This window comes from Chaetodon auriga, chromosome 18 (genome assembly GCF_051107435.1).
Source record: "Chaetodon auriga isolate fChaAug3 chromosome 18, fChaAug3.hap1, whole genome shotgun sequence".
NCBI lineage: Eukaryota > Metazoa > Chordata > Actinopteri > Chaetodontiformes > Chaetodontidae > Chaetodon > Chaetodon auriga.
The window spans coordinates 3,771,630-4,059,987 of record NC_135091.1 but is presented as its reverse complement, the minus strand read 5'-3'; the positions used below and the strand labels follow the sequence as shown (position 1 = coordinate 4,059,987).

The 288,358-nt window shown below is 43.6% G+C and overlaps 6 protein-coding genes across 10 annotated transcripts; 1 reads left to right on the top strand and 5 right to left on the bottom strand.

Moving 5' to 3' along the window:
* Window positions 1-1,143: 1,143 nt before the first annotated feature.
* Window positions 1,144-25,050, bottom strand: tiam2b (TIAM Rac1 associated GEF 2b). The gene is made up of 25 exons (XM_076756507.1): window positions 24,943-25,050; window positions 24,714-24,844; window positions 21,696-21,870; window positions 19,306-20,493; window positions 18,121-18,586; window positions 17,692-17,867; window positions 15,847-16,071; window positions 13,648-13,833; window positions 13,423-13,551; window positions 9,982-10,047; window positions 9,716-9,794; window positions 9,515-9,604; window positions 9,071-9,307; window positions 8,444-8,520; window positions 6,052-6,240; window positions 5,722-5,790; window positions 5,518-5,643; window positions 5,311-5,419; window positions 4,984-5,163; window positions 4,741-4,859; window positions 4,484-4,592; window positions 4,338-4,396; window positions 3,902-3,992; window positions 3,563-3,650; window positions 1,144-3,431 (listed from the first exon to the last, which is right to left on the bottom strand). The coding sequence occupies exons 4-25, from the start codon at window positions 20,485-20,487 to the stop codon at window positions 2,879-2,881; spliced, it is 4,605 nt and encodes a 1,534-aa protein (XP_076612622.1). The 5' UTR covers window positions 20,488-20,493; window positions 21,696-21,870; window positions 24,714-24,844; window positions 24,943-25,050; the 3' UTR covers window positions 1,144-2,878.
* A 22,184-nt stretch (window positions 25,051-47,234) lies between these two features.
* Window positions 47,235-68,488, bottom strand: LOC143335948 (endothelin-1). Its single transcript, XM_076755664.1, has 5 exons — window positions 68,402-68,488; window positions 68,065-68,302; window positions 57,197-57,359; window positions 51,421-51,540; window positions 47,235-51,295 (listed from the first exon to the last, which is right to left on the bottom strand). Exons 2-5 carry the CDS (start codon window positions 68,123-68,125, stop codon window positions 51,193-51,195), a joined length of 447 nt encoding a protein of 148 aa, XP_076611779.1. The 5' UTR covers window positions 68,126-68,302; window positions 68,402-68,488; the 3' UTR covers window positions 47,235-51,192.
* A 21,548-nt stretch (window positions 68,489-90,036) lies between these two features.
* adgrg6 (adhesion G protein-coupled receptor G6) lies at window positions 90,037-177,091 on the bottom strand. Of its 3 annotated transcripts, XM_076757155.1 has the most exons (29): window positions 177,019-177,091; window positions 167,156-167,247; window positions 149,002-149,349; window positions 147,318-147,457; window positions 146,852-147,131; window positions 146,509-146,682; window positions 135,337-135,402; window positions 120,362-120,450; window positions 119,523-119,575; window positions 118,987-119,025; window positions 118,654-118,802; window positions 118,129-118,240; window positions 116,938-117,026; window positions 116,648-116,712; window positions 116,417-116,553; window positions 116,064-116,229; window positions 115,786-115,932; window positions 115,551-115,667; window positions 115,387-115,432; window positions 114,405-114,511; window positions 113,322-113,449; window positions 112,365-112,633; window positions 112,103-112,205; window positions 111,345-111,495; window positions 110,647-110,779; window positions 108,924-109,025; window positions 106,845-107,000; window positions 106,160-106,201; window positions 93,453-93,551 (listed from the first exon to the last, which is right to left on the bottom strand). In XM_076757155.1, coding segments are annotated over exons 1-28 (3,480 nt in total). In that variant the 5' UTR covers window positions 177,021-177,091; the 3' UTR covers window positions 93,453-93,551; window positions 106,160-106,181. The 3 variants fall into 3 exon arrangements, with proteins under 3 accessions (XP_076613269.1, XP_076613271.1, XP_076613270.1); XM_076757154.1 differs by lacking the exon at window positions 106,160-106,201 and having other exon boundaries at window positions 90,037-93,551; XM_076757156.1 differs by lacking the exons at window positions 106,160-106,201; window positions 149,002-149,349 and having other exon boundaries at window positions 90,037-93,551.
* A 4,716-nt stretch (window positions 177,092-181,807) lies between these two features.
* Window positions 181,808-229,539, bottom strand: vta1 (vesicle (multivesicular body) trafficking 1). Of its 3 annotated transcripts, none has more exons than XM_076756487.1 (8): window positions 229,345-229,538; window positions 217,106-217,200; window positions 212,967-213,094; window positions 205,653-205,728; window positions 201,463-201,577; window positions 193,973-194,224; window positions 191,683-191,757; window positions 181,808-182,735 (listed from the first exon to the last, which is right to left on the bottom strand). In XM_076756487.1, exons 1-8 carry the CDS (start codon window positions 229,433-229,435, stop codon window positions 182,590-182,592), a joined length of 978 nt encoding a protein of 325 aa, XP_076612602.1. In that variant the 5' UTR covers window positions 229,436-229,538; the 3' UTR covers window positions 181,808-182,589. The 3 variants fall into 3 exon arrangements, with proteins under 3 accessions (XP_076612602.1, XP_076612603.1, XP_076612604.1); XM_076756488.1 differs by having other exon boundaries at window positions 191,683-191,754; XM_076756489.1 differs by lacking the exon at window positions 191,683-191,757 and having other exon boundaries at window positions 229,345-229,539.
* Window positions 229,540-236,272: 6,733 nt separating this feature from the next.
* Window positions 236,273-238,859, bottom strand: gje1a (gap junction protein epsilon 1a). Its single transcript, XM_076755569.1, has 4 exons — window positions 238,821-238,859; window positions 238,146-238,328; window positions 237,302-237,499; window positions 236,273-236,470 (listed from the first exon to the last, which is right to left on the bottom strand). The coding sequence occupies exons 1-4, from the start codon at window positions 238,857-238,859 to the stop codon at window positions 236,273-236,275; spliced, it is 618 nt and encodes a 205-aa protein (XP_076611684.1).
* A 5,538-nt stretch (window positions 238,860-244,397) lies between these two features.
* Window positions 244,398-279,227, top strand: nmbr (neuromedin B receptor). Its single transcript, XM_076757153.1, has 5 exons — window positions 244,398-245,199; window positions 260,079-260,220; window positions 262,191-262,406; window positions 274,913-275,151; window positions 277,138-279,227. The coding sequence occupies exons 1-5, from the start codon at window positions 244,772-244,774 to the stop codon at window positions 277,298-277,300; spliced, it is 1,188 nt and encodes a 395-aa protein (XP_076613268.1). The 5' UTR covers window positions 244,398-244,771; the 3' UTR covers window positions 277,301-279,227.
* Window positions 279,228-288,358: the final 9,131 nt, after the last annotated feature.

The following is a 288,358-nucleotide window of genomic DNA, read 5'->3' as shown; positions in this document are numbered from 1 at the left end:
AGAGCTGAAGTGACTCACCATACTCTCTCTCTCTCTCTCTCACTCTCACACACACACACACACACACACACACACACACACACACACACATGCACTCACACTCACACACGCACAGAACGTTGTGTTTCTGCCACTTTTGGTGACATTACACAGACTTACATTCATTTCTTAGTTCTCACCTTAACCCAAGTCTTCACCCTGAAGTGCGACGATCTACATTATGGGGACTTATGGGTGTTTTGTCCCCATAAGGAAGGTGAGTCCCCGCAGTGTGACTGTGTAAACAGGTTTATGTCCCCACAACATGTGTAATACATGAGACACACACACACACACACACACACATACACACACTAACCTTCACTCGTCCTTCATCCTGGGAAATGAAGCGAAAACATTAAAGAGCATTTGTCATAATCACACACACATAGTAACAGAACATATCAGTGAATTTGGATTAATGTTCCTCTGAGAGAACAGGAGCACCGACCTGCTCATTGTTCTCCCTCTTGGTTCTGTTGATTGTGAGGAGAACAAAGAGCATCGCTGCTCAACATGCTGATCACAAAGAAAAGACTGAACAAGAGGGCAGCAATGACACACAAACACACAGTCGTGTTTCCATCTTTTTGGGGGACATTACATAGACTTTTTCATTCAGAATTCATTTCCTGGAGACCAACAAGAACCATAACCATGTCCTGCCTAACGCTTAACCCCTGTCTTCATCCTAAAATTTAATGATTACATGATGTAGACTTCCGTTTGGTCCCCATTAAAGGCGAGTCCCCACAATGTGACTGTCAACATATTTGTGTCCCCACACTGTGAGGAATACTCACACACAGTTTTCACTTCAAAAGGACATTACATTGACTTACATTCATTTCCTGGACTCAGACTAGAAATAACCACAACTAAAAATAAACATAACCCCAGTCCTCACCCTAAAACTTAATTATACACATTATGGGGACTTTTGTGTTTTGTCCTCATTAGGAGGTGAGTCCCCACAACGTAACTATGTAAACACGTCTATGTCCCCACAACAACATGAGTAAAACACACTCACACCCACACACATATACACACAAAGGAGAAAAGGTAAAGGAGGACAGTTAAAGTTGAGAACAGCTAACATCCTTAAATTAAATACTTTGCCATTTATTATATTTTAACAGCATCAAGTCATTAAAAAGATGTACACAAATATTAAAGAAAATAAATTACCAAACGCTTTAACAGTTCATAAAAATAACTTGAAAAACGAAACGCTGCCTCAGTCACAAAACTGAAATACACAAAACAAACAAATATATAAATACAAGTTTCAACCTGGTTGTTATACAAAGGCTTTGATCCAATCCAGCAGCTCCAGACCTTTCACCCAAACTGCTTTTGTCAAGAAAACATCTGTTAAACAGAAAACTACACCTGAAGGATAAACTGTACATAAAAAATATTTACATACATTTTACAACAGAGGATGCTAAAAAAATAATGAGTTCAGGCAGCGGAGTGCAACAAAACCATGACAACAAGAGTCCAACATTCACTGATGTTTCAGATCATGAGACGGAGAAAGAAGAGCCCAGATCCAGATTTCTGTGTTTTGAAGCTTTTTGAGGTCACTCGTACTCGTAAAAAATCCACTGCGTTTTTCCAAAAACACGAAGAGAAACTCACAGACTTCTGTCAGATTCCTTCATCGCTCTTCATCATTAAATCCTCTTCAGCGTTCTTGGAAAAGTTCCTGAAAGTGTTTTGGAGGTTTCCGGTTGATCGGCCCTGTCGGTGGAAGCATCACGTCTGCTGGGTTTGATCGGTTTGGTCCTGAACGTTGCAGCATTCTGCTCACACAGTTTAGAGCCACTGTGAGGAAATAAAAGCTGGACATGAAAAGAAAAGATGGTGGAAAAATCTCAATATTATGAGACAAAGAAAAGTAACTAACCCTAACCCTGCCGGCCTGCACCGTTGCCCAATCCTCCATGCATCTTTGAACATTACATTTGGCCAGACTTTTAAGTATTTTTTAAGGATCAAAGATCCATTTTTATCCCACAAATAAAAAGGGTCCCAATATCCCTTGGATCCCCATAGCCCCTGAGAGCCGTGCCCCTCGCAGTGCTCCCCCAAGAGCACTGCGCTTTCACCCAAACCTAACCCTCGGTTTTAAAAAAACTGGCTTGGGAATAAAGTTGTACTTTAAGAAAAACAAATATTTCAATGTGTTTTGAGAGAAAAGGTTTCAATTCTATGAGCAAAAAAAGGGAAAATTTTAGGAATTAAGCTATAATTTTGTAAGAAAAGGCCACAAAAGTCAAAATCTTTCAAGATTTCTTGAGAATAAAAGTCACAATTTTAAAAGTAAATGTCATGATATTTGAAAAATAAACTACATTTTTTGAGAAGAATTCTGTATTGTGGACAGACTGAACTCATCTATTACTATGAGGAAGCATTAAAATAACATCATAATATGTTTTCTTTTTGTAAAATGATACTTTTACGTTTTTCATTAACGTTTGAATTGTTTTAACTTTATTCTGAAAAGACTTTTTTTCCTCACAGCGACTCTTAACACTTGTGGCTTCATGTCACATCTTCATAAATTCATGAAGTGTCACAGCTGATTGGACTTCCTCTTCTGGGAAAACGTTATCCAATCAGATGTTGTCCAAAGGTTGTGCTGTCCGCAGACGTCCGTGATGTCTAAGAGACGAAGGTTTGTCCATCAGTCAGCAGTGTGTCTCTGCTCGACATGTGTTGATATGTGATGACCAACGTGAAGGTCTGAGAACTTCCAGCTCATCAAATTCCAGTTTCTGGAGTTTAGTTTTACTCTCCTGTAGGTCTCCGTCTTAGCATGCTAGCTTTAGCCCTGTAGCGTGGGCACAGCAGCCTTCTGCATCCCGAGCACAGACTCGTAAAAACAGTCCTCGTTAATCATGGAGGTCATGCTCTGAACACTGAAGTCTCTCTCCAGCAGGTCCAGCATTTCTCCTGCGGGAACTCGACGCAGACTGGAGCTCCGTCTTTTCTCCTCTGTCCTCCGATCCTTGCCGGGAGAAGCTGCCGCTCCTCGCTCGGCCTCCTCCTCAGTGAAGTTCAGCCTCTGCAGCTGCGCCTCCAGCTCGCTGGTCAGGGAGCAGAGTCTGGTCCTCTTCCCTGCAGAGTCGGAGGCGGCGTGGCTGGGCAGCAGAGGCTCCGAGCAGGTCTCTCCCAGGATGAAGCTGCCGTCAGGTCTGCAGCTCTCCTCCGGCTGACGATGACTCTGGCTGTCGGAGCGAGATTGCTGCTGCCTCCTCCTCCAGGAGCTGCTCCTCTCTGCTGTCGACAGCCTTGTCCTCCTCAGGGAGCCGACGGGCGCTCTGTCTCTGAGGAGGGAGCGCAGAGCTTGCAGCACGCTGGCCCTCGTCTCCAAACCACTGAAACACAGCATGAAGCTCAGATCAGAGAACACATGCAAACACAGTATACACACAATTTTTATACACACAATGAAGTAAAGTGACACAAACAGGGAAACAGATATACGCATCAGGCTGGATGTTTCTACCTGCTGCAGAGCTGAAACACCGTCTCCGGTCGTCCCTCCACCTCCGACCTGCTGTGGACCAGCTCCCAAACGCACGGGTTCTCTGAGCCTGAGGACACCAGATCTTTTACTGAAGTACAAGTACTAATACCAAAGTGTAGAAACACTCTGTAACAAGCAGGAGTCCTGCATTCAGAATTAGTCAAGATACAGAAGTATTAGCATCAAAGCACACTTAAAAGTATCAAAAGTAAAAGTACTCGTTATGCAGATTGGCTCCTTTTAAAATGATATATAATGTCCTCACAACTTTACATGAAGTTGGAGCTAATAGGTAGCAGCTTGTGATTGGTCACTCACCTGTGATGTTGGTCGCTCTGACTTGAAGCGCTGAAACTGGGATTAACCAGCGGAACCTGAAGGGGTCCAGCTCCGCTGAGCGAGAGCCCGTCTGTCCGAAGAAGAACACATATTATAAATCACAGATATGACACAGTTACTGTTTACTGTGTGACTTCAGGGTTTAAACTGCAGGTGGAGTAAAGCTGTCATCAGATGGTTAAGCAGCTGTGATGCATTCAAGAACACAACGATATCCAAGAACTGGTGGTCTGGTGGTGACCAAATGGAGAACATCAACACCTTGGACTTTACTCTGGAATTTCAGTTCAGCAGCTGAATCTGAACTCTCTGACAGAGTGTCCTTGAACGCACCACAGGGAGTTTTAAAAACCGTCCCTGCTTGGACCGATTACCCAGCTGCAGGGTCAAAGCAGAGAGGACGAAGGAGACTTACCATCCTCTTCTTCAGCTTGGTGCTGTCACGGTAAACCAGGATGACGGCCCGTTTGAACACTGAAGGATGAAAAACAAAGTTACTCACGACGTTCACACACTCGGACCAGGTGTGGTCCAGAAGGATCGGACTGTTTCTGTACCCACCGAACAGCGTGAGCTCCGGTTCTTTCCTCAGTCGTCCCAGACAGGGCAGCGGGTTCAGCCAAACCACCGACGAATGGACCAGAAACTCCCCCATCGAGATCTCCGTCACCTGAAGGGGGGGCAGGGGTTACTTTCATTCAATGCTAAATCAGCAAGTTGATTAAAAGCTCCACAATAATTTTCACATTTTAGGCATTTGGCTGATCCTCTGACAGCGTTCAGTCCAGGGATCGTTGAGTGTGTGTGTGTGTTTATACCTGTTTGTGAGGTCCGCTCTGCTCTGCGGCCAGCTGGTCGAACACGGAGCCGTAATCCTCGTAGATCTTCTGCATCTCATTGATGTGACTCGCCACCTTCTCCATCGCCCTCAGCGCCTCTGTGTGGACAACACGGGAATGACAGGTGTTGAGGAAACGCTCGTCTTCATGCAGGTGTGTGTCTGCTGTAGCTGTCAGGTGTGTGTGTGTGTGTGTGTGTGTGTGTGTGTGTGTGCGTTGTACCTGTCAGGTGTGTGTGTTCGGGGCTCTCGGGGTCAGTCAGAGACACCAGCTCTCTGAGCAGCAGTGGATACTTCAGGACTCTCTGAACAGGTTTGATCAGGTATGACTCCAGAGAGGACGAGTGCTGATTGGTCGGGTTCCTCGCCTCCAGGAAGTGCTTGAAGGCACCGTCTGTCTTGGCTGTAAGCATGACATCATCGTTTATTGACACCTGACAGTCATCCTTCACAAACTTCACCAAACTGTTTCAGGTTCATAACAAACAGAGTGAATGGAGACTTTAAATGGAGGATGTGGTTCTGTGCCGTGCGGCGGATCAAACGTCACCTCTCTCCAGGACTTTCTGGACTTTGATGTGGTTTGCACAGAAGCCGCTGTAGTGCTTGAAGTGGTCGGCGTAGTAGAGAAAAGATCCTCCCAACGACAAGAGGAGTTTCTGAGAGCAAAGACAGAGACGCTTAAGAACAAACCTAACAGCCCATTTAATCCACCAAAACAACCAAAATATGCCTGAAAATGATGTTGAATCTTTACCTTGAACTGCCCAGGTGTTTCCAGGTTGCTGAAGTTTGGACAGGAGGCGATTCGCTCCTCCAGCGTTTGAAGAAAAACTCTCTGGAAGTCCAACATCTCGGGCAGACAGCCGAACAACGCCTCCATCTGAGGGACAGACGCTGCAGTCAGAGACAGCAACAACAGCCTGACGTCTCATCACTTTAAAGGCTTTTCTGTCTTTACCTCTTCTTTACTGAGGAAGGTCTCCCTCTGCAGAGGAGTCAGGTAGATGTCAAACAGACAGACCAGATCCTGACAGAGACACGAGTTTAAGTTTAGAGCTCCTTCAAACACAGAAGCTTCACTGAAGGCAAAGAAAAGCATTTATTCACACAGCAGAGAGGAAAAACACGTCATTAAAAACAGCTTCAATCTATACTGTGTTATAAAGAATTCACTGAAGACAGTGGTGGTGCTCAAAGAAGTACTTGCAGTAATAATAGCAATAGTAGTATTATAAATTGTAGTATGATAATACTACAAGTAGTATACTACCACTGCAGTAGTACTGACCTTGACGTAGGACTTCTCGGTGTCGACTAGTTCCTGGATGACTTTGCGCAGACGCTGACACACGCTCAGGTGGGCGGGGCTCGCCGGCTGCAGGCTGACCTCTCTGCTGTACGGGTTCCTGGGAACATCGGCCTCCGCTGCTCGGCCTTCTGGGAAGGTCTGGTACAGAGAGTAGACCCGGTCCACGTTCTGACAGGGGGGACAGAATAAAACCATGGTCCAGCAGCTGCGACAGCTTTCATTTCATTCACTCTGCTCATCGTTCAGTTCACTCTGGGTATGAGCATCAGGACACAGAAACCTCTTAGTGCAGCGCTCTCAGTTTGACCCTGCAGGAGAACGAGGTTTTAACCAACCAGCCGCCTCGTTCGTCATCATAATCTGTGCTGCCAGACTCCAATAAACTGCTGACAGTCTGAGAAAATCAGAGCTTCGGTGTGTGAGTCCTCCTGCAGCCGCACAGCTTTTAATACCACACATTTACAGCACTTTAACTTCTTTGAGGAATGAATCTGACTCATTCACTTTTAGGCTCAGCGATCCCAGACCAGATCAACACAGAGCGAGGAAACACCTCCAACCACGACCGCTGTTTACAAGCAGAGAGGAAACAATCCAACAAGCAGCTCAGCAGGAAACATCACTGAGACTCCAGAGAAACGAGAGAAATGTTTCCTCACACTGTTGCTGCAGGAGCTCATGAAGCGGAGCAGGAAACACAGATTTTGCTGCAGGAAGGACGGCTGGACAGCCTCCACTGCTCTGGTTCTAGTCTGTCCTCCACATGCTGACCCTGCTGCAGGGATTCAGACTCCAGAGCAGCAGTGAGGTCCAGCACTGATGCCTGCTTTGTGCACAGGTGAGTGCCATGTTGACAATAAAAGGATCACATGGCTTCGATGTTTTTACACCTGTTCTGTTGTCGATACAGACTGGAATGCTGGAAGAAAAAAAAAATGTCGTCCTCACACACACAAGCACACACACATACACAGACATCTGCAGTTTTAACTAATTCAACGTGAAGTCCTCTGTGAGGAGGGTGAAGGAAGGTTGATCACATGACAAACAAACACCAGCGACCTGCAGCACCGCTCTGACTCTGTGTGTTTACCAGCAGCATGAGGCCGTCGTTGGGCCGCTGGCAGCTCAGGCAGCAGGTCGCCTCGTCCAGCAGCCCCACCAGCCGCTCCGCCAGGCCGACACCGGGAACCACCTCTCCTCCCTCCTCCTCCTCCTCCTCCAGCATCTCCTCGTCCTCCTCTGGCGGCAGCACCCAGCACAGAGCGCCCATGGTCAGAGAGCAGGATGCGGGGGAAGCCTCGGCCGGGGTCAGAGGTCGCCTCCGGGGGCCGTTACTGCCACCGCCGCAACCAGAGGAGGAGCCGGTGAGGAACAACATCTACGAGTTCTCTCTGGTTCTAATGGACGCCATTAATCCCCTCAGGTCAGACTTTACAAGCAAACACTGCCGGGGCTGTAAGCCTGGATTAGCCGCCTGATCAGAGGTCATGTGACACAGAAGATGTCTCAGCTTCAGGAAGCACTGGAGGATTGTGGGAAAAGATTTCAGCAGGTGGGTTCATTGAAGAATACACAGACGGTGACAACTCCAGTGAAACGCATCAGGACACGTTCACATCGTTCCTCTCATCAAACGGAAGTTTTTACATTTTACACTTAAAAGACATCAAAGTAAGAAACCTCGCTTGATTTAAATGAACTAAATGCTAATAAGAATTCAAAGTGTCTTGCTTTTAGGTCGTCTGCACCATCAAAGAGCTGCACCTCCTCCCCCCTCTGTGACCTTTGCCACATCTTTCAGCGTCTCAGGTGCGACTCCTTCATCCAAACAAAGCATTAAGCATCATTAAGGCTGTTTCAGTCCGTCCACCTGAACAACACGAAGAGAGTTTAAGCTCCTCTTTATCCGCTTTTCAGTTCACACACAACAAAGCTGCATCACAGCCAGCGTCTGGCAGAGAAAGTCAGAAGTTTTCCTCGACACTGAAACACCAAGCTGGAGTTTTAAGAGTCCAGAGGGAGGTGATTACACACCTGCACCAATAAAAACACCAGAAGAACAACTTAAGCTAAAACAACAGCAGCTGACGTAGCATTAGCGAGCGAACATTCATCCTCAAATACAAACACGTGAATGAATCACTTTAATAAACTTTCTAAACACCCACCCACAGCGACCACTGACTGATCAGAGATCAGACAGGTGCTACAACAGCTCTGAAACTTTGCTGTACTGAGATCAGGTCGATGTCCGAGCCGCCCACGAGGGCTGAGGTGACTAAATGTGAAAGAGGCCTGAATGGTTTCTCATTGCCTTTAATAACTCAGAGTGTTTTAAGGCCAGAAACACTGAATGACTGAATCTAACCTGTTTCTGTTGCTCGACGTCCTCACACGGTTTCCAGGCAAAGACAGGAAGCAGGGCGCCGTCTGGAGCTGAAGAATCTGCGAAACCGAGACCAGGTCCTGATCAGGTTTTAAAAATGTAAAGATGGTGAGGATAGAAGTGATCCAGCTGTCCTTCCTGAGCTCTCAGACGGTCTCAGGAGATGAAATCAACAATCAGTGCATGAATCTCTTTTAAAGGTGCAGGTCTTTCACTTCATTATTGATCAGTATTGGTCCTAAACCTAATACTAAAGCCTGACATTGAACCATCTGACAGAGAAATTCTGCCTTTTCCCAGAATTCCCTGGGGATGAGGCCTCTGCACTGCCTTATTCTAACCGTATCTGACTGGGCATCGACCTGCCTTCAGAATAAAAGCCTTTAATTTAAAAGCAAAAGCTCCTCAGGGAGCTGCAGTTGCCTTCGGGCCTGCGGGGGAACTGAGGCCTTTGTGTTAATCACTGGTCGGTTCAGGAGTCGTGTTGACAGATAACAGTTGAGCTGAAGCTGAAGACGTCTGCTGCTCATCAGACTTCTCTGTATGACGCAGATCAACATTTCACACGCTGTGTTTAATGCAACTGATAACATATGCTTGTTTAGAAACCTGAATTGGTGCTTGTGGTGCCGGGCGTCCAGGCCTGGAGGACCGGAGGGGCCGGGGGCTGGCAGGGGTCACCGTGGTCGGGCTGGACGGCGGCGGGTTCGGCCGGTTCGGGGGACTCGTCTCTCCTGAGCAGCAGCTGCAACTTCTGGTGGCTGAAGAGACTCTGCATCAGGTCCAGGTCCAGTCCGGACACCGCGGCCCCGTTCACAGCCAGGACCTCGTCTCCTGCCCTGAGGCCTGATGGGAAACGGGGACAAACGCAGGATTTAAGTCTCAAGGTGATGAAACAGGAAGTGACTGTCTGAGTCTTTCTCTTTCGGCTGCAGTCTTGGCTGCCCTCTGCTGTCAGATGAGTAGAATTCAAGCACTAGGGTTACAGTAGTATTAGTACTGTATACGATGGCTGTCTGTGAGACAGCAGATAAAACTATTGAGCTGCTGAACCTTCTCTGGCTGACAGTCCCAGCGGGTCGACCTCGCTGACGTAGACGTGACTTCTGCCCGCTCCGTCCAAGTGACCCGTCACCGCAAAGCCTGCACGAGTAGAAAAGGAAACGGGTTTTAGATCTATGCTTCAGTCTAATAAGCTCGTTCTGAAGCCCTAAAACCTCTGCTGTGAGGTGACGTGTGCCGTTATTTGCTCACCAAAGTCTTTGGCAGAGTTGAGCCGGCAGATGTTGAGAGTGAAAACATCGAGGGCCGAAGGCCGCAGCTCATCGCTCACCTGAACAACAACAATTCATGTTCATTTAAACGTGTTTTTAATCCAACAGTCAGAATAAGCAGATATTTACAAAACTCACAAGCAAATGGCCACATTTCTGTTTTATTCATGTTTTACACACAGTCCCGACTGTTTCTCCGCATTGTGTGAATTTGTACAGTGAGATAAATGAAGTCAGTGAACGCACCTGCAGAGCTGCAGCAAATCCTGCAGGGGGCGTCACCTCCCTGTGATTGGACACAGAGTCCAGTCTCTGGAGGAGGAAACACACAAACACACACACACACACACACACACACACACACACACACACACACACACACACAAAGTCTGATTACAGTTTGTCCAATTTTAAGTTAAAAAGTTACAAACTTTTTTAGATTATTTATTTGCACAAATAATGACATGAAAAAAAAACATGATGCATTGATTTAAAATCAATCAGGAAATCAATTTATCGATGAGGAGAAACACATGAACCGATGCATTAAAACACAGAAACTAAACAAAAATGAGCCAAAAAAGAATTAAAAATGAAGACTTTACAGCTGTTTCTGCCTGTGACAAATACTGGTTTGTGATTGGCTGAGGAGGAGGGGAGCGAAGGAGAGGAGGAGATATGACGAGTGTGAAGAGGAGATGAAAACCAATTACAGATGAAACAGCAGCAGGACACAGAGGAGATGGACGAGGAGGCGTCATGTTGAGAGGAAGACGAAGGAGGAAGAAAGGAAGGAGGTTAAAAGAGGAGCAGGGGAGTGGGAGACAGGAGGTGGAGGTCATGTGGAGAGCAGAGGAGGTGGGGGAGTCATTTTCTGCCACTACAGAAGGATTAACACTGAGGGACAAAGGAATTCTGGGCAATAAAAGGTTCTCAGACCTTTTAATCCTCCTCCTCCCTCCTCCTCTCCTCCCTCCCTCTTCCTCCCTCTTCCTCCCTCTTCCTCCTCCTGTGTCTACAGATCAGCAATCCGCAATGAAACAGCTGTCTGAATGAGGACAGCCTCCCCTCTTCTTCTCCTCTCTTCTCACATCCTCTCTTTGTTCTCCTCCTCGGGGGGTTAAAGGGCGACAGGTGGCAGCAGACAATGTTACTAAATACACTAAATGTCCAAAAGTGTGTGGACGCCGCGCCGTCAGACATGTTGGTCCCACTTTGTATCAACAGTTTCAGTTTGTTTCAGCAATCAATCGAAATTTTATGAGAAAATGTTACAATTTTACAATATTTTGTTCTGAAAATAACTTTTCTCGTAATATCGTGACTTATTTCTCCGTACTTTGAAAAGTCCGCTGGGAAAAAAATACGTGTTTCTGAGACTTTGAGAAGTCAAAATCGAGAAGAAAAATGATTTTAATGTCATGAGACGAGTCAGTGAATCCATTTGTAATCATTTCAGTTATTTTTCAAGCAAAAAATAAATAAATAAATAATGGTTTCATCTTTTCAAATGAGAGAATTTGCTGCTTTTATTTGACTCATATGAAAGCAAATTGAATATCTCTCACACACACACACACACACACACACACACACACACACACATACAGAGTCAGTGAAGTCATGACTCAGGACAAAGCTAAAAATAGTCCCTCACAGCTTAAATTTAAACTTAATTAAAAACGATCTGTTGAGGAAAGAAGAAGAACTGATACTAAATTCTGTTCCGGATCAAAACCAAAATTAGCCCCAGAGAATCATGGGAAAAAAATGAGGGGGTTGAGCTGTGCTGAAATTACAGGTTTGTGAAGTCAGAGCAGTAATCAGAGCGGAGGAGCTGCAGTCAGTCTGGAGTCTGAGGACCACCGACAGTCAGTAAACACATCGTCGACGCGCCGAGTCAAAATCGTGACTCAACCAAACTCCTTATAAGGAAACAGCCTTCAGTTCCTGCTTCACATCTTGTTTGTGTTACATGTGACTTACGCTTCGTTTCATTACGTCTCATATTTTTCCATCTAGTTGGACTGAATCTGTTTTTTTTTTGTGAAATATTATTTCCATGTGTGAAACATCCAAAAACTTCAAATCTCTGCGTCTGTATCATGTGAATTTATCATGTGAAATATTCTCAAGCCACAACGTAAATTTCACATCGTTCTACATTATTTACTCAATACGCTCATTCCATTAACATTTCACACGATCAAAATTCACTGAATCTCTGAATGGATTCAAATGAATTTTCAGGGGATGTTTCACTTCATTTCCCATGATTCTCCTCTGTCATGGACTGCTGGTGCTTTGAAAGGTGGCATGAATATTATCAGACTCATCTCAGGAGTCATTACAGCTACAAACTTGCTAAACTGGATGAGCTGCGAGGATAAATGTGTTTGGATAAAGTTAAACGTCTACGGTGGAGTCTGGATGCCCAACGAGCAGCTTTGACAGACCACATGACAGAAAGGCTCCACTCAAGACTGACAGACCCAAACCTGGAAAACCAGCTGCGAGCAGCATCATCACAGTCCCAGCCGTCGCACCGAAGGTTAGTGTGATACATGTGCTCGGTGATTTACTGCGGCCCTCGAAGGATGTTATAATAGGAAAAAGGTTTCCCAGCGCTGCTCTAGGGTTTTCTAACATTAGTCACCATAAGCTCCCGGTCACAGCAGACGGCTTAAAGCTGCAGCTTCTGTCCCGAACGGAGGTAAGATGTGTTTTATTACTTCTTTTTTTTCGTTAATCATCTTCCCTTTAAATCTTGTCGTGATAAATTCAGAGGAGTGGTGACGCTTCCTCAACAGCAACACTTCTTCTCGCTCTGTACGTTGTGTTCTGATGAACTGTGAGAGCATCACCATTAAAAAGAGCACCGAAAGGAGCTAAAAATAGATGAATGGTGCTGCTGGACTCTCAGTGAGTCACATGATGGCGCCGGCTGGTAAACTTGACTGAACACTAACATTTATCCAGGACGGATTCTTGAGGACAAAAGCTCTTTTATTGACAGTCAACCCATTGTCAGACTTTTCTGGAAGGGATTAACCTTTTCACAGTAACAGTCTCCTCCGCCCCCCCTGGACGTGGTGGCGAGGCGGGGGCGGCGGTTCTGAGTCTGCTGACTGTGTGGGCCTACTTGCCGGACAAAACCAGCTGTTTGTCTCCTGCAGAGACGGCGCTGCAATTAACTCCACATGTCCTTCAGAGATCAGACCGTCTCAGCGGGTCTGCACAGAGACCTCATCTGATCTGATCTGAGAGCAGATCCATAAAACCCTGAGCCAGATCCAGCTGACGGCGTCAAAGCGAGTCAGAGGCAGGGAGATACAGGTCTCGCTTGAGGGCAGGAAGAGGTTTTGTTTCAGTTTCTTCACCCGTCAGATAAAACTGCGTTCACGCTGAGAGGACACGTGTAGTGAGGTGTCCCCAGCATCTGTCCGGCAAAACATGGAGCCAAAATAAACCTTCAGCTGCACAGAGATTTATCTCCTCTGGACTCTAAATCCCAGACTCTCTAAATCCTAAAATAGCTCGCTGTTTATCAAAAGGGGGCCCTAAGGAGCTGAGGATGATGGGAACTTCAGCTGGCTGGTGATCCACAGCTGAAGCGCCGCTATTCAGAGATAAAGACGCACCGAAATCACCGTGGTGTCGTTTCACCCTGTCGGTGCAGTGTATTACCTGGGATGTGCAGTGTCTGTTCAGTCCATCAAGAGCCTTCAGAGAGGAGAGCAGCCCCCTCCTCTTGTGGTTTCCTCCTGACAGAGTCCGACGCCGACGCCTCAACGTCACCTCATCTCGACTGCACACCTGAGGAGAGACGACGGGTCCGACATGAGAGATTCTGTCTGAGAACGACTCGAACAGCAGGTGGAGGCTGTGTTTTCACCTGGTGGCAGCTCTTACCAGGGCGTGGAAGGACGACACAGAGAAGACTCCCAGGCGTCCCAGCATGCTCTTGGAGGGCCGGCTGGCCACGGCGAGGAGGCTCTTGGGATTTGGGAGCTCGCTGCCCTGCAGGCTGGACAGGTAGCACCTCAGCCGGAACAGATCCAGGTTCAGTTTCTCCAGGTTCTGCTCCCACTGCTGGATCTGAACACAGCAACGCACAGCAGGGTCACAAACAGAAATACTGTACATGGTCATTTATCATATATCACTGAAGCAGCCTCCATCCCGGGACCCTGATCCATGTAGTCAATGCAACAAAAACAACTTCTGACACCTGACGAGACCACCGCTGCTGGAGAGAGCATTTGAACCTGTCAAGCTGTCAATCTTCTATAACTTTCCATCATTTTCCAACTCTGTTCAGTAAAATTGGGGCTTTCCTCTGTTTTCCAGCCTCTCTTCTGTCTCTCCCCTCAGTTCGTCCTCCCCGTCCTCCCTCTCATCCAGAGTAAATGTGTAATTGAATGTCGAGCAGTGAGATTAGCCTTTAATCTCCAGTCAGAGGACCTCTGAGTTAAAACAGCAGAGCTGGGATCAGTTTCACGGTTCACAGAAAGAGATTAACCAGCTGCTAAATGACACATACAATGTGGACTTCGTCTGTCTTCACATCTGCGGTAATTTAGTTCTACATTTCATCGCGTTGCTTTAATTTAACCATCAAACACGACTCAGCTGCTTATCAGAAAGTGCGATTTCAAAAATAAAATAGACATTTAAACCCTGCTTTGCAATCCCTACTAATGCTAATACTACAAATACCCTCTACTCAGACTATTAATGGTCCCAGTGGTCTGTAAAGAGCCGCAGTGAAATGGGAACTTCCAGGTTCTGTTCCACAAATCTCATTTAAAATCCCATTTACATGTGTATCCATGCTAACTAAACATGCAGCACTGAGCTAACATGCTTTATTGGCCTCCATGTCATTTTGTATAAGCTGTAGCTGTTTTTCTGTTTGAGAAGTCTGAGACGTCTCGTGGACATGGCTAACAGCTAATTAGCATAAAATAAATCTGATAACTGGTCTGCTCGAGTTTAGGAAATCAGCTAGCTACGTTATGCGAGCAGCTAACACTATATTAAACAGTGTTTCAGCAATACAAATGCTAAGGACACACACATACTGTTGGTCACAGTGGACTGTTTGTCAGTTGCTAACTGTGACCTCTATGCTAGCAAAGTTCTGGGCTGAAGGGCTTTGCAATGTTTACATCAATTTCCATTTATCTGATAGGACTGAAGGGCAGAGGTTTGTAGGGGCTCATTCAGAAGCTTGGATGGGTCAGCTCGCTGTCCGGACAGACTGACGGCCACCATGGTACTGAGGTCGATCCTCCTGTGTAAACGACGGGCTGTGATTTTAAAAGTGACCGTTGAGCTGATCAAATCTCACTTGTCTGCTGTGTTTTTTCTCACCCAGGTTTGTCTGGTGAGCCGGCGGTTTTTATGCCGCTGTCACCACCTCAGCATTTGGTTCATGATGTCACTCTCAGCAGCCTCGTCTGGCTCTATCGTTAGCGGGAAACCGTTTGTTGTTTCAGGCTGCCGGTAACAGCCCAAAACATCTGGAACAGATATTAAAGTCGACTCCGTGTGAGATTGAGCTCGGACATTTTTCTGCTCTGCAGCTGCCAGAACATCCTCAGCAGCGTTTGTTATGTAAAGACTTCTACCGTTACACGCAGAGAGTTCCCTCTGGCTCTCACAGCTGCCAGCAGGACGCTAACAGCTTCATAAGATCCCTCATCACGGCCGGTTTTTCTTTCAGTTTTGTTGGTGTTAACACTTTCACCTGAGCTCAGGGTCTCCACGGTCTGTCCCACCTTCACTGGGTCTCAACATGGAAAACCTTTTCCTCACACAGCACAGTTTCCATTTGAAAAATGGGCTCTTCAGCTTTTATGAAGAAGCTAAATCTTATTCTATAAAAGAGAGATATTCTATGAACGAGAGAAAAGAAGAAAGCTTTAAACAGCTGTTCTCAGAGCAGCTCTGTCTGTGCACTCTGTACCCACTGAAACTCAAAGACAACTGAACCTGTGACCCTTTGATCACATCAAGCTGCCGAAACATCTCAGAGGATCTAACGTTCGCTAACGACCTTAATGGGCCAATTTGACTTAACTGCCTCCACGCCGATCTCACACTGACCTGGCTCTCCACGGCCTTCCTGTTCTTCTGCTCCTTGATGACGGACAGCTGCAGCTCGGCCATCTTCCTCATCTTCCCGTCCATGTCGATCTTGTGCAGCAGCGAGCGGCTCTGGCAGCGGAGGAGACGCAGCGTGTCCTCCTTCCCCTGACGCTTCGCCAGCAGCGAGGCGCTCGCAGAGTGGATCGCCGTCACCCAGTTCTCCAGGTCGGTCTGGTTGGTGGCCTGGATGGGACGAGGACAGATGTTCAGATGAGACTAGATGTCCATTCTGTAAGTCTCGCAGGTCTCTGAATGCTTGAGGCCAAATCCTTTAAATCCACAGACCTAACAGTGAAACATTCAAGCTGCTTGTCCATGCAAGGCCTCATCCAGCACATAGCCACCTCCCTTACAAATGTATTTCATTTATTCAGTCGTCCATTATATTTTCTGTACTTCTATAAATCCAACATGAAGGTCTGAATGCTGTGTCCTTCCCTCTCTCTTGCCAGCTATAAAAGTCTCTTTGGGAAACAGCAAAACCTGTATTTATTTCTTTATTTGGCTTAAAAGGAGTCACATCTAAATAAACTGAATTTAAAAATCCTGAACTTTTACCTTCTTTACTCTCTACCAGGTGTTGATGATTAATGAGAATTTAACGATAGGAAACCATTAAATGACGTCTGGGCTGAAAACACGAGATCCTAAAGAGCAGAAAGCAGCGGGTTTTAGACTTTCAGCGTATCCTGATGGCCTGAATGCAATGCTTCTGAGGCTTTAAGTGTTAAAGTTTTCTGGACACAGAAGTGGTCAAATGGAGAACAGTAGCTCTCATTTCGTGACACTAACAGGTGTTTTTCTTTGGGAGCATTAAGCAGCTCGTTGCCGGGGTCGTTGTCGTAAAGAGGAGCATTTGTTGCAGTAATTAGCCGGGTGTCGTGACTCCCATTAGAGGGCTTTCACCCTCCTCCACGCTCCATCGTCAGCTCCTTTCAGCTCCTGACAAAAGCTCCTCGACACCTCGGAGCGGCTCACCCCCTCCTCCTCATCACAGTGAGGCCTCAGACCAGTTGATGGACTGCAGTGTGATTTGTATGTCTGCACACACACTCTACAGCTGTGAAGAGTGAGAGTTACTCTGGGAATAAGAAAGTGCTTTCTGAGCTCGTAAAAAGCGTGAAGAAGAAGATAAATGTTCGGGCTCAGGTCAACAGCGCTGACTGCCAGCAAGCACACAGGAAGTGTGTTGCAGCTATTTTCAGGCCTTCTGTGATCTCTGCTTTTTGCTGTTTGTAATATTGGTAATCCAAAAAATCATCTGGTTTGGAGTTTGAAGGAGAAGCTAAATGCTTAAAATGTAAATACACACGACTGTCTGCTGAACCAGATTTCTCCAGGAATTAGACAGAGACAGAGATGGGTAACTTTGTCTCCTGAGCAGTTATTCTTTGTTAGGCTCAGACTGCCATCCGCATTTATCTTGGATTTCAGCCATCAGCCGTCAGTGTCAGTGGTGTAAAGCTGGCAGCAGCACAGTCACCGCCAAACACAACAGATGCAAGGAAGATCCTGAAATGTGCTCAGGCTCTGTGCATGTTTGTGGTGACGCTGGTGGTTCTGTGCTGGAGAGAAACCGTAAACCTCCACAACACTACGTCCCGTTCGTTCACACTGATCTGGGACTGAAATGACAGAGTACGATGGGAAGAGAAACGAAGCCAGCAATCAAAAGTCAGACAGTCGAGAGAAAACTGAGGGTTCAAATTTAGAAAGAACGGGACAAGAACTTCCTGGATAACTGCTGCAGGTTTAAATCTGATTCTGGCTGCTTGTGAATGATGACGTGTGATCCACCCTCACCTGGAACAGGTAGACGTCTCCGTGCGAGTTGCTCAGGCAGAAGACGTGCTCCTTCTTGGGGTGTTCGGGGACGGCCTGGACGATGCTGTCGTCGGCCAGCAGGGCGTAACGAGGAGAAAGCTCCTGCTCAGCGCTGATGTTCTTCCCATAAGTCTCGTAAAACAGCAGAGTGCAACCTGAGGGGAAAGAATCGTCAATTATTTCAGCTAAAACGATCGATTATTTCTGCGGCACTCGGGTCAAAAGTCTCGGCACTTGTGGAAAAAGCGCTCGTGGTGCTGCTAGAGGTGAGACTGTGTCATGCTAGTAGCAGCTAATGTAGCCTTTAGCCTGCTGCAGAGACGAGGAGCAGCTTCAGGTCTGGGAAGCTCACTTCTTTCTAAGTATTTTCCTCAGATGTATTTGTGCTCCGGGCAGGAGGGGACGTACCTTTCAGTGTGACCCAGTAGTGTTTCCACTTGCGGCGAGCCACCAGCTCCAGCTTCCTGTCCTTGCTGACGGTGAGGAGAGCTTTGAAGGAGAGCCATCCGGCCCTTCGCACCACACCCTGCTCCTTCTCAAACAGGACATCCAGCTGCTTGCCTCCTCCCACCTCCACCTCCCCATCCATCTCGTCCTCCCCCTCGTCTTCCTCTTCCTCTTCATCCCCCTCGGACGGCTCGGTCCGTTCGGCCGTGCTGCTGCAGCCCGTTTCCAGCTCCTGCATGAAGTTCTTGTAGACGTTCTGCCGCTGAATGTCGCTGCTCTGGTTCAGGTTCAGGCTCCTGGAGGAGCCACAGTGGACTGCTGGGAACTGGTTCTGGCTGTGGTTCAGAGTGTGGAGAGGGTTGGAGGACCACAGTGTGCTGCACCCGACCAGCCCGGAGTCCAGCCCGGTATCGCTGCCGTACGGCTCCTGTGGATGAATCAGACATTTGATCTGGTTTTTAATCTCTTCCATTTAATATTAATTAACAAAGTTGACAAACTCCCAAAAATCTGTCAGTTAAAGGTTAAAGTTAAAGGAATGACAAAGAGGAAATAGTGTTGTTGTAATTCCTCCTATGGCCACCAGAGGGACATAAAACTCACATTTATGTTGCCCTTTAACACAAAAATTAAAAGTCTGATAATTTTCTACATTCTTCTTATTTTCATTGTATTTATGGACATTCATATGTTTTGGTCCTTCAATGCAGCAAGTTAGGAAATATGTTCAGAGACTAATTCTAAGCTCTCATATTGTTTAGGATAAACAAAGTGGACGTTTAGCTGGGATGTATGACGTAGTCAAATCAGATTAGGTCAACATTGCAAGTGCCACAAAAACTGAACTGCTGAAAAGGAAAATAGAAAATCTTAAAAGTAAAATTTGAATAGATTTTTTTATGGAAAAAGGAAAACGAAAACACATCAAAGACTAATGCTGCATATCAGACACAATTACTGGTGCCACTGTTACTATTATAGAAACAAGGATATGGAAGAAAAAACAAATCAAAGCCTTTAATTAGATGAAAAGCACGTTAAATGATAAATATTTAGCTTTTAAGTCTTCCGTACGTGTAAAACTCCCACTGACTTCCTCTTACACAACGTTTCCATTTTTAAAATGCTGGTTCTGTTGCGTCTTACCTGGATCCTCCTCTTCTTCCTGCTCAGACTTCCTGTCCAGTCGCTGAGTCGTCGGATTCGGCTCTTCAGGAAGTCTTTACGGTTGTTTCCGCAGGTGGAGATGGTGTTAACAAGTTCGGCCCTGCGACAGGGCAGCGTCAGGGAGGAGTAACGCTGTTCCATGCCTCCTCCTGACCCCTCCTCCTCCTGGATGACATCATCCAGGAGCGCTGTGGAAGAGATGGTGGTCCTCTGCTGCTGCAGGGAGGCGTCTGGTGTGATGGGGAAGGCTGGCAGCGTGTTGTGGCTGGAGTAAACGTTGTCCAGTGAGGTGGTGGAAGGTGAAACCAGGCTGAAGTCTCGCAGGTCAGACTGCAGGATCACCGAGTCCCCGATGCCGCTGTCCTCCGTCCGACCGGAGGAGCAGGTGTTGTAGCCTGCGGCGGAGGTGAACTCGCCGGTCTCCGTGGTGGGGAAGAGGAGGCTGGAGTTAAATCCAGGAGAAATGTCCACCTGGGCTGAGAAGAAGGTGTTGTACCCGCTGCTGGTGGTGGCGGTCTCCTCTGTGCGGGTGGAGGAGTAGGTGGTGTAGCCGCTGCTGTTGGCCACGCTCTCCCCGCAAACGAACACGTTGTCAGAAAGCTCGCCGCCGGTCCCCCACGGCGAGTCGTACCAGGAGCCGTCGGAGCTGAGAGAGCTACCCTTGCTGGTGCGGAGGGAGGGTTCGGCAACCGGGGCAGCAGTGGTGGCGGCGGGGAGGCCGGCCAGCCCCTGTGGCTCCCTGGGGCCGACCCTGGCGTTGGTGAACTCCACCCTCATGCTGCCATCTTTGCTGAGCAGCACCTTCGGGCTACCGCCGCTCTCCAGGGATGCCCGCTCACCACAAATCCCATTACTCCTGCCGCCATTCTCCAAGTAACCAAACTGTTTCCTGCAGCCTCCCTGCGCCCGCTCCCCTCTGATGTACCTCTGAGGAGATCCTGCTCCCAGCTTGGAGCCTCCTCTGGCTGCTTTGGGTGCATGTTCATAATGCCAGGAGGTGTACGGCGGGCCAGCGCCCCTCCCCCGGCTCCTGCCGCCTCCCTGACTGCTCCTCCACCAGCTGCGAGCTGACGGCACCTCCTCCCTCCTGGAGGAGAACCTGAGCGCACAGGAGGACTTGGCAGGAGAGACGAAGCTGCTGTGACTGTCTGTGTTTCCCATCGTAACCTGGAGGAGCATCAAGGAGGATGACATCATCAACATGAGACAGACGGAGGAGATAAATCACCTCAAAACTACAAACGCTGCTGTTTGTCTGCCAGTAAAAGTGAGCTCAGACTTCAAAGAGATATTTCTATTCACAGTGACATTCACTTAGATTTGTGCTGAACACATTTGGAAAAAATAGATTTATTATTATCACTTTTTAACCTTTTTCATTCCAGCAAAGAAACACAAAGCTGCTCCAACTGCCGTAGTGTTTCCTTCACTTCTGCATCATGTGATACGACTGCGTCCATTGCGAACTACGATCACTACCAGTAACACGACCAGCACTACTGATTCTTCTTCTTCTTTTAGCTTAAAGCAGCTTTTCACAAGTAAAACTACTGACTGGAAAGACGATGTGGAGGATTAAATCACAACAGCCACTGAGCCCTCATGTCCACAGATCCATCTATGACAACTGAGCAAGCTCGATCCGATGATGAAGACCATGTGGTGTTTGATTCTGGAAAAAGCTCGTACAGTGCGTGGACCTTGAGCTGAGGTCGCATGCTGCTGTTCTCAAGAGCTTAGCCACAAGAGAGCAGCAAAAACAAGATTTTAAGATCAAATCAAGCTGCTCATTAATTGAATGAAAATAAATCAACTGATGTTTGCTCAGTTTGTGGTCCAGCCTCGACTACTGCGCCAACATCGCAGCAAAAACATCCATTACTGCTGCTCTCATCATTATTACTGCATTGTTATTGATTATTATTCACTTGTAGCTGTGAAGCACTCTGTCCCATGTCTGTGAAAAGGCAGAATACTTACAGCTGTTACCCACCGCTGCTGCTGCTGCTGCCATCACTACATCTACCATCGGTGCTACAACCTCTCCATCTATGTCTGCTGCTGCTCCCATGAACCAGACCTGCTCGTGCATTCTTTATTTTAATCAAAACTTCTTCTCTGAACAGCCAGTGTCAGCTCTCTGATACATATAGTGGGTATTCAATGAAGCTGGATGACTGGCACAATATGAAAATCAACATTATTCTAGGTTTTGCTCATTTCCAGAGCACCTTTGCAAACAGTGAAAATAAAAGTTATTACAGCTAAAAGCGGCAACAAAGAGCTATCAACAGGTGAAGAACTACAGAAGACTAATTTCTATAAATGAAGAAAAGCTCATAAAGTAGATAAAGAATGAAGAGTTTTACCGGTTTGGGGCGTTTTCGTCCTCAGAAACAGAAACTCAGCAGCTCCTTCATGCTCCGTCCTGCTGCCTCCTCTCTCTCTCTTTACTACTGAAGCTCGCTCTCCCACCTCCAGCTGCCCCCTCTCTCTCTCTGTGTTTGTCTATGTCTCTCGCCCTCTCTCTTCACACCGGCTCATCTGTTGGGGGAGAACAGAGGGAGGGAGGGGCTTCATGAGCTTCAGCACACAGACTTTGCTTTTGTATAAACCCCCCCTTCCACAGAAAGCTCTTCCATGACGTCTCCGCTTCTTAAACCAGACCTCACTCTGTCTTCTGTTTATTTTGGTTTGCAGGAATGTGAAGCAATTTTCTCCTCGTTTTCTCTCTTTCTGTTTCTTTTAAGTCGTTATTTTCATCGAGAGTCAATGTGGGCTGAGATCATCGGACAGCAGCTATTTTAAGAGCTTCATACAGAGACGACAAGTTTATTTTCATCATCGGTTAATGAGATGCTTAGAGCCCCTCCACACATGTATGAAGACACAGTTTACACAGAAAAAAAGGACAAACGGCACGTTAAAATCCTAAAAATGGTAAAATGGCTGAATTAATGAATCATGTCAAATGATTAATTCATTTAAGTTGTTGATAAATATTCAAGAAAGCAACTGAAATAAGCCAGCTGGACTTGATCGAAGCTGAACAGCGCATCAGACGTGTTCAGCTTTGGTGTTTCGTGACTTTCCTTTCAGCTGTGGAATACAATCGAAACTGCATCAAACATCATCACAAATAAAACGAAAGGCAGACGTCTTCCACAGAACGATAACGAGCTCTGGGCGCTCGTTTCCTGAGCGAGCTGGGGGAGGTCAAAGGTCACTGCCGACTTGAGCTTCAGTGTGTTCTAACAGCGAGCTCAGGCAGGGCGACGCCCATCCTGTCCCACAGGTCAGAGCCGAGGAGGAAGAAGGAGGGGGACAGCCGACGGCAACACAATGCACCGCTGCCCCCGAACGCATCACTGACCTTTGACCTCTCTTATTGAAACGAGGATGGGAAGAGCTGAGGAGAACCCTCGACAGCTGGAGCGCCCCGACGGAGGAGACGAGATCAAACCGGAGAACGAAATCAAATATTCACACTTCACATAATCTGCCCGAAATTCATGCACATTTTTTAGGTTAGTGAGAACTACAATCGACAGCCACAAACCAGCGGAAACTACACGTTTCAACCGTCTCCCACAGCAGATGAGAGAGGAATTCAGTCGATGAGTGCTAACGATGTAGCACTCTGTACGCTATGTGAGCAGTAATACACGAGGTGTGCTGGATGGAGGTGAACAATCAGCTGATGAAGTTTCTCCATGTGTCCTGATACACAAACAACAATAACAGGTACCAAAGGTAACAAGACAAGTTCATAAAGAGACGAGCAGGCCAATCAGGAGAGAAAACAATGAGTGTCGTCGGGTCAAAGGTCATGACTGGACTTCAACCCGGACGCCACTGAAACACCATGTGACCAGTGTTAGCTGAAAGCCTTGTATCTGCAAGATGTTTGCTCGTCCAAAGACAAAAACCAACAGCCTGTCGTCGGTTTAGTTTACATACTTGCCGTTTATTCACTGATTATGTGTTTATTTACCTTTAAGCAAAGTTAGACTCTTTCCCTAATGTTGAACCACAGACAGGAAGTGAACTCAGGACTCGCATCGAATTTTTAAAAGCTCCCAAAAAATGTTTCGACCTTCAACCTTCTTCTTCTTCTTCAGGCCTCAACCTGATCTGGAATAACATCCATAATCTCGTCCACGTCTGTTATTGGTTGTTATATTTTTGGGAGCTTCAGTCAAACTTCCATTTTCCTTTGAAATCATATCTAACCCATTTGTTTTCTAGATCTCCAAAGCTTTCATTGGTAGTTGGAACAAAATGAAAATAAGGAACCGTAAACGTAGAACCTGTTGAAGCAGAGTTCTCCAGTCAGCCGTGAAACTCTGCTGATTGATAACATAATCATTTGATGAACTCGTTATTGGAGGGAAGAATACTTTATCCAGTGAAAATATGAATGAAATCAGATTTTTGGGCCTTGAGGTTATGAAAACAGATTCACAGCATCAGGGTAAACTCTGCCCTCACCCGTCACCGCCTCCCCCTCCCCCCTCGGTCCTCCCCTCAGTGCTGGCTTGTGTCTTGGAGCTCAGATGCTCGGCTCTGAATGGAGAAAGTCTGCTGTCCACTTTTGTTGGCTCGTCCTATCGGCCATCTGCCGGCTCGCACGACGCGCCTCCACGGGCGACCCCTCCCATTCTTCACGAACAAAGACCCTCCTCGCCCCTCTCGCCCTCTCCCCCAGGCGGGCGTGAGGCCAACATATTGGAGGAATTCATCCGATTCGGATTGAAAAGAATCTGATTAATGTGCAGATTGAGCTGCTCTCGGTTTGCATGGAGGAATGCCACCTGTTCGCTGAGTGGACTTTATCATCTGAGGGTCGCGAGCAGACATTAAACCTAAAGACAGATTCTGAGAGGAAACCTCACGAATGTCTTTACGTGGCTAAAACAGTCAAGGTGACATCGCTGGTTTGACTGAGTTCAAACGCAGACGCGATGTTCACAGTGATGTTTTATACAACTTAAACAAGAGTGCAGCGTGACGCTTTCAAACAATACGACTGCAAAGAATCCAGAAATAAAGAAAACAACTATAAAAAACATGGCCACAATCAGATTTTTACACGTTCATGTCGGAAATCACAAAACGTGAAATAAGTAAGTGCTGTGCATCGGTGTCTGAACGGTCAGCTGACTAGAACGGCTAGCTGTGCTAATGCTAATGCTAGGTGAGAGAGCTTTATGATGAGAACTGGATTTATTGAGGAGAGTCAGTCTGCTGAATCACTGCAGACAAACGGTGATAATCACAGCTACAACAACGTGTTTGAAACACTCAAAATCATCAGTCAATGCCAAGAAATAACATAAAAATGTTAAAACTTTAAAACAGCTTGTCGAGTGATGGGTAAAACCTACTGAAAGAATCATTTGTTCAGCTGCTATTTTCTTCTTTTCTCAGTGTAATGAAGCTTTTGTCTTGAGCCTGAGAGGACGCAGGAAACAGGAAGTCCAGATCAGCAGTAAATAGCAGGAAACTGAAACACCTCCTGCAACAGCAGACACACAAACACTGCTGCCGTCACACACTGCCTTTACATTCAGATGATTATGTTTATTAATATGCTGTAGATCATTTTATACTTACACTGTGTTACCATCCTCTGGACCTTTTCACTGGATCCCATGTTAACTGTTCACAGTAGATTCATTTTCAGAGTTCAGAGACCAAGAGAACAGAGCTGCAAACAATGATTATTTCACTACTAATTCATCTGCTGATTATCATCCTAGTGAATCAACTAATGTTGATTTTATAAAACTAAATACTAAAAAAAAAGTCTGTCACAGTTTTGTTTTGTCCAAAAATGGTGACTTTTCTGACACCTCCTGCTTAAAACCCAAAAAGTCAGAAGGATCTTACTTTTTTTTTAACACAAGACAGCCAGTATGATGTACACCTTCGGGCGCCATGTTTGTTTACATTCTTTCCGAAGTTGGTTGCTAGCTCCTCCTTCCTGTTGACATCATGCAGGTGGTGAGTTCAGTTATCAGAACAGTTAACGATTGACAAACTGTTTGATCTCTAAAAGAGTTTGCTGGAGCGTCTCTGACAGTCTGAGCCACACTCAGTGTTTCTGAGTCTCCACTTCATGTTCCTTCGGATCAAATAGCTGCAGACGGTCCAGCAGGATGTGTTTTTGCCGTTACGATGTGCCAGAACGTTCCTCCATTTCCAAGCTCTACACTGACAGGTCCAGACTACATAGAGGCACAAAAATGTTGTTAATTGTGGTGCGATATAATAGACGTAACACCGCCCTGACAGTTTCCATGGAGCTGGACTGATGAACACACCCTCAGGTCAGTGAGGACAGACACACAAAGTCCGACGATGCGTTCAGTCACATGGTCCACCGATTGAATCATGCTGAACTGAATCTATGAGGTGGCACAGCGGAACAAATAACCTAGTGATTTATCTGTTCTTAGAGACGTAGCAGTGGTGGAGACATAGCACTGCTCGCATGCTATTAGTCCGTCTGTAGATCATCTGTATTACGAGTTGTTATGTTGTTGTTATTACGACCCATATTTACTGTTATGAGTGCTAGTGGCTGCAGTAGTTATGACAGAAGCAAAGAAGGAAGTCAGGTGGCGTAGTATAAAGAACAAGAAAGTCCACATATGGAGGATGGTGGGTTGGATGGATGGGACAAACATACGCAGGACTTTCACCGATGAGACTACCGCTCGTGATCTGTGTGAAACCAAAAGTCAACGTTAAGCTTCATAACGTACTCACATAACGTAACGTACAACAGTAACCTACTTAGTTAAACCCACAACCTTCTCCTAAAGCTAACCAACTGGTTCTGGTGATCCTAAGCAAACTTTAACAATGTTAACCACGTGATGATGAAGGTCTGCCTTCATCTCAAACGGTACTCTCCAACAGTCAGGTATGCTGCTCGGTGAGTCATTAGCAATCAACCTCATTTAGGTATGAGGATGTGTTGATCAGACCACTGCTGGAATGCAGGTGAGCACCGACTTTGCTGCCACAGTAGATGCAGTTAACTCTCCAAATGTGCAAAGCAAAGCCACAATTTAACACCAAAGGTGACAAAAAATAGATGGAACGCAAAAGAGGAGGTAAAACCTGATGCCACAGTAACTGGAAAAGTAAAAGCTCTTTTTAGTCTTTTGTTCAGCAGCAGTCCAAAAACCCAAAGAGATTTGGTGGATTGTCCTATGAAACAGGATTATTTGAAAGCAGTGAAATCTTCTGGATGACCAGAAGAGGCTCTACTGAAGCAGCAGCTCCAGTCAAATCTGCTCAGAATCATCCATGAACAAAGTCGTTTGAGAGCAGTTCCACCAGACTTTCTTTGCACACCGAGCGCTCTTCGCTGGTTTCAGGCTCAATTATCTTCGCTTGTTGGACGTTTGCTTTGGGATTAATTGAGCAGCACGAGTGGGGGAGGGGCTGTGTTGTGTTTTTGCAAGGAGAAACCTTGCAAGGAGCAAAATGAGTGCTCCACCTCCCCATGGGAACACACAAAGCAGCAGCTTCGATAAGGAGGAGGGGGTCTGGAGCCGGCAGCCACTTCCCCCCCATCAGAGGAAGTGTGCCTGGGCCAGGGTCGCTGGGGGTAGGTGGGGGCTGTTTCCTGTCCCGGCTGACTGGGGTCCTTGTCCTGGTACAGCGGGCAGACGGGCGGGGACCCCGGACTCAGGTGGGGCCGAGTGTTGGGTTTGGTGTGGCCGCTGCAGCTGCTTCCTCCTCTGGAGAGCCTCAAACATCCAGAAGAGGAACACTGCAGCTCATTTACAAACGTGGAATGGATTTGCGCAGAGCTGTTATGAAGAGTTCGACATGAACTCTGACAAGTGGCTTTGCACCGCTGACCATCAGCAAACCATCGTTTGAGCTGTGAAGAAAGAGCTGGAGGGTCAGAAGCTATCGTCCATCCAGTGTTTGGTAAAGCTGCTCTGCCGGAGTAAAACCTGCTCCATGACAGAGATGCAGCACTGCCTGCAGTCGGACAGGAGTTGGTCGTGTGTTCAGCTGAACTGATGATTTACAGCTGAAAACTGAGTATCTTTGGGTTTTGAGCTTTCGGTAGAGAGAAGTCAAGATGATGAGGACAACAGCAAATTAGCGAATACTGAAAATAATCTGTAGTTGCAGCCTTCGACTCATCGTAAAGTCAATATCTTTGGATTCTGGATAGTTTAAGATATTAACTGACATAACAGTTGCTGCCTGACACACCAAGAACTCATAAATGAAAAGCCTTTTTGGAGTTTTTGCTTTTGTCTGAGGGTTAACGTGGAGCAAGTGGTCCCTCATCATGTCCACCCCCCATCATCATCATCATCCTCATGTCTCCCAGCAGGCCGTTCAGCTGCTGTGATGGATCGAGTCTCTGCTCTAATTGACGCTTAATTGAATGAAGCGTTTGTTGGTGTCGTGGAGGCTGACAGACTCAGGCGGTGCTGCAGAGCCTAATCAGATTTGATGGCAGGTCAAATGTAGTTTGCTTTAACCAGCAGGAGGTTTATCTGCAGGTCCTAAGTGAACTATCAATAAATCAGGGTGTCTCAGGCCTCTTCTTCCTCCTGCTGGTGTTTTTAGATTTCACTTGTTAGATGTTGGTTACACTGTCTTCTACATCAACAATAAAAGCAATTAAAACAGACCAAAAAAAAACAAACCATTTAACTTGCAGGAGACTTCAGACTCCATGACTGTCTAGTTATGAGAAAAGACAAACATACAACAGTTTTACATCGAACTTGGTGCATTTTTGTCAATGGAACTTCCATTTGGACCCAACGATGGAAATCTACAGATTCGTTCAGACACGTCTCTAGGGCTCAAGAGGACCAAGTCAAGGCTTTCACACCATATTGTGGGGACTCCCTGGGGCCCCATGTCCTCAGCCGGGGGAACCACTACACTAAATGATCTGTACAATGACATTTTCCACTGCAACAAGCATCACTGGACTCCGGTTAAACCCAGACAGCTCTGAGCTTCTCTATGACTGTGAGCTGAAGTGTGTGAGAGGTGAATGGAGGATGTGTGTGTGTGTATGTTGTGTGTGTGCTGATCACACTCGTGTTCCTCCTCCTTTGTCCTTCAACAGAGACACAGAGAGAGGGTAAGAGAGGCCGGACAAAGCAGTGACGAGTGCCCAGCGTCGGTCCTTTCATTCAGGCTCCAGATGCTGCTGCAGGGCCCCCTGGCCCCCAGAACATCCATCAAAACACAAGACTCACTGTCAGAGAGGAGCAACATGCCAACACGGACGCTGCTCGGGCTTCAGTGACAACAGTTTGGGTTGTATTGTTAATGCGTTACTGGCAAAACTGGTGGACACAACCATGAGAGGAGGACCAAAGCTGTAATAAATTCGTCCTGTGAAAACGTCCAGTTTATTAGGTACACTGAGCTAAAACTAATGCAACCTGAAGACAGACATCCACACAGTGCTTTTTGAAAATGTCAAATCCAGACTGAGAACACCTCTGGGGATCAAGTGACACCCAGCTGGCGGCATCAGCACCCATGTTTACTGGTGTTTGTGAGGCAGTAGACATCATTTTCCGTCATCTTTTTAAATTCAGCTACTTCAAATGAATAGTCCTACTGAACCTGAGCTGAAACAAAACCAATCACAACTGAGCTGGAATCATGTCTGTACTGCTTTTTGTATCTGATCTGTATCTCAGTGTATCCTGAACCGTAGCGGTAGGATAAGCACAGCAGTCTGTAGCCTTGCGATGTAGATAAACGAGTGAAGAACTGCACAACCTCTGCCAGTAAGAGCCTCTGGAACCTCCCACTGAAAAACCAGCAACATTAAACACACTGATGGCCCTTGATGGCTTACTTGGGCACAAAGTTTCCACTGAAACAACACGCTGTTTTCCTCTGAGATAAAACTCTGATTAACTCCGACTGAAGGGAGACGACAAACAGTGAGTAATGATGCTGGTCACAAAAAACCTCTCTGGGTAAAAGGAGCCACATGTTGGCGGCAGAGCTCTGAGCCAAGAGGTGGAGATGTGATGGAAACACACCAGCGACGGATGGAGCAGCCTGAAGATGAACAAACGCCGCCGCTCGTGTTTACCTGCTGCTTTAACGAGCTCAAGGTGTTTCTGTAGCAGCTCAACACACACACACAGGTAACCACACAGACATGCAGAAATGAGCAGGACTCAGCGGTTAGCCAAAAGCTCGAGTCCAACCACAGATTAAACAGAGGCTGAAGGAGCTCAAACACACTGAATCTGTGAGTCCAGCAGTAAGAAAATACTGAAAATGGTCAAAAACATCAAATCCTGGATCTAACTGCTTGTTCCTTGGCCGTGGGATAACTTCCCACCAGATTTCATTGAAATCTGAACAGGTTTTTGAGCTATTTTTTGACAAACAGGGGAAGCTGGTGTTTCATGTAGTGACAGTCAGCACTGATTTAGTGATTTAAACGAGAAATATTTTTTTTAGACATCTAGGCTGAACATAAGCTCTTGGTTTATTGAATCATATTACATTTAGTTAAATGCTGATATAGCAATATTTAACAGTGAGAAGAGCTGAACTGAAGCCCCGGCTCTTAGTGGTTTGTGAGAAGTACTGAAAATGTGACACAAAGCAGTAAAGTTAAGGATGACTGTGGGGTCCACCTTTATGGGTTAGCATTTGACATTTTAGGAAATGAGCTACTGGGGGAGAGTTAGATGTTCAGATTGATTGTTCTCATATCTGCCCTTTAAATACGAAGCTATGACCAGCATTCTGTTAGCTTAGCTTAGCATGAAGACTGGAAGCAGCCAGCTTGGCTCTGTCCAAAGGAAAGAAAATCGCCCTCTAACGCTCACTGCGTAACACGTTACATCTGGTTGTTTAATCTGTTGTGGTGTTACAGGTGGTTATGTTTTAGACCATTTCTCAACTGGGACCAGCAATGTCCTGGAGTCTCCGCTGCGGTTTCCCCCCGCTTCCAGTCTTCATGCTAAGCTAAGCTAAGTGGATACTGGCTGTGGCTTCATATCTCGTGTACATTCATTTTTGAATTGCGTGAGTTTTGAGCTCTTTTCTGATGAAGTCTTTCGAGGTTATACTCATGAATGCAGCTAATTATAAGCAGTCCACTGTACGTGGCTGCAAAGTCTCCAGAAAAGAATTTAATTTGGACAAAAGGCCTTTTAGTGCGGTTCACACCCGAGCTCGGCATATTGTTTCCCTGCTGCTGTTGCGTCAAACATCAAATCTGATAGGAACGATTGCCAAAACTGTAAGAATGAGAAGAAAAAACTGTGACCTTTAAGTGCGGATGGTGTGTCTCAGGAACAGTCTACCAGCTGAAACGAGCTTTAAATCAGTCACAACTACTGAAATTTACTCATTTAAAAGGTAACTCAAACAACTTCCTCTGTCCTGTTTGAATCCTTCAGCTGTTGCAGGAGAACAATCTTTCCCTTGTTGTCCCGAAAACGTGATTAAAGAGCTTCAGCTGTAAACAAGCTCAGAGTCCTTTAAGTCCATCTAAGAGGAAAACAAGAGAAAGGAGCATTTGTTTGAGAGCAGGTTAGCACTCCCTGAGGCTTAACGGCTCTCAGCCGTCTGTCCCAGCTCGGTTTGGTCCTCAAAGCTCACAGCCTGCAGCTGCTGAGCCTCACAGGAATGTGAAAGCTTTTACAGTCGACTCGCTGAGGTGAACAAAATATTTCAAAGACAAACTGTGCAGCACTTATTGTTGTTTGTGGGCCGAGCGCTCGTGCAGAGTCGTGGAAATGATCCTGATCGGACAGAGCAGCCGGACCGAGGCTGAGAAAACACCTCCGACTCTGATGAAGACCAAAGAGAAGCCGACAGGAATTCTGCTGAGCCGAGTCTTTGTCCGGAGGCTGAGAGGTGCGACCCGGCAGGACCCATGCAGATGTTTGCAGGCGGTGGTTCATCAGTGCACACAGGTGAAAAGGTATATTTCTGCCATGCAACTCAGTGATTGGACCGTTTAGGTGATGTCATCAGTGCGACATGGACCAATGAGTGGTGGCTGATACCAGAACTGTATGTATATAGCACATATACATACAGCAAGCAAAGTGCTTTACAGAGAAAGTTAAAGCACAATCAAATAATTAAAACCAAAATAACCAGATAAATAACTCACAGTGAAACAAATACTTTGCTGTCTCATTCAAAGGTGGGTCTTTAGCCAGGAGTTGAAAGTGGTGACAGATGGGGACGATCTGGCAGTGAAGGCAAACTGGGAGCAGCAATGGAAAAGCTTGGTCACACTGGGATTTTGGAGAACTGATCAGAGGATCTGAGGGGTCAGGATGTGGAATCTGGACTGGGGAGATCTCAGATGCAGAACTCCATATTTCATTGGTGAAGGGAGTCACAAAGAGCTTGGACCTCATCGATCAAACAGTGACGAGGAATCAATAAAAGGACTTTGTATCAAAGTATAATGGAGGACATTTACTGTCGCTGCACTTCTTTGTCTTTGCTAAAGCAGACTGTTTTCTCACTTATTACAGTCAATAAACACCACTTGTATTGTTTATTTCCTCTTTATTCTTTGTATTTAATATTGTTTTTTTTCTATGTGAGTACAGTGAGTGCAGTGTTTAAACCAGAGTCAAAGTCCTTGTGTGTTCACACATTCTTGGCCAATAAAGCCGATTCTGATTCAACAGCTCCCAGCCAGAAGTTTAGTTTTTGGACTTGCGCTAAAATCGCACATCTACTGTAATCAAATGACATTTTTGATTGTGAAGACAGTTGGCACTGCTTTCCAAATACATTTACACGTTTTGCAGCAATAAAAAAAAAAAAAAAAAAACACAAAAAAAACACAAAAAAGGCTTCATTGTTCAGAAATGTTCAGAAAGCTGCATCACTGGACTTCACTGGGTTCACCTTCAAAGCAGGAAATCTAATTTTGAAATTAAAAAAATGTCTGAATAAAATGTTCAGAGCTGATATGAATGATTCAGATTCGATGAAGGACACTTTCACAACCCGGAGGAGCAGCTTTTTATTGTCTAAACCAGCTAATTAGATGTTGAGATCAGGTCGGGACTGCCGGCTTCCAGCCAAACCGTCCTGGAGACAAACTGCTGCAACATCTGGCTGCTGGAATTTCCCACCCTGGTTGTAAACAACACGTCAACAACACACACATACACACACACCCACACACACACACACACGCTGACTTCCTCTGAGCTGTGTTTGATGCAGACACCTCTGAGGGGTCGAACATCCCGTCACACACTTCCTGTCCTGCTGTCACTGTACAGACGCGACCGTCCCTGAGCTTTTTATTCCCCAACAGGAAACACAGAAGTTTCCACATGTGAAGTGCAACAAAGCTTTTCATGTTTCAGCTCATCGTTCACAAACTCTCACGTCTATTTTCCAAAGCATCCGTCAGTTCTTAGACTGACTGACTTCCTTTCACTCCGTCTCTATGCATATTACCGTGTTTAAGTGGCAGTAAACACGTGTTGTTTTGCTGCAACTTCAAGAACTTCAGCTGTCAAATGAAAACATGCCAACCATCTTAAATCCGGAGCAGCCCTGTTGTCTTACATAAGAGGGCGAGAGTCACCAGGAACCACAGGAATCCCAGGACAAATTCTTGCTCTCTTCTTATTACACAACACTTGGAGAAACTGAGGCTGGAAAAGAGCGAGGATGAAGGAGGAGGAGGAGGAGGAGGGACTGCTGTGAAGAAAAGATGGGATAAACACAGGAAGGACGACAGCAACATGTCAGGAAGCACCTCAAAGCCTCTGATGTTACGTGGTTTCATGGGTTCAGCACGCGGTGAAGCAAACAGTGTCGAGGCTGAAAGCTTCCGATGAAGCAGCTCTTCTCTTTACGTTTCGGCTTTTCATCTAAACGGGAATTCGCTCCCACATTTCTGCCTGCAGACGACGTCACCGGCTCAGGTTTGTCTCCAACGTTCTGTCTTCCTGCTCCAACACTGATCAGAGTGACTGATATCTAAATATCTAATATCTAGTGCTCTGACCTCCCTCACAGGGAGACCACGAGCTACTATCCTAAAATATTTCTGCTGTTCTGATATTCACTGTGGAAACTCAGAGTAACAGCTAAACTCCACTGCAGCTCTGGTACACACATCTCAGCATCAGCATCTTTTAGTTTTTCCACTGCAGATTCGTTTGGTGAACCGGAGCCAGATACATTTGGGAGCTTCACCAGTCAGCTTCAAGTGTACCGTTACCAAAACCCACTGAGCAACAACGGAAAAACTGGCCGAACAGAGCCAGCAGGACGACAACACGCCGCACTAATGCAATGGAAATAAAAACCTCAACATATCAGGAGCGATTTTCCCCCGAGGAATCAAAGCTGGAGGCATGGATGGAAGCACAGGCGCAGCCATGGAAAGATGTGCCCAGGATATGGGAAACATGAAAACTGGATATGTTTTCCAATCTGAACAAATCCACCTCAGGATGGTGAGCTGGAGGAAGAGCTGGAGGAAGAGCTCACAGGCTCCACATTACAGCAGGAAAATGAAAACTGAGCTTTTCATGCTGCTGGATAGATGGTCTCAAAATGTCTTTCACAGAAACAGACTCAGGACAATGAAGGCAAACGTCTGAAAGGTCGCTCACATCACGATCCAGAGATTTCAGTGCAACATTTATTCAACATCTGTCGGTCAACAACAAAATATATTCTGAATTTATCTTAAAGGTTCAGTGGTGCCGTTCGTTTGGGATGAACCACAATCCTCAGCTGAACACTGAATGTCTGTTCTGACGAAGCTCAACGTGTCTTTTTACACACACACACACACACACGAACGACTGCACACAAAATCACTTGTATGACTCTGGGTGGGGGGGGGGGGGGGGGGGGGGGGGTTATTATGATGTGGGAAAAGAGAGAGAGAGTATTATGTGAGTAATTGGAAGCAGCTGTTGAGGGAAACACTGATCCTGGTTGGTTGTTGGTCGGATTGGAAGCTGCTCTGAGAACAGCGGCGGGGTGACGTCACACACTGAGCTCGCTCACACACACACACACACACGCGCACACACACACATACACATACCAGTCCACACAAACACAACATCACTTTGGTCCAGACTGACATGAACATTCGTACACTCGTGACCAATCAGAGACGTTCTTGGTCCTCAGATGACGACATCATCACTGAGTGTGAGAGTGTGTGAGATACTGAAGAAAACTTAAAAAGTTGATTCTGCAGGAAGTTCTGCAAGTCAAAAGTGAATTTTTCTATGATTTCTAATCAGATATCTGGACATTCTTTCACGATACGACCAGCTGCAGTGGAGCACACTGACGCTGTGTCTTTGAAAGCTACAGTAGTTAGAGATGCAGCCCAGTATCATAACGTCCTTCTGGACCGCCAGTCATCAAATGCACCATAATGGCAGCTGAGGTTCCCAGAACACTTCATGGTCATGTTGAGCTTTTTCCACCACTGTCTGCAGAATGCCCCTCAGCCTCCCTCACCCCTCCAACATGCTAACCAAAGCCTTTCAGTCCTGTGGACAGACGACTCCTGAAATTACAGCTGCAGGCACCAAATAAGCCTCATTATGATGAGCTGGACGTTTACAGTTTCCTTTATCCTCTGAGCAATCAAAGCTGGATGAATGAGTGTGTGTGTGTGTGTGTGTGTGTGTGTGTGTGTGTTTCTAACGTCTTTATTCACTGGGAGATTGCTCTATTATTTAGACGCTTCCTCTGCTTGTTTGGAGAAAATTGCAGAAAACATGAAAAACATCAAAGCTGCATCTCTGATCATTATGTTTTCAGTGTGACAAACCTGCTTCATAACAGATATTTTAAACCTCAATTTCAGTTGAACCGGCTGAAATCAGTCGTTTGGAGTCTTTAAATTTAGCAGTGAGCTCTGCCTGAAGCTCAGCTGAGTCCACAACGACCGTGTCCAAACCGCAGAGTGGGGGGAAAAGAGAAACAGCACTGGGTTTTGCCAAGAACAGTGTTGGCCTTGTTAAATTTGGGTTAAGGTATGCTGCTCGACAGCTCCGTCCACTTCCTGCGTTGAAGACCGTGGAGCTCAAAGGGGCTTTAATTCACCTGCACGTGAGTCAAACAGAGGCTGGCGGTCACAGAGCGCCCCGACGGCAGCGACTTCACACAGAAACACAAGCATCTCTCAACTGTTTACTTCGAAATACGAAGCAGCGAGACCTTAACCAGCACTTAGTTATCTTCTACTGTCCACTAACAAACACATTTCCACTGCAAAGCCTCGACCTCGGCTGTCTGTCACAGCCAATAAAACAACGTGAATACGACAAAAATGATGAATCAGCCGGCGAGTTTAAATCAAACCCATGTACGTAAAACTCTGAGCGTCAGTCTGTCTTGTTTCGAGATGTCGACACAGAAAAGAAATTGTAAAAACGTCTTGAAACAAAGGAAACCATCGTGTTGGTGGATTTCTTTAAAGAGGCCTGTTTCACCTCTGGCTGTGATTGGGTGTGGTCAGAACTGTGCTGTGTCGCACCTGCAACCAGCAGTGATATCACAGGGTCCCCGAGTCCATCTGTGCATCACTGCAGCAAGGTGACGAGTTCAAGCAAAATCAAGGTTTGCAAGGTTTCCATAAACTCTTTCATAAAATCATATCTCTTTGGCTCTGACCTTTGACCCTCTTACAGACTGGTGTTGATCTTTAATCTGAGGATTATTGCCGTCTTCTGAATGTGGCTGTAAAAAGACTCTTAAAGGGCCGTTTTAACCTCCTGCCCGTTACGAAGCATTAATAAAACTCTATTGTGGTGAAAATGAGTTCTAATTAGGTTTATTAGCCAGAAGCTGCTTCACGTTATGCTGCAGCAGAGTTCAGCTCTGCTGAGTCAGATCCTATCAGCTCGGCCTCAAACGCAAACAAAGCCTCTTCGTTGTTGGATCAGACGGCTTAAAGTCAGAACAGGCCGGCTGAGCCTATCGCTTTCTTCTACCGCGCAGAAAGCGGCGGCCTCGCACGACAACATGGAGGTTAATTAGGTAGAAAATCCACTGCACATTCCAGCTGAACACAGACGCCCTTCTTCTTCCTCTGCTGCTGCAGCGGCCATGCTGGGCCGCCTGCCCGCCGTGACGAGAGGGAAAACAAACCGCTGGTTTCACCGTACGTGTGTGTGTGTGTGTGTGTGTGTGTGTGTGTGTGTGTGTTTGGGCAGTCCACATTCTGTCAGGTGTTTCACTGCATTTACAGAAACAAGCTTCTGTTTTCCTTTTTAAAATCCAGCAGCTCATGTCATTGGCCGTCTTCCCTTCTCATCTGCCTTATCAGGTATCCTATTCTTACTGTATTTATCATTATTATGCTGTCAATTAGAAAAAACGCAATCACTGATCAATAACACAAATGCCAGTAAAGACTGCTGGTAATTCCTGATCCACTGCAGCTCAGTGGATTGTTAAAGAGTCAACAAAATCCTGTGTCAGAGAGCTGATGTGAGGCTGTAAACTGACTCCAGAGCTGCTCTGACTCTCATTAACTCACAGCAGAGACTAATGAGCTCCACTCGATGCTCATCAGCATGCTGTTTAACTGTGAGGTGACATCTGGAGAGCCGGGACCGAGCGCTCGGCTGGCGGAGCGTCACTCTCACCGAGAACAACTTTCCATTGTTGATCCGACGGGACAAAAGACATGGAGGAGGATCTCCAGCCTCCCACATGTCGCACTGATCACTGAGGTGTTTCTCTTATTGATCACTGAAGCCTCCATTGTGTTCAGCTAAATCCTGCATCAGTTTACAGACTGACTTCTTCTTTGCAGGCGGGCACTGCTTTCATGTCAGTTCTATGAGAGGTAATCAATCACGGTGAAGCTTTATTCAACTAGTTAACTTCACCTCAAAGCTGCGTTTTCTGCAGTATGTGTGGAGCTACTGCTGGTCTACTTAGGTTGGTGGTTTCCAAACATTTTGACCATGTGACCCCTTAAAACGAGGCTGAGGTTAATGAGTTGATCTGAACCGTTCTGTCTAGTTTTCTCAGGAAAACTGAAGCACAGCAGGAATGGTAAGGACAGTATATTAGGGCTGCTCGTGACATTTTCTTTGTAATCTATTAATCCTTTCACTAAAAACAGCTTGTTCAGTTCAACTAACAGCTCAAGACTTGCAGACATTCAGTTAACGATGTTTCAAGACACAGAAAAGCTACACATTAGCACGTTCTGAAAAGCAGGAACCAGAAGATTTTGGACGTTTTTCCTTGATAAATAACTTTCGAGTATCAACAGTTGCAGTTCGACGTATCCAGTGTCAGTTAAAAGGATAAAATGTTTGTGTTTCACGCTCTCGAATGCCAGAATCAAACATGGCAGCATTTCAGCGTTTAGCTTCAGGTTTCCTTCCATATTTATTTCTTCTGGAGTAAAATGCTGCTCAAACATTCATTCATTCTGTGGTTCAAAACAAACACAGCTCCGTGTGGGTTTCTGGACACAGGCGAGCAGTGTTCGACCTGCCCGGGCGTCTCCACGCCACCACACCGCCACCTGAGCTGCTCACCTTACAACACAAACAACCAGGTCAAACCACGGCGGCGGAGGAGCAGAGGAGGAAACTCCTCAGCAGAGAGGTGACGGATGGTTAGAGGGGCAGAAAAATAAACTCAGCTTCAGGATTTGTTTGCAGTTTTAACCATTTTACATTCCTAAACACACCACAGAAAATACTGCGTTCTGATTGGTCATCTGTTTCTAAATCACAGCTCAAGGTAAGCATAGCAATGGGATGGATGATGCAGGATGACTCGACAGGACACGACAGAAGAGGCAGAAGGGATTCACACATACCGGCCAAAAGTATGTGGACGCCCCGGCCACATGCTTTAAGTCTGATTGATCCGGCTGCTCCTAATACTACAGCATCAATGATACTAGACGAACAGTATATGAAAGGAATGTCCATGTGTCCATACACTTTTGGCCACGTTATGACACCACAAACAATAAAACCTGTGTGTGTGTGTGTTGGGGCTTCAGGTCCTGATCTCTCCTCCCTGGAGGTTTTTGGGGCTCTGCAGGACTCCACATGGCTTTTAATGTGTCAGCGCACACACACACACACACACACACAGGCACGCACACACGACAAAGGCACCACAGGGGCCTGCTGGGGGTTATTTAACAGGGTTTCCCCTAATAGAGACACAGCTGCTGGATTTTTTTCATGCTCGGTTTCTTGCTGTGAAATTCAGGGAAGCTCTGTGTGAAGCAGCACTGTGTAATTTACAGTCAATAAAGTAAGTCTGCCATATAAAAAACAAGCCTAAATGTCCCGCTCGACACTTTCCTCATACTCAAGAACCCGAAAAGCATGAGTAACAGGCAGCCACAGATTTCTGGATGTTGCAGGTTATCAGTTCAGCCCCATTCAGAGGTGAAACTGCTAATAACAGCTATAGACTGACCATTTAAAGGAAGGAATCACTGTCTGCAGGCTGCTTCAAGTCATTCCCTGAATGATTTAGGTTTAGTACTGATGGGTCCCCACATGGCCACAAATGAAATCTAAACAGGAAACATCTCCTTCCAGCAGCGAGGTTCCATTCAGAGAGCAGCAGCTCTCGGCCGTCCTGCATCTGGAGCCCATGTCATCTCTCTGTTCGCGTTATGTAATCAGCCTCAGTCTGCCAACACACTGAAACAAAGCAAGGAGGCTCCGTTCTCTGCAGAAACGCTGTCATAGGAGCCCTGAACTGACTGTGATGAAGATACTGCAGGATCTGATGAGTGCATCCTCACATTACAGAAGCCCAGCGCTTCTTCTACGAGGGGTTTTACAGGATTCTCATAAATACCACCGATGTGATTCATCTCTACAGAAAGATCATACTACTTGAAAAGAGAAGCTCAGGAGGTTTTGCCACAATGAAGTGAGTTAAAATCACAAGAACCACACTGACGACCACAGACACTCTGCAGGAACATTAAACAGACGCAATCAAACTACCACAAAGTCAAATAAGGTCACTTTAAACACACCGCTGAATACTGCACAAACTCTCCATATATGAATGTTAGAGGCAATACTGTGATTTAATGAAACACTGCTTGCGGGGACAGTGAAGGCAACACGCTGCTTTCTCACATCTGGACACATTCATGAGTCACGACGTAAGCGATTAACTCGCAGACGACAAACAGCAGAGAGGAAAGAGACTCACCTGCAGCCGATTCCTGCCTTTAAAAAGCCTTTTCGCTCCTTGAAGAAACGAATCGCTTGTTTTCCTCTGCTGCGTTGTGTCAAATCTGTGTTTGACTCTCGTGTTTCCCGTCATGACAGCAGGAGGGCGGGGTCCTTCAGCTGGACCAGGACCAGCAGGAGGAGGACTTGTTTCACCAAACCACACCTCAGTGACACAGTGAAGCAGTGGTGGATACATATACATACATACATACATATCTTAATAATAATACAACACTTGTAGTGGAGTATTTCTACTGGAATTAAACATCTGAGTAATGCTTCCTCCACCACTGACCATCCAACAGGACCATCTATAATTAGACCTTCTCACCACTCAAGCTGGCAGACATTCTGTGTCCTGCTCGAGGGCACTTCTGCAGCACGTGATGTTTGAAACCAGCACTTTTCACACTGTTCATTGGCCCTGCTGCTTCAGGGATTCAAACCAGCAACCTTCAGCAAGCCGATGACAAGAAATCATCCCCGGTCCAATACAAGTTCATATTTTATTGAGGAAAACATGTTTATGTCCGCAAACACAAAGAAAATGAATATTTGAACGTAAATGTCAGTCAGGACATGATGACAACATACATAATACAAAAGGCACAGCTGTGTGCTGCATCGTCGCTCCTCTTCATCACTTCTAATACAAAAATAAAGCTCTTCATTCTTCATTGTTTTCGTGGTTTCGCATGTCAACAGAGTTCAATGAAAAACTTTTAAAAGTGCAAATGAAAGCGATCCTGAAATGTAGTGTTTCCTTGTATTGCCAAAACTTTTTTGTTTTGCTCTTAAATGCTTTGGAATGATGATCTCGGCGTGTTGGTGCTGATTTGAGGGGATATCCTCTGAGTTCTGACTGAACCCTTCAGTAACCACATGTGCGCTGACAGTCAGCAGAAACCTCCATGATGCTGAAGTCGCACGTGCAGGAACTGTTGTGTATCTGACACTGTGCAACCTGTTGGTACCTGCAGGCGATCTGAACCGGCTTCTCCTCGAGCTTCCAGGTTCGTGTCTGAACCCTGAAGACCGTTGGCGCCTCCTAGTGGCCGACTGGTGGTCACACACTCTCTGGACCTGTAGGAGATCAGCTCAATGAGATAAAACTAGAGACTGTAGGCCACAAGCAATGCCATTGTAAACGTGTTTGGTGTGTGGTCATGTGGCTTCAGGCATTTCCATCAGGAATACAATGTTATTATTACTGACAGACACAAAACTAACTCAGGAACAGTTTGCTTACCTGTGTGCAGCGTGGTCGTCCTGATCCGACTCTTCTCCAGTGTTAGAAAGAAGCTGCTTTTCTCTCTGGGGTCAGGGGTCACAGTGTCGCCTGATCCCACCTCACAGGTCACCGCCACGATGGGACCAAACCCCGCCTTCAGGTGGATCTGGATGCTGTCCTGCATCCACACACACACACACAGTTTCATTCTGTCCACCATGTGATTTTATCAGCTACAGGAGAAAAGAGGAAAGATAAACTAAAAATGGGCGTCAGCCTGTCTGTCTGTCTGCCTGCCTGCCTGCCTGCCTGTCTGTCTGTCTGTCTGTCTGTGTGCAGGTCCTCTCTTAGTTCACCTCTTTGGGTGCAGGAATCTCCAGTTTAGTTTCCTCTGGAGCTTTGACCACGATCACCGTCTGATCCTGGAAGGCTCGGAGCCGGATGACGTCCTTGTGAGTCACGTAGGCCAACGTAAAGAAAGGTTAAAGAAAACTGACTTTGTTTTTGTTTAACTACAATTATACAACTGTAATTTGTCAATAATTCACGTTGTGTTGCATTTTTATTGCAGTTCCTGCAGCCACTGGTTTCTTCTTAATTCTGTAGAATATGAAAATCATCTGTGAGACTCTAGAAACTTGCTTGGTTTCTGTAAATCCATCACAGTGACATCAGGTCTGAATTCACATTCGCAATTGAGTCTGGGAACCCCTGAGGATCCCTGAGGAGGTGCTGGAGGACGAGGGAGAGGGACATGTGGTCTCCTCTTCCTCGCCTACGACCTCTGGTCTGCTGTGAAAGGATATGCAGAGCTTTCCACGTCATCGGTCATGTTGAAGAGCTGCTGGGCACAGCTTTTGATGAGGCTGTCCAGCTTGTCCTCCACCATCTTCAGGTTCTCCACCTCTCTCTGGAACGTACGCTGGTTCTTCCACAGTAAGCTGGAGATTGGACACCTTCCTCTGCCCAGATAACAGTCAGAGAGTCAGAGAGCAAAGTGATGATGTATGTCTTTGGATTAGTGATGCAAACACCTCATCAATAAAGGAAAACAGGGACTAATACAAAACTACAAAGAAAAACAAAAAAGGAAACCTGACCAGTGACTATGACAACACCTTGAGACATCCTCTCAAATCTGTTCGTGACTCACATCCACTTGATCCTGTTGGCTGACTCCGTCTGGATGAGGTTGATCCCGTCCAGGACATTTGTGATGTCGTAGACTTGCTGTTTGCGGGTCTCCAAGCTCGCTGCCGCCTGCCTGAGGTCCACAGTGGAGTCCGGAGAAGCCAGCAGCAGCTCCAGGAAACGCTGAGTCAGCAGCCCCAGTGAAACGTCTGAACACCACACACGCACACAGTTAGAGATCTCCATGTTAGAGCTGAACAACGAGCAACCCAAAGTTAACTGGAATCACTTCAAGCTCAACTGGCCTCACCCTGTCTGCTAAATTTCTTGGTGTGGATTGGTTGTTTCCTCTGTCTTAGAGCAGTGCTGGAAAGAAAAATACAAAAAATATCATGATGAGTTCGATTAGCTACATTTGTAAATTCTGCAAACTACAGCAGAAACTCCTGCATGTCAACTTTAAATTCTGGGCGAGCTCTTCAGATGTCCCACGACAACGCCTGAAAATCTTTCCCATCTTCCATACATAACAGAAAACAAAAACACTAAAACCAGGAGTGGAGACGTTTGTTACCTGGTCTTCTCAGCCTCTGGAGGATGCTCCAAACCTCCACCGGGATCCTGGAAATCAGAAAGAAATGGTTTACTTTTGCTGTTAAACAAATATTTTTTTCATATTCAGATTCAGCTGATAATTCTCTGTAGATTCATCACTACCACAGACACACTGTCACTGATTATAGCTGCTTTAATGTGTTCAAGTGTCCACTGTGCTGCTGTGTAATGACCCTGATCTGGACGAGGACATAAAACATGACATGGACCTTCCTTGTGTGTTACAAGAATATATGGAGACACATATTGTAGATCACATAAGTAAACATAGTGGCAGAAAAACTCCAGACCTGCTGCGGTGGATCCGGTGCAGGAGGAGCATCTCCACCTTCATCTTCATCGTCATCATCCTCGCAGACTCCGGCGGCCCACTGCTCCTCTTCCTCAGAGGACTCCACTCCCCAGGGGCTGATATGGGCCAGCGACCCGTCCAGGTAAGGGGGCATGATGGGAATGGCATCGCTGGTGATCCCATCGGTGGAGACGTCCTCCGGCAGGAAGTGGTCTTCACAGATTAAATGCTGCTCTGTCAGGTCCTGCTTCTCCGTCTCCCTCAGCGCTGCCAGCCATACCTGAACAAAGGAGATATCGCCTATATGTTATATATATACTCAAAAGTCCATTCTCAGTATTTGTGAATTGGAGGCTTCAGTTTTCCACATCACGCGTGTCAGCTCAATAGTGAGTCAGTGGATAAATGTGCAAAAATCTTCTGGTGGCAAACTTTGCACACGCATCACTGTCCAACATTCAACTGAAGGGAAACTTTAAACTACTGGGCAAATATCAAAATCGTTAAAGCGCAACGCCGCTTCCCTAAGCTTTGCTATGGGAAACATCGGGTGTTGTGTCGAAGTCTGCTTCCCGTCGATTTGAGGGTCCCCTCACCATAACCTGCACCCAACCGTATCCCTAACCCTGACCAGCCGATAGATGGCACTACAGGAAACGCAATTCAAACCAGAGGGGAACACAATACGACGGACATACAGACCTCGCAGCAACACCGGGGCCGTCTTCCGAACTAAGCTAGCTAAACTACGACGATAGCCAGTACAGCGTTAGCAGTTCAGGACAGTTGATATATCAGCATCGTTAGCCGGTAGAAACAGGCTTGCAGATATCCAGATAACAGTATCTTAGCTCCAGTCAATTTCCAAACCTTGACTCGAGCCGGGTCTCCGGGGAAGTTGAAGAACCTCTTGGGTTTTCGGTTGAAGTTCCCCCGGCTAACGTTCACCAAACGATTCGGACACCCAGAGACAACACACTTCACCATACTAGCCGCCCCCACCCCCCCACCCAGCAACCGGACTAACTGCTCCCCCGAACCCTGTTCATACAGGCAGTTTATTAATGTCGCGTTTCAGGATAGTTCTTTAAACAGGAAATAAATGGGCGTAACCCGGATGTACAACAACGGAGGGGAAGTTGAGTCGTTGGCGCCAATTTGCGCCATCGACATTACGACATGTTTTGCTTTGCTCATAATCCTTTAATGAGTATTTTGATCATTTAAACGGAAAAACACCAAATAAGCCAACCTGCATTCAAATCTCTGTCATTACTATTATTTAAAAGTACAGAAATGTCGTCAAAAGGTAAAATTAGAAAGCTTATGCAATTAAATGTAGTTATGGAGCTATCTACATTGTTGGGTAGTTTAATGAGTGACTGTCTCTTTACACTTGCTCTGTGTAGAGACCTCAGTTCAGTACGAAAAGCTTCTGGACTCTTCTCTGTCAGTTCATGCTGTGATGCAGGTCGTCCTTCAGGTGGCGCTGTTGTAAAGGAATTAGCTCATTATGCTCTGGAAACCCACTGAAATGACATACCTCAGTCATCATTTATAGTTATTCTGTTCAGTTTAAATGTATCACATTCACTAACATCTGTGGCTTGTGGATGGAAACAATGTCTAATTGGCGATGACAGACATTTCCCTCAGTTGATTCACTATGTCATAAAACAATCTGGTGAGGCTCAGACTGGAGCCAAACATGCACTTTATTTTCATAAATCACAATACTAACAGTTGAGTATCATTGTTCATCTTACTTACATGAAATCAATCTATTTATTGATTTCTCCAGATGTGCAGGGAAATCCTCAGTCACAGTCTCATAGTCGTAGATGTGGAGAGATTGTGAATCATTACAACACAATGTAAAAATCCATGACTTTTGGAAAATCTAATCTGACTAATCTACACTTTCAGTATTTCTCGACTGTTTTCTTCCTTAGATAGCCAGTTAATCAGACTTCATGTGACTTCAAGTAACAAACCAGCTTCTTCTGCTGTTTTATCTCATTTTGATGCAGCAGGTGCTGCTATCAACAACATGGCCACCATTGTTCCAGAAGATGCCTTTTCCTTGAATCAACACCAAACAGCTTCTTGTCTGAAGACTAATTTGTCCCATTTTATGACCCTGGTGAAAATTCAGATCTGGCAGAACAAAATGTGGTCACATTTGAAGTCTAAATTTCAATTTCAACACAAACAGATGTGTGTTTTTGGAGGTTTAAATAGCATCAGGCTACTCTCAGCTTTGTAACATGTGGACAACAAATATGAGTTTGACTCACTCAGACACAGACACTATTTGCTTGTTGCTGTTTGAATAAAAATAGTTTGGCCTCCAGGCAGATATTTGAAGAGTGAGATGAAACAGATTTTTGAGAAATAATGAGCCAATGAAACGAGTATCATTCACCTGCTGAAGCGCCCCTGAGGTTTGACCTCCCTGTAGAGGTTTTGGGACTATGTCAGCAACAATTAGCAAAAGTGAAACATGAACTGCAGACTCACTGATGCTCGGCCTTTGAACAGGACACCAGACATTCCTGACATATGTAATGTCAGACCTTTGACACACATGAATGTATGGAGGTATTTGAGCTGCTGTATGTTCATAAAACCACAATTACATTAGCAAACATCTTAATGGGCTGCAACTAATGATCCCTTTCATTATACAAATTCCTCAAAGCCTGTGTCTGTCTGCCTGTCTGTCTTTTTTTTTTTTTTTTTTCAAAAGCCAACAGTTCGTCAGTTTACAGTCACATACTGAGAAGGAGAACAGCAGCTAGTCATCACGATGGAGAAGCTGGAGCCACATTAGCAAATGTTATCATGTAAATTTAATTAAATATTAATCAATTATCAAATTACATGGCAACTAATTACCTATTGACTAATTCAGCTTTAACTGATGAATCCACGCAGGTAAGTCAAGCTTTACTGAACACATTAACCTGCATATATTTGTGTGTAATGGGACTTAATGCCTCTCTTTGCCTTTAACGGCTAAACGATAAAAATATGCTCACTGAGTTTGATGGTGAGCCCATGCCAGGAACCCGTCCACCAAGTGCACTTAAGACCTGTCTGAAAAATATCCTGACATCACCTGAGAATGTTGGAACGCTTCAGACGCATCACAGATGAGTCAACGTGCTTCACCATTATTTCTTCTGAGCATCTTTATGGAAAACTTGAGATGAATTCTTTATTTAGGCAGACTAGATGCTGCTGCTGCCATCAACCACTCAAACAGCTGCTTTAAATCTTATAGACCTGTACGGAGAACATCCAAAAGCCTCCTCTTGTTGCTGGTGTCAAAAAACTGTCGACAGTATTCAGGCCTGCCTGTCCTTCTCAGAATCGGTGGGGGGGCCACGATGGCCAGGAGAGACTTACAGAGAGAAAGAAACAATCATATAAGTAGCTCTGTATTTAGACACAGCAGTGCTTTGAGCTAATTGCTAACATCTGCATGCTTACAAAAATCATGCTAAAATGCTAATGTTTAGCAATTACAGTGTTTACCATGTTCGTCATCTTTGTTTAGTGTTAGCATGCTAACATTTGCTAATTGGTAGTAAGCAGAAAGTACAGTTGTGGCTGATGAGAATGTAATTAGTTTTGTTTCAACCTCATAATGGCGCTAGAGGAAAAAAATCAGTGGGATTCATCGAGGGGGGAACATGAATGTCGTAATCCATCCAGTAGTTGAGATATTTCGGTCTGGATGCTAGCATGACTAAAAATGCAGCCTACATGTTGCCACTTTGTTATGTTGCCTTTTATTTCTGTCTGTTCAGGTTATTTTGTAGCTGCACCCTGAGACGCCCGCAGATTTGCAAAAGAAAAAAAGGCCTGTGACTGCAGGCGTCCGTGATTTACAGTTTGTCGAATGTGTGGAGTTCTTTTCCAGGAGAACCCCTGCAGCCATCAGCAGCTGGATCACGGCGGGCACATTACAGACACGCCTGCACAGTGACTTGACTTGCCCGTGAACCCATTATGTCAAGTAGGTGACGTCCGGAAGTTCTGGACTCATAAATGTGGGTGAGTGTGATTTAGACTTTTCTGGTCCGACTTCCCTTCGACTCTGTCTGCTGCTCATGTATGTAAATGGATTCTGGGGAAAACAAACGTGAGTCCAATCTCAGCCAGAGGCAACAGCAGTGAATCATGTCAGTCAATAATTTCATTCATATTAGAAATATGCAACAGTTTCAAGAGTTTCCCACTGGATCACCTTGAAACTGTCTGTAAATTTCAACAGTAAGTTATTAAGAAATGCTCATCATCTGCTGGAGCCAAACTATTCGTTCTGTTTGTTGAAACATGTTGCTGTAGAATTAGATCATTGAAAATCACCACAGCTAGACAGCAATCAAGGCTTGTTTTAATGTGTTTAGGTAATTTGAAAATATTTAACAAAATAAATATCCTGCAATAAAATAATCAACTTACGTACATATATGGCGCTATACATTTTAAAAGGGTTGCATTCAGAACATCTAACAAAAGCTTTTTTACAGATGGAGTTTTGAAAATGTGAACATCAGGATGAAATGAAACCAAGAGTTCTGCTCCACAAGTTACAATGAAACACTGGATTTCACTGGATACTGGATACATCAATGATATGCTAAATTTTATGTATGATAAATGTCCATAATGTACGTTAAAAGAATGACAGTACCTGCTGCTCTTTGGCAGGAATAAACAGCATGTGTTTTAAATTCAGTGATATCAGTCATAACTGAGACAAGCTCCTGTGCATGTAATCCAGATGTTTTACAGCTTTAATTTGGAACAAAACTCTTTGAATGTTTCACTTGGCGCTGATGATAAAATGATAAGAAACCACTAATCTGCTTCAGTGTCAGGAGGTTTGGATAACAGCCTTTGTTAAAGTCCATCGTTTTCCATTGTTATGTGAGTGCAGTGTAACAAAAAAAAAAAAAAGAAAGAAAGAAAAACAACAAAAAAGTAAAAAAAAAAACACATGAATGAAATTGAAATATGTGACATTGAAGATTGTGTTAATTTCTCACTGAGTAACCAAGCTCATGACTTTAAAATATGACGGGCAGATGAAATGAGACTCAAAGCCTTTCAACATCCCGTTTATATCCTACAGAAGAGAAAGTGAACCTTTATGACCGTCAGCTGATGACATTCTGTTGACAGCCGCTGGAGCTGGTGGAGAACATATCATTGTGCTTTCTAAGTTTGCATTTCTCCCCCCAGAATTATATTCTTCCTCTGTGTTCCTCAAAATATCTGTTTTGTGCACATTTAGGTGCAACATTAAGGGAAAAAAACAAACTGACTTGTTAACGGCTGACATGCTGTGACTCAGTTGTCTGTTAAGCGAAGCAAGTACCCGCTGTCAGTCCGTGCTTTCATTTAGCTCGTATGACGATCACATTACTTAAAAGCTGTCGGATTATTTATTCTGAAGGCCAGATGGACACTTCAAAACAGCCTGTAAGCCATGTGCTCATTTTAGCATTTTGTTGGCAGCTGTTACTAAACTGATCCCAAAATCAGCATTGCTACCTCATGACGCCTGGTGGTCTCTGTAGATCCTAAGTTCAGTAAATGTCCACTTTCATCCACTGGGGGCACTATACGTGTCCATCACTTAGTGGGGTTGGGTACACATGAGTCGTGGGTGAATCTGAAGGCATATCTTTAGAAACGCATCATACATGAATTTCCCAGCAACAGCTGCGACTCCCATCAGGCTTTGATCCCACTTCCCTGACTCAGCCTCCTGGGAGTCGTAATTAACACTAACGGCTGAATTCTTGTCTTATCTTTGGGAACAATCACACGGTGTTATTAGGAAGAGAAAACCTCAGTGTCGTCAGTCCTAGAAGAAAGGACTTAACACGCACACACGAGTCAAATTCTTCTTTTTTGCCTAAATAAACTACAGATACAATTTTTACAGCAAGAAAGGGAGAGGGTTTTACGATGGGTGTTAACTGGCTGTATAACCTGCAGATTGGCTACATGGTCACAGCTCCCCAGGCGACTGGTGTCAGCAGCTCTGGCCAAAGGTCGAGTCACCAACAGACCACTCCCGGCCTCTAATGACAGACTGAGTTCTACTACTGAGGAGATGGTGCTTAATGCAGTACTGTTCAGAGGTCAGTGTATTCAAATGTTGCCGCGGTTAAATTCCATATGCACAGAGGAGGATTAAACACTGTGAGTATACTTCAGTGTGCAGTAAATAAATATTTCTGTTATAGTTCTATATCTCTTTGTGTCATTTTCAGGGACACTTTGACATGTTGGAGGAGTATGTATCAGTAAGGCATAAATAAAAGACTGACAACAACTCTGCTGCAGACTCACCACAGTAACTACGGCGGTATTGTTGTTGCATTCTAGTGAAAATAAAAAGATTCACACTTGTTCTTTACAACGGTAAAACTGAGACAGATATATTGTAATTCACATTCAGACAAAGATCTGCGAGGATAGAGCGACTGACCCACAGCTACAGGACACTCATGATGTGAAAACCTCATAACTCCAGTTCAAACGTGACTGACTCATTCATTCATTCATTCATCTTCTATACCCGCCTATCCCTTTCGGGGTTGCGGGGGGTGACTGACTCTTCATAACTTAATACAGAGCCTCATAGTTACACTGTCAAGCTTTTTAACATATTTTCCTGTATGTCTGTGTACGGTCTCTGCTTTTCTGCCAAACAGCAGCAAGAACCCATTCACATCACATTACACTTACCATAATGTCATAATAGCTTATTCTTTATCAAAATGTCAAATCCAGAGGACGACAACAGAGTATGCAGGACACTGCTGGACAAAAACACATCTGAGATTTTACAGAATAAAGTCAAAACATTTTGTGCTGTTTAGAGAAAAAAGTCACAATGTTACAAGTTACAGTAACAGTTATATGAAAAAAGGTAATATCTCAAAAATAAAGTTGAAAATATACATGAAAAAGCCGTACTCTTTCAAAATAAAGCTTTGGCAAAATAATTGAAATATTTCTGAATAAAAGTGGGATTTTACACACAAAAAAGGTGGAAAAAGTTGGAATATTTCAAGAATTAATTTGTAAATTTACAAGAAGTCTTAATATATTAGAATGAAGTAACTGTACAGTTGAGCAGTTTGTTGTTCTACTTTGTAAAACAGCACAGTTAGTCAGTAACTGTAATGGTGCTTCCTTTTCTCATGACTTTATTCTCATAATATCAGACTTTGACCTTGATTTGAAAATTATCAGTTTCTCATAATATCTCGCGATGTTTTGATGTTTTTTCGAGTAAAATTTCATCTTTATTTCATATAACAGTTTTATAACCTTTTCTCAATTAAAACTTGGCTCTCATATCACGACTTTTTTGCTCTAAATAACTTTATTCTTCAAATCTCCTACTTTTTGTTTTCTTAACCCCGATGTTCCACTGGCCGTGTCTCTGTAACATTGTGGCTGCAAACTAATTTTCCTTGATATTTGTGCTTCTGTCATGGGTAAGTATGTAGTAGACTTTCTAGCTAATTGTTTTCTTTTCTTGTCTGTTATAGTTGTGTTTATTGTTGATGTGCGATCGGGAGTCTGCTCAGGGGGTTTTATTTTGAAAATTTACTGGACTCTCTACACCATTCATCTGTCTGACTTCCTGTCTGGCTCAATCTGCTGTACATCAGATGACTACATGTCAATGCAGACATTTAAAAGTGTCCATGCAAATATTTAAAAAAGTAGTTTTTGACTGTGTAAACGGTCCTCTGACTGTCACTGAAAACAAACGTAAAGGTGCATCTGTTATAAACACGCTGTTAACACCTGAAATGACAGGAAAGGAAATGTGAGGTTTTAAGCCCACAACAGCAGAGCTGTGTGACACTTTATGGGTAGAATTTATGATTCAAATACCAAAGCGTTGTAAATTTCGGGACCTTTGTGCTCAAGGCTGTGGATCATCTGGTTGCACGTCAAGTGAGATGTTTTTCAGAAAGACCACAGGTCAAACTCCCTCCCTGTGTGTCATCAGCTGAGTGTTAAATGAGGGCCAGTGGTCAGCACTCCTATCCTAATTCTTCACCACATTACACCAAAAGTACACACACATACGCGCACACCCACCCACCCACCCACCCACACACACACACACACACACACACACACACACACACACACACACACACACACACACACACACACACACACACACACACAGTACATGTCCAAACTGTCATCAAGGTAGAGAGACGAACAAAAGGGTCCAATTCTGTTATTTCTGATGCATAAAGGACTTCTGTCACTGTCGCTCCTCCTCTCTCTCAGGTCTGGTGTTTGAGTGCGTGTCGGCTCCTTTTTTCCCAGAATGCACCTCTGTGTATCTTCAACCGTTTGTCAGTCTTCCTCACTGCAACGTTTTCCCCTCTGTGGAAACAAAGGGATGAAAGACAGAGTGTGCTTTATTAGTCTCAGAGTATGTGTTTTCATTCGTGTGTGTGTGTGTGTGTGTGTGTGTGTGTGTGTGTGTGTGTGTGTGTGTGTGTCCTCACTTCGTCTGCGTCTGGGCGGAGCAGAAGCTCAGACACTCGGCGTCCTGAGTGTCTGAACAGAGGCAGCGGCTGAGGTCCCTCCTGAGTCGGAGTGAACCAAATCCATAAGGAACCACGTGGCTGGAAGACAGAAGGAGTCATTGTTTATGGTCCTGCTGACTGCGGTGTGTTCAAAGACCTCCTGGAATTATGATGTAAGGTGCCCTATAGGTGAATCCATTTCCCCTCAACACACACGCTGGATTATTAATAAAAGAGCAGCTGCTTTCTTGTCTTCTGGGCTTTTACAAAAACTCATAAATTATGAATTCTCACCATATGCTTGTTTTACAAAATGTCAGATCCGCAGTGAGCCTACGGGAGCAATCCTCAAGACCAAAGGTTTCAGAGGTTACTGCTAATGTTGACACTGCAGCTCCGGCACAATGCCATTTGTCACACTCGCTGCCTTTGTTGACAAGTGTTAAAGGAATATTTTGACATGCTGTGAAAAATGCCCACTGCTTTCAGTTTAGACCCAGTTTCTCTTTTACTGCTGTGCAGCTGCAGCGAACCATCCCGCCGCTGATCCATCTGGTGCCAGTGTGGCCGCTGAGCCGGCTCTCAGCCAGCCCTCAGCCGGCTGCAGAGTTGAGGAGGATCCACCGCTGGATTAGTGGTGGAGTTAACTACACCACATGGACAACTGCCTGTCTCTTAACAGCACTGCAGTTATGTCAAAACAAGGACATACCGTACGCACCTCAAAGTAAATCCAAGGTTTGTCGGATATTTGTTTGTAAAATGGATCAATTGGCCACATATTTGGATAGTGAATGGACTGGACTGCTCAAAGCGCTTTACAACAGATGCCACATTCACTTACTCACACACACACACACACACACACACACACTGATGGTGCAGCCAATTTAGGGCTCAGCATGTTGCACTACAGACACTTTGACATGCAGACTGGAGGAGCCGCGGATCAAACCGCAGACCTTCTTTTTAGTGCTCCACCTCCTGAGTCACAGCCGCCTTCTAAACCTGAGCTGACTTTAGATTTGAGTTGTGACAAATCATTTTTTTGGCTCCCAGCCTTCCTTCCTCCTAGATCAGTTATTTTCCTTTCTACACTTTAACTTTTATGTTGTGTTTTGCACTCGGTTGGCTTCACCTCCCCTTTCATGTCTCTATTTAACTATCGAAGGGTCAGCGAGCTCCTCTCTTAAGTTGCTGGTTTCACTGTCTTTCAGTACAGGCCTGAATAAATCTGTGTGACCTGAACTAGTGAACTGTAGCTCGATGAATTGTGGCTCCAGCGCACCACACTCCTGTTGGACTCCTCTGCTCTGCCTGTCTGTGGCTGTGTTTTACACTCCGTTATGTGCAATAGCCAAGAACAAAAATACTGGAAGATTGTGGGAATGTTCAATGCCATTTCATTATTTCAGTTTTGGGTTTCATGGTTCAGGTTAGGGACATGTCGTCATTACAGTTCGGTCCATGGTGGTGACTCCAAACACACCCGATCACTCACCGGATCTCCACGCCTTTAAGCCATCAGTTTGCTCCGAACTACTCATCAGATCATCAAACACCTTTCTGATGCCACAACTGGGCTGCATACAACATTTTCTGTAACTTTCTGAAACTGCCACTTGCTGACAGCCACTTTTCATGTGAGCAACCAAGTGCAACACCATGAATGTGGTCCAGGAGATGAAAGCAGTGCGACCTGTCATGTCTCACCCCTCTTTATTATAGCAGGCTCTTTTTTTCCTGCCTTCAGAGCAGCAATAAAGGCTTCAGCCTTTGGACAAAGTCCTAGGACACTTTGTTCAAAGCACACTCTTCACTTCATAAAGAGAAGTCACTCATTAAAGGTCAAAGATTCAGAGTCACTCTTCAGTCCAAACAGTAAGCGAACGCATCGCCGCTGACTCCGACTGTTGTATTTTCAGTCTGTTGCTGGTTCAAAGTGTTGCATTCATTTTCCATAACAGGCACTGATTTTGAGGTTAACAGCTCAGCAGCCAAATACATCCAACAGTTATCACATCAGGGCGGTTTCTGTGGCTTTCACAGCTATTCGGCGTGTCTCATGCAACATGTGGGAACTTCCCCCTAATATATGACCAATGCTTGTGCAATGTCACATCATACTTTTTGACTGGGCTCAAAAATACCATACTGATCATGCAAACACACACACACACACACACACACACACACACACACACACACACAGTCTGTACTGTTCAAACAACAGTCACAAGTGGGAAAATAAATCTGTCACACACTCAGATTAGAGCTCAAGTGTTTGGAAAAGGGTGTTCAACCCAGCTGAAAAAATGAAATTATCCTTTTTTTTGTGTCTGACTGGAATGACTTTGGATAAATCACTACACCAAATGGCAGATGCTATGTAAACTGTGTTTATTTGAGTTCACCAAAGGTGACTTTTATCCCGGAGAGGCTTGCTGTTGTCCATTAGTCTGTCTTTAGTTTGGATCACAGCCTTTTTGGATGGTCGGAGCATTCTGACGGACTTCACTGTTTATTTTTACACTTGTGTGAAACTCTGCAAAAACAAATCCATAAAACACTGAAAATGTGTGTGAAAACCAGATTTTAAAGATAACATTTTCACTGAAAGTATGTCGTAGTTTAGCTGTTTGTGTTTTTCGGGAGGAGGACGTCCCTTAAAGAAAAGGTTTGCTGTTTCTCCTGACTTCTGTTATTGTGAAACAAATCCCGCTGAGCTGCTGTTGGTGCGGGTCTGCAGATGGGATTTGTTGACAAAACTATAGATCAGCAGATTCTCACCACATCCAGCACGTTAGGCTCACATATTGAAAACAAAATGGTGTTCCAGTCGGATGTGCTGCAAGTGCTTAGGAGCTCCCTGTCGCCCACAGGGTTTAGTGGTATAGTTAGTGATGGTGGGAACTGCCAGTGCTGTTTAAAAACGTCTTTATGATGAAGGCAGGAAGATTGCATTTTACCACACTGCTATGTTTAGACTGAACTAACAATCTTAGACTTAGTGAGAGGGTCTCGCCGCTGCAGGAGCTGTTTTTGGCTCACCTCTGGAAGCTATTTTGGTGACACCTCTCTTTTTCTCCCTCTCCAGTTAATTAATTTCGAATGCGACGTATTGGCACGGAGCGGGACCGTCTGTCGTCGAGCAGCAGACCGTCGGTTTGGTGAAATCTGTTGAAACGGCTCAGATGAAGATTTTAAAAGGGAACCAATAAATATAAAGAACAAAATCCATTTTACAGCTGAAATAAAGTCAGGTTCAGCGACCCTGTAGTTATCAAGGGTTGTATGAGTTCACCACTGCATGGTAAATATAATAAATGCCACCGAATCGTCATCTTACAGTCCACACACACTCACTAAAACCGCTGATCACAGATCCTTCTTATCTGAATCGAACGGCCGAATCTGAGCTGGGCTCTTGAAGCTCAGACAAGGCAGCAGACTGCAGAGAGTTAAGGGCTGTGGGCAGATCAGGGTCCGACCACAGTGATTTCAGACTCTTTGTGGTCTCCTCGGTGGGTTTGTGTTAAAGGGTTAAAACAGGCTATTTAAAAGCAGCAAGAGGAAACACGGCAGAAATTACCCTTCGTTAGGAAAGGTGCTCTTTGTTATTAGCTCCACCACATCTAACTGCTTTCTCATTGCTTGTGCATACTGAACTAAAATGAAGTTAATTGCTGCCAATTGTGAAGGCAATTTAAAAATATGAACATCTGGAGCAGGAAATGAGAAAAAGAAGGTTTCTGTGCAGATAAAATCATTCTGAGGTGAATTTAGGTTATTTCTGTGACTGTTCCTCTAACAAAGCAGTGATTTCACATTTAGTCAGTTCATGAAATCTGTCAGCATGTTGGTCAAAATACCATAAGGATTGTGTATGTATCTATTCATCACGCAGTCCTTCAGAGAGCGTTGCATTATGGGTTGTTCAACAGATAAATATACAGTATATTTATGGTGTGCACCATTCTTTTGGAACCATTAGGCAAAAATTCCATAATAACCTGACAGCATCTTGTATTTTAATGATCTGAGAGAAAACTTTGTCTCTCTTTGTCTACAGTGGCGTTCAGTAGTACAAAACACATGTGAACACGTTCCGGCTCACGTGGAGTTCATTATGTTTGATGCCATGGAGCTCGAATCAGTGAGAAGCAAAGAGGACTCACCTTCCTTATGAGGACAAAACGCAAGGCCCTTTAATGTAAATGATTCCTTTTTAGAGTGTAGACTGGGGTTGAGGTTAGGGTAAGGGTTAGGGTTAGGCAAGTAGTGGTTATGGTTATGGTGAGGGTAAGTCTCCAGGAAATTAATATAAGTCTATGTAATCCCCAAAAATCATGGAAACAGCCCTCTGTGTGTGGGTGGTGCACTAGTTCCTGCTGTTAGAAGCTGCCTCTGAAGCCTGGAGCGCTCTGCCCGTGAATGGTTTTGCGCAGGTTTTGCCTTCTGCTGCTTTAAAAGTCAAATTGCACTTTCTGCATGAACATAAGCACATAATAAGTTTCACCATCTGCTCGTGTGCATGTGGACGTCCACAACCAGAACCAGAAGCATCTGTGTGGAGAAACCAAAGCCTTTAAGAGGGCGCTTCCTTTAAAGGACATGACATAAGCAAGCATGAAATATTACCAGTAGAGAACTCAATGCAGGTACCCGAGAGGATTCATCACGGTTTCCTCATGGTTCTTTCCACTTGTCTCAATATTTAAAACATGAGCATCAGGAGTGTTGCGAGCGTTTTTAACCTGAAAACCGCCTCCCTCTTCCAGGTGTTTTGTAAGCAGGTGAAGTTGTGCCACAATTCCGCAATAAAAACCTATAAAGTGAGATCAGCCTGAGGTGTTCTGATGTAATGCAGACACTCAAATCAGATATAACTAGTTTCTACATTTTCCTGCGAAAAAGTCCGGCGTCATGATGGAACATTTGAGTTCATCTCGGACTCATCCCCGCTGCTCGCATTCATACGTGGACAACAGCTTCTGCAGCCCGTTTTGAACCAGGTGTTCAGTCCTGTTTCACAGCCGTCTGTTTTGATTCCTCCTGTTTGACATGTTTATAGAAAATGTCAAACACAACTGAAATTGAGAAGCGTATAATTCAGAGTGCCGAACATGCCTCCTGTCAAGCCAAATGTGTTGTCTCACATGTTTCAGTTTTCTTGAAGACCAAATATAAAGAAACCGAATCTTTTCTGTCAGCTTTTCTATTTGATCTTGGAAAAATGTGAATTAAATTTCCTTTGAAAACACACACACGGCATACTGAAGGAATATACTGGCACTAGCGGAAAAGTGGTTCTATAAGAAACACCGTGCTCAGATTGATCGACATGTACAGACGAACAAAGGAAACAGCTCAACCAAAGCTTTCATTTCCACCTGAAAGTCAAACATTCCATTCATGTATTTGAATCTCTTGAATCTCTTTGTGCAATATAAACTGTGTTTTTAAATGCTGGAGGCTGATTGTACTTGTGATTCTGTAACCTGCGATTTTCTACTCTGAAAACCACACTGACCTGGCAAAGCTTGTAAAGTGTATCTTAGTTTTGGACTGGAGCTGCTCCATCCATCCCCAGAGGCCTCGCAGCTGCAGGGGAACCCTTGCACCCCCCCCCCCCCCGAGGCAGCGAACAGATTGCTGCCTCTTATCTTGGATTTATTTATTTTAAACCTGTGACACTGATCAATGCTGCCGTGCTCGTTCACTGTGAAAGCAAACTCTTCTCTTGTTGACTCACCTCGGCGTGTTGACCCAGACGATACCGATGTGGCAGAAAAAAATACACTCTTTGTCTTTCTGGTTCTCGCAAGAGCAGCGCTTCTCTCGCCGGTGGGCCATGTGGGTGAGCTGCGCCAGGGGGCCCTCCTCCGCTGTGGGGCTCGTAACGGAGAAGGTCGAGGCTGGAAAGTGAAAGTGGAAGAGGATGGTTAGTAACTTTGCTTTTATTGTTACCTTTTAAATTTTTTCTGTTGTTCTATCACAATGTTTACATTTCTAACACATTTGAGAGGAAGTCTTTTTTATTGATTTTTTTTTTAAAGTCTTAGGGTTAGAATACAAACTACTCTCATAGTACATGTGTTCATGGAACACAGGAAGAATTGGAAGTTTGGTAATCCCCTGACTTTTTATGAAGTGCCACCATCAGGTCAACATTTCACTTCGTCCAATACGCCTGTTTTTTTTTTTTTGCAAAATATCTGCTAAACTAATGAGTATCTAATCATGAACTTAAATATCGTAAAAGTGGAAACTGGACTTGCTGGTGATGCTACATGAAATTCAGGCCCTAATTAAAGCTTCTAGGGTTCATCATCTTTGTTTTTGTACCTTGATCACGCTACGTGACACAGCTGGAGTGTTATGCTCTCAGGAGTGTGTGACCCGTCTTTTCCTTTGTTTTTGAGTTTTGACCATGACCAGAGCGTCGCAGGTATTGCAGCGACGGCCTCTTCCCACTTTACTGCGACCGGCAACCATAACATGAGCAGAAATGTTATACTGCGACTCCACACCTGAACACACACTCACACTAAGGCCTACATGCACACATGTACATATTAAAAAGGCACACAAACACTGAGAGAGCTCATAAAGCCCACAGAGCCCACAGACAGCCTTTGATCCTGCTGTCAGTGCACACAAGGGAATGTTTGGGCGTCTAAAGAGGGATTTACACGATTTACACATAAGCACAAAATAACACCTCTTCTCACCATAAATGGTATAGGTCTGTTCTTTATATTGCTGTATCCCAGAGATTCAAATATTTGTGGTTGTTATCCATGTAAAGTTTCCAAAGAAGCTGTTATTTGTCCAGGACACTCAAGTCCAGGCTCTCCCAGTCTGACATCAGTGGAACAACAATCCCAGGTTAAAGTAAGTGTGGACACTTTGGGTCCTTGTTTCTTGTTTCCAACAATATTAACAGTATAAGACCTGCGATTGCACAATCACCAACAGCAAGAGCAACCAAAGGTAAAGATGCCAAGAGTCACTGAGGTCAGAGCACACTGTAACACATGGAACTAATAGATGGCAACATATCCTAAAGGTCCCTGGGAAATAAAAAATCTGACAAATGATCTCAACTCAAGACAAATTACAAGCTTTTTTTTTTTTTTTTTTTACATCTTTCAGCTGGTTTTCTTCATCAGTGAATGGACCTTCCTCAGCTGTGATCGTGTCACTCAAGAACAGAATCTCACATGATAACAGGTATATGACAGTGTTCACTGACAGCTCCTGGTGTCTGCTTCCAGTCTCTTGTTCAGAGTCCATTTGGTGATGAAGATGAAGAAAAGATTTGTTGAAAAGCTCCAGAAAAAGCTGAAACTGGACCTTGCGTTTGGCAAGGAGACGATCAAGGAAGAAGAAAGAGAGAAGAAGACGGAAAGTTAACTGCTCAGTCCTGATTTGTTCCAGATGAAGGGCTGGTATTTTTCACCTTGAGCAGACAGTTCCCTTCCAGTACCTACAAACAGTTATGGATGCCACCTTTGATGATCGCATGATTAAGACAAACGATTGACTCAGCAGGAAGCAGGAAATTAACAGCAGCCTCTCGTGTCAAAGTGAGACACTCTTTTGACTCATCCGTTCACCTCGGCTTCGTCTTAGGGATTTTTGGGCCTCTATAACAACATCACACTCCTTCTCCCTATTTTCTGACAGACAACAGTCATCATTCACACAGTGGGTGGGTCAGTCCACCACTTTGGCCCAGACTGAACATCCCAACAACTATTAGATGGATTGCCATGAAATGTGGTTCAGACATGTTTTCCTCAGGATGAACTGTAATAACTGTAGTGATCCTCTGACCTTTGATTGAGCGCCATCACTGTCTGTCGGTTAAACTGACTTCAGCGTAAGTGTGTGTGAGGCTCAGTGAGTAAAATTTAGTGCCATGTGAGCGGCAGATCTGGCTGCAGCCACTGAGCCACAGAGCCAAGCATGCTCCAGGTGCTCTGGAACACACCTGTTCTTGTTGTGCAGCAGTTCCAGGTCAGGGCTCGCCGCTGCTGTCAGTCAGTACTGCCAGACCCACATCACTGCTGTACCATCAAGATGATGAGGAGAATAATGGAGCTGCTGTTCTGCTCGGCCTCGTGCTCACTGTGACTTCAGACCACACACTTTGAAGGTCATCCGACCCCATTTTACATGAGCTTTTTCATCCCTTTGACCCGGGTTAAAGAGCCAAAGAGATTAAAACTTCTCCAAATAAGACTTTCCTTTTTCTTCAAAATCAAAACCCAGGTGAGATTTACCTGACATGTTTTGTAATTATTTTTCTTTCACATTAAAGGTCTGAGGATGAGGATGAGGATACTGATGTTTATTTGTCACTTTTCAAGATCAGTTATAAAAATTAGAAAATACATAGTTAGTGAGCTAATCTGTTAGCATGTTTAGTGCCTGCTGTTCACCGTTGAAGATATTAAAACGTTATCTCACAGAACACACTGAGACAACGTTATTTATTTCAGTTTTTATTTTTAAAAATGTTAAAAATGCTAAGTTTCAGTTGCAACTGATAATTAAAAAATGTTGTCATTTTACTGCAGGGGTGTCGAGCTGCTGCTTCGTCACCATCTGATATTTCTCCACAGACTTTCTGAACAGAGCTCTCCATGATGTACAACTGTAATATCAACTTGTAACACAACCTCACTCAGTTTGTTTCTCTTAAAATCAGCGTTTTTACAATATTTTGAATTGCAGGCTTTACCACATTGTTCTTTTTGCTGCAGAGACTTTGACTCATTTTTCAAGGACAGTTGAGTTATGGCTACCAGGAAGTAGCCTTGTGACGCCTTTGGTTGCCTCTGCTGCTCACATGTTCGGTTACCCCAAAGTCACACCACCAGGAAAAAGAAGAATGCTGCTCACTTACATGGAAAAAGTGATTAAAATATCTGTTATTTGGTTAGAAACATAAAAGTCTTTACATGCAAACAATTTAACAAAGTTAAAGTTTTAAATTTAATCATGGCGGTTCAAGAAAGTAAGAATCTCTGGAATGAATGCTTTGATAAAGCCGATAATGACCTGCTTTCGGCTCGACCCTGACATCCTGTGGGGTCAACTGTCACCGAATTCCTCACTTTAAATCACTTTAATGTTTGGAATAAGTGATGGTCAGTCAGGTCTGATGAATGGGTTGTTTGTTGAAGCAGGAATGTTTGGAAGACAAAAAAAAAATATGCATGGAACATCTGGGCCGTTTTTACAACTTACAACAATCTGTACATGGTGAACTACCAATATTTATGAGATATTAGATCTATCTGGAGTTTGTCTTGCAGCGCAGACGCACAACACGACCCTCAGATCAGTTTGCATGGTCACTTTCTGCACTGCCAATCCAAACTCTGCTGAACTGAGGTCTTCTGTTCTGACACTGAGGAGAAGGTGAAGGATTTTGATCCATTTTGCACGGCGATGTCACGCTATTCATGCATGGTCATCACATATCCTCCAACAAACACGCAGAGAAAACACACCCTAATGCAATATCCTGTCAGGAGCCACCTGGTCAAGCGGAGAACTGGCGCTGGTTCAGACATATAAGGTTAGACAAACAGGTTGGAGACACATGCTGCAGGTTAGACGTCCCACAGTGAAACTGATCAAATGATGCTCTCACTACAGCAACATTGGGGGTTCCTTGGGGCAACTAACTATCACAAATAAGAGATTTTTAGCTTATTGCATCAGAATATACACATATTCACTAATTACAGACAGAAGAAACTCTCTAAATACGGACTTTAACATCCTGATTAAAACAAACCGTCTTCACCAGAAAAATTCACCATTTGTTTGATTAAATGCTTAAAATATCTTTACGCCTCTGTGACAAGCGACCTCCTGTGGCCACGCAAAGGATTACTGTTCTTTCAACAGTCAATGTTTGTCCCTTTAAACTATGAAGATGAGCTTTTCTCAACCTGAATCAGTCTTAGATGCATAAATTAAACTGTAAGCAGAGATGGAAGACCAGATGAATCGAATATGAATCGAGTTGACGGTCATGGCTCTGACAAGCAACATATTTAATGTTCATTGACAACTGATCAACTCAAAGTCGTGTGTGGGAGTTGAGAAACGTTCACCATTAGATTATCCATCCAAGAACACCAGCGAGTTGATTTATTAACTATATGTGTCTTAGTCACAATTCTTAGCGCAACGCCTGGAAACAGGGGAAAACTCGCCTCATTGTGTCTAAAGGTAACACGTTGCATCCTTGTTTTGTTTTGTTGTGTTTCAGATGGGTCGTAGTATTGCCTGGCAACTGCTCAAAGCCAAGACAAAGTCTGAAATGCACCACATGGAACATGGAATCAATCTTCTCATCTAACTGTCCACAAGAAAGTTAATAGGCACATTTTTTCTGATTATGATCAAGAGAACAAACAGAGTGCACCAAACCCAAACTGACATAAATCCCAGTTTGCGCTCCCTTTAAAGATTTGAAAGGCTGCGCCCAGATGTGTGACGGCTGAAGTTTCTTCACTTTAAGTCATCTGAAACTTGTGACATTTACATGAATCAAAGCCCATCATGTCTCTCGAGGCTGCACATGGGCCACTCAACACATCGTCAGTCATCAGGTTTCCAAGCAAAGAAAAGACGAACCTTTCAGTCGTCAGCTATCAACACCCATTGTTTTGTCCTCAGCGGCATAATTTAAATTCATGGATAGTTTAATGTCTTGTCTGTCACATTTTTGGCTTTCCAGTTCTTGACAGCTGTTATTTTCCTATTCTATTTTACAACAATACCTCATTTGTGTTTCTCCATTGAGTCAAAGGAATCACATCTTATCATAAATGACAGTAACGAGGGAGTCGATGCTTCACAGTCACAGCGTTCACACACAACACTTACTCATGAACCTTTGAGGCAGCTTCTTTAATCACCTCGGTCATCACACATAAGATGCAATTAACTGAACAAATTATTTCATGAATGGAAACTAATGGCTGCATTTTGACTTTAGAGACTTCAGTCCACTGGCACACAACATTATTATAACTTCCTCCATGTGCAGGTGCTTGTGGCCAGCATGTGCATGTGTGTAACTCAGGAACACCCATGAAAGCGAATTCTTTTGTGTTTGAAGCAGGAAAAGGCTACTGGGGAGGGAGTTTTACAGCACGGGGGGTTGATTTCAAACAAACCACAGTTGGTCATACTTGGAAAAGAGGAAAGTTGAACCAAGATGGTCTTGGTGAATTTTATAGTTTCTGTCAAGTTTAAATGACCGTGATTTTACTGTGATATAAATGACAGATTCTGTAAATGGAGTCTGGTGGCTTTGGAGAGATAGAGGCTGTTTCTTGTTAAACAAAAAGAATCTTACGCATTAACAGGAAGATCTGTCTCTGTGGTATCTCTGTGGTGATCCTTTCCTCGATGTTGTCAGATATAACAGCATGAAAATCTGACAATCTAACAATCCGCCAGTGGTAAAAACAAACACTTTCAGTGGACGTACGTAAACACAAATGCACAAACACAAATACAAATACATGGGAAAAAAGTATCCAGGTTGAAAGATACCAAAACTACCCACAGCTGAGAGACACCTCTTGCTACTGATTTTGTCTGCAGTCTCTGCAAGAGTCACATCCTATTAGCGAAAAGGTCACATGTGCAGCTAAACAAGTCCTTGTTAAACTCCCATTGAGGTCAGATCATAATGCTCCTGGAAAGCAGCACCAACTAAACGGCTAATACCACTTGACCATTGCCTGCCACACACAGGCCACAATATTTGCTGTAAATTGAACAACAACCCGGGTAAACATTTGAATCCTTAATTGAGACGGTGGTTTCCATCTCACTGTGACCAATACTGAAACGGTATTGGCGGCTCAGGGAACGGTTTAGAGCAGCTGTGACAGCACTGAAAAAGAGAACAAAGATGTTAAAACAGACACCACAAACCCGTAACTTCATGTTCATGGTCTGTTAATGTATGTCAAATGGAGAGAAACCACATATAATAGCATTGTTCCCCTGACTATAGAAAACCAAATTGTGCTCAACCATATTATGAAGGTATTTAATGTTCAGTGGAAGCCAATGAGAAAAAAAAAACAATTCTTCACATGAAAATGGAGAAACTCCAGCTGGAGTGTCATTTGGCAGCTGCTCAGAAATCAACCACAGCAATATTATTCATTTTAATAGCCATTTCAAATACAGTTTTGGCCCATCGCTGCAATGGCTGCCATGATATTCTATTTTATGTGTAGGTTGAACCCTGGATTTGTTCCAATCTCCGTTTGTATGGAAGATTGCCACTTACATTGTATGCTGAAAGTTAGTACTTTACTGTTTCCGTGCTTAAGACAATGAATCATACTTTATGGATGTAAACGTATATGTTTTTTCTCGACGTTATGTTCCTGTCTTTGCTTTTGGGGCCCATTCTATCCTCCAAGCAACCCTCATAGCAGTGCATACCTCCTGCTCCCATAATTTCATTTGCTGTTTTCTGATGTTTGAATGAAGGTAATTATGTGCAAGTATTCATACAAATGTCTGCATCAGTTTGCATCTGTTGCTCCAGGAAAAAAAAACAAAACAGGAAGCCTCAAGCCTGAACAGGGGTGTTCAGGCTTCTACATTTGGTGACTGCCAAGCCAAAGTTTAATTTCTTGCCCTGTTATGAGAGAGTCTGCCTGGCTCCACAGGGTTTGACAATATTTGACAATACGCAAGCGGATGAGCTGCCTAATCCGTGAGTTGGCTGCTTGGATTGGCAGCAGTCACTGCAGGTAGAAGCCTCCCAAAAACAGGGATTCAGTGTGATCGTGTTAGCAGTTACAGAACAAAGTCACACTATTGAGCATTTCACATCCATTGTGTTGTTCTAGCCTTGGTGGATTCAAATTTCTTGGGAGGTAATAAAGGTGCCGAGGCGAACATGATAGCCAGTATAAACTCTCAGTCTAAATTGGAGCTTTTCAAACTGAAATATCGCCAGTTTGAATCCAGACACTGGCTGAAAAAAATCTTATTGGCCTGAAGGGAGTAAGACGCCGTCTCCTCTCCATCAACATCTCCCTGATGAGCTATTGAGGTCGCTTAACCACCAGTGGACCTGCTGCAGCGTGAGAAACACTTCTGACCTCCAGACTGAGCACAGTTTTGAAAAGCGAGGACATCAGGAAATCGTTTTTGGGTGAAGGTTGAGGTTAGGGGTTGTGGTATCCACTGACTGATGGGGGTAAGGTTGCTGCGTGGTTAATCTAAAGGCCTGGGAGCTGACTAACGGGATTGGAGAGTGGACAAAACTCTCATTTTTTTCAGGCCAAGTCAAATTATTGTTATTTTCACAGCTTAATGTCACAGAAATGTCTTTATGGGATCTGCCGACCCACAGCAGCAACTGTCTCCAACCCATATCAGGACACAAATTGAATAATCTCTGCACACAAATGAGTGATTTATCAAAACAAAGCTGCATTAAAGAGCTGTTTATTCTACATTAGCAGAAGTCAAACCTGACCAGTACTGACACTCTAAGTCTTGGCTCTGAGATTTCAGCTGGCCTCATAAAAATCCAACAATGCGAGTTTAGTTGGTCTAAGGAAATCTGACTTTTCTGTAGACTCTTTCTCGAAATGAAACAGTGTGAGAAGGGAGAATCAGCCTTTGATAAACATGTTTACAGGTCACAGAAATATGCAACCTGAGCAAGTAGCTGCAAGCAAACACTGATTCATTTTCGGAGTCATGCCAAAATGTTCAGAAACAACTGGGTTAGAGGATATGTAATGAACACAGCCTCGATCTGATGTGTATCACACACTTCAGAAGGTAGCTCTTGCACAAAAAATAAAAAACAATCATTTTGTATGTTATTTTCTATTGGATGGTAATTCTGGTGAAAATCTTGTAAACTATTGGATGGACTGTCAAGATCTGGTGCCACTTACGGGTCATAGCTATACTTCTCCAACACTTCAGTTGACCAAAATGACTAAATTCCCAGCTGCCTCATCTTACCTTTATGCTAACAAGTCCAATTTTTACATTGAGTGGATCCTTGATTCCAGACAGAAGGAAATACAAGCTGCTTCTCATCTTGAGTTGCCGACTATCGAGTTTATGGGTGGAGATAAGAAGCTTCTACTTGTTTTATTGGCGGGTGTTGTACTGCGGAGGACTCAGCGGTTTTGCCTCCTGTCAATGTTACTGCAAGCCTTTTATTTCTTAAAAGGGTTAAAAATACGTCTGATTTATGTGAAAATATTAGCCTAAACTCTGGTCTTACAGGACCAGCTCTCATACTGTGGAGGGATGAATAGGCTGCCATGTTTGGACTTTTAATCTATTTTTTGACATCCACGGGATAAACCATTTTGATTTGAGGTGTCTGATTAAAGAAGGATTTTAAAAAAGAAGGCATCAAGACGCATGGATTGTGTTTTGGGACATATTTCCCCGGCTCAGTCAGCCATTCCTGTAGTTATATGGGCTATTAGGTTTTATTTGGTGACCAAGGTGTTTAAAGAAAGAGACTGGTGTTGTCCTGTGATTTAAAAGCTGTGTTTGCTGCTGCAAACACTAATAGGCCTCAGATGTCTGGCTATGACACATAACGGACACAAAAGAGGCAGCAGACATCAAGACCGACAGAGCGGTGGAGGGATGTGGACAGGAATGGGAATGATAATGTATGGACAGCGAAAGAGCCACAGCCAGGAAAAGAGAGAAAAAGGAGGGCCAGGATGTTGACAGAGGGGTGCTTAGAGATTCCACTGAGGCCTTCTAGGACTCTACTCCTAAAATATTTTTTTAACTTGATGGAGGTGACATGCCGCAGAAAAATGTCAGTATTTCACCTCCGTGAATAAGTAGCTTCCCGTGACAGTAATGAGCATGCACAGAATTGAAAAAGAGGAAGTGAGTGGATTCAGGGCTGGTCAGGACTCTAAACCACAAGCCCTATTTTATAATGACTGGGTCAGCTTAAGTAGCAACACACCTCTCCTCAGGCGACATGCCTGTCTGCTTTAACATTTTATGCCCGTATCTTCTGAACCCTTAGAAAGTACAATATATTTTTATGACAAACACCTCCTTGAGGCATGTTTTCGCTCACAAGAAACCGTCATTTTGTAGAGTGAACAGAAGATTCTAAACAATGGTGCAGTTCAGCTTCTCTGCTTGAGCTGATTTCACGGATCAGTCTGATATCTTTCATTAAAAGTGTACAACTGAAAACCTGAAGTGGCTGTTTCCCACTCGGATCCTAATACGTCCAAAACTGTTCCTTCAGCAAGACCAATATTTCCACAAATTATCGCCAATGTGTAAGTGACACAAAATATTGGGCATTTTTAAGCATTTTTTTTAATGTAGCAGAGGATTTTGGAGGTAAATGAGCCTCATCACAGTTGAGTTATTTTGCATAAAGTGCCGCTAAATAAAACCTGAAGGCTGTCTTGTCTTGTGTGTTGTCTGCAAAGTAATGGAGAGAAAAAAAAAAGTTCTCCGCTGTTGAGCTTGGAATACTGGTTGAAGAGACATTTTTGGGACTGCAAGAGTGTATTCATCCCACTTCAAGCTTCTCCCGTCCCCACAGAGCTGCTATAAATCTCCTCGGTGCTTTTTTCTCGGTTGCCAAACTGGCCTCTGTTGGTCTCAGTGGTTTTCTTCTGTCTTTGTCTGGCCATGCTCACTGAGGGGCTGCTAAGCACAGCTCCGTTGCTCTGGTTCTGGTGCCCTTTCTGGCACTGCTCAACGCCAGCATTCCCCGCTGTGTCAGTTTCTAGCTGCAGTGGTCAGTATGTGCTGATGAGTCAGGTGCAGCATCTATTTGTAGAAATTGACATTTCCTCCTATATTTTGCGCCTCTGAACAGGAAGCCTTAAAAAACCTGTTGCATGAACCAAACATGCAATTTTCAGGGGTGCCTTTTCTTCCATTTTTATTCACACATGGCTCCAATGTGTTGTGTTAAATAAATTACAGGAAACATAAAAGACAGCAGAGGCTGATGAGAATGTCAGTTTTGCCAGTATTAGGTCATGGACCAACATAGTGGACAACTTAAAATGTTGACCTGATGATGGCGCTAGATGAAAAGACGTGGAATCACCAAAGTCATTACAATTCATCGTGAGTGGACCCTGAATGACTGGACCAAATTTCATGGTATTCCAACAAATATTTGTCGAAACATTTCACTACAAACCTTCTGGACATCATCTGAAAACCATAAATGCTGGTACCAAATTTTTTGGGCCAATCCATCCTACAGATGTGGATTTGTTTTACTGGCTGAATAATCCACTGAATACATTCCCTGTAGAACAAACAGCATGCACTCCAATAACCAAGATCCAAAGCAACCAGAAGGGCAACTGCAAAGAGGGATTATAAAAATGTATGTTTGCTCATCCTTACAGACTGAAGAGAGTGCACACTTAAACAAATTCAACATGTAAAACAAGATGCTGCATGTTTGTCTTTTAGCCTCAGTAACAAATACTGAAGCAACACCTCACTTATCTTAATATATCTATTCTTTATCTGAAGTGGAGCTACAGAATCAGGCATTGAAAATGGGCTTACCTTGATGCTGATGGAACAACATCAGAGTCGTGGCGAGGAGCCAAAAGTATGTGAAGTCCATCCTGCTTGTCTACTGAGTGTCCAGGTTGGAAATCTGCTGAAAGTCTTCACATAAAATTCCCCACAGCAACTCCCGTCTTCCAGTGATAAAAAACAGCCGTGAAGAGCCCAAAGATACACCTTTCACACACGAGGCACGGGAAGGGAACACCTGAGCTTATGATGCTCCCAGACAACCCTAGAAAGAAGAGAAGTTCCTAAAGTTTACACCAAAAATGTCCACTTGTTCCAGTCAGGTAAATGTTGGAATCTGCAACAGTAACTGCCACCCACGTACAGTGCTAACGTAACCCTGGCTCAGGGCGTTGAGCTGTGTCCCAGGGAGATCCGAGGCTGCTGTGGTCTCCAGATGAAGGGAGGGAGGATAATGTGACTGGTTGGGAGCACAGCTGTATTGAGCTGTAGCGTAACAGATGGAGAGGAGTGAAATGCAGGAGAAAAGGGAGGAGGAGGATGCAAGTGGGAGGCTGGATCTGCAGTGAGACACCTCCATAACATGAATGTCATTAATCACAGCTTCCTCCGCCCGCCCTGACCTGTGTCATACTCTCATCTGTGCTCAGTCTCTCTCTGCCGCCTCACTCATTTTGGCCCCGTCTCAATGAGCGTCTCTCTGCTTGTTGTGTTCTCCTTGTAGTCTTAAACGTCTGCCACTCTCCATGCAGAGTCCACCACGCATGGAAACAGCCCTGTGTGTTTTGTATGTACACATCTTTACCCGTGTGTTTGAGGCAAGAATGTAGGAAAATATAAGAAAATGTAAGAAAATATTGCAACAGCACACATGAGTCTTTGATCCCACCAGCTAATGTGACGTTTAAAGTGATGAACTCAGTTAAACAAACGTTGTTCAGAAAGAATTTTAGGTGATTTACAACTGGGAAAGTTGCTGTATTTGGAATTTTATCATCTATCATTTCCAGATTCATGTCAATGTAAAGTATTAAACGATTCAGACTTCACCCAGCTTAAAAAATCCAAAGACTTCGCTTAATAAGAAACATTTCTGAACACTTGTCAGCTATAGTGTTGGATGTGGTTTAATGTGCCATTGCTTAAGTTTGGTATGGATATTTTGGACCCCAGACGGATAATTCCCAACGCAGTGACCCTCTGGTGTTTTGTTCCCACATTGGCTGTTTTGTTTCAGTGGGAAGAGGATTTGATTTCGCCCTTTAGTTCCTGATATATAGCTGCTCTAACATACGTTTTGAGTCAACACTGAGGTCGTGCAGTCAACATCTGGTGAGCTTCTACCTAAGTCTACAGAGAATCTACACAGTCACTATTGTGAATGCATGCAAAGGCATTCTACTGGTTGTTTCCTTAATTAAATCCACTGTTTCCTCCATCAAGACACATCGGAAGGAGCGACTGTATTTAATTAACTAAAGATGAATGATACATAGAGCTATGCAATGAAGATCTGTGCCCACTCGATAGCTAGGTTGCAAGCTAGCTACTGACGTTGGCTAACTTGTGGGATAGTAGCAGGCTTGTTCACAGTAGCTCACGGGTAACAGAGCTAGTTAACAAATATTAGCCAGAATAAAGAACTGAAGTGCAACTTCCAGTTTCTGTCTCAGAGATAAGAAAGACAGACTAAAACATCACCAAGTTCAGGTTGACATTTGCGATAACAATCAAACCGCATATCTCTCGTGACTCTCTAAAAGTGGTTTTCGATGGAGTTATTTTAACCTTCAGTTACTTGCAAACTGATGGAAGCCATCCATAGGTGGTTCATACCGTGATCCAAAAACTGTTGAGTATTCAATGTTTTAATACAATTAATACAGTATCCCTCCCGGAGGAGTTAAGAGGATTCTGAATTGAATTAAGTGCATAGGTCTAATATTTCTGTCAACCATCTATCATTTTGGTGTGTGGTTTTCTGCTCCCCTACTACTTTGGCAGATAATGCTCTCAGGATATTTGTTTTGGAGTGAATTGCTGAGGAGTTGTCTGCAGTGTTTAAGAAACTATTCTGAGGTCATCTGGAACAAAATAGTGAACACTGAGCAGGAGAACCACAAAAGGTGGACCCCTGTTTGTGTCTCTGTTTTTACCTTTTTTTGGTCAAGTTTAGGGGAAGCTGCATCGCTGTTTTTCTGTCCGTCTAACCAACGAGAGGCCGTTGCGGTAAACCAGATTCATAAAGACTTTAACGAGGACAATCCAAACATCTGGAAGGCAGATACTATGGTGAGATCCAGAAAGAGCCTTTTGGATGGGTTTCCCCAAAATTGCTCCACCAGATCTCGTGAAATTTTCTGAAATGAGCATGGCATCCTAAATGTAAATAGCGAGCTCTGTGCAGAGGAAGTGAGTTTCACCATAAAAGAACGGAGGCACAGCAGAAACAGGCAGTAGCTTATATGGGAATGACATTTTGCCTTTTTTACTTAGTAAATTCTTATCGCTCATTGACAAGATCATTCACAGTTTTGTGTCAAGTGGAATTTCTTTAATGTTAAGTTCATGTGTTAATGTTTAATTGTTTAATTCAATGTTTAATTTAAGTTCAACGTGGGAAAATTTCATTTCTTTCAGAGAGTATGGAGACACATATGTGCACAGGGCAACTACAGCATGGTTACGTATTCGGAAAGATTGTGGTTTATGTCAAACCAACTGTGCTTAAAGTGTGGTTTAGGTGACTAAAACACTTGTTTTTCCTGAGATTCGTGCTTTAAATATTTTGCCATAAGTCTCCTGTATTTTAACCTTTCTGAAAAAAGTTGGCTTGATGATGGATTTGAGGTTTATCGGATATCGCCGTGTCTATTTTGCTTTGAAAACATAATTAATGTTGATGCAGGACCATCACTGCAACTGACCAAAAAGCGACAAAGTCCACACAGGGAACAGATTAATGTGGATAAAAGTGTGGATAAACAGCACCAACACGGTGATATCAGATTGTGATATAGAAAAGTAGACACCACATTGCTGTATGTTGCCGTGTCGGCCATATTGGAACGGTCAAGGTTGTGGATAGCAAACACTTTGTGAATTTGCTAGTGAAGCAAGTGGAAATACAGGCCCTGTTGTAACTCCTTCAGCTCCCTGAGAGTTACTCCGGGCTGATGATGATGACACAAAACACATTTTAATTTCATTCAGGGGGCGTAAATAAACAATTTGAAAAGTGTGTTTGTGTGTGTGTTTGTGCAAGTGTCTGCATGTCATTTAGCCGGCTGTTTGACTTCTCATCAGGTCTTCAGGAGAGATAATTAGAGAGTAGAAAGAAACTGGAAACAACAGCCTGTCGTGCGCCCATTGCCCCAAGATACAGCACAATTATAGAGGAGGAGGTGAAATAATGGGAGGGAGGTGGAGAAGGAAAGGAGGTGAGAGGAGGGAATGGGAGGAGAAAGGGAGGGCAATGGGGAGAGGTAGTACAGTCATACCATCAGTGGGAAGAGAGAAAAGGTGACATTAAACAGAAAAACAGCAAAAATGAATAAGGGAACATTTAAACCTGACACACGTAACATATCTGAAGACACTGAAAGAAAAATTCATATTTGTGTTGGAGCAAAGCACAAACCCATATTAAAAACAGTCAAAAGTATGTATGGATTGCATAGCAGTGTACCGCAGAGTTCAAGTATAAAATATGGCAGGAGCCAGCGGTTTCTATCTCCCCCTGCAGCCATTGTTCAAACTCAAACCAGCAGTGCTAAAGTCTGCAGAGCCAACATTGTATGGCCATGTTTCACTCCCCAGAAATGAAAGAACAAATGATTGCATGGACATATGATTGACAAACGGTATCTTAGAGACATGCTGAGTTGAGAGGAATGTTAAAAGAGAGAAGTGAAACAAAGGGAAGATTCATCACACAGGACACAAAGTCCTGTGCGTGTTGTACAAAGCACGAGAGGTTGTTTGATCTGACATACGAGGCAATACATAAACACAAAAGCAACTCAGAAATACAAAAAGATCTCCGGATGGCAATTGCTACTTAGATAACATCCCAAGAGTCATTACAACTACAAACATGCTAAACTGTGTGACCTAAAAGGACAAATGCGCTTGAGTTTGGATGCCCAGCTTTCCAAGACCACATTCTGACAGAAACAGTGTTATGGAGGCGACTATTTGTGAAAAGTGTTAGCCTGGACTAATTCATAGAGATGATGGAAAACCTGACGTGGAAACTCAGTGACAGCAAGTGCGATTTGACCTTCATGATGGACATTAACCAAGAACCTGAGCTCTCTGTCGTCAGGTGTGAAATCATTTGAAGTGAAATTAAAGCTGTGGCAAGTGCAACTGGAAATGAATAACACTCTGCATGTTCCTGCTCTACAAGAACAAAAGCTGCTATGGCCTCGAATATGCTGGCAGGCATTTGGCGAGAGGTTTCAGGATATGAAAACCAGACGAAAGGAACCAGCTGATGTGTCTGACGGCCGACAACACGACATCACTGAGCTGCAAAGAAAGTACCCCATACTGTAAGGGGTGTCAAAACAAGCTCAAGATTGACTGACCCTGAACTGGTAAACCAGCTGTGAGTAGCATCATCACCATCATCATCACCACCATCTGTCATCAGACACCTCACCAGAGAGGAGCAGTACCAGTCAGCGCAGAGGTTAGTGTGATATATGTGTTGAATAATTTACTATGGTCCTCAAAAGACGTAAAAATGGAACTGACCCTTGGCAGTGAAAGGTTAACCTGACTGCTGCTCTGCACCATGAGCTTATGTCCACATGGACTCATTAACTCCAGTGGGAACACAAAGAGTTGTGTTTGGAGATGTCTGGTCATATAATATGTTCCTTCCAGAGATCAAGAGTTCAAGCACATTTGGCTTCCACACTCTTTGTGTTGACATTTTCCCCAAAGGAGTGAGGCCAACATGACCTCGGAACTCCACATGGAGAGAGCAAAGGGTTTCTGAGAATAAATTTAAAAGCTCAGTATTTATTAGATAACATTTCAAATTGTTTCATCTTTATGGTTAAAGCAGCAGCGCACTGGTAAAAAAAATTACTTCAAGTGCTTTAAAACTGAATTAATTCAAGAGTTCGTCGTGTGGTTGTGCTGCTGCCTGATACAGATCTAGAGTCTGGCAGTAAGATTTGAGGTGGATACTAATCTTCATCGTTCAGCTAAGTTTTAATTTGTAGCCACACTAGCAGCATGGCCCTGGGGAACGTGATTTTGGTCAGTATCCGCCTCTTGAGTCCAGCAATATTTCAACAACTACGAGATGGATTGTTGGTAAAGTCATTAATGGTCCCCAGAGAGCAAAGTCTACGACGAGCCCCAGACGGCTCCACCACCATGAGGTTCACATTTGTGGTCTGAGGTGAATTCTCTCAGCGACCCCTGGATGGATTGCTATGAAACTGGGTTCAGACATTCATGTCCCTCTCAGGATGAACTGTAATAACTTTAGTGACCCCACAACTTATACTTTGTTTTGTGACCAAATATCTGTACACTAAAAGTACACCTATGCTGAGTCTTGCCATCATTGGAAAGAACACAAACCTGAGATACACCTGTAAAAGACACAGAAATGTCAAACTCCTCTTAGTGTCCCTCAACTCTAGTGAATTTCAGGCTTCAGAAACATGAGCTTTTCCATGGATATGTCGACCCAAACAGGTCTGCTGGGAACCTTTTTCCGGGGAATGTCAGCCAAATGCAGTGCATGCTCTCTGACAGACTGACATGTACAGCCAAAACTAATCAGCCGATTGATTTAATTTTAAACTGAATGTCTTTGAACTTTGGACTGTTGGTTGCACAAAAACAAGACATCTGAAGATGTCATGTTCAGCTCTGACTAACTCTTTAATGGAGAACAATCACCAAATTAAATCATAATAACAGTCAATTTTTTATTTGCAGCCTTAGTTAAAGAAAGAAGTTCGGTTTTACAGGAGAACAATAGTTGGAATAAGGAACAACAGTTGTTCTCTGTTCTTCCTCAACTTCAGATCCAGATAAACTCTCGCTGCTGTTTCTAATTCTACATTCCCATCTGGCCCTGGAATGATAGTTTGATGCTCTGAACAGTAAAGGTATACCTGATGGATTAGCTGTTTTATTGTTCTGTGAAGGGAGTGAGGAACGGTAAGGCGGGAAGGTCCCAGGGGGGTGGGTGGGGTGGGGGTGGGGGGGTCACGGTGGCAATCTTTCAAAACAGTAATTATCCTCCTCACTACTATCTCCTCGTGTTACCTTTCAGTTAAACCCTGCAATTAAAAAGTTCTCATTCACTGAAATGGCAAGAGTGACAGAATGTGTGGCTGGAGCAGCACAGCCAGCTATGAATTCATTAAAAGGAAATTACACCTGACAACTAAAGCACAAGGCGAGGGCCCTCATCAGCATGACGAGGGCCCCCGAGGCAAAGATTTGGTGTTTGGCCCATACTGACACCCCTTTGCACCCTTTTGCTTCCAAGTTGCAATTGGAGCACACAGCAGGTTAGTCATGACAGCTTTGTCACGAATCCAACCAACCAGACCAACCAGCATGCTGGTCTCAGATCTATTTGGCCCCACGGCTAAAACATTTAAAGTCTTAAAACTGGATTTCAAGGCAGGACATAGAGATGAAACAATGATGCAGAACCAGGTGTGATCCAGATTTCCTCGGCAGCAGGTCTACGCAACAATTTGTGCGCATGAATGAAAATTAGGGACGGACCAAACCGATGCGCTTGATCTGCATCTGAGCTTTCAAGCTTTTCTGCTGTAAGTTGCATTCACTGACTCAGTTTTTAGTGCCACAGTAATCCATGATCCATATTATCAAACCTAATGAGTTCCCCACAGTGTCGTGTACAGTAAACTGTTACCATCATATAGGTTTATGTCATTGCCACCAGGTTTATCCTTTCAGACTCCATTTTGGCTCCAAAGAATACACTTTGACACTTTGAAAATTGACCCAGATTTAGACTTTGCAACCCTATTGGCAAATATTAGCATGCTAACATTCTAAACTTGGATGTCGATTATCAAATTTTAGGACTTCAGTGTGAATTTGTCTGCATCAACGGACCAGTGTGTTGGATTTAGTGTCATCTAGTGTTGAGGTTGCAGATTGCAACCAGCTGAGCACCCCTCCCCTCACCCTCCGCAAATCTTGCAAATAACATGAAAGTTCTTCTCCAGAACCAGTCCCTCTCTAGAACCAGTATGTCTGTTCTGGGCTACTGTGGCGGTGCAACATGGCGGACTCCGTTTACGAGGGTCCACTCCCTCTGTAGATATAAAGAGCTCATTCTAAGGTAACGAAAACACAATTTTTATTTTCAAGTGATTATACACTAATGAAAACATACTTCCGAATATTATATTCAATTTTTGCCAATATGTCCGTCTAAATCCCACATGCTGATCCTGTAACTGCAGGGGCTTTATTAAGCACATCAGATCTCTTTGTTTGTAATAAAAAAAGCATTGGGAGGTGGATGTTAATCAAATTCCCACAGGGAATCCACAAAGCCCAAACTGCTGGCAGCTCTGGCACAAAGAAATGCACATCATCTTGGCCTGAAGAAACTGACAGACAGACAGGTGCATCAACTGCAAGCTGATTTATTCCAAGTAGACGAAAGACAGATGTTATGAACTCCTATGAACAGAATGTCCTGATTGATCTGAGTATGAAAACCACCTTATTCTGCTTGCAAATCCACCTCATACTTGCTGACCACCAGTCAAAGGCCAGGGCAACATTCCTGAGAGAGTCGTGGGGGCTTTTAGTGAATGTCATTTTCTCAGATTTCTTTATTGAATAAATGTTCTGGCATTTGATCCAGGTGAGGGAGAAGTATTGGGAAGATGAAGCACGCCAATTCTTCCTCACTGATGAATGTTCTATCTGCTTGATGGACTATAGCGAGTTCTCCTCAGAGGCTCAAACAGATGGCCCTCATTGCAAAAAGATGGTTTTTCTCAGCTACTGAACAGTATGAAGATCTCATCTTCTCATTTGATTAACTGGAAACCCAGATTCACAAAGGAATTCACAACACGCGCCACAGTGTTCAAAACAGATCTGTGGTCGTCTGGCCAGGTTGGCTGCTCCATCTGGGCTCGTATAATTCCCCCTCAGCGTTTGAGTGAGGTCGCTACGATCCAGGAAGTGTTCCTGCCTGTTTTCGAGCTTTGTTGTTGCTGAATTGAATCATGAGGCAGTGGGATTCTGCAGGAGAACACACCACATCTTACAGTCTGAGGCTGGGAGCAGACGCTGCTGGTCTGAAGCCACCCCTCCTACACACCTCCTGCCCTCTGAATGCCAAACACCCACCTAAACCCTCAACCCACAACCCAGCCCTGAACTTCCCCAAACACCTCCAACTCCCCTCAGTATGTCAGGCACTTCCACCATCAGAGCTTAACTTAGCTGTTTAACCTTTCTACACTAGCTATGTAGCAGCGCAGCAGCACTCAGCTCAACAGAACCAATTTGGCTACATGCACAGTGACATTAAAGTCTGAAGAAAATTGACTTCCCTGGTTTGAGTCTGTCTGGAGATCTGTGTTGCATCTCTTTTTCCCTCAATACTTGCCATCTGTTAAAATGAAAAAAAAAAAAAAAAGCCCAATCAAAAAAGTCATTATGCAGCCTGTGTAAAGAGTAGGGATTCCCCGATCTAACCCTTTTCTCTCCCAATTCAGATACTGAAACTGAGAACCAATCCGATGCTCATGCTCACTTTTTCCCCTTCATTTGAAATCTGCACACCTCACTGTGTGGACCTCATCTTCAAGCAAGATGTAATGAGAGCAGGAATCACTGATGCTAGAAACTGAGATGACTACTGACCATTTCTGGATGAATTTAACTGAGGAGACCTCAGGAGACCTGAGGAGGAAGAGGGTTAAAGGTCTAAGAGAGGGCCTGTGGAGCACATGTGGACACCAGAACCTTGAAGCTGGCGACACGTTCAACACCAGTCCTGCTCATGCTCGCTGTGGTCTTCCTGGACTTGGGGACCAGGTTGTTGTCAAGGCACCACGCCACCATGTGCTGAGCCAGGACCAGCCTCTCAGACCGCATCATGATGGTGGCGGTGAGTGCAACAGGGCATGAAGTCATTGAGGCTCGCTGCAGTGGAGTCTCATAAGGTTTTAGTATGTATTGTGTGTAAAAATCGAAGTAGAAAGAGGCATGAAAAGACTTTACATTTTTTCAGTACTTGAGTAAAAGTACTTATATTCCACCACTGATGGTGAGATGGTTTGTCTCCGTGTTTTTTCGTAATAAACTCAGTGGTTCTGCGGAGCTGACTGGAGGCCTGGCTCTGTTTCTGCTGAGTGAATTAGTTTGTAAGCTGTGTCAGAGAGCATGCCACAAAACACCACGGCCAACCACCAGCCGAGCAGCCAACACCCGTTCAGCGTAGGATTCAAAACGGGGTTCAGGGGACGTTTGAGTTCTTGTTGCCAAATATGTTGATTTATCTGCATTTCTAGACCTCAGTGTAAGAGACTCATAATGCACTACAAGTGTCCTGCCCCCGGAGAGCTCCTCCACTGAGAGGCTTGGTGTAATAAAATCAGATCTGTTTGGGATGAAGATTTGCCAAAGTAACAAAGCATCCAATGAATTTCTAAGGTTTTATCAGTGCTGGAGGGAAGAAGTTACCCAGAGCTGTTTCTTATTCAGTTTGTTCCTATTTGTTTGTTTTTTTGTTTAATACTGCATTTAACATCCATTTAGAGGGAATTTGCTAAAGGCTCAGGGGCAAAGTCTGAACGTTCAGAGCACTCAGGCTTTATTGATCCCACTTTGGGAAATTCTTTTGTTGCAGCAGCAGGTTAAACATATGCATAAACATAAAATACATACAATAAAGAAGAAGAAGGATGAGAATAAAACTAAGAGAAAAGAGGGTTTTCAAAAAAAATATAACTAAGTATATAAACAGAATAACTGCAATTCTTGAAATATAAGTATATGTATAGATTTAAATAACATATGATATATATTATAATACACCATGCATATTATATAATACTATAGCGTAATATAATACAATATAACAGTATATAAACAGAGAATAACATCAATTCTTAAAGAGAGAGAGCCACAGATATAAACTATATACCAGAAAAAATATGTGCAAGTTGCGAGTGATGGACCACACACACACAGAGCGAGTAAACAGAAAAGCAGAACATAAACTTCACAAATAGATTTTATTTTGTGATGCTTGAGTTTCAAAGACTTTCAGCTTTGAATAGCTGCTAAACGCTGTGAATGTGGGGCTAACCAGGTGCACATCAGGGACTTACATAATAAGCAGCGAAGGCCAGAAAAGATGTGGTCATTTGCTGCCAATTTGTTTGTTTTATGGAAAAGGGAAAAGTAAGTGGTTACAGGCCTTTTTTTAATAAAACATCAAACTGGATATCATCATATAAAGAGACATGAAATGATGAAACTTGCCAGTTGAGTGATTCACAATTTCCTAACAAGCAGCGAGCACAAACCCAACAAGTCTCTCACTTATCCAGGTTTTCATCCTGATGCATGGAACAAACAACCAAGACAAACAAGCAAAAAGGAAAAAGCTGAGATGTGGATCCGTGATTGAATGAAGTGATCTGCTTATGCTTGTTTGTTCAGGGCATGAACATATGGTTCAGACTTCACGGAGATGCACATGTTGCATTCTGAGGTTTAAGGGCTTAAAGTCATTTGTGGGTAAGAGCAGGCACCAGATACATAAAACTGTGCAGACTAATGACTAACACTATGTTTAAACATGTAAACACACTGTTCTCATCAGATTTTAGGACCGTCCATATGGATGGTTATGATCTATATCCCTCGCCTGAAGCCTGATTTCCACCACAGTCAGCTTCCGACAGTCTGACATAAAAGGTTTCAACACACCTTTGATCAATATTTCTGCCTGCTCTCTCATTACAACGATCAGAAAGGAAGTAGAACTATTCAGTACTTTTTGTGGCAGTAGGATTCGTTGGCATTGACTATTTTCTTATAATCTGTACAAATGTACATTGACATAGTTGTTTTTTCTATGCTGTATCTTGTATACTTCTTTATTTTCACGTTGACCTCTTTATGCCACTGTGCTTGCTTTTTGTAACTTGCTGGCTGTAGCGACTAAACTGGGGGATCAATAAAGTCTTATCTGATTTTATTGCTGTTGTTATGTAAGTGCCATTCTCCAAAAAGCCACAGCAGCCATTATGAGCAGTCCTGGCTATTTTATTGTCATTAACTTATCACATACAGACGCACTAGTGATACCTCGATTACCACCATCGATCTCAGAAAGGTAAACAAGATGTAATTTATCGTTTTTATCAAAACAGAATGCTGTATGATGAAGAATGAAAGAACAAGATCACACAAAATAATCTAAGCTAAGTTCTTAATGTGCCTCTGATTGCTGTCTAGACTGACTGAAATAAATAAAATCACACAATCAGTGAGACTGGCTAATGATCCAAACAATCAGGCTTTTAGGATGTTGCTTGTTTCAACACACATCAAACTGCAGATGAACACGACGTGTCCGAGCACGAACACTGATGCACAGAGCAGGCTGTCGGGTTCGGCCAGCAGGCCTCTGCTCGCCCGCCCCACGACTCACCCGGACACCAGCTATGCTAACCCTGATGATAGCCAACGCGTGGCTCGCTGCACTGATAGCATCTGCTGCATCTCATGGCGTGCGAGTGGAAAAGCACTGGTCTGATAATCAGCTCATTTTTCTTTAAGTAAAATACCAACAATTCTCCAGTGTGAGGACTTTCTATTATTCATTCATATCTCTGGGTCGTGAACGGTTGGTTTGATGAAACATTTACTCAGATGTGATGAAGCCGAAGCCTCTTTTTTTCAAGACCTACTTCATAAAATGTACTCAAGGTTCAAAAGTACCACGTTAAATTCATTCTACACTGGAAACTTTGTTAACCTGTGTTTTCTTTTTCAGTGCTGTTATTTTTCCTTTTCAGTTCAGGTTTTGTTGTCCGGCTTCATCACAACACCAGCAGGCTGAGGTGGGCTGAACACAGTAAGATACCGATCCATTACAGTATGTGCTAACCGGCCGTGATGCTGATCATTAGGGTCAGGATAGTCTGACTCACTGGATGTTGACTGTAGGTATCAGTCTGCCACTGGCTCTTCAGTAATCTCCACTAATGTTCTCAAACAACCCATCAAAATAGAAACAAACAGCCTCTGACATGCTGATCTCTGCAGAAAATGGCAAAACCCTAAACCCGGTTACCTTTTTCTTTTGCAGGGATTTATACATTTTAATACGGAGGCTCATCTCCAAACACGCAGATGTTCCCACAAAACAACCTGTGACACGACCATAAGGCGACTGTAATTGGTTTAAAGTCATACAGTTAAGCCAGAGCGGTTTTCCTCCCTGCACCAGAACGATAAAGGGTTCAGCCAGGCGTTCCTCTGCGGTGCTGTTGAGGAGGGTATAACTATTAGAGACCAGGATCCGGACGTCTTGGATGAAAATATCACCACAAATAGCGTTAAACACTGGTCTGAGAAACAGATCAGCTTGTCCTCTTTAATACGTAACACTCCAATCATCTTACATTATTTGTCTCAGGTTTCTCTATCATTTTCCAGCTCGCCTTCCTCTCCTCTTCTCTCCCAACTTGCCGTGGTGGAAAAAAAAAAGAAAAAAAAAATCAAATCACTTCCATATATTGAGTTTCATTGAAGCTCAGGAATGGGCTTTCTTCACCCAAATGGCCTCTACGTGGAATCCTGTCCTCCCTCCTCCCTCCGTCTCCCCTTCGTTTCCGACCACACTTTATATATCGACGGTATATACGGGTTTATGAGGTCTGATGTTTGGTGAACCTCATCCCTCCTTCCCTCCTCTCCTCCTCTCCTCCCGCCCTTCGTCCCTGTTTTATAAGAAGCGTGAAGGCAGCTCGTTTTGCCGTTTTAAACTCTGAACTCCAAACAGAAGATTTACTGTATTGCACTGAAGCGCTGATGGCCGACTACGCCTGTTTTTCCATCAGCATCTCATCTGTTTTCTTCCCCCCAGCAAACAAGAGAAGAAAAGGAGATGAGACAAATGATATGCGATGATAGGAGGGGAGAGATGTTCTTGCTCCAGATCGTGAGGAGTCCTGCGGTTTATTACTGTATATATATCCTGGTCTGAGTTCCTTTGTATGCACACATGCAAACAATATGGTTCACCTGCTGGAGCACCAGTTGTATAAAGCTGTCTTTATTTGCCCTCCTCTGATCTGATATCGGAGTGGAAATTGTTTGAGGCTGGATAAATCAGATAAGAGAAAGAGGGCTAGAAAAAAGAAAATACGAGCTTTAATGAAATAGAATGTCAGGAAAATGCTGGTGGGTCTGTGAGGCTGAACTTGGGCACAGCATGTGCTGAGCTAAATGCTAATATCGGCACTGCTAACTTTTATTTACCAGTGTGTTTGTAGTGGTTAAACTTCAAGTGAAGCCGTCTTAGTTTCTCCATCACAGACCTGCTAATGATAACATTTTGTGTGTTTTTCGATGGATCACAACTGAAATCTGTCTTTCCATGAGCAGCCTACAGGTTCTGCTTCTGAATCGGTTAACTTTTTCTTTAAACGTTTGTGGATTTAGACTCATGACTGCTAACTGTGTGAGGCCTGATCATCATGCACTTTTTCCACATTCTTATTTTCTTAGCATACAGAAATACCACAACCCTTATTTAAACACATCAGTGTCTGATGTCAAAAGGCCGAGTACTCAAAGTATGAGATAAATAAACAGTTTGCACGCTGCAGGGCTGCACCGTCTTGTCTTATTTGCACCCAGTGACAGTAGAGCCCTGCAATGTGCGAGCTGTTTATCTCATCATTTGCTTGCTTTGGGCTCAGCACCCGCCCGCCTGGCTTTGAATGCGTGTGCATACTTCTACTTGTGAATATCAGAAACATGCATATACTGTATGTTAGGGTTTATGAATAGAGGACGCGTACGCTCTTGTTATCTGAATGCTTGGTGTACAGCCTACAGTAGTTTAAATAATGACTCATAAGACATTCAACAAACAGACCTCCTGCATGGCCTCAGGTGACTGAACAACAGGCAAATAAATCATTACAGAGACTCCAAATTATTCAAAGGCCTGCAGGCTGCGGCAACAACACACAGCTTCAGGGTGCAGGAACGTAAGATGCAGCACATTTTCTAACTACCATAATAACAGCAAGTAGTTCAACCACAGACAGCCACGGCGAGAAAGCAGCAGACAGACAGAGAGTGAATCCAGCTCAGCGCTCATGTAACCTCCCGTTAGCTCACTCTCCCGGTTCTTCTATTCGAATGGCGCTGAGTACGACTAGCCTCATAACTCACCCCACAGTCCCTCAGAGTACTATCACCAACATATACTCGAAGTCTAGTACTTTGTTACATTCCACCACTGTGTCAGCTCACTTTACTGCAGCTGCAGAAAAAAAACATTAAAAATCCAAACAGTAGATTTCAGTCTGGCCTCACTCCAGCCAAAATGTTATTTCTGATAACGATCACAATAAACTCCTCTTTGTCAGTTCCACGCCTCAGTTCCCCTCCACAGCATTTCATCGCTTGCTCTGATCCCATCAAAGTTGACTGGATAAAGCCATTCAAACTGAATTTGAGCAGTTATTTGGAACAGTGTGACGGCTGCGCAGCTAATGATGCAATTAAAACATCAGAAAGCTTAGAAAGCACGCATTTGAAATTTGCACAGTTGAACTACTAACCTTGATAAGCAAATTAACTGCTTTTGCACTTGCATGTAGTATTTTGTTGTACTCTGCAGCTTCCTGCACCTGTATGTTTCTCTTTAACATGCAGTATTTTTTTTTTTTTTTTTTTTGCACTTTTTGCTCTCCATCGTGAGACGTCTCAGCTCAAGATAGGACTGTACCACTTTGGGGAGAGGCTGTTCGTTAACTCCACTTCTTAAGATTTGGCTGTGACCTAATTGGTGTGTGTGCTTGAATTAATTAATTAAAGCTGAAGATGCACAAACTTACAGGCAAGCAGGTACAGGTTCCAGGTTCCAGGTTCCAGGTCTCAGAGCACTGATCCTGGTCCAGGTTCCAGAGGCTAGAAAGCAAAGGCTTAGAGCAACACTGACAGTGACTGGAAACCAGCCAGTTATACACTGCAGGGCTGATGAGGGAAAGTGGAAACAGGTGAGCAGGTGGGACCTGCTCACCTGTTTGGTGGAAAGGTGGAATTTCTCTGCTGATGTTCATTTAAACTACACTTTCTCTGGAGGTGATTTCACTCAGGTCGCTTTTTACCACACTGGGAAGCTGACCTGCGACTTTCCTCCTTCGCTGTTCCTCTTCCGAAGGGAAAAGGTGAATTTCCTGTGACAGACTGAAACAGCATTTCATTAATATTCATTATGCTCAATTCACAACGCGACAGGGGTTGGATTATAAAACAGGATGTATAATCATATCCTAAATAATTTATCTTGAGCACTTATCGTTTCCTGAGCAGGAAAAGGAAAGGGGGAGAGGAAATGGTGAAACTAGAGGAGAAACAGAGGGAGGAGGAGGAGAGAGGAGGAAGACATGGAGAGGGGAAGAGAGATGGAGGGACGCTAAGATGTTTCCTCAAATTCACCTCCAGAAACTCAAAGTACGTCAGGAGTTCTCTCTCAAAATGTGGATACGATCATGAAGCAGCTGAATTGCAGCTGACTGAGAGTTAAATCACGTATGTACATATGTTAAGTTATACGTTTAAGAGAGCATTACTGTGTTTCTGTCAGAGGATAACGACTTTACACTTAACTAATGATTGTGAACGTCAGACCATGATCTAAGTGATCTTCAATGTACAGTCTGAGTTCGCTCTTTTGGTTCAGGTTCAGGTATTTCATATTGTGTTCAGGGCTCAGATTTATTGGTATTGTCTGAAACTCTTTTGAAACACACACTGAAGGATCAGGGAATGAGATGTAGGTGCCCAGGTGAGTGTGGTGATCAGGTGACTGGAGGTGCTTCATTTATCCCCCCTCATAGTCCATGTGAGACATGAGTAAGAGGTGTGAGGAAGAGCAGCAAGTCAGGAGAATGGAACAACCGTCATGCCAAAATGATTGGTTTGCAGCGTCACCTGTGACTGAAATGAGACTGATTGATGATTAAAATATGTTCTGTTGCTGAAAGACAGCAGTGAAGACTCTGCTCCTCTTCCTCTCTACGAGCCAGCAGGTAAAGAGACTCGGGGAGGTCTTGAAATTCCACGAAAGGTCGTCTTGTTTTGCGGTTCCCTTGTTAATCAGAGAGCACGGATCCATTCATTTCAAACACCGTGAATCAGAAAAATACATCAAATCTAAAACCTGCAGGGTCCTGGCGGGTTGCTGTCCCTTCTTCCTCAGCGGAGTTCAACAGCAGTGCGGTGGTATGAAATGGCTTTACAAATCGCCTGTCAATCATGGTAATTGGTTATATTTATGTTATTCATGGGATGATGGATGAAGGAATTTCCGTCTTATTGTTGCCAAACCACAGCAATCTGGTTTCAGAAACAGCTCGTCTGTCACGTCTCAGGAGCCTAAACCAAATGAATAAATCACCAGGGATGGACTGGTTTGGCACACAAGCTCTTCATTCTTTCAGGGCTTATTCGAACACATCTTCATACCTGAACAACCAAATGCCAATGAATCCCAGGATGACATGTGGAGAGTACCGGTGATGGGCGTGCTGGACCCTCATCATCATGTGGTTAACGTTGTGAAACAGTCGCAGTTTGCTTGGTTTTAGGCCGCAAATCTACTTGGTGACGTTTAGGAAAAGCTGATGGTTCCTGTTAAAAACCTTATTTATGTATGTTACGTTACGTAAGCACGATACAAAAGTTATGAAAAGGCAACGCTGCCTTTCAGTTTCACACCAGACACGGACAACAGTCTCCTGGGTGAAGCTCCCGTGTTTGTTTGATGCATCCATCCAACCCACCTTCCACCATACACAGACTTTCCTGCTCTCTACACTACGTCGCCTGACTTCCTGTTGTTCTCCCATCATAATCAGCCTAACAATAACCGTAATATGAGTTGGCTTCTGAAGAGGACGGGCTGGCTTAGTCATTTCAAATTCCCACATCAAGGCAAAATAATATAGTGGGCTGTTCTACAATGACTATAATTACATAGCATCTTGTCAAAGCGCTGTTTCATTACAGTTTCAGTAAATGTCAGTAAATCCTGGTAAGTTTGAGGCGTTTCGTGTAACAGAGTGGAGAGCAGCCAACAGGTGGAAGATAAGTTTAATGAAAGGGAGGCAAAGTCAGAGGTTTTTCTGTATTTATACACATTTATACTCATCAATAATAAGATGCATTCCAATTAGAATATATATGTAGTACGTATATTCATATATGCACATACTGTTGAAAAGAAAATGCTGTGTAAGTTGTTCAAATCACATTTAGTTTCTTGATAAAACCTGATACGTTATGACTTTCGGTGGTTTCTAAAAAGAACAAAATATAACTGTCAAAACCTCTAAATCATATCTGAATTTTCAGTTTTTACATATAAGAGGTGAAGATTTGACTTCAGAGTGAGGAAAGGTGATCAAAATGTGATTGTTGTGCAGTTTCACCTCTTCTCCTTAATGGGCATCAGTCCAGCTCAGGAAGACCTCCTGATCATCCTCCTTTATCCTCCAGCAGCCTCTCTGACCTCACAAACATGTCTGTTCAGATCAGCTCCTGCTTCCAAACCACAGACTTCAAATCAATTTCAGGAGGAACCAGAGCCAGTTCTGGTTTGTCTGAGAACGCTGTAAGTGTGTGTGTGTGTGTGTGTGTGTGTGTGTGCAGTCTGAATCTATGAGTCTATAAAACCACCTTATCTCCATAAAGAGTGTGATAAATGATGCAGGAGTTCTTGTGTTTTCTCTCCTTTGACTCCTGGCAGAGGTAGCGACAGGCTTCTCACATATTTCACTCACTGTGCTTTGCGGATTAGCTACTTTACCACATACTTAAGGAGAAATCCCAGTGTTATGATTGGCTAATGAAGCAAAGATGAGATGGTGTTGAAGCCACAGCTGGCTCCATCCTGGAGCTCAAGTGGAGGATTGACTGTACACAGAGACTCAATGTGTAGCAACAAGGTTATCAAAAGATGAAGTGTGGTGTGAATGCACATCTTCAACCTGAGCCTTAAACTCATGTAAGCTATCCTTAAGGTGATTTAAGACAGAATGTAAATTTCAGAAACAGAAGAAAGTAAAAAGATGAAATGCAGTTTAATACAACAGAATTCTGGGAGCAACAAAACAATTGTCATATGAATAAAGATGTGAGGCAGCCATTCGTCTGTGAGCAACCGTGATCTGCTGCACGTGGCATAAATCTTTGTCTGCAGGTCCCAGTGAAAACAGCTCGTTACCTCTCTGGGGAGTTGGAGGTGTGCAGCCTGTTGCCTGCAGATCTTCATCTAACAGCTCACTGTGGCTGCTCCTTCTGGTTCCATTACTCCCTGCAATATGTCAAACTGATTGGCTGTCAAACGAATGCAGACAATGACCGTTGCCTTGTTTCGTAGATGTGTTTTGGATGAATTGCAAAGCTCACTGACAAGCAAAGTGCGACTGTTTTGTCAATTAAATGGTTTAAATGTGAAGCTGCAGCAGCAGGAAATGTTGGGTTTGCATTAGCAGTAACTGAATGTAGCTGTGATACTGCAAATTTCCAAATATTGCAATGCTTTCATCAGTGGGTCATAGGCGTAGTGTTACCTCAGCGATAGATAGAAACTGCAGACATTGATTTCATTGAAAGTCTTTCATATGCTCTGGTTTATGACCGCAGTGTCAATACACACTGGTGGCATACGATACGGCAAAGCCTACTTACCCATGGTAGAAGCACAAAAATCAAGGGAAAATGGGCGAATAAATCCGATCTGAGCAAGTCAGCGTCACGGATAGTGAGACAGTTCGTGCATTTTAATTCCCTTTATTGTGGAGGTGATGAAGATAACATCACTAACAAGCCAACATGGGCTGGTGCAGAAAAGTGTTTGCAGGATAATAATAATTATAATAATACATAATACTAAACAACAATTAAAGCAAAAGATCAATTACAATCCTCATCAGAACACATCTGCATTTAGTACAATACTCTGGACAGTTCAGAGTAACTGGAGACACGTTTAAATTAACTGGAACTGTAGATACGACGCTGACGAGACGTGATGGACTGAAGCATATTTGTTGGGTTAAAAGAGGATTCACCCCCCATGAAAAAAACAGGCAATTCAGTCAAAATGAAAGGAGCTGATTCAGTCACCCTTTCGATATCTGACAGGTTGTGAAGCCTTTGGGCTCAACACAGCGCTGTCACTGTGAGACGACACAGGTTCACTTCACTGGTTTGACCTCAGCACCGCACGCACTCAACTTTCGGACCAAAAGCAAACAAACTGAGCTTATTTAAGGTGACTTCTATTTATACATCCGAGCGAGCGGAGACTATAATGTTACCCTCTGCTGAGCTGCCAAAGAACTCATAAAGAACATGAAAAGGGAGCAGAGAAAATCTTAAACTGTTCCATAGATCCTGAAAGATGTTTTTCTACCATAAATGGATCCATTTTTGAAAAAACTGGGAAACATGTTCTTAAAGATTTCCACATGTGGAAACTCAGTGTTTGACCTCTGTGAACAGGATATATGTGATGAAAATTATCTCCACTCAAAGGCCCACTTACTGGCTTTTTCTGAGCTTTTCAATCAGCGGAGTTTAAATTGAGATTATGTTGTCAACAACCACAGCACAGTTTAACCATTTCTTCTTTTAAACGTATTTGGAGGAACTCTGGTGCGTTATTAGCAGCATTTATACACATCGTTTTGGTGTGTGGGACCAAGATCAATTTTAAGATAAGGTCTGATTTATCTTCTTGTTGTGGACCACAGAGCTCCTTTGTTGTCCAAAAACTATTAAAAACACATCAATGAGTAACACTGTTCCACTGACATGTTCCTTCACCATGAGCACACACACTGTAGTTTATTCTGACTCAGTCGCCCACACACACACACACACACACACACACACACACACACACACCCTGCTGCTACAAATATTCACCGGAGCAACAAATGTGGATTAATCCGCCCAACAAATGCTCCATTTCCTCCTGTTTGAGTAACATTTGCTAAAAACTATAGTGAGCAGCTGTTCTAGGAAATTACTGAAAGTCACTATCTGTGAGCTGTTTGTAAAGATTTACGTTTTCCTGAGTGGGTTCAGAGGTGAGAACCACAGCTCTCAACACACTGCTGGTTTTGGTCTTTACATGATTGATGACAGGAAGAAAGCGTGATCCATTATCTGTCTTTACGTCCACCTTTAAAAAATATCAGGGTATTTTTCAGTGGAAGTCAATAATGTCAGAAATGATCCCTGCGTACACAGAACTGTTTTCTTTCCTCTTGTTCAGGCAGTATTTCTTATGTGCTCCCTCTGTAGTCTAACAAAATCTGTAAAAATGTAAACGAATAATTGAATCAATGCAAACAATAAAAACAGAAGCCGCAGGGTCAACATGTGTGACATTAGACACAAAATGATCCAATTGACTACAGTGCTTTCAGTCCAGAGGATTTAATCTCATGCTGTTAGGGGCCTTAGGTTATGTTTTGGGGCCAAGAGGAAAAAACCAGCAACAATCTTTTCTACCCTCAGGTTGAACCCCGGCCAGCGACTGACAGATTAAGCGAGCTAAGCCACTGGAGCTGCCAAAGGGTCTTCATCTCTTCTTTCACAGTCTTTGGGGGTTTATTTCTGTGCTGAATAATACATTCCTCTGCCACTCTGGGCAAAAGAAAAGAGAAACATGAGCCACGGTGCCTGACAGTCAGTACAAGGCGTACTTCACCACTCAGCCGTGCTTTAGTGTTGACGAATCAAGGTCTAAAGATCCACAGTCTAAACCTCGTGTCTGATTGCTGAAAGATTTCTCTGTGTTCTTCCTCCAAGTTTCACCTCTCAATCCACATGATTGGCTGCTTAAACAGAGATTCAACTTAACAAAAGATGCAATGAGCTACAGGTGCACAGAAACTGTACATCCAGAAAATAAATAAAAGTAAACCACACAGTGCCAAAGACAAACTTCAGATTAAGGTAAACATGTTCAGCTGTGGGTGTTTGACTACAATAGATGACACAAACAAAAAGGAAATATCTGAAAAAATAAATTCAAATGAATCTTTTTAGCTAAATATCTTAAAACCATGTCACCTTGTGTGTTTATTCCCTCTCCACTTGATCCACTGCACAAAAAAAAGTGTAAAAAAATCAATGAACCACGACCATAAAATTAGCATATTGACACAAATTATTTCCTTTTATAGCCACAAGGTAAAACTGAATAATGGATTTCATCAATGAACGAACCAAGTGTGCCAAGTGCCACGAAAGCTCCATGGTAACAAAAACAACAGCCTCTTAATGGGTACTTCCTCTGTAATGGTGTGTTCAGACCAAATGTGAGGTGAAGTTTGAATCACACTTGCGTCAATAATGCGACACAAAAGGTTTGGTCTCGGTATTAAATTACAACATTCTTTCCAAGAAATTATTTGGAAACTATGAGGAAGTAAAGGTAGTCATAGTAGTAAAATGGGAGTGATTTAAAGCTGACTCCCACAGAAATGACTCCCGTCCAGTTTCATTTCTGTGTGGTTTTTTTCCACAAATGTCATGCACTGGTCAGGTGGCTGCAGCCAACCAGCGCCCAGAACAGACAGGAGAGATTTAAAAAAAATGAATAAATAAGACGACCAAATGGCTAGTTTTATGTTCAAAATAACAAAAATCGCTTTATTCATATCAGAACTGCCTATTTATATATAAAAACCAAGTGATCTATTGTTATTACGTATGATTACACCCCACCTGATCACTTCTTTCCTGTCCCGTCCTAGTCACGAGATGAATTGTGAAATCCCACAGGATTCTTGAAAAAATGTCTGCTACTGTGAGGAAGTACTGGACCTATAAAATAAAGTGTGATCAACAACTATTCTCTTTAATACTGGAAAAATATACCATATACCAAAGCAAAGCTATATTAAAAGTTTTTAATGAGGCAGTGCAACAAATAGTCAAGCGATTTTTACAAACTATGACTTGTTTGCTTGAATGAAGTGTGAACAGAACCCTAAAATGACCACAGCAGTACATCAAGTCAGTTTCAGTGATATAGCAACTCCACATCTTTCTGGTATCTGTACAAATGCAGCTTCACAGAACACCATGCGGCAGTCAGTAACTGCCAAACTGCAACCTTAAAGGAACAGAAACATTTTCAGAAACTCTTTGCTGATGACTAAATGTTCTGCATGGTCCAAACAGTCACTGCTAATTAGTGAGGGGAAGCTCTTGTTTGTACATCAGTTCAACTGTATGACTTTATAGTTGCAATTTGAGCGCTTACATGAGGAAACAGCTGCATGCAGAAGTCCACAGAGGAACCTCATTATTTTCTCAAGAGGCACGCCATCCTTTTTGGCTTCAAATTTATGGAAAAAGGATTCATTTACAAACAGGATTTTGAGCACAATTATGCTTCAAGACTTGCTGACAGGCTGGTCTAAAATCTAAGGAAGGGCAGGAAGTGTTGACTTTCACAGCGTCCCGCGGTTCAAATCAAAAGCAAATGCTGTAGCTTTAGTTTTATAAAGTGATGGGACAACATCACAAGTGCATTTCTATTCGCCCCCTATATTTGGGTGGTGGAAGGCACGGACAAAACCGAGTTGACTTAACCTAAACCTAAACTATGTGCATGCCTGAACACCACTTTTTTTTTTTTTTTTTTTTTTTTGGGTGGGGGGGCTTGGCTGAACTAACTGTGAAGGTGATAATAATATAATCCTGGCAGTTGCACAGTAGTGTCTTTCTTCATACTAGAGCTTCTTTTTGCTATCATAAAAACAAAACTATTACCAATTGCTGAATAAAAAAAAAAATATAATTTGAACATAAACAAGATTCCTCACTTTAACAGTAATGCTGTTGCCATAAATTACACCCTGTGTGATTGCTAAACTTTGGCTGACACGCAGAAAGAGCAGAGCTTCAGTGGCCACTGGCATTAGACTTGGTTTTTATCATTCATCCTCAAACCACCAACAATCATCTCACAGTTTGATTGTCTACATGGAGAGAGCTTCAGTCTTTCAGGAAAGTGGCTGAAGAGGGAAAATACCATTAAAAATAGCAAACGATTGTGATTTTTTTTGAAAACAACCTTAGTTGGTCAAGATAAGTGGGATAAGTGACATGGCAAAGCTTCGTGAAAGTTGAGATATTTCCAATATAAATTCAAAATGTGTGTCAATATGCCGCCATTGTCACGGATATCAGCTTTGTTTGTCATGATAATATACATTATAATAGAATGTAAATATGTTCTAAAATCATTTAGAGCTACCCTTGGATCCACTGGTCTGCAGCTTTCAGGTGGAAGACAGACTATTCTATTGCATTCAGTTCTATTCATCCATGATTCATCTATGACTTTTTCCCATGAATTGTTTCTCACTAAGATGAAAAAAGGCAGTAGACTACGTCTACACAGCATGGGCAGCTGAAGTGTGTTTTGGTTTGTATGTACAGTCCAGGTGACCCTTCCAGGACCCAGATAAGGCATGAACAAAAGCAACCATCGGGACACATTATACCAATATAGAATAAGGCACATAGAATAGATAAATCATCAATATTTACATAGGATATGGCTCCACACAAACATGCACACAGCCAGTATAAACAAACATCACAGTATTAAAAAACACCAAGACATAACTGCCTACTTTTTGTCTACCAGAACTTTTTTCCTCTTCTCTGCCTTCCCACCTTGTGTTTATCCTTTCCTCCCTTCTCTGTTCCCTTTCATTTCCTCTTCGTTCCACAGTCTGGCAGCCAGGTCAGCAGATTCTATAGTTTGATATGATACAGTAGAATTGCATCAATGTTCTCTGACCACTCCGTAGCTGTCAGACACCCCATAACTATCCAGGAGACCCCGGGATTTTAAAACCATAATGTGCGACTTTGTCCATGATTAATGTAACGTGGTCTCTGTGTTTTTAGCAGTTTGCTGCAGCAAGTTCACAGGCTGCCCTTTGAGCATTATGAATGAAAAGGCAGATTTTTCGTGATTAACGGACACTTTCATACAAAGCTAACAGTCCATTTAGATGGTGGCTCTCGTTTAAATCATGTGACTGTTCATGCATTTTTTACTGCATGCTGTATAAGCTGCACTGGCTCTGAGAAAAAATTCAAATTAGTATTCTCTCACTCCAACCAGCTCCAACAACCAGCTCCTTGTGAATTGTGATGACTAGATATAGACAGAAAACTTGAATATTTGCAAATCAGTCCAATGAAAATTACCATTAAAACTGGGGCTCCTCCAACAGCTACGCCTGCTAACAATGTGCATGATGAAACACATTAAAATTAAACAAGGGATTACAATTCAAAGCTCCAGGAGCAAGGGAGGATGGCGGGAAGGATCCAGGTATTCTAGATGACAAGAGAGACACAGTGGTGAGAAAAGCGAGCGCTCTAGAAAACATTCCCTGGATGTGACAGGCCAGGAAGGTTCTAGAATGTTGCTCAGGAAGTTTAAGAAGCCTGGAGGGTTCTAAAATGTTGGAAGGCTTCTGTAATAGCCGTTGGAATTCTAGAACCCTCCTTTGTGGCAGAAGCCTGGAAAGACTTGTAGAATGCTGGGAGCAGTTCTAGAACAAAGACAATTCTAAGCCGTTGAAGCTGTCAGAGAGATCTAGAATCTTGGGAGCAGTTCCAAAACGTAGAATGTCAGACAGGTTTTGGTAATGGCCCTTGGAATTCTGAAACTCTCGCTTGTAGCTGAGGCTGTCAGGGAGTTCTAGAATGTCAGGGTAGTTCCAATACACGAAAGGTTCTAGAATGTTGGGCAGCAGTTCCCGAACAAAAGAGACGCCATAATTAATATTGTGGGCAGTTCCAGATCCCCTCAAGGCAAACATCCTCTGTCACTGAAGCCACTGGGAGGATGACGTCACAAAATTTTGTAGTATGATTTGGGCAGGGGGACGCTCCACAGGGGGACGCTCCACGGGGGGAGGTTCCAGAAGGTCTGCCTCACCACTGAGGAAAGCTCTAGAACCTGGTGCTGTGGGCGAAGCTGTCAGACATGATGATGTTCTTGTAAAAGTTGTCGGAGCGTGTGGAGCAGTAATCTTTCACCTTGTCGATCATCTGGCTGACAGGGAGGATGGAGGAGGAAGAGGAGTTGGGCTGCACCTCTGATGAGGAGGGGGACGTGGAGACGCACTTAGGGCTGGTCTGGTTGGAGTAACATTTATCTGCATCCACGGGGAAAAAAGACAGGAACACACACAGATTATGACTTGATTATGCAATAATAATTGAACTGTTCAAAGGAAGTATACCAATCATTTCCTTTCATTTAGGCTGTCCCTCATTGTGAAAAGTTGTGTCCAGCACACAGAAAATAGACAACCAGACCTGTATCCTAAGAGCAGAAGTCAGTGAACGGCCAGAGAAAATCTACAATCTGATGGGAAAGACAATTTTGAATTGGAATAAGGGTTAACATTTCCTCCCATATGCAACCTATGTTATTATGTGACCAAAATTCCATACTTGGGTCTCATGATGATGGGTGAGCCAGCTCTATCTGTGGACGAAGGCCATGAGCATTCGGGTTTTGATGTGACCAAGACAATAGCACTTGAAATTCATTCTTGAGGACTGATCAGAGCTGTTGGTATTTTGGGTCAAATATACATGAATTAATTGTCACAACAGTTGTCACCAGGTTTCAATGAATAAAAATGAATAAAACACACTACTTGATGAGGTATGATTGGTACCTCATGTTACTCTTCCGTTGGAGGCTGTCACGTTCTCCATGAGAAACCCAGGGTGAATGGGTTCAAAGGGGTTTTGCTGACCATTTTCAATTCTTTATTTCCATATTCACATGCAATTACAATGCAGTGTTAACCTCTGACTTAAAGCTTGCCAGGCAATCTGCTTAATGTCCAGTGTTTCTCTGTGTTTTTTCTTTTGTCTCTTCCAAATAGTTGTTCGTTTGGTGTTCTTTGCCAGGGCCGTGTAATTATAAAGGGTTTCCGAGCCAACAGATAATACAAGGCCCCGTGATGCCAAACTAGCTCATGTGGAGGATTTTCAACTGCAGCTCTATTTAAAAAGGCATATTTCAATTTCATTTTACACTTGATCCCGAGATCACGTCTCAAAATGTGAGCATACCTGATGTAGAAAGACAACTGCATGTAGGGATATAATGTAGTGATATATTTGGATATCATTCAGACCTTGAAAGTTCTCACCTATTCACATCATGGGCTTAGCTGGAGAGATGCTTTGTTTAAACTTCAGAGACCAGGATGGGAAACATAAGGAAAGATGGGTGGTACATTGATCTGTTGCCAATGAAAACATTAAGAAGCTGAACAGATTCTTTTACTCTAAACTATAATTAAGTTGCTCTCTCTGAAGAGGATTCTGCACCCCATGTAAGTAAGTCCATCTGGCATTACTGACAACATAAACAAAACATCGCAAGTTGTGCAACAGATGACTTATGTGATGTAACATGCGGTATATGGGGTAGATAACATGGTATAAACGCATTATGGAAACTCTAAACAACTCACTACGTGAAGGCAATACAAGCAGCTGGTGCACTGTACAAATAAACACAACATACACTTTTCCAGAAATATGTTCAAGTGTTTACATTATTTCTTCTACACCTTGAAGGGTCCCGAGTGCATCCCCTAAGTTTACCATTCTTTAATGACTCGCAGTAGCGTTAGTACTTGAATTGTTAAGCTAGGAGCTGAACATGTCAGGCTGCTTTCTGACTGACAATTAAACAAAAGCAGCCCCTTCATTCATTTCAATGAGACCCACTGATTTGGCACAATAGGAGTCATCACTTATATCGATTTGCTGGTATTTTGTCCAAATTAACTTAATCATAATCAACCCGTTCTATTACCTGAGAGTATCCGAGATTGCACATCTTTGCGCAATTAACATAATCTGACAACATACTGCATGAGCCAATCAAATATATGCAAAGACACATTCCAGCAGCAAATACAGTAATTTGGTCGACTTGAGAATGTCATTCTAAATTTATGGTAATGTCATTTTAATCAAATTTCCTTGTTTTTGGTTTGGACCAAAAGCTTCAGGAGCAGCCTTCAGAGTTTCACATCATGTAATTTTGTTACAGACACTGAGCCAAAACTTTCCAGCAAAACATATTGGATTTTATGCAAAATCAAGGACAAACTGTCTGTGTGCTGGTCCTCCTTAGCTTGCCTCTGAATCATGCTGCTCAGCCAAAGCCAAAAAGGAGCTCAGTCACTGCTCTTCGTCATTCCCTCTGCATGCCACTAATTAAACAACAAAGGAATGAAACTGACATATTGTCTTGCTCAACATACAGTCACGATTCCCAGCCTCTCTTGCAAACGGTGTACCTATGCAACATGAAGCTGCAGGGTCAAGAGTTAGTCCCCTGCTAACTAACAGTGTCACAACATCTTGGATAATGCCCCTGGCTCCACACAGTAATGTGCAGCTGATCCTGTCCAGGACTTTCAACTTTTGAAATGCCACATGATATCACACCAGGATGTTTCTGTTGTTTCTGTGTCCACTCTAAAACTGTTTCCACCATATTCCCCTCAAATACACTCCAGATTGCACTTTTGGACAGAGATTGAAACTAAGGGGGGTGGAGGGTGTTAGGATTGAACCAGTGTCCAAGTAAAGACCTCTGGAAGCATCAGGTTAACCTCTGGTCATGAACTGAATGTTTTGGGATGGAGGGATTCTCTGACCTCAAACATCTGGAATCTATTCATTGAGAGACTGATGCTGGCGCAGAAACTCTGAGATTTTGTTGACAGACCTCAGACACAGGAAAGATAGGGGAGGAAGAATCCTGCATTCAGTCCATGCTGTCTGCTTCCATTGGAAGTTATGGTCTGCTTAACTTTGGGATACGTTGGAACTGACAGTAGGATGTCATGTACGTTCTTCTGGGAAATTACCGCACAGTTCAGAGTTACCACAAGTTACCAGAACCCTCATATGATCAGACACTGGTTTCCTCACTGTACCCACGATCAGACGGTGCACTCACTCACTCTGGACCCCCTCTTTGGAACAAACTGCCTGATGAAGATGTACCACATGCTACCTGTTCTCTCAGGCTACGTGTAGCCAGAGCCTCCATCTCTTGGACTGTCTGTCTCTCTTGAAGTGTCATTCTACATTCATTCATTATAGATTAGTTTATTTCTTGTACTGTTAACCTATGAAATATACTTTGCATTCTATATCATGTTATCATAAATCCATTCTACCAGCGATGGTGCAACGTCACCGGAAAAACAAACATGTTCGTACAGTGAATGCTAAAATCACATTTATGGCATTTGAGACCTTAAATAAATAAATAATAAATGAGCAACGTCTGATCAGATTTCAAAAGAAAGCTTGCTGAGAAACATTTCAGGTGCTGGTCACAGTTTGGTTAGGGGTTAATAAAAGATCGTGATTTGGGTTAAAATAACTGTGTGAAAGTCCTGTGTGTGATCATCCTCTGAACTCCAGCCTCCACTGCTTGGTAGACTTTCTTGCTCTTTATCCTACCTTTGTCCTTTGCTTCCCTCATTATCGCCCTCTGCTGGTACTGCGCTTTCACCAGATCAAACTCTGCACAGCCAATCAGGCTCAACATACTGTGGACTCTGCAGCAGCCTCACAAAACACATCTTCCTCTGAACAGGATTGAATGAATAAAAATATCCATGTGAATGTTTGGAGGTATAAGGGATTATTAAACTGAACTACTGACCTGAAAGGCAAGCGTTGAGGAGTTGTGCCCTTTTCATTTCTATTCAAATTTCACCAAAACTCAATTAAACGTTTAAGCTTCATTAACATTTACTTTATGCGTTGATGATTGTGCAGATAGCTCGTTAAGTACCCCCTGCTGTGCCTCTTTACTGACTACTGCCTCTACTCTTAATTATCTTAAACATGACAAACTGTTGAAAGGAAGAAAAGGTGGAAACTAAAATCTGGATCCGTTTGCAGATGTTAGGTCATGATTCGTTGTTTTTGTTACGATGCTGCATTTAGCCAAATGCTGACATGAAATGAGACTGCTAAATGTCAGTGTCTTCAGCTTGTCTGGCAGCAGCAGTAAGAAAAGAGAATTTCTATAAAGTTTTACACAATAACTAGCCAAGAAAGCCTGTTCTGCCTTATTTATTCAGTCCATCCTGAGTCAAAGGAATGCATCAAACGAGGGTGCAGCAGAGCCCAGGAGAGAATATGAAGATAAAGGGTTTCGTAGCTGTTTAAATATTTATGCTTTGCATACATTTTTGTTTCTGTTTTATTTAAATATTCTATTCATGATTCAATCCTGATCAGTGTCAATATTGAGGTAAAAAGCATTTTGTTCTGATGAATGACTCATTTAAAAAGTATTCATGTTACTTTACTAATTCATAGAGCGAGACAAGTTGATTTTAACACGGTAAAATGTCCCTCTCAGTGTGTATCTTGGTCACAATTCGTCTCTGGCTTTACTAATTACCCAACAGTAAAAGTAATTACCAATCTTATTACTTTACGTTAGTCAGCTCCTCTCCGCCAAAAGCGCCTTTAAACAACAACAAATTCCACACCAACATGTCTCATATTCAGTAAAACGTGCAGAAATAGACCAGAATTACGGTGTAACAAGCAGCCACCCTACAATTTGGAGGGATTTAGTGACCACTGAGCATAACATTGACTTCACACAGCTCCAGACAGACCAATGCTGGCCAGAAGTCCCTGTGGCCTAGCAGGCTGACCCAAGCCTGCCTTTAACTCGATGGTCTGTCTGTCATCACAATTGGTCGAACACATGTACACATCAACACAACATTGGTGCGTGAGGCCGAGCAGCGTGGAGAAAAAAAGTGGAGGACAAAGAGAAAAGGTGTAGCTGAGAAGGAGAAGATTAAAGGGAGAAAAGCCCGGGAGGAAAGCACGAGCAAGGTAGATGTACTAGCACGGTACAAAACTTCATGATGCTGTTCAGGAAAGCAGCAGATGTGTAAAGATGGAAATAATCTGGAAAATAAAGAGCTGCATTCTGTTTTCTGTCATTGAAAGCATCTCCGGTTCCTTCATGATGATCAACAGTTCCAGTCGACCTCTGAGGGGATCAAGTCCAGTCAGAGCTCTGAGGCTTTGAGGAAAGGTGCAAAACAACGCCCCTGAAAACGACACGGAACAACGTTCATTCCCGTTGCTTTAATTATAGACGTGCAAGTGACTAATTCTTGACGCTGACGGCACAGACTGTTTTTAACTGGTTCGAAAGCCCTTACAGAATACATGGTCTGCTGTGAATGGGGTGAATGTGGATGGATGTCAGATACCCGGCCTGACTTATTATCCCAGTTCGCCTCTGGCTCCACAAGTGTCGACTTCACAGCGAAACAGCGGGACCGACACACCCTCCAACTTTGAACAACGCCAGCCGATGCTTAGATGTGCGATTACAAACACGTGAATAAAAGAACTCGAGTTACTGGGAGTCATATTTCTCCTCTTTTGGTACAGGCTGCCTCCTCACACCTCCTGCTCCTCTGTACGTCTGACAGCTTCACTGAATTTCAAACTGTGATCCACCGGCTATCCTGTCATCTCTCAACTATCCATCCCACTATTCCTTATGGGACTGGAAATATGATGCATTACTTCCCAACACTGCTGAGGAGAGGGGTTAAATCAGAGTCACGCAGCATCAGTGTCATCGGTCATGAAAATGTCAGCTGAGAAAGTCTTTGAGAAGAAGAGAGATTCATGATTCATCCACAGATTTAGAGAATTATAGAAGGCTTTAAAGTGAAAATCTGCAAATCTTCAATATTCTGGACAAGGCAAAGACTTTCTGACAGGGCTTGCGCATAAATTAGCGAGCGCATCGGCAACGCGACAAAGAAGACAAATGTTGTTCTGTCATGCTTGGAATCAAATAAAGTGTTACATCCAGAACTGTCCAGCAGTTTCCCCAGGTGCTCGTGTCTCCGCTTACAACTGCGACAAGCTGATTGAATGATGTCAGGGCTTCACACTCTGAGTCCGAACACAGTGGAGGCTTCCCATCGGACAAATCTGTCTGGAAATGACAACCTGTACTTTACAAGCACCTCTCAGCGGGCTCACTTCATGCAGGACACATGGATCATTAAGCAGCAGAGGTTTGCAAGATCTGCACGAGTGGTTGATTCTGGGGAGGAAATACTGTTATATTAGATTTTTTCTCTTCACAGCACTCACCAATAAACCAATGAACAGTGAATAATGACCTCCGTACACAGTTCAACTGGTTTGATTGTTTTGTTGATTGAACATTGGCCAGTCGGCGAAGAGTTTTTCGAAGCACTGGTCTTTAGTTTCTGTAAAGTTACTCCACATCAAGGAAAGCAGGCGGTAAATCTTCACTCGTTTGCTGTAGCTTTGGCTGTTTACTGAGAAGTGTTTCTGTGTAATGGACGGATGAAATATTTGCAGGCATGACTGTCTGTGTTATTAGTTATGTTTGAGGCGTATCATAAACCTCGTAGTAGCATGTGTGTGTGCGTGCTTGTTTTTGTGTGTATCAAAGAAAGTGCATGCCATGAAAGCCATGGAAGACTTAAAGTGATACAGTACTGGTGTCGAGCTCGGGTTGAAAAATTGCAGATGTTCTCGAGCTGGAGTTTTTAGCCTGTGTAGGACTCTGTTGAGCAGGTTCACACGATAAGTCTTTGGCTGACTCACTGAGTGACTGGGTGATAACTGAGTAACAGTACAAGGAATGACGAGAGAGGATCAGTCTGTTCTGTTTTAATGAGATGCTTGCCTTGCAGAAAGAGATACAGAGAAGAGTTCAGAAGTTCCTGAACAAGGTGCAGCATCCGTCAAATGATGAGGTGGCCAAGCGTTGAACCTTTATCCACGGTGCAGATAGCTTTCAGGCACAGGGAAATATGAAAATATATGGAAAGAGCTCCGATGCATTCAGGAAAGCCAGAAATACATCTGATTAGTGCTGCGTCACGTTGCTGTTCCCTTTAAATTTGGATGTGTTCGGGTTCAACGTGTTTTGGATCTCCTCAGTCTCCTCATGTCTCTTTATTTTAAAATGAATGCATCGACGTCAGGTTAGCGTCGGGTTTCCGCGGGTTCGTTTTGGATTGATTTCAACATTTTTGACCTCTTCAAAGATGTAACATGATCAAAGTGAAACAGTCAGAGATGGACTAGCTTGGTTTTGATTGCCAAAGAACCACAAATTCCCACACACAGTCGATCAATTTTACCCACCTTCACTAGGAAAAATTCAGCCTGAGGACTGAAATGTTGTGAGTGATAGCGGATCGACAGCGTGCAGGATTCCTTTGTTTCTTTCACATCGGGCACATCTGTCGACACCATGAGACTCTGTAGCTAATGCAGTTCGACACACAGGTCTATTCTTTTCCATCTCAAGCAAAGGAAAAAAGGATCAGAGCACAGTGGGTGTGCCAAAAGAGTCTATGTAAGGCCCCCATTGTTTAGCATCTGTAATTGAATCAATATATGCCAATGACACTGTTATGTACACACATGCATACCAGCAGTGTATATGACAGCTGTGTTTTGCATAAAACAGACGACCACATCATGTTATGTTCTCACACAAAGGGAAAGAAGTGGCAGACTTGCGGAATTTAAACATCTGAGCATCATCTTACAGTGAAAGCTTAATTGAATATGTACACAATGGTACTTCAAACTTGCACCATGATCCAACTTGCCATATGGTTTGAATAACCCATTTGTACTTCTTCCTTGGAATATCACACCAGCTTCAGCCTACAAGAGGTTTGTGCCAAGCAGCTGATCTGTTGGTATAAAAAAAGAAGACATGAGGGGAAGTACTGGGCTAACTTCATACTGGGGAATATGTCTCAATTCAGCCAAGTCCAGAATTAGCAACTGAACACGAAGGCCATCCTATTGTACCTAGTGTCTCTCATCCCACCACTATAAGCTCATTGAATGGCTCATTGCAGTTCTGGGATCACCAAGTGCAACAGGCTTATATACAGTTGTTTTTTTGGAAACTGCTCAACTATGCAGCTCTATGGATGGAGGAATAAGCTATATCAGGCCGTGGCTACACAAACCTTGTCAGCAGGATAAAATTAGCTTTTATTTACACATTTATAAAAAGAATAAAACCAGATAACAGATACAAAACAGATGTGACAGAGCCATCCAGAAGCCACACTTAAACAACAACTGCCGTTGGTTTTGGCCTCTTCAGGGAAACTGCCCCCCAAAAAGACAAAGATAAACTGTCCTTCCTGCCAATTCTTCTTGTCAGTTAACAGGCAGTTTAGTGCTTTTGACAGGACTGAACAGCCCCCTCAGACTTGTATCAGCCATACAAATACCTCTGAGAATTCCACATTTGGAAAAATTGACTGTGCTTATGTAATAATACTCAAAGTCTAACCGCACGTTTGTTTATTTGGCAACGCAGAACGAGCATATAAACACAGCAGAGTCAGAACAAACACCCTGCTGGGACTGTGCAGACACACGTGATGATATATGAAGAGTGACACGAGCTCCCATTCCTGTGACTCTTGGACACTTAAACATAAGATATTCACACATATAGATACACTGGGGCGTACCAATACTGGACATTAAGGCTGTGTGTGGTCCACAGACCGAAGGACTGCCACAGCGACAACACGTCAAGATTTACAGCAGCACTCATCAACGCTGAACAGATTCCTCTGTGATGAAGTGAATCTACAATCCACATGTTTCCCTTCGTCAGGCCTTGAGGAGCATTAACTTTGGAAGCGTCTACGTTCCCCCTGCAGCTCATCACTACTGTTTCAAATCATTAAATCATCTGATAATGCAGAGGTCGCTTTAACATGCTTTCCACTGCAGATGCCCCTCTGCTTCAATTTCTTCTACCTGTGTTGTGGTTGAGGGACAGCATTGTCGTCTGCGTGTCACATCCATGTGCAGTTTTTCATAATTAGACAGTAAGGTTCAATGGCAACAGCCAGCTCAGGTGAAAGGTGAAAGGGCATTTAAGTGTTAAGTCTCTTCAACGGCAATGGTTCACAGTCCATCTCTTTATTTAACCATGGCCACAGTCTCTCCCTTAACCGAATGATTTTAGTTGCCTGAACTTCACCACAAGATACTGCAGAAAAATGTTGGTGGTGAGATCTCTGCAGATATGTACGCTAGAAAAAAGTGCCTTTTGTTTTCCCCCCAAAAAATATCAATGGATATAATGACTGTGTGTAATACAACCCCGAATCCAAAAAAGTTTGGACGCTGTGTCAAACTTAAGTAAAAACAGAATGCAATTGTTTGCAAATGAACTGTGTTCATGGTACAAAGTGTTCTGAGCTGTAACCTCCTTTGTCCAGTCATGTGTTCACAAAGTGGTGAACGTCGCTTCATCCTCGCTTGTGAGCGACTGAGCCTTTCCAGGATGCCCCTTTCATACACAATCATGATCCTCTCACCTGTCACCAATCAACCTGTTCACCTGTGGAATGTTCCAAACAGGTGTTTTTGGAGCGTTCCACATCTTTCCCAGTCTGTTGTTGCTCCTGTCCCAACTAGTTTGAAACATGTTGCAGCATCAAATTCAGAATAAGCAGATTTTTACAAAAACCAGTGAAGCTGACGAGGTCAAACATTAGAATATATTGTCTTTGGACTGTTTTCACATTCTGTTTTACTGATCGTTTACACAGTGTCCCAGCTTTTTGGGGATCAGGGTTGACAGATTGATGATGGCTGCATAGATATTTTATCCCTGGGTGTAAATTCGCAGGTCGCAGCAGCAGCAGCAGCACACAAACAACCCACACGGCACAAAGAACAGAGACAGAACAAATGTACTCAAGTGGAGCATTTAGCAGCTGAAGAAGCAGATTTTTCCCTCAGGAGCTGGTAGAGACCAAACACAGAGCTAAAAGAATACTGGACTCACCAGGTGGACTCAGACACCACTTGGAAATAAGGAAGCGCATACAGTAACCTGCACTGTGGGCTAAAATTCAGTCTCATAGTTAAATGTGGTCACCTGGTAGAAACGCTCAGAGTGCGAATGTTTGACGTGGAAAAGCTGCAGCTGAGACAATGTAAAAAGAAGTTTTCATGACAGTTTTGGGGTCACCTGGTCCCCATATGACCCCTCAACAGAAATCTGTTTCAAACTGGCCGAGCGTCGGCTAATTCAACTCTGGTGATCGTCCACTATTTCCAAAATTCTGACTACTTCACGGACATACAATACTCTGTGTGAGTGTGTGTGTGTGTGTGTGTGTGTGTGTGTGTGTGTGTGTGTGTGTGTGTGAGGTGGGGAAGTCCAGCACTCAGTGTGCTGCACTTGTTTCTTTTGATGTCAGAGAATCAACGTTAGAAGACAAAGCTTGATAAAATCCTTTGCAGCTGTGCAAGTTGGAGAATTATTCAGCATTGGCAGCAATAAAATCATAGAACCTCTTTGATTTCTACAACTGGCCATAAAAATTAATCCCTTTGGCACAAGGAACAAAAAAACAAAACAAACCTGGTTTGTCAAATTTGTCAATGACCAAAATTTGAATAAGATGGATTTTCCTCCCATAAAACACAGAAATGTATTACATCATTTGTGCAGAGATAAAGTCCAACTGAAGTGTACAATTATTCATTCCTTTAACCTGTCAAAACCACGTCATAGTGCTTAAGTTTAACATTAATGTGCTTTGTTATTTTTTCAAAGGAATTTTTGTTTAAAACCCTCAACAATAAATCTGAAATTCTTCTTTATCCCATGAGCCCCTGAGGCCCGAGCACATGTTCGATTGACAGCTGAGCGGGGAACAGAGAAACAACATAAACTAACTTGAGTTGATGAAGACTACAACATTTAGGATCTGCCATCTGCAGGTTACAAGTGTTTGACCGAGAGCCGCTTAGCTGTCTGACCAGGTTAACTGGCACCAGTGCAGGCTGCCTGGCAGCTCGTTCAGAAAGCAAATCTGCAGGAAAGGCGAGTTTGTGTTTGGAGATGAGGAGATATTCTCAGGGGAGCTAATGTGGTTACTTAAGGGTCTGAGGCTTTGGGGTGCCCCGGTGGTACAGCGTGTATTTTTGGCAGGAGGCGCCGTCACAAAACAAAACAAAACAGCAGAAACAAAGCTGAGGAAAACCCTCCGCCTGGACCCGAGAACAGCAGACTCAAGAAACTAAAGACTCTCTTATCTGGTTTTTAATCAGGGCTAATTCAATTTTGCTGAATGCCGCAGCAGAAAAATACAAATTTAATTTAATTTCAGTAGGACTTTAACTTTGAAATAACTGCTGGGACAAGACAAAAAAAGAATGTAAGTATATACTTCTTTTAAAACTGAGAAATATCTGTTAATTATCTGCTAACGTTTCCAAACATTTCTGACTTCTGATGGAATAAAAAGGCAAGAAAAACACCATTAGACTCTCAAACCTTCAGGAAATGTGCACTAAAGGTTTTCCTTTCTGCCTGCTGAAGCATCTTTATTTTCTTGCATGGATCAATGTCACGTTTTCAGTCGTGATCTCAGGACACGTGAAACCAAACTGCCTCCAGTTCCTTGCTGGAACTAAACTAGAATTACCACCTCACAGCTGTTTGCCTTTGCCAACCAGTCAAGTTGCAAGTTCCACGTTTATCCAGACTCACAGATGGAGACTTTGAAGGTATTTAATAAAAAGTATTTATTACATTTTTTGGCCAAATGGAAGTTCTAACTATATTGATTGATTCCAGTGATCATCACAAGGTGCAACAACAATCACCTGAGGCTCAATACCAGCACAGCCTGTGGTGGACTACCAGCAGCATGAAGATCTAAACAATCAGCACCGTTTGAAGGTGGACGTCCAAGATTAGAGTCACCGATTCAGCATCTGAACAAATGTGAAACACGGTCACAGTCTGCCTTCTGTTCCTGAGTTATGGTGTTGAATAGCGGCCAGTTTGTGGGATATTTTGTCGTTCTTGAGTTAACGAGAAGAAATTCCCTCAAGGTGTTCCTGAGATATCACGTTCACAAGAATCTCTACATCCATACGGACGGACAACCTGAGCACATGATCCCTCTGGCCGTGGCTGTCGCCGAGCGGAAGCTTAATAATGCTGCGTTTTGCGCCGTGATTTAGTGAACAGATGTTAAATCTGACTGAGTGAGAATAATTTGGTCTCAGCGGGATCTTATTACGCTGTGTAATATTTGTTTGACTTTATATTCCCGTCTGCCAGCATAATCCTCAACATTTGGCCTTAATTCTAACAAGGAACCCCAAATTACTACATCCATTATGGTCTTTGATGTGAACTACAGCGTTAGCCTGTTGTTACTCTGCTCTTATTAAAAATACAAACAAATCAAAGTTAAAGGAGGCAGATGTTAGCTTGGATGCAGTCGGTCATGGCGTGCTTGTTTTTGCACCCTGAGGCGCTCTGAGTGGGTGGAGTTATTTTAGTCATGTGTCAATGGGTGAAAACGGAGCCTCCTCCCACTCAGTGTGTCTCAGGCTGGGAAGATGGCGTGAACTTGTGTGACATTACATCACAGTGACCAGCCAATCACAACACACAGTGGCTGCTTTCCCAGAATGTCTGCCAGCAAAGACATCAAGTTTGAGATTTCTTCTGTCTTCTTGTTTAGTGGAAATTAAACAGAAATGTTGAATTTAAATCCGAATCCACTTTGACCACAGACATTTTGGGAAACACAGAGCGGATCACACGATGCTGGAAGCAGGAAGTCAATCAGCCAATCAGCTTTAGCTTTACCTCCACGGGTCCTCCTTTCTTGCTATTGGTTGGAAGAGCTTTCTACACACCAAACACAGAGGTAGATACATGAACATGACAGGTGAGAAGATATTACAGAATCTCCCGAAGTGACAAACCTGAAATCAGTGCAGAGAAACAGGAACAGGAATCATGTTTACATGCAGACTAGAGACTACAGACTAATACAGACTACAGAGAGAATTTGCTAAAAATGTAAACAAATACAAGCTAAACCTTTTGCTGACAACGACAGTAGACTTCCTGTTTACATCTCCCAAAGCATTATGGGAAAAGTTAATACAGTTAATTCAATGTCAAGAGTAAATGTACCTGTGAGAGGAGATTCACAGTAATTTAAAGGATCATTCAGTTTTATGAACATTTACTTTTAGGTTTATTTTGTTGTTGTTTTTCAAAACAAAATGTCCCGGCCAAAACTAAAAGAAATAAGCAAAACTGAAATTTCAAAATAAATCCAGCGTCAGGTTTTGCTTCAGGACAGTCTGAGTCTGCATGTAAACACGTTTACTCACGTACTCATCAACTTCAGGAATACGTATAATTAAAGCAATAAAGAGAAATGACCCTGAGCTGCAGCAGCTGTGCAGAAATCATCGCACTCATACGCGTCCTCTCTAAATCTAATTCCCTCCCGTGATTCGCCTGCCCGTGTGCGTCTCACCTGTGTTGCTGTGTCGCTTGGTGAACGGGTTGAGCGTCGCTTTAGCTTTGGAGGTCCAGTTGGCGGTGCTGGAGCCGAAGGAGCTGGAGGACAGAGACTTGCCCAGGTTGTCTGAGCTCACCTTCTTCGTGTTGTTGGTGGCCGTCTTACTCCAGTCTGCAACACAAACACAATGATCAGCAGCCCCTCCTGGTCGGAGTGTTGGCCTCCTGTATGTTTACTGTGGAACTTTGTTCCATCTTGGACTCCGTCTTTGTTCCCTTTCACCTCTCTGCTTCCCATCATCCGACCTTCCCTCCACATCTATTCCTCCACCTTCTCTCCATCTTTCACTCACTCCTTCAGTCCCTCTTTCATTCTTTAACCTTTGGTCTTTGTCTCCCTTCCCATCTTCTTCCCCCTCCACCAATATGGAAGGCTGTCATGAACAATCATACAGACATCAGTGATACAGAACAGATGTGCACAATTATATTTAATAGCAGATGGGTTTGAGACGTCAGGGCCCAGTTTCATGTGTCTGCAGTTTCAAAATGTCCTGAATTAACAAACAGTTAATGATGACATTGAGAATCACCAGAAATGCTCTGTGAGGCTTACTGTGGCGCAGTGGTGCTTTGACTTGAATGCTAAATGTTAACAAGGACAATATGCTGATATTAAGCTGATGTAACGTTCACCATCTTAGTTGTCATGTCAGCATGCTAACGCTTCGAGGAAACACGAGGTACAGCTGAGAATGATGGGAGTGTCTTTCGTTTTGCATGTTTTTGGTCATCAACAAAAGTATCTGATGCATTAACATGTTAAATTATGGTGTTAGAGGATCACCAAACTTATCATGATTAATCCTGATGGGAACACAAAAGTCTGAACCACATTTCATAACAATCCATCCAATAGCTGTGACGCAATTTCATTCATAGCCACAGAAGTCAACCTCATGGTGGTGTTACAGGGAAAGTCAAAGGAACCAAAGTAATTGCAATTCATGCTGACGGGAACGCGAATGCCTGAAATCAAGTCAAGTCAAGTCTGTCTTTTTTTTTTTTTGTAAGCTAAGAATCAAAAATAGGTTTCCTCAAGGGGCTTCACAATCTGTGCAGCAGACGACATCGACTGTTCTCAGACCCTCAATTCAGAGGAGGAAAGACTCCTTTAACGGGGAAAAAAAGGAAGACAGCTCGGGCCGAGCAACCAGGACGAATACTGTGTGCAGAAGAGATAAATCCCCCACAATTTATTCAGATTTTGATGCAGAAATACACATATACAGCGTGTAGACGGTAAAACGTCAGTGAAGAGTATGATTCAGGAGGCCGTTAGGCGGCGTTGGGCGTTGTCAGATTTGAATTTATGGCGCCCTGTTGAAGAGCTGCTGAACTATTTCAGTCTGGACCAAAACTGTGGACCAGCTGACAGATGTTACCGCTGTTTGTCTTAACACGCTGTTCACTACATACTTAACTGTTCTATGATGGACAGATTGATAATATACAAACACTGAACAGCGTCAGCTCGAATATTACCTTCAGGCTGAAACACGCTGCTCGCTGTCGAGCAAACTCAGTCACTCTGCTTGTTGGCACATGGGCGGATATTACGTGCTGTTCAGTACAGCACTAATAACAGTCAGTAAACACTGATCCTTTAGCTCGGAGGTGAATGATATCTCTTACTTTACTGCACGGCTGATTTAACAAAAAATCTGCATGCATGATTTTATGAGTAAAGCACAGATGAATATATTAGAAATGCATTTACATGAACTCTGAGCCTTCACTGCGCAGCGCTGCAGTACAGGACAACCACATCTAAAGTGCACCTGGAGGATGATGCCTTTTATCTTCTTTTATTAGCTGCGGAGCCGAGCTGTCTTAGGTTCAGGTTTTAATAAAGTGTCTTCTGTTTTTTTTTTTCTGCTGCTGTGGGAATCTGGCAGGAGTCCCGCAGACAGATTTGACAGGACTCCTGTGGAGAGATGTGAATGAGCTTTATTGTTCTGCTCTGAACCTTCGAGATGAGCCCAGGACAAACAAACACAGAGACAGACAGACAGACAGGTGGACAGACAGATACCTGAGTTGTCTGACAGCCTGAACCGTCCACAGCAGAGGTATCTCCTCCACTGCTTCTGGACGTTTTCTTTCAAGGCACAGTGGAAGATAAATATGAAGAGGCCTGCAGAAAGAAAGAAAGAAAATCAGCTTTACAGCGTTTGTCTGCATCTTTGTCCAATTTTTAAACAGTCTTCATGCGGACTTGTTAGATAATGTACATGCTTACAGCTCATAAACTCCCATTATGATGCAAATGCAAGAAGTACATGAAGGATACAGGAAATGAGCTTTTAGCTACATTTGGTACAATACATACATGGTGCACTGTCCTGACTAAACAAATGAAATGAACAAGTTTTACAACAAACAGGTTGAAGACAAAAACATGAAAGATAACATCAATTCAAATAGAGCACCTACATCCACGCGGCTCTACGTCCATTAAAAGAGATTTAAACTGATTAAAAGAGAACAGCTTGTCTAGTTTGACAAGTTTCTGCAGGTTGTTCCATTTGTGTGGTTTATCGTAATTTACAGCCAGATTCTAAGACTCTGTATAGACACGGTGATCCTCGAGGACCACATAAGTGCAGCGCCAGCTTGATTTATAGTGAAGAAGACGTGAGACACACTCGGGTAGTTTGCTAAGAAGAGCTTCAAACTGTGGATAATCAGAAAGCCGCGCTGTCTCTCCTCACTGCTACCAACCAGTCTTCCTACACAGTGACATCGATGTGCTCTGAAACTCCAGTCCTGAAAGTCCTTCGTTCCCTTTGAAGGACTGAGTTCATTAATCTAGCAGCATTAAACAGCGAGGCATTAAACACTTCAAGGTTCGTAAAATGCTTCAGTGAAAAAGATCTGACTGCCAGGTTTGTTTGCCCAGCAAGGTGCACCATGATGATAGGGCACAGGGAGGAGATCTGGCATTTTCACCTGCATAACGGATCACATATGCTCTTCGCAGCTGAGACGGTGGAACCTTGAACAGTTTCCCGGGGTGAGAATGAACTATGTGATATGATTGACTGATTTACAGAACTGTGCAGAGACATAAATTTGACGATATGGCATTTTGATTAACAGTAAGACATCTGCTACGCTGCTGATGAAAATATGCCAGTCAGCGGGAGATTGACTTTGACGCCTTTGCGCCAGACAGCATCTCTAACACATAACATATCCCCAATTTCCAAACAGAACCAAGGATTTTTTCTGAGTTTCTAAAAAGGGGCATGCTTAAATGTTTTCATAAAAACCAACTCTGGCTCAGAAATCGTCTAATATCACTGTAATAAACAAAAGACAAAAACATTTGTTCAGAAAAGTGTTTGAAATTCCTTCTGACAGCGATCCGTGGTTTGGATCTTTGCACCGTCAACGATGCGTGCTACTGGGCAGCGGAGGCTGAAGTCAGGAGGGAAAAACCCCGCTGGATTTAAAACGCTGTTTCAGATAATATCTAAGAGTGTGGCCTCTCTGTATTTGTTGGATCTGGTCGAGTGGGGGAGGGAGGAAACGAGCTGCGTGAGGTTGGATTCAACTGGTGTTAAGATGGAGGTTGTTGACCAGGACAGAGACCTGCAGAGAGACCTTGAAGGAGCTGTTGATGCTTGACGATTTTCTACTGAACTGTAAAGGTTGTCAAGGCAAAATACTCATTGTGGAGCCTCAAACGAGTGTTTTTGCCCACGTGGAGTGTCTACTCCAAGCGTCTACTGAAAGTCAACGAGTCCAGTTACCTTGCAGCGAGTTGAAGATGGAGAAGAGGTACATGAAGGCCAGGTTGACGGGCCCCCAGGCGAACAGAGCGAAGCCCCACGTCATCCCCAGCAGGAAGGTGAGGCTGACGACGCTCCGCAGGTTTCGTAGAACCTGGATCACAAAAGAAGAGCGTTCACTGTTTTAGTGGGCATCTCTAACTTTCCCTCTTGTCTTTTCTGTCCTCCCAATGGATTTTGCTTCGCTCGGTGGCAACTAACAGTGAATAAGAGGTCCGTGTCTCGCATCGTCAGGCGGGTTGCAGCTAAATCAGAATCAGGTGCTTCTCAGCTTGAGGACGGAAAACTTCCAAGAGAAAATGGGACTGGAGCGCGTTGACAGTGAACATAAAACATTTCCACACTGCTTTGTCTCCATTACAGTCATTTTGACTCTGATGGAGACGCAGCGGGGTGGAACTGTTCGTCTGTGTGCACTATTTAATGCTCCACTGTGCTCTGGTGCCCTTTACTCTCAGACGTGAATACCATCCTCGTTAAACAAAGATGAGATTTCAGACAGAAATTAAATCGCTGTTGAAATCGCCTTTTCTTTGTTAATCTGTTGTGGCTAATGCTGCTCATGCTAACTAAAGATATAGCACACACGAGGACTCTCAACACTGCTGGCCGAAGGCGAGGTGCAGGTCCGAGGAAACTCCTTTCACTGGAACATTTACCTCCTCTCGCAGCGTGCGGTTGCTGCGTTTGCCGTTGCGGCCGCAGATCTGCAGCATCACCACGATGAACATGGCCACGTTCAGCAGAAACACCAGGCAGAAGTAACCGACGCAGGTGGTGTAGAAGACGACCGAATTCTGGATCCAGCAGCTGAGGAGAGGACACGCAAACCACCTGTTAGCTTGATGTAAACACTTCACTGGAGTATCCTTAAACTCTTAAAGGTTAATACCAGAGTGGAAGACAAACTTCCTGATGACACGCACAAATCACACAGGGTGAGACTTTTTTTTTTTCCAGTCGATGAAAAGGCTCTGAAACAACTTTTTTTAGTCACAATGTGCATGAATCAAACTGAACAGAATGCTCATAATCCACTCCCAAACAGATTTGGACATTCTGACCTTAAACTTGTTGAAGATCTGTTTTCAACATCCGTCTTCTTGAGTCTTTCTTGGAATGTTCCAGAGCAACAGATGCTGACTACAGATGGCAATTCTGATTGTTTTCATTTGAACAAAACCTTAACTGACAATAATGAACCAGAACTGAATAAGTTTGTTTAATAATGTGCTTGAATTTATGAGCATATTTAAGGCCAAAAACAGCAGCTTCTTGCATTTGAAATTTCCTCCCTTTTAAATATTGACTGCACACATTGAATAAATCCTGTTTGGTGCTGTGAAGTAAAATCTCTGTTTTATCTTTTGTTTTCTTACATATCTTACATTATTTACTTAGAACTATAATTACTTACAACTCTGAGGATCCCTCTCCAGACTCTCCTTTGCCGTACTCCTGCAGGCCGTACGAGTTTTTATCAACAGCAACAACGATCCCCACCAACACCGCAGGGAGACCTGGAGCACAGCACAGAATCGACAGGTGAACACGTCTCCCTTTCTTCACTGTGTCTGCAGAGCCAGTGTCAGCGTTTCAACTGCTTTTAATGTTTCACCGCCGCAGTCTTCTTCAGAAAAGGTGGCGCAGTTGTTTTGGTAACAGTTTAAGCCCCTCACCCCATCCGACGATGCAGAACTTGAGGATGTATCGCCGTATGTAGGTGTTGAAGACTTTGACCAGAGCGATGTACATGTGGATGGACTCCAACCCCATCCAGGTGAAGGAGGTCAGCAGGAAGTAGTGCAGGAAGATGGCCACGGACAGGCACAGCCAATCAGCTTCCAGACTTGCCAGCCAGCCGTCTAAGAGGAAGACCATGTTGAGGAAGAGCAAAGAGGTGCTGAGGTTCATCAGGATCTTGGAGGGGTAGTCACGCCGGAGTTTTCTGTGGGAAGGGAAGAGGAGCAAGGCTGAAGTTTGATTGTGTTCGCTGCAGTTTGCTGTTCCTCATATTCACAGCCATCCTGACCACTTGATCGATTAGGACCTTTTAAAGGGAAGTAAAATATGTGCATTTATTTATCTGTTCAATGAATTTTCAGCCCATTTAGGAAAGGCCAGACCCACGAAAGGACAGGATGTGGAGAGTAAAGTAAAACGCTTCTTCCTGATCAGGCACCTGCGCTGAATCGCATGAAGGACTTCAAATCTGTCATACAGATGTTGACGTCCATCTTGTACGTTTATGTTGATAAATTTAAATTCTTTCCAATGCTTTCGCTGATGTAGGGGTTCGTTCAGACGTGCGCTGCTACCTTGAAGTTTCCTGGTCATTATCCAAATATCTGATTCGGCTGGCCCGAACTTTAAACATCTGATTGACCCCATGTGTGAACAGCGCAGGTCGTTTTCCAGAGAATTTACAGCGAGTGTCCATGGGGCTGCTTCGTACTCCTGCTTGCCTCCATATTGCTTTCCACTCTTCTTTGATATTGCAGATACATCTCAAATGAATCTGGAGGAGTCTGCCTCCTTCTGCACGCTCTCCCCAGGCGCCACCACTCGCCTCACGTTTGTGTTTCTACTTTTCATCAGTGTATCTGCAAAGTTGTGAAGTGTTCAACGCGACTCACTCGAAGGCGATGTAGGTGAGCAGTGTGGCGGCAGAGAAGATGGCGGAGATACCGCAGCCGATGTAGGTGATGAAGGTCAGAATCTTGTTGTTCTTCAGGTCAATGTGGGGTGAAGCTCCTGAAATGTCCTGGAGACGCAGACAGAGAGATGCCATGTGTGATAAAGCCATGCCAAGCTCACGAAACACTTGAGACAGCTTTAAAAAGAGACCAGAGAAGAAGAACCAGACAAAGAGGCGCCTTGATGATCATTCTATGCTGAACATAACCAATTATGTTGACTTGGTCAATAGTGTGTGCGTCCAGCATCATTTTCCCCTCAGGACATAATGCAGGAAGGTGCTTTAAACTGAAATCGGATCATGTGTTCAACAGGTGGAAGCTGTGCTGGTTAAACTGGGCTTTTGGACGGACATAAGGACACACAGACATGTGAGCCTGGTGAGAGACCACACGACCCCGACAGCACCACTAACACAAACACGCACACTGACGTCTTCCAGAAGGACGTTACTGGAGCACTGCGAGCCGCTCGTTTTAGATGAAACAACATGAATGTGATTGATTAAGGTCGGGTATAAGGACCACGCAGCAGGAAAAAAAACCCTCATAAAAAACGCAATATCGCATAAAAGAGGTAAATATCATGCGTTGATCATGACGTTTCACAGCTGTTTGCACTAAAGACCGTGGCCACACACTGATGAAGGCCGGATGGCCGAAAACATTTTGTGTATTGGCGGACAGATGACTGATGGAACTCATTAAACAATGCATAGCTGAGCGTGACCCTCTCTTCTTGCTCTCTGTGGCACTTTTTACACACTGACCTCCAAACTGAAGTCTGGTTTGAATTTCAACCCTGCTTCTTTGCTCCAAAACCTTTTCTAATTAGAATGGCATCAAACCGATTACACATCTAGAGTTTTTAATAAAGTTATAAATTCCATCCCAACCACTGACATTGGCAAAAGGATTAAAAAACATCAAAAGCTCTGATGGAAAACTTCCTCAAATCACGTCACCAGCCTGGACTGTGGCGTTTTAAATGCAGCATTCACACACACACACACACAGTCTTACCATGAGGATGCCAAAGTGTGTCAGGTGGTCGCAGAGGCAGATGGTTTTGTTGCTGGTAGATTCTTCGGATGCTCTGCAGCCTTTTCCGTTCCAACCTCCAGCACCACCTGGTGGCAGCACAGAGGTATTACTGCTCATTACGATCAGCTGGAACATTTAGAGCTTTTCAGAAGATTCAAATAACTTAGAGTATTAGTATTTCCCAAATTTGGAGGTTTATCCATCTGCCTCCACCTATCAAACGTCAGCTCTACATGTCCTAGACTGCACACTGTTCTACAGATTACAATGGATCTGTGAATTTTGTATGGAACTACGTTATCATACAAACTATCAAAGCATAACGGGTATAATACCCTGATATTTCACGTATTGTCAATATTTTTTGGGATTCTTAAGGATTTGAATCCAATCAAAAGATTCCTGCCCTTTGCACATATATTGCACAACATACTACAGGACACCATACGACATGTTATAAGAAAGACATTAAAGGAAGCTCAGTGCAGCTTATAGAGTTTGGCTGCTATCAAACATGCAGAAAATTACTCTGTCAGAAAAAAATAAGCAAATGGAAATTTTGGGTTCAGTATTTTGCCTAAAGACACTTCAACATGCAGACTGAAGGAGCCGGGGATCATACCGCCGACCTTCTGATTGGTGGACAATGGGCTCTACTCCCTTAGCCACAGCTGCCCCTTCTGGAAACAGTAAGAAAAATATTTAACTGGAACTGTTTTGGTTTTTCTTGGGACCTGATCTCGTGGCCTGAAGTAAAAAGGTAAATCAAGGATGTACTCAAGCACCGAGTTTGCTAAACTACAGCCATCAGAACCTCAGTGGATGAGACAGCGTTGATAAAAGGAGCACTGGAATGAAATGATGTTTAACACTTCAGGTATGCCGTGTCTGGGCTCCCTGTGGATCAGAGATGAACCTGAAACGCTCATAGTGAAGTGATGACAGATGCACACAGACTTACTGTTCATGCTGAAGTCCCAGAACATACAGACGGGATTCAGGGAGGGCTGTCAGGAGAGGAGAAGACATCTTTCAACACGTTTATCTTTCTTCACTTTGAAATCTGTTACCAGACTCGCGTATAGAAGACTCAATGTGAAGTAACAGCACCAACATCACCTGTACCTGTTCAGAGAGGTGAGCGATCTCAATCTCCACTGGATCCATCAGGTCGCTGATGGAGAAGTTCCCCACACTGCTGGCCACCACGTAGCTGTTTAAAGAGCGACCATCCTGCTCTTTCTGAAAACCAGCAGACAAAAATCAGTCAGCAACTTTTCTTATCTGTCCATCGGTGGTGGTTTCTGGATTTATTTATCCAGGTGTGAGTCTCAACTGAGGCAGACCGGACTGGACTGACCTGGAACAGGTTCGTGCTGCTGAAGAACATGAAGTTGATCCTGGACAGAGACAATCTGTCGGCTTCGCTCAGGGAGACGCTGGACAGCAGAGAGGCCGGGAGGGTGACCTGAGCTAAAGGGTTAATCCTCTCTAACTTGAAATCAATCTGAGGGAGGCAACAGGAGGAGAAGGAGGAAGGTGGGAAGGAGAGAGGAAGGAGACCAGAGGGAACAATTGAAACGTCAAACCATGAAGAGGTCAGCGATACCGTACAGATGGAGGAGCTCCTGGTGTTACCTGTGGTTCGGTGCTATTTGGAGCTATGAAGGCGCTGAAGGACGTCCCGTTGAACATGGTGGTGTTGAGGGACGATATCCCCAAAGCCAGGTGTCTGGAGGTGATGGTGATGGATGGACCCTCGAACTCGATCTTCTGAACCAACTCATCTACCGTCTTCAGAGCTCTGAGGAGGGAGAGAGAAAGATGTTACTCAGTAAAATATCGGAAATAGGAAATGCAACATTTCAATGAGTAAAAGATCCTGAGCAATGATAACAATAACAGAAAGACAGACGGGGTAAAAACAGTAAACACATGTTTTTGACTGAGGAGTAGAGTACAGTAGAGTAGAAGAGCAGAGTGGACCGTACTTCTCGGAGGTGGCAGCCAGCGCCGTCTCTGAGCTGGTCATGACGTTGGAGATGATGGTGACGACGGTGGAGGCTAACGTGGTGTTGATCTTGGCAACGTTCACCAGCTGCTTCACCTTCGTCACCACTTTGGACACCTGCAGAGAGACCAAGAGGAGAAGAGGAAGAAGAGCTGATTTATTCTGCTCGCAGGATCTCCATTCAGCCAAAGAGACACGTGTGGACTCCCACCTCCTCATTGGACAGCTCGTTGTTGGTGATGTCAGCGAGTTGAACCGCCACCTCAGCTGCATTTTCTGCACAAAGAACACAGAAAACCCGTCACATTTCTCAGTATCTGATGTCTTATCTTATCATATCAGGACACTCAAGGTCTTGAGATAAGTCCAAATGTAACTGTAAAAAGAGACTCTAATTCTAGATTTATTCGTATTCTTAGAATCATTTACTGTGAAATCCAAATGTTTTTGAGTCATAATTCAGTCTCCTAACATCACTGCTATCGTCCTGCCTGAGCACACCTGCTGACACCTGGATGGTGTCGATGTCCGTGCAGTTACTGAGGTCTGCAGCCGACCAGGAGGATGAGAAGTTCTGCGGGTTGATCAAACTGAGGCAGACAGAGACAGAGGGAGGATGAAGACGTGTTGTTTTATGGTTATTAACCAGCTGGAAACATAGATAAAACAGGATGTGATAACTTTTTTTGACATATACTCAACTGAAAACAGCACAAAGACATTTAATGTTTGAGCTCATCAGCTTCATTGATTTTTGTAAATATCTGCTTATTCTGAATTTGAGAGACAACAGCCTGTCTCTAATGTCACTTTGTGTAATGTTTCATAGAAAGAAGTGTCTGGAAGATGAATTAGTCCAGTTCATCACCAGCAGACTCAGGAACGTCTTTTGTATTCATGCAGTCTTCCACCGTGAACAAAGCAGCCTCCACCAGGACTTCTTTTTTCTGCACACAGTGTTTTCTGTCAGAGGCGAAATTGACCATCTGTTCCAGGAGCTGAGAGCAAACCGAGCTGTTGTTTGACTATCACTGATTAATGCCGAGTCGCCTCTGTGTGTCTCTCTGCTCCTGAACGCTCACCGGGAGAAGAGAGCAAATTGGATTCCAGTGTTGTGGAAATGCCAGCGATCGGGATGATCCTGATTAAAGCTGCTGTTTGCTATAAAGTCTAATGATGAGCAGATAAGAGGTTCTTAAAATTTTATTTTCATGCAGATGTTTTGAGATATTTGTGCTTTAATGCGTGACTTTTCATTAAAACGCAGGAAACCGAAGGGATCTCTTTTGATCCACAAAAGTTTAAACAGAACTATAAAATCCAGGCGTCAAAGAAAAATCTCCATTGTTTCTTAAAGCAACGAGTCAGTCAGCTCAAGACAGCTGAAACCACAGCACGTGGAAAGAAGTGAGGCTTAATGAAGCGCCTGAAGGATTCAAATATCTCATCCCATTGACTAAAAACACGTAGAATTTTTATTATATGACCACGTCGTTAAGTGTCTTTGTTTCATTCTTCCTTCAAAGTTGGAGGTTAAAAGAAAAGTGTTTCGTTCGTGTTTGAGCGACTGTCGATCGACCCCGACAAGCTCACCCTACATCCAGACAAAAGGCCGATGGTCATTCTCAAGTGACAGTAAACATACAAGGGCTGGCTAGTTTCCCACTATGTGTGTGTGTGTGGGTGTTTTACCAGGTCCTGGAGGTGCTCTGGTCCTTGTTGGGGAAGCAGGGCAGGTACTGGGTGACGGTGGGTCGGCTCTCAGGCCAGCGGTAGTGGAGCGGATTCTCCTCCGGGCAGTTTTCTATTAGGAAAAACAGGAGTTATTTAACATTGAAACGATAACGCAATGGACAAGATACATGAAATGCAAGTGGAACAAGAGTGCCAAACAAATCAGGAGGATCTGATAAAAAAGCGCAGGTAAACAGAGAGGGAGAGACAAACAAGATGACAAATAGCAGGAGATTGGACAAAGGGAATTTGCAAACAACAAAACTCCAGATGGACGAGACATGGGACCAAATCAACAAAAGCCATGAATAACAAACAGAGAGAATAAATCAAATAAGAAAGTCCAGGATGAGTCTGTTTGTGTTCAAGCAGAAAAAGGTACATCATGGGAAAACAAAACCTCAACAGACCTTTGAGTAAACTGACACGACAGACGAGGTAAATGCTAATGCTAAGACACTTTTCCCTGGTGCAGCTCCTCACCAATCAATCTGACATCAGTGGAGGCCGGCTGGATCTGCAGGCCGGCACCCATGAGCCCCTGACGGCTGGACAGTCTGGCAGACACTGCGGCTTCACCCAGACTCTGATTGGTGGTGTAATAATAAACCAGCAGGGCCTGGCACGAGTAACTGGAGACAAAATGAACCTGAAATAAGCTGCTGAAGGTGCAGACGACAATCAGGATCATGCTCAAATACACTTTGACTGCACATCTGAGGGGATAAAAACACTTTTTCCAGCTGATACTCACATGACAAATTCAATACAGCAAACTCAGAAAATGACATGACGAGTTAAACAGGAATATTTTACCTTGTCGGGTTTCCGCCACTCTGTAAAGCAGGCTGGACACTGGAGAGAAACAATGTTAAAGAGGTGAGACAACGGCAGGAAGTAAGTAAGACATGCAGCAAAGGGTCCGGGAGGGGCTCAAACCCAGGACGCTGCAGCAAGGACTCAGCCTTGATACATGGTACATGCATCCCCTCTGAGGATTTATTTCAAAGCATTCTTCTACCACAGGGAGCTCGAGGGATGGACTGATGTGCTCAGTATGTGTCCTGGGGGTTAGGTTCAGACATATGCTGCCCCTGAGTACAAATCGACCATGATACAACAAATACAGTGTCTGCTCTCAGACACAGGATCTTATGAAAAACTCTAATCAGGAACGTTTTTTAAAGTTTAATCCGGCCCTGTTAAACGCTGTCAGAGCGTTTTAAAATGATGATCGCCATCAGAAAGAGGTGAAAAAGAGAACATGTGAAGGCTGAAAGGCCAGGTGTGGCATCATTTTATTCTATAAGCACAAACTGTTGCACAAAAGCTGCTCAAGTTTGCTGAATTACCTGATGGAGTCCACGTAGACTGCATGGGTCCAGTTCTGAAAGGTTTGGTTCAGCTGCAAGAAGAAAACAAATCAACTCAACCAATAACAGAAGCTTTTGCTGTTTTTCTTCTGGATTAATACATTTGAAGGTTTTTGCTCTCAGCAGCAAGTTAAATTCTGCTTTATGTAAAGTAGTCCAACAGTCTAAGTAGACTTTGATGATTTCTGTCTCAAATATTATTCAGTTTTATTGGTATTTACATCAATCAAGGTATTTATTAGTATATATGTAATTGTAGTTCGGTGAAATCTTTGTTTTGTATAACTAAATGATTAGTTTAATCTTTATTTTCTAAAAACAGGCAACACTGTGATATTCATGACACACTGTTGATGTTTGGCACAAACCCAAAGTACAAACATAAATAAACAGTGTGCAAATTTATGTGACGGGAGGACGTAAACAAAGTCAAAGATCTTTATGTGCACAGTTACGTTCAGTGAGACTAACCGTCAGTTCTAGAAAGGGGCAGGTGTAATGGTCCTCCTGGCCGCTGTTTGTTATGTGATTTATGTGGGACTGAAGACAAAGTCCATTTTGGTTTATTGCTCCTAATATGATGATTTAAGGGCGCCATATTTTACTAAAACCTGTCTCTTCCTCTTTCATATCAGTCTGTTGGTTTGTGGTATTTGATTAAAGTGCAAATTAGTCAGTGAAGATGCACAAAAACAAAATATTAAATGATTGGATCTCTAATTCATCCAATTCATGTTTCGGAGGCTTTCGGTCCTCCACGCTAAAGGTCAAACTCTGAGGTGACAGACAAAAGCTACCGACAGCTGCACTTATCTTACCCAGAGAGCCACAGCTCGCTCAACATCAGGCCGGACCAGCGCCGCGCCACCGTCGACCACCACAAAGGAAATCCGGTAGAACAACCCCTCTGCAGATAAAGACGACAGGAAAGAGAGAAATGGAAAATAAAACTTCAGTCTCAATTTGGCACAGACTCTTTCACACATATCACGGAGCTCTTCTTTATGTGCCCGAGCCACATAGCAGGAGATGAATCGAGCGGTTGGAGTTAATCAAGTTATTTAAAAATCCAATTTTGCAGTGTAGAATGATGAGGAGGAATGTGCCGCCGGACAGATGAATAGAGCGAGAGGAGAGCAGTCATGAGGACTTCTCCTCTTGGTGAGTGGGAGCATCAGGAATCAGGAAAAGCTGCATGTTTCTGTCAGCTGCAGCAGTTTGGAGATTCAGAATCTGAGAGTCATTCACTGTCCAAATCTTCAACACGTCTGCATGTCTGCAGCCTGAAACCTCACACATTTAAACTTAAAAACATGTATCACACAAGGCAGATGAAAACATGAACTATTTGAAAGTGAACTTTAAATATCAAGTTCTTGATCATATTGAAAATCTTGGTGAAGCTTTATTATATGGGTCTGCAATTCCCTAAATAAGTTTCCTGGAAAGGGAAACAGAGAAACATGTGAGTTTGGTTAGCTTTGGTGCTTTTATGTTGATTTCTTGAAAGACCTGCTTAAATCTTAATGACTGGAAAAACTGAGGGAACCTTTTAAACCTAATTTAATATTAACTTTTTATTGGAAACATTTTTTCTCCTTGCCTGTAGAAAAGCTTTGCACATTTGCATGTTCGGCTGATCTACTGTGCACTGAGCGAGGGGAAAACACTCAAGGGTGTGATAGCAAGTAACTGCATTTAATTCAGTCAGAGTTGTTTATGGTGTAAAGTCCAATACACTAAATCTCACATTTGCCTCGCGGGGCTTTACAAACAGCAGCTCCTTCTGTTCTTACACCGTATGGACCTGTAAAAATAATTTTACCAGAATCTCTTTATATAAGCATTGAATAGTACTCCAGTGTTATTGTAATTATAGATTATTTTGTCCTCCAAGAAGCTGCATTTGTCAATAACCTGCAGTGTGAATTCCCCAACAGCAGACACACAGTGTGCTGAGACACTATTTGTCTTATTTAAATGTCTCATTCAGAAACTTTTGACATTTCCTCTCTGATAAGGCATTTTTATGGCTCTCAGATCTCCTGCTATGTGTCCAACTGGCCACTAGGTGTCGCTCTGGTATCTATAATTGTTAGTAAGAGCTACTGGACGGTCAGAAGACTTCTACTCCATCACTTCTGGAGGGAGACCCTGCAAGCTGCAGACCTACAGTTGCAGGTTTTCAGCATTGCAAACATTTCAGCTGGATTTCACAGCAGTCTGTAAATCTCTGCGGAGATGAGATTTCTATTATTTAACGTCTGAGAGTACAAGCAGCAGAGCAGGACATCTCTACCAAGAAGCTGGATGGACTGAAAAAGTCATGGGTGTAAAAAAATAAGAATGAAAGATGTTTAGATAAACAAGAAATGAGGAGAGAAATGTGAGGTAGAAGTCTTTATAGTGGATTGTGTAATGATGCACCGATAAAAGAGAAAAAGAAGTAAATAGAAGGGTAGAGCAAGAATAAAGCATTACAATAAATTTAAACTACAAGTACCAGGGTAAATACTACAGTCTGATTGGACGAACAGATTCTATCTTAATGTCCTACACACGGCTCAGAATCACAATGAGCCAATCATCAGCCTCCAGCCCCTGAAGGATCCCACCCATCCACCGGATTGACAGCTATTTATACCTACTGCACCACCACTGTAAGGGCAAAAAGGGCAAATTACTGATTTAAAAACAGGTATTCAACACCCAACCACCTTAAGAAGTAATTTAGTCTTGTATTCAGTCTTAAAATCATGTTTTTTAATGGAAAGAAGCGTTTTCTGCCCCTGATATCCAAAGGATCTCAACCAGCTTCAGTGCCTTTTGTTTTGAATCAGAGAATAACAAACTATAGGGCCAAAAGTCTGTGGACACCTCAATACTGTGATAGTTGAACATGTAATTCTAAAACCATTAATCATTTATCAACCACTACAACAGCCTCCACTCTTCTGGTTTCAGGCTTTCCACCAGATGTTGGACCTTGCAGCAGGGCTCTGCAGCCAGGATCTTTTTCACAAGGACTTGCAGCACAGTAGAAAGCTCTCTTTGAGGGAGTCCTTTTGAAACAGGAGTATTCTTTGGACTCAGCGCGTGAACAGAAAATATGTGCATGTGTTTTACACACTGACTGAAGCAATTTGTTCCCATTCAGACACAAAAACATGAGAAAAGTCCAACACTGACGTTGGGCCTGTCTGGCACGCAGCCATCCCAGTTCATCCCAAAGGGGTTGGTGGTCAAACTCCTCCACACCAAACTGGGAAAACCGGAAAGGGACAAACACAAACTGTAGCCACAAATTTGGAAGAACACAATAGTCTAACATGTCTCTGTATGCAGTAGCATTAAGCTTTCCCTTATTTGAGCTAAGGGGTGTCCATATACTTTTGGCCATATAGATTATGTTGCTATCTGCAAACATATGTCACTCGATTAAACACTTTTTTTTTCTGTTATGTCGACACTTAAACGCAGAGCATGTCATTTCTGCTGCTGGGTGTCTCTCAATCAAAACAGTGCAAGCAAAAGACAAATTTTGATGACACCATAAGGTCACGTGGGATCATGGGAGTTGTTGTCTTGATTGTTAAACAACCATCTTCGCGATGAAAACCTATCTGACGTGACTGATGTAGGCATGTTCACAGACGAGGTAATGTCTTAAAGCTTCATTCACGTTACACAGGGTGTTTCTTGTGTCGCCATTGGAGGCAACCAAATGAAATGCACCGCATTCATTTTTTGACATTTTAACGCGGAAATGTTACATATTGTGCGTTTAAGTTAATCTCTCACTTGTTATTTTAAAACGAGAAGACTTTAAGACTTCATACAAGTTGCTATGATGATTTCTTTTTTTCCAGTCATGCTACTGTCATTACAGATTGTTTTATTTCAATCTCTACATCTACAGTTTTTTTGTTACTGAATGACATACTGTTCCCCGATGACAGTCCACACAGACATGTAAAATGAAAGCGTTGTTTACATTGGCAAGGCAATGCAGGCTTGGCTGATAAATCCACAGTTGGGGATCCAGGGGTAGGGTGCACCGTTGCCTTTTTGAGGCTGCTACTGCCACCACTGCTAGCTGACGTAGTGACTGCTTTGAACAAAGCTGTTGGAGAGGAGTTCTTTGTGGTTAGAAAATGGGTGGCATTGATGACCACACGTAATGTGGGGGAAAGGTGGGCCTCCTTCACATCACCATCAGTTTGATCTGGATCCACAGGCCCATTCACAAATACTCCTGAGCTCAGACTCCCACTGTGATTTGACACACTTGGATTCGAGTTCAAACTAGGCTTTGAAACTGTTAAATTCGATGATGTGTCTGCAATCACAACGAGATCTGATGCTGGTTTGCTGCCTGTCATGTTTCCCTGTGATGCATTCACACTTCCATGTTCTATTAAAGCTGAAGCATTTTCAGCTTTTGCAGTGTTTATTTCAGTTGGCACTGACGGAGAGTCTTTGATTGTTATAACAGAGGTTGACACTGTGTCTGCAGTGTGGTTGCCACTCCCAGGAGGTGGGAGCTCATCAAACCCAGAAATGAAGCCTTGACCTGGTGTATCGATAGAGGAGCCAGTGGGGGATCTGAAGACTGGCATGGCAGAGGGAATATTAAGGCCAGAAGTGTGCAGGGGGTTCGGAATAACCGGAGCACCAGTGGGTTGCGCTGATACTGCAGAGTTAGGCAGATGACAGGGTTGAGAAGTGGGGCAGGGGGAGGTAGTTTGCATTTCAATAAGAAATGACTGAGTGTTCAGGGCAGCTTCTGGATTCAGACTTTCATTCGGCTGTTGGCCTGTTGGAGCATTTAATGTTAAATCCAGAGTTACATAGTCTTCAGTGTTTACTGCTGAAGAAGCCAGCTCTGCAGCAGAGGCATGTTCACCTGCACTGTGTATTTTTGGAACAACATCTGCAGGGTCAAATAAGGCAGAGAGATGTGGCAGTTTCCCACTTGTAGTAAGATTATTTGAGACCTCTGGTGACAGTACTGGACCACTGACAAAAATGGAAGCATTCGCTGTTGTTTTGTTTGCAAGCTGTGGCAAAACCTCGTCATCATACTCTTCAGCAGAAACAAGCGGGGTTGAAGCCTGGTCAACAGGAAGTGATTGTCTGACTGTGATGAACTCCTGGATTGACTCTGATGACTGGCTAACAGGGTATGTGGTGGATCTTTGGAAGGACTGTAAATGGTTGTCCAGGGGGGATCGGGTTGTTGTGGGCTGGTGGAATCCAGCAAACGGCCAACTGGGCGACAAAGAGCCAATTTCTGCCTCTTCCATGCTGGCAGACACTGCTGGCAACGGAACCCAACTGGGGAGGTGAGGGGAGAGAGAAGGGGTGATGAAAGATGAGAGGGAAAGGGAGGAGGCAGTTACGTGGGGAGGGATCGCAGCGGAAATTTGAAAGGAGGGAAAAGGAGGTATGAGGGTTGCTGCAAGAGAAAGAGAAGGTAAAATTGAGAGTGACAGGGGTGGCGAAGTAATGGCAAAAGAAATTAAGTGGGACGACTGCTGCTCAAAATGTGCCTCTCCATTTTGTGTGTCCTGCTCTGGCCTATTACTCAACTTTACTTTCTCGCTCGTATCCAAAAATTTGCTCACATGTGCCCGAGGGGCTAAATGTGTGAGTATCTGTGTGTGTGCTGGACTGTGTGTGTGGATCAGACGGTCGGGGTGCTCAGTGTTAGTTTGTGTCATGCCTGACTGGTGCATATAATCAAGCCCTGAAGCGTGCTGGGGGGTTGTAGTGCCAAGCTGCACTCTTGGGCTACTGTGGAGTGCCAGTGTCTGGGTCGTTACAATGGCAGGTGGATTTAACGAAGGGGGAGTGGGGTGATTAAACACGTTGTCAAGGCCAGCGAGTGCCTGTGAGCCTGTGAAGTTTGCGTGGGCATCAGAGGTGGTGTTTGTGTTCTGGTTGCTGCTGTGTAAATGGGAGATTGTTTCCTGCAGCCACCATGGATCTGTGTTAAAGGTTATCCTGGAAGTATGTCCATCTTGTCTCCCAGACAAAGATGTCTGAGCCAAGAGAAGGGAGTTCTCAACTACAGGATTAGGAGAGAATGAGGAAGAAGACACTGCAGGTTCCTCTCCCACCATCTGATCTGACATCCTCGCAACTTGCAACGCTGTGGAAGAAGGAAGCGTCTCTGAAGATACAGCAAGTGACAGGTTGTCAAGGTGATGGGAAAGGGGACTCCAAGTTGAAAGTCCGGGAGTTGAAGATAAAGCAGAAATGGTAGACAAAAAAGCAGAGTGCAAACTTTGAGTTTTATCAATATTTGCCTGGAGCAGCGCCGGGGTGCGTTCAGAGGCCCAAACGTCAACTGCTGCCAGTGATGCAAGGCCAGTGGCAGATTGATGTACCAGATGTGACTCGTCTGGCAGAGTATATATGTCACTCAGATGTCTCTGAGCAGAATGAACCAATAATTGGCTGACTGGTAGACTGGCTGCATGAGAAGAAGGCCACAAAGCCACTGATGAAACCAACACAGGGTCCAGCAGCTCCAATTGCGACAGAGCTGGCTGTGTTTGGAGTAAACCTGATGCCACTCCCTCAGTACTGGATGCCAAATTCTCCACAGATAAGCCTGAGGGAGTGGGCTCAATTTGACTAAAGGAGGACTCTAAAAAAATCCCAACTGAATGGACTAAGTGACCAGATTGGGTACCAAGGAGCTGATTACCTTTAGGGTAGGGTAATTGACTTCTGAAAGGCTCTGATATATTGTTAAATGACTCTTCAGCAGAGAGTAAATGGTATTCAGGGAGCATTGCATCATCAACAACTGGCATCTGAGATTCAGCTGGGGCTTTAGAAAAGAGAGGAAGTGACAATGAGGATGCTGTGTCAACTCCTGTCATCACAAAGTCCCTTTGAAGGTTTGAGGACAGGGACGGAGATGACAACACAGAAGGCTGAAAGTTCCCACTAACTCCACCTGACTCTGGAGCGTGAGCAGATTCGACAACACTGTTTGCTTCTGAAAGCCTTTGTTCGGCCTCCTGCGAAGAGGAGGGTAGGAATAGGGAGGGCCACTGCGGATCAGCAGAGAGTGGAAGAGGAGTGGTGGCAGACCAGAGGGGAGGAGAGGATGAGAGAGGAGTTTGAGTGTTAGAGGAGTAAAGGGGAGGCAAGGTTGGATTTTGCAAAGTAACAGCAACAGGGGAGAGAGATGACGGAGCAGATGGAGTGATAGCATGAGAGGAGCCGGAGGGAGTAGATGCAGACAAAAAGGGAAGAGACGGGGATAAGGGGATACGAGGTAGGTGGGTATATGAAGAGTAGTGATGGATGTCAAGAGGGAATGCAAACATGTTAGAAGAGGAAGTTTTGGGAAAAACAGAAGAAGGAGAAGAAATCTGAGGTGCGTCTGTACTTGTATATAAATTGATTATCTGTTTACTTGCAAGGTCTACATTACTTCCTGTAATGTCGGTTTCATACACACTTTCTAGGAAGTTTAGAGAAAGTGAAGAATAGGATATCTGGGCCATTTCTTCCTTTTGTGGCAGTGAAGAAGAAAAGATCTGCTTGCGGAAAATCTCCGTGAGCAAAGCAGCGGAGTTTAGTTGTACTATTGACAAAGAAGGTGTTGGCTGTGTGAAGAGAGGAGATGAAAGGGGTGAGGTAAGGAGTGATGGTGATGGTTGAAAAGTCGATACTTCCAACTGCTGAGTGACAGCTTGTGTGGACAAAATTTCCTCTTGCTTTTGTCCAGTTGCATTAGTTGGAACCCCGTGGTGGGCTTGAGCTACTGTCAAAGTCTGAGAAACATTCGGAGTAGGAATTTCAGAATCGCTGATGAATGGCATCAATCTACCTTGTGAGTGGGTTAGAGAACGGTCACTGCCTGCTGCTGAGCCACTTGCTGGAGTGTCCGAATCATTGTGGAAATGTGTTTGGATGAGTGCTTCACTTCCTTCCTGAGAAGCAGTAAATGACTGTGTGACAGGAAGAAAAGCACTGTTAGGGTCTGATCTGTTGAATGATTGTTGTTTTTTGGTATCAAGGCCGATCAAAGCTGGATTGATGGTGGCAGGTTCATCCAAGGAGTAGGCAGCATCAAGTTCATACAAGCTATAAGCACTGTCCTCCTCTGTGAGCTCAGTTAAATCATACAAAAATGGCCTGGACCCTGATGAGTAGTCATCACCCAGTGGTTCCAGAGGATTTGTCCAGTTACCTGTGGCAACAGTTCGGTTTTCCCCACCACTCGTGCTCAGCAGCGACCACTGTGGCACTACAGGTTTGTTCTTTCTGTTGCTAAGTGCAGACGGTGATGACAACAATGATGAAGATGGTGATGATACCAGGGGTGCTGCCCCCACCACTGAAGAAGATTCCTTTGCGGCTAATGCCTCGTCTCTATGTTGCCACGGAGATGACCCCTGAGGCGAGAGTGAAACCCCTGACTCAGAGGGGCGTTTTGAGTCTTGAGTGGTTGTTGGGGTCTCCTTGTTGGAGATTGGCTGAACTGATGCATGTAAGCGGGCAGTTGTGTGTGTTACATTTCCCAACATGTGTGTTACGTTTTCCAACCCAGGTACATGTGTGCACCCAGGTGTGGTTTTAAATACACTTTTTTGTGTTATGTATGTAGGCCTGGTTGTGTATTTGAGTTCAGTTGGCTGTGCAGCCGGTTTTGTGATGTGAACCAGTGGCCTGGGTGGTGCTCGGGTGGTAGTTGGATGTCTTCCTCGAGTTGGCCTCTTTCTACCCTGCCAAATCAAAGGAGTGGAGATGAACCCCAGGGAGGTCTTGGAGCTGCGATGGCCTGAGGGCCTGGGGAGGGAGGCTAGAGGTCTAGGACGAGAGGGTTCTGGTGGAGCTGGGGGATGCTGAGCTGGAGCTAAGAATCTGGGTTCAGATGCTGGATCTGGGAGACTTGGAGCTTGGGTTGGAGGGCTTGACTGACTGGATGCAAGGGACCTATGATGAGAAGCTCGTCCAGTGGGGCTGGGAGCAAAAGCAGACCAAGCTTTTCTGAACGTGGTGGCTGAAAGAGCTGGAGATGTGGGTGCGTGAGAAATTCGGGATTCGGCAGCAGTTAATCCAAAAACATGCCGGAGTCTTCTGATGTGAGCAGCTGGACCAGCAGACAGAGGCTTGGACTGGGAAGCCAGGAGTTCTGGCTGCTGAGGAGTAACTACAGCAACAGGAGAGAAGGAGTCCTTTGCTGTCACCAGGGCATGGCACATCGAACCAGACGCCATTATGGTGAAAAAGCAAGTCACAAATAATGAATAAAAATAACTTAAAGTAAAACCTCAAAGCAGTCATACAGACAATGGAGATCTAGAAGCACCTGACACCTTTAAACCAGACAAGCCATCCCAAATAAGAAGTGTGAGTATAAGAAAAACTGCCTTGATTGTGTTACTGGGTTTCTTCGCTCTTCAGAGAAAACAATTATGATCGATCTACAGATAGAAAGGCCCAAATCGAAGGAAGGATTACACTTCAGTCTTCAATTAACTACTACCTTTAATTCTGATGAGCCATCCCAAATTTTCTTTAATCATGACAAATGTTAGTATAAGAAAAGCACTTTCTTAGCTTATCATTATAGTGACAAAAGCCAAACAAAAGCAGCAAGACAGGATCCAAGCCAAAACAATAAAAGATTATGTAAATGTATGTGGCTCTTGTACCTGCCAGCACTTCTGCCACCCACATTAAAACCACATGCACACTGAGGCATTCTGTATGTAAAGCTCGTCAGTCTTAGCCGCGGCGTCACTCCAGCATTGTTGCTCTTACCATGCCTTGTGGGGTTAGTAGCTGGGTGGTTAGTGGTAGCAGATGAAACAGTTGATGTGCTGCTGGTTGTCTGTTGGGCTACAGGGAAAGTAAACAGTCACAGATTACCAGTCAGTTTCAAACACACATGATCTGATCTGTTAGGTTGTCATATTAAACACCTGTACAGACGGAAATGAGAAACTTCTATTTTTTGCATTGGGACTTTTTACACCTGTGAGTGTAATTTTCCAACTTTAGCGACAACATCCTGTTAATTGTGATACTGTGATGACCCCTGCCCTTCCCTGCCCATCTGTCTTTTGTCTTCCTGTTTTCAGATACCTGATGAGTGGGGCAAGGCGCCATCACTGCCAGATCAGCTGCTATTAACAGTCTTTTTTCTCTCCTTCCCTGCAGGTACCTTGTTTGGTTATGCTGCAGCATTAGCTCCTTTTCAGTTCTTCCCTTTACTTCACCTCACAACACTCACAGACTCCCCTCTTCTCATTTCTCAGATTCCTTTGCTCGCCTCCTCTCCTTGCATTTAGTCCCTCCCGTCTGAGATGTGAGCAGAGGAGGCGAGGAAAGGACACAAGGAGAGAGGAGTCGAGACAACAGGCATTTGACGATATTATGAACAAAAAATTAATCCATTGTCTCTCTCTCTCAACACCATAAAAAAGATCGTTATCAATGACAAACCAGGACAAAATCAGGACCTAAGACATTGGCTTGTGGCAATATTGAGAGATGGTTAGCTACCTTACCATGTGCTGTACTGCTGGCTGAAGCAACGTTAGTGGCAGGAGATGCAGGGGTAGCAGTGCTGGTGATGACGGTGATGGTAGTGGCAGGCTTTACTGATTAGCACAATGAGTCGTCATGTCATTAACACAAAACACAACCACACCGTGTTAATGGGAAGAGCTCCAAGCCTGTCTGGTTCTACGACCAATCTCAAAAGTCTTTCTTGATTCAAACAAACAGCAATGTTGATCAAGGTGAGACTTTTTGACATTTGGTACACAAACCAGATTTCCCAAAAGGGGGAAATAATTACTTTTGTTCTAATTTACTTGGAAAGTCTAGAGATCCTCACAACAAACAGCAAACAGCAAACATCAAAGCAGCAAAGCAGATGAAGCCTTACCAGAGGTGGAGGAGGAACTGGTAGTGCTGGTGGTGGTGGTGGTGGGACTGATGGTTGGGGTTAGTGGCATGCTAGTGGTAGGAATGGTGGATGGAGATGTAGTGATGGGAGGGAGAACTGGGGATGACAAATCAAAGGATACAGCAGAGCAAGAGGGGACCACACATGGAGAACAAAATGGTTTTAATGTGGCCAAGTGAAGATCGGGAACAGCCAGCGCTCGTTCTGACTGCAAAGCTCAATGCTTCCAACATGCACAGACTTTGACAACTTTTTGGATGCTCATGGATCCCACATGCTGGTTTTTAAAAAAATTGTACTTTGTGCCAAGTAAATGTCATTTCCTACTTTAGCCGAACTAGATATTTAAAATTTCACTGTGAACTTCACTGTCGTTGGTTAGAAGAAAAAAGAAAAATCCATATTACCCTAATCAAAGAACAACAGCTGATTTTCATAAGTTCCCGGGAACATTCATTCAGCACTACAACTTCTCAGATGGAAGAAGAATGACAGAAAGGTTAATTAACTCGTGAAAAGATTTGACAAACTCATTCTTTACTGCAGTGGTTGATAATATTTATCAAGTCTCTAATCCTCCCCAGGTGAACACGTCCATCCAGAACAATTCATCAGAACAGAATTAGCTGATTCTCCTCCAGGTAGATGATGAATAATAAAGTGAAGAAATGTATAATGGAGGGTTTTACTTTTCAGTGGTGCACAAAAAGTAAAGTAGCTGTGAGTAATTATGGATTCATTAAAGGTCAGTCATGGCACAACTTCAGCAGGCTCTGATTTTTATAAAGGAAGCTTCTTCAAAGACAAAGACAACATTAAGAATAATAATTTTTGGTAATGAACTGACATGAGCTTCAACTTCATATTAAATTTACAGGCAAAAGCAAAGAAGACTCTGGCTTCAAGAGATAAGCTATCAAAGATTATCAGCACAGCAGCTGAACAATAATAAATTAGCATTTTAAAAAAGGGAAGGAAGGAGGTTGGAAAACTAGAGAAGGCAGACAATGCTGGAGTGAAAAGGGAAGGCACAAGTACATGATGGAGGTGAAACTGAGAAGAATGGAGGAGTAAGAATCTAAAGAGGAAAAAGCAGGAGAAAGGAGTCAGAAGGATATTAGGAGGAGGAGGAGGAGGGCAAGGATGAGGGTTGCTTACCGTCGGTGTTGGCATTAGTAGCATGGATGGTGTTAGTGGAGTCAGTGGATGAAGTGGCTGGCGGTAGTGACAAGGGATGAGAGAGGGAGAAAGATGCAGAGGATGATGAATGGTTGTGAAGCTGCATGATCATCTTCAGTGCAGAAACTTTCAAAGTACGAAGCAGGGCTGTACAGCAGGAAAGCATTGCTGCAGGTTGCTCTTGTATTTTCTTGAATTTGTCCGCTTGTTACCCAAATTCATCGTTAAAGACAGATTCAGGGGACAAGGGAGTCCAAACATAATTGCCAACAGTGTTAGCCAAAATGAAGTACCAACATGACTGGATGATGAACAACAAATGGGGAAGTTTAATCATGTATCAGTGATGGCTAGAAATTCTGCAAGTCTGACAATACTGCACAAATATGACTGCTGGACTGACTGCCAATGTACCACCTCTGCAGATGGTGAGGCTGTTATTTCACCGCTCGTCTGTGATTGATCTCAACCATGAAGCCTATTGCATTAAGTCTGAATACATGTTTGGATCGCTTACATTTACACTTGTTAAGTCTGGAGGTAGTGCAGCAAGGTAGTGCTTGGGTGCATTAGAGGTTATGAGGAAAAACAAACAAAAACAACCTGTTTTCTCCCGACTCACATGTGGTACCAATGGTCAAAACTTGTTACAGAGAACATGAATTGTCTAGTTTTGGGGTCAGTTTTGCAGTTAGGCCTGCCAATCTCCACGGCTTCAACGACTTTCTGAGGTGAAGCGTTGACGAAAATCTGAACCGTCCATCAGTTGGATTTCACAACTGCAATCTGGTTATCCAGTATCAAACCTGTAACCTGAGATCTGAATCAGGCTTTTATACTCTGTAATGAAACCACAACCTGTTCCAGCAGAGGCCAAAAGAAGTAGAAAAAATGTCACTTATACTCCCTTTAAATTCCATCAGAATCATCTCTCCGCTGTGTCTGTTTGATTTTATTCACTTACAACTCCCACTCAAAGAGAAATGCATTTTCCTGAATGTTTTGACCTTGAGGAACGCTTCGTTTGCTGAAGTGCACCTGTCTTATTGGCTATTGGCTACTCAATCCAAAGACCAAGACACTGGTTTCCTCTTTTAGAGGCCCCTGCACTCAAGACCAATTTAATTCAAGGGTTAAACATATAACCCAGTGAGTGCTCTCTCATGGCCTGTTGACCTGCCTGGCCTGCCATAGCCATTTATATTCCGGAACACAAGCTGAATCTTAACTGGCTCGACTCCTTTCCTCTCACGAGCACAATCCCACAAAAACTGACCTTTAGAAAAACGTTCCTCTGAGATGTCCATAGAACAGGACAGTGTGAGAAATGACATTTGGGGAGTGAAGTTGGGTCACGTCGTGAGCGGGCCCCAAGCTATTGTTCAAGTTCAAGTTCCAGAGCTTCACATGACCTGGAGCAAAGGTGATTGGCTCGAGTGAGATTTTCTTTAGGCAATGATCTATGCATGGACAGTATTCCAGTTTTAATGGTTTTGGCTGGGCAGTGAGGGGCTCATGGCCGCAGCTGAACAGCACCCTGGGGTGGTTTCCTTTAAAAACATTCTCTGGTTCATTCACGTACTGTGTGTTCCTCTCAGGACACAGAGGGGTCATTTGAGGAAAATGTCATTAACAGAGCATGCTCAAGGAGATTCTTTTCCACGCCGTTAGAGTGAGTGGCAGAAGGTAAATGCATATTAAACTGCAAACTTTCTTCAGCATCTGTTTCTTTGTCATAATTTCCTCATTTCAACCAACTTGACTGGAATTCTTGTCCTTGTTTAACTTCTCTTCTCAAGCCAAGTCAATTTCATTTATACAGCCTAAAACCATAAATCGAAGGGCTGTACAGTCTGTACAACGTAGGACACCCTCAGATCGTTTACTTGGGAAAGGACCCCCCCCCAAAAAAAAGACACCACAAAGAACTCATCTTCTTTTTCATTTAGAAGTGCCTTTCCATCCACGTTTTTTTTTTGAGCATTTTCAATTATGCATAAAAAAGACCTGTGTGGAAACCCCAGAAATGTGAATGAAAGTCAGAATAGCCACAAAAGGTTTTGCACTTGCTTTAAGTGGAAAAGTCGGTGTATTGACAAAAAAAACTGTGAGGAAATGCAATGGAAACGGACATACTTAAAGTATGTGATTTAAACGTCACTGGAAGCTTCTGCTCCACTGAAGATCAGATCTGTGTGGAGCAGTGAGGAGGACCTTCCTCATCTATACATGGACCTAACAGAAACGTGTGATTTGCATCATATTTTCCACGTGGTTTTCCACTGTTAGAGCTTTGACTGGAGCTCTTTGAATGACGTCCTCTCGTTGTCTCCTCTTCTTCTGCACTGGTTTAATGGCACTGACTGGAGAATGAGCTCCACCAGCTGTTTATGTCCATCAACCAATGAACTCATGGTCACACAGCAGGAGTGGATGGAAACAAGTATTCATCTTGTCCTTTGACAATTTTTTGGAAACTGCGTTAAAATTCAGCCTACAGTTGGATTGAAACTTGGCTATTGCTTCATCCATCAGTTATTATTCCAATTACTCAAATCTTTGATTAATAAAACATGTCATCATCAGCTAAGACATGAAAAAATGCCTGTTCTATGATGCCAATCCTCAGAATGCTTCTTTTGTCCAATCAACCAACGATGATCAGTTTGCAATGACATAAAACAGAGAAAAGCAGCAAATAATAAAACTGGAATGGAGCTAGAATGACCCCACATCTGTCTGTTTTACATAATAATCGTATCTTTCTTCCTCCACTTTTCCTCCTTTTAATTCTATCGTCGCCTCTCCTCTGATCTCCTCACCTCTCTTTTTTCAGTTTGCCTCCTTTCTCCTCTCAATCCTGTCTCTCATTTTCTTGGATTTGGCCATTTCCATCCGCCAACACCCCCATCTCCCTTCCTCTTCAAACTAAGCCCTGAAATCTTTTCACTTGTTCAGAGAAGTTTGACAGTATTTGGGAGAGTTCGGAGACAAGAATATGTTCAGTGCTTTCGGAACTATGAAGTTTCTGTGAACCAAACCCAAGACTGGTTGAGGTTACAGAGTTTCTCTTAACAAGATGGCCAGAATCCATTTCGAGGGTTAAGCAGCTTCATCCTGTGAAGATGAATGGGAAGTGTATGGAAATGAGGTTTGATTCCCACTATATTAAATGTAAGTGGTCGGTTATATACATCATTCTTGGCAGCAGGTTAGGGGTTCCATTTTTGATGCAATTCAGTGAACAAGTCAAGGTATGGACACTGCCAGGGACCCATGACAAGAATATAAGCACTCATAGAATCTAAAGGTGGAGGAGATGTATCATAGAAGACTTGCAGTATTTTTGAAATAATCCCTGATGAGCCAGTTATTCCAGCACAATCCCCAAACTGCCAGATACTGCAATGACTGGAAGTTATTCTTGACAGAGAAGAGAGTTTTGGGAAAAAGCATGTTCACGAAACATTTGACACTCTGCCGTTCTGATGGCAGATGGATGAGGTATAAATGTGAGAAGTGAAACTTATCCAACAGCTGTTTGTTTCCAAGAATCTGTAACAACTCTCTCTGTCACTGTTGTTGCAGAAGATTCTGCAAACACTGGAAGTAAACTGAACCCACTATGACCAGCTGTGTTTATCAAGCAAATGTGTTAATTTTTCCTACCTGGGCAGCCCAGTCCAGGGGAGTCACAGCTGGTGGTGAGTGGTGTGTTGCTGGGTGGGGAGACACCTTTGGGGAGGGGAAGATTAAAAACAAAAAGGTTAATCAGTTAATACGATCAGGGAAGGTGGTTTAAATATGGGACAGGTTAGCAAGAAAGTCTTGTATTCCCACTCAGTAATTTTAATGCACTGGTATTAATGTCGATGCATTCAGGCACAGCTTTGGACGGTGGTGCAGCTGTAAACTGATTGATTTTACATTGTATTTATGAATTGCAGGATGCTTTGGACTTCTTGATCATTTCTAGCCTGATAATCAAATCTGTCAACAGTCTGAGGTGTTGGCTATTCAGACGTTTGCAACCAGGTCTGAATATTTTAGCCACTAAAGCAGCATTTCAAGATTCAGCCACATGAAAACCTCTTATTCTGCAGAGAACATGGGGTCAAGATGTTAACATGATTCAGAGTCGACAGCCATGCTGCTGACTTTGTGAGCTAAATGCTAACCCCAGCATGCTAATATGCTTGTCGCCAATGCTAATATGCTGATGCTTCGCAGGTCTGGTATATTCACCATCTTCAGGGCTGCAAACTCTCACCGACTGAGCATGACTCACACAACTCTAATGCCACACATGCCCTTTCTTACACCAACATCTTGTCTTTGCTTCGTCCCATTGAAGGTAGCATTTTCATGGCCTGTGACGCTCACTGTGGGCAGCTCATAGATTTCAGACATGTTAACTTGGCAGGTATGCAGTTGTCAGTCTAATTTTAATGTCATGAATTTGTCAGCTGTAACACAGGATTAATGTTAGTAACCCCCATAACAAATATCACTGTAAACCAAAAGTTTTCAGCCCCAACAATCTTAGCTCAGCGTGTTAGCATGGCAACCTTTGCTAATGCATGTCATTAGTTTGGCAGGTTATAAAACGAAATATCAGACAAATTTAAATTTTGATGATGACGGTGCTAGAGGAAAGGTGCCATCCAGAGAGGCACACCCCGGATAAATCTCCAGTCTACCAATATGACAATCTATTCAGCTAAATGTTTCCCGGGTGAACGTGAATCCCAGATATCTTGCACTTGAGAAACTTTCTCACACTGTTTTTTGATAGCATGCACTTTTCCAATCAACCAGACTTTGCGGTTGTGTTGGGACACAGATTGGCTGCTTGCAGGGATCAAATTCCTGATGTTTTATTTCAGGGACAGTCTGTCTAACCAACTGTGCGCTGACAGCAGCCAAAAATCAAGCGCTCCTCAAGTGCTTTGAAATGAATTGGTGAGCCCGGCTCCGGCCCACACATACTGTATATTGACAGGCCTTCAGAAGGAGTGGGAGAGCAGGCCGGCAGTGAAAGCAGAGACTGTGTTGAATCTCTCTCTCTGTCTGACACACACACACACACACACACACACACACACACACACACAGAGCAACAGAAGCAATGTGTTTGAGAGAATGTCAGCAAATCATCGCAGTGATCAGTCGAGTGAACGAGCAGGAATTCAGTAATCGTGGTTCAGAAGAGGTGAGAGGGCCTGAGGATTGTGCCCTGTCACAGTCTACCTTTCTCCTCTTCCTCCCTCTCCTGCCCTTTGTCCTTCTCCTCTTTCTCCTCTCACTTTTTTCAAATGTATACTTGGTGCTGGAGTAACATCCAAAAGGCTAACCGGCTGGTAGCCTAGCATTCCAGTAGCCAACCACAGCCTGCCAGCTTTTGATTCGCTCAAATATCAGCACAGTTGAGATGTTTCCCAGGTGGTCAAGAGTATAAAGTTGTGCGTCAAAGATAAAACTCAATGCAAAACTTACATTTTATCTATGAAACAGCTCAACTCCAGGAGCAAATCCACTCACTGTGCTAATTCCATTCAAATTAACTGATTTCGCTCTCTGTTATAAATGCTGGTGTGGTCTTCTTCACTCTCTCCTTTCCTCCACTCCTCCTCTTAATCTCCTTCTATCCCTCCTTCTTTGCACTCCTCTTATTTCCCCGACTGTCGCTCGCTCTCCTATCTTTATCTCCCTCCATGTTCTCTTTTCATACCACTTCCTCCTTTCCTTTCTCTCCTTCTCTTTAGTCTACTCTTGTCCTCTGCTATCTTCCTCTGAGCAGCATGTTGTGATTAGGGAAAATGAATGTTGCTTTGTCCTGCTCTGCTGGCCAACTCAGCCCTTCAGAGGAGCAAGTGTTGGCCAGGATGGAGGGAGATAACGACAGCACCGCCAATAATGAGCTATAATTAATCTAGTCATTCTGCACCGGGTAGCAGACTAAAATATACCGTCATCACTGTCAAAATGTGTCAAAAGTTACTGTCAAAATATGTATTATCTGCAAGAGGAGAAGCACGTATTTCCATGTTTTCACTGTCTGTTGAAACTGGCTAATGATCCTCGCACATTAAGCCTACTTGAAGTCTGTTTGGGTGATTAGTAAGAGAAGTGATGTTGTGTCAGAGCTCAAGTGATCTGAATGGAAACAACTGAAACATGAAATAATGGAAAACACATTTCCCTTTCAGAGTAAATAAAAATAACTATTTTCCAACCAGCAAGTTCCCTCTGTACGTCTTTATCAGGGTGGCACTGTGGTGACAGCAGCTGATCAGCTATAATTAATCTAATGACTCAACACCAGGCAGCAGACTATAATTCCTGGCCATTACTGGAGAAACATGTTCATTATTCACGAGGAGAAGCTGTTACAGTTGGCTCATATTCAGGGTTAGTGAATGTGGTTCACATTCAAAGTAATATTCTGCAGCATTTTCTTATAAACCAATGCTTGACACTTGCAATAACACTGCGGCAATTCAACCAATATCCAGTTTATTAAGCTTTTCCATTTACTGTTCCTGACACACGGGGCCTTGTTGGATTTTAGTGGGAAAAATATCACATCCTAAACTGGCAAAGACAGACCAGGATTTAGATTTTCTCTTTGTGGCCTGGCAAGGTCATGGATGAATTGAAGACACCCTGTGGAGCTCTTGACCACGGAGCAATGTTCATAAAGAACCAGTGTGTAAGATTTAGAGGGATCCATTAGCAGAATATGGCAGCAATGGAATACAGCATTCATAAGTAGTGTATGATTTCATCGGTGTATAATCACCTGAAAATAAGAATTGTGTTTTTGTTACCTTGGAATGAGCCTTTGGATACAAGGCTGCTATGAGCTATTTAGCCATGCAGATAAGATAATGTTGGTTTCTGTGCTGAGGTTTCAATGTGTCGCCGTCACTGAACCTTCTGACAGAATGCAAATGTAAAATTAGATTTTAAAAACCTTTTTTTTCCAGGAAAAATCTCCTGCTTACACTGGTTGCTTTTCATTGGAACTACTTCCTACTGAAAGAAAAAGCCACTTGTGGTTTGATAGAACAAACATGCTGAGCAAAGCTAGGCTAAACATTCCCTAAATATCCAAAAGTTTCAGCATGTTGTGTGGAGTTGAAAGCCTGACATGAGCACAAAACACTAAAAAAATGTTGCTTGAGGTTCAGTTTTCACATCCTGGCGTTTTATCCATCCATTAATAACAACAGTATACTCACTACTGTCAGCTGAGATCTGGTAACAAGCTGAAATCACTAAAAATAAGCCTAACAGGTAAAGAATACACTTTATCTGGAGGTCAGACTGACTGTGAGTGCACCTGACATGTTGGTAACATCCTCCATTACATATGAAAACACAGGAGTTGTATGAACACAAGCTCAGTGAGTACAGGAGGTCGAGGTTGAAGCGGGAGCTGTAAACCGTGATGGATGGTAAACCTGACCTGTCTAATTGTCTGACTGCTCGTGTTTCTTGACCTTTCAGATGTCACCGTGATCCCAAATCTCAGCTCTTAGTTTGGTGAGAGCAAGTCTTACAATCGCTGATAGAAATGACGGCCACAACTACCAAAATAAGAGTAAGAGTCGTATAAAAAACTTCATTATCCAGTCAGCAAAGATTAGAGACTGACAGGCACCATCACGGTGTGTGTGTGTGTGTGTGTGTGTGTGTGTGTGTGTGTGTGTGTGTGACCATGATGTTTCCCCTCTGGCATCAATAAGAGATGAAAGACAACCTAACACACACACACACACACACACACACACACACACAGCAAAGGATGCATGCACACAAAGGTAAAACACACATTTTACCTAATGAAGCACGGACACGCACATATACAAACACTGTGTACGCTCACACTGTCTCTCCCCTTAACACACGCACACACAGCTTGGCAGCCGCCTGGCGACGGCTCTTTCACTGCCTCCATCAGCAGCAGCCTCATTACTCAGACCAAAGAGGAACATAAAAATGGCTTCAAATGGTCCGAAGCGCTTTGGTAGCCTCGTAAAAAGGAAATAACATTTTCAAGGTAAACAAAATCAAGCACACCTCTTTGAGTGGAAAGAAAAATACGTGTGAAGCGTAGCTGGAAGCTCTGGTGTCCGGAGCCAGGATGTCCTGCTAAGGACTGAAAGTCCATCAAAGAAAAAATGGGTTTCATTTATGAACTTGAGCTTAAATTCATTCATGAAGACTGATTTAATATATATATGGGAGTGAATATTGGAGCATAACCTTAAATGTTAATTTTGGATGTTTCGTAACCTGCTAAGAAGAAACCACGAGTCCTGTCAATCACTTGTACTCAGTGTATTTAACCATGTTGACCTACCAGAAATCAACAGTTCTCTGTTAACCTCGACTCTCTTTAACTGTAACATACAAATTCCCCAAAACGACATGTTTACATGGAGGTGATGGAGCCCCCTAGTGGCCATTTAATCATGACACTCGTCTGTCACGAACAAAGGAGGAAGGCAGGTGACATTAGAGGCCAAGAAACTCTACAGATGGTGGAGGTCAGGGTGTGTTGGTGAGGTGAGTGCTGAGAGGAGCAAAGACCAGTTGGACCATCATCAGGTAAAATTCAAGGAGTCAAACTGCATCAAATACAAAGTGTCTACCAATGAGAGGACACCGGAAATACCCAAATACAGCATCCCCTCCAGGTAACTGAAGCATGGTTAAGGATTTTATGGTTATAGGTTAAGACGACTCACAGCACTTCAAAGAGAACCAAAGTGTTTCTTAGCCTGAACTTATCAGCAGGAAGCAGGATGTGAAAGCTGGTGTCCAGCGTCAAAGTCCTGAGCTTTGTACCAGAAATGTCAAGAAGAGTTAAGGTGCTATAATGAAATCAGGGAATATATCTTTCATGCAGTGCCTATAAGTGAATTCAGTAGGAAGAATTGTCAAAGGAGTTTCATTTGAAATAAAAACAATGTTAATCCTATGGCTGCAAACCATTCCAGCTATTTTTATTGTCCTATGAGGACACGCTGCATTTGGTCTTTGCAGCTTGTCCTCATTATCTTCCCTGTTCGGCCATTATCGCCCACTGTGTACCGCTGTCCAGGCTTTTTCTTTAATATCTACTTTTCCTTGTTCAGCAAAGACCCAATTTGATCATTAAGACCTTTATAAAAATGTGTCTCCAGAAATTTGGCCAAGCAGCATCTTGGAACACGACTGTATTTTATTAGACACAGTAAAGGACGTAAACCTGAAAGCCATGAAAAAGAGAGAAAAACAATATTTAGTCAGCCAGCAGCAGCTATAAAACTTCCATTACCGAAGAATGGAAAATGTCAAAGTTTGTGGGCTCTGAGGCTGCAAAATTGCTTGTCAAAACACTGCTGGCTTCCAGTGTGATCTTACCTATCTGGTCTAATCCTTCCTGGAACTCCATAAACCTCCATGTAAAGGGGGTCCAAAGTCTAAAACACAACATTTCACTTAGACAATCCCCAAAGTGTTTCTGCTCGCTGCTTTGTGTCGATGCACCTGACATTTATGTGGTCGACTGTGTGCTTTCTGTTTCTATAGTCTGTGACCCTGATTCGAACCTGCTGCACCTCCACTCTTTGCCTGTGAACCGTTGGCGACATCGGATCATTTTTAATCTCCGAGCAGCAGACATCTGTGAACGCAGAGTCAATATATCACCTTTTGTTTTCCAAACTAATCCTCTGTTTCTCTTATCTTATCCAGTTTCCCTTCAGGGATCAATTAAGTTCATCTCACCCTTATTTATTACTAATTCTGTAATCAATGCAGCCATGCAGGCCTGGAGAGCCAAGTTTGTCGCTATATCTGCTGATGATCCGCTGTATTCAGGTCAGAAAATTGTGAAAACAGCTCATAAGTTGATGTCTTTAAATTGCTTGTTTTGTCTGAAAAACAGCCCCAAACACACAGATAGTCAGTTTACAGTGATATCACAAAGGGAAAAGCAGCTGATCCTGACACTGAAGAAGCTGGAATCCACTTTCAGTTCAGCTATAAGAGCAACCTTCGGTTCGGCCATCTGTGAAAAGTCTCCCGATGGTGAGACTGTTTGGCCTCTTATCTCTCGAGAAGGGCTTCAGATCAAAGCCGTCCCAGCATCACAGGTGATGTTAGCGCATCAGATACGACCATTTTACTTCTGCACCCAGTTGAAAAGAGACCAGATCGAGGCGGCAGACGTCCATAAAGCCCTCTGAACTGTCTGGATGGAGCTCGTAACAGACATGTCTGCCCATGTGTGTGTGATACAGAGACTGTGCATGTGTGTGTCTGCATGTATTCAGGCTGTGCTCCTCAGCGAGGCCTCTTTGATGGAGCACTCATGCAGAACTGTGGATCTCTAAACTACAGCCGCGCCATGCTGCTGCTGCCTGACCTTGTTACACCCCTCTGTCATATTTGATTTACTTGTTTACATGTGTCAAAACCTGCTGAAAACACATCAATCTGTCTGAATCACAACAAACTCCTCATATATTTATGGGTGTATGTGGTCAAATGGTAAAAAAGTAAAAGAATTCACACTGAAATCCACAGCTTGTTTTGTCTGCGTCATTTAAGTCACTGAATCATTTCACTGTGGAGATGAAATCCAGCCTCCTCTGAGATTAAATATCCCAAATATATCAAACCTCTGCAGTCTTGTCTCATGTCTGTCTTTAACCCACAGAAGACAAACATATTTTTCATTGGTGTTGTGCAAAATCATACCCACAAATATACAGAGCCATTTGCAAATATGCACAACTGACTCTATAAACATGTTTTATTTCACTAAAAGAAATCAAAAAGGTTTTACAAATGTGCATCTAAAGTGATATACTATATGCATCGGTGCCTGTTTGCAGATCACTTCCTGTCAGGTGATTGTCTTCTGTAGGTTACAAATATTAAAGTCCAATAAAAACGTCCAAAGGTCACGTCATCATGACAGAGGCCACGGCTGCATACAAATAATGTCTATATGTCAAAGTCAGTGCAGAGAAGAAGCCGTAAACAATGTTCTGTTGCAGCTGTTGATCCATTTAGTGATGCTGCTCAACAGCATCTTTCAGTACCTACAGCTCCACACCACTAATCATCACCAGTCAACCCAGTCCCATTTCCACCTGTGATCTGTATCTCGGCACATGATCTGGACAATGTCATCCGATCCACGGGTCTTTGCATCGACACCTGGTGCTAAAATGTGTTTTTGTTATCTTGATTTTCATTGTGATCAGATCTCAGCAAGCACATTAGTCAGACTTGGCTGGCTGGCTTGTTATTGGTGCGTCACAGGTCAAGAGCAGCAATGCTAAAAACCGACGTCATTCACTTTTAAAGCGCTTTTTATGAGAAAGACTTGCCAGCTACTGCTGCTACCGGTAGCTTTTGCTGGGTTTGCTAAAGCGAGCAGGACGAGATCATTGCCAAAGCTCAAAAGACAGCTGACACGCGTATCTCAGAATAATACCGTCCCCAATCACACACAGGCCCTTCACACATGGATCCCTCGAGAGGCTGCACATGTCGAGCACATGTGGACATGTTGAGTAGCTGTAAACACCCACCTGTCAGGGATCAGAACAGCAGATCTTTGATTACTGGTTGCTTGGTTTGTGACATTTGTTTCCATTATGTTGATATGATCTCGCTAACCAGACCCCAGCCTGCAAACAATGACTTTTTACCACGTGGTTGAGTAACAAGTTCGAGGACGGCCTGAAGCACTTTGACAGGAAGAGTTTTCTGACTGACGGTTTCTTGGTGGTGTTGTCAAAACCACTGCACCCATGTCATCCAGAGAGCGTCTGTGCACCGGGGTGACACTGTGATTGACAGTGCACACAATGAGCATCAACGAGTGGAGCCTCCTGCTCGATATGCATCAGACCATCTGAACCATCCGAACCAGCCGCTAGATGTCCACAGTTGACCTCCAATGTGAGCGCCAGAGCACGTTTAAGCCACCTCAAACTGCAGGACTATGTGAATATCAGTGTACAAGGGGTTAAGGACTAAAACAGGTACAAAGCTTAAACATGTCAGTTACACACATATTAACACTTCATAGGAAACGTTTTCTTTATGCACAAATGTACTGAAACATTTTGGCAACATGCATCATATCTCTGTTAGCACAAGCAAATGTATACATACCTCCAGGACGCACACACACATACAGGCATATGCATACATTAGCAGGGTGTTAGCAGCACTCACCACTAGTTGGCGCAGCAGTAGTTAAGTGAATGCAATGAGGGTAGCAGACTGTGAAGAGAAGGACAGATTAGTGGACATCAGTCAAAACGAAGAATCAGTTAATAATAATGTGGGCGGCTGGTAAAAAAAAAAAAACTTTTAATTTATTAAAAGGTCAATTAATGAAGCGATCAGTTAATCACGGCTGCAAAATGGGAGGCTGGTTAATTAGACACAATGAAAAAAAGAACAGCTTCCAACAAACTACAACAAGACGAGGTCAAGCTGTCAGCTGCACCGTTAATTAATAAGAGGAAGAACGTCTGCAGTCAGAGATTGATGTAACATGGGTTCAACACGGAGGGTCGGCAATGATGCTATCAGCCAGACAAGCATTAGATGAAGCTCATTTGAAGGTTCAGGATTTAGACAGAGCCCTGAGAGACACATTAACATACAGAAGGTACAGTATAAATGATGATGACTTTCATACAGGATGTCAGCACATCCAGTAGGAGCCAGGGCTGCAAAGGGTCAATAAATTTCTGAAAAGTTCTAGAAAATTTCAAGGGAAGCTAAGCTTGGGAATTTTGGATTTTTTTAAGCTAAAAAAAGAAATGGCATGTTCTGGTTAAAAGTATGCCCAATTAAATGAATTCTAACTCAGCAGCACGTTCATCCAACACATGTACACAACATTTTCAGCACTGAACAGGAATTCAGTAAAATTACAACCTTCTGCAATGCAAAGTGCATCATCCCTCTGTGTGCAGCCCACATACTGCTGACACGGCAAAGCTTTAACCAAAACTGATTAAACTACTGCAGTGATTTTATGTTTTTATGATATTTCTGTTAACCAGCAGATAGTACTGAGCAAAGTACACAGTTTATAACTTGTTTACATTCATTAGTAAAGACCAAAACTCTAAAACTGAGACCTGGATTGGTAGAAATTCAAATATACTACATAAATAAAGTATATAGTATTATAGTATTTCTATATATCGAACTATAACTATGATCTATTAACTGAACACACAGACATAAACAATAACATGTAAAAATAGATTTACATGTACAATACAGAGTGCACACCATCAGAAAACCAATTTTTTATGTAATGTTGTGCAACTGTGTGTTTGTGTGTGTGTGTGTGTGTGTGTGTGTGTGTGTGTGTGTGTGTGTGTGTGTGTGTTCGCGTGCATGTTTGTATGTCTTGGAGTCCTGCAGTGGTTTTAAAGAAATTCATGATTCCACATGAAGTTCGTCAGTCTCTTGTATGCACACACACACACACACACACACACACACACACACACACAGGTCCATTCTCCAGTGGGTACAGCATTGGCAGGAATTTCACTGAAACCACTGTGGCTAACCTCCTGCGGCTACACACTCATTTACAGCGTTTTAAATATGAGGTACGGTACTACTCTGTCGACACACACACACACACACACACACACACACACACACACACACACACAGAGTACTGTTTCTACTCTTTCATGGTTAATACTGAGGTAAGGTAAGAGAATGGTTGATAATGTCAACTTATTGCAGATTTTTAAGTGTGTCAGAGTCTGTGGCCATTTGTACTAGTGTGTGTGTGTGTGTGTGTGTGTGCGCGTGTGTGTTTAATGAATTTCAGATGCTGATGTTCTCATAAATGTACTAATAAACACTGTGAAAACCCTTCCAATAAATAAGTAATGTAATTGAACATGATTTGATTTGATTTCCTTTTCAAGTCATATAGTAGTACGTATACAAGTGTGTGTGTGCGTGTGTGTGTGTGCATGTGTGTTTGCATGCAGGAATTTGATAACTTGCAGGGTATTTATCAACCAACTGGGTTTTTAGAGCAGGAACCAGAGAGATAGTTGGTCAGCAGCCAAACTGGTTGCTGGAGTCAATTTACTTAGCAGCAACAGTCAAAACGTACCAGAATTTGGCCGAAGTCTGGAAGTAATTTTCCACTCTGATAGCAAACACGCTGAAACGTTTAGTGCCTCAAGTTCCAGCATGCTACAATACAGTGTGTGTAAGGGTGTGTGTGTGTGTGTGTGTGTGTGTGTGTGTGTGTGTGTGTGAGTGTTATTTCACATGATATTTCAGGTGGTGTCTCAGCACCACAGTTTGTTCGTCTAATGCTTTTAGTTATTATTTACTGCCAAATATCGACACAACAGTAAACCACGCTATAAAAATGCTGCTGGTGTTGCACAAAAAATGATTTAAGACACATAATGAAGGATTTCAGGTACTTTCGGGTGTCTCTGAACACTCAAACGTAAGAAATACCAGATAAAAATGATTTGGTGGACCAGAGCTTTGGATGCAAACAGTCAATATGAACATATTATACAACATTAGTTTGTACATTAGATATATTTTGCAGACATTCTGCTGCGTCGTGACATTTAAAGCTCTTTTAAGTTTTGTGTTTCTGCTTTAACTACACTTGATGTATCCCTGTTGGAACGCAGTCTACAGTATGTCTTTCACCCTGCAGTCTCTCAAAATGTGTTGGCATCAGATGCTGAATTCTACCTCCTCATGCGTCCACTGTTCTGGGGTCAGACTGCGATCATTTCCTGTACTCACTGCAGCTGAGCGTGGCGTCCGTCTGGGCCAGCGTGGACGGGATGGTCCAGTGGCTGTTGTCCCAGTCAATGACGTTCCCCACCGTGTCACAGCTTAGCGCGTTGAGCTGCGGCACCGTCATGGCGTAATCCCACAGCCGGAGGTTATAGATGTTCCCGTTGAAGTTCTGCTGCCCTGAGCACAAACACAGACACGCATGCTGTTAGATAATTAATATTTTCCATCATCACGTATTTCTGTAGATATCTGTGTCCACTGCTTTATATCCTTTGCTCTGGACGAGTAACCAGACGTGTGAGAGATCATTAATTGAAGTTAAATTAAATTAAATGGTAAAACTCACCTCCTAACCGGAACAGTCCACCAGCTGGCACAGAGTGCCCACTAGAGGAGGAGCAGGTCTTGGCCCAGTAGTTTCCATTGAAGTAGACCGCCACCCGGCCGTTTGATGACGTCCACAGAAAGCAGAAAGGCTTCATGGTGGACGTGAAGTCGGCGGAGGAGATGATGGAGTCGATGGGGCAGACCACTCCATCAACGATCATCTTCATGCCCGTCTGATCGGAGCCCAAACTCAACGCCACGTCGTTTTTACTGTCGTAGTAGGTGAAGATCCACTCTTTCTGCTCAGGAACAGAAAAACAATCATGAGTTTGAGGCAAAACTCCGAAAGCAGATGTAGTATAGGTAGTGACCACGTGCAGATGCAGCCACAAAAATTTGAGTTGTAAGACCTCTAAAAGTTTCTCATCATCATCATCATCATGTTCTGACACTGACGTGCAACACACACCCTTTGTGTTGTTTACCTGTTTCTGGCTGTTGCGCTCCACCTCGAAGCACAGCGTCAGGTGACTGAGCGTCGGTATGAAAACAGAGTCGGAGACCTCAGTGACGTGGCCGTTGCCGCTGGAGATGCTGACCTTCTGGTTCCTCAGGGCCACGGCAACTAGAAAGAAGAGATGGACGAAGAAGAAGAAAGAAGGAGAGGGTGGGAGGGTGGAAGGAGGAAAAGATAAAGTACATGGAGGCAGGAAGGAGAGGATGACAGTCAAGAAAGAAAAAATGAAAGGAAAAGAGAGGAGACAATTGAGAAAGAATAGAGAAAGAAGTATGGGTTGCACAGAAGGAGAAAGTAATGAAAGTATGAAACAATGAATAAAGAAGAGGAATGGACAATGAAGATGGAGGAAAAACAAATGAAGCAAAGAAGAAAGAAAATCATCATCACGGGAAAGAAAATGGGCTGAAAATCTTTTAATTCGTCTTTATTTCAGCTAATCATCTCAGTCTACATCTGAATTGACACAGGTGAATATTACAGAGAGAAACTTTTCTTCATCCTCTGAACAAATACTTTAACCTCTTTGATGAAAGTTGGACTGTAAATCACTCACTGCAAAATATACGTACAAAAACCACACGCCAAGCATTTCGCATTGTTCTACACCTCTGAACAAACACTTCATCAGAGTATTGATGAATCAGAGGTTTTTCTTTTCCCAGCAGAATGATCCTGGCTTGAGCTGCTGGCTGAGAGCAACAAACCAACAGCCAGTGGAAAAACACAACTCACACATAAAAAAAAATACCCATGCAAACATGCATGAGGGCACATACTGTGTACAGATGCACCGCAACACCACAGCAAACACAACAGCCAAGTCTTCCTTTGGTGGGTCGATACCTCAGACTGTGTGATGTTGATCCGCTCGCGGTCTGTGATGTAGAAACCACCAACAACTCTGCGGTTTCGAAGTGATTCTGTCTGGCAACTTGGCAGCCGAAGCTACACATCAAGCTAAAAACCAGGAAGCTTAGAGCACAAACCTCTGACTGATTCAGAGTCAGTTCTCAGGAGTTCGAACAAAGAGATCTCAACTCTAAAGTCGTTGATCTTGAGATGCAGTCAATGTTCACAATTAAAATAAATCTAATATCTTATCACAATGCCCCTGTTTGTCTTCATTTACATATTTTTATTCATTTTTTACTCACTTGTTGAGGTCTGCTGTTGTACAACTTCAAACTGTCTGATAGAAACATGAAGTGACCTTCAGAGAAACTAACGTAGCTCACAGACCCATTATGAACACAGGTCTTTAAGATGCACTCATTTTTAGATGCAAAAGAAAGATTTCTTGTGGGTATGATGAGTTATCTATTAGTATGGTTTTACAATAAATTCTGTAGGTTAATTGAAGTTAAACTGTAAAACTCAATGACAGCAGTAACTATGCAGGAACACACGGAATGGGATATTTGTCTATGGCTTTCATCTGGTGCATACTGGGAGGCTCCTCCGTCAATCATAGAAGTACTGATCATGGTTTCAACTCCTTACTCGTGTTCCTGTTCAACTTTTAAAGTGAAAGCTAAAAGTAAGAAACCAGGCTTTAGCTGCATGGCAACAGGATCATGTTAGCTTCATGTTAGCCGGGAATAGTTACGCTACATTTGAAGACCAGGACCCTGGTGTCAGCCTGGACCTACCGTGTCGGAAGCTAACACTGAACCCCCTCTTCTGCACGCTGAAGTCGGAGGTAAAGGACAGCTCCATCACGTTCCCTGTTGAGTTCAGCGTCAGCCCGTTGGCCGTCAGACCGCAGAACTTAACGTCTGTGTTTCCCGTGTTCACCACGACCCGGTCGTAGATGCAGCCCGGCGCCTCCTCCAGGTCAAAGTCAAGGAAGGAGAGCTGGATGATGAAGCCGGTGGGGGCCTGCATGGTCCACTTACAGGCCTGCGAATTGGGGTATTTCTGGGGGTAGCAGGGTGACGTGAATTCCCCCTGGGCCTCCATCAGCACCATGTTACAGTTCGTGGAGCTGCAGCCCAGCACTGAAGGTGATGGCAGGATGATAAATTCATGAACTTTCAAAAAGGGACAACCTCACAACTGAAGCTGTTAAAGTAGGGTAATATCACTCAGAAGACCAGGCGCTAGTAGACGAGGACATGAGGAGACAGAACAAAAGAAGACAAGAGGATAGGACCCATAAAAAGGGAAGGAGACAAGACACAAGGTCATAGACAAAGGAGGCAAACACCTAGTACCATTAGAAGTCAGGAGGCAAGTGGGTAGATCTCAAGGACAAACACAGTCGAGCCGGCTGTAAAGAGCGTCCTTGTCCATTACCAAAGAATCAAGGACAAAGAGGACGAAGACAAAAGCTTTCAAAGTTCAAGGTTCAAGGTTACAAAAACCATTAGGATTAAGGAGACAAAACCAACTTCATAAGATGTGAAGACAAAAGAAGAATAGTTTAGAAATAATCCTGAACTCTGAAACGGGACAAGACAAGTCGTGCAGTTAGTGAAAGGTTCAGCAGCCCAGAGAGGAGTGAGTCAATCAATCTATCAATCAGTCAGTCAACCAACTGAGAGCAGATTGATGATTAAGACAGAAGGAGACTGAACATGTTCACTTCTACTGAGTCAGCATTGACCAAAGTCCACAATCATCAGCCAAACACCTACAAGTTTTAGGTTTTACAAAATACCAACTTCAGTACTACAAAGCATGCGCATGCAGAACAATCCTGCCAGTCAGATCAGGAAAAAGTCACCTCTTTAAGGAAAGACTGAGCACCCAGATCTTCATTGGCATGAAATACCAGTGAGAGCCAGTGTGTTTTCAAGAGTTCTGTGAAATATAAGCATGAAATATTTTAGATGTATGTGGACTGTAAACCACAAAATGTGTAGACGAAGTACAGAGTGTGCAGCCAGCGCTCTCTGTAGCTCAGGCAGCGTTCCGGGTCATATTATTCTTACTTGTATTTTCTTTTCTGCTTTACTGATGCTGAGACGCAACGTTGAGCCTGAAAAGCCAAGTTAACGCGATGTTGTGTTTATGGACAGTGTGATTTGTTGGGTAATGTCAGGCCAAATAAAAGAGAGGCGTGCAGGGCCTTGTCAGCGCCACAGTAAATCCGTCTCTACAAACAAACATCAAACATAGCATATGTTGGTTTGTCAGAGAAACTAACCGAGCGCCGCTGAGCGAGTTAGATTTGCTTAGGATTTTTCACTGCAAACATGAAACACGTTAGCCTCCATCCTTTTCAATAACAGCTGGAAAGATGAGCCGTCCCTCACAAAAAATAATAACAGACAAGCGCTGAAATGGAAAGTGGAAAGAATGGTTCGTCTCTCTCACTCGGGGTAACAATGGCCTCCGTTGATCTCAGGCTCGGCCTTCGCCACAGCCAAAACCACAGCCAACGCACTGGAAACGTCAGAAACACCAGTATGTGTGTGAGTGTGTGTGTTTTAACCCTTGTTTATCCATGTAAAGCTGACTGCTGTCACATTTTACTGCAACATCTCCACATTCATCAACATTCAGGCTCGCCGCCTCGCTCGTGGGAAGTTGGAAAACAAGCTGAAACAGGTCAGACTTCCCCTAAAATACTGTGAAAGCATGTTCATTTCCGGACATTTTTACCTCTAAAACATTTTCAGACTTCCATGATTCTGCCTGGAACTCAAAATAACGACAGCATCAAAGAATCAGCTGTCAAAACCAGTCAGACAGACCGAAAAAAATCCTCTAATCCTGCATTCAGTTGGTGCACATGAAAAGGATTTTTAGATGTTTTCTCTTCTTGTTCACATTAAGTATTCTTGGTGACCCATCCTTCACTCCATAATTAAACTTATGCAATCAAACTGATTTTGGGCGACTCCTCAGCTCCTCCTGCCGATCTAACCATGCAGGTTTGGGTGGAGGCCAACACACCACTGTGGTTCTCTTAAGGGTGGAAACACGCAAAGAGGCCGCCAGGAACCGCTGACACACACAACCTGGTCGTGGGAAGGTGTTTTTATTCTGAAAAAGACAATGATTTGAGAAACTTTTTGTGCAGCAGAGACGTTTCCATCTCATGATTGAAATCTCCCAAACGGCTCTGACCACATTGTTGTGTCAAGGCAGAAATCTGCACTTTCTTTTCCTCTTTTCTCATCTCATGGCCACTCAGATTGAGTCGGACGCCACTTCAGCTTGTAGTTCCAAAACTCTTCGTATTTATCAGTTTATTAGTGAAGCAACTGTTTGAACACACTGGGTGCACAGATAAAATCCCAGCTTTGTTAACGAGTTTAAACAAAATTTGCAAACACACAAATAACACACATCTAAAGGGTTGACAGGCTGAGTTTGCTGCAATCAGCAAAAACAAAGTCATCGCTGAGCAACAAGATCGTGACGCTTCCTGTTCTATGAGCTGAACACACGCATGCACAAACTGTGCACACGAATAGAGGAGGTATCCTCCTCTAGATTCAAATCAAGCCCATTTCCACTCCTTCTGAGTGTGTGTGTGACGGGGGGGTGGGGGGGGACAGAGTCAGCTAAAACCTTCTTCTGCCATTAAAGTTGTTCAGCATGAAATTTCAGGAACATTTGAACGCAACATCAAAAAGCACCAAAACTCCTCTTTCCCACTAATGGAAAAACTAGAGGCAGCGGCACGATTCACATACCGAGCTCTCTCTCTCCTGTATGGCTTCCAACCACACACACACACACACACACACACACACACACACACACACACACACTGAGAGAAACAAAGCTACTTACTCTGCTGAATGAAATCAGTGGATCAGGAGAGATGGAGGGGTAGACCAGGAGAAGTCTACACTCCCCAAGAGAGAGGGGGAACACACTGTGTGTGTGTGTGTGTGTGTGTGTGTGTGTGTGCGTGTGTGTGTGTGTGTGTGTGTGTGCGTTTGGAAGCCATACAGTTCACCCCCCAAAAAGCTTAAAAGCTGCCTCTCAAGTTTCTGGCAGCACAACCTCACGTTTCTCTTTATCCTCCCATCTCCACTCTGGCTCTGGATGCCGCGAGGCTTCGACCCGCCGGATCAACGGAACCAAACAGAGCTGACGGTCGGATCGTCAGCACGAAACCTGGAGGAGAATCAGCCTGATGTGTGTCTTCAGCTGCACACTTAAAATAAAGGAGGACTCTGCCAGTTCAGCTTTGCACTTGATGCAGCAGAACCACACACTTTTCATCCTCTTCAAAACCTGACACCTACATTACCCACAATGCAACTCCACCTCTGACAGCTCGTTGGGGGGTGTTATTCTCATGGAGCCTGTAGCCTGCAGCAGAGCAGCTTCAGAGGTCTCAGCTCACTTCTTTCTACCTCCAACAGATTAGTTTCAGTTCTAAGCTTGTCGTCTTCAACTGATGCTGACTCCGGTGACATCACATGAGGACATTTGAGAGACTTCATGCACGACTCACATCATCAATATGCAGCTGCAGTTGAGGCTTTATAAAGTCAAACGTAGCTGTTTGTTGGGGGGCCAAAAAACAAAGCATGCAGTTGTGTAAAAGTGAACTTGATTCAGTCTTGATTCAAGCACATCAGCAAACTAAACATCCTCTTGTATCTTCCTCCTCGCACCCCCTGCTGTAGAGGAAGCACCACAGCCGCTGGCACACCGGTCACCATCCTGAGTCTCTTATTATCCTGCGTCTGCTCTGCATTACTACAGTACACAGTGGCAGCGCTGCCAGAGCTCCTCATGCAATTATCCTTCATCTGTCCTCCATTAGGCACCGAAGATTACTGTTTCTTTAGCATTACACCGTAGCAGCAAATCAATTCTTTGCAATGTAAATCCATCAAAACAATCAGCTAGCTTCCTCTCATGCAAATCTGACGGCTGAAATCTGAAGAATTGCTCTGGAGACTTGAACACAAACTGCAGCTGAGCATCAACAACACGAGTACGACCTTAGAGACGGCGTCACTTCTTCGTGGTTTGATTTGGACGATGTTGCTGCCTCAAACAGACGCTCCATCTGCTGCAGACAACTGACATATTTACCAAGTTTATCCTCTACTGTTGATTCTCAGGCAGAAATATTCGTCCAAAAGACCGAAAGTGTGACTGTGTCTCGAACAACACTTCAACATACACACAACATAAAATTACACTTTCTAACGTCGGGAGTGAGAACATATTTGGAAAGACCTTCTAAGGGCTGTTTGAAGGTAAACACTTGGTTTTAAGTGTTCGGTTAGAATTAGGTTTAGGTTAGGGTTTATACAGTCAGGGTCCCCATAAGGACAAGAGTACAAGAGTGTGTGTGTGTGTGTGTGTGTGTGTGTGGACCAATCAGGGAAAAACAACAGCAGGGAGGAAGTCCACTGATGCAAACAGACTGTACTGATAACCAAATGTGTGAAGGAGACTGTTTTCACAACAATCTGCTCGGATCACAGTTAAAACAACAGGATGATGGACGAACTGAGAGACTGAAGTATTAGAGGTACACCTTTGAAGTACTGCTCTTCCTCTACAGAGAAATACTGTACTTCCTCTTAGACTGAGCATCTTGATCTTCCTGTTTCTTGCCTCTCCTCTCCACCTGTTTACTGCTATAATAAAACAAACATACTTTATGTCTCTCTATTAAAGCAGCTTTCAGCGCAGCCATTTGAAAGGTGTTAATTCAACAGTGGCACCTTAATGGCTCGTCTCTCTCTGCCTCTCTGCGGCTATACATCACCTTCACCACTGCTAATCGGATCCAATATAAACATTTAGAGCTTCTTCGTCGCTGCTGGACCGCCAAGTCATGCAGAGAGACAGGAGAGTGAGACATTAGCACACACAGGGAGAGAGAGAGGATAGAAACTGTGTATTTCCTCCCAAACAGGAGGAATCATTAATAAGACGTAAGTGTGTAATGACTGGAGGATTACCGCTGGCAGCAACGCACACATTTACATTTAGATGGGTGGATGGTTTTGGCAGTGCGAGGGCGGCGGTTTGTCAGTCCATGAAGACATTTCCACCGTTAAGGAATTAATTTGCGATGTTAATATTTTATGGCTCTGACGGTATTGAGTTTCCTCCGCGGACCGCGATACATTTCAGCTCGTGTGTATTAATCGGATTGCAGCAAAAATCAAAGCCAAGTAAAATTGAATGAAATTGAATTTATTTAGAGAACGTGTGATGAAGCCTCAATTTATCAGCTGATTATGCTGATGAAATACAAATGAAGACCAGATCATTTGTTTATTAACTTATATTTATAAACGTGTCATCGCGAGGAAAAGCCAGTGGAAATGAGGTGAAGATATGAGGAGGAAAGGAAAATATTTGGGAACAAGGGAAGGTGACAGGATGGAAAAAGGAAAATATTGGACAGGAAATCAAATTAAACAAAAAGAGATGAAAAGCAAAAACGTGGGGGAAAATCTCAGAGAAGTAAAAGAAAGGAAATCATAAAGAACACACGAGGAAAACTCAAGTCCTCCAGATTAACATTTATTTAGCCGACGCTTTCATCCACTTACAATAAGTGCATTCCACCATGTGGATGAAACCCAAAAACTGCAAGAATCATGCCAATTTACCTGCTTTGGTAAATATTCTGCACTGCTACAATCAAACAACAAAACCTGTCTTTTCCTTCACCTTCTAAGACCGTGTGTGTCTTCTGCTGTGACACTAATGTGACAGGTTTTAATCTGACGCCTCTTTGGCTGAGGTTTGGTACAAAATGACCGACGTTGACTGTCGGTGCCTAAAAATGAGCAGCGGTCTCCTGTTTCTAGGTTTGTTGACACGTCTGTCCACCCGACCGCCACCCTGCTGCATTCTGTGGCTCCATAACAACTTCACACTACTTAAAGCTTCATTCGTGCTTCGGTGTTGAGGGATTAGGTCATACAGCAGCCGTGTCGCTAAACTCCGGCTGAGGTCGGCCTCTGCAGCTACATGTTGGGGCGATGGCAGCGACGGTGATCCCACATGGAGACACGATCATGGAACAGAGATCGAAGGCAACATGGAGGAAGCTGAAGACAGTCACAGTGAATGAGTGACAGCAGAGGACTCTTTCAGCGATGACACGAGGCAGAGAGTTCTAGGAATCAGGAACCAGACCATCTGGGGCCGAGGTCAGGGCGTGTGCAGCCACAGAGCCCACAGCAATTTATCTGGAGGTCGTCCCCGTTGTTCAGCCTCGACCACGACAGCCAATATTTCATCTAATTTTACAGCGTTGTGCAAACATTACACTTAATGTGAAATTACATTTCTAATGATAATTGCTGTGGACAAACCATCATTGTTTAATTGCAGCTCTCTTTTTTTTTCATTTTTATTTGGCTGCTGCAGTGTCTGCCACTTTGTGCTGCACAAACAAAATAAATCAGCAGCCACTGTTTATTTGCAAAACAATTTAGGGAATAGCCGGTGGTTTTGGCCATGTCGCTTTTGTCCAAACCGTTTAACCCATGCCTACATGACAAAAAGTGAGAGAAAAAGTCAGAAGTTGCAAATGTTGAAAATGAATGTATGTTTACTGGCACACAAACATTTCAGCTGTTTTCCACCAAAACAGGGAATCTGCAATACACTGTCCACTCGACAGGCTACAGCCTTATTCAGCTTTTTTAGAGTTATCCACTGAACTCACAGTCTTTCCTGAACCTTAACCAAAGTGGTATGGACAGGAGTCTGGACCCTGGATTCTGGTGTCCCACCACCGTGTCCACCATCCACTCGACCACCTCCCTGCAACTCCAATAAACGTGTTTCATTCAATCAAAGAATGGCTGTGTCTGAACATGATCCAGGACGTTTCACCACAACATAATCATGAGCAGGAGCGGCATTGCAGACTGTGTGGCCAAGCCAAGAGGGGGACATTACCTCACCCCACCCACGCCTTCAGTCTCTCTACGTTCACATACAGGCAGCAGCGGCGGTCGGGGTGGTCAGGAATTCAATCACTTACATTTTTTGATGGCTGCAGATGTTTTCCTCTCAGAAAGATTCAGGGAGCCTGAAGGTGACAACGCTGATGATACAAGGTGAAAGTAACCTGGATGTAACTCCAGCTACGATTGGCTAACCCATTAAACTCCAATGTATTAAACATTTTAGTGCCTCGTAGACAATCAGAACAATGAAGATCTGTTGATTTATTCAGTATACAATGAAAGAAACAAGCTCGTTAGCCTTCAACGACTGAAGAAAACACACTATGAAGTGTTTTTTTTTTGTATAAAAAGATGATGCAAAGCGAAACTAGGCCTGGTTGAAAATTACACGCCTTCATCTGAAAGCTGCACGCAGTTAATCTGCTAAATATTACACACTCACACACATTTGTTCTGCTCTATAGCACCAAAATCAGCCCTTTGACGTAGACGAAAATGAAACATCAAACTTCCACTTTGAAGCCTAAAAATGACATTTTCACAAAGTTTGACACAAGCCAGCATTTAGAAATGCTGCTGCCGCGTTCACGTGTGACATCAACGTACAGAATGAACACTGACATTTTCTTAGGCACCTGAACAAAGCAGAACTTAGAGCACATCTTTTACGTTCGGGGAAGACCAAAATATCAGGATGAAAAGCCTTCAGGTAGCTCATTTATACTGCGAGTGACTCGTGTGTGCAGACGTACGCAGTAACTGTACAAAACAACATCACCAGTGAGTCATTTGTGTGTTTGTGCTTCAGACGACTCAACAAACACTTCACTGAGTCTCAGTGTGTGTGTGTGTGTGTTTTCTTAGCGTGTGTGTGCATGGCTGTTTTGTCCAAAGTGCGAGGTGAGATCAGGTTGGGCTCAGGCTTCTGGGATGGCCTGCTGTTTTACAAGCTTCTGTGTGCGTGTGTGTGTCTGTGTGTGTGCGTGTCACACTTCCATTCGCTCGAGGTGATTCAGCCTCCAACGTTTCCTCACACCTAGAAAGTCCTGTGACACAACAGTTTCATACAAACAACATGTCGCCTTAATGACCGACATTCATTCAACGTGTGAAGCTCGTCAGCGGGCTCAGAGGCTGAAGCTAATGAGACTCTGTGCGTGCGTGTGTGTGTTTGCGTGTGTGTGTGGAGCTGCTAATTACTAGCTTTACTTCAACCTGGTGTGTGTGTTTGTGGATGTGTATTACTCACGTTGTGAGGACATATATCTGTTTACACATAGTGGGGACTCGCCTGCCTTACGGGGACAAAAGGTAAATCTCCTGAATGCAAATCATTAAATTTTAGGGTGAAGACTTAAAGTTAGGCTCAGGTTAAGGTTAGGGTAAGTCTCCAGGAAATGAATGTAAGTCTATGCAATGTCCCCAGAAGTGAGGGAAACCTGGCTGTGTGTTTCTTTCACTCTTATAATTACACAGAATTTTATGGAGGGCAGAAAATATATGTAACCAAATTAATATTTCAGGTATTAATTTTGAGGCACTTCCACAGTCGCAGTGAGTCACTGAGGGTTTGACATGTTAACAAACCAAAGCCAGACCCTTTTCTTAAACGTTTGCTCCTCAAAACGAGGTCGACTGAGCGAAAATGAACGGATGCATTTATTCAAGGCAGGCTGACTGAGCTCTTTTTTAATAACCGCCCTCCTCAACGTTAACCACAAGCTTGTACTGTTTGCCACCGCGCAGCTTGCTCAATGAGAGGGCTGCAACTCATCATCACAGGCCCAGTCATTAGCAATAAGCAATTCTTAACTAGTTAATTGTTTTGTTTAGAAACTGTCAAGTTAAATTGCTTAAAGAGTCAGAAATAAAATTAACTTACAGTGATATATAAGACAGTATTTATCGAAATCAATATCAAAATTCTCAAAGTATAAAATACTCAAAGACGGAAAGACGAACAGTGGAGCTTTGACGGGAGAATGATTCAACTTTATGCAATTACCTTCTAACACTGAAACAGAACCGCTGAGTTGAACCACTGGTCGTACAGCGTTTAAATGGAAGCATCAGAAAACAAACTGAAGCTGATTCAGGCTGAGCAGCAGCAACAGACTTCCTCTCAGTAACGCTCACATCTCATTCACTTCTCTTTGGCCAGATTTACTCAGCAAAGCCGTTGTTTGAACCCACAGTTTCCTCTCAAGTGCCTGCAACCCCGAACATCTTGCAACAGATTAATGTGTTGTTTTTCACTGCCCCAGAAAATATGCAACAGAGAATCGGCATCCCTGAAGAAACTCAGCAGTACTTCCATCCAGTTTTTAATATGCGTACGTGACTGATGAAAGTTTGGGAAGAGCCAGCTGCTGAAATGAAGACGTTTGATTCCCGCACAGAACATTAGAACCAGCACTCACTAGAACCTCGACATGTGGGTACTCGAACAACAACCCAAACTTCTGTTCGTTCGCCCCATCTGACAGACGGGAAACAAAAGGTCTTTGTTTGCCAGCTGACGTGGGAGACGCGAGGTAGGCTACGCCACAGTTCAGCAGCATTGTCGAGTTTTTGAACAAAGCAGCAATCGTTAAAAAATGACTGAAGGATGTATATTTATTCCTTCTAGGCAGACGTACAGGGAGAAAGCTCGGATGGTGCAGTGATAAGAAGTTCTTTAGCATCGGGGAGGATTCGTAGGTGACCTGGCTGATTGGGTTTTCAGCCGATCACCATACACTTATTATCGTATATTTTTCTCTTTTTGAGCGCATGAATACCTTGTTGACAGTCGTCATTACCAAGCTGCTGAGCTGCTAGATTAAATCAATATTGTGTTATCATGATCATCATCAGAGAAACATAAACATAAATACATGTTAATGGCAGCTGTCCATGCCTTTGTTTATGATGTAAAAACCAAAAATCAAGGTAATTAAACCCAAATCTGATCATTATAGTGCTTTGTTATATCAATGCCCAGTATTTTGAACACTAAAATAACAAACTCTGCACTCATGAGCATCTTGATGATGACAACACAAGTCTCTCCAATCTCAACCACCCATCCAAGTCAAGGTGTGCCCACCCCTCACCAAAACCACGGAGGATCACTGCAGCTTGCAGCCATCCTTCACCCCTGAACAGGAGAAGAGGGTCTAGGGAAAAGCTGCTTGGATGCTCTGCTTCACAATCATTCACTGTCCGCTGTGAAGTAAATCACTCTGCTACAAATAGAACTGTTAAACTGAGCACAGAAGCACAGAATGAGCAAAAGACAAGTTCAAAATAATATGAGTACAAAGTATTTGTACAAAGTTTGGATTTGCAGTTAGTCCGGCTTATGTTCTTTTACAGAAAATGACCCATTACACCCTGGAAAGTCCCTAATATCCACGTTATACACGAGCCTTTGAAGGATTTCCAATTCGTCCAAAGCAGGATTATATCAGCAAACATTGTAAGATGTTAACAGTAAGTATGAGCGCAAAGGCCAAAGCAGTCTCTACAGAGGACGGATCAAAGCTTCCTTGTGACCCTGAAATTAGGACGTGTGACAGATAAGTGCCAGGAAACATGAGCTGACTGTGAAAGGTAGGCAGGATTTTTCAAATGCTTCAACTCTGCTCTTTTACATCATATCTGATGGCAGGCGGCGATCAGCGCGGCGCTGGCATTTCAGCGTGGCTCGAGGAGTTTGGTGATACTTCGGCTGATATTCTTCAGCAGCACAGAGACGCTAAGAAAACCCCGTCAGTCCTCTTTTTCAGACACTAATCCTGTAGATTAGTTGGCTTCCATCAACCTGCCCTTCTCTCTTTTCACCTCTGTGTCCTTTCTAGCGTTTCTCTCACATTCTTGTACTTGCATTCCTCTTTCTCCTTCGGCCATTCGTTCTCTCTGCTGCTTTTTGCTTTCCTTCCTACCAACTCAACACAGTCTGATCCACATAAAACTGTGCACACTTGATTCTTCCAAATGAACTACAAACAGCCTCCTGTACTTGATGAAACGTAAGAGTGTCTCTGCGGTCAACGTCCGTCTGCGGGACAAAAGAAAACAGGTTCGTGCTTTGTGAAAAGTAAACCTGAAGGAGCTGGATGAGGTTCTTCAAATTACAAACAAGACAAAACATCAAAGGTTCTTTGAAGATCTTTACAAATTCAAACAACTTGTTTAGGAACTAAAAGTCAGATTTACTCAGATTACATGCTGGTGTCAGACTACATGATATCATCTGATCAAGGCCGAAAACATTAGTGTTTTAAAAAGAGAGTTTGAGACAGAGAAGTGCCGACTTTCACACCTCCACACACCTGGTTGGAAACCATGTGGGCGTCAATGTCAAAGTAAGTTCTAGAAAGTGACAAAAACTGTCGAATGCAGCCTAATTCAGACGCCAAGATGCGGCTGTTCAACGAAAAGGCTTTGTATGAAACATGCTGATCTGGACTAATGTGACGAAATGAGTATTTGGTGCAACAGTTGTTCACTTCATCCCATACAGTGAGTCAAAGTGGAAGACCAGCGGCATTACAATAAAAAATGACAATCATAATTATGCTTAACCTTAACGAGTAAAATTATGGAGAAATTCACCTCGTAACAAAGAAAATTAGTCCCATAATTCCCCCATTGTAAACATGTTTACTTCTGCTGTAAAGTTGGCGGTTTTAATATGGGGGTCTATGGGGACTGACTCTCTTTTGGAACCAGCCTCAAGTGGCCACTTGACGAACTGCAGTTTTGGTGCTTCAGCGTCATTTCTGAGGCCGCATGTATACATCACACATCTGTGTGTCTGTCAGTTTGTTATGGAGTTTTTCTGCCCCCTAGTGGCCATAAATCAATGAACGCAGCTTTAAAGTCGCCTCTCCTTTGATGTCCCAGCCCTGGAGGTTGCAGCTTGAATCAGTGATCGTCTCAAAAACAACTAATACTGTGTAGACTGACCTCAGCACTACAGGGCTTCAGCCGTTGACTCACTCTCACAGGTGTTTATACTCCTCCCTCTCCTCACCCTCTTGTCTTTCACTAGGAGATAATTGAGAGTGGCATCCGAGGGGGGAGGAGGTGAGAGGCAGAGATGACCGAAGAGGGGAGGAGAGGAATGATGAAGGAGAAGAGAAGAAGACTCGGCGGAGAGGACAAAGTCGTGCCTTGTTTGTGTTTAATGCGATGGTGTGTTGTGCGTTAATGTGCGCCTTCACGTTCATGCAACTAGTTTCAGATTGTGCTTTCATTCAGGATTCAGGGGAGAGAAGGTCACGCTTTGCAGCATGTTGATTAAAATGATTACCTGATGGTTTCTGAGGCAGAGGAAAGCACACAAACACAAAGCAGGAGCTGTTTGGAGACCTTGGCTGTGCTTTCTATCAGCCTCTTTTACAAAATGTGTGTGAAAGCAAAGGACAACTGCTTCATCTGCGTTTTAAGAGAGAAAAACAAGCTGTAGATCGGGTCAGAAAAATACTGCTCAGACAAAGGTTGCTGATCGTCGTCATTGGTTATGTTTGATTTTCAAATCAGGAATTAAAACATGAAATGATCTAATTGTTGTGAGCGATGCTGCTGCGCCTCCTTTTTGCACAACCTTGTTTGGATGTGATTTTCTCTCTAAACCAGTTTCTGCTGCCCACGTTCACCTAACGGCCTCCCTGTGGTGACAGCTGGGTTTGACCAATAGGCTCGGGCTTATGCTTATTTGCTCTCCTGCTGAGAGTTAGACGAGAAGATCGATACCACTCTCATGTCTTCTGGCTGAATATGAAGCTATAGAGTGAGCAGTCGCTTAGCTTAGCTTAGCTTAGCACAAACCCTGGACATGGGGGAAACAGCTAGCCTGGCTCTAATCCTAAACCCAGGTGAGGTAACTTTGTGGAATCTCTGCTGTTGCCTGGCACCTTCACAGTGATGACATCACTCTGCTGTGCGCCTTTTTAAGCAGGAAATGATTCGATCGATCAACGCACCAGCTGGACTGGAGGGTTATATTCATGATCAATATGCTTTTTCTGCATGTAAAATAGGAAAAAAAAGAGAAATGAACAGAGAAAATACAACAGACAAGAGAAAAACTTTACGTGGGTTACAAGTTAGAGGATGAGGAGGAGAAAAGAAGAAGAAGAAGAAAGTGAGGGAGGAGAAGAAAAGCTAAGGAGAAAAGAGAAACCAGAGGAGACAAACAAGGAGAAAACTGTCAGAGAAAACCAAGAAATGAGAAGAAGAGGAGAGATGACGGCTGATAAGATCGTCCTCGCCCACGTAATGTTATGAAATATGCATGGACGGGCCCCCCCCCCCCCCCCCTCCCAAGGAGGAATGACTTCGGGGTGAAGAGGACTGATCGAGCGCTGGTGACTGCTATGTGAATTAAATGTCACTTCATCATGGAAATGCGGTGCCGCAGATGTAATTTGAATCATTAACTGTTGACAAGAGTCTCGCACAATATCTCTCTGTGTCCATCCAAATCAGCTGCAGTCTCTCCCAAATTCACTCCGTGTGTCTGCATGAAAACCTGCAAAGTCCACCTCAGTCTCTCTGCGTGTCCCCGCTCAAGCCCCCCTTTCCACCTCTGCTGCCAGACGTCAAGATGAAGAACCAGAAAATGAGCCGTTTTCCTCACTTGTGACAGTGTTGTGTTTGTTTCGCACACTCGAACAGACGCTCGGTGTCTGTAATACTGTGTGTGTGTTCATTCAATCATAATTTCTCATTTATCCATGCAGGACGTGCGAATCTGTGTTTTCTGCGTCGCACTGATGCCTGAAAACCACACGTGGGAAACTGTTCAGCCTCCCAGTGAGATGCTCTGTGATCTGAATGCAATCCACATAATAAAGATTAATTAGTTTTGTTAAAGGCTCAACAACCTATGAAGTATAGCTGCTCAATAGCAGCAAAATAAATTACGACTAATCAGTGAACAACAGCAGCATCCACCTGTAGGGTGCGTGGGACAAATCGCCTCTCAAATCCTTCATATAATCACACCTGGAGAAGAGTTACGTTCAAAACCATGAATAAATCATTGAGTCGACAGGTAAGGCATTAATGAGCTTATTGTTCCACAGTGACATGTAGCAGGAAGGGAAATGTTAAACGTTGAAAAGCTGGAATTGCTCGTTTCTTTAATACAAACAGACGTTCACCATCTGCATCACTTTGCAGGTTAAAGTCAGTGCACATGTGCATATGAATTTTACTTTTCAACTGTTTATGCTAATATACATGATCAAGGGTTCCACTAGAGCCTCTTAGATCTTCATTAAAATCTCAAAAGGTGTGTTTTAATGGATGTTAGACAGCACAGACAGAAGCAGTATGGTCATATTTGTTCCAACAGTGTCAGACCTAACGCTAAAGCTAATGCTAGCACGTGTAAAAATGATTTTTAACCACCTGATAGCTTATTAGAGAGCTGCTAACGGCTGCTAGCGGTAGCTGACTTAGCTTTAGGTGAGCTTTTCTTATGGTTAAACCACGTTCTGACGTCCATTTCACGGCTAAATACGATTGCTAACACTTCAACCAAGCTAGCCACATGCTGTCTGACGTGAAGCATCATACTGCTTTAAGGAAACACGGGGCAGCAGACAGCTCACCTGGTGGAGCGTCACACACAGCTCAACACCGGATCACCAGCAGAGGGCGCACTGACGCCAGGTCATCAGTCCTCAAACAATAAAAACATGATATTCACTAATGCTGCAAGACTGTTGAACACTAAAGAAACACTCGGATTAAAGAAGCGTTTATCCAACAACGCCGACAACGACAACGAGAACGCACACACATAATCAGAAGACACACACGTCTGCAGGAATATTAATATGAAGAGACCAAATTCCTTCAGATGTCTGAGTGGAAAATACTCAAGTTACTAAGTTTCTGCAGTCAAACCTTATGTCTCTCTCTCTCTCTCTCTCTCTCTCTCACACTCACACTCACACACTCACACACACACAAACATTGACAGTTTCCTGATCTTGTGTTGTTCAAACCTGCAGGTTATCTATGGATCAACAACGCACACACACATACACACACGTTGTGTTCTTGTCACCAGAAACAGAGTGTACACCTCTAACCTCTGTGTGTGTGTGTGTGTGTGTGTGTGTGTGTGTGTGTGCTGTGGTTTCGTACTGCTGGGAACTTTACGAGTGTGTGTGAACCACTCGGTTTGGCCTGAGGCTGCTGGTCGGGTATGGAAAATACATTATCTCCCTCTCTCTCTGTCTCCCCCCCTCCCTCCCTCTCCTTCTCTCTCTGCCTTAATTCACATTAATGAGTGTTATTGGCTTGAAAGTGAAACCTTCAACAGCCAAAAATCGCTCCTCCGTCTGTCTCTTTTCTCGCTCCCTCGCTCCTTTCTCCACCCTCCATCTCTTATCACAGCACTCACTTTGATACACTATATGGCCAAAAGTATGCGGACACCAGTTAATGAACATGTTGCACAATCACATGTGGAGGGAACATGCAGGTGTCCACATACTTTTGACAGAGATGGAGTCAACCAGGTGATGATGAAGGTCCTCCAAGGATCATATATGAGGTTTGGGAGTCACAGTCATCCTATTCAGTCGTTGAACGAGCGACTGATCTGACGATCAACAGGTCGATTGAACAAACGAACGATCGAACAAATGAGCAAACTAAGGAATAAAGGATTAATCAAAGGAGCAGCTGATCAATGGAACAAACATAAGAACGATCAAAGAAACAAGTGAACGAAGAAAGAGGTGATTAAACAACAGTTTGAGCAACAAACTGTCAAAGAAATGACTGAATGAGCGTTTTATTGATCAATTGATGGAATGAAATGTCGTCGTGAGGCGAAATAAAGCCGGAGAGACTTTTAGTGGATTGATGAAAAGCTGCCAGAGGATTGAACTGGTGGGACGCTGTCGTCTTTCTGTCCCTGTGAGGACAGAGGGAGTCGCATGCTGCAGACTGTAAAGACCGACGTGACTTTATATTTGACCCGTCATTCACAAGTACAATACAACACACAACCGAGAAACGTTCTCCACGTCGCCCACAGCCGCTCGCAGGATTTCTGCATGTTTATATTTACAACGGCGTGACGACGGAAGTGAAGAAGCTTCAGCGTGACTTCAAAATAAAAGCACTTCACAACGATGAAAGAACAAACCAGATGGAAATAATGTCTGACTGCAGATTTCATGAAAGAGCCGTGACTTTTTCTGCAACATGACAAGCGGTTTTGCTAATGGAAGCACATGACATGAAGAAAACGAGGCGTGCTCGGGCACAGAGATGGAAAGTATGAGCAAAAAAAAAAAGAAAGAAAAAAAAGGACAGAAGTGGGATGAAGCGAAGAGGAAACAAGTGTATGGAAACATGGGAAGAAGAAAAGACACACATGAAAGATGGAAATCATATAAATCACTGCTGTCAGATGAAAACGCTGCATCTCTGCTGCTTTTCCAACGTATTCTGAAAAATACACAAAGAGCTTTTTAATACGTTTTAGGGATCTTTGCCAATGAATTTTTTATGAGGAAACTTCAATACGAAACTCCCTTAACTTTCTCTTAAGCTAAGAAATGCAACATTTTTTCCCAACAGCAGGAAAACACAAAACGGAAAACATGAATGACATGAAAAACAGAACATGAGCGAAGGCAAACACGGCGGGAAAATAAGACACTTCAGAACAGCAACAGCATTCAACATCAGAAACATCCCATAATGTGAAATCTGATTAAAGAGAGCACTTTTCTTTAAGGCCAATTAAACGTGACATTTTGTCATTAAGAGCAAAGCTGCCCTGTAAAATATTCAACTTTCTGCATTTCACAGTCGCAATGAAATCATTAAAATAATGATTACGGGCTCATAATGTGCCTTTAATGCCTCGCGGCCGCCGAATAGCGAAGAATACTCTCATTCAGTTTGAACTCAGTGTCTTCACATAATGAAACAGACTAAAACTATTATATCTAATTATCGGTAATGCGTCCACAGCTCTACTCCTCGTCCAGCTGAGGCCTGCAGAGGAGTTTATTATTTCATTAAGTCAGAAGATGATTTCAGATTTGTTGATTTGCTCTCACAGCTGTTGATTTAATAACATGAAGCTGTGATTGATTTCTGTGGTTTGTAGTTTGGTCTGACAGTGTGATGGTGATTAATGCTAGCTGGGTGTGTGCGTTGCATATTGTTTCCCGCCTTGTGCAACACCACAAACCGCCCGCTTCCACACACACACACACACACACACACACACACACACACACACACACACACACACACACACACACACACACACACACACACACACACACACCCCATCACAGCTACATGTTTAACCCTAAGCCAAACCACCATTAACTTAATACATCCACACTTTCTGTAAGTCGCACTCTGGCCTGTGCAGGAGGTGCTATTGCTCTCCAACACTGTAGGTGGCGCTGTGGATGAATCCACACATGCAGAACACGAGAGGCCACGTGTGACTTCTTTGTTGTAAAAGCAGAGATCAACAAGTCAACTCTTCCATCGTGCCTCCTTCAAGCGCAGTGTTCATCTGTATGCTCGCGGCGTCACTGTGCCTCTAAGTAAATTAGCTCGATTTAGCATTAAAATGCTAACGTAGCCTTAAAGTCTGCAGCATTCAAGCTTCTCAGCGAGAGTTTCTGGCCTGAGTGCAGTCGTGTGTGCATGAAGCAGGTGGCCGTGCCACATGGATTTTCAGTCCCTCTTGATTAAATCTCAGGTGATGTGAATCAAAAGTCTCTGCCTGAACATATCGACTCTTCTTTGTGGGTTTCACAGCTGTGAGAGCAACTTGTTTTTCTTCTCCTCTCCTGTCAGATTAGACGGTCAGTTAAACACATTAAATCCTTCTGACGCTTCCTGTTCGGATCTAAAGGGGAGAGACCACACGGTGGCCGAGCCGGGTTCCTACCGTGCCTGTGCAGAGACATCCACAGCAGGACGACTGGGACGACGTGATGGAGCCTCCACCTTCCTGCTCCTCCGCCGCCCGTGCAGGACTCCCTGCAGGAGCAGAGGGGGGAGGAAATCAGTCAGTGCAACACAGAACAACATGATCTTGTTGTGGTTTTCACACCAGCTATCAAGATGTTTGTCATATTCAGACAAGTGTGTGATTTAGCTTGTTTATGCTGCCTGCTGACACTGAAGTGCAGGACACACACTGATTTCTCAGCATGCAAACCGACAAGCAAGTCACCACCATGAACCTTCAGCTGTTTAATGTCTGCAAGGTTCCTGAATCGATCACCGCACAAAAAGTTAGAAAAATCATTTTCAGATAAATAAAAAACACATTGAAACAGCAGCAAGAGTCTCCAGCTGCTAGCAGCTGTGTGCGTGTGTGTGTGTGTGTGCGTGTGTGTGTGTGTGTTAACTCCCACTCGCCACAGTATAAACGAGTGACCAGGGATCACACCTTCAGGATGAAGCCCCCAGAGAGCCAATCAAATGGCTCCATCAGGAGATGATCATGTTGTTTTCATGGTTCAACCAAATAAACGTACCTTTAAAACAGATTCAAATCATGTCTCACCAAAGACGTCCTCACCAAAACAACCTGCTGCCTGACGAGAACACTGATGTTGGACGATTTGAGAGAGACCGTATCAATAAAGAGACAACGTTTTATTGCAGGTGTGTGACAAGACACGACTCCTCCACCAGCGTGACCTCCACCAGCGTGACCTCCACCAGCCTGACCTCCACCAGCCTGACCTCCACCAGCCTGACCTCCACCAGCGTGACCTCCACCAGCCTGACCTCCACCAGCCTGACCTCCACCAGCCCTGCTACATAAAGGACACGTCATGTGTGGGAGGACATAACTCACAGAATTGTCTGCAGACTTTTTCTCAGTGCATCCGTGTAGAAAATCCTGACAGTGACGACCATAAGAACACTTCAGCTTCTCTTGATATTTTTGGGTTTCGGTCAAACAAAAGTAAAGTGAGGACATCGCCTAATGACAACTTGTGAACTTCTCGAGGTTTCCAGGCATTTTAGAAACTAAACAATTTCTCAGTTAATCATAAAAAAATGATGCAGCACATGAATCAATAGCGACAGGAACTGTTTGCCACAGCCCTCAATCACACACGATGAACACTTCAGTTCAGCTGTAAATCCTTCCATGTTTCAGGGCAGGTCAGGCGAGGTCAGAGCAGCGTCACACTGTTCCTCATCTCCATATTTTAATTACACACACACACACACACACACACACACACACACACACACACCCTGAGCCCATACCATCACAGCTACATGTAAGCGTCCAGACTTCCTCAAGTCGCACTCTGGCCTGTGCAGGAGGTGTTATTGCTCTCCGACACTGTAGGCGGCGCTGTGGATGAATCCACACACGCAGAACATGAGAGGCCACAAGCAGCTGCAGGTCTCTGTTGCACAGCAGCAAACATGGCGGCTAATCTTCTCACTTTCCAGAACTTTTCTGTTGTGCCTCCTTCAAGCACAGCTCTGTTTGCTCATGACATCACTGTGTTTCCGTCCCCTCAGAGGACATCACACTGACTTTAACCCAAGTCTCCACCCTAAAATTTCATGATTTACGTTATGGAGAATTGTGTTTTGTCCCCACAACAGGTTTATATCCCCACAAGTAATACATATCTACACACAGATGGCATGAAAAGACTGACACCTGAACGCGACACTGGCTGACACCTGAGTTTCTCATCTGCTCGTCAGAGATGAAACCAAAAGCTGGAGGAAGTCCGTCATCTATAGATGGTGACGCTTCGGCCAAAAGCATCAAAAGTCGAACGCAAGAAGCTCATCTCAGACAGAAGAGGAAGCTGTGTGTCGGTGTGTTTGGTTTGTTTCTGCTCTTCTGTTTCTGTACACTCACACTGATTTACACATTAGCTTTTGAATGGAGAAGAATTAACAATGGAAAAATGTGGAATCTTTGACCTGAAAGTGGCACAATTTAAAGCTAATTGATATTAGTTTGAAATATCAGCTTCCCAGAAATACAAATATCTGCATGAGCCTTTGAAAACCAGAGTTGGTCCGACTTCTCCAGTGCCAGCAGGGACAAGCCCTGTATGTGTTTATTGTGCTTGGCTGATAAACTCGCTCGTATGGCAAAGAATAAAACAAATCTTGATTTATCTCAACACGTTGCTGCTTTTTCAGTGTGCTGTTACTCAGCACAGCTGTTGTCGTTTGTGTCCCGGGACTGAAAAGACCCGAAACCACCTCATTTTCACAGAAGACCCAGAAGGGGCTTTTCAAGGCTGACGCCCAGAAAACATGCAGCGTTTGGCAGCTCGGGGAGCTTAAAAGAGGAGTGTGTTGATGTGACAGTGCAGCTTATCGCACAACTCGTCTGATCTGGCAAGAAAAAGCTGGAGAGAGACGAGGGACAGCGTGTCCATCCTCAGAACTGGAGGCCTCGGCAGTCTACATGTCGAAGTATCCTCAGGCAACATCCTGAACCCCAAATTGAAGAGAAATACAGTCATTTACCATTAATGTGTTCATCACTTTCATGCTGAAGCTGGTAAAAATGGAGCTGAAGATCAATAAAGTTTAACATTAATGTATATTAAGAATAAAAATAGAAATGATTGTATTCAGCAGGACGACATCACGTCAAAATGTTCCAGAAAACAAAACTCGTCTTCCGATCTGATGCCACGATGCTTAAAGTTTGGTTTGGTTTAAGCGTGAAAACGACTTGATTACGGTTAGCGAGGCAGCCGTAGGTTCATCTAACGTCTCCTTTCTCTTTCTCTTTGCTCACTGTGGAGCCTCACAGGTCAAAGTTGAACAGCAGCAAAAATACCGCAGCTCACACAGATGCAGCGAACGCAGCCTTGAATTTGACCCGGGTTGATGAAAGCTGAATGAAAGCTGGAGGAAATGTTCAGCGTGTCAGGTGGGAGTCGGCTCACCTTCAGGCAAAACAACTGGAAGCACATTTGTTTGTCGGAGCTGCGGTTCTTTCTCTCCCTCTGACGCATTATTGACTGACGAAGGTCAGCTGTGTCTCCAAAGAGGAGCCTGGCAGACTGAGGGGTGATTGGCTCTTTGGCAGGAAGTGTGCAGGTGATTGGCTCTCCACGCTTGACATCAGCCGACATACGGAGCTGAGCTCACCTGCTGCTGACCCTGAAGGCCACACCGTTGATTCCTCACTGATTCACTTTCTAGTTCCCAGTGAAGAAGAAGCAGGTGCGTCTGGAGTTATTCAGTCACTGTATGATTCTGTTCTTGTGTTTTCACCTGTTGGATTTACACTTCAGCCAGTTTTTACATTTTATTTTCAATTAAGAAATAAACTTTCAGCTCAGTCAGAGGCAACATTATGCTTCAGAAACTGTTTCACAGATTTCTGCTGAACAGAAGATATCTGAGATGTGACAGGCAGAGCTTTTTTTTTTTGCACATTTCTTGCTGCCGCAGCATCCTGCTGTTTATTTATTTAATCTCGACTGTATGAAAGCAATCAAACAGTGATTAAGAGCAGACCAACAACAATGAGCCACTTCTGATCACATTTTCTCCGCTGTGTTTACTCTTCACACAAATGCAGTCAATGTCAAGGCGTCCTGCTGGAAATGACCCGAGATGACATCCAGACAAACTGTTTAACAAGCTACCGAACAAGTTCCATCAACTTCAACACTTGATTATTATAATGCAAGAAAAATAAACACAAGAACAAGTCAGAAATCACAAAGTGTGATGACGTTATTGTTTTCCTGTTAAGGCCAGTCAAGTCCAGGCCAAACCAGACTGTTGGTAAGTGCTGGCCTTATGTAGCACTATAATGGAAACCAGGTTAAAGGGAAGCCCTGAATCTGTGGAAATTCAAACCAACACGAACTCCCCCCTCCTCCCTTAACCGAGCACCGGTCATCACCCTCCATCATCCTGTAAATGTTAAGGTGTCTGTATGCAGGGCAGGAAAGGCTGGGAGGTCGTCAGATTATTCATCCTCTGAGGACTGTCTGTTGTTTTTGAGATAATTTTGTTAGAGCAGTTAGAGCACTTTACTTTTAATGCTAATTAGCAAATGTTAGCATGCTAATATGCGAAACTAAGATTCTGAAGCATTCCATCTAAACATCAGTTTGTCAACATTATCACTGTGAGCATGTTAGCATGCTAACATTAGCATTTGGCTCCAGCATGGCTGTAAACTCTTATGCTGATGACACTCAACTCTACGTAGAGCAGCCTCATCACTAACGACCTGCCTCGATGAGATCAAGTCCATCAATGTCCTGCAGCTAAACAGCCACAAATCAAATCACACCGGCTGATCTTCATGCTCAGGTCAAGAAGGCTGTCAAGTGCAATATCATAAAGCTCAAAGTCCATCCATCAAACAGTTGTTCCTGCATTTTTAAACATGGTAGTGTGGGGAAAAAAGTACACATGCACAGCTTTAAACCCAGAAGAGGCTCCATATTTTAGCATTGTGTGCAACAGCAGAAGTGGCTTCAGCTCTATGATTTAGCCACATAACAAAGCATGAGCAGCTAGATGGCCAAGGGTCAGAGGTCAAACAACATGAAAATAAGGGTGTTTCTAAGCAGGCAAATGACATCATTACTGTACAATCTCCTCTGCTTCAACACTGACTTCCACCCAAACCACCAACTTTCCGACCCACAGTGAACCAAATCTAAACGATGTATCTGGTGTTGTCGTTGGCCCGTTGCGACTTTGGATGTGTCGACTTGAACATATCTGACTGTCACAGCTGTCAGCAGCAAGTAAAAGACAGAGAACTGACAGCTGCGTGATGCCAGAGCCATAAAAACAGCGATCAGAGTCAGCACAGCGTGAACATAAACTCAGCTCCTCCTTCAGTCACAGAGTTACAGCCTCGAGCAGCAAAACACTGTGAATGACTCAGAAACAGCTTTAAAAAGCTGAAAATGAAAGTATTCATTAAATCATGTCTCTCATTTCAGTTGCTGGATGTTCACATTGCGGTGATTACTGAATATTTATCAACCACTGCAGTGCTGAAATGATCAGTCTAATATTATATCATTGAATTGTTTGACAAAAAGGTTTTAAAAATCAGTAGTTTAAATCAATATTTGCTGTTTACAGCTTTGTAAACAAAAAATTGGAAACATTTTGAACCGACAGGACTGGGGTTTCTTCAAATTAGCATTTTTTAGCCATGCTAGCAGTGTGGTTCTTGGGTTGGTCGGTTCTGCACTTTGGTCCAGACTGAAATTTGCCCCACACTGTGATGGCTCCATCCAAAGTTCACAAAACACCTTTTTAACATCAACAAAACGTCGTATCTTGTTTGATTAATCCATTCACAAACCAACAGACAATGACTTGCTGGAGTCGTGTTGGATCCAGCTGAGACTGCAGGAAGTCACCGTACGCAGCTGCCGGCAGGTGTTTCCCACTGATTCCAGCCTTTATGCTAAGCTAAGCTAAGCTAACCACACCCTGACTCCAGCTCCATGCATAACACACAGACATAAGATCAATACTGAACATCTCGCTCAAACAAAATAAGTGTATCTCCCAAAATGTCGACCTCCTCAAAACAAAAGGATGCACAGATGAATCAGCTGAGAGCGGCACGTGTTGATTCCATGATGGGAGTAAAACAGCCTGACTTACATGCACAGGTCAAAGTTTTCTCAGTGCTTGTCTGGTTGATGTCTGTCGGTCTCCGGAGCAGCAGGGATCTCGGTGTGTCTGAATAACTTGAAGTGGCAGCTGTGCATTTACTGATCCAACTGATGAATTATTGAAAACATGCTACAGAAACAGTCCAAGGTGAAAAAAGAGACGAAGACTGAGAAGAGAAGTTTGAGACTTACTGAACTTTTAATTAAATTCTTTTACTCTCTTCATCTGAAGTGAACACCATCGTTGTGATGCTTAGACACAGTGTGAGCATCATAAATATTAAAGCAGCCAGAACAGAACTCGATTTAATATCATCGTCCAGCTTTGTCGTGTCCAGCGCTGCAAATTCATGCAGCTCCTGACATTAAAGAAAACTCGCCTCTTTGTCAAGTCATGCGTCTTGTTTCCTTGTTTCCCCTCCTCCCGCCTCCATCTCCAGCATGGAAATGGGAGTGAATGACAAGCGGAGCGAGGTCAGCGAACAAGGCTGCGGACACGACCGCATAAAGAGAGCGATTCATGTGTCTGCAGGGCTGGACGGCAGCCGGCGAGCCCTCGAGCCTCCAGTCAGACATTTTGTAGCCCAGAAGTCCTGGATCACACCATCACACCGAGGGTTTCACACCAAAAAACACCTTGAAACCAGACAGAGGAACTTGGACACAGTGGTTCACAGCAGCATGGGGCTGCAACTCATAATCATTTTCACACTTTCTCATACAGGAGATGTTTTGTTTTACATGTCTCAGCAGAATGGATGAGTTTTGGGTCCTAAACGAATTACTTAATTTAGATTATGATCTGAGCCTCATGATTTAAAGTTTTCATCCATATTCATTAAGATGTGTTGGTATGGTGGTGAAATCTCCACATCTGGTATGTGTAATAAGTCCTCGCTGTTTTCTATTCTAATCAAATCTGGGGGTGGAGGGCGAAATAATGGGGCTCTTAAATTCCTAGCAGAGCCCCTGTCCCTGAAGTGCCGCAATTTTAAGAATCTTTCAGCGTTGGTGGAGGTCTGAGCTCCACACAGAGCCCTCTGGTTTCAAAACTGCAGCCAAGCTCCCATCATACATGTGGTCGTAAATCTTTGCTCTCTGGTGAATTACATTGTGAGTGTATTTACATAAAACTGCTCCCCTCCACCCCCTCAGCACGTAAGTACAGAATAACAAACGTCGGGTACTGTCTGTACTCTCCCCTCTTATTCTATGCAGCTACAGTCTGCAGGAGAGATGACTTTAAAGCTGCGTTCAGTGATTTATGGCCACTGGGGGGCTGAAACACTCCACAACAAACTGACAGAGGCACAAATGCATGATATATACATTAAACATCAACAATGAAACCAGCGCTGAAGTGCCACAACCTGCACTTCCCCAAAGGGCCACTTGAGTTTGGCTCCAAAACCAAGTCAGTCCCCACAGACCCCTGTCACAATAGCTGGCCAGTTAACGAGCTAAACGGCTCCGTCACAAACCACACAGCACATTAAGACACGTATCTGTACCATCAACACTTCTGTTTCATAACTGAGTGCAAACCATTTCTGCTTTGTGGAGGACACTTGGAGACATCACTTTGGACGTCCTCCCACATCTAAAGAGAGCTAAATCTGACCCAGACTGTGGTTTGACTTCACTCTAAAATCTGCTTCTTACACCACTCATCCAACTCCGTCTCCTACGAAATACATTTCTATACAACACAGGTGCTTATACAAATAAATATCTACGGCATATTTTCCTCAGGACCACTTCGTTCCTCTTTCTGGAGCACTGGACTGTGTCTCACTGTCATTATCAGAGCTTTATTTGAACTTTTAGCCAAAAATGAGGCTGGATTTTTAAAATCTGACCTCATGCAGCGTTAAGTCAGCGGCGATGCCCCGGCCTGCCTGTTCCACTGATGACAGGGAAATAAGGGGAATGCCTCGGTCTTAACCTCAGAATAATGTCATCAGGATCAAACTCAAGCTGCAGGTGGAGAGATCAGATCTTCCCCTTCGGGCTAATTAAACCACATTCCTCCCGGCACCACCTGACCTTCATCTCCAGGTTTAGCTCTCGTCTTGATTTCATTCACTCTCCTCTCAAAAAGCTTCCACGGATTTCATCAGTTAAACATTCACTGTAAACCTGCATCAGGCATCAGGGATGTCAGCAGTGTCAGCCCATGCACCTGGGGGACAGGTGACCCCCCCCCCCCACACACACACACTTCCAGTCAACAGGATGTTATTTACGTCCGCTCACGTCTCCTTTTAAAGACAGCTTGTTCAAACCTTCAACCTTCTGGGACCAAAACATGTTTTGTGGGCGTATCGCCTTCACAGGTTGTGTAACAGCTGGCAGCAGCGATGCCACCTTAAACAACACTTTCTTTGATAAAGTCAGACCTCGATAGAGTGGAATCACATCACTGCTGCGTGACTGTGGAGGCTTTCAGCTCTAACGCCGTCATTTTAACATCACGGCACGGTAGCATTAGCACAGGTGCTTCCTCCTCTCTGAAGTGTTCCTCTAATGATCACATACTTATTTTTTATCATCAATCTCGTATCGTATCACAAACCTTTTGGCCCAAATTTGACCTATTTTGACATTTGACAACATTAAAAGTGGAAACGTTTTTCAAATTTTGGACTTTTCTACGCAGGACCTGGTCCTCACATTTCACCTATATCACTTATATTACTCACATCATGGAAAAAGGAGGTTTTGGGAAATGGTGAAACAGCTTGACCACCAGATTTGCATCAGTCAGAAACACGCTTCAGTTCAACAGCAGCACAAACGAAAGCTTCCAGAATGATCCAACAGGTGAATCAACATGAAACAGATCCAACACAAACTGAACGCCGAAGCCTGGTGAAGGAGGATTCCTCTGACCGACGCTTCAGCTCACAAACTGGACTAACAGGAGCAGGAAGGCAACAAAAAGGAGCAAAGAATCAAAGCTTTTCTCTGACACCTGCTGCAAAGGTTTGAACTCTGTGCGAGTTTGGACGGTTTCACATACGTGTACTCACACACTCTGTATGATACCAAAGCACACACACCTGCAGATACACGTGCACAGCGTGATCGATCGGTTCTGTTCTTTGAATGAATACAGTTCAAATTAACTTCAGCTGCACGGCCTTCATGTACAGAAACACAAGTTACAAACTGGCTAAAGAAATTTGAAAAATCCAGACTTTACTTTGGCTGTTTTTGGTGGAGATTTGAGATCTCAGTGTTTGAGAAGTTCGGCTCCGGCCCTGTTTACAGCAGCTTTTTAACACTGATCCTACAAACCAGTGAACTAAAGCATCACCATCATGTTCCTGCAGGTTTCTGATCTAATACGATTGTGCTACCTGTGCGATCTTCCTACATTATACAGACTTTTATGACCAATATTCCAACCAAAACTCCTTTTCCAAAGAGAATAAGGTCTCTGACTCTGCTCAGTGTGCTGCAGACAGATTGTACACATATGCAGCTATAGGCAGCCAATAACATCATGGAAAACAGCTTTTTTTCCTTTTTTCCAGCAGAGAGTTCAGCTCTCAGGTTAGAAAACAGACAAAAAAGACTTATTCTGCGTGTCTTTCCTCTGATTTTCCTCATTGAAGACAAATCAATTAAACTTCAGCCTCATCTCAGTCATAAAGTTACAACTTTTACTGCTGGATGAAAGAATGTTGAGGGAGAAAAGCTGCAGCCGCTCTGCACTGATGAAGATGAGTTCAAAGTAAAACCAAGACTTTCTCATATAAGTGCCACAGAGGAGAGTCCAGCTCAGGCTGAAATGAATTAAATTCGTGGGATAAATGGCTGAAAGCAGATCGACGGGCTGCGGCGCGTCACTTTGGATCAGCTTGGAGGACAAACAATGAGCTCAACATGAAGATGTTTCAGCAGCAGACAGCAGATTTCAAGGAAGACAAAAACTTCAGACACTGAATGTTTACATCACAGTGTTGCTTTTGGACACTAAATTCATTTTTCAAGAAAAATAAAAAATGCACGAAACCTGCATCTTGAAGCCAAAACGCACAAAAGCTTCTACATGAAGCTGTGGGTTTGGATCCAGTAGAGATGCCCCCATCAACACCATCCAAAGTATGAATATTTGAGGACTCACATGTTTTCACTGGAGCGGCAGCTGGTCCCCCTGCAGGGTCATTCTCCCTCTCCACAGTCTGAGGAAGTTTCTCTCTGCTTTCAAGTTTTTCTTGCGCCGAAAGTTTTGAGACTCCAAATCAACAAAATCCAAAATGCGCCTCGCTGACGCGCAAAAGTCTCCAAAGTTTGGAGAGAGAGAGAGAGAGAGAGAGAGAGAGAGAGAGAGAGAGAGAGAGAGAGAGAGGCGCTCCCGCTCGGGTGGGTTCGTTTTACTCCTCCAGACTCCCCGGTGGCGGCGTTGAGATGCTTCCCCTGACAGAAAACCAGCGCTGAGTCCGAACGTTTGGATGCGAAGCGCAGTCAAGTCCCAACAGATGAAACAATACACTTCCGGTCACGTTGTCAAAATAAATGTACCCGCACGGATCTGGGGCCAAAATTTTCAAAGTAAAATAAGTCGGACCGGTAGGCTGGACATTTAATTTAAGGCCAGAAGTCTATTTCTTTAAATTAAGTAAGACACAGACAGAAAAGGTTCATCAACGTCAGTGACCCGCAACGTGTGAGCCTGTGACCTGAAGGGCTCCAGATGCTGGAGCGGGTCCATGGCTGATGTAATTAAGACCACTGGGCACTTTGGAGTCTTTAAGAGATGTTAAGATACACACTGATGACAGCAAGTTAACAACATTTCACTGAAATTAAAGCTAAAGAGAACAGGGAGAGACTGAGGGTCGTAGCTGGTCCTGATGGTGCAACCACGCTGTCTGTATTTAAGCACCTGAACGCAACCTCGGACAATCACGGAAGGGGCTTTAAAAACGGAATTAAATAAAAAATAAATAAATATGGAATTAATAAATAAAATTAAGCATCTAACATCTAAAACACCATCAAAGTTTAATTGAAAACATTTGATAATGAAGTGTGGATTATTGAAGGCTTGAAATGAGTAATAAAGTTACTAACATTGAAAACTGGGATGTTCAGTCACAGAATGAATGTCTGGGTGAAACGAGGAGGAGATGCTGATGTTTGTGTATGATCAGGTTGTGGCTGCGTGAAATCATGCGTTCATCATTAGGGAAACAACAGTGATATTAAACTCCGGATGTCTCCCGGAGCCTCATTTGATCGTCATGATAAACACGCCGTGATAAAGCAGGAGGACAATGGAGAGACTGAAGTGAGCGGGAACAAAGAGCTGCGTCTCATTTGCCTTTGACGTTTTTATCAGGCAGGACAATCGGCCTAAATGACGTTTAGAGTGGAGGACGGAGGCAGCGGAGATTTGGATCACATGCAGAAAACCTCTGCATCATCACCTCAATCACTGCGGGAGAGGAGGGCAACTCTTCCACTCTGTGTGTCACTGAACAGGCCAGAAAAATGGATGTCAGACTCAAACCAACGGCAACAAGTACTGAGCGCATCACAGCCGGACGGATCTTCGTCCTCTGAGCCATCGAGCTCCACTGATGTCCAAAAACTGTTGAAAACACATCAGTGAGCCTCAGTGCTGCACTGACAAACACACCCTCCTACTACAGCACCAAATGTGGATTAATCCGCTGACAATAGTCCTCAACTAACGCACCGTTTCCTCCTGACTGATTAAAACTACACCTGGCCCACCCACCCACACACACACCCACCCACACACCCACACACACACACACACACCCACAGAGAGAGGTGTCATGGTGGAGGTTACATCCAAAGTTTCACTGGTTACAGTTCAGCCTCATTTTTGACATTTTTCACTGGATTTTTTTAAACGAATCACATCACTTTAAACCAATTTTCACCCAGTTTTGTGTCCCCATGCGCTGTCTGTAGGAACCAATGGGCTTCGAGCTGAGAGCTGGGCTGCATTCCAAACTGCATACTTTCTCCTCTTCACTGTTAGTACACAGTGTTGCATGCAGTACGCATACAGCTGGGACGTACTACTTCATCATAACGTTGTGCACTGAAGTTTGACCCTACTGCTGAAGTAACAATATGGAACAGGTGCCAATACTTCATACAAATACCACTCTCTGCAGCTCAGGTGATGCGACAGATTGTGGGTCAGAAAAGCTGGTTGACTTACATACGGAAAGATATGAGCTAAGGCAGGAGGACATCCTGGTATTTCTGGCATACTGCATTTGACATCCTGTGTCCTGGGACATGAGTGTCAGCTTAAGTCTTTACATGGAGACAGGAAGTAGTGTTCTTTATGCAGACAGGCGGGTGTGGAGGTGATGGATCTGTGTGAAGAAATGTCTCTCGACTTTATGATTTATTGTAGAACTTCAGTCTTTGAACGCAACTTGACTCTGTAAAGTAATGCATGGAATGTAAACAGTCAATATTTAACATGTAATCTTTAAAAATGGAACGACAGTAGACAACAGGCTGCGACGTGACCACGAGGATGATGAAACTTCGTGCGGTCTCAGCGGACGTCACGCCGTCCTGTGAAATCTGAAAACGCTCTCGGTCTCTGAACTGGACCGTGTGCGGCGTCAGTTTCCTTCAATCTGCTGCAGCTTTTATGAGAGAGTCGAACAGAAGGTGTCATTTTGTGTCCAGAGCTGCAGACCTGACCCGGCTCTAAAAACCACAACATGATGAGAGAGAAGAGACGGACGGAGAGATAAATTCTGGAAAGAAAAGGATTGCATAATATCAATAAAAAGAAAACTTTTTGTTCCTGGCAGATATACAGTCAATAAAACGGCTTTTATGACAGAAGACTGAACGAGGAGTACAGGGACTGGACGAGGAGCACAAAAGGTAAAAACCTGGCTGGTATATTGACCTGATTTATTTATTTCTTCTAAAAATAGAGCCAAACAGGAACAAATTAGACCAGGAGAGACACCAAATATACCCAGAGAGACAGAAAAAGACTTCATTTAGAAAGCAGATAATGGAAAATACAGACAGAGCAGCATCCTTCATGAGTTAAACCATAAAGACACCTTCAACTGAGCATCACAAGTAAATAAAATAATTCTTTTCAGAAGTCGATGGATGAGTTTTCTTTCAAAGGAACAAACTGAGGATCTGAAAAACGGATCCAGTTCACATTTCTGTGATTTTTAACTGGACACAAACAGCTGTTTTCATCATCTGCTGGGGCACAAAATACACTTTGTTTCACATTTCGACCAAAACGATTCAGAAATGTTTCTTTAAGATTACAGGATCATTGAATCTGAATATTTATTCCTAAACTTTCCATCTTTGCTTGTATTTTAAAACACTGGTTATCAGACGGGACGGTGAAAGAGGCTTCTCTCTTCTGGCTTCTCTTTTGAGCAACAGAAACGCGTAAAAAACCCTGAAAAACCAAACAAAAATGATTTGAAATAATCTTCATCATGAGAGCCATCAAACACTTTGCCCATCAAATTACTCAGCGAGCGTCTCCGGAGAGTCTTTAGATCAAAGTTCTATACAAGTTAGCTAGCAGGCTAACTGGCTAGCACTGAGCTAGCACTGAGCTAGCTTGTTATTGTCGGCTATTTGGTTGAATCCATGAGGGAAGTTCTAGAAAACAAAGAATTTTTCTGAGTTTGGAGCGATGCGTTTAAAGACGACGTGTTTATTTTAACTCCACAGATCATCCAGAGTCATCTCCAGAGACAGTTTTTGACAGTGCAGCGACACAGAGTTGAAGGACGTACAGCAGAGACACACATAGCCAAACAGCGAACAGAAGTCCATAAACCGTCATTTCAAATATTTTATTCAAAGTTTTGAATCACTCAGATTTCAACATCTGGCTGCAACTTTGTGAAAACCTTGAAAGTCAAACTGAAGGAAATTCTGAGAAACTTAAATGTTAAATAGAAACCAGAAAAAAAACCTCCCACTCAGAAATACTCTTTCCTCCGTATACAGAAACGTGATAATGTCAATAAAAAGTAAAACAATTCAGCGCCAAACCTTCCACAGACTATCTGAGCATTAGCGCCCCCTGGTGACCCCCCAGCACCCGACAGCAGTTTCATTCACTCGCAGATTGTAAACTTTCTTTCCTCCACGTCAGTGTCTTCACTGTGTGAGCTCTGGAACAGAGCCTGAGTGGATGAGACGACGTTTTATCTTAGAAAACAGCAAACATGTACTGACATTAATCATGATGAGCGATGACAGAAGGGTGGAACATAGACGTCAAATACATTCTGCGTTTTTACAGATGAGGAAAGACCGTGAGAAGTGTTCTGGCATCAGTTTTTCCTTCGAGATTATTCTGAAGATGAATTCGTTGGTCGACAGTCACATTTCCACTGCCCGGAAACGATCTCGTGACTCCACGTCAATGATTTAAACCTTCAGCGTCCAATTGTGCAAAACAGCCCATCAGTAGTCCTTTAATGTGGTGGTTAGCCTAGCTTAGCATAAAGACGGGACGCAGGGGGGAAAGCTAGCCTGGCTCCGTCAAAATTCCAAAAATTTGAGTGAAGTAAAACTGAATTCTGGGTCCGTTTTAACATTTCACACAGATTTAGCCCAGACTCTGGCAGCATGATGATTTAATGGATTTAAACAAGTGATTGTGGCACAAAGTCTGCACCGAGGTATCGATCCCCTTCATGTGTGAGGTTACGTTTGGCCGCTGTGATCAGTGTTTAAAGTCAGTGAGAGGGAGGACTGTGATGTGTCAGATAGAAGATTTGATCCTAATATGCTTCTTTACTGATCTGCACCACCTTCGCCAAAGGTCAAACTTTGTATTGATGACACTTTTTCTGTTGACCTCAACTTAATTTTCTGCATTAAATTTTTTATCTCACGTTGGACGACAAACGCAACGCACTGCATGTAATAAAGAGACAGGCACTAAAACTGAGTGCTTCAGACAGAGGGTGAATAGAGGTGCTGCATTATGGGAAAAATAATGTGTTTTCTTTGAACATCAGAGCATGTAAAGATTTTCGAGCGGACACCAAAATAAAAGCATGAACCCGAGCGTAATGTGGAACCTTGAAGTAAAGCTCCACTTGTGAGCTTCATCAGAGCTTTGATCATTTCTTATTCATGGATTTATTTCAATGTTTTTTGATCCTGTCTTATCATAAACTGCACTGAACTGTCACTGCAGTGCTGTACAGTAACGGACCGCAGTCACTCCATGAAAAGCCTGTAAGTGGACCTTGAGTTGAGATTATTTTGCCAAACTTGTACTTGAGCTGCAGCTCAGAGGCAGAACAATGATTGTATTTTCTATGATCTGTACGTGACGATACTGATGAATATGTAATAAGCCAATTAGGGCCGGTCTAAAAATTAGAAATAAAGAGCCAACGTGTTCTGCAGTCCGTCAGTCCGTCAGTCAGTGCGACACAGTGCCAGACACAGGCGGCCATTGTTGCAGACTGATTTCCATCATGTTCTCTCACAGCGAGCTGAACGTCTCTCTTCAGAGGACGGCCTCAGTGTGTGTGTGTGTGTGTGTGTGTGTGTGTGTGTCCTGCGTCCTCAGCTCACTGCGGGCCAGATCAGTGACAGATAGAGCGGCGCTGCTGGGGAGAAAATAGGGGGATGGAAGGAAGGAGGGATGGAGGGATCAGATTGGTGGAGGACAAAGGCTTCATTCTTTGCCTGTAGTGAGCAGCTTCAGGGCTTTCTGGAGGTTCTGGATGGCCGTGCCGACGTCCTCGTACTGCAGGGCGCTGCCGGCGTACTTGCAGTACTTCTGGGCCTTGGTGTAGTCCTCCGGGGAGAGATGAACACCGCCTGGAGGGAGGGAGGGAGGGAAGGAGGGAGGGAAGGAGGGAGGGCGGGGGGGCCGGGAGGGGAGACGAGAGGAGGGAAGAAAAAGAGTCAGATTTGAAGATGACAAGAGGAGACGGAGAAGCTGAGGAAGACGGAGTGAAAAGAGGAGGAAAAAGACGAGATCAGCCTGATATCAGCTACGAGCCAATCAGAGGAAGGTGGAGGAGAAGTCGCTCATGGAGGCTGTGAACAGCAGCACGAAGGAGTGGACAGAAATACATCATGAAACTGATCAAACAGCAGAGGAATAATCAGTGAATCTCTGAGCAAGTTTCTTCATCCAGGATTACAACTAATAATTACTTTCATTCCAGACAAATCTGCTAATTATTTGTTCCATTGAGCAAATGTTTGGTCTATAAAGTGTCAGAAAATAGTGAAAAACCTTAATTTAAAGTCTTGTTTTGTCCAAAACCCAAAAAACATTCAGATTACAGTGACACGAAACAGAGGAAAAGCAGCAAATCCTCACTTTTCAGGAGCCGTTAACCATGAATTGACATACTTCTGATTGGAAAATGACTTAAACAAGTAACTGATTATCAAAATGTTCTATCAAATGACACTTTCAGAAGTTGCCCTTTCCAGGAAAAACAAAACTAAAAACCACAAGTAAAAAAGTGGACGAAGAAAAGATGAAAAGACAAAAGAAAATCGACTGAACATAAACCTTAATATCACAAAAATACGTCAATAAAATACAAAATCTATTCAGACGCGAGTAAATTAAATAAGACAATAAACTCCAGAGAGCCTATTCAGTATTGATGAGATCTCATATAACTGTCTGTGCGACCAGCGAATGAGAAATGAGACTTTATGGAAACCTCCTCCGTCTCTTTGTGTTGAATTCAACTCGGTTAAGACGATTTATCGACCTGCTCCGAACGTTTAGAACCGCCTGGATTCAAGAGGACTCCGCTTCTGTCCCCGTCTGCAGGAAACACTTAAGGTCCAGTCTGACCTGCGTCATGGAAAGTCATCAGCACCGGCCCATAATCAGCTGTCAGGACGCCGGGGAACGTGGGTAATTTATGGTGGAGGAGTACCTGCTGCAGGGCTCAGAGGTCTCCGTCGTCTGAGGCGTTTAGAAGAAAGACTGCTCTGTAATCTGCAGGATGACGGGCGCTGCCACACATGACGAACGTGTGTGTGTGTTTAATAAAGAGTGAGCAGTGCTGTCCTCTAACCTCTGAGACGAACCGCTCCCTGTGAGCTCATCAGGTCGACCACATGTCTCTCCACCCTCTCCCTGCAAAGCTCCACATCTCAAGCATGAAACAAGCGTGTTCGTCTCCATCAACTGTATTTCGACGCAGGTACAATTTCATTTTTCAGGACTCTCGAAAGGCAGTTTAAACCGACACGCCGACGTTTTCGACCGCAGAGACGAAGGAGAGGCGAGGAGGCCTCACAGGTGATTCGGAGAGTCTGTGCAGGACACAGCTGGACTGAGTCTCACTCTGTGTGTGTGTGTGTGTGTGTGTGTGTGTGTGTGGTGCAACACAATCTCACAATCTGGCTTCACTTATTACAAGTCTCCCTGGTAAGTGCGTCAAAACACTTCTTTTCTTTTACATGCAGAATCAGAGGAAAGCTGCCAAAGAACATACAACCATAACGTTACAATTAAAACAAGACATCGAAGCTAATTCGACGCGTTCGGTGCTTCTCACAACCGAACGCTCTTACGTCGCTTTGATTGGCGGTTAATTACTGATTCGCTCAGTGTGAGTCAAGTTTTCTTCCTCTGCAACAAGGATTTCTGCAAACATGAAACTTAAACATAAAGCAGAATTTTGTTTTTACTCTGCGTGTTTCTGCAGCTTGTTACACTTACAGCCGTCCGCCTATCAGCGTCCCAGGAGGACGACACTGGAGCCTGGAGGAAGCACAACATCTTATAGTGGGTGTAACACTATAGACTACACACACCCTCCTCCACATACAGGACTCCAGTGTATGTTATAGCTTGCACGAGTCTCGGTAAAGCCCAGAAAGCCCCTTGTAAAGATCCATCCGGTCTATTTTGACCTGCTATTGGTCCGTTATCCCTCTCCTCTCTGGCGTCCTCTCGAAGAACGTTGACTGTATATTAGATAACATCAACATCGTCTCTCTTTCAACTTTCCTGTTCTAAGAGACTCCAAAACATCTGTTTACATTCAAGTAACAAATCCCTTTTCTCTTCTTCGTCCCTTCATTGCTTTCCTCCACATTTCTCCTCTCTCTTTCTCCTCTTCGTCACGTCTCCTCTTTTTTTACCTCGTCCTCTCGCTCACGTTGAATTCTGTCTGTTCGGTGGCTGCTTTACCTGCATGTCTGTCGATGTGCGTTTGTCCCACTGATGGGACGATTAAAAGTGAAAAGCAAAACTTCCGAAAGAGGAGAAACGTACTTGGTGGATATTGTGTATTTTGTGTGTTTTTGTATATATTTTGCAGTTAGTATGTGAAGTCTTCACGTATCGTCTCTCCTGCCTTTCTGAACATAATTTCTTTCTCTCTTTGATTTCTCCTCTGTCCTTTATTCCTTTTCTCCCCTCTCTAAATCCATGTCTTTACTCCTCTTTCGACCCCCCTCTCCTTTACTTCTCCTCCCTCAATCGGTCCCCCCCTCCCCAGAGGACCCTCTTTAACTGGAACCATACCTCCGCTGCCCCCAGCCCACCTCACTGTGCTCTGCAAACAGTACATGAGGCACAGTGGGGACACGCTCTCCATATCAAACACATTCATTCATACAGCTGCAGATCTCTGCTGCGCCGTCAGCCGTGAAATGACTGACGGCGCAAAATCAAACATATTACTGAGAAGAATATTCAACAGCTCGGCTTCACGGCGGACCGAACCAGATCAGCTCTACGGCGGATCCTTTATGTTTATGATTGAGTGGCTCTGAGTCTGAGGATTGCACGTACAGCTACTGCATGCAGCTCGCATCTCTGAACAGCTACTAACAGAAATACATTTCAAAAGGCGTCTCCGCAAACGGCGAATCCCCAGCTTTCACTGGAACGAGCTTCTATCGAAGAAATCGCCCCAATTAAAACTGTTTGGCATCTGCACGGCTCCATTAAACCAGATGGATGGTTTAGGCCCAAAAACCAAAAGGGTTAAAGGAGAATGTGAGTTAAAGAATAGATGGGTCAAATCCAGCCTGTCCACACTAAGAAAACAACCGTTTAGATCACCTGAACAAGCAGCCTATCATGACCCATATGTTTAATGTTAGGTGGTGACCTCTCCTGACTGTCTGGGAGCAAAGGAGCAAGTCAGGTGACGTAGTATAAAGAGCGAGAAAGTCCGCATGTGGAGGAGGTGGAGTGGATGGATGGATGGGTCGAACAAACTATGTTAGCATACACTGTCCTCTCTAATGGTGTCACCAAGTGGCAGCGTGTATATGGAGAACAGTAATAAGTAATCCCAAACACAATCCCAAAACAGATGTCATGACCACATGATCTCCAGGACTGACGTCAAGCTTTCCGCCTTCGCTGTTAAAAACAAGTTTAAAACAAGTTTAACGCAGTCGGAAAGACCAACCAAGTGTTCAAAACACCTGATTAAGAGATCATGGTCAATCATGTCAAATGCTACACTTATGTCTAACAGGACAAGAACTGAGACCTTATGTTCATCAGGTTTTAGTCTGAGGTCTCTGCTGTGGTTTGTTCTAAAACCCGACTGAAAATCCCCCAGGACGCTATTTTCTTTAAGTGCACTGAAACTATCTTCTCCAGTATCTAACTGGTGAACAGAAGGTTGGATATCGGCGTACAGTTGGTGAGTGTATTACTATCTAGGTTGGGTTTCATCAGTAACCCATGTTCTTAACTCGACCCGTGATCTTTTCCTAAACCTAACCCAGTAGTTTTGGTGCCTCAGTCTCAACCATTGACCAATAAATGGCCAGCACGATGAAGGTCCAGTGCAACGATGGTGCAGTTTGACTGTCTCATATTAACCATGTGATGACAAAAGTCTGCTACGCCCGTCACTGGTACTCCAACAGTCATTTTTGGGGTCATTGGCAATTGAGCTATTCAGTCGTTCAGGTACGAGGACGTGTCGGTCAAATCACATCTGAGCTGAATGATGTGTGCATAATCTCAGAATGCACCAATAACTGGATGTTCAAAGGGCCAACAGATCGGCGTGTTAAGAGGCTAGCATGTTAGGACCCCGTAAAGGACCTCTGGAGGTCCCTGGATGCCAGTTTGAGAAGCAGTGCAGACTGAAGGAACAGAGGAACAGACAGTGTCTCTCTTGGCTCAGTAACGCTCATAAAACATGGTCCTCTACTCTTAAAAATGTCCTGGAGAAGAAAAGGAAAAAAATGATTGAATAATGTTGCACCATAAGCCCCTAATCCCCTGGCTGAATTCTCTTCTCCTCCAAAAAGCTGGGAAAAGACTCGCAAATATGCTGACTGCATACTCCCAAGGATGAGAGGAGGCTGAGAGGAGGAGGAGGAGGAGGAGGAGGAGGAGGAGGAGGAGGAGGGAAACTAGTGGAAAAATTAAGAGAGAAAGTCAGCAAAGAGATGGGAGACAGCCAGAAACCACAGCGCTCCACAAGGAGGGAGACTTGGCGAGGGGCGGCTTTAAAAAGGTGCTAATGATAAAAAATGACCCGAACATATAATAATCATCTTCCATAAAGAGAAACCAATCAGCTCTCAGTAGAATGCACGTAATGTGTTACAATAACTACGGCTGCAATTAGCCATTATTTTCATTACTGATTAATGCTGCACTTATTTCTATGAAGTGTTCAGTGGATAAAAAGTTTGAAGATACTTGAAATGCTGCTTACAGTTTCCCAGTCATGAAACTGCTGATTATGCATTTTTTTTGTTAGCTTTTTAAAAAATTTTTACATTTATTTTATCTTCCATTCTTGCATCTCAAGTTCCTTATCGGACTGTAAACAATGACTCGAAAGAGGAAGTCTTGGCCTGTCCATTACTCCCTGCAGAGCAGTGCGTCTTCATGTGCAGAGAAAAGAACAATAATCCAGGTACAATAGATGACACATACAAGTGAAACCGATGAAATACAGTATCTCCACATCTTCAAAGCACTCTGGTAATCCAACAGTGTAATAATGCTTAAAAACATTATACCCAAAATCACCTGAAGGGTCTACTGATCTGTAAAAGTTGTAATTTCGGCGACCACCCCCCTTTGATAAAGGGCCTAAGATGAACGGTACGTTGAGGCATCTTCTGTTGCTGAGCATTACAACACATGTGGACGACAAAAGAAATCGAGACCAGCTGAAAGAGGACTGCTGACTGAACGAATGAAAGGGTTTCAAACCCCTGCTCATGAATAGAAAACGCAGAACAGATACCCAGAGCTGCCGAGCAGAAAACACATGCTTACGAGGTAATTTTCCACCTCTTTTCAGGCTGTTTCAATGTTTTAATGGAGTGCTGTAAGCAATATTTTCCTTCATTTATCTGCATGACCTAAGGCTTAATCTATTTGTCAAACAGCCTTTTTTCGTTTTAATTGCAATGGCGATTGAACAAAGAGTGGCACGCTTTATCTGGCACGCCTGAATTCACCCCGTGAAGAGGAAAGGTGCAGAGCTGAAAAGAGAAAACTTCTTTTCCTCTTTCAGTGACTTGGCGGTTAAGTCTGAACCAAATCAGAACGACAGCTTGAATTATTCATTTCGCCTCTTTATCCAGCGAACCGTTCTGCTGATCATGCATACTAACCTTTAGAGAAAAATAAAGCCCAACAAAAAGCTGTTTCCACACACACCTCAAATCCCACTGAGACGAGGATCAGCCTTAATGGACGACCTGGACGACCAGCTGAGCCACCGCTGAGCCCAGTCATGGCTTTCAAGAGTTAAGAGCGTTCAGATGCAGTTCAATAACATGGCGTTTGTCAGCTTTTCTTAAATATCCTTTAAATAAGACCCTGCTCTCTTTGCTTTGTTTAATCGGGCTGTTGGTCGTGTAGACTTTCATGCAGGAGACAAATTTCGTCCTGGGGACAATTCGATAGCATGCATCCCTGAAGACTATGACACCTGTCCTGTGTCCCAGCATTGACACGCGTCGACTCTTCGTGTGCGCCGTGAATCGACAAACGTGTCTCGGCTGCTTCTGTCTGTCTGATGACTTGTGACGTGCAGGTAATGATGGAGTGGTTAGTGCTCGTCTGTCTGCTGATCGAGGGGTCGAACCTGCGACTTTCCAGTCACCATCGGTAACTTGCTTTCTCCCATTAACCTGGCAGTTGTTGAAGGGAACGACTGAATGTGAAAAAAGGACGGAGCTTCATGATCAGGCTATAAGCTCTCCACCACTCCCTCTCATTCTCACTCTCCCCGCGGCTAACCACCGGCAGCTAATGATAGTCTAGACAGCGGCGAAGCGGCGGTGGTGTGGTTGAAATGATAGGTTCGATGGCAGACGGATGACTGGTGTACGGGCCAATCAACGGGCGACCATCACCATCACCGCCATCTCCTGCAGTGTCACCTTTTTCAGCGGTTACTCACAGGCTATTTTACATCTTCTGGAGTTCAGGAGAGAGGAGCGCTGTTTTCATGAGGACTCCTGCTGTGCTGAGCAGCTTGGTAATGGCAGCCATGTTATTATCCTTCCATCTTTTCCAACCTTTTTTTTTTTTCAGGCTCACTTTGGAAGACCATCTGCCTTCATCTATTCTATGGTGAATATAAAAGAGACTTGTCAGACCACACTGTCACACTTCTGATAGCTGGTTCTGAATCAGATTGGGAAAACATGTTGCTTCGCTAAGCCCTCACATCTATTATCGCTCTTTTTTTTAATCAGCAATGTGCAAAACATTCAGGTAAACATGCTTCGAAATTCAGTTTCTTTCACATTTAAACTGCACTGATGGTGTGACATCATTCTGTACAACACATTTACTGTTTACGCTGGCTTTTTATTTTAAGTACCTTGTGATTTCTTATGTTTTAAGTGTTAAAAAAATGTTTTTTTGTTCCATTTTATCTTATTTATACAGTCGTACATGAGTGACAAACACTGCCAGTGGCAGATTCAACTGAGTGTAACTAACCAAAGATTGTTTGTGAGAGAAAAGAAGCATCACTCCGTCACATCTCTTGGTGTAATTTTGTGGTTCAGAAAGACAAAATAGTCCTGAAAAAGACAGGTGGCCCTTACCCTCCTTCATCTGCCCTCTCTCATCTTCGTCTAACTCCTCCTCTGTCCTCTTTACACACTTTATCCTCCTCCTGTCTTTGAAAACATCAGACTTGAGCTACCAGGTGACCTGAAAACACTATCATAACTTCAAAGTGGGCTTCAAAGACCACTGCGGGACGTGCCTTCTCTACCAACCACTCTAAATACTGGAGGAATGCAGAATACAGAAACCGAACGTGAAAACTGATGAGGAGAAGTTTGCTCCACAGAAACAGGCCGACCTGTGACAGTCAGAGAGCTCAGTGGAGACTCAAACCCGTGTTGGGACGAACAAGACGGACGCGCGTGTCGAGTTTGTGCCGCCGTCTCATAATCCTGTTAGTGATGAAGAAACGTTCAAATGCAGGTTTTTCATTTCAGATTTCACGCTTAAACACATTCAGGAGGCAGTTTAAAAGCCTACAGGTAAACCTGCCACTTTCAGTGTTTCAGCCCAAAAACCCAAATCCTACATTCTCCCAGGAGACTTAATGTCTCACTTTGACTCTTCACCCTCGTCAAGTACCAAATATAGACTTCCTACATTCCTCCAAAGCAGTAAATGTGTCATTAGGAATGGGCCTGATGTCTCCAAGCTTCCATTAAGAGTAACTTTATCTCTGGTCTACAGTGATGAAGAACACCAGGCTCCGCACAGAGTTTCAGTTAGAGGACAGGAAATGGGGAAGACGAGTGTCTTCATCTCTTAATGTTTTCTGCCTCTTCTCCTCATGAGCTCATCTGTCATTTCCCTCCTCTCATTACAACTCAAACCATCCTCTCAGAAAACTGAATCTCAAGCTTTTCTTATTCACACGTGAAAGGATTTTTTGCAGAGAGGCTGCAGAGGTTGTTTCTGATGGAGACGACATCGATTTATTGTTGCCAGCAGTGACCGTCTGAAACAAACGGAGCCACCGCTGGACCTCTCAGCGCCTTAAAATGAGCGTTCAAATAATCTCTCTCTCCTGCAGCTGTTATGTTAATCTGACGGCATTCACTTCAGACGTGTGTTGAAAGTGATGCAGAAAGAGTTTTTTGGATTATTATGTTCATCCTGCAGTTATCAGCATCACCTACTGTTGCACAAATAAACAAAAATACATCCTTGCATTCATTCATTCATTCATTCACACATACAGATGTTCAGACAGACAGACAGACAGAGATACTGTGCAGAAAGTGTGTTTCATCTGTAAACCAACACATACGTCTGATGGTGTTACATGTAAACAGGGTGATAAAACAAAAGTAGGCTAAAATGAAAATAAGGGCTTAAAGGAAGGAGGTAAAGGTTTAATGAAGGGAAAATAAAGACATTAAAGCTGGAATGAGAAGCAGCTACGGTTTCAAATCAGTCTCAGGAGTTCAGTCCAACTATGCACAGCTCCACATTTTTCTGTTTTTACTATAGTAACAGACTGATCCCATATGGACCACAGAATTGTGTGAAATGTACTTTGGCCCTAAACTACGACATTTTTCGCCAAGCAGCAGTATTTTAAAGTCTAATCTAGGCCAGGCTGGAAACACAGCAGTGTTCAGAGGACTGAGTATATTAACCTTCTGATGGTTTCTGCTAAAACTCCGGCAGCTGACTGAGCTGAAGCTGTCAGAATGGGAGAATTAAAGAGAAAGTGTGTGAGGTGTGTGTGGAGCCAGTGTGATTACAGATGTTATATTTAGTGTGTGTATGTGTTCTTACCCTGCTGCTGGACGTTGAGCAGTGTGGGGTCAACAGTGGGCACTGATCGGGGAAGAGGCACTGGTTTAACTGCTTCTGCCGGTCAACAAAAACACTTCAAATTATGACGAACACTAAAAGAAATACTAGATAATTAACTCTAAAAACTGCATAGAGAGGCTTCATCATTTCATTGGTAAGAGTATCAGAACAGCAGAGTTGAAGTGCGGCCAAAGTAAATATTTTGTGATCAAGGTATCTCCCTTTCTTTTCTAAGCAAACTCGAACACCAAGGAGTAAATGTAGTCCGTTGTCTTTTAATCTGGAGGACGCGCTTCGTGCCAGATGTATCTTCTAAAACCTTCTTAAACAGAAAACACACTTGTAAGTGTTGAGAAAACGACCGCTAAATTCCCTGACGTCCAAGCAGGTGAGAATTAACGAGTGTAAATTGAAATCCGCCACACGTGTGGACACCAATCCCGTCTCTTTCCCACACACCCAGGCCAACACACATCACTGTGATCAACAGCAGTCCTTCACTATCAGCGACGCTCACAGGAGGCCAACACACCGCTTCTGTCAGCATGCTCTCTGCAGACTGGACGGACACCAAGGTCAACTTCTGCCTTTTAATTTAATCACTTCTTCCTCACAGCAGCAACAGGTGATTAAATGCCAGCCAACGCGCACCAACAGTACTTCATATGTGTGTGTGAGTGTGTGTGTGCGCATACACACTCTGGCGCTTGGTCCCCCGACATGGGAAACAAAGACTGAACATCCTCTCACTCATGGACACACAACTGCGAGGAGCCTTTGTGTTTGGACTCACACACACACTCAGTATCTTCACATCAACCCCTCAATAATTACACTTCACGCTGAACTTTACACAAACTCCACCGATGAAGTAGAAGATGCTCATTTTGGAGCGCTTCTCTCATCTTTGTACCCTCATGAGGACGTCTGCCAACATTTGCACAAGTTGTAACAGCACAAACACATACGTACGTACACACACACACACACACACACACACACACACACACACACACACACACACACAGTGAGAGCGCCTCTCAGGGAGGTGTGTTATTGAATGCAATACCAGAATACTGCAAGGCTGTCACGTACTCAGTGTTATCAGGGGAAATTAGCGAGGAGAGGTTCCAAGACAGATGATAAAAAGGGCTGCTAAGTAAAAAATGAAAGATCATGTACCACAGCTTAGACAGTTAATAAAAAGAGAATAAGGGGACACTATAAACACCAAAACATTATTATCAGTATATTGTATCTGTAGGTGTGATACAAATATTGTGTTTATTTGTTAACTCCCCATTTCCAGGGAATTCCAGACAAAGTCCAGTAAACAGCTGGGCTTGGCCCTGCTTGGCTCCCTTTCCTGCAGCATTGCTGAAGTCCATCCAGTTAGGTCATGAACTACAGCAGGTTCGTTTCATATGATTAAGAGGAGCTCCTGCTGTCAACCGATCGGCCTCATTGACAGTGATAACTTAGTTTTCCTGATTTCATATCTGGCGAGTTTCTCGGCTTCCATCATTAAGTCCAGTCCTCTCTGTCTTACTGTTATTATATTCACGTCTCAGCTAACTGAGACCCTCACATGGACACGCATTTTTTTGTCGAGTTGTAACGTTTAACCTTAAACTAACCTTCCTTTGCTAAATATATAGCGTGAGCTACATGACATACTGTTGGCTGGAGTTGTGTGATTACCAAAGTCAGTGACATTTTCAATGAGTTTCACTTCGGCTCTCTATTCAGACTGCAGTGAAAGGCAGAATAAAATTATTTTAAATTAACTATATCTGGAAACAACAAGGAGAACTTCTGATAATTAGATCTAAAAATAATTTCATCACTGACTCACTTCAAGCTTTACTTTTAGAAAGTGTTCAAATACATTTTGGCATTACAGTGATACTGGTGAAGTGACTTTAATCCAACTTGATTTCAGGATGCAACAGCAAACAAGACTGAGAGTCAACAGCCATGCTAGCAGCTAATGTCAGCATGCTAACGTGTAGCAGGTATAACGACCACCATGGTCACCAGCTTAGTATTTGCATACATGATAACATGAAAAGTCTGAGGATCACCAAAACTATTACAAGCCATCCTCTGGGGAACATAAATGTCTGAATCGAATCTCATTGTAATCCATTCAATAGTACTTTACTTTGTGTCCAAACCAGTGGACCAACACTGATTTCCATCCTTTAAGTCCTGCAGCTAGCGTGGCTAAAAGCATCCCGTGTACAGGTGGAATCACTCAGCATCATACCTGTGGGTGGAGGCAGCTCGGCTGGAGTGTTGGCCGGTGCGTGGGCCCCTGGTGGGATGTGGATGTTGTTAAAGGTGGTGGTGGGGGGACCCGTTGGCCCCGATCCTGGACTGGGAGTAAAGCCGATCCCTGGGGCGGGACCTGGATCCAAACTCCGGTCCTGGTCCTTGTAGGACTGAGAAGGCTGCTCACCTCTGAAGGAACCCCCGTGGGACAAACCGAAGCCTGAGGACCCTTCAGCTCCAAACTCATCTACCAGAGACGCAGAAGGACAGAAAAAAAAGATGCTGTTGAGATTTTTGTACATTTTCGGTTCTTTTCTGTGACAGAAAGTTTGACTTTGCAAGTAAAAACTGTGACTAAATGCCGTCTCCAGAGAGGCCTTTTCGAAAGATGATTTACACCGTTAGACTCGAACATGACAAGACAAGAAAATGTTGGATGAAAATGGGAAATGGAAATGCTTTTGCAATTTGCAATTTAACAGTGAAACGGTACCTCTAGTCTACTGGTAGGAGACCTTGGTAAAAGTTATCTGGGAGCTCAAATCTCTTGGGGTGCCCAAACTTCATATTAACCAGGTTATTCACGTCAAGCTTACATTGAGCTAGAAGACATTACAGTCTATACAACTCACATCTCTCAGATAAATCACACAATTATGATGTTTTCCCTCAAGCATTCATTGCCGATTCGTTGCAGATGGTTTCACCTAATTGCTTACCCTTCGATTACGCAGAGGTGTCGGTGCTTAAAAAGAAATCGGGCGCTAAACTGTCGAAATTAAATTCAGATGCTACAGAAGCGTTCAACAAATTGGTGGCGAATGGAGGAGCTCAACTCTTTGGCCTCACTTGGTTTCAATCACGCACATCATCATCAAAAGCAGAGACGACGCAGCATTCAGCAAAAATGGATTTAGTTGAAATGATTAGAATTCATGAGAATGAGATTAAGCTGCTTTCGGAAAGTGTGTGAATCACTTTCACAGATATTCCAGCAGAAACTGGTTTTCGATGAACAATAAGGCATGAAGCATTTCCACCGTGCAGAGGTGGACTGCTGATGACCGGATCAGCCATGCATGACTTTGAATGCTTTTATTATCATGCTACTCCATGCTACTCCGTTAGCATCATTCCTGAATTTTGAACATTAGAACCAGTTTGTTACTTGTTCAACACATTGACATCATTTACCACCATTCAATGGTTTGCAGCATGTTTCCTTCTGCTACGTTTGCATTGCAAAACTGGTGAATGAGCATCGAAGTAGGCTGAGATCTATGAAAGGACCAACAGCGACATCTCTGCTCATCTATACACCTTTGTTAGACTTCAGTTTTAGCTGAGAACCACTGTTATGTTTAAGTTAAGAGTTAGCTTAGGTAACGAATGGAAGATGTCAAAGTTAGACCTGCACCAACAGAGAGAAAGAAAGACAAAATAATCCTCCATAATGCAGCAGTGGATTGAAGGATTCCTATGAGAAGACTTAAAAAAGAGAGAAAAGAAAAGGCAGAAACGGCCTGCGGTGTTTTCATCTCCAACATGAGCCTCACGCTGAAAACTCTGCCTCTGTCAGCAAACCACACCTAACACAAAGAAAACACTCCTCGACAGCCAAAGATATTTTGACAGATTAAAAACGTTTGGCTGGATTTGCAGACACTGGCTGTATCTGACACCATGTTAATCTCCAACCTCTGTCATTACCGCATTACAGGCAGGAAGGCAGGCGGGCATTAGGAGGAGATCTGACACTTAACAACCGCGGCTGGAATATTTCGTCTTTCATTAAATTATTTAACTTTGTTTATCCAGAGAAAGTGACGTGAGTGTTCACGGTCCTTTTCAGCCTCACACTCACTTCTCTGCAGTCACATCTGGGCACACACACCATGACTACATGCTTTCACTGCTGAAACGTTGAAAGAAAGATAATTTGAGTACATTAGCAAACTAGACACTGGAGCTGTGCTGAATCAAAGAGAGTTTATGTTACATTAGAATTAACGTAACCAGTTTACAGTGTCCTCGTGAATCAGTTTGGGTGAGACAGACAATAAAGCCTACAACTGTAATCTCTGTCTTCACTTATTAAAGAAAATACTAATTACAGTGAGCAGCACATATCTTGTAATTAATTAATTTTAAGTGGAAACAACTTTAGATTTCCTTCGCCAATAAAATTCTCATTTTCAGCCTGAACAGCAGCACAAGTGTGATAAGCAAAAGAAATCAGGATGTATTTTTAGGATATTTTCACAGTTTTACACAGAAAATACAAAGTGTTTTTCTCAGTCCTGGTTTTGGAAAGTCTCACCAGTTCATATTAGTTAAAAAAAAGACTTTTTCTTTCATTTTTTAAGATGTAATTAGTGGTAATAACCATGTTTTGTGAATGGCAATGGACCCTGACAAGCAAATTTTCCCAAACTACTATTAAGTTCCAGCAAGAAGAGTGTGCCATGAGAGAAACGCAGCCTGAAAGTTTAGCTAATCTCTACCAGCTCTCCGCCAACACAAGCTGGGACCAATAACAGACGAGCCAATGGTTGGCCAACGTCACACTCTGGACAGCGACGAGGGTACACGCACATACTTCCACACATGCAAAAACAAACGTATAGCAAACAAGAATAAACACATTAACAATGCAGACATGTGCTGGCATGCACATTAAGAGATAATTAACAGCAGATGTACAGACGAGTGGCTAACAGATGATTTTCATCTGGTGTGGACGTGAATCTGTCCGTCTATCAGTGCATGTGCCATCATTTAGATTGTGGAACAACGAGTCCTAAAATGTTGCACAAGTCGTCTCTTGTCCTTTATTGCCTTCTGTCACACACACACACACACACACACACACACACACACACACATGCATGCACACACACAGTAATGACTACCTGCCATCTGAGACTCACTGCTGCCTCATCTGCAGTGGATTATAAATAGATTTGTACCTGGGCGTCTCTCTGGGTCACATTATTCTAAGCTCCTGTTTGGACGGACCAGTCCATTCAGATCAGCACCAGCAGCACACTTATCAGTGCTGGTTGTGGATTCTGGTTGGCTGTTATGTTGTTGTACCAACCACTCTGCCAGTAAAATCCATCATCTGGATGTTTTTATTCCTTTCTAAAAATCTCATTTGATTTGTGTGACACCCAAAGTGGCTGGTGAATTTTTAAAAAAAAAGCAGACTGTGGCCAGTTTGGACTAAAAAAAGTCCGCTTCCTGCCGTCCTGAAGAAGACACCCTTGTTTACAGCGGCCGGGAGGATGATTCACAGTACAACTGTTCTGCTGCTGCACAGTGACCCGCTCCACTGCGACAATTAGTGGCTGAGTGACTTGCCAAAGGGCACTTTTGACAATAGTATCTGAGCTCTGCATAGTTCTGCTCTTTCAGTCAGTCAGACAATTTCCCCCAGTCAGGAGCTATCCAGCTGCTCTTTAAGAGCCCTTTGCTCTTAACGTTATGCTAACTGGCTAACGTCGACAGTGTCCTGAGGACCTCTTGGTCATTTCTCCGTGGGTCTGGTTTAGCTTGTATTAACTGTGCCATGCTAAGCGCTGAACGTGGGGACAGCAGATCAGTGTTTAATATTGTGTTTTACATTCAATAGTGTTATATTATCTAATTATGGGATGGATAATGCTTTACATTCATGCTCTTCGTCTTGTGGAAGCTGCGCACTTTGTTGCAGAAGACATGTCCGTCAGACACTTTATCATCTAATCATGATTTATGAGCCAGCCAATCAGATTTTATCAACAGGCTTTACAGCCTGCGTCTCACTGGATCTGACTGTGATGCTGAACAACGCTTTCAGAGCGCTTTCAATACGTTTTCCTCTGACAACTGGGTCACAGCACACATCCTTTATATTTTTACAACTCAGCATTGGAAGTTGTTTTCTCTCTCTGGCCCCCAAACCTCCCCCCTCCACCCCTTCCCTGCCTCCATCCATTCCTTTCCTCTTGCTAAACACGTCCCCCTCCCAGCCAATGGAAAGTCAGACTACAGCTGCTGTGAAACAATGGTCTTTCTGTAAGTACCACTGGTATATTTCTGTGTTGGTGAGTGTCTGTGGGTGTGTGAGACACTGTGTGTGTGTGTGTGTGTGTGTGTGTGTGTGTGTGCGTGTGTGTCGTCCACAGTCACACTTCTCTCCAGAGGTTAATTAACCTAGTTTAACTGGTTCATATCACTGCTGTGTCCAGTGCCTGCTGTTCCACAGCAGAAAACCAGCTGGCAGAGGTCTGTCCAACAGAACAGTGTGGTGCCGACTAAATAAAACATAAAGGTGGACTTTTGACCTGCGGACAGCCAGAAGATCACCAGAGTCCTTCTGTGTGGAAGCAGAGAGTGGCAGGGTGGCCCAATAATTATACAAGAGTCTATTTTTACACCTGACAGCACGGGTGTCCAGTTTAGTGGTTCACTGGAACACCAGGGGGTCTCTTCATGTTGTCTCCTTGTCCATGTGTGTTGGCAATAACAGCTGATACAAGCATCAAAAATAAAGACGGGGAATCTTGGGGTCCAGAACAACATACAGATAGATAATCCAAAATAGATGAAGTCAAGAAATCTCTACGGATATTGGACATCTCCATCAACAGGAGGTGAATACAAGCAGTCTGACAGAACGTATGGAGGGACATTGAGAAAGCTAAGTTGGGATGTCCCTGTGGTTACCATGTAATCACAATGTCTCTGCTCTGATTGCAACTGTGGCATGTCACACCTCTTCCTCTCTTCTCATGTTTCTTGTCCATCGTGTCCCAAAGCCATGATACTTTAAACGGCTGCCAGTTGAGAGCTTGGCCACACTGAACCTCTGGAGCCCACAGTGGCCTCGAAAACCCAGTGTTTGACCACAAATATGACCTCCGCCTACCACAATCATGTTGTGTCTACGGGATTAACACCAACAACTATCAATCTAAATGATCGTATCAGAGAGGAATGCTTTCTGACAGAGGGGCAGATGTGCTCTCTGTACACACACCAAAAAACAAACATCTGGCCTGTTCAAGTGTCTGTAAGACAAACACACACAGACACTCTTCAACACATAAGCTGATAAAACTGTAATGCAGACAACGAAAAAAGAAAAAGAGAGAAACACCAGGGAGCGCAACACACACACACGCAAACTTGCGCACAAACACACACACACACACACACACACACACACACACGTGGTGGGTGGATGATATCAGCTGGCGGCTCTGTCCATCAGTGGGAATAAGCTATTATGATGTCATCATCAGTGACACAGCGAGCCGGTGCTCACGGGGAGAGAAGGAGCGAGCGCGGTATGAAAGCAAGCAGCGGGAGTGAAAGTGTGTGAGAGACATTAGAGGACAGCAATGAAAGAACGACGACGGGAAGAGACTGCACACACACACACACACACACACACACACACACACACACACACACACACACACGTGCAGCTCCAGCGTGTTTAATGTACATGCATGTGCAGCTGAGGTGATGTCATGGGTGAGCAGGCCATGTTTGGCTCGAACACACCCACATGTATGTGGAGTGGGTGGGCGTGGGCGAGCAGATGGACTTTATTTTAGCGAGGAATTCATCAACATCAGTTCACTGACATGGAAAATACGTTCAGAGTTTCCCGACGGGGAAGAGGAACGTGCGTGAGCCCATAGGTGTTCATGCCTTGTGTCTTCCCGAAGGGACACTTGACGCAATTTCTAGCCTTCAAAGTGCAATCTTAAAATGAATCCAGATGCTGTGGAGTCCCATGCCGCCCAGTTTAAATTCTACTCGTAGCTGAAGCCACTCGAGTCCTGGAATAATCGCAATAATCGCACAATTCACCGAACGCAGCGCTGCAGTCGAGGGGGTTCGCCGTCTTTCAAAGTCACAATACTGAGCTGCAGTTTACGTTTCACTTGTTTTGGGGGTTAACACTCATCAGATTGTGTTTATCTCCATCTCCTCCTCAGGGACTGGAACTCATGGAATGAGGGAAATCAATATGGGATAACATCTTCTCCATCCATCATGACTGTAACCAAAGGAGCATTCCTCATATTACACGCAGAATATTTTCAAAACGTGTGTCATTTAACACTCAAACTGAAACGGTGAGGAGACACGTCTTTCTCCAGCATGCAAACTAAAGTCTTGCTTTTCCTTCTTCAGGAAGCTTTACCTTTATATGAGATCTGCATATTGTTTGAAATGTTTTGATGCCAACGTTTGATACTTGACAGCTTTTGGTTCTCAATGCCACAAATTCCACTGTGCATACAAAAGTATGTGTTTGATACCCAGCTCTAACCTGTAAAAGAAGATATACTGTAGCTTGTAAACGCTACCATGGAATTGTATTAAAAAGCTGTAATGCATAGAAAATAAAGTGCTCCCTCCATCCACGATGAGCAGGAATATGAGAAAAACAAAGTGTAGAATTTATATAAATCATGTAAATAACTTTGAGGTGGGTTCTTTAATATTGCATTTACTTGTTTTTTTAGGAATGATAACAGAATAAAAGCAAAACGATGGAAAGGTCAGAAAAAGAAATGAAAACACGTCTCAGACCATTTCGGTGTGGTTTAACCCGAGGAAGACGTCAAACTCACTTCCCACCTGCCAAACAAAAGCTGCGGTAAGCGTTGAGGATGGCCTGTAAATCGAAGCATTCAAACCCATCAATTGGAGGTCCTAATCTATTGCAAATCTCTTGGCTGCCAAAATGGTGAATTATAGGAAGAAACGTCCCCTGTGGCTAGCGAAAAGGTTAGCTTCCTGCCCTGTTTTTTCCCACCACATGCTTCTCAGAACGCAATGAACTTTAAAGGCTGCAACGGCCATTTTGTTGTCTAATTCATTCAGTCAATCTCCTCATGATCTAGTGGTGCTTTCCCACGCTTTCTTTCTCCTGAAGGTTATGTTTTATGGTATAAGGCTTGCATGAGAGGCCAGAGCTTTTCAATGTGATAAAGGTCAGAGACTCAGAGTTGATCCGCGGCGGATATGAGGGGAACAGAAAATAATGAAGTAAATACCAGGTCAATCTCACACACATCAACACACATGGAGGCCAAGCACCGACTTGATATACTCAAACGTACGTGCAAAGACCAACGTCTTTTTCATAATTTCATTCTATCTCATAAACAAACCCAAACTTACTTCAGATGTGAGAGTACATTACATGACTAATCTACTCTTTGCACACTTCTAATCTCCCAAAGTTTCTGGTTTCTACTGCAGGGCTTTCCTGCAACAGTCCCAGACCTGATAAGACACAATAAGGAGCCGAGCGTCAAACATATACACACTCTTACACACACACGAAGAAGTAGACAAAACCATGTCAACAAAGGAAGTTGGCCTCACTGTTCTTTAAAGAGCAACTCGGGAAAATAGTTTCGTAATATGGAGCGCGGTGGTGTGTGTGTGTTCCACTGCCATATCAGTGTATCCCACCTGCTTCCCTGTCCTCGTCCATACCGATGGGCCCGGCCTGAGGCGTCTCTCCGTTCTTCAGACAGTTGTGAATGTAGGTGGCCTTCCAGCGGGCGTACTTCCTGTGCTGGATGTTCTGGCAGAGGTCGAGTAAGGGTACAGAAACATAAAAGGGGTTGTTAGTCAAGTTGTAAGGTAGTTTGCAGGGCGCGGGGGTAATAAAATGTGGGTAATACTTGGTGAGTGGCGAGGGATGGGGTAACATGAAGGGTTGGAGGTTGTAAAAGGTAGGAATTTGCTAATTGGTAGTGATTGGGGAGCGGGTATGTATGGACAGGAAGCAGAAGTTAAGGTGGGTATGGTTGAGGGTGAGTGTGAGGGGTATGTTCAGAGGGTAGGGGGCAGCTGGTGGTGTACTGTGATTTTGGGGTTTCAATGATTAGAGTTAGATATTAATCAGAAGCAAGTAAGAGATACGAATAAGCAAAAGGGCATCAGTTGATGGGAGTGGAGTCGAGACAATAAGAGTGGGGCCATCTGAAGGAGCTAGGTTAGCTTGTAGGTGACAGGGTTATTAGAAATGGGACAACTGTTTCAGTTAAAAAGAAGTTATTACCAGTAGGAGAATATGACATTAGGACACATGGGGCAAATGGTGGAGACATGATTTGAGAAACTGAGAACAAAATATTTTTAATTTAGTTCTTAAAAGAAGAATTTTGCAAAAAGTCTGAACTTGTTGAGCACAACATAGGTAGAGAAATCATTGGAGGCAGGGTTTAAACAAGAGAATACATTTTACGCACAACGACGAGGAGGAATAATGGTCTAGTTTAGTGAAGAAAGTCGGCTGTGAACTGGTCAAGGCTACATGTGAATGGGTTGAAGATGTTTGAAAGGTGAAAAATGCTGAAGAGGCGGAGGCGAGGCGGCAGATTTACACTGACATGAAAGCTGATAAGACTGAATGGAGAAATTCCTGTTTCGGCCAGATAAGTGCCGTGTTTTCAGTGGTAGCTCAGAAACAATGGCATACTGGAGAGCTGAGGTCTTTTCGGAGGTAGGGTTGTGTTTGTTTAGCCTCAGCCTTACGGTTAAAAAAGAATGGCTAAAGGTGGTCATCTCTAATCACTGAAACAACACCGCTGTCATCACACCACGCCATGGGAGGCCAACCATTGTATTGTCAAAAATGTGAGTCAGAGTGAAGCTATTTTATGACTCAACAAAATAAAACACGAGTTCTCCGTGGAAAGGGAGGTGTCGGTTTCCCCAACTGTGCACAGAAGATGATAGATTCTTAAAGTCCAGAATTCACACTGCTTTACAATTCAAAATTGGGGGAAAAATTAAAAAAAGGGGAAAGAATAGAACAGAATACAACTTTATTTGTGGGAAGTGCAGCCAAAGTCCATTTAAACCTCAAAATGTACAAACATTACATAAAAACAACACGAACAGTATTAATACTCCAAGCATTAAAATATAATTGAGTCAGAATCTTTAAAGACATTTTGGATAAGGCTCCCTGGTATAATCTGTTTTTATGAAATACTATAAAGTGCTGAGTGGGACATTTTACAGTGTGAAATTAAACTTGACAGTCCTCTGATGGACAAAGACGTTTTTTCAACGACTTCAAACACATTTTACCGTGTTCAGCTGGCATAAATACCGATCTGCAGTGAGCATATTTATCGATCTACATCTAGTTTATACCATGAAAAATGTGCTCTTTTTTCTATTTAACCCATGAACTGAAAAATAACTGGATTGGACTGTTTTGGACTGGAGTGGAAAGACTTCAGCGTGGCAAAAGCTGGTATTTCCCATTAAACGTAATGTGTAATGCTCCCAGCTAGAGGCATCTTTCCAGTCTGTGCAGTTTTAAAATTTCATTCGACTGTCTGACCCACAATCTTTTGAATATGTTCGTAGGAATCTAGACGGTCTGACTTCAAGCTTTAAATGTCCAGATGATGGTCAGCTCGTCGCCAAAGTGGCTGCCAGAGTGTGTTTTCAGCCACATGCAGGTTGCTCTTCAGGTTGTCTACAACCTCATGTAAAGAGCCATGAGTCAAGCTGAGCATAAATACCTATTCTCTGTCACTTCTGAATGTGGAACGTACAGCCCGACACCGTCCCTGTCAGGGCTCACTGACTCATGGTGGGGAGCGATAATCACAGTTGTAGGCAGTAAGACAGATGGTCAACGCTGCCTTTGTCTGCGGTGATTCAGCGCTGTGACGGCCTGGGTGATAGAGCGGTGCAGATATGGCTTTCTGCTGAAACACACTGTCGATAACATGCTCCTGTGAACCTCTGCAACACTTTTTCAGAGGCAGGATTAAGAGTTTCTTTTAGCCTCCATAGAGGAATTTGAATTGCCAAAGGAAACTGGCGTATTTATACCAGGTAGAATTCAAAATGCTGCAGCAAGGCTTCTAACTCAAACTTAGAGCAGAGGACGCGTTTAAAGTGTTTGTCATCACGGCGCCTTTCTGACCTTCCAGCTGCCCACATCTGTCTTCTTTGAAATTCATGCTCAAAACTCTCCAAACTGCTTACTTTAATATTTTTTTGATTATTGTGTATTATTGTGTTTTTGATTGATTATTATTGCACAGCAGTTCAGGCTATGACTGGAAACTTTCACATTCACGATAATTACATCTAATGAATAGGATATTAACTCCTGAAAGGAAATCCCTGTTTTACTTCCCCCTCTCCACAGGAAGGTCAAAGGCAGCTACACAGGATATTCAGTTCCTTGCTAAAAGACACTTCAGCTGGGTGAATTCTGCCCAGTATGAGGGGCTTGACCTGGTTTCTACTCCCCTCTACTCACTGCGGTCCAGAGGGAGGGCCGTCACTGGGACTAAGGCTTCCTGATGTGCGACAGTGTTACTCAACACTCTGCTAACTCACCTGACTCCTGTCAGCTCGGCCGGGAAGCTGCTGAAAACCTCTTTTTACTGCCTGAAACTCAATCATTCCTGACTGTCTGTCTGCAGAGCACTCACCACTCTGAGGACTCATTGTCCGGTGGTGGACTCGGTGTGCCTGTGTGTGTCCATCAGGCCTCACTCAGTGCGCCAGCTAACTGTATGGATGCAAGTGTCCTGTTGATGTTTTAATGGCTCCTGGGTGACTGGGACACAGTGTGGAGCGAGTCCTGCTGCGTGTGACACGCTCATGTGGAGATGAACACGCCTGTGTGTGCGTTTGTGTGTACGGACGTGTGTGTGTCACAACCTCCGAAAAGACACGCTGCAGCTGACCACTCGTTTAAGGAAAGTTCATATGATGAGACATAATGACATAAATCACACAAATGATTGCTTTTTAACACAGATTTTACACATTGGAGTGTGTTTCCAGGTGTTGGAGAAAACTAAGGAATACGTGAGAAACGTTAGCTCCAAAACACGATGTGCTCCTGACTAACACTGCAGCAGGTAAACTCCTTAAAATCCAGCTTCCTTGTTTTATTTCCTCATAAGTAACTTTAAGTTGAGTCCACACTGACAGTATGATATATATAAAATCCTGTATCAGCTTCTTCTACAGTAACTCTTCAGTGAAGCTCTGTGATGTTTCCATCGACTGAAATATTGTTTGTGCATCATTTTCAGGCACATTTCTAAAAAAATCCAGCACGACATATTTGGGATCTTTGGAAACTTTTGGATCTCCACTGGAATTTAAAATAAAGTTTTGTGGGTTTGAACGCAGTTTGACTGATGTTTGTCATGACTGACTGACCACAGGAGAGTTTTGAGGATAATTGCACATTTATTTATATAAAGTAAATTTTTCTGTAACACCCTGTGATTAAAAACTTGTCCAGGCTGCTAACAACAAACACTGATTTTTATGTTGGTGTACTTTTTAGACACTTTTCAGTCGCCTTTTTTTCCTCATCAGCCTAGTTTAAATAGATGATTGTGTTCACCGATTATCACCTGAGCACTAAACTTGATCAATGTAATGAGCTCACGAGAGAAGTTGATGAGAAGAGCCTGAATGCTCCATGACATCGTTTACAGCAGTGCAGTGAGCAGCTCCATCCTCGAACAAATAATCAGACTTCCTGCCTTATCCAGATACCAACATGAATCTGGTTTTTCTCTGCTTTTTCATTGATTATGATCATTTCAGAGAGTTTGCAGAGATGATACTTGTGATTACAGACAGGGTCTTTATCTTACCTCCTCTGACAACTCCCCGAACACAGACAAGACATCCAGCAGCAAACTGGCTGAGTAGAAAGACTTGATCATGTTCCTGGAGGAAGAGAGGAAGCAGAGAAAGAGAAAAGATAGCAAGAAAGATGGGAGATGAGAAGGAGGAGAAAGGAGGATGGAAGGTGGAGGGAGGAGAAAGAAGAAAAAAACAAAACTGTTAGCTCAGTGTTTTTCATTGATGTGTTAAACATGCAGGGGAAAGTGAGAGTTCCCAATAAAAATCCAGTTTGCTTGTGAAATACTGAACTGGCAAAATGCATCAGAGACTATTGCAGTGTGGAGCTACTGCACAAAGAAGTGCTGCCCTGATGGGATTTCACAGCTTTATATTCACACTTCAGAGCCCCACAGTTTCAAGAACAAATACTTTTGTCATGAGGAACAACTCAAAGTCCGCTGACTAACTTTTTCCAAACTGCATCCCATGCTCTTCCTCAGGGGAAGGGTCTCAGTTGTCTTGGAGGTGTTTCAGTTGACCTGAAGACAAAAAGCTCCACATATAGATGACTATGTGACAACTGAGCAAACTCCATCTGATGATGAAGGCCATGATGTTCATCATCTTTGCACAGCCTTGGAGTCGGGCGAAGGAGGTCACAAGAACGTTAAAATTACAAAATGATTTTTTAAATAAGTAAATTTCATTTCTTTTGCTTGCACGAAGGAAAGAGGCAACACTTCCTGTCATGCATGGTGAGCTAGCAAGTTAGCAAACAGCGATGGTCAAGTTTCACCTCCACAGCTGACCTTCCTGGATCTGTCATCACATTCAAACAGCTAATTACACTACAAGAAATTTGCGTTTGGTACTCTGCAAGCAACTGGACTCATTTGCATGACATCAGGGTAGCGGTCCGCAGCAGATGTGAGAGATAAGGTGAAAACGGCTGACTTCACCCCGTCACTTCAGGCCGTAGCATAAGAAAGACCATCTCATTAGACATGGTGAGTTCAAATGAACTTTACTGCCAAAATATTCTACTGTGTAACTGTGATTAGATACTAAAATCCTCTGCATAGCTAAAAATTAGTCAACATTAAAAGCTTGGTAACCTCTGCATCAGGTGATGTTGACAAACTGAAACATCTCACTCCAATTAATGACCAAACAATAATAAATTGCTGTTAATTTTATTGATCTATAACACTAAAAAACATCATTTAGCTGTGACAAAACATTAACTGTAAGTCACTGCAAATACAGTGATTTACTTCAGAAGATATCAGACATAAGGCTTAAATACAGCTTCTTTGTTCTGGTCAATATTCAGTTACACTGGGCCTCTGATTCAGTTTATAGTGCTGCAGCACATTAAGACCTGATACTATAATACTGTGGTATATAGATTTGATACCACAGCGTATCTGAGGTATTGGTATCAGAAGAGAAAAACTGGATATTAACACAGTAAATGAAAGCTTATTATTAAATCAAAAACCATTATTAAAATGATTCATTTCCCTGCCCTATCCTGTAACAGCCCATAATAACAACAGCTGCATGCATACATGTTAAGAAAGCGATACGTCTGTTTAAATATTGGAGTTACGGTGTCTCAGATTTCCTTGGTTTAAAGTAAACAAACTGAAGCAGCCACAGCCCAGATTTACCGACACTCAGTTAGAGGCCATTTCCCATCATGTCACACACAGAAGCGCACACACACACACACAGACACACACGCAGCTAAGGTGAGGAACATGAATGGGTTCCTTGTAGCGCAGCGTGAGAGCTACTGAACAGTGGCCTCAGCATGTTGGAGGAAGTTTCTGATTCCACTAAAGTTTCCCATAAACATTCAGCTCAACACGTGTGTGTGACATGAAAGTGGACGTGTGTACTAATACACGTTTAGGTGTATGTATAAGCACACGCCTGCGTATGTGTGCCTACATGTATATTTGTGTGTGTACCTGTTTCTATCTGTGTGTTTACTGTATTTGTACCTGTGCTTTAGTTTATGTGTGTGTCCAGAGGTGACATAACACACCGCCGTGTCCTGTTAGCTCAGACCGCTGCTTCTCATAAAACCGCAGGCTGTTTGTGTTCCCCTTCAGTGGAACAGAAATACTGCCCACTCCTGCTTAATATACCTGCTGGAAACAGAAAGCCTCTGAGCGGTTATTTACACGGCAAACAAGTCCAGAGAACCTGTTGGCTGCATCCATTCATCGTCCACAACCTGCCACACGCTTGTCACACTTACTGACAGGGAGGGAAACGCACTTTCCTGTTGTGGTTCCCTGTTTATCTCCAAAGAGGGTTTAATGTGTCATTTGTAGAGCTTGTGAAAGGGAAAGTATCAGAATCTTAAAACAGGACTACAGTTGTTTTGATCTTAAATCCTCGATTTCCCTTTAAAAAGGACAGAAATGTTTTTCAGAAGCTGCAACTTTCACGCTCTCGCTGTGCCGATCGAAGTGAATGAAAGCACAGAAAGTCTGGTTGGTTTGTGCAGACGATTCCAATAAAGCTTATTCAAACAAAACAACCAAATCCTAAAGCATGTTGACTGTCTGGTCTGCAGCCAAGTTCAGTTTTATTTCACTGCAGGTTTCAGTCACAACAATAAAATACTACTCCTGTAAAACAACCTTGGTGCAGTTTGTATCAAATCTTTGGACATGCAGGACATCAGAATATGGAGCTGCTCAGCTCAGATTCTAAAATTAGTTGGCAACAATAAGGCTTAATCCACACGCAGCTGCCCGGCTTTGAACTGGTCAGTGTTTTTGTCTTTCTCATTCCTCTACTTTTCTAGAGCTCGTTTTAACAATTTTGAAAATGTGAAACAAGTTGTAAAATTCATTCATACATTTCCTGTATTCAAAGGCCAAAAATGTTTTTAAAAATGTGGCCAAACGCCCTGTGACACCCTGCATCCCTCCCCCTCAACTTAAGTAAGGAACTCCTCCTGCTAAAGAAAAAGAAAAGCAGAAACATCAGGAAGAGCAACACGGTGGGGAGGGATCCCTTCCTCTGAGAGGATGCAGTGTTACCATATAAAAGACATAAAATACTCTCTCCTATGAGGACTTATTCAAGGAAAAGCACTTATTCAGACTCTGCATGTCATATTCCAGATGATAAGTGGAAAGAACAGGATGAACTGGGAAGGAAAATTTAGAAATCATAATCATGAATCATCCGGTGAAACAATCCTTTCATTCACCTCAGCTGAATGAAGTTACTCAAACCTGGTTTTTATGGGTCTGGGGCTTTAAATATAATGATTGAGACAATCTGTCAGAGAGCTCTGAGGGATTTATTAATGATTACAAACACTCCAATCATCACACTAAAAGGCTGAATCAACTCAGTGTTCTAGTGTGAGTCATATCTCACATACAGAAAGCAGTGAAACGCTTCACACACATCTTCAACCAGCAGCACAGACGATCTAAACAATCAGAACAGATTCAAGGTGGACGCTGAAGATTAGAGTCACCAACTCAAGATATGACCAAATGTGAAATATGGTCATAATCTGCCCTCTGTTCCTGAGTGATGGTGTTGAATAAATTCCTAGAAAGTGTTCTAAAAGAACATTAAGACGCCACAGCAAGAGGACGTCTCTCCGCCAAAACCCTGCAGCTGCCCCTGCTGAGGTGCTGACTCCCAGAAACCTCAGGCTCGTTCTTTGATGGCCCTCTGTCGGCTTGCCCTGATCGAATCAGCTGCATAGAGAAGCTGGACTGCCCCTGTATCCAACGTCCACCGGCTGGATGGTCGTGGTCCAGCCCGGCTCGTTGCACACTGCTGTCAGCTTTGAGTATTTGAGTCGCTTGAACTCATGTGCTTCTGGTATCCCTTCCTCCCAGGGGATGCTAAGTTCTATGATGAGGACCTTCTTGGCAGCTGTGGACCACAACACAACATCTGGTCTGATGACTGTTATGTGACCTAGGGCGGGGAAACACGATGCTTTCTGTGTAGTCTTGCACAGCCGGACCTAAAGCTATGTCCACACTTCATACTGCAACGCAAGCTCAGCTGGCTTTGCTGTTAGAGGAAGGTCGCCTCGGCCGTGTGCCGTGTCTGTGTGTGTGTCTGCTGCTGCCATATGTAAATGTACTTGCCAGTCGTGCCCCATGGTACACCAACCATTGTACTCCCATGATGCACTTTGGGTTTTCTGCCAAATACCTGCTGCTGACATGCCCAGTCCTACTCCTTGTCAAACTCTGAGAGCGAATCACATGACATTTACTAATTATTTTACATTATGGGGCAGGCTACTCCTTCCATGTTTATTATTGGGAGCCAATAAACACATCTGTTTTTTCATTCATTTTTCTTTCTTCACATATGTTCCCTTGTTTTGAGTGGAGTATTCCTTTTACGTTTCACGTACGTACAAAAACTGACATAGAGTTTACGTTACATCACCTACCCCTCCTACACACCAAAAACCACATCTGGCTAATAGTTCAATTTTCAAAGAGCAGAAAGTGGGACTGCTTGGCCACTTGTATCTCTTTTTTTTTTACCTTTCCCAATCCGCCTTGTTTCTCCTCGCCCTTCTTTATAAAGCCATTTAGAATAGCGTCATTTCTGCTGAAGTGGAACTGCTGATAATGGAGAAAATTATTAGCACTTTAAAGCTTAAAGTTCTCTTTTTGGTCTTTCCAAAGTGTAGAGTTAAGATTTCAACCACACCCAATCCATAGGAGAACAATCCTATCACACACATTTAGTAATCAAATACTAACACAAAAGCACACACACACACAGACAGTAGGTCAACAGGCTGGCTGAGGTGCTTTCCTGACCTACTTAAGCACCATCTTTGAGCATGAAGCCTGATGTTCGACTTCCATGGAAGGAGAAGTGACCTGCTGCCCTGGATATGTCTGGGACGGGCTGTACAGACCATAAAACCCTCTGAGACGAATATGCGATTCTGGGTTATCTAAACACAAAAATTTACTGGACTCAAGAGATTAGAGAAGCACGTTTCAATTCCCTCCACCGTCTGGGAAAATGTGGGAGAAGAAACTGGTACCGAGCAGTCCGTTAAGAGTAAAGGTGCTCTGTGGAGTCTCGTTGTACATTAGTACAAGTGAGTTCTATTTTGTGATCTGCTGCCATTGTTCTTATGAGGACAGTCTTATATAAACATGAACACATTAGGGCATCAAGGAATATTCTGAATTTGAATTGTTAAAAAAAAAACACACACAAAATAGTAGTGCTACCGCGACAGTCTTTGCCTGAGCTGCTGCGTTTAATGCACTGCATGACGGACAGGAGTCACACAACTAGCGTTCCCGTTATCCGGTTATTAACATGTTTTTTCGGGGAAAATCTGTTGAAGTACGACATACTTAAATCTCTCCAGTCATAATGTGCTGTTTTCCCTGCTGCTTCTCGCAATGCTGTCGTAATTCGGGGTATTAGGTGTGTATTTCAACCAAACTAGAGTTGGTGGTGATTGTTGGAGCAGTGTGAGACGAACCGAGAAGGTTTTGGTGCATTGCATGATGGTAAAATTACTGTTTCTGTAAATGGAGTCTGGTTGGTTAAGGTTAGGGAAAGGTCACCTTAATGGTTATTTTAAACAAAATAAACTGAAATACTGCTGAAATGAAGCCTCTATAGACTTACAGAGACTAAGGACGAGGCAGGATGTCTGCTCTCTGCACACACACACACACATGCAAACTACACACAAGATGTGATAAACATGTGGAAATACTGGCAAACGTGTGCTCACAAACAGACACAGTGACTATCACACACACAAAAACACACGTGGTCACCTTCACACGAAGTCAGAGGCTTCACATGCCTGTTGCTAACAGGTTGAAAGGACTTGAAAGAGAAAGTCTTGTAGTGACAAACTGTGACTGTGTGCATACATTCATAAGTCTGGCTCTCATAATAAAATACTAACGGGTGTAACAGTACATGCACTCGTCCCGAACCGTCGAGTACACGACGTTCAGAATGCAAATTCCTCCATTCGGTACACCCCGTGACGCAAACCAGTACTGTCAGAATACTCTATGTACGTCCACGTAATCGCGCTTGTGGAACAAAAGTTTTAGAGCGCGAGTTCTACCTGGAGCGTTTTAGCAGCGCACCAGTTGTTGTGTACCAGCTGCAGAATGCCAGTCGGCTTACTGCAGTCAGTCAAGCTCATACTACGGCTGCTCCGGTGTATAGAAGCATTACGGTTTCCCGGTAAGAAGCAAAAATGGACGATTAGTGTTACACTGTGTGCCGACATTGTTCAACTGAAGTCAGGATTGTCTGTGGAAACACTTCAAACGAGGAATTTACGAGAGAATAACCCAAATGTGTCGATTTGCGGAACAAGGCGAAAACAGATTGGAAGGCGAGTCCCTCTGCCCGCAGCATTCAGGCAGCCTCTCACTGCAGATTCACACCAAAGCCATGATTCATGCTATGGGAGCGTTTCTCTCTGTGGATATGTGACCACACACAGTCTAAAGAATACAGGCTTTAAGAGTGTGGTCGCAGTGCATGAGCTCTGCTTCACCGTGCCTTCACACGCACGAGAACATGTTCAGTTATTATCAACAGGTCAGAGTCTCACATTACATTACTCACATTGGTGTTCTTAATCCTTGGTCTTTATTTTTTCTTATTGACAGTATGTGTGCCTCAACTATGAGAATTAGGGATAATGAGCCACTGCTGAATGTCGCATTTTGATGACAAAAATGTGATTTTCTACATTTTTGTCTTTTCCTTGCTGCGCTAAAAATGTACAGAACTCTGACCCTAAAACAGAGCTACATACCAACATATACATACAGCACAGAATACAGAAAGGTTAGATGGTAGGGAGGAGAAATGCCAAATTAACAAATGAAAGGAGAGGAGACAAGGAGAGGAGAGGAGCAAGGATGATGAGAGGAAGAAATGAAAGGAGAGAGGTTAGGAGATAGAGGAAGGAGGAAAGATGAGAGGACAGGGGAGGAGAGGAAACGAGGGGAAAAGGACAAGAGATGAGAAGAAATGAGAGGAGACAGGACGAAGTAAGAAAAGAAGCGGCAAGGAAAGGAGACGAGAAAAGATCCGGAGAGGAAACAAGGAGGAAAGAGGAAGTGTTTTTCATGTTTTAATTTGAAAGCTGCATTGATGCTGAAAAGCGCTCGACGGCGTTCAGAGGAAGAAAACACTGAGCAGCTGGTCTGGAGGTGGACACTGAGATGAAGCTTCTGCTTCACAAGCACAAACCAACCATATGTTCCTGTACGACACCACACACAGAGCTGATTACATCAAACCGCAGATGTGTTCCTTACTTGTGGAATCGTCCTGCTCGATCCTCGTTGTCAGCGTAGAGGAACATCTTTAAGGCGTAGTTTTCGATGTGGGCGTTACCGACTACCTCCTGAGTGATGGAGTCGTTGTCAGCCAGCTCCTTCTTCATCTGGAAAAGACAGGCACACAATCAATTAGGCTTTAATTCACTGGAAAAGACGACTACAAGGCAAAACATTATGGGGTCTCCTACAGAGGCTGTAATTGGCTCAGACTTTTATTGTGAAAGGTCAAATACGCAGAAAACTGCACTGAGGGGAAAACTATAAGAACTGAAATGAATCAAATGGTTAGACATCAGCAGGATTAGAGAGTGAACACAAAGGAACATCTGTGTCACAATCTGTCACACACATTCACACACATTTCACACACATTTCTCACACACACAGCAGGAATACAGCTCTCTCCCACAGCTTCATTCACATCGCTGCCGTCGCTTCAACAATAAACAGCAGAGAGACTAAGCAGTTGGAATCAGGGCTTGACACACGACAGTCAAGCAGACATCCTCTGCAAATACCATCTTTAAAAGTTGCTCTCTGTCTAGTGGAAGATCTTCTGTGAAAGATGCCAAAGGAGTAAATGAATGTGAGATTGAACATTTAGCTTCTCATGTTTAGCTGTTGCTGTCCATCACTTTCATCAGTTAAAAGGGCGATCAAAGGTGGCGGCAGGTATCATCAGCTGTCACTTACAGTAACTTGGCCAACATTAAACTTGGCTGTTTGTGTGTCTGCACTCAGCCAAAGATCACATGTGGAGGAAGACCCTCCACTCTCTAACACCACTGTACAATCGTGAAGGGACTGAGTGTCTTTGAAGTTCCAACAACATCAGAGTGAGACGTCTTCTCTCGTCTCCTCAGGACATTTATCAGTCATATCCAAACATTTTATCTCAGGCGAACACGCCCACGCCTCTGTGGGCACCATCGAGTGTGCCTCCAACTCACTCCATCTGTCTTCTCTTTGCATGCATTTTCTCCACCTGTAATGAATCTTCTCCATAAAGCACCACAATCTCTCCCTTTCTGTTTCTCTCTCTCTCTCCATTACAGCACACAGCCGAGCTTCAGGTTTCTTATAAAACCACTAAAGCAAACACGCTGGAGCCCTCCAGCAGGTGGACCTGACCGGCCTGAATAGATACACTGTTCAGAGGCTTAATCAATCTGTGTGTGTGTGTGAGTGTGTGTGTGTGTGTGTGAGTGTGTGTGTGTGAGTGTGTGTGTGTGTGTGTGAATGTAAAACCACTGGGCTGAGTGCAGAATGAAGGCAGGACAACCGGTCAGGGAATATAAAGAATGTGGGATCAAAGGAAACTCACTCCACTGAACACTGTCTCTGAGGCTCGTTCTCACTCTCAGGTTTCCATTCAACTGTTCACAACTTTCAGTGAATTCTAAGGATTTTAGCACCTTCTTTAAAATGTAGAACCTGCAAAAAATGTCACGTGAATCAGTGTGTTTCCATCAGAATCGTACCATTTCACGTGATTTGTGCCTTGCTTACCGTTGCAAAAAGGTGATGTCTGTGTAACATTTGTCAATACTTCTATCACAATGTGATAAGCAACGATAAACGCACCCAAAACATTCCCGATCAAGCTGAATCCGCCGAGGTTTGACTGTTATCTAAACTACATAACATCACCAAACTGTAACTGTGATTGTTTCTTATGTAGTTAGGACTTTGTGGGGAAACAGTGCTTGTTATTGCAAATGCATATCTCACACTGTAATTCTCCCACATATTCTATGAAGACATTGAATTTCCATCAAATATCTCAATCACAATGTCACAAATTCATTAAGAAGCCATTAACAGATTAAGCTTTGTAACTGCTGCAGCAGGCAAACCTCTAAATTTAGCAGTGTCTGACTGGTAGCTGCTGGTGACTTCCCACCATCCACCGTGTTTAAACGGATTTTTAAACAAGTGATTTTCCACCGTCCCAGTGAGAGTAAAGCCTCGGAGAGCTGAGCTGGTGATGACGGTGGAAAATAGAATTAATGAGTCCAGCATGTATTGTATGTACGATCCAGGTCATAGGGGAAAGAGGGAGAGAGGGGGAGAAGAAAAGCTGCTGTGGTTTGTGTCTTGACTCGCTCAGTCTGTAGAAATGAGTCACAACTACCAGCAACAGTTCATAAAGAAGTGAAGCATACAAAAAAACCTCAGGGTATCCCCATGATTCAGAGAGCTGCACTAAAAAAACCTGTCAGAGGACAAAATGTTTTACAGCAAAATGTGTTCCCGCTGAAAAAACGTCCTAAATAAATAATCATGTTTCTCCACGTGTAGCGGACTGCTGCTGGATCTGTGCTGTCAACAGCAACCTGAGAAGCTTTTACTGTGCGTGGACAGCTGGATACTGAACTGTAACCACAAAGAAAACTGGATTCCAAGTACAGAACCTTTTTTAAACTAATCCATTTTGTGTCTGATTGAGAGGGAAAAAGTTCTGATGATGGACGACAGCAAAGACAAAATAAAAAAGCACAAGCCTGGCCACCCGAAAACTCGTCTCCAAGTTCCTTATTCAGGCGTCAGCCAGGGGCACTGGTATCCATAACCTGGGTGAAGCAGCTAGTTTGCTGTTCTAGATTCACCCCCTTTTTCTTGGACCAATTTTCCACCAGAAACTTTTGACAACACAGCATCCAGGGTCATGGTGGTATGGAAACAAGTCCACCACGCTTCAGTAGCAACTGGTGCAGGTGAAACTCTCAGTTTACTGGTCAATGCAAGCATCCAGCATCCAAAATAGCCATTAAATTGTTTCAACACCTCCAAAAGCCTTCATGAAGGAAGGACTCACTGCAGGGCTGATGTAGTAGACTGCATAGGTGTACCTATTAAACTGGAAACTGAGTATAAGAAAGATTTAGCAAAACTGCTAAAACTATCCCAAACCTTTTAAGGCCTGCAGAAATGCTCTAGTATGAGCAGACTACATTAATAAATAACAACAGTAACCTGTAAGCTGCAAGTTAACATTGATTGTGATGAAAAATATCTATTTGTGGGCTTAAGAGTGCACCAACAGAACGACACTTAAACCACCTCCTGCACGAGTAACAGCTAACAAACCACACACATCAAAGCAGCAGATGTGAGTCCTGCTGCGAGAGACATCCTGAGTGTGTGACAGTAATGAAGATCCCTGGAGCCTCTGTAAAACCTGCTCAAGGGTGCAGCTCGGTGTGTGTGTGTGTGTGTGTGTGTGTGTGTGTGTGTTTGCATATTTTCATCCTCGTCTCCTGCTTACTTTAATTGGCGCTGAGCGATCAATAAAGTCAGCCCAGCATCGCTGCAGGACTTCCCATCTGCACAACTTTTCTCCTCCCCCTCATGTGTCCTCCCCTCCATAAAAACCCCCACCTGCTCCCATTCACCTCCTCGTTTCACTCCACTTAACTGCTCTCTGACCACTGTGTGACTGACTAACGTTGGGTCTGATCACATGGAGGTGCAGCACTGTCTGACACGTTTCCTCTCTACTTCGAGATGTTCTTTGCAGCTCCATCACGGCTCAACTCTCGGTAAAAGGCTCATTTGCTTGACCGCCCACTGGGACAACGAGCCTCCTCACCTCCTCTCATCTCATCTCACCTCCTCCCTCCTCATCATAACAACTCCATAAAATCTAATTAGTTTGGCCCCTGTTGACAAGCAGCCTTCTTCACATAAATGTGTGTCAAACGAAGGCTCAGGCTTCGTGACGACAGCCATCCAGCAGCGTTTTCCATTTTAAAAAGCCTTACCTCTGCTCAGCCACTGTCCTGATAACAGTAATAAGGCTGTTAGCTGATGCATGTAGCTCTACTGTAGGCCATCATTCTTCATGAAGCATTTAAAGTATTACTTCTTGAAGATATAGACGATGTGGAATGAATTTGAACATCTGCAATTCAATGAGAACTGAACAAAAAGATGTGATCCGAACACCCACAAAATGGACCTGACAAAAGTTTCTTCATTACTTTGACATGAAAATGACCACTGTTATAAAAATGACAAGCACAGTGATGGAGGACCTTCTCCTTATCACCCCCCTACCAGGCACCATGGGACCCCACGCAGGCAGAAACAGCAGTGAAGTGGGTCTAACTTACTGACTCCAGCTGGTCCATGAGTTTGACCAGGAACTTTCGGCACTCTGGTGATTTACTGTCCAGCTTCATGCCTGTCTGCATAGCATACAGCCGACCTGCAGGACAGGAGAGAGGAGAGAGGAGAGATGAAAGGTGGACAGAATTAAACATCTTTTTACTGCTCAGTAAAGTCCATTCCTCTGCAGCCCTGTTCAAAGGTCTGGCCGAGTCATATGGAAGACTCATTACACAAAGTCCTGATGAATTTTTCACAGCAGAGCAGCAAAGCAGCCAAGCCGAGGATGTTTCTCTCTCCTCTGCAACGGATCAAATACAAACCCACACCGGACCAGAAGGAAAAAGGCCAGAAAGATTTCCACCTGAGCCACCGCAGGCATGATCGCACAGAGAAGACTCTCCGTCAGAACTCCAACTCCCACAATCCCTCATCTGTCAATTAGTTCTGCAGTCAGATTCTTCTCTTCATGTCTCTTCAAACCTTGCAGAGAGACGACCTGAGCAGCAGCAGGAGATATCTGACTGTCTGCTAGTCTTACTGACTGACTAACTGACTGACTCGTTTGAATAGATGGACTGCAGTTTGGCAGATAAACAAACAAATTACACGACTGACTTACTGCAGATTAAACCCAATGAAAGCAGACATACACACACGTTATACGTATTTTAACAAGCAGGGCATGAAGTAAGTGAAAGGAAACTCCACCTTTACCAGCTGCAACATCACAGCATTAATTCATAAATAACTATAATCCAAGAATATATATTATTCTGAAATGGGAAATTCTATAAGTATTAGCATCAAAATACACTTCTTGTAACTTTTTGTAACAGAGTATTTTCACACTGTGGTATTGCTACTTTTCCTTAAGTCAAAGCTCTGAGTACTTAAGCATGTGTTTATTTAAATGCTGAAAAGGAGAACTTTTACATTTTATCTTTAAAACAAGTGCCAACAAATAAACAATACATCTCCCCAAAGCTTTATAAATTAAACCTAGTTAAACTTGAATTTGTATTGAAATGTGAGTTACTGTCCTCAGTTCGTGGTCTCAGTCCACTGATACCTGCAGAGGCATCACTGAAGACGCGCTCACTTGAAACAGATGGAGGTCATTATAGTTAACCGTACATCACTGCAACAAAGTGCATTATTCAAGGACTCTGGCGGAAGAGTGATTGATTTAAAAGCTGTCACTTTCACCTCTTTTGAGTGAAATCCTGCAGGCTACGACCGGGCAAGCCTGTCATCACAGAAATGGATCATAAGGTTGTGATCTTCATTGCGACTTTGCCAATATTTGCCATCTTCCCTCTGACACACAGCTCTGCTCGTTCACCGGAGCGGCTCCAGGGTCATTGCCCAACACAGAAGCCTTCAGTGCTGATAGGCTATTACTTGTGACATATGGCCAATCAGAAAGTGCTGTGGGCTGAGCATTGAGCCTATATGAGATTACAGAGAAGAGACTACAGACAGAGAGAGGCAGCAGCATCAGAGCCAAATCGGTGCATTTTCACATGAATTTGTCTTATTTTCAATCGAATTAAAGAAAGTAACTCATCATAATTAACAAATTCCCCGTGAAGTTTACTGTTTCAGTGCACTGATGCCATTTTGGACAATAAAGCTTTTTGTTGCCTCTGTGAGGAATCATGTATCCCTAACATTTGTGCCAGCATCAGACCCAAAAATGAATGACTCTTGCTTACACATTTTCTCTTCCTAATGAAATGCAAAATGGCAGAAATAAAACTGAGAATGTTGCTTTCTGTTGACTCTTCAGAGGTTGAAGGTGTAACTGAAACTGCTGAACTGATGCAGTAAGCTTCAACCATCTGGTGCAGCAAGAAAAGAAAAAACAAAGCACTAAAACTTATTTCCAGCCACTTTTACACGTTTGTCACGTGACAGTGTGTTACCAGACGAGAATCCACATGTTGCTGTCCTCCACACTGTGTGCGGCAAACCCTCGGTTTCCACCTCATGTTCAGTGTTTGAGTCATAGTGCAGTCTGACTGTCCTGCACAGCATCAACAGAACAATGTCGCACTTCTCGGGGCAGAATGATGGGATGTCACCGCCAAGCCGCCAAGCCCCGTGCCAGTCAGTATTTCCAAAAAACACCAGCGTGACACACATGTATGCATGTACTCGTGTGGAAGCCACAGAGGCAGTCAACCAGTCTGAACAGAGACAAAACAGCCAGCAAGTCCTGAACCACTGAAGCAAACGGTCAGCAAGTCGGGCGGTTAGCAAGCCGTCAAGCGACAAAGAAATCCTTTGTGCTTTACAGCCATACAGCGCAACATTCACTTTGACTGTTCACAGACAATGAACTGTAACACAGAAGGCTTTGACAGCAGAGAGGATGTAAGGCCACAGAAACTGAACAACGTCAGCCAAGCCAAGACTGGCCTGCTCCTTCTCAACCACGTGTTCCCCCAATGCAAGAGCCCCCTGCTGCTCATGGAAGGCACTGAGTGTTCGTCTTCACTGTGAACATGCAGCTTTATCACGTTCAGGTCTTCATCAACCATAAGCCTATGGTTGATTAAGGTGGAGCTGGACATCCTGGCCTCCAGCTTGTTCAAGAGGATGTAAGAAGTGATGAAGAACAGTCTCACAACTGTCGCTCCTCATAGGACGCTGATTGGTCTGCACCACAATGGTTTTAGCCACAAGCACCTAACTTTGAGTCTGGCAAGATGGATTCTCGGTTCATGTGATCTCGTGTGATCTTGTGAATCCAGCCAGGTAGTGAAAACTAGCCAGACAAGGACCAGGCGAATGTGAAGGGATACATGGTATGAGCCATGGTAACTTAGACCAACCTTATTGAAACCATACAGAATTCCTTAAAATAAGCCTGGTTTATTTTGGTAAGCTGGTTTAAAAGGTACTTTTCCCACCGACCCTTATGAAACAGGTCATTTTACTTGCAAAATGTGATGGGATTGTTTTTTAGGCATAACTCTTGTGGTAAGCAGGCAATGCTTCTATTGGTCCACTGTTTCAGTCCAAGAGGAAAACAGGACTCAAGTAATTGTAAGTGGTCGAAATGCCCATAATAACCTCTGATTGTTATTTGCTGAGATTATAGGGTCTTTGATGGTGCTTTCCACTCTGCTTCACCTCATTTCTGCCCGGTATGCACATAATTAGAGTGTCAGTGGTTTGGCTACTTCCTATTCCATTGTATACCATTCACGTCTCTAAAACAGTAAGTTTCAGATGGACAGCTGCTGTTGCTGCCAAAGCATTCAGACAGTGACAGACAGTGAGGTGTGCACTGATGTCGGTAAGGAAGGAGCTAACAACTACACTGACGGTGTTACGTGAAGCACTTTGTAGAGGGTTTTGCCTCAATATTTCAGTCCATGGCACACCGGTCGAACATTCTCCAACAACAGGGGACATTTTAATGGTAAATAATAAAAATAACTGACTATGACACAGTGATCCAACAAATCCAAACAGTTGCACAAACTTAACAGGTCAAACAGTTGACTTCACAAATGACCTCATAACTAACATTAAGCTAGTCTATTCACCATTAGTCGAGAGTTTTTCTTCTCATAATCTCCTTTGATTGCTTTCATCCGGCTTCTTCAGTTGGAAAATCGCTGAGATGTCACATCATACAGCTCTTTTTTTTTTTATTCCCACAGCTCTACCAAGCAGTTCCTCTGTTTCCAAGGCCCAAAATGAAGCCGTTTCAGCTAAAAATCGCCTTACTCAACACAGTAACGACAACAAATACACAGCTGGTCCAGTGACGGCATCGCTAATACTGGGCGTGCACAAGCATGAATACGTATCCTATATGCTGTTGGGGTAATGATCCGTTTGAAAGCATGGCAAACTGACCAAACTTCATCAAACACGGGCAAACACTAATTGAACATATCGAATCTGATGAAACATCTCCAAACAATGGCAACAGACAGCCACGGCACACCAAACAAACATCTGTGTTTGTCTGTTTGCTGGAGAATGTTAAGATTTCACTAATGGCTATTTTCAACATTGTTCTGGGGGATTTCAATCTCTTTTTGCACACATGCATCTATCCAACATCCATTCTCAAGAAAAACATGTCTCAATGCATACCTTTGATTTCTCCGTTATCAGTCTCATCTGTGTGGTTCTAGAGATGGAAACACAAACAGAAACATGCTCAAGGGGCTTTTAGCTCTCTAATTCTTGGGACTACTTGGTCCCAGAGAGGTTTTTGGGATGGGGCTGAGAGCTGCCAAACCTCAGCATTTACTGGCAGCCTCTTACAGTTCATTTGTTACGACAGTGTTTTCATTGGGTTGCACAATACACACATGAGCATGTCAAGCCCAATCAATACCAATTACTGCACAAATGCAGCAGGAAAACCTGGGATGTACATGGTCTCCACAGAGACTTCAACAACCATCAGTATTAGTGCAGAGATCAGAAGCTGTCAATCTTTTCACCAATCATCATCTACAGTAATTATATTCATTTCTCAAAATGAAGGCAGTAATGATTCATTAGTGTTGCTGTGCTTCATGTAGTCATTTAAACCGTTTTAAAAAGGTTTTCATGCATCCAGGTCAGACTCACACTCAGTGTTACTGCTCAGGAAAGATTCAACACTTCTGTAAGGAGGAGTTTTAGCGACGGTGAAAATCAATCTCAAAGTGACAGCTGTCATCCAGTGTGACGCTATAAAAAAAAAAAATCTGTTTTACAGGGAAGAACTAGCACTAATATAAAGTGTGCTGGCAGAGCGCCACAGCCTCGACGCAATTTTGACGTTGGTTGTGAGGAATTTGTACCGATCTGAAACTGGGCCAAAGCAGTCTGTCACATAAATGACAAGGACGTTATTATGGAGAATAGCTGTGTGCGCCTCTATGAGAGGAGAATATGCTCCGTGTGAAACGAAGAGGGGGGGCTACAGAGTTAAGGCACTGTCAGAGACCCTGCGTACAAGCTGTAACAGAATGCCACTGTTAGTGTCTTCAGAAACCATGTCGAGACGAAATACCACATCAGTAAAACACTGCAGAAATACTGACAACCTTCCATGTGACAACAAGTGGCTGCTCAAAAACTGGTTCTGGTGACTACAGACAACAAAAACATCCAACTCACAGCTGGTTTACCAAGAGCACAGTAAAACCTGAGCAACACCACTACCACTGCCTCTCTTCTACAACAGGGCTCGACTTAATCAAATATTGATTTTATGAAGAAAAAATAATTTCCCCGTCCTTGCTTCATGGGAAAAGGAAAGAAAGCTGAGTGGGTTTTCCTGGTTTCCATCAGATTTACTTTCAGAAGGGAAGAAACACTTGAATATCTTTCAAAATGCCCCCTTATGATTTTTTAATATTGGGCTCTTCAAGTAACTGCTGATGATCAGAATACTTGGTTCTCATTTCCAGTGACTATAAATTACTTTAAGAGGACAACTATTCGCAGCCAGCTCAGTGCAGGTAAACGGTGCCATCTGAGCTCAAAAGGCATTGAACGAATTAAGTGAAACCACTTCAACTTTAAATAAATTGCCATTGTGCACACTTGTACACACATATATGTAAAATGAAAGTAAGCAGAACTCTGTCTGTCCCCCAGAGACAGGGATAAGGTACCTCCAGCTCATTTATCATGTCAATGATCCAATCTGCGTGAAGCAGCGTTTGAAACTCAGCCAAACACAGTAAGCCAGGGAGCCGCTGGTGAATTACGACGCTTCATTACAGCTAAACAAATCAAGGCTTTGACTCAACCCGTTATTGATCGGCCTGTTCTGGGGTGCAGGTGATGTAAAATATTGGCGTGCATTAGCAGGCTAATTTAGATAGACCTGCTGATGAAGGGCTGAGGCTGAATGATGGATAAAATACATCAAACGTCCAAAAAGGACAGAGGCACTTAAGCTCAATCTGATTCAGCCTTGAAGACTGAATGGACTGTGCCTAACGCTTGGCAGAGATTAGTAATAAATTAAAAGTTTGCTCACTTAATGACAAATGAAGAAGCACATCATTCAGCTTAACTCTCTTTGGGAAAAGTCTATCACCTAAAGTCTACATAACAAACAATAATAAACTAGAAACTAGACTATTTTGGGGGACTATTTTCAGAGGCGGATTAATCCACATATGGTGCTATAGTGAGTATTTGGGGCAGCGGGACGGTGTATGCGGGTTTGAATCGAAATAAACTACACTGTGCGTGTTCATTGTAATTAAGGAACGCTTCACCCAGTGCAACAGTGGGGCTCATTCATGTGTTCTTAGCAGTTTTTGGACAACAATGGAGTTCTACGGCTCAGAGGAAGAAGATACATCAGGCTTTGATATAATACAGCACTTCGTAGTGGATACATTGAGTACTGGTTTGGGTGTGTACGTGGGATTTGTTGTCAAGAAGAAAAATATATCTGGAGCGCTCACTGCGTCATCTCTACTGTCTGTAATAAAGGCTTAGAATTCCACAGAAATACTTACAAAAAATACAGAATATTGCCAGACTTTTACTTTAATACATCACACAACACTCACAGACACAATCTGACTCAGTTGGGCAAGTTAAGCTTCATGCCCTCATGGTAATGTATGGCCTCTCACATACACACACACACACACACACACACACACACACACACACACACACACACACTATACACACAGAGTTACAGCTAGACTCAGAGGCCCAGACACATGGTGCTGCTGACCTCCAGTGGTCTGGCTGGATCACTGGTCCACTTCAGCACACAGCAACCACTGTGGCTGCATGCCAAACAGGAGACACCCACCCTGCACCCTGCAGAGCTTCCCACCGCTCTAAAATAAGTCTTCACGGGACAAAAACACCATGTCATTACGCTTTTTGTGGGTAAAAAGACTTGGAAATAATCCAAATCAATTCCCATACAACCTTCTCCACCTTCCTAGAAGCCCTGTCAATCACTTCTGTCACAGGACATCAAACAAACTTTCCCATTAAAACAGCCCAACTCCCTGATCCCTGACTCTTACTTAATCCACTAAGTACCCTATCTGAGGAAAAAGACATTACAGCAGCAGCCATGCTGTTTGACTGACAGGTGATCTCTGGGGATTCAGTGCAAAACATGACAGCATCTGACATTTCGGCCTCAAATGCTCACTTTCTATTTTCAGCTATACCTTCATGACAAGAAGCAAACATTTGAACAGATCGGCCAAAATGTAACTGACCTAATGCTGCACTATCGGCTGATACCACAAACTGAGCACCTCGCAGCCGCTTTCACTTTGCTCTACAATTTCACAGTCTGTTATGTGCAGGATTAATAAATCTTATTGATTAAATTCACATCACTTAGAAAATCTGTTTATTTACACGTATTATTAAATATCTGTGGCCATCACACAGCAGCAGGAACCATATGAGCATCTCTAAATTAAGAATGGCCATTTTTCCACATGTGGCACAGCAGTAGCAACTTCATTAATTATTAACGGGGAACAGTATGAAATTGCAGGGGCTGAATATTAGATTTCATTGCAAAACAAGTAAGACCCTCCCAAGCCTTATGACCTAACAGTACTTGTTAAAACACACACAAACAAAACTTAAAATACAGGGTTTGGCGATACCCTGTTCACTTTACACAGAGTTGACTGCGTCTTGGGCAGAAATGACCCCCAACCTGTTAAAACTTTATCTGAGGCTGGAAATATAATCGGAAATTGGAGAGTGTCCAACTATCAATTTGAAGGTCATTTCCTCTCCTCAAACATTACGGCTGAAGGGTTAAAGAGCTGCCAAGAATTCGTCCTTATTTACAGCAACCACTCCAGAAGCAACCAAAAACCTCGAAGCCGGTAAACCATCTCTCACTCTTGCTTTTAACCTTGAGGAAATGATTTGAGGACGCCTGCTTGCTGTCATGCCATTTTAAACACAGCTTAATAAATAAATTCGGAAATTTCCATTGTGTCTGTTCATTTCACGCGTAAATAAAAACGGGAAAACAAGACGATCTTTTGGAGAATACAGTTAACGCACACAAACAGTCAGCTTGGCTTGATTCAACACAGAAAGTGATGTTTCCATGCATGTCCCCAACACACACATTCATCATCACCGCTCTCATCTCAGGCTAAATCCACTTCCCAGCTGGCCCTCTGCCTCTCCTTCACCCTCATCCTCCACTCTCAGTCATCTGCAGCCAACCAGGGATCAGTAATGAGCCATGCTGAGTCTCTGATTGGTTGTGTTTCCACAGCAAGGCTGAAGGAAACTTTCCAGGGACATCAAAGACTCAGAAAATGACCACAAATACATGACAGTAATACTGAGCCTTCTGGAAATTACAGCCCTCGAACTAAATGTTTTTAATTAACGCTGTAAAGTCAAGATGAACAAACTTAGAGTGAAAAGTGACAGAAATGGCGTGACAGAGTGGGCTGGATAAGAGAACAAAGAAGATTCAACCACAAACTGACCAGAGCGATAACAACAACCTAAAGCCTCATCATCTGACTACAAGACTGTTCAGATCGGATTCTGTTTGCCCGGTCACGTGTCGTGTAACACGCCATCAAAAACATCCTGTCTTTTAATGGACAGAAACTGACCATACAGTTATAATTTGGGATATCGCAATCAGGTTTTTCTGGCCCTGGTCCCAATCAAAGTCATTTGATATTATTGATAAATGCAAGCTGTTGTTCTTTTACGCTGCTCACAAAACCAAAATGGTATAAATGAATGAATAAATAATAAGCCATAAAAATAAACTGTTACTTATGTTGGAGTGGGGAAGATGAATTGTGGAGTCTCACAGCCAGAGGAAAGAAGGCGCTCTGTGGTCTGAAGGTACGGCAGCTGTATCGATAATAAAAGAGGAGCACGGAGAGCAGGCTGCAGCAGGGTATTGTTTTTAGTATCCTTTGGGCTCTCTGCAAGTGCCTCACTTCATCAATATCACTGATGCTCAGTGGGTACAATAGGTAGGCAATATGGCCAAACTATGTTTAATATCACGACTAAATGTTGTGCAAATTCAATTTAAAAGTGGCTTAAAAAAAAAACATATGGTACCATGCTGCATCGCATTGGATTATTTTCTTTTTAATTTGGAAATTTCATACAAACAAAAGACTCAACCCGTAAAACTCACATTATTTCAAAGTGGAAGCTTTAAGGTTCAACAGAACAAGAGAGATGCAGCAGAGGTTCATTATCACAAACAACTGTCGCTCTCAGGTGAGATCGTGGAAGCAGTCCTGAGGCCTGAATCACGTGACCGTTGCGGGGTTGGATCACGCTGCCCGCCCCAAATACAAAGCAGAGACAGTAAAGCTGTTTCCTCATATCAACTCGGGACTAAGTTAGCAGAATCAGGACATCTTAAAGCACAAGTGGCACAAACTGGAAACTCTGCGCACATCAAACACGACTTTCATTGATTTCTCTTGATGTCTCTCGACGTATTGGTTTGCACAATTATGGACGTAATGTGCAAAACTAGATATTCAAATGGTTCGAACCTATGTGCGATTTTTTTTTAACAGCACTAATCGAACATCATTTTTGGCCAATTTTGACAGTCCTAGAGTGGAGGAGGCGTGACTATCCATCTGCAGAGTGTGGTTCTGAGGCCCAGAGTGTTGAGTTTGCCAGTCACTTTAATGGGGGAGATGGTGTTGAATGCTGAGCTGAAATCACCAAACAGTGTTCTGATGTAGGTACTATTTTCGAGGTGTGTGAAGACTAATTATCTGAATCTGCTGGTAACCGGTGAGGCTCCAGCCTGGCTAGGATGTTGTCTCTGATGTGCTGGAGAACCAGTTTGTCAAAGCCTTTCATCAGAATGGGAGTGAGTTCAGGGGTGATAGTAGTTTAGAGGAGACCCTGCAGGAGAAACTGTATAAGAGAGCAGCTCTGCAGCAGCTGTTGTTGCTGTTAGCAACATTGCTACTACCGAAAAGCACTGGCAATGTCCATAAAAGCACGGAACATCACACATAATGTGCTACTCTGTGGTGTCAGTTCACTTTAAAGTAAAATGAAGTCGCAGCATAGTGGTGTGACGAGAAAAGAGGCACTATGAGTGACGTGTCCCTGCTCAAGGCAGGAAGTAGTAATCCTGCTGAAGCATTAAGCTGTCAGTGTCATTCTTATTTATACATTTCTCATGAAAAGATAGTAGTAGTAGCAGTATTTGCTGGGAGTAAGAGTGTATATCTGTAACGCAGACTGTTGAGAGCTTGCCCTTTTTTGTCGGTTTAAAGCCAAGTGCTCCAAGATGACAGTTGATTTTAAGAAAATAAAAGTTTGGTTAAGAGAGAAGAAAAAAAGGGTCATTTCTAATGTTAATCTAATCAATTCTTTTACACCTTTCTTGTCACTAGATTTTAAATATCTCTCTCTTTATCTGTCTTTCGCGGTTTCGCTTTAGTCACATGGAGCATCGTAGGAATTTGTGGGTGATTAGTCAGCCGTGCCTGGTACAGGCTGGTATACATGGACGAGCCACACTTACTGAATTAGCATGCAGCTTGATAAACTACGATGATCCTGTCTAACAAATGCTGACTTTATGGTAAGATGTAAGAAGTTTACACCAGCTGTTTTCTGGTCTTGCCCAACAACACCAAAAGCCACCTGGTAAAATGGCACAACGGACTCATTGTAACTGGAAATTAAAATGCCACGCACTTATCAAGTAAAGAATTCTCTTTTCCAGTTGGATAAGCTTTCCTTCAGCTGTCAGAAGAAACGCGCACATATCTTTGTCAGCATGTTGGACACATGGTTTTGATCTGACAGGTTTTTGTTTTTTTATGCTTTTCCATACCTCTTCATGTGCATCTTGCCTCAAGCAGCTCCCCCCTGTCACAGCTCAACTAGGTCAGACGCAGACCCCTGCTGCATTAAAGCCTGTGCGCTCTATATTATCAATCAAAAGTCATCTCAGATAGCTTACCCTGCTTCAAGATTTGGGCTACTTGATACATGAGAAAACGTTATCTTATGCTTACCTAAAAATATCGTTTTAATAAAAAATCTAAACCTGTACATGTTCCACTTGAGCATTATGATCAAACGTTAAAATTTTATTTAAAAGAAATAACTAGTGCCAGGTAATATAGCTGTAAGTGATAAATGCTATTTCTGTTCAGCACACAGGGGCTCCAGCGACATATCAAGTGCCAATATTGAGACCAGGCTTCAGCAATGAGAATTCTAATATTTGGCACCTATGATCAATCTCTCACAGATGTTATACTTCCTTAAAGTGTATTATATTTTTATGATGTTTTGAACAAACATTAATCCATTTTCAGCAGCAGATTGCTCTTGATTTCTCCAGAAAAACCTGTTTTTTCCTTCAAGTGAGGAATGTTTTGGTATCAGTGCTGAATCTCATACATGCAAGGGATCGTAACAGCACTTAAAAACAATACTAAGCAAAAGACAATAGAAATTCACATCTAGCAGCAATAGAATAGCAGATTTACAAGTTGCAATTACAAGAAGACACAGTGTGCCAGACAAACTCATCAGTCAGTGACTCGTCATTTAACAGCGTTAAATGATCTTGCGGGGCAGTGGGGTGGAGCCCATTCTTTCGAGCTGAGCCAGCCATGCCTGACGGTGGAGACTCATGACTGTCTGTCACTGAAACGAACACACAGTGCCAACATGAAACAAGCTGGACGAGGTGTTTACCTCAGCAACAAGTCGGGACTGTCCGCTAACTCTGCGGCAGGTAGCAAGTGCGATTAACTTGAGGACTTCCACACATTTGGCTGACAAGGTGCTGAAACTACCAACTGACTTCTCCTCCATTCAGCTGGATAAAAAAGGGCAAGTGAAGCCCTACAAAACCACGATGTAGAGTCTCAGATGTCTGCCTCGGTAATGAAACAGTTTCGGAAATTCTGATAAACGTATAACGTTACAGTTGCCATGACTCAAGGCAAACGTTAGCCGGCTAATGAAGTTTGGTCTATCGAAGCTAACGCCGCCAAACTTATGATTAGCTAACGTTAGAGTGCACTTTGATTCAAACCTGCAGCTCAGCGGCTTGTTAATGATTTGAAACGCTCATTGTCTGTCACCAGTTCATGAATAAACTCCCGGTTTAGACAGAAGTTAGAGGCTAAGCTAACCCACTCTCAGCTGTCGGTTCAGGTAAACAAAGCTTGGATGCTAACAGTAGATACGGCTAACATTAGCAGGCACACAAACTTACAGTAGTAAGACACGACCGGGTCCCGTTTTTCGTGTTCCTGTGCGGTCCGCAGGTGGTGCTGGATGGGTTTGAGCTGGGGTGGTAAAGCCATGTCTGCTTAAAAAGCCTCCAGGAGGCAAAAACACAACAATGAGACTGAGAGCAGGTTCCCTGTTGTTGTTAGCAAGTGCTCCCCTCACTTCCGCGTGTATATCCAATAGGAGCGGCCGCCCACGCGGGACAGATGACGTCATCCGCTGTTCAGGTGCCCCTCCTGGATCGTGACAGTGAAGTTTTCTTTATCCAAAAAACATGTTTGGGGAGATTTAGACTGGATATTAAATATTCTTGTGACTTCTGTGATTAAAAAAAGTTTTTTTTTTCCATTCGGTCTTTCTTTCATGGTATTTACACAAAAATATGAATGATATTGAGCATTTAATCGGGAGAAAGATTCTCAAATAATCCATCTAACATAGAAGATAATGAGTTAATAGTGAATTTTGAAGGCAACAAGATGGATAAAGATGACATTTTCTAAGCACATCATATATATATATAGCTGTCTGAATACGAAACCAAAATCAGAGATGTTAAATGCAGTATATACACATAGTAGGTTTTATTTGTTTATTTTCCTATAACTATGTGCAACACCAGCATATTGCTCTGTTTATGAAGAATAAACAGATTTATGACAGTTATAAAAGTAAGAACCAGAAGAACCCTACTGTTGATTCACTGATTTTGTTTTGTGAATTTCTTTAATTTAGAAATTACACTTCACTTCACTTAAGCTTCACAAAAAAACTTGATAAGCCAATCTTGACAAAAAAAAAAAAAAAAAAGTAACCTAACAACCCATCTTCACCTGAAGATGGTAATTGCATTTTGATCCGGTAAAGAACACTTGGAGGCCAACAGAAGTCGGCTGTGGAAGATCAGACTCATATAAAGGTTCCACTCAGGATATTCAGGTTTGAGACCAGGTTAAAACCTTGAGTCTGCAGACAGGCATACATGCCAAAATATGTTCAAAAATAAACAAAACTAAGACAAACTGAACAAGGCAAATCACAAAAAGCACTACAAATGAACAAAACTGCATCATTTCCCAGAAAGCGGGTGGGCCTGGAGCATACAGGTCTGTTACAGTTAAGAGAATCTATTGGTAAAACTGAGCTTGCGGTTGAGTGAACCTGTGACCTGAGAGGCACAACAAAGGACAGACTATAACAGTTTCAAGTTCTCTGGGCTTTTCATAAAGCCTCACATGTGATGAGTGTGGTCAGGCCTGTCTGCTGCTGTTTTCCTTGGTCCAAACCATAGTGGAAATCTTCGTTGGATGTGGTTCGTGTAGGTTCACACTGCCCTGTTCCAAGTGAACCGTGGCTTGGAAGCAAAAGTTCCATGAAGTTTAGACACCAGTTGTGGTTAAGGGTTTGGGTCCGGAGTCTGGGAGAATCCATGGGCTAATGGATAGATGACAACTCTGATCCAAGCCCACCCACTTCCTTGGTGATTCGTTTTTGCACTTTTCGGTTCGGATTGCACCGAACTTTATATCTTTATCCCTTCATTTGTTGACTGGATTAAAGGAGCTGCACTGATGCTGGTTAAGATGAGTCATAATCTTTCACAAGTTGTGGGGGGAAACACTTAAGTCAGGAGTCAGTAAACCATAATAAGAAACTGAATTGCATTTGATTGATGTTGCATTCCAGCAATTTTAAGAGAATATTAGCAGGGTTTTTTTTTTTCAGGAGACTGTTTTTTTCACACACACACACACACACACACACACACACACACACACAAGGAAAATGAGGAGGTGCAAGTACTTTTTTTTCCAGCTGTGGATATTGTCTGCCGCTCCTCCTCTCAGACTGAATACGTCATCATCGGTATGTATGCAGTCTGACTGGAAAAACCAGGACAAAAAAAGTCCTTACAGCACTTGCTGCTGCTCATACAGAGTACTGCTGCGGGGGCACAGTAATAATTGAAGGCAACCTTCAATTATCAACATTTTTATGCACTCAGAGAGGCTCACAAGGACTATGACAGCTGGACAGTCGAAGGACATTTATCTTATTCTATTTCAAAAAGGCCAGCTCTCCGTGTATTCAGACTTCCTCGCACTTGAGGACTTTCATACAGGTTCCAGTGAAGCCCTTGAGTGACGAGGGCTGTCCAAATCCACAGTTCATCAAGTCCATAAGAGGTCTGAAGCAGACTGTCTGAGGACTTCTTTAGAATCTGATCTCAGGGTAGACTTACAATATGGATGTGACTAAGTGCAACAAAGGAATAATGGTAATATAATGGGTAATAACCCATTTATGTTATACACAATATATAGTCCAAATGTACCATACTGACTGTTAAAGACGTCTGTTCTTTTTTTTATTGCACACATGCAGAGTACACATAGACCTTGTGAGTTGGTTTTACAAGGGTTTACTGTGTGTATCAACCATCTATCTCCGCTGAATAAAGTGTAGACCCTGAACACATCTTGCATAAACTGCCAGTGTTGAGAACCATTCAGGAACATACATTGAGCTGAGTCACGGGGGCAAGAACTTGCATTTATATCCACGGAAATGAATGACACTTAAAGTCCTGTCTCATAGCTCATTTTTTCCCCATCCAGCAGCCTTGCAGATTTCACATCATGATGACAGTCAGCATCATATGTGTGACCAAAGTTTGTGAGCGCTCCGTCCACAAGTCCAGAGGGTGGACCTTTGGGTTGGTGCAGAGACAGAGAGGCATCGTGTTGCAAATGTCTGGAAGTGTGCCTCCTTCTTTTCACCTACACTAACTTTTTGTCCTTTCTTTGACTTCTATCACACTTGTTTTGGATAAAGCACCATATAAATTAATGTAATTGGATTTATGAGACCTGTCAGTTAAAATGGGGATGGGCTTTATTTACCGCTGAGCAGCAGCAGACATGGAGTACATAGTCAATGAATTTCTCCTGCAAGGAATCAATGTGTGTCTCTGTCCATTTATCTAATCCTCTCCTGTATGATGGGAGACCATTTCTAGTGCTTAGTAATTATTAGCTTATTAAGTCAAAAATCAGGAATGGCTCCACTTACTCTTACTGCTAATTGTCTGAGAATTTTTTGGAACATTCATTGTCAATAAAATACCACAAAATGGTAAAAATGACCTTCAGTTTGACAGAAGTGAATGTGACATCTTGAGACTGAACAACTGGAAACTATTGGTGCTGCCACAAAAAAAGTCAGGGAATCATCATTGTCACTAGGAATCATCCTCAAGGGATCAATCATTTTTGTATCAATGTCAATTTATCCAGGAGATATTACTAAATTTCACCTAGAACCACAGTGCTTATTGGCTCGACACAGAGCAATTGCTATTATAGCTAAAAATAGATAACGCATCATCAAAGTGATTTTATGTCATGTTATAACAAGGCAATAAATGATTCTTGATCAAAAACGAAACAAAGACAATTGTCGGACATTTTTAATCAATCATCTCAAGACAAAACAAACAGGAGAACAACTGGTCATCTGAACAGAAGCAAACAGAAAGACAGTTTTGTTTCAATATTGGTCATAAAGTGTGCCTCTTTTTCTTTGACATAGCTGCGAGGTGATGGACAAAGTGAGTTCAATACAGAGACAGACGAGTCTTAGCTCCATTTTAACCTGTAACAACATTAGTAAAAATCAAAGATAGAAAAATTAAAGCTGAATTTTAAATGTAGTGTGCTGTGTGTTGTGTCATAGTTGATGAATTTTCACAAATTACCCTGATATTGGTGGTGAGAAGAAGCATCAAGACATTAACGATACAGTCCCTGATTTCGTAAATAATTTTCAATAGTACCAAAAACCCAATATACAGTACCTCCCAGCGCGATGTTGATATTTTACAACACAGTTGAGTTCATCGAAAGAACAGTTTGGGATTTGGTGGCGTTATTTAAAAAAATCAGGGAGTGTATCTGTAAGTTCTTCATCAGACTAATAATAATATATTCCAATCTCTACAGTTATTCACCAGAATCTTATCAATGACTCAAACTTGTCAAAATACACCTGCTTTTCAAGAACTAACTAAAATCAATCATTCTAAGACAGTTAACCACAGCTTCATGTACAAATCTGAACAAGTTCTTTACCAAGACGAGCCTGTAGGTTTAAGCCTGTGGAATAACTTTTAGTATGTTAAATGGTTAGCTTTTGCAAGATTAGAGATATTAATAGTGCTAGCTTTCACATGGCATACCTTGTCCATGCGTCCCCATGGAATAGGTGGTGCCGGACGCTTGGTGGCGTATTGGCTACTCACAGGGCTAGTAGGCAAACTACTGTCGCTGGCAAGCTAGCCGCTAACCTGCTAGCCAGCTGGAAACAGGCTAACACTAGTCAGTCACAACAGCGCTCCATGCTAGTTGGGTTGCTAAAAGAACATGTTGGCGTTGACTTTTGTTTCATTATTATCTGCAAACTATGCCTCTTTTATAAAACAGTTCATAGTCCAGCAGAGCAGGGTTATATAAAAGAGGACGGTGCAACACAGCTAATAAGCTGTTAGCTTCCTCTGTTGTGGACTCTCTGGACTGATCAGTGGAATGAAGATCTTGGATAAGAGATATACTTCCACCAAATGGCCCCAGATTTTATCAAACCGATTTACGTCACATTCTCCTACATGAGCTGAATGCTGCAGATGTGAGTTCTACATTTTTATTCAATGTAAACAAGGCCTAAGTCTTGGTGACAGAACATTTAGAGGCAAAATTTAAAACCATCCTCTACAAATACCAGAACGCAGACGAACCCAAATCACAGGAATCACATACCTGTTTCAAATCCTCTTAAAGCCTTAAAGCCCGATTAGTTACCAGGCCTTTGGTACTGTAGGTTGGGATCAATTGGAGTGGTCCCTTCGTGCTGGAAAAGCTTATCTACAGGTTTAAAAGGACTTGAAATGAGGGTTTGATCCACTTTTGTCTGGTAATGCAACTTTGTACCTGAGATGATAAACAGATTGCTGAAAACTTCATAACAAAAGTTGGATGGATGTCTGATTAAAAAAAAACATTACAAAACATGAGAGGTAATCATTTTCAAAATACACTGACAGCAACACCGAAAGCGAAATTACATAGAGTATTATGTTTAGTACTACAAGCTTGGAAAAGGTGATATAGAGAGTGGGGGTAGAGAGATGGTTGAGAATCAGACATGGACAAAAGCTCAACCACTGTGTCATGTATATCTGGAGTGAATGATTTGCTTTTCATCCATAAAAATAATAATTATCACATTATATATGAGACCAATAGGGCCTGAAACTATAAACTTCAAAATTTCTATGCTGATGTTGTCCATGTGAGTTAAGAATTACACTAAACAGTGATATTTTTAGCATTAGCTGAGACCTCACCAGTCTCACTTTAGATGTTGAGACATCCAATTTGTTTGGACGACTGTATTAAAAATCCTAGCACCTACTGGCTTATTTCGCCTTACTGGCAGTTGCTGATTTTTTTTCATATACTTAAAGGACATTGCAACTTGTAGTACTGTAAAAAACATTTTCATTGCGACACATTTGTATACCCAAATTTAAATAATCCTCAGTAATCCTTCAGTCTACAAATTTAGATTGTTAAATGAACCCCTTTTGTATTAATTTTGTAACTTTACCTTCAAAGAATACAACCTTTCTTAGTGGCATCCTTGTCAGAATGCATTGCCTTTGAGGTTGGCGGCCTGTTTGAGGCATCCTTTCTCCATTCTACAAGTCAAGTAGCTCAAGACCCACCAAGCTGAAACGGATACGATCAAAAAACCACAACAAAGTCGTGGTGCTCATGTTGATGGAAGTAAAGGTCAGAACGAGCTGGAAGCAATAGCAGACATATATTGGAAGCGATAACTGTCACACATGGAAGTGTCAGGAGCAATGGCACCTGAGATTCACTTGCCCATGGGTAAAGTTACTCTATCACAGTTTCTCAAGATATGACATAAGTGATAACCCATTGCCAGCTCTATAGTCTACCTGTCATATTTGATCAGCACCTGGAGGACAAGCTAAACTATAGTGTTCCTCTGCACTTTTATACACAATAATGTGACTAGCTAAATTATTTGCATTGTTTGCTGTTATTACATGACATGAAGACTTAATGCCTTTCAATCAAAACTGAAACTTTAGAAATCTCCTGAAATAGAGCTGTTTAGGTCCATTGTTGGAACTCTACGAGTGAAGTCCAGAGAAGATGCATCAAGGTGGTTTGATGAATCCTGATGCATTTAGCGCACACCAGGCCCTTAAGCAAAAATGTGTGCAGCTAATGCTTCCAAGGTGTTTTTTCCGTAAGAGTATCAGATCTGAGGTATAACTCCAAGAACAGCATTTTAGGGACCCTCAGACTGTTATGGGCTTCCAAGTTTGTGACAAACTAGGCTTACTTTGTGCTCTAATTTGACCATGGCCACAGGTTTTAGGAGCACCCTGAAGTTGATACCTGTCTTTCAGCCATCTTGTGGAAAATAAGAAAACCAGAAATCTTTCTATCCCATCCCCCAACAGTTCAGAGTCAGAGGTACATATTCTCCGGCCAACACGTCCATACCACTCCATTGGACACAGCCAGTACAGACCCACTGATATCTGAAATACAACTAGGGATGATCACTCTATAGCTAAGGGCAAAAAACACCTAGAGAATATTTCAGACTTGCCAGCTATGACACTGTCGCACATTTTCAAATTTCCTTGGTGCAACTGACTCACGATGGACCACAGGTGAGGTTTTGCTCTTACGTTAGCTTCCTGTTTGATGAAAGTCCAGCAGTAGCTAACCAAGAGCCTGATAAAAACTGGCAGAAATAGTGTCATATATTTTCATCCTTAGTCATTTTATGTGTGCTTGTGTGTGTATGTGTCATTGGTTGCTGAGATAACCAAGCCGTCGGCAGAGTATCTCAAATATCTCAGCAATACAGAGAAGTATGGTGATCACAGTGAAGGTGTACATGGCACTGAGGAAGATGGTTTTTTCAAAGTGTTCGGGCACCATGCACTTAGTCACATTAAAGGCCTTTTCCAAAGCACTGGCATCACACATGTACAGCGGGTGGACCTGGGGGAAAAGGAGAAACACGAGGTGATAATACTTTCATAACTGTCTGAACTTCCACATCCTGAAAATACATTCCTTAAATGTCTCTCAATTTATACTGATGGCCCTCAGCAATTCTGGTGAGTAATATTCTCAGCCTTATTATTAGTTTGATTGATACTCTAGTTGGTTCTTACTGAGTTCTTGCTAACAGTACCTAGCATGTACTGGGCAAGGCCACCAATTCAAGAAGAGCCAAGGTGGAATCTTGATGAACTTTTCCTGATGCTTCATGCACAAAGGCAATCTTTTGTTTTGTAATAAAGTTTTGTGCAGGGGATTTGAGGACAATAACGTCACCGTCATGTTCTTTTGTCATCTCGGACACCATCTTCAGTTCTGTCTGATGTTCTGATGTCTCTTTACACATAGGATTTGTGCACAACTTTGCGGGAAGACTGGCCATAGGGCAAGGAAGAGCTTCCTAACTTTTGGTGCGGAACCAGGCTATCTTTAGAACTGCAAGGATTTTTCTTCAAAAGTTCAAAAGCTCTTCAAAGTTGTGATTCAGGGACAGTAAGGATGTCCTCTAGTATTTTTTCTTTACAGGTGTTCCAGGTATGAAGAATTGGGAAAGGGACACTTTGCAACCTGGGATATGCTGGAGAACTGCAGCTGGTTGACCAGGAAGAGCTTTGGAAAAGGTTGTACAGTGAGGGGTACTCTTTTGCCCTGTTGTCACCATGACCATTACCCTGAGGGGCAACTTGAAAACAGCTGGATGTATAACTGTGACATGGACGTGCACTCTATTGAGTTTGTCAAATTTGAAATCATTAGAAATCTACAGACCTGGAATCCAAAGAGGTGGCTTTGTAGCCAGAAGGCGATAACTTCAAGAATGATGCGTAGAAGAACAGAAATTATGTAGAAGACGGTGTAGATGGGTCGTTCAAGGATCTCTTCCTGGTCAATGTTCTTACAGGCTGCGTAGAGGTGGAACACCGCCCCAGGAACTAGAACCGTTACCAGCTGTAATGCCCAAAACACCTGGAGAGAGCAGAAAGAAGGAAAGGGATGAGTGACAAAAGTCAAGGGAAGTAGACAATAGGATATAGAAAGGAGGAGTCCTGAAATATATAATAGAAGAAAGAAGAAAATCTTCAGTGGAGTGGATGAGTGAAGGAAGAAAGTTATGGGGTTGGAGGGATAAAAGGAAAGAAAAGAGGATGAGCAGGGAGACACGGAACAAGAATAAGAAAGAGAAAAGAATATTTGTACATTCATTTTTCATCACTTGACACATTGGTTTTAAACTGGTCATCCAGATAATGCAGGTATGAGGTATTTGTGTCTTTGGTAACTGAGGCTGGCAGGAACCCAGTCGAGTTCAATGATGGCTGCAATCTTTCACCTCTCCTAAATTGCATTTTCTACCAATATAGAAAAACCATCATGCTGAACACAACCTGGGACTGCAAATATTTTTGTGTGACTGGACACATTGCGGTTTGTCCTTAAAGTTTGTCCTTCACTCCTGTGTTTTTCTGGTGGACAAACTTTGTAATTGCATCATTGCGTCGAAATTACCTCAAACATATTTTTGGCAGTTCTGTATCACGATGTATTTCGTCATGTATTCACCAGCAACTCAGGCATATCATGTGATCATACCTTTTGTTTAGGTTAGTCCTACCTGAGGGGTTATCGGTCTGAACTGGTTGTAACAGTACAGGTTGAGTTCTCGGCGATCAGGGTCGCAGCTGAAGTGTAGCGCCTCATTTCCGTAAACGGCGAAGCCAAGAACGCCCAGGAAGAACATCCGCACCGAGCCGAAGAACAAGGTGTGGAACTGGCCTATCACCGTAGGAGGCCTGAGCTGGAACACACACACACACACACGCACGCACACACACACACACAGACACACACACACAGACAAAGAGAAAATAGCTTTTGTCAGCCAGATAAATGCAGCTGCAACAGAGGCTCACTGAGGCCCTGAGCTCCGAGGGCTAAAACAAAACCCATTCAGAGGAAACATTTCCCATCTCTTCTCTTTACCTGCTCTGTTCTGACACTAACACTGAGTCAGAAAAAAGGCCCAAATGACACTCCAACAAAGAAAAGAGCCCTTTGACTTACAAATATGTCACTCAGCTACATGGAGACGGAGGTAAAAGGGAGATGGATTAAAAAGCTGAGAATGAAAACAGATCAGTGTCTTTTCATTTAAAGCCTCGAGAGGGATAATAATTCAGCGTCGCTCCTCTGTCACTGTCAACTCCTGAAAGGTAAAAAGTGTCAGCGAGGTGGGCCTGGTTGAAAGTAACAATAAAAGCCCCACAATCGGCCTTTGTGATCTACTTACGCATCCTTCATAGAAGTTTTTGATGTAGTTTAAAGACATGGTTTGCCTGTCGGTGTCCCCTCTTTAATTCCAGGGCTGCTCTGGGCCCTCATGGCCGGTTTGCTGCTGGCACCAGTTAAAGGCCACCAACAGTAGGGCTACAAAATCTCCAACTGACCCCTCTCCCTCTCTCTCTCTCGCTGCCCCGAAAGCCCATGTCAATGCATATTTTTTTTTTGGCCTTTTATCCCTCCATCAATTGACTCACTCAGTAGAAACGGGACAACAGAGACAAGAGGGGCCAACAATGGCCTGGGGGGGCATGTGGTCCCTGCATTATAATCCCTATAGAACTATGTCAGCAAAAAAACAACCTCCAGTCACACACAATGCAGAGAGAGAGATGGCAAACAAAAATACAATGTACCCGAATGAGTAAAGGAGCTCAGCTGAACTTAATGGCTTTTTTTATGTTATTATTTTGTTGTTGTTGTTGCTGTTGCTGTTGTTGTTATTTTGAAGATTTGGAGCTTTATTTTGAAAAACACCAGTTAAAATTAGCCAATTCTAATAAACTGTCTACTTATAGAAATACATTTCTGGTCATATATTTCTGGTCATTGAGTTAGTTTTGATACAAAGCTTACTTTTTGGTTTTGTGGAGTTTGTTTACGTCAACACATGACTAAACTACGATCAGGAAAATAAAAAGTCAAAAACAAGAGTGATGACAACACACCCTGCACTGCAAATACTTCTGGAAGAGCATTGACGGAGCTGCTGTTGTCCCAAATACAGTCCCTTGGCGAGCTACGAGCGACCAGCCACCAACACAGAAAGAACCCCCGATCAAAATTCAAATTCCAAAAGCCAAAACTGGACAAAGTGAAATAAAATGGAAGTCCACACACCAACCGTAATCCTGGCGGCGTGTTGTTCATTCCCCCCTCTTTTTCCACTCAGGGATCCTAAACTCATGCCAGTTGCGGGACCTTGCGGGACAGGGAGCAGAGTCAAGCCAGACGGAATCAACGCAGGGCGCTTCCGGTCACGTCTTTCAAAATAAAGAAGCGCATGAAGGGGAAAGCTTAAAAATAGAATCACTGAGAGATGAGGACAATGACTGAGACGCACAAACTGAAAGTAAGATAAGAGGGAAAGACATGATCCCTGTGGGAGTTAGGTTGATCCAGCTGCTGAATATTAATACAGGAAAAAACAAATAGAATTCATAGACTGTCATCACAGCCAGATTAAGTTTTTGGTGCACACATCTGTCAAGCCCTGTGTCAAACTGAAACTGGTGAGCGTTCAAGTCATATTCACACTGTAAAAATGTCTGCGAGCCGAACACTCGGTATGGCAGCACGAGAAAGGCGCATCCAAGTCGCATTATGATCTTGATGGAGCTTTTTCCACTTTTATTTTGAAAGTACGATCCTAAAGCTTCCGGCATACGCCGTACGAATTATGCCTTACTTGATACAACTTTGGCAGCCAACTTGTTGTGGCTCGTGCCGCCTGTGCGCCCGGAACAGGAGGACCGCGTGCGTAAAAGCGCCTTGGCTCAGACTCCGGCTGTCAGAGGGAGGTGATGGCGTCATAGACACGACATGACTGACGGGCGTGATATGAGGTCATAGCTGTGGGAACATGTTGGGGATGGCGCAGTGGGTGTGAGTTAGCGGAGGGGTGGTGGGTTTTTTTTGGGGGGGGGGGCTGCAGGGATTTGCACCCATTCAGACAGCAGAGCGTCAGCGACGTCCAGCCCTGATGTGGGTCATGATTCGTTCTCTTAAAAAGTAGCCATAATGTGAGTACTTTGCTGAACACACATTTGTCACTGAAATTATTAATAATTATACAACACAAACATATCACAGGCTCCGCAGAGGTTGGCTCAGAGGAAAGCCAGATTTATACAAACAGTTATAAAATAAGTTGTGGCGGAATGTTCTTTACTTTGGCCCCTATCAGTTAATGAGAGCCTCTGATGTGCATTTAGGGCTGTAGCCCAGCGACAGGGCAGGAAAAAGTGGTGAAACTTTTCATCATGTCTCCTCCAGATGTTCAGCGACGCCTCCGTGCGCACGCGTGAGTGGTTGTAAGACTGATATGAGCGCGCACATGCTGATGTTTGCTGGCTTGCTCCTCCATGAAGAGGGTTGAGGACGAGGTGAGGAGCAGTCTCCCTTCAGACCTCTCGTTTTCAGTCTGCCTGTAGGTCAAACTCCATGGAGACATGGAGGCTGCGCGTCCACTTTTCGTTCACCGCGTTGCGGACAGTCTTCCCCCTGAATGCCGCTGGTGTCATTCCATCCTGGTCGATGTTAGTTCTGTTATTTTTACTTTATTACTTTACTTCTGCGGATAGTTTCTTAATGTTTTCAAGAAGTCATCTGCAAATGCGAAAATCTCTCTAAATTCTCATCTCATAATAACCCTCAGCAAACATCAAATAATCTGAGCCCACTGATGTGAAACATTATGCAGATCAGTAGATGCCATGAGCCATAAACTCTAAAAAGGCAGATTTCTAGTTTCTCCCAAATTATGTATCTGAACTTACACCAAATTTCTGTGTTCAAAAATTACAGATTGGGTTTTTTAAAGTTAAGAACTTCATTATCAAATATTCAGGAGGAGCCATCACTCGATATCAAGAAACCCTGCCATCTGTGACTGTGAACAACACAGGCAGAGACGCACTCGGCGTGGAAAAGTGAACTTTGAAGTCTGCTTGTGCCTCTCGAAGCGCCAGAATCACGCGCTCCAGATGGCAACCTTGATCTTAAAACCTTCTGGTACGGAGACAAAAGTTTGAAAAATGTAAGCAAGGAAGAAGTGGAGCTAAAAACCTCACGAATCATGAGATGAGTCATAATTCATGATGATTATACTGTGAGCCTGCTCTGTCTCTGGCTCTTCAGAGGAGGTTAGTCACCAAAAAGCACTTTGGGAGAAATGAACTGACGCCAGAGCTGTTTCTGTGGGCCTTCGTCCCTGAACCTGACACTGTTCCCCCTGTTGCTTTTCATCAAGCGCATTCATCTCATATTGGACCGAAACAACTGAATCTGACGATGAAGGCCAGCGCTGACTGGCTGAATAGAGTTTTCAGAAAACGCAGCACCAAACCAAAAGAAGTTACGTGGTTAAAAACGGGAGAGGATTAGAGAACACGACACATCTCTCAACACGAAACTGAAATTTGTTTGTATTTGTGGTTTTCTCCCCTGTTTTGTTTCCCTCTACGTCCCTGATGGAGATGGAAACATAGAGGATTAGAGGATGTACTCCTGTAGTGTTGGAGATGTGTAGGAAACCTGGACATTTAATGATATGGTGAAATAATCCACACAAACTAAACCGCTGGTTTAAAAAAAAAAAAACATGCAGGTGTTAGCAGAAGATAAGGCCATCAGTGTGTTTTATCCCACTCCTCATGCTTGTTGTGGACTCCCGGATGTTTGTTAACTCTCATTCGTCGCCTACCTGCAGCTTCTTAAGCCCAATCACTGACAGGGTTTTGTGGGAGAATCTTAAAAATGCATCTCAGCCTTTTTGCAGGATCTGTCGGGAAGGTGTACCTGAAGAGAGGAAATCACGTCATAAAGACCGTGTGAGATCAGCGCTCCCTCTGATCGTTCGCTGACCTGTGAGAAGGAGTTTATCGCAGTGATGGCGTCTCTGTCACTTATCACTTGCTGAGGTTCAGGAACCTCAATGAAATAATGTCCCTGTGAGACCATCAACAGATCACTGCAACATTAGTTTTTATGCTGTTGAACAAAACAAGATCACACTGAGAAGGTGCTGCATTACAGCGCAAAGCAGGCAGGAGGCGCTGTTCTGTGAGAGGAGGTTTGGACCTCCTGTCTCCACTTCCAGCTGAGATCCAGGCGGAAATTTCAAGCAAGTCATGAGCACAGTTTTGGTGATTCGCTGCTTCCAGGTGCAAACAACGTCACAGCTTGTTAAACTTCGATGAGCTAACAGCATTTTAATAAATACGTTTCCACATCTGTCAGGTCCCGTATTCAACCTGCTGCAGGCTGGCTTACAGTCCCTGAAAACAGCAATAACAACAGGATAAAATATGATAAAAGTCTATATAAATGCATCCCAATCTTGATATTTCTTACATGCAAATCACCAAACGTGTCCTTAGTGGAATGATAAAACACTGAACAGTTAAATCGACCAGTGACTGAGAAGAATATCGATGTTCACTTTTGTCTCTGAGTGTGTCTGTCAGCTGTTTTCTGCTGTGCAGGTTTGCTTTATTAGAGCTGCTGTTGGAAACTGAATCGGACAGGAAGTGTGCTCCAAACTTAGAAGAGCTAAAAGATGCTGAAAGTTTGGCCCAAATCAGAGCTGAAACTTTAGTTTCTGACAGGCAGGAAGGAGCATGAACCTGATGAATGAGTAAATACTCCAGAGAGCACACTGAACCACTGGAGTCAGCGGTGGACGCCAGTTTCAGCGCGTTCATGTTCCGACCAAAGCAAACATGGATGGCAACCAGCAGCTCGCACTATGGGCAGTGATGAGGCCAGAAAAGGAGGAGAAAAAGCTCAGAGTTTGGTGAGATCCTGGAATTAGGTTTATATATGATGAATTAGCAACAGCAGGTACGTTTTGGAGGAAATGTTGATTAACGGACCACATAGGAAGCTGAGTCCAGGTGAGGCTGAGGTGAAACGTTACAAAAACAAAAGAGTACACTTTATGATTTCATCAGTTTTTTGTCTAAAAGAACAAAGGAGAGATGCAATTAGAAGGAAACTATTGAGGTTCATGGATAAAATAGAACCAACCCTGAGTATCTCTCTCTCTCTCTCACTCACACACATGCCATTAATTTACTGGGGGAATTTGGACAGCGCTCATTTATTCTCCACCAGCCTTCAGCCCTCTCTCTCTCCATCATTCCCACTATCTCTCTTTCAGTCTCCCAGTTTCTCTCTCCCTCTCTCTTATCATCCTTACGCCCGTCCATCTCCCCCCTCTCCCCGAGCCTCATAAGTGGCCACAAGGACGTGGACACCTGGACACTGCGGCCACATGTGCATCACGCTCATGAATGTGCAGCTCTAACAGGCTGCATTGCTCTGGTTCCTGTCTGCCATCCACGTGTTGAACCCGCTGCAGGGACGTTCATACACCGTCAGTGATCAGGTCTGGCTCACAGTCGGTGATCCACTTCAACCTAGAGGTGTCGGATGAGTATCAGGTCAGGGCTCTCCGTGAAGACCAAGATTTCATTTCGTTGCAGTAAGGAGTATCGAGCAAACTGTCCACATACTTTTGACCACATAGTGTATCCTCCACCTCTTCCTCTTTATCTCTCCACCTCCTGTCTGATTTTTTTTGTCTTTGTCATCCTTGCCTCCTTTTCCCGCCCTGTGGCACTCATCTTTTTCTGATATCTATCTATCTATCTATCTATCTATCTATCTATCTATCTATCTGTCGAAATTCATCCTATATGCTTTCTCCTTCCTCCCCCTCCTCTGCTCTCCTGCTCTCTCGCTCTCTCTCTCTCTCTCACTCTCCATCTCACACACACACACACACACACACACACACACACACACACACACACAAAAGCTGAGAGAGAGAGAGAGAGAGAGAGAGAGAGAGAGAGGGAGGGAGGGAGAGAGAGAGAGAGTGAGTGTTCCCGGTGTCAAAGTAAAGCCTCGTTGTCTGTGCGAGCGTCAGTCGCCTCTCACTCCTCAGTGTGGCACACAGTCAGATAAACAGTTCTCAGTCAGTCACAGCTGGTAGAAAGTTTTTTCTGTCTCTCGGCAGCTTGTGCCGGAGCAAAAACCCACAGCTGCAGTTGCGTTTTTACGCGCGGCGCACCCCGTTGCGCGCCCGGCAGCGCGGACCGTCTGACCCGTTCTTTCTCCGCCGGAGCGCTCCTCTGTGGATATTCTCGCTCCGCGCACCAAGAGCGCACCGCGGCCATGGACGACGAGTTCCTCTCCAACTTAACCCCGGGTCTGCCCGAAGACTCCGAGGTTCTGAGCCCCAACTCCACCGAGGAACCCGGCTGGTGGGAGTCCTCGGACAGCGGGGAGACGGTCCACTTCGTCGTGTGTTGCGTCATGACTTCGGTTTACATCCTGATCATCACCGTGGGTCTGCTGGGCAACATCACCCTGGTGAAGATCTTCATCACCAACAGCGCCATGCGGAGCGTGCCCAACATCTTCATCTCCAGCCTGGCGGCGGGGGACCTGCTGCTGCTGGTCACCTGCGTGCCGGTGGACGCTTTCCGCTACTTCTCCAAGGAGTGGGTGTTCGGCGAGGCGGCGTGCAAACTCATCCCCGTCATCCAGCTCACCTCGGTCGGCGTGTCCGTGTTCACGCTGACGGCGCTCAGCGCGGACAGGTAGGACTAACGGATCAGCGTGTCCTCATTGTGTTATCTTACACTTCATGCATGTTGTTCTCAAATGACTTGTAAGGCGATTGTGATCATTTTCCTACAGGTTAAAGTGAAAACACAAGACATGCTTGTATTACATGAACCGGGATATCTCTGTTAATTTTCAGATTTCTTGTCCATCTTATCTTTTACTTGGTCTCTCAGTGAACATTCTTTGATTACTAACTCTTAAAATGCTCGTAGAATATTCTCATAGCGACACAAAGTATCTGTAGTTCTCAAAAAGTGACCTTAAGTGACAAAATCTGTAGTTTTATTTCATATGATTCTAAAATATTGGGATCGTAAATGTCTGTGTGGTATAATGACATACAATACATCATTTTTTTGTCTGGCAGTGATGGAATATAAAATACATTTACTAAATAACTGTACTGCACAAATATGAGGGATTCGAGTGTTTCCACTTCACAGTCGTACTGCACTGCACTTCCAAGGGAAATATCGGTACCTTCGACTTTACATCATCATCATATGAAGTATGTTGCATTGTTGTAGATTAAACCACCTCAAAGTGTATGAAATAAATAAAATCAGCTCCATTTTGACAACAGTGAAATGCTGCTTACGCGATATAATACATGACAGTGTAACAGTCAAAGGGGAGGATTGTACATGAAGTACTTTTACTTTTTTGCTTTAAGTACTTCTGTTCAAAGATTTTCACTGCAGGTCTGCACAGATCTGGAAACTTCCGCCACCGCTGATCTCAGATTATTGTTTGTTAAACGTGCTGCAACCTGGATTGCCACTCATCATCAGTGTCCTCTCTCCTCTGTTTGGTGCAAAGTAACTATTACTAAGTACTTAAATACAGTTTGAAGGTGCTTCCCTATTGCTCTCTTTACTCCACTGCAGTTACTCCATTAATGAGCTGCCCAGCGCCATCAGACAGGCCGTATTAGATTTAGAGATGCAACTTGTGGTTCATTAATGTTTGTAAAATTATCATCATTAATGAGAGTTTCTGAGGTGCCAAGCTGTGAAGAAAAGCTATTGGTGTGCTACGAAAGGAGTATCCTGCAAGAAGAAGCCATTCCACATGATAAATACTTCTACTTCTGATACTAAGTACATTTTGCTGATATTACTGTGGTACTTGTACTTTGGTATGAGAGGTTTTTTTTTTTAAATCATATAATATTCTTGGATTTCATTGCCACTGTGTAGAGATCTTATCCAGCTTTGAGGTATTTTTAATCTCCTAATAATATCTGGGAGATTTGCGTCCTTCGTCCTCTCATCTCATCTCAGGCTCTGGCTGCGATCATCAAGATAAACTGGACTGCAGCTGTTCTTACTCGCTGTACCTCCGTCACCGAGCAGCGGCTGAATGGCTCCACACTAAAATCTAATGCACATTTTCTCACTGTGAGGAAGTACTGGAGGGATGACATATTCATTCCCGGCAGGTGTAGCACGCTGGGCAGCCTGTGTAGCTGTAGATTAGTTCAGGCTGCAGGTGAAGAAGACACTTTCTACACTCAACTTGGAGCTGGATGTCAGCTTTAAAATGAGGAGCAGCAGCTGCAGACAAAGAGCCTCTGGAAACCTGTATGTACCTACTGTGCAGCATAATTATAGCTGCTTAAGCTAGTTTGTGGTAGGCATTGATTAGTATTAGATAATGTCCATTCCAGTCTGAATGAAGAGGAGGAGGGTACAGAGATGATGAGGGAGTAAAGGAGCAGGAACAGAAAGGAAGACAGCAGTGATGCAAGAGGAGGCCTTTCAGGATTACTGCAAAAATAAAATAGAGTAGAAAGAGATTATTGGAGGACATGCGTTCAAATTTTCATCCGGTTACACTTTGAAAGATGAAAGAAGTCTGTTTGTGTGCGCGCTTCTCAATTTATGAAGAGCAGTATGAGTTTTAGATCTTGGGAATAAACATTTTTTTAACACGAGAGAGTAAGTTCACGGACATTTTTGGGAAGTAGAAACATTTTAGGAACTAAGGACAGTTTTGTAAAATCAGTCATTTGAAATCATAAAACTGAGGACATTTTGTTTTGGACAGCGAGTTTTGCAAAAGTTGTGACAATTTGCAAAGTCTCCACTTCCTCACAGGGATTTTAAGGGTTCATCCATGTTTTTATGGCTGAAATTCTAATGAGGTTCAGGTCGAGGCTCGAGACTGAGCGACGTCAATCACGGTCCTCACATGTTCAGAAATACAGCTCCCTCATATCGCTGAGCATGAAATATTTATAATCTCTGTCATGTTTAAAGATGTCTGTCCAACTCTGAGTCCAGCAGTCAATCACTCAGAGTTTTAACCCCTGTGTGTGTGTTTATGCACACAGCGAGTGTGTCCTCTCATAGAGACAGAGACAGAGAGAGCAGACAGGGCGAGAGAGAGGTGAAGTGATTATGGCGAGGAAAAATAGATGATGACAGCATGATGAAACTGAAAATCCAACATGAGGAATTGAGTCTGATAGAAAGGAGGAAAGAGTGCGGGCGGTTTTTAAATTAGATTCAGGAGGATCAGGGTTACCTTGATGCAGGTGGCTGCAGTGAAGCAGGTGGTCACATGTTAAACATCAGCGTCAGGAGCTCCGGGTGCAGCCAACCGGCTTCGCTGAGCGGTGGCAGCTTTAGGCTCTCTTGGCTGGGTGGAGAGAAGGGGGGCGGCCTTTTAAGTTTGAACAGATGGATGAGGATAATAGAGGGAAGAAAGTAAATATATGGATGATCAGAGGGCAAGAGGCAGGCCCAGAGGACGAGCGCATGAGTGTTTACGAGAGGGGGAAAATAAGAACACAGCAATACTCCAGCAAGTGGAACAGTGGAGATGATAGCGTCGTTAGCAGTCGTCCAAATGAAGGATCAGTGGAATCATGATGTTCTGCCAACCACCAAATCAAGTGTTGTAGTTTTCTAAACTTAGTCAGAGCAGACTTCGCTCGCCGTCAGGAGAATCTTTCCCTCAGCCTGCTCAGACACTGCAGACAGCATGAATTTTACAGCATCAGTGCTGGACACGAATAAGTGTCGTCACTGGATGTTTGCAGAATCGTTTGCATTCTTGTCGAGAGTCGTTGGAAGATATTCAACATATTTTCCAAAAACAGCAGAAGTTTTACCACATTGACTCCCGACACGTCCCACTACTGAACCCGGACTTCTTCTGTCTGTGCAGAACACCTGTTATGTTCTATGTCCCTCAACTGATTCACCGCTGTGAGTGTTTACACACATCAAACAATTCTTTACTAGCCAAATTTTAGGGAGGGCTGCACCAAACATGGCAAAACTGTTTATATAAATGAAAGCTAGCAGCTGTTATATCTTTATGGGATCTTTGTATTGTTTTGAATATCCAGTCCCAGCCGAGCTCTCGTGTTGGGATTTATTGGACAAATGCAAACACTGTGAGTAAACGCAGATCCCGGCTGAGGTGTTATAAACTTTCCACAGATACTTCATGTTGAAGAGGAAGTTCAATTCATCAATAACTAATGAAAACTACACGATCAGATTTACTGCGGTCGCACTGCAGAGGCGTCACCTGGCTGTAAATCCTCTGATGTCCGTCCTCCGTCAGGTGAAGCCGCCGCTGTCCCAGATGGCAACAACTCACTGACACTCGACAAACACTCGAGATGGACGGAGGTTAATAATTTGCATCCTGGCTGGCTGAATGTGTGCCTTCCCTCTCGGGTCTTTGTGTGTGATATCTGCTACCGTTGGCACCGTGAAGGATGCTGTTTCCTGTCTGCTCGTCATGCCATTACTCCTGACCAGTGATCAGCCATTGTCTGTACGGTGGAGGGACCCAATCCTTCCTAACCAATGAAACACTCTGATGACGCATGAAACGCTCCCTTAATTAGCAATTAGCAGCCTAATTCTCGATGATATATTTAGCCCTCTGTGTCATTTCAGCACGCCTTCTTAAAATAAAGCAGGGAGCGGTGGTCCAGACTTGCTCTCTGCTTTAAATTCAAGGTCAGCTCTGTGGAGACACTATACAAAAGCAGCGGCTCACAAGCAGAGGGGAGAAAACGAGAAAATGCCAGAATCTGGTGGTGTTTTGGGACGTAAAGCCGAGCTGACAGCCAGATCTCCCTCAGGGCGATGCATGGACTAATGGGCTTCTGAGGTGAAATTCAATTTGCCCGCGCCGTTTGCGAACCAGACAGAGCACCATAACATCAATAAAACATACATGCAACTCCGCCGGTGTGCATGAGAGAAATTTGGATTTTCAAATAACCGAAAATCAGGTTAAAAAGTTAAATTAGCTTAATACAAGAAGAAAGAGCTTTCCCTTATTTTTCCAGAGAAGAAAAGTTTAAGAAGCACACGACAAAGAAATCTGTGCTTCAAATCAAAATCAAATCATTTGATATTGATTAATCTGCTGAATACTACATCAACTGATCAATCATTTATAAAATGCCCGAAAATACTTAAAATTGCCTGTGACAGGTTTCCAGAGTCTGATAGGACGTCTTCAAATGACCTCTGTTGGAAGAGCAGTTTAAAAAGCAAAAATCTTTTACCAGCAATTATTTTGGCATCTTTGCTTGAAGCAGTGAGTTATCAAAATCGTAGCAGATTAATTTTCTATGATCAACACATTTAATTGACTAATTGTTTCAGCTTAAGGAAGTGATGTCCACTGCATGTCCAGAAGTATGCGGACAGGTGAACGACACATCCACATGTGACAGCTGAACGTGTGAACAGCCTCCTCTCTTCTGGTCTCAGTCTTTCTACCAGATGTTGAACCAAACAAGAGCCTCAGTGAGGGAACACTGGTCAGATCTGGCTCACGGTTGGTGTTCATCCAAACGGTGTTGGATGGAGTTGAGGTCAAGCTCCATCGCACAAAACTGGGAAAACTATTTCCTTATGGAGCTGAGAGGAGACTGTCCTCTGGAGAAAAATGACAACATCACTTATAGTACCTCAAATCAAAGGTGAAACATCTGATGTTTATGAATCTGGTGACGATGTCGTAGAGTTGGATTGTCCACAGAGGGAGGTCAAAGGTCGGGGAGTGTGTCAGACTGCTGCTCAATTCCACTTCTACCAGACAAATAAACAGTCATCTTAACCATGACAGTGATTTGTAAACAGTCATTCTTGAGGATGATTAGAAAAACAGGTTGTATTTTGTCATCCATGTGGAGGTTTTGTTGGCTTCATGCAGGGGGAATTATGCTGAAACAGGAACTGGACAAATGCAATGTGTTCCCTGAAAGTTGGACGAACACTGTTGCCTAAAATATGATTGTGTGCTGCAGCATCACGATTTCCCTCCATGGGGACAGATCTGGACCGCTAAAGCAAGCAGGCAGATACTTTTACATGTGCTTCCCTCAAAATGAAACTGTCCATACAGGTTGTGAATGAAGTTGGATAACAGTGAGGACTTGAGTCATGCTGAGTGACCGTCTGACTCACCCATTAGTCCTAATTGATGTGTCACGCCTTCTGGAAAAATGAGTACAGACTGAACCCATCTTGTTTGGTTCTGCAACATGTTCAGCAGAGGTCCATCATGTAGATTTGGTGGTTTGCATGTGGGTTAGAAGTTAATAGAAAATTGTAGAAATCTATTTAAAAATTCAACCTGTGTCCCACCTTTGCTGGATGTAAAGATTCATTCTGAAACAAGCTCAGGAGAGCAGTGTGCAAAGAGTCCGCGGGGGTCACCCAGACGTGGCGAGCAGCGCTGTGACTGTTAATGTCTGAATAGGAAGTCATCTGACACGCCGACGCTGAACAAATGCGAGGATGACGTAGCCTATGTATGTTTGTGAAGACTATGAGAAATCCAACAGAATCTCCTTTTTAAGCACAGCTGACTCCAGAGAAAAGGTGAAGTGACTGCTGTGGAGCTTGGGGGTGAGAGACTATTGAAACTGGGGTGAGACAGAGAGAGAGAGAGAGAGAGAGAGAGAGAGAGAGGCTGAAAACAGGAGTAAGAAGCCAAGACTCTGGAATGGGAAGCAATGCAAAACAATACTTGCATTATTAGTAGCTGTCAGCCAACAGGTGGACGGAGACAGAGGGACAGAGTCTGAGGGACAGACGTGTCACAGGAACAGATTTTTAAGCTGCAGGCGACATTGTTAATTCCAATATTAATCATAGAATACCATCATTTATCAAGATGACTTGTTGTTGAGGATGAACCTGTGCAAACAAACGCACCAGACAACAGCAGGAAATCCTGGTTTTGATACTGAAGTCAAGATGTTTGCATGGTGAGAAACCTGCTTATTCATGATCCTGTTTAGAGCGCAGTGAGCAAATGAACTGCAGGGTCACAACATGCAGCAGCCAGCAGTTTTGATTAATGATATGACAACAAGTGCGTCCCTGCAGACTCTCAGCCTCAGGTGTTTAATGCCTCCTAGATCACCTGTATGTAATGGGTGGGGGATTAGTGACTGACTCCTGAGGGCTGAGTGCTCATGTGATGACATACAGTATGTATCTGAAAGGCTCTGATAATCACAGACATGTTGAATTTTGAAAATCCGACAAAAGAGAAGCTCGGAAGTCGAAGCAAGGCCTTTATTTATCACCGCTAACTGGAAGAGTGACTGCAAACAAAATGAATGCCTGCTTTGATTCTATTGTTTGCACTTCTTATAAATGTAAAAACAACAGAAAAAGAGGTGCAACATCGTTTTAAATGTTCACATAATAGCCTACTGTTCGACTGCCCTGTTCTGAATTATACATGCTGCTTCATTAACATATTACTCATTATGACCATTAATGTTTCGTGCACCTCTGCCTCCGTGCTGCAGTCATCTATAATCTGCTCGTGTGTGTGTATTATGCTGTGGGGACATAGGTCTGCTGACACAGTCACATTGTGTGGACTGGGAAATGATTAAGTCTGTGTAATGTAAAACCTAACGTGTGTGTGTGTATGTGTGTATGCACGTGTATTACTTCCATAATGGGGACATATATCTGCCTATTTGTCAATAAGCTGATGAATTTGACAGTCAAAATTAGCTGGCTAATGTGCTATATGCACATAAAAAGAGCGTAGAAACAAAAGATGTGGTAAGAGATTCATCAAACTTGGTGATCCAAGTATTTAATCTGATGCACTAGAAACCAAAATGAACCCAGCTGTCAGAGCCCAAACCTACCAACCACGTTTAGCACCTTCGGCGGTTTAACGTTGTGCTTCAAAGGTCCAATGTGTAGTCCTCATCCTGGTGAAGCTTGGGGAAAGGAGACTCGAAGGAAACTCTGAATGTCAGTGGGAAACAGGGAGCTAGCTGTGGTCTCTCATGTCGAAGTGTGACGTTTTGTCCATCCATCCTGACCGTCTCCCTCTGTGGACTCTGTGGCTCTTTAACAGAATCATAATATTTCTTCCTTTGTCACTTTAACAAAAACTAATGTCGTTGCTGGGCCAAGAGCCACAGCAGCATCAGTTATTTCAGCCAGTCTCCTCGATTCAGACGGCTAAATGAATTGACTTGTTTTTAGTGTCCTAGTGCGACACGAGTGGAAGCTGCAGAACCCAGAAGCACCGCTCGGCCTCCTCTTCCCGCTTTGTGCGCCAGTTTGTTTACCAACAGACAACGTCATTGTCTGCCGAAAATGCTTTAATATCAGCTTGTTAATGGGAAACTCATTTCCTCATCACACAGCTGTGGACAACGATCTGGCTCTGTATCTGACCCTGATGGCCTCTAATGAGCCCCTAACGAGACTAGAGGCCACTAACAGGCCCATAACGACTCCTAACTTGCCTGAAGGTCCTTGACAAGCATAACAAGCTTAATGGATGATTAGCATAATGATTGGAGTGGCTACTGGCGCCCCAATCAGCTCCTATCAAGATGATGCACACAAACACCCTTTTCAGCTGAATATGTCCACAGTTGACTGCTGCTGGTACTTTCTGTAATGAGGTGGTACGCCAGAAAACTCAATACAGACATGAGAAAACATGGAAAAGAAAGATCTGACACTGAAATGGAGGATTTTTGGCATCACCATCTCTGTCTGTCAATACCAAACTGTAAATTGACTTGTCTTCTTCCAGTAACCTCTTGCAATCTCAGGGTCTGTTACAACCACTAGATACAATTACAATACAATCACGTTATGTTTTGAAATTCCCTTGATGATCACTTGATGATCACTGCACTAGACGCTACTTTTTATTGCGTCACTTCAACACCTGCTGAGCCGTCATCATCTCTTACACTCAGTGTTACACTAAGATGACGCTCGAGCTCTCATTAGACGTCTCTCTCATGGGTCCAGCTGTGTTAATGACAAATGACAACATCAACAAGTAATCCTGTAACCTCAGTGCTCCATACTTCCCCTGTGATGGAAGCTGGTTTCAATTTCAGTTGACTTCAAGACCAACATTGACCTGTTTTGACACTTTATGTTCTGTCATCTATAAGCCACCCACTGGACTGCAAAGATCCGCCAAAATGCAGCTTTCATACCAGTTTGGGAACACCACCAACATCAATCAGAAGGCAGAGCTGTCCTTCTGTCTGTCAAAACCATTTTAGTTTTTGTGATGTCTTGATGAGAGACTGACTGTCAGATCACCAACATTATCGAGCAACCAGCACAGACATCAAGGATCTGAGATCCTGCTGACAAGAGAGCAAAATATTCCTGCAGGCCTGTGGGACTTGTTTGTGTGATGAAGAACTGGGAGGAAAAGGAATCAAACCTGAAGTGGAAAGGAAGAAAGGATTTCTTACCTGCTTTGTTTGTAGAATCGATTTTTCTTTCAGCTTTCTGCCGCTAAACATTGACAGCAGGAGTTCTGAGGAGGAAGAAAATATACCGTTCTGCTTTATGGAGTGATGGTGAAGTCTATAAAAACTCCGACAAAGGGTTTTAATGGCAGAAGATGGCTTGTTCTCGAAGGTAAAGGGTGGTCAGAGGATGTCAAAGATCATATGAGAGAGACAGAAACTGAGGAAAAAACAAGGATGGAGAGGAAAGTGGAGAAGTGGAATGAGGAGGAGAGGTCATTAAACTATAAAAGGGGACAGAAGGAGAGTTGTAGAGAGCGGAAAAGTGATCGAACAGGACAAGACTGGAGCTAAAGAGCGATCAATGCAAAGGCCAAAGCAGAGAGACAGCGAAAGGCAAGGAAATTAGGTTTTGCCTATCACAGTCTGAGCTCTGACTGGAGCAACTCCTGCGAGCCAAAAACAAAAAAACATGGTCGTCAATCATAATTGTTTTCATGTGTGGCGTCACACAGTTCACCCTGTTGATGAACTTAATCTTGACGTTTTTCTTCTTTTGTCCCAGTTTCAGTTGAGATATTCCTCCTGTTCCTTTATTTCTATTATGTCAATACAAAAACCAGGGAACGCCTAAACTGAACCCAGAGAAGCTTGAACATTCCTGGGAAAGCAGCTACACTGGGACACGGCGCCGTCTCTGCCTCTGTGTCCACAGGTTGATGCATGACTCAGCCTCAGGGTTACATCAAAGGGGCTGCTGAGTCAAGACAATTACATTCTCCACATCGTCAAAGTGTTGCCGGCAGTCTGAGCTGCAGGGTGACAAAGCCTTTCTTTATCCAAAGAAAACTTTTCAGGTTTGCACCATATTGGTAGCTGTGGTGGCAGATGTTGGTGTGATGCTGGTGGATGGGTTAATGTGAGCAACATGTGCAGCTCTGCAAATCAAGCCAACGCAGCCTCAGAAAGCTCAACAGGACATGCACTGGCTTCCCCGAACAAACCTGTCTCCTACTCTGTATCTGCTGTGATTCATGATCAAACCTTAACTCACGTACACACCAAATCATTTCAAAGCTCAGCAGCCATTTCAGCCTCAGCAGACGAAACTGAGCTTGGCTCAAACTGTCTCTTCAGCACTTCTGAGACTGATTTATCTCAACAGTAACATCTGGCATGAGAGGAGAACCCATATTTTTCAAATGGCAGTTCAGCTACGCAGAACAATTTTGAGTTGTGTTTTGAAGTTCCTTCTGGGCATTTTGACCAAAGGTTTCCCCTGAAGAAAGTTGACTAAAGCGCATCAAATGTATTTTAGCCACAGAGGGATGATAGCTGTAAGCTTGTTGCAGTGCGAGTAGAACAGCCTGACAGTGATTATTTGAGCCAGTTCGTCAATTCAACTTTTTGTACCCACGAAACCCTGCCTTTCAGAGCCCAACCCATGTAGGAGGCTGTGGCCTGTCTCCTCCACTCCCTCCTCCTAACATAAGGAATCTCCCAGCAACTTCTCCACAGTCGCTTTTGGTTAACTCAGCTCTGTCCTCAACACAGTTCAAGACCCCAGGTGAAGAAACTTCATCACCTCAGCATCCCTCCACTCCTCTTCCACTGGATTCACAACTTTCTCAGCACCAGACCACAGGCTGTTACAGGGGGCACAATACCATCATCAGCTGTCATCACCAACCCTCGACCCCTGAGGGCTGTGACCTTCGTCCCTTCCTTTACTCCCTCTACACAAATGACTGTGCCAGCCCTCACCCATCTCCACATACTTCAAATACTCTGTCGACGTTGCCATTTTTGGGCTCCTCAATGAAAGTAAATCTGCAACAGCCGATGAAAACTCCATGTCTCACTTCACACAATGGTGGACTGATGACTACCTGCAGGACAAACAAAAGAACTGCTCATTAGCACATCAAACACATCTCACACTGGACTGAACCCCACCATCAGCATGGCCAGATGTCTTGGACTCACTATAGATAATAGACTCAGTTTTCCCAGCAAAGACTCCATGTCCTCTGTAAACTCAAAGCACTGTCTGTCGCCTCCTGTAGTTGCTTTACAAAAGCACCGAAGCAAATAATTTCAAACCTCAGCACCAATTTCAGCCTCAACAGATTAAACTGAGCTTGGCTCAAACTGTCTCTTCAGCACTTCTGAGACCGATTTATCTCGACAGTAATGGCTGCATAAGAGGAGAACCCATATTTTTGAAATGGCAGTTCAGCTACGCAGAACAATTTTGAGTTGTGTTTTGGTATTGCTGCTGGGCATTTTCACGAAAGGTTTCCCCTGAAGAAAGATGACTTAAGTGCATCAAATGTATTTTAGCTGCAGAGGGGTGATGGTTGTAACGTTCTTGCTCTGCTTGCAGAACAGCCTGACATTACGTGATTATTTTGGTCACTTTGTCAATTTGGCTTTTTTTCTGCCTTTCAGAACCCAACTCCATAATTAAACCCATCCTGCTCTGCTGTTTTCCCTGCTTCTCCACCATGTTGACCATCCCAAACAAAAACAGACTTACTACTATCAGCGGCCTTCCCACTCCCAGACTCCCAGCCATCACACACCCAGCACTCACTACAGCAAATGACACTGTTCATCCCCTCAATCATCAGGCCACATTACTGGGACGGAGATACAGGACCATGAAATGGAGGAGAGATCACTTCAGCCAACGCATTCTCACTGCCAGCTTGTTACATACAGACGCTTGGTCAGGACCACTTGGCATCAGGTTGTAGTGCAAATTTTCAAAGTACCGCCCCAACCTCCTCGATAGGTGGACTTTTCTAGCTTTTTGCACTGCATCAGTTGATGCATTGGGAGTGAGAACAGGCTGTCTGTAGGAGTCCATTGGACTACTATGCATCCTTGAAAAACGACACTAAAGGGGTACCTAGTGCCTTAAAAAGTGACACCAAGGGGTCCGAAGCAAGCATCTATTTGTGATTAGTAGGTCAGTTAAAATGTGTTGCTTCAGCAGGAATTTTGCACCATTGCAGCGTTGAACAAACTGCCTCCCTGACAATGTTGTGCTCCGATATATGAATTCACAAGTGTTTGTGGAGACTCTGCTGTGTCTGTATCTGTGCGTTCCTGCGTTGAATTAGCCGTGAAAGCAAATCTTTCTGATGTCTGTAATGAACCCAGAGACTCAGCGGGACTCAACCTAACCATTGTGTGTGTTTGAATGTGGAGACCAGTGCTGATCCACCAAGCTTTGTCCCCAATCCTGCTGCTCTGCAGGTGAAAGCAGAATGCTATAAAGCTGTGCATGCGCTCAGCAACTCTGTGCTGTGAGTCTGAATGTATGAATGATTGTGAAGCGGCAGGTTTGACCTTTACTTGAATAAATGAAGGTGTAGAAAACATTCAAGTAGATATGAATCCACCAGGTATGATAAGTAGAAGGCGTTCAGAGCAGAAGGTGACGCTTTCATTCTCTTTTTTTTTTTGTCTTTTGATAAATCTTGCCGATAAATGCTCAAGGTCTGACTTGGTGTTTCTGTGCTGTATTCATCGCCCTCTGAATCACTCTGTATAATCACACAGTGAAGGTTGATATATGACTATATGAGTATGTATACACACTCTCACACAGGCACTCACACAGTCCCCAGCCATTCCACCTGCACATACTTTATTTACTACTTTCCTCCAGTTTTTCCTGTGTAGGATCGCTGTATATCTGATGAGAACGTAGGTGAGCTTCTCACTCTAGACTTTCAACAGAAGCAAATGGGATAAAAACAACAAAAACAAAACAACCAATAACCGATCAACAGCAACAATGAAAACACTGCAGAACTTTGATTGCAAAGATCTGTATACCTCATTGATGAAGGCGCATCTCAACCAGTGCAACACTGACGCTCAATGATGTGTTTTTTACATCAATGAGGTGTGTTGGAGGGAAGGACAACTTTAATGAGTGCCATGCAGATCAAAACCACATTTTTATGCAAATATACCTGCAGTCAGTGAGACAGGAGGGTTTTTTCTTTCTTTTCAGGGGTTCAGGGTCATTAAATGTGCTACTATAGAGTAGAAGCTGCTCTCATTATAAATCAATCAACAGGTCTTTCAACACAAAATCTAACAGCAACCGAAACAAAGTTAGTTGTAATTTGTAATAGGGCCTGATCCAACAAGCATGATCACTCAGTTACTTTGCTGAGAAGAACCTGCTTTTTTACACTTAGTCTGCTCGAGCGTTGGGAGGGTTACGAACAACAGAACTGAGACAGTGATTTACTTTATTTGAAGGGGATGCACCATCATCCCGAACGTTCGGACAGATGCAGACAGACGATACCGACCCTGGAACTGAGGTAGACAATGCAGCTTTTCATTGAAAAATACCTCCTGAGGGACGGTTCCAGAAGGTCATCCTGTCCATCACTGCCCGCTCTGAACTGATGTTGTGATGAGTTTTGTTGTTTCGGGCGCATTTAGTTATTTTGAAGGTCTGTTTTTCCTGATTTGGTCTTTTGGTTCCAATGAAGGAGAATCTTGATATTTAAGATAACATTATCCTCCCAAGAAGTTGACCGGTACACACAGATCCCTGATCTCAACGCCACGCAGCCCTGACTGTGAACTTGCTCATACATGCTGTCAGTCGATGTTGTCAGTTGACTTCAGACTTTGTCCATATTGACAGTCTTATCGCCTGAGAAACACATGCGTACACATGCATCACTGACTCCGCCTGGACTTCATGCGCCAGCCTTTACTGCCTGGGGACAAAACAAAAACTCATAGCTCCTACATGACATAAATAATCCACGAATCATTACATCAATAAAACATGAAGCGGGTCCAGCGCGGTGATGTTGGATTTATGGGCGAGGGGTGTATGACAGAGAGTGAGATGCAGGCAAATGAGACTGAATGAAACAGTGGGTTGAGCTGACCTCGCCGTGATCCTGTATGTAACTCCCTGAATAAGATACAGCAGCTATCTGACAGAACACAAGTGCATGATGTCCTGATGGAAATAACAAGGTCCAGTCATGAAAGCAGCTCTGGAAACAGTCAGAGTTACTTAAACACAGTTTAACATCCTGACAGTCTAATACAAGCATCACCAGGATGAAAGAGGGCTCGATGTCACATCTATACACAGATGATGCTGCAGTATCAAATAACTTCTTCTTGGCCACAGACTGTATAATTTTATTTAACCAGGTCTCATTTATCTGTCTTTTCTCCTGGAGAAGACACCATTTCAAGGAATGCAGAATCAAATATAGATTAGAATAGAAAACGAAAATGCAGAAGATAAAAATAAAGTCATAAAACAAATGATCAAGCGTCACATCTTCCTGGCAGTTAGTGCAGGAAGCTAAAAATGCCAAAAACTGCAGTTCCTCAAATGGCCACTTGAGGCTGACTCCTCAGCTTCTCATTAACGAACAACGAGCCCGGAGCCGCTAATGCTGTCAGAAGAAATCTAATAAGATTACTGGATGACTTATGTTTGAAGAGGGGTGATGGGCTCGTTTCATAATGGTTTTGACTATTTTCTTAGCGCGGATATTCGCAGTGGCATCCCTTTGAAGTCTAATTCAGTCTGTTTACTCATAGATCCATGTTGAAATCTGGCCAAAATATCTGTGTGTGTGTGTGCTGCAGAATAAGAAAGTGTGCGGTTGTTGTGACAGGAAGCTTGTTGAAGCTGCAGTCCCACAGCATCACATGAAGAAGAAGTTGAAGTACAACACAGAGGAAGCTAGCGTTCCTTATTAGCTGTGTTGCACTGCTCTCTTTTCTGTAATCCTGCCCTGATGGAGTGGAAGCTTCTCCATTAAAGAGGTTTTTCATGCAGTTAAGAGACAGAACTCGATGGTACAAATACGTCTCTTGAATAAACTGTGTGAGCTTGATGTCCTGTCAGTGACAGAGCTGTTCTGACTGGTGTCACCTGATCGGCTAGCATGTTAGCAGTTAGCTCACCTGGAATCAAAGTTTTGCCTCTTTCCACTCCTCTGGTCTGTTTTTGTATTTGACATTGGGACTGAGTTCAGTGCTCTGTTTTGTTATTTGATGCTAAATTGGTGTTTTTCTGTCTGTCTCCATCAGGTATAAGGCGATAGTGAACCCGATGGACATCCAGACGTCCAGCGCCGTCTTCTGGACCTGTCTGAAAGCTGTGTCTATCTGGCTGCTGTCTGTCCTGCTGGCTGTCCCCGAGGCCATTTTCTCTCAAGTTGTCTCCATGCAGGTAAAATAAAGACACTGACAATACAACAAATACACTACTACGACCAACACCACCTGAACTGATGCAGCAAAGCTCTCTTGAAGACTTGACCCCTGGCCCTTAACTGTGAATAACTTTGGGTTATCTGATGTTTTTGATGCTATCATTATATCGTCCTTCTTCAGATTTTAGTGGAATCATGTATGTAGTGGACAACAGCCATTGAGAGGCCATGTTTAAAGGAAGGGCCTCGCTCTCTTCTTTTGTGTAAAGGTTGAGCCAGTTGGAACCATTTGTGGCTTTTTTTTACAGCCATTGAAATTCAGCAGACAAGGATGCTTCATTGGATAATTTACAGCCAAAGCAAGGAATTCAGTGCCAACAGGGACATTACACAGGGTTTGAAATGAGGAATACAGCAAATGGCTTCAGTATAACAACGTATAGCCTAAATATAAGTACAGATACCCCAAATATAAATATACATGGCATAAATATGTTTCGTCTAAATAAAGGTATTTAACTAGACACGGCGTTAGAAGAAGATATGTAAATGTAATGTACTGAACGTGGACCTGGATGAGGCTTCATGCCGGGGTCCCAGTGCGTTGGTGCAGATATAGTCGTCTGCAGGCATCTGTTTGCAAAGAAATAGTCAGGCAGAAATGGAAACTTGAGTGTGTTCCTCTGTTACTCAATGCCAGCAGTACTTACAGTGAGTCTGACTGCTGGGGATAAAACTGCTTCCTTTCAAAAGAGACCATGTACTGCAAATGGTTCCAGGACAGCTTGCAGTTTACTTTGGCTGTGCCTTAAATAGGCGTCTCAGGGTAATTTTATCGGAAGGGGAAGGTCCAGACGGGACCTGGATTTTGGCCTTGCTTTTCAAAAAAGGAGGTCGCCCATTACAGATGTGGTCACAGCATGAAAAATGCTGCAGTCTGTGAATACTCTGTATGTTTTGCTCCTGAAACCTGCGAATGCTGATCAGAGTGACACAACAATCAATCAAAGCAGCAGCGGCTTCATTTAACCGTGAGCACACGATCTGACCGTGACAGCTCTCGTCGGCGGACGGTTTGTGACCTTCTGCTCGTTCAGACTAAACGAGCGCTGTTCATCACTTCCTGTTGAAGGCTCATCATTGTGCAGCGTCGGGTTTCCCACCAGACAAACAGCAATAAACTGTTTTAGAGTCAGATTTATGAACGTCAAGTGCATCCATTTAACTCTGCAATCTGTTTTATGATCGTTACTCATGTGCTGTTATCTCTGTTCTCTCCTCCTCTCTGTCCTTCACTCCTTTTCCTCTTCTTTTTCTCCTCCTCGTTGGCTTTTCTCTCCATTTCTTCATTCTGTCCATTTTTCCTCATCTTTTCTCCTCTTGTCGTCCACTCATCTTCTCCTCTTTCCTTGCTTCACCCTTTCTTTTTCTCCTTGTATCGCGTTCTCACTCTTTTCTTCTTTTTCTCCCCTTAAATTTACTCCTCTCCCTTACCCTTAACTCCTCCTTTTCTCTTGTCTTTACTCCCTCCTCACCTGTTCTCATCTTCTCCTGCTTTTCTTCATTCATTCATTTTCTCATTTTTTCCTCTTTTCATTGCTCCTGTCATCCAATTTCTTCTACTTCCCTTTCCTTTTCCTCTCCTCTATTCTTGTTTCCCTTTTTTCCTGTCATCCTTTCGTCTCCTTGTCTCCTTAACTCCTCTTCTTTTTCCTGTCCTGTACTGGTTTCATGTCCTCTCCTCATTTCCTCTCCTCTCCTTGTTTCTTTGCCCTTGTCTCCTTTCCTTGTTTCCTCTCTCTTCCTCTCCTCCACTTTTCTCCTGTTCTCCTCTCTGCATTTCCCTTCCTTGTCTCCTTTCCCATTTTGTCTCCACATCTCTATTCCCTCTCCTCCTCTCTCCTCCTCTCGTCTCCCCCTCTCTCTCATCCTCTCCTTGTCTCCCCTCTCTTCTCCCCTCTCCTCCTCTCCTCTCTTCTCCTCTCAGGGTCACAGAGATGACACTAACGTCACCTTTGTGAACTGCGTGCCCTACCCGCTGTCCAATCAGATGCATCCAAAGATCCACTCAGTGATGATCTTCCTGGTTTACTTCCTGGTCCCTCTGGCCATCATCTCGGTGTATTACTACCACATCGCCCGCACGCTGATTAAGAGCGCCCACGACATGCCGGGGGAAGTCAGCGAACACACCAAGAGACAGGTGACTGATGATGAATGAATGAATCAGCTGATGAATGAATGAATCAGCTGTTCAGTCTTTGTCACATGAGGTTCTGCAGGTTTTCATGTCAAACAGACAGAACAACAATTCATTTCATTCGACTCTGGGTTGAGCACGCGTTGGACATAAGGCTCAACAATAAGATAAGATAAGATAAGATAAGATAAGATAAGAAACAGAACAAATAGAACAAAATAGGCAATAAAAAGAGACACAAAGAAATGAAACAGAAGAAAAGTCAGTCAAGATGTTCTCATACAGGCCAATAACACAAACGATTTTACAAACTTCATTTAACACCTTCCACCCATAGACGCTCCGTTCAGACAAGGAAAAACAAAAAGAAAACCAAGAAGAAGAAGCTCAGGAAGAACAACAGAAGAGGGATCAGATGTGCCTCTGAGCTCACATCTGAGCAGCCAAACAAGCCACAGGAAGAAACGATTGATTGCTTATATGAACGTATTGATCTTTACATTTTACAGCTGCTGTAAATGTCAAAGTCAGACACACCAGTACGTCCATGATCGAGTGCATGCACCAGCGTCACTGTGCAGGATTTACATGCTTTGTTTCTTGCCAGCTGAATCTGGGAAAGGTGAGAAGAATGAGCATCGAATGACTGAAAAAAAAGAAAATGCAATATTGTCAGTAACGATCTGATCAAACTCTATAATTAGCAGGCTGTAAATGCACCGAGCTGCTTGAGTTTGTCTGCTGCTCCAGCAGGGAGTCACCCCGACCTGTTGCTCTGTGAGAAAGCTGCTGTTTGTTTCTCTGGTGGCGTTAAACTGAGAAAATTAGCAAGACATGCCACACAGAGAGGCTGTCTGAGCTGAGCTTTGTCAGCTAAATCAGACAACGGGTTGCATCCAGTCAGTTTGAAGGAATTACACGCTAGTTTCCGGTTTTTAAAACTTAATTTTTATTTTAAAGAACATTCGCCCTAATAAGTAAATAAAGTCAAACAACAAAATAAGCGAAGTGCAGATTTCTTGCTCTTGCAGAAGTTCAGCAGTGTGGAAGTTTAGTTTAACGGGATCGACTGGGACGCGATGCTTTTTGCACCCACACCTCCCACTCAGGGAGGTTTAGTGGAGGACTGTGACAGTCGGAGTGAGTAATCACTTTACACCAGCTTGATCCTCACAGATGGAGGAGAGGTCAGAGGGAGGGGGGTGCTGAATTATTAAAGAGCCGACAGCAGCAGGTCAGATCAGGTGTACGTGATCAATGATGGAGCGGCACAGCGTGGAGTTACTGCTGCACCTCTGGGGATTACCATGATAGTAACCACTGCCGGTGATACCTTCAGTGAATACAGTTAATTCTATCAGTCGGGTCAAACTCACCAAACTGCTGCTCTGAGTCTCTCCTTTCAACAGAAACAAGGTTTTTATTGAGTTAAAAGACGCATTAGTATCAACAATGGAAGCATCAGTGGGAGTATTACTGACTTGACTGGATCGACCCTAAACGCCGTCAGACGTTGACTTAATTCGAGTGACTCGACTTTGATTCAAATGACTTGAGACTCTGCAGAGTCAAACGTGTTTCTGGAGCATTCAGTCTTTTGTTGCTGCTGTCCCAACTTGTTTGAAACGTGTTGCTGCATCAAAAAACAGATGTTTACAAAAGTCAATGAAGCCGATGAGGAAAAACATTAAATATATTCTTTGAACTGGATTAGCAAATTCACATTCTGTTCATGTTTTACGCGGCATCCCAGTGATTTCTGTATTCAGCGTTGTAGCACAATAACTGCTGGTTGTAATTATTATTTCATTTGCTTCTCTTTCATGCTCTGTGTTGAGCTCATTATCTGTTGGTTTCATCCTAAAAACACATAAATACTAGAGAGGGAAGTCATTTCCGTGCCGCAGCCTGTGAGCCCCTGCAGGTCTGAACGGGGCTCTTTGCCGTGAAGCTGACCCTGAGACACTCAGGGTTAATGGAGAGCCGCTGACTAACAAACAGTGAATCAACTCCTGACACTGAGAGCTGAGAGAGGACGAGGATGATCGGAGATGATCAGTGAAACATGAAAAATACCGTCTGATGGTCGGTGAAGCACTGCCATTAGTACCTCTGAATTAGTTCCAAATTACAAAGTAATTTTCACGAAACGTAAACTGATTATTAGCAAATGTTCGGAGGTGACAGACCCGTGAAGTAAAGAGTTATCATGAGCTCGACTGGTCTGTGCCGAGCCGTGACCTCGACCCCATCCAACACCTTTGACTATGGGAGCGAATCAGGCTCAACATCTGGAGGAAAGGCTGACACCGACGCCGCGGAGGCCGACACCGCAGCACATTAACGATCAGGGTTTTAGAAGCCGTTAATTAAAACAGCTGATACGACACGTGATAACAAATTGATTCTGTACTCTGCCCATCAAATACATTAAGATCTTTCTCCTCTTTTCACGTCCCTCCATGTCTTCCTCCCTCTGTGTCTCGGCCTGTCACATCTTGTGTTGTTTAATTCATCTCATTACAGCTAAATCCATCTTTGCCCTCTCGTGGGGGAGCGATGCTATCGGCCCTTTCTTAAATGAAAAAAAGCCTCTTCACACGCCGCCCGTATCTCCACATCTATTGAGGTTGGAAACCAATTGCTACATTACCTGCAGACGCCCACATCAATACCAAACACGCCCACTATCTTATCTGAGAGCAGAGCTGATTCATTATGTTCCCAGAGATAAGAAATACATTAGAGGGCACACACACACACACACACACACACACACACACACACACACACACACACACGCACACACACACACACACACACACACTCACACACACTCTCACACACACACCAGAGCCAAGCCACATTTCAGACCCCGTCATCTGAAAACACTCATTTAGGTGTTTTTTTGAAGTTCTTGAGGCCAAAAAATACAGTTTTTGTCAAAGATATATCCTCTCAACGACATTCACACATGTATAAATACTCATGTTCATAAGATAAGATAAACTTTAATGATCCCATGCCAGGGAAATTTAGTTGTTACACACAGCACGAATAAAAAGAAGAGGATTCAATGGAATAAAAATTACTTGATGGAGGATTTTGCAGGGTAATACAAATAAGAAGTATGCATTTTTATGCATTTTGTAAGCTGTCATATCAATAATGGAAACCTGCGTGACGCCGTGAGTCTTCTCTTATTTTAAGTGACAGCTCCAGAACAACGAAATAATTGCGCGCTCATGTGTTTGACAGAAAAATACCTAAAAACTATTATCATTATCTGTGAGCTTTGGCTGCAGAATCAATCAGACCGGGGGCTCCACAGCCATCGACTCGGCAGGCGGCGCTGACTGAACTTAAATACTGGCGAGTAACGTCTAAAACAAACAGAAAACAACTTTGCCTCACCCCACAGGAGGGCTAATAATGGCAAAAAAACAGCTGATAATGACTGATGATCTGAGGCAGAGGGTGGGGGGTGCAATTGATTTTAGATGTGAGTCAGCGTTTTGGTATGCAGAGCTTCCCACCACTTCACATCATTCACATAATTGCTACTGATGAATCCATTTAGCGCCACCTCCAGCAGCCAGGGTTCAACCCCGACACTGTGAGGCTGTTTATTTTTGTTACTGAAGTCATTGAACTGAAGAGCTTTTAGTTTAGCCTTTTCTTCTAAAGCTAAAGTCTGGGATTCACACAGTACAGCATCACAAAACCCCAAAATGTGTTTGCGAGTTGAAGGATTTTGTTTTTGGTGGTTTGGGGTCAGAAGAACCTACAACAAAGAGGTCTGATGTATCAAGCATGGCCGCTTTTAGTGACACCCAGGCGCCAGGTTTCAGCAACCAGGGTTCATTCGGCTCCGTGCCTCTTTTCGGATGAGCGTTTCTGTCATGTTTTTGGCCTGTTCCACTTCCCGTCGAGGTTTTGTTAGCTGGTGCTTACTGAGCGGCCGGTGCAGCAGCAGTATGGCCGCAGTCATTTCAAGTGACAGCTGATTGACAGATGCAGGGTTTGACAAAATGATTACACAAGCGGGCGGGTGACAGAACCTGCCTAAAACCTATTGTCCCTGTCAGTGTGGCATGGCTGCTGGTGATGAGAGTGCAGGACACTCAGGCACTGAGCTGACAGGCAGCCATGACTCAGGCTGCAACCAGCAAGCTGACTCACAGCATTAGAAGAAACAACAACAAAGCAGCACCTTCCAGCACTCATCCAACCAGAGCGAAGGAAAGGAAAGTCATGAGGTGCAGACGTGTTGGTCTCCAAAAGGTCTGGTTTATCTGATCACACCTGTCCGTTTGATTTGCATGCATTTACACCTGCATTAACACCTGTTTTTCCTCATCCAGATAACCTTTAAGCAGCGACAACTGAGGGTTGTTTATGAGCGATTCTGTCAATTCGAGCGATTCGAACAATGACCTCCAGCACCGTCATGAACGCACCAACGGCAACCATTATGTGTTGTGCTGCCAGATGAGATTTCTTCTGTGGAACCTGAATTCGTGAGATCACACTGAATCCATCTTGACAGGCTTATGTGCATGTGGCTGCACGACAGCCATTTGGACCAATCAGCATCCGATGAGGAGTGACTGTTTGCGACAGGCAGGCGTGCTTTAGATGTGAGATACGATTGTAGGGCTGAAGGTAGAGTAGGTCTTTCTGCAGAGACACAGCAGCTGCCTACCACATGGTAACACCCACGCTGAGGTTCAGCCACCTGGTTATCAGCTGTTTCATACATATTTCAAGTTTAGCACTTTTTCCTGTAAAGTTGAGATTATTTTTCCTTTGAGCAAATCTCCAAACTCTGTTTCCTCTGGATAATCAAGCTCTGCAGTGTCAGCAGTTTGTGGAGGTGGCTGGGGTTTTTTTCTCATAGTGTTTACAGGAGTGCTATTGTTGTGCACATTTATACACTGATGTGACTAAAGCAACCTTTTTGATTAAGGGATTCAAGCATTATTACCTTTTTCTAAAAAAAAAAAAAACCCCAACATAATACGCCCTTAAAGCATGTTTGTACTTTGAGATCTCACCTCCGGCATCAGGCTGGAGCGACTCTGTGCACAGTAATGTGATAATGTGATAATGTTTATCTTACAAACAAACAGAAACAGACACAAACAGAGAAGTATAATCTTCCAAATACAAATCTGAAAACACACAACGCCATAAATAACAGCTGCAGGAGTTTAAAAACTCCAAGAATTTCCAGGATTTGCTTTTTCATTCCACATTTTCTTGAGAAACAATAAAGTTCCGAGTCAGTGAAAGTCACGACCCGCGGCTGAAACTGAAAACACCAACTCTGAACCTCATTTTTCAAATTAAAGTGAAAAATCGGCCGAGCTGGACTCGTTGGTCCTCTGAGAGCCTCTGATATTACATCTTTGTCCCCTTTCATCCTCTGCTGTCCTTCAGGATACAAACATCAACCCGGTGATAGTTTACTGTTTGCTTATGTAGTTTTACTTATTATTATTATTATTCACCGCTTTGCTGCAGGTGCATCACCACACGCTGAGTAATTCACTGCGTCTTCTTCTTCTCTGCAGATATGTCATCATTTCAGCAGCTGCTTCCAGGTCTTGACAGTAACAAGTTGTAATATAAACAACAGACACTGTAAAAGACTCGCCGTTCCCTTAAAGCTGCTCGGGGGGGAATTTCCATGTGCTGAATGTAATGGTTCAGCTTCCAGTGAAGTCATTTGAACAGGATGCGCTGACTCTGAGAGCTGAGGTGAAGCTTCCCAAAGGCAGAACTGCAGGCGTCGCCGCTCGGTGCTCCTGCTTTATTGTTTTGTTTGTAGCAGTCAAACTTCCAGTTACAGTTACAGATGTTTGGCTCGTTGGAAACATGTTAACAGCCCATTTGTGATCAATGTGTTAACAAATAATGAGTCTCACCCTCGTGTCGGCGTCCATGACCTCAGGGTCAGCTGCTGAACAGCTGCTGGTTTGATGTCAGAAACCAAAACAAAAATGTGTTGTTTGTTTCATGTTCATCTCTCAGCTCCTGATTTCTGCACCTTTCAGCAGCTGTTTCATGCATGCTCAGAGGGATATGACACATCTGACACGTGATGAATTAATTCATTGTTAATGCAGAGAAACATGTCTCACATCAGCCTCTCAGTGTACATTTATGCAGTAGAATATTATTCTGCGTTTGTATTGTACTGTCTCACGTGTGCAGTCGTTACCGGGCACCGACCGACAAAGCAGCAACAGCAGCAGAAATAAGAGCACCTACAACAACATTCAGAAACATGAAAGCTGGTTGCAGCAGTTTAACCCAGACTTTCTGTTTTCTGCCTCTGATACAAAAACAATGACAAGAGTTCATGTTTATTCATGAAGCCTCGACAAAGGAAAAGCCAGAAAAACCCTCGAGCAGCACAGTTTACAGAAAGAAGTGTGTGTGTGTGTGTGTGTGTGTGTGTGTGTGTGTGTGTGTGTGTGTGTGTGTCTGCACAATGACACAATGGGGTATAGTGACGTCTTTCAGTTTCACATCTGTGATTGAAATCAAGCAATGTTTCATTTCCTCTTGAGTTTATTACTCATTCAAACGTGCAAAGTGTGTTTTAATCATCTTTTTGCTCATCAAAATATACGGATGACAACTTGCTCTGCAGTGCAAAAATAATGTTCAGGAGCTGCTATGACGTGCGAGACAAGCGTCACATGACTGACTGACTCCTGCTGGCTCTCATTACCTCTTTAAAGTATTAGTACTATTAGCATCGTTAGCCTGTGTCTCTTTCGTGACCCTCACCTTGCAGCATGTTTTAACAGTCTTACAGAAAGAAGACTGACGGAGTTCAGACTCTTCAGCTTTCTGCAGCAGGGATCTATCGGTGTTCGTGCACGGAGCGATGGCTGAAGTCAAATGAACGAAGGAAAGGATCTACATAACTCATTCTGCTGCTGCAAATGACAAAAAGGCAGAGGACAAACAGATTGATTTTCCTTTTGAGCTCTGGCGTCGATGTGATTGGTTTGCTGTAAAATCTCAGCTCAGATGCGTCACCTCAAACTTGATTTGTGTGTTTGGTGAGAGGAAAGCTGCTCAGGAGATTAGATAATAGGTATGTTTGGATGTTGCCGTGAATGACGAAGATTTGTGGAGAAAACTGATTCAAGAGCTGCTTTGAACCATCGAGAATGGATATTACCATGTCACATGAATGCAGCATAAAAAACATAATGATAGGGAGTCATTACAAAAACAGCATAGTGGACATTGTCTCATTTGGCTGATTGAACGTGAGCAGTCGCGTCTCGACAGAAGCTTTAAAGTCAGTGAATGTGACGGAGCTGCAGCTCTTCAGTAACAAGTGAAGCCCTTTGATCTCGTGAATAAATGCTCCAATCAACATTTCAAAGCAGCAACTTAAACTCTTCACCAAGGAGAAGCAGGTGCGAGGTGACAAAAGCAGCTTCTTCTGAGCTTTTTTATTGAAAAAGATCTGTGAAGAGAAGAAGATTAAAGGGACAAACAAGCCCACATTTCTGTGAGACCTATTCAGTGATTTGGAAATCTAAAACAATTATCCAAAATAACAGTTTTCTCCTGAAAGAAACAAGCTGCTACCAACTGCTCTTGGTAGAAAAACAAAACTCAGCCGCTCAAATGCCTAAAATCTCCATTTACGTCTACAATAACTTCTAACGTCCGTGTGAATGACTGCGTGCTGGAGACAAAGGAGAGAGCAGCGTGGCGTCGTTGTCGTGTGAAGTGGTGAATATGATGAACATCATAGCTGCTGAACGTTCATTTGTGAGCATTTTATCGTGGTGATATTAGAATTTAGCTCAAAGCATTGTTGTGGCTAAGTGCAGCCTCACAGAGCTGCTAGCATGGAGGACGACTGGCTCCACGTGTCAATCATTAACCTGTCGTCTAGGCAACCACACAGATCTCAAAACACAAAGCTTTGAGTTCATCGTATCTGTCGCTTCATTTCACGTCTGTAAGCAGAATAAATAACATCCTCTTAGACTTAATCAGTCATTCAAATGGTAAATGCATAGAAAGACAAATGAGATTTTGTATCTGAGCGTTGAATGGACATTGAAGTAGATGCTAATTTTCGTCTGTTTGTTAAGAAGAGAGACAACATGACCAACTCACCCACCTCCATGACTGTGGAGCTACCATGAAAACACACCTCAACCTCCCATTCACTTCAACTACTGAATGCATGAGAGATACTTTCATCCCTGTTGTTTTTGTGTTTTTCCTCCCTGGGCTGTCATCTGTGTGAGTAGGTTATCAAAACCTATGTTTAAGTTTATTGTCAGGCGGCAACCTTTAGTTAGCCACATGATGACGAAGGTCCTGTACACCTAAACTCATGCAAACTTACTTCTGAATATGATTTTCCATTTCTGCCAATAGATCCGTCTAAATCTCACACACTGGACGTTTAATGTATTTTTACTTTACTGCCAAGAATCGGATAAAGGTGCTTTTGTTGCCATTAGAGTTGTTTAGTTGACTGCATGATGGATGTAGAATAGTTTTGGGATGCATGACGGGAGACTGTTTTTCATCTGCAAACCTGACAGCATAACAAGCGTACAAATGAAGAAACGCTGGCTCCGGGCTTCGGCATTCAGTATTTGGAGCGTAATAGATATATGAGAACTTGCCGCCTCGCTGCACCTCAGTCACCTCAGGTGTCGATCTGTCTCAAACGTGCCTCTAATGGGACCTGGCAGCCTGTAACTCCCAGGTGGCTTTCCAGGCTTCCTCCTCCATGACAAAGGCAGCGGTTAGCGGCTCTGCTGGAGATGATTTATCACCACTGAGCTCAGGAGAAACTCCACTGCAAACATCTGAATACGCTCCATCCTGTGGAAGCTGCTGCAGGTGTGCTGTGCACTAACACACACATACAGAAAGTATATTCATACCTTCAGAAATGCGTGTACACACACATTTACACATACAAACTCACATAATCCGCCCTTCCAGATGGGTTGTGGCCTAGAGCCACAGGTGCCTAAGAGGATCTTGGGAAAAACGCCAAACTCTGCCCGACTGCTGGCAGACAATCAGAGCAAACACAAATCAGCGGCAGCCAGCCTGGAGAGCAGAGATGATCCGGCCCTGTAATCAGCAGACTTTGCTGCTGGTTAACTTCTTTTTTTTAAATTTACTCTTCGGCGTCTTTAACAGGTGACTCAGTCAAGGCGAACTGCCGTCGGGCTCTCTGAAGTCATAAGCTGGAACCTGCACCCGCAGAATCTAATCAGCTAAAGAAGCGCTCATTGTGAAAATTAACTAAAATGTTTCTCCAAACTCACATAATCTTCTTATTGTGTGCAAATTACTTTTGACGTCGCTGCATCAGGTGAGCGTTCCAGAGGTGTCAGAGGTCAAACTCCAAACAGTAAACAATAGATTGGCCGCGTTTCTAATCACCAACATACAGTCTGATGGCGTGTGAACGTAGACTCTGTGGATGCTGCACAACACTTATTAAACACTTATTAACTCATTTGTCTGATGACGGATCTGCTTTTAATAAACCTTTTCTCCTTCCTCTGCCTGAAGCATGCCTCTGTTTGGGTGTGATGGCTACTGCACGTATCCTGTGTTCTTTTGGACTGTTGGTTTTATGTTTCATCTGAAATGAACTCGACTAATTGGAAAAATACAGTTAAAGAACATTTTGGGAAAATGTGCTTATTTTCTTTCTTGCCAAACGATAAATGAGACGATCAGTCTTCTATCAATCAGATGAATACATAACTGCAGCAGTTTTAACAGGGTTTGTGTGCCCAGCCAAGAAATAATCTGGCACATAACCCCACCATAAAATCCAAACTTGCTCCCCTCTAATCCATTTTCTGCCACGTTGAACAAATGAGATATACTGTAAGTAAGCTAATTAGTGAGCTTTAAAGGAGCTGTTAGGTGGATTTTGTGACCTTTGGACAGAGCCAGGCTAGCTGTTTCCCTTTGTTTCATTTATGCTAAGCTAAGCTAAGCTAAGCTAACTGCCTGCAGACTTCATGTTTATTGCACAGACATGATATTGGTATCTATCTTCTCTTGTAACTCCTCTCTATGGAACATCAGCAGGTCTGTGATGGGAGGTGAATTCCTGCATGAACCTTTATTTTACACCTGGTACTGACTACTTCCTGTATTGGCACTGAACATTGGTATTGGATGCAAATTATGAGGTGTAGAAGAATCCAGTGAAATGCATGATTCCTTTCTCTGCAGTGATCTCAGTTAATATCGGAGTGCCTAAAAGTTCCTACAAAAAGTGAACTTTCATCACGAATTCTTCATTTATCTTTCGGCACTGAAATAGCTGCTACATCCTACTAGAGGCAAGAGGCACCATTTGACCTCACGTTTTGGACTTAATCGCATCAAGCCTGTGTTTTTGATGTGCCTTTAAATATGCCTCATGATAGAAGATTAGTTTTATTTCAAAGTGAAACAAAGTGAAGTCCAACACGTGCAAAAAACGTGTTAACGTGACTCTGAAGAAAGGCAAAAAGACCTCACAGAGCGCAGTGAACTCCTCGTGCATCGTGCATTGACCTTGTCTGAACAAGCCGGCGGTGTAACTGGTGCAGTGCGCTCCAGTTGATTGTCCTTTTTTCCAGTTCACTGCAGTGACGTCAAGTTCAGCGATTTACTGAAATACCAAACGGATGCTGAGAGAAGAAAAAAAAAAAAAACCCTGCCTGCACCTGATGGAGATAAATATCCTCCACCAAACCCTCCATGTGGCCTTATGTGTTGATATACATTACGTGGATGAGCGGCTCCAATGTGCTCCTTAGGGATTCATTTGTGCACATAATGGATTTAGAAGCATGTAAAAAGAAAACGGCAACAACATGCGGCTCTTAAATCTCCCCATCAGTTTAGCATCAGCAGCGAGTACATGGGAAGGTCAGAGGGTCTGATGCGTTTGACGTCTGCAATACACAGACCAGCACTCTGGAAAACACTGTTGACATTTGTGTGTGTTGCGTTGAATCCCTGTATGCAGAGATGGCAGACCTGTGCAAAGTGCATGAGTGGCACAACTGACCTTTTTCATACGTCTCTGGCAATCTCCGAGCATCCGCCTGACAAGGTCAAACTCCTTGTAAGTCGCCGTACATGTAATGCATTTGGTGCTTAAACACGACTCCTGGTCCATTCTGTACCTTCGTCCATCTCTTTCTCGATTTCCATCCATTTCATCATCAGTTGAAGGAAGCTTTTAGCATGCGGATCCGGTGGGAGTCAAACCTTTTACCTTGTCAAACATGATTACATTTTCCCGCCCAAATATGTGATTGTTGCTATGAAATAACTGCTTTTAACTGCGCATATTTATTACTTGTATCAGTTATTTTTGCTTTTAAGCGTTCCTGCAGGAAGCATGACGGACTTTGAAGCTGAAGTCATCTGTAGCTCGGTATTTTAGCAGTTAATGGCTTCCTACTTGCAATATTTTGAGCACTGGACTCAAACCGAACTGAAGACACTATTACAAGCACTTTAGTGTCTGACAGGTTCAGTCTGGATCTTCAAAAAGCAACCGTGTCCCCTGAAATCTACATTCATACACTGTTAATTTACAACAACAAATATGGTTTGAAAGAAATGTAATGTCACCCAGGTTGCATTTTATTTATTCACATAATGATGAAACATAATGATAGTTTTCATGAGTATATCACAAAACGTTCATACGAATCTGTCACATTTTGACTTATAATATGTTTATTCTGTTTTTCTGCAACATCCACTCTTGGTCTTGATGCCTCCTGACTTCCATGGAGTCGGGAAAAACCATGAACTTTACCCAATAATTACAGTCCCTCCAAATCTTATCCTCTAACATTAATTAGTTGTACAAACGTATTAAGAGGAAAAATCACATTTTAGTTAAATATGTAATTAGTCTGTAGTACAACCAAAGAAACATCATGTCCTTGGTCTTGCAGAAATATTAATTAATGCTTTAAAATGAATCAAATCAATCATCATTCTACATGTTGTGTCTGTGTTAACTTTGAGGTAATTACTCTGGACCCAGAAGTAGAGCTCAGTCTCGGAGACCACGTAAAATTTAATTAGTTAACGGTGGAAATCTGGGCCAAACGTAGTACAACTACAACACACGGATCCGACAGAGAGCAGTGAGGTACTGAGGTTTATATACTGCAGGCTACAGGTGGAGGTGATGAGTGGATTGGCGGCAGGTGTGCAGGTGAGGTGATCGAAAGAGACACAACCACACACAAACAGATCCTGACATACCCCGACAACCTGCAGTATGTCAGCAGTACCACATTGAAAACACAAAGTTCCCATGTGTGACACCTACAGTTAAAGCAGCTCCCGGTATGTCATCCTGAATATGAGCTCCAGTTAGTATCGTGCTGAAGTAAATGAGCTTTCTTTATCTCTCATACATGATTATTCCTCTTTGTGTCTTTTTATCTCTGCTCCTCCAGATGGAAACGAGGAAGCGTCTGGCCAAGATCGTGCTGGTGTTCGTGGGTCTGTTCGCCCTGTGCTGGTTCCCCAACCACGTGCTGTACATGTACCGCTCCTTCCACTACCACCAGATGGACCTGTCGCTGGCTCACCTCGTCATCACCCTGCTTGCCAGAGTCCTCAGCTTCTCCTCATCCTGCGTCAACCCCTTCGCCCTCTACCTGCTCAGCGAGAGCTTCCGCAGGCACTTCAACAGGTCGGATCCCTCTTCTCAAATAAGAGTTTCTGGTTCCTGTCAGACATCAGTCTCGCCTTTAACTATGTCCCATTAGGAGACTGAAACCAACAACATGGTAGTCCATCTCTCCATGCTTTGTCTTCCCAACCCTGTCTGTGGCTCTCAGCCCATTGGCTCCTTCTGAAGACACAAATCTTAAAGAAACTTCTCCCAAATATACAGTTTCATTTTTTAAAAGAGTCCCAGTAGATTTGTTGGGGACTATTAACCAGCTTTATTGGCCAGGTACGTGTACACAAACAAGGAATTTGATACCAGTTTTAGGTTGTTCTCAGTGGTTTGCATCCAAATGTATCGCAAATTTTAGCCGAATTTAAAGAAAACACGATGAGATGATGACATTTGTGTTTGATGTACTAATGTGAGGAAGGTCACATGAGAACAATCTGTGGAAACAGCGTCTTCTTCTCCTTGGGGTGAAAACAATGATGGAAACACATCTGATGTTAATTTAGATTAACTTCAAGTTCATTTGTCATATTAGATTTAGATTTGAAGTTAAAAAAATGCGACAAACAAAGAGGTCGGGGAGGTGGAGGGAGCTGCAGCAACAAATGGCGTTTTGAATATGACTGGACACCACTTGTCAACTGGGAGCCAAACAGCTGATGAATGAGCCGGCGACTGTGATGCGTGAATGACTCAGCGAATGCAAGCTCAACTCCAGCGATCTGACTGATCTAACACTAAGCTCATCGTCACATTCACAAGTCAATACAGTATTTGTACTTCACCCATTTTAAGAAGAGCTGGATTCAAAGCTCCTTCTCATTTCCACCACGGAGACAGAAACATCGAGATCTGGATATAATCCCAAATTCTCCAAATCATTAAGTAGCTTCAGTTGTTAAATAGATTTTGTTTGCCGCTGAGCAGCAAAATGTTGTGTTTCCACGTGTCAGCAGGCAGTTTCACAGAACGGTCTGCTCCCACCCAGAGAGAAAAGAGAACATTTCACAGTATTACTCCAATGAATTTCCCATAAAGAGATTGCAAACACGCAGAGAGTGAATGCTGGAACAGTACTTTTTTTCCTCCATTGATAATAATAAGATATGTTGCTGCTATTAGGATTGCAAACAGCTGAGACTCGCTTCTTCTCTGACAGGCTGCTGCTCAGTATTGGCAGGGTGTTGCTGATTTTTCGCATTCTGTGTACAGACCATGGTAAACTGCAATTGAAGACTAATCAAAACTTTCCAGCAGGCTGAACATTTGTAGAACTCTGAGCACTCACAAACAGATTCAGGAAGAAACCAGATGGCGAGCACTTCATTTCCCACTGTAAATGGAGTGAAAATGAAGTAATCATGGCTTCGTCATTTTCTAAATCTCCTTTTCCCACTTCCACTAAACATCCTGCAACTTGTCATTATTCTACCTCGGCAGGATGGAAACTCTCCTCATAAATCTTTATGCCAACTTCGGCACAATCCTTCCAAAAAGTGCGACTGTCACAGCGAGCCACAGTAACCCGGAGACAGGCTTTGTGCTTTCATTTAGGTCAGATTTGCAGGCAAATCCTCAGACCTCAGAAGCAGCAGAGAATAGGCAGGAAAACTAAAATGTGCCTTTGGGAAGCAATTATACTGGAGCTGTGGCATGAAGCTAGTGCCATAATTCACCTGACTTTGGATTTATTTCTTATTACTATTCAGTTTTGTCCAATTGTGAGGATTTCCATGAAGTACAGAAACCTTAAACCTTCGCCTTTTGTACCCAGGGAGCTAGATAATGATCTTTATTTCCCTGTTTTTTAGGATCTACTTACATTCAACTAAGTGTGTACATCCAACAAGTTTCATCTTTATTTTCCGTACACCTGTGCTGTTTTGTGGAGGCATATGTACAACATGAACAGTAAAAGGTCTTGTTTGTCCGTGCTACATTAAGAACACGTCAGGCCTTTGTTGCACTCAGTTCACTCTTCTTCTTCCTCTTCAGTCAGCTGCGATGTGGCCGAGGTCCCCGTCCCGAGCGCCAAGCCAGCTACATGCATAGTACCTCCCACATCCGCCTAACCTCCATCAAGAAGACCACACCCACCGCTGCCATCATCGCTCCAGCAGCCAACGGCAACTCCAACAGACAAGAAGTGGCTCTGTGAAGTGGGAGGCGGTGATTTCCAACTTAACCTCATCGAGGACTCCTGCAGCCACCAGACCGGGAGAAGTATTTAGAGTTTAGACGGGCAGAGGAAACCCTACAGGCTTGTAGCGGTTGAATGATTGTTCCAGTCACTCCTGTCAAATCGGATTTCATCATCTACATCCTCAACTTGGCAAGTGCCTCTTGGAAATACAAGGTCCGACATCGAAGGGAAGAGCAAAACCCAAAACTTCACTTTTCTACAGCCACAACTCTCCAGTTTTATTGAAATATGTTTGCTAAAAGTAGAACCTGTATCTTACTGTTGGAAGACGTTAAACTTTCAAAGAAGGATTTAACAAACCAAGTCCAAGGCTGTGAGGACGGACAGTCCTGTCGACAGCATGGTTACCACGCTAGCATGTCTGCTGTGAAAGCTTGTTTCTGTGTGCTACGTTGCCGTGATGCTCATCATCGATTGATCTTAAAAGCCATTTTCATCTATTTGGTGACACTGTATTGATCCACAGAGGAGGGGAGTTCTGCCTCTTTCTGTCAGCTGCCTCTTGATAAGGAGGGTGAGATAGAGAGCATTATCCCCAAAGACATGAGAAAGTTGACCTCTTATCCAAGGACACCTCAGTGAATGCTTGGACCCGTTGGAGGATTGAACTCTCCAGTTATGGGATGGTCTCTCTCTGAACTCCAGCTGCAACCATTTCAAAGATTAATGGAACAAATCTGTAGCAGTTAAAAACTACCCGAAGCCTTGTAAACCAAAATATCTCCCCATGTGGAGGAAAAGCTCTTTGGTAAATGTTTGGTCTGTGCTCTCTGTTACTCTCTGTGTCCACCAGGTGCAACCTTTTTGACAGCTAATGGCACTAAATGGATTCTTGTGGAAGGTGCTACTGTAGCTTCGCTTTCTGTTGGTCATGATGTCACATCAGTGGGTGCGCTCGTCTGCTAAACAGTCCGCATGTGGTTTGTGGACTTGCAGGGTGCCGAGGCTACTGCGACCAGCCTTCTGGTCCATGATGGAAATTGTCCAGTGTGGTGGCCTCAGGATTGTATCTCTGCTTTTTGCAGAAAATGTACTTCTGATGGCTTCATTGACCTGTGACACTCCAGCACACACTGGAATGGGTGCAACAAGTGTGAATCAGAGAGGATGAGAGTCATCACCTCTAAGTCTAAGCCATGGTACCCTGCCGGAAAAATGGGGTTTGCTCCCTCTAAACAGGAAGTAAGACGCTACCCCAGGTGATGAAGTTAAAGGATCTCGGGGTCTTGTTCACATGAGTGGGTAATCAGAGGAATCTGCAGGTTGCTGTGTAAGAGACTGGTACCTCTTCAACATGTACATTTGTACAGATGTCCCATCTGTGCAGCAGAACCATGTCACGCTCACCGCTCTGCTTTATTATTCTTCCTGTCAGATTCATTAGTTGTGACGGGGGATGCCCCCTGGAGAGGATACAGCAGTTTCTAGTAAATTATTGAGAAATTACAGAGCTTTTAAGTTAAGTGTTACCTAGTTGAACATAAATCAGGGAAGCATTTTACTAAAAGGTAACTCCATTCGTTTTCAAACAAAGCCAAATCACTTGTGTCATGTAAACCTTTAAAGATAAGTCACTAAAGGGTCTGACGGCATAAAGCGAGGTTCCCGGTGGACGCACAGACTAACAGACGTGTAGTGTCAGTGCTTTGTGTTGCTGCTTTGGCGTGAACTGACAGGTGCTGCAGTATGTGTACACAGATCGACGTGCCGTATATTGAAAACAGCCACGTACAGAAAAAGCTTTTGATCACATTTTGATGTTATTTTTTCCGTCTTTGAAATGTTTGATGTGTTTTTCAGTGGAAGGCATGCTTCATGAAAATAATGCTCGAATCTCATGAACACACATAATAAATGTACCTGTGTGAGCGCACAAACACACATCAAGTCCCAGACTCGGTTATTAAGCAGCACTAAAGGTCGAGACAGTACACGTTTGAAGGCAGCCTGATTACTGGTTGTCACTTTGGGCTCTTAGCTCATCAAACACACAAGCAGGTGTCAGTGAAGCTGAAATTAGAGCAGGTAGGCGGGTGTCAAAGCATGTGAATGCACCTGTTGGTGGCTGTCAATACACATGGGAAAGAACAGTGTAGCTGCGTGCAGCTTGACAGCTGATAGGACATCAGCTGGAGGGGAGTTGAATATCGAAGGAAGTCCCTTTTTGCAAACATTATTAAAAGTGAGGACAGGTTCAGTGATTCATTCAGACACTTTGCTGTGATTTACTGCAGGGATTTAACCCTTCAGCGACCTCCTGATCACTCTGATGGTTTCAGCGCTGCCCTGCTTCTCATGCTGAGTACAACAGGTCTTCTTTAAATCCACCAGGAGCTGCACAGTGTTACAGGTATTAAGGAAGGCGCCTTGTCTTTACAAAACGCGCCAGAGGCCTCAGAAAGAACAGCTTAAACTCTCATGAGCGTGCATGGCTGTTTTCAAGCCCTCCCGAATTGATGGTGGTTGAACCTTTGTCCATTTGCCAACGTGGCTCACCATGTAACCGTAGGACCCAGAGAGGGAAACAATACAACTGCCATATGTCCGTGAAGACTGTCATTCATCCAGGTCAAGGCACTTCTAGGTGTTATATTGGATGAAGGTGTGAAGCCCTCAAATAGTGATGATGGAACAGGAACAGTTCGTGTGTTGGTCCGGTCAAGTTATAACAGCCTGACAGTTTAGGAAATGACTGCAGACGCAACAGAGAGGAGAGATGATGTGACACTTTCAATGATGTTTGCTCGGTCCTCCGCTCACAAGGCCGAGCTCCGACAGCAGCCACTGCCTGTGAGCACAGCTGCAGCTGCTCCGCCTGCCTCTGCTCGGTCAGTCTGTGGCTCTGGACACGGTTATTACTCCTTTTTATTGCCCTTATATTTACATGAGCCAAGAAAGCCTTGTCGAGCCACACAGGATTTAAACCCGCAGTGCTTCAATGCTCAACGCTCAGCCACCACCACAACCACCTCACTGCACACACACACAACACCTGCATTCAGAACAACCAAAGCACATGGCTACAGCTACAATCACAGCGACAGTCTGCATCAGTCAGCCTCAGCTGCTCCACCAGTCATCTACCCAGCCGCGATGATACCGACGTGCCGCTGAGCAGCCTCAGCAGAGGGTATGCCGACTCGCGCTGTGGCCACAACCAGCTGCAGTCTGCTACATAATACAGAATGTTTATAATACAGATCAGCCTTCCTCTGTGGATCAGAGGGAATGCGAAATGTATTACGAGGGGACCACCATGACCTTTCAGGGGACTCGGTAAGCCAGTCGCAGCAGCTGCCGACCAGTCAAATCACTCGACACCCATGAAACCGTCAGCAGCGACGGCTCGCTGTTTATGTTTGATATTAAAAATGTAGATTTTATTACATCTCCCAAGAAGGTTGGATAATCTGTTGGCGACAGAAAAACGAGTAACATTTCACTTTTTTGCTGCATCTCTAATAATAATAGTGCCAAGACGTTGAATGAAGCTTACGATGCTTGAGCTTAGGTGTAGAAAAGTGCAGACGGAGGGGAAACGGTTTTTCAAGAAGTCACCCCACCAGGGTTTTCCTCATGTCAGGAAACATTTAATCTGCACGTCACGCGCCAGCTCGTACATGTGTTACAGTGTAAGAGCAGCAGTTACAGTCTGTCCTGAGCCTCCTGAAACTGTGCAGACTACTATGCATGCATGTTATTAAAGGGGGACAGACGATAACCACCATCTAATTGGATCATCTGAGCATAACATTAACTCAGTATTTATTATGCTACAAATGATAATTCACTCTCTGATAATGGCTGCCTTCTGCGCATCCAATCACACCAATCTGTCTAAGACAGTGCTGAAATCTGAATTTCTCTCTGCTGTTTGTCTCTCTTCACTCTGCCGCATGCAACCTCGCTTCACTCCGATAACGATATCTGTCTGTTCAACACGATCCGCTTCCTCACCTCACGAAATGCTGCACACACGGTCACTGGCCTCAGATGAACGATTTGACGATTTCACCGTACTAATGTTAGAACGGTTCAGTGTGAATGCATGTTAATATGCGACACATTAGCACATGACTTATGACAATATGCTAATGATAAACATCTGCAAAGGTTCATTGTGTACGAGCGCTTTCCCCCACAATAGTCTGAACTGAGTCAAATCCTCAACAGAAACCAACCAGAACATTAGCAAAGGTCATGTTATCTGCAGACTTGAGCTGATAAGAAACTAAACTCTGGGTTGCAGAAAATAACAAAGATATGCCTGAAATCATTTCAAGTTTCTCCGATACAGAGAGCACTGACAGCTGGTTTTTTTTAATGTGGATATAACGCTGTTAGGTTGTTTTATGTATGAGCAGGAACCATGAACGGCTGCAGTCTTACACTCTGTTTCTGTTTCACACTTTTACCTTTTCTCTTGCTGTTTTTGTCTCATTTGTTTCTCTCGTTGTTTTTCTCTCCTCACGGCTCCTCTCACGTCTTTTCCCTCTCCTCTCCTTTTCTGTTGCGTCTGTCACTCCTCCATGTCCTCTTTATCTATTCCCACAGCCTCTCCGTCTGCCTCCCCCCCGCGCGCCCCCCCTTGCTCTCCCATCCACTCTCTAATAATGTGTTTTAATGCATACAGCTGTTCCTGCTGACAGTTACACCTCTTCTGTGTTCAGACGAAGCATTTCAGGTCAGCGCTGGCAGGAACAGACAGACCGGAACACAAATTTTTATATTAGTTTTATATCATGTTCTTGCTACAATTCGGTGATGTTTTGCAAATATATGTATATTTAACGGAGAAATGAGGCCAGGCTCCAACTGCAGAATGGAGAAATGACATCAGCGAGGGAAAAAATAAAGATCAACAAGAAAACAGAGAGAAATTCAACTTCATTCAGCATCCTTTAATCCATACCATAATGTGCATGTTCTCTGGTGAGATGCATTCTGGGAAGTGCACGACATAAGTGGGCTTGCTAAACTACAATACTATATTATAGCTTGCAGCTCAAATTGAACATCGTGTCGGAGAGAGTTTTCACCTTTTGAAATGAGAGAGGATGAATCAGAGTATATTGTGTTATTTGGGATTTTAAATGGTCTCATTACTGATTGGTTTAATTAGGCCCATCACAGCTCCAGGGGCTGAGCAGCCTAATAAATGAGGAGCCCTTTGTGGCGTGAAACAGGAGCCAATATTCCCTGGAAACAAAAGATTAAGAAAATGACTGTTAACTACTCATCCAATCAGAGCCAAACATGGAGACAGAGGCGCGTTAGTCATCAGTGGACAGTGGTAAACTGTTCATGGTCTGTTGGTCCAGGGGAGGACCAGGACACAGTTCTGGGCCCGCGGCCAAGGAGACCAACATTCAATTAAAACATTAAAAGACTTTAATTAGCAGAGATCAAAGCATCTTCTCTCCCCGAAGAAAAAAGTGTGACCTGAGAGAACGTTGAATTTTTAGACGGAGTTACCGGACATGTTGGGGGGGAATTCTCCGAGGAAACTCGAATGAGGAAAAAACTGCTCGGAAAACTTTGCGATGCTGCTTGAGTGAAGTTTATTTTCACAGTTTGAATGTTGAAAAATGACAAAGATAAATGAATCTGAACAGGAAAAGTACAACGACACAACAAGAGTAGATGTTAAAGAACAGAAACTTTTGGCTCGTGATGAAGTGAATGAAACCACATTGTGTTGAATTATGTCTCGTGTGTAAAAGTGTTTTAAAATGTGGGTTTTGGTCTCATAATGCTGCTCGACTCACCTTTTCTCTTGTTTATGCTTTCACTGAACTGTATTATTTTGTGTATTTATGATGCTTTGACATGCAAACAAATGTCATTTTTCTGAACTTGTTGCCAGCGTATTGATGCATATTGTCATGTGCTCTTAATAAAATACAATCACAGGTTTCCAGCGTCGTTCGTGTGCACGGGAGGGATGTAAGTAAGGATGCACGGCCATGAGAAAATGAAGGCAGGTGGCATTCGCTCATCACGCAGATAAGACAAATAGTGGAAGATAATGAAACAGTAATAATTCAGATCTGTAAGCAGCACTGACAGCTGACATGTGATTCTGACACAACAAAGTTCATCTGCACCTCCTCATGAAAAAGGTGGTGCACGTAGAGTTAGACGATGAAGTGACTGATCATGGCTAGCTGGCAAACTGCTATAGCCGTCGAGCTAACTGTTAAAATGCAGATGAGAACACGTTAGCACCACTCAGTCACACCTCTCCAAGCTAGCTGAACCGCTAACAGTACCATATGCTAATTGATGTGATTCCTCTCGTCACTGCAAACCATTCCTCTTTCACCGAGCAGTATTTCTATGTAGCCTCCATAGTGTAATTAGCACATTAGCATGGTCATCTGCATGGGTTTGAAATCAAGTAAACCTACTATGGTTTTGCAATAATCTTCTCGACTGTCATGTGAAACAAACACAGCAACATTTTAACTGTGCTCAGACATAATCAAGAACAAGTAAAAGGTCCAATACATCAGCATATACGTGCATTTTAAGAAACTACACGGAGCAAACATACAGGATGTAATGTGCTCCTAAATCACCTCCGCTAATTGCTTACTGCACTCATCCACCAATGGAAAAAAAACAAGTTGCAGCATTAGATTAACACAGCACTAATCAGCATTATTGATCGGCTGAGTAATCGAGGAAGGACCGCGCAGAGAGTGAGTGGAGACCTGGCACACTTTGATAATGGGAGCCCAGTTTGAAGCCTTTACGGTCTGTTTCTGATCAATACGGCGCCTATTTAAACTGTCTACGACGTATTCATCATGGAGGTAAAGCGAACATCAGAAATAAAGCGTTTGTCAGCAGCAAGTCTGTGATTTGTGTGTTGTGGTTTTTCGTTGAGACGAGCTGAGGTCAGCTAACAGCGAGGGGTGAGAAGCAAATACATCTTCATCGATTAGCATTAACGTACTGGAGAAAAAAAAGTCTTATTCACTTCTTATATTATCTGCCTCATCTGGTTTTACTTCTTTAAAGCAAGACAAAGATTATTATTATTATAAATGTCTAAGAACAGCACGTCAGCAAACAGTTGCTTGTCCATCCCACTGGGGTCGAGTTTGTGTCCGTCTGATGAATCTAAGTCCAGCTTTCGCTGTCGTTTTGGCTCTGATTTGGTTTCCACCATCTCCTGAGAGAAATATCCATCTGCTGAATGCTCTGCTCTCTGCACCAGCTCGTCTCTGACGGTGTGTCTGGAGTTTAGTGCTGAGCAGACAGTGTGCATCAAGGGTGTGTTTATCAGAGGTTGTTTGATGGAAGCAGCTGCTGGAAACAGAGAAAAGAAACGTTACTCATAAAAGCTTGAGATAAAAGAAGATAAAGAGCTCAGTACGACTGCTGATAATTCTCTGTGGGCAACAACCTTCACATCAGCCATCTGACTCAGTGTTAATATTGAACATAATGCCCCGGTGGAGCTTTAAGTAACAGCCCATTTCAACACTGGAGACACATTTACACTGGGGTTTGTCCAGCACAGCCATCATCTTAAACAATTACTTTGACATTGTGGGAAATTACCTCATTCATTTTCTTTCCAGGGTTTCATTGTCACTTTCATCTCTGCACTGTATATTTGAGGCTACAGCCAGCAGTTGGTTAGCTTAACATAAACACCGAGAAAGGGGTGAAACAGCAAGGGTGGCTCTCTTCAAAAGCTAACAAAATCCACCCAGCAGCAGCTCTGAAGCTCACTAATTAACACACGATATCTTGTTTGTTTAATGCTTATGGGAGGAAAGAGTAAAATGACATGCTGTGCTTTCAAAACAGAGTTTTTTAGCTGATTGTACCTTCATGATGACACCGTGTGTCCATTTTAAGTAAATATCTTAACTTTATGTTGTAAGTAACTTCTAAGATTAGAGTGAGGAAACTAGAACAACGGCTTATGGTTAAAAATCGTCCATACAGTTAATAAAAAAAGCTAATGTTTGCAGGTTTGTCACAAGGATACAAGGACACCAGGCTGCCTTCAGGGTTTTTCCTCTCAAAGTTGGAAGAGCATGTCCATCCTTAGTCAGATCTGCTCGCACAGACCGAGACGGAGACTGATCTCACACAGGTTGACAGATGGATAGAAGAGGCCGACCAGCTGGAACAGCTACTCTCACCATGTGCCTTGTGGGAGGACACATTGCATGACTCCATTCCTTTATCTGCAGGTGAGAAAACCACCGTCCCCTTTCAGATAAAAATTAGAGGAAACGCAGCACGTCTTGATTGGCTTCACGCAGCGTGTATTTTAATAAGGCGTCTCTTTATGGGGGTGCAGGGAAACGAGGGATTGGACCCAAATGCAGGACTCAAAGAAGGCAGGTTGAAAAAACAAAAGCGACCTTTGGTAACGTAAAGCTGATACCAATGCACAAAAACAGGCGGGCAGCAAAAAGCAGACTAAAACGAGGAAGTCATGACAAACGCAAACCTGACGAGTCAAAGAGGGAAAACACATGGACTGAATACACAAGAAGCTGATTAACTAATGGAAGACAGGTGATGCAGAAAACAGGTGGGAAAACACACAAAGACAGGAAGTGAAACAAAACATGACACATGAGGAGAGAAACCTTCAAAATAAAACAGGAAACAGACGGGAAGCAAATCCACAAAAGTCCCTTTTATTTTAGATAAAACTGAACTTTGATTGAATATCTGCAGTTCACACACACACACACACACACACACACACACACACACACACACAGCTCAGGTCAGAAACTCTGAGAACGTTAAGAGGAGGAAGCTGTCAGTCACAGGAAGGTAAAGTGACTTTTATACTCTTTTAAAAATGTCCTGATGTCCTGAGTCCCGTCCACCTGGGCCTCTAAACAAACATTACAACGTCTGGCCTGCTGTCAATAGTCCGGTCTGAATGACGGTGAGTCCGACCTCTAGTCATCACATAAACCTTCAGTGACAGAGAAGCATTCAGAGAGGGCAGACGCTGTCTGGCCACGTCCACCTCTGTTCATGATCGTAGCGGCTGGTCGGACTAGATGAGCCAGATATGCAAAAGAAGACTGAAAATGAATAGTAATGGGTCAAAGGATGATTAATTCAGCTGAAGATAAATAGATGAGAGAGGACGGGGGAAGAGTGTGGTGAAGTTTTCTATCAGTGTCACAGAGAGATGTGAGAGCTGCTGGTGTCTTTCTGTGTTTCTAATGTCTGAAAGCGTCTCCTCTGTCAGAGAACAAACCAAGAACCAATGAGACAAGACAACAGAGACTCTGCTCCACACGAGGACAGCCTGACAAACCGGGTCTCTACGACTACATATACTGAAGAACTGATTGGATGATTGGATACAGGTGGAGTGAGAAACTGACAAAGACAGGAAGTAAAACATACATGAATGCACAAGGAAAGCTTTTACAAAATAAAACAGGAAATGTATTTAACCTGAGTCCATGCACGACATCACAACGTCATAGTTCCAAGTTGAAATCACCTCTTCTAGTTGGAGGCAGTGCAGATTTAATTCAATGGATAAAAGGGAGGACAGAAAAGTCTCCACATTGTGACTCAATCCAAGATAACAAGTCCAGATGTTCACCCTTTCTGAATCGTCAGAACCGACGTTACCCACTCTCTAATCTCGTCCTCCACGCGCCCTAACTATTAAACTGAATCATCAATCATAACACGGTTGAGTATGATTAGAAACCTCTTCAAACAGCAGTGGCGAGCGTCACAACATCTATCAAACACATTGTGATCAAATACCATTCAAGAAGAGATGCCATGATCACGTGTAAGATTTTCATTAAAGCCGAGCACTTCACCAGCTGATCCCGCTGATTAAACCTACGCGTGGCTGCTTCTCCATGGCTCATGGTTGGACGGGCAGATATGAGAGGCAGACAGAGACATAAGTGAAATAAGTTAATGGAAAAATGTGGGGAAAAAAAAGGGGCCGACGTACGAAGCAATCTGTAATGTGACTGCTCTGGCTTTCATTGAACCAAAGTGATATCTGCGGGCGGCAAACCCATTTCCTGCTTCAGATTTAGAGGGATAAGACCTTCCTGTGAGTCAGCCACGCGTCAGTGTTGCTCAGATGAGGCATTTAAGAATCACTGGGTCGAAGATGATGTTCATTATGTACCGGGGTGGGGGGACCTTATTGATCCGTGCTCAGCCTTTATGAAGCAGAATGGGACTTAAATCACCTGTCCAGCTACACTGTGCTCAGCCTGAAGCCGGGTGATTACTCCGTTTCTGCCCGTCCATCGACTGTTCGTCCATTCCTCACAGCTTAGAGCCCACATTCGTCTGCGTCTTCTTTGGTTTTGTGCCTCCCTGTGTAATTGTTTTCTCTTGGTTACATTTAGTTTGTCGATCATTCGGTTTGATTCAAAGCTTTTTGGTTTCCCGTGCCTTCTTAAAGCAGCACCAAACAACATTACGCCAACGCGAAGGTGAAAGTCAAGGTTTGCAGTCTCTTTATTTACAGGCACGCCATGTTTTAGCTGAGGATGCTCTAAGGATACTTTCAAATCTTCACACTGAGATAAGCGAATTTCCAAGTGAGTGGTATGATACATGTCTTCATTTTCTATTGTTTATACGCAGCACCCCACCACCCGATAGTTTGTCTATCGTGAGATTCTACCAACGAATGCTGCTTGTTTTGGTTCCGTCCTCCATGTGGCTGCAAACCTCAGCGGGCACCTTTCAAAAGCAGATCGTTTTGCCCGCCTTATTTTGCTAACTCGCTCAAATTATGTTGATTTGGTCATTTTTCCTTGATATTTGTGCTTCAATATGGAGCTAAACGGTTTCCTTTTTTGTCTGCTTTAAATGTGTTTATTGTTGATGTACCATTGGGAGTCTGCACACATGTGCAGATTGGCACATTGTCCGTCAGAATGGCGGCCATCAGCTCCGTCGTACGCGTTGCAGACGGAACACGGATGCTACACGCCCGATGTAAATTAGGTGTGAGATGCTGTTTAC

Coding starts and splice junctions, on each gene's coding strand:
- tiam2b (XM_076756507.1), bottom strand. CDS start 20,487: ATGGGAAACACAGACAGTCACAGCAGCTTCGTCTCTCCTGCCAAGTCC. Junction 17,868..18,120: donor CTACTGGGTCACACTGAAAG/GTACGTCCCCTC, acceptor CTTTCCCCTCAG/GTTGCACTCTGCTGTTTTAC. Junction 3,993..4,337: donor CCAAGCTGAAGAAGAGGATG/GTAAGTCTCCTT, acceptor TTCTTCGGACAG/ACGGGCTCTCGCTCAGCGGA.
- LOC143335948 (XM_076755664.1), bottom strand. CDS start 68,125: ATGGACTTCACATACTTTTGGCTCCTCGCCACGACTCTGATGTTGTTC. Junction 57,360..68,064: donor GTTGTTCCATCAGCATCAAG/GTAAGCCCATTT, acceptor TTCACTTTCCAG/CCTCGACCTTCTCCGTTACG. Junction 51,296..51,420: donor TCCGCCCAGACGCAGACGAA/GTGAGGACACAC, acceptor TTGTTTCCACAG/AGGGGAAAACGTTGCAGTGA.
- adgrg6 (XM_076757154.1), bottom strand. Junction 119,026..119,522: donor GTCTACGTGGACTCCATCAG/GTAATTCAGCAA, acceptor GTTTCTCTCCAG/TGTCCAGCCTGCTTTACAGA. Junction 115,933..116,063: donor CAAATAGCACCGAACCACAG/GTAACACCAGGA, acceptor TGCCTCCCTCAG/ATTGATTTCAAGTTAGAGAG.
- vta1 (XM_076756487.1), bottom strand. CDS start 229,435: ATGGCTTTACCACCCCAGCTCAAACCCATCCAGCACCACCTGCGGACC. Junction 205,729..212,966: donor CGAGCAGGACGATTCCACAA/GTAAGGAACACA, acceptor CTCTTCCTCCAG/GAACATGATCAAGTCTTTCT. Junction 191,758..193,972: donor CGAGCTGCCTCCACCCACAG/GTATGATGCTGA, acceptor GTTGACCGGCAG/AAGCAGTTAAACCAGTGCCT.
- gje1a (XM_076755569.1), bottom strand. CDS start 238,859: ATGTCTTTAAACTACATCAAAAACTTCTATGAAGGATGC. Junction 238,329..238,820: donor AAAACTTCTATGAAGGATGC/GTAAGTAGATCA, acceptor TGTGTGTTCCAG/CTCAGGCCTCCTACGGTGAT. Junction 236,471..237,301: donor GCCACCTCTTTGGATTCCAG/GTCTGTAGATTT, acceptor CTTTTCCCCCAG/GTCCACCCGCTGTACATGTG.
- nmbr (XM_076757153.1), top strand. CDS start 244,772: ATGGACGACGAGTTCCTCTCCAACTTAACCCCGGGTCTGCCCGAAGAC. Junction 260,221..262,190: donor CTCAAGTTGTCTCCATGCAG/GTAAAATAAAGA, acceptor TTCTCCTCTCAG/GGTCACAGAGATGACACTAA. Junction 262,407..274,912: donor GCGAACACACCAAGAGACAG/GTGACTGATGAT, acceptor CTGCTCCTCCAG/ATGGAAACGAGGAAGCGTCT.